At 47.0% G+C, this 285426-nt stretch overlaps 7 protein-coding genes and 1 pseudogene across 14 annotated transcripts; 7 read left to right on the top strand and 1 right to left on the bottom strand.

Moving 5' to 3' along the window:
* Positions 1 to 82267: 82267 nt before the first annotated feature.
* ATP2B4 (ATPase plasma membrane Ca2+ transporting 4) lies at positions 82268 to 183479 on the top strand. 5 transcript variants are annotated; one of them, XM_055334250.1, is made up of 23 exons: positions 83304 to 83433; positions 106863 to 107234; positions 128501 to 129167; positions 142261 to 142458; positions 143121 to 143378; positions 143843 to 143968; positions 144464 to 144589; positions 145699 to 145734; positions 147300 to 147461; positions 150451 to 150665; positions 151017 to 151259; positions 151820 to 152061; positions 155645 to 155876; positions 156749 to 156928; positions 157804 to 157891; positions 159404 to 159510; positions 165143 to 165334; positions 165795 to 166008; positions 166835 to 167046; positions 168049 to 168156; positions 170119 to 170295; positions 173722 to 173829; positions 178862 to 183479. In XM_055334250.1, the coding sequence occupies exons 3-23, from the start codon at positions 128975 to 128977 to the stop codon at positions 179171 to 179173; spliced, it is 3729 nt and encodes a 1242-aa protein (XP_055190225.1). In that variant the 5' UTR covers positions 83304 to 83433; positions 106863 to 107234; positions 128501 to 128974; the 3' UTR covers positions 179174 to 183479. The 5 variants fall into 5 exon arrangements, with proteins under 5 accessions (XP_055190222.1, XP_055190220.1, XP_055190225.1 ...); XM_055334246.1 differs by lacking the exon at positions 173722 to 173829; XM_055334248.1 differs by lacking the exon at positions 83304 to 83433 and having other exon boundaries at positions 173722 to 173902; positions 178862 to 179024.
* A 9556-nt stretch (positions 183480 to 193035) lies between these two features.
* LAX1 (lymphocyte transmembrane adaptor 1) lies at positions 193036 to 201240 on the top strand. The gene is made up of 5 exons (XM_055334240.1): positions 193036 to 193124; positions 195937 to 196049; positions 196478 to 196588; positions 197419 to 197504; positions 199282 to 201240. Exons 1-5 carry the CDS (start codon positions 193036 to 193038, stop codon positions 200065 to 200067), a joined length of 1185 nt encoding a protein of 394 aa, XP_055190215.1. The 3' UTR covers positions 200068 to 201240.
* Positions 201241 to 210200: 8960 nt separating this feature from the next.
* LOC129515385 (transcription factor BTF3-like) lies at positions 210201 to 213506 on the top strand (annotated as a pseudogene).
* A 6868-nt stretch (positions 213507 to 220374) lies between these two features.
* Positions 220375 to 266713, top strand: ZC3H11A (zinc finger CCCH-type containing 11A). Of its 4 annotated transcripts, none has more exons than XM_055333911.1 (20): positions 220375 to 220525; positions 221279 to 221428; positions 226541 to 226594; positions 227967 to 228026; positions 237817 to 238016; positions 239312 to 239431; positions 247753 to 247876; positions 248949 to 249152; positions 249270 to 249386; positions 249644 to 249724; positions 250914 to 251024; positions 251860 to 251919; positions 252991 to 253089; positions 255674 to 255742; positions 258898 to 259401; positions 260181 to 260260; positions 261981 to 262311; positions 263662 to 263828; positions 264202 to 264266; positions 264718 to 266713. In XM_055333911.1, the coding sequence occupies exons 5-20, from the start codon at positions 237963 to 237965 to the stop codon at positions 264974 to 264976; spliced, it is 2445 nt and encodes an 814-aa protein (XP_055189886.1). In that variant the 5' UTR covers positions 220375 to 220525; positions 221279 to 221428; positions 226541 to 226594; positions 227967 to 228026; positions 237817 to 237962; the 3' UTR covers positions 264977 to 266713. The 4 variants fall into 4 exon arrangements, with proteins under 4 accessions (XP_055189886.1, XP_055189885.1, XP_055189888.1 ...); XM_055333910.1 differs by having other exon boundaries at positions 221279 to 221434; XM_055333913.1 differs by lacking the exon at positions 221279 to 221428.
* On the top strand, positions 222345 to 228026 carry ZBED6 (zinc finger BED-type containing 6). The gene has a single exon (XM_055333909.1). The coding sequence runs from the start codon at positions 222440 to 222442 to the stop codon at positions 225386 to 225388; it is 2949 nt and encodes a 982-aa protein (XP_055189884.1). The 5' UTR covers positions 222345 to 222439; the 3' UTR covers positions 225389 to 228026.
* On the top strand, positions 227091 to 228026 carry LOC129515184 (uncharacterized). The gene has a single exon (XM_055333915.1). It carries the CDS (start codon positions 227091 to 227093, stop codon positions 227187 to 227189), a length of 99 nt encoding a protein of 32 aa, XP_055189890.1. The 3' UTR covers positions 227190 to 228026.
* Positions 266714 to 271312: 4599 nt separating the features above from the next.
* On the bottom strand, positions 271313 to 271705 carry LOC129515198 (60S ribosomal protein L21-like). The gene has a single exon (XM_055333935.1). It carries the CDS (start codon positions 271703 to 271705, stop codon positions 271313 to 271315), a length of 393 nt encoding a protein of 130 aa, XP_055189910.1.
* A 4783-nt stretch (positions 271706 to 276488) lies between these two features.
* SNRPE (small nuclear ribonucleoprotein polypeptide E) lies at positions 276489 to 282526 on the top strand. Its single transcript, XM_055334343.1, has 5 exons — positions 276489 to 276619; positions 277066 to 277092; positions 279066 to 279128; positions 280333 to 280411; positions 282299 to 282526. Exons 1-5 carry the CDS (start codon positions 276566 to 276568, stop codon positions 282352 to 282354), a joined length of 279 nt encoding a protein of 92 aa, XP_055190318.1. The 5' UTR covers positions 276489 to 276565; the 3' UTR covers positions 282355 to 282526.
* The last annotated feature ends 2900 nt before the right edge of the window (positions 282527 to 285426 follow it).

Below are 285426 nucleotides of genomic sequence, written 5' to 3'. Positions count from 1 at the left end.
TCAATGTTCACACTTTGCTAAGGGCAGAAGGCAATCCTAGCCTGACCCCCAGGAGCCTGCAAGTCAACTTTACATATAAAAATTCCTTTAGAAATTTCTTTTATCTGTACCCTCCAAGATATGTGTTGGTGATCCTCCCCCAACACGTGGCCCACCGATAGACATCTGAAGGGTCTCATGACTAAGGTTTTATTAGACGGTAATAAGTGACCTACCCCAACAATAGCCAGCCCCCTCAAGGTCCTGGAAACCTTGCTCCCAAATTCCTTAGAGAGTACGCTCTCCTCAAACCCCTCCCAACCCCCAGGTATATAATCAGCCACCACTTATGGGCCCGGGGCAGCAGCTCTTCCTGCCCACGGGTCCTGTCCCTGGGCCTTAATAAAACCACCATTTTGCACCAAAGGCATCTCAAGAATTCTTTCTTAGTCGTCGGCTCTGGACCTCACCCCACCAAACCTCACTTATATTCCAAAACTTCATCATTGACCACAGCTCCTTACTGGCTCTGCAGTCACCCAAGCTCTACTGGGCTGGCTTAGCCCTCTGCACCACCTGGGAGGGATGTGGGTAAGCCAGCTGGGGGGCCAAGGAGAGATGCAGGAAGGTTAGGCACTTTGGTCAGGGGAGGGGGCAGTGGTCCAGCCAGCAGAGCGAGTGCCAGCCGTGCCCCTGCTGGAAAAAACTGCTGCTGGGCCTCTGTAGAGAGAAGCCCAGGGTGGGGCCACTGCCCTTTCCATCCCCCACTCTGCTGCCAGCACACTGAGGCCGGATGTTTCTGAGTTAAATGCCCTGGATAACTCCGAATCCTGGGGACCTCGCCTGCCGCCTGAAAAGGTCCCAGGGCCCAGCTCTGCACCTGTCCTGGGTTCCTCGGAGGCTTGTGTTACCAACAATAGCTACAAGTCTCAGCTTAATATGCTGCAGTGGGGAGAATGGATAGCCATTGGCAGCTGAGCCTCTAATAATCTAATCATCACAATTAAGGGAAAGGGTGGGGAGTGCGTAGGGCTGCTAATATAGGGATTATATTAATCTGCCTCCATCCCGATCTGCATCTGCCTGCTCTTGGCAGATGCTATTGGCGTGGCCTCCCCTGGAACCCACCATGAAGGGCAGGGCCGGCCAGCCAAAACAGGCAGCCTGGCTTCACCTGCTGCCCACCTCTGCGGGCTCCGCAGCCCCCAACACCCACTTCTTTCACTGCCGACAGGTCCGAGTCCAGGGGTTAAGGTTTGGGCTTCAAATATTAGAGCTCCTTCTCTGTGAGCTCTGTGAAGCCAATAACTTATTGAATTGCATGTCACAAAGACTTGCATAGTGCTTGGCACGTGCCAAGCACTGCTTTAAACATTTTGCAAATGCAAACTCATTTCATCCTTATAACAGCCCACAAGCTAGATGTGATTCTCAGCCCCACTTTGCAGATGTGGAAACTGAGTCACGGAACTAGTTAAATATAATTTGCCTGAGGTGACCAAATGTTAAATGGCAGATCAAGGACTTGCACTAGACCCAAGTTTACTGTCTGTGCACTTAACCCTCTTCTCTGTGCAGCTTCTGCAGCCCCTGTACCTGGCACATGTCCTTGGCGATCTGGAGCCATAAGCTTCCGCGGACTCCTGTTTCCACAAGCTCTCCCGGTCCCTCCCAGCTATGACGTTCAGCACTACTTTTATTGCATTTAACCCCCCATCCCAGAGTCTAGGATGTTCTAAAACGTTTTCCTAGTAAGCACTGGTGAGTGTGAGGCTCTGGCCAGTGGGAGAGCACCCCCCCACCCCTTCTCCCTCACTCTAGCTAGGTCATAAACACTGACCATGTCCTCCCATGGCTATAGGGCTGGCTGGGACACCAACATGGAAGGCCCCCAGAGTGTTTCTCTGATGATTACATGCCTGCCTATTCCATGTGTCTCACCTGCTCTCAAGAACCTAAACCTGAGCAAGCCAGAAGATGCCATCTCCCACAGGAGGAGTTTTCTTTGGGGGTGGGCCAATGTAGAAGGGTTCACTGGAAATGGCCTGGCCTACTTTATCTACCCGGGACCTAACTGCCTGGCCAGCAGAGCAACCCAGCCTCAAACTGCAAAATCAGGGCACTCGAGACCTACTTGGTACTTTATCTCAGCTTAACTGGTTCCTTAGAACTTCAGTTCTCCCAGTTCAGATTTATTTGGAGGAGCATATGGGTCTAGATCTGTCTGGTCTCACTGTGCACTCTATGCCCAGCACACTGCCTGGTGCATACATATTTGTTCCATGATACAAATGAACTAATGAATGAAGAATGTTTTCCTTTGTCTCATTCATTAGCTCATATTCCAGACTCCAGTCAAGTTCTATTTGGGTTTCAGAATTTTTAATGTCTTTCTAGTTTCCTTCAATGCATATTTTTTATTGTGAAAAATATACATAACATAAAATGTACGGTTATAATCATTTTTAAGGGTACAGTTCAGTGGCATTAAGTACATCCACATTGTTGGACCATCCTCACCTCCACCCATCTCCAGAACTTTTCATCCTCCCAAACTGAAACCCTGTCCCCATTACATATAACTCCCCATCCCCACCTTCCCCACAGCCCCTGGCAACCACCAGGCTACTCTGTGTCTCTATGAATCTGACTACTCTAAGCAGCTCCTCATGGCATAGGTTTGGGTAGTTGGCTCTATCATAATTTAGCTCACTGTTCTCTTAGGATTCAGCATATAGATTTTCTCCAATGTTTTTCTATCAGTTATGCAGCCGCAAATATATTTGTGCAACAAGCTTTTTAAAAACGTGTCTTTAGGATTATTACCTTGGGTTTGATTATCAAAGTCAAGAATTACTGGGGGGAAAAAAAGACATTTTTAGGGTTTTGTTACATATTGTCAGTTACCTGTCCTAAAGGATTTTAGCAGCTTATATATTACTTCTAAAACGACACCAGGGATCCCTGGGTGGCTCAGCGGTTGGGCGTCTGCCTTTGGCTCAGGGCATGATCCCAGAGTGCTGGGATTGAGTCCCCCATCGGGTTCCCTGCATGGAGCCTGCTTCTCCATCTGCCTATGTCTCTGCCTCTCTCTGTCTGTCATGAATAAATAAATAAAATTTTAAAAATAAAAAATAAGACATGACACCATCAGTGTATGAATGTGCCCATTTCTCTGTATTCTTATCCACCACTGGATTTTTCTTTAAACGCATTGCTGATTTGTTAGGCAAAAATCTATACGTCATTGTTAGACTAAAAATACGTTGTGGCAACTGGGCTTTAGTGGGAAGCAGGCTGAACTTGGAGTGAGATCTATTTTTGGAAGGTGAGTATAGAGCAAAATGTACCCTGACCAGAAAGGAAAATAAACAGCTGCTACCGATTTTCAAGTATTTCAGCCTGAGGTAGGGCTGCTAGAATGAAAAGCAAGGGAAAGGAAGGAGACCAACACTTACATCCTGCTATAGGAGCCCAGAGGTCAAAGTCCCTAAGGCAGTCCCCGATCTGCTCACAACTGGCTAGACTTTTTTTTTTTTTAAATCCATTTTACAGATGAGAAAACTGAGGATAAGAGCTGTTAAAGTAACAAGATCATTCCACGCATGGGTAATAGCATCAGCAAACATGCGTAGACTGCCTGCTGCATGCTAGACACTGTGTGAAGCACTTCATCCTGATGATCTCATTTACTCCTTACCTCCCCACATCTCCTAAGGCTGCTCCCAGTTGGCCCCATTTTGTGGACTTTTCAAGACCACAAAGGATGGATGCATGTTCGGGCAGTCTGCCTCCGTGGTCTCCTAGCTGCATGCCCCTATCATCTCTCACGGCCCTGGCTTCCCCATTCCAGACAACATACAGCAAGCAATTCCCCATCCTTTGCTCCATGCGGTTTCCACTTTCTGGAACACCCAGCCTTGTCCCCCAACCTTTTTTGGCTTGGCTAGCCCATTTGTTTTTTTTAAAGATTTTATTTATTTATTTATTTATTCATTCATTCATTCATTCATTCATTTTTTTTAATTGACAGCGAACGAGCAAGCACAAGCAGGTGGAGTGGCAGGCAGAGGGAGGAGGAGAAGCAGACTCCCCCCAATCCCAGGACCCCAAGATCATGACCTGAGCCGAAGGCAGAGGCGTGACTGAGCTACCCAGGCACCTTTGGCTAACGCGTTCTTAACAATCAGCTCAAAACCAGCCCTGACGTGATTCTGGAGACCCTGGATCGAGTCCCACATCGGGTTCCCTGCATGGAGCCTGCTTCTCCCTCGGCTTGTGTGTCTGCCTCTCTCTCTGTGTCTCTCATGAATAAATAAATAAAATCTTAAAAAAAAAAAAAACCCACCCTACCCCAGGCCACACTGGGTTTGGGTGGCCCTCCTTTGTGCTTTAGTGGACGTCCCTGCCAAAGCACTTAGCACCCAGTATTGTAATTGCTTATGTGTCTGTCTCCCCAGCCAGGTATCTTTAAGATCACAGGCTGTATTTTTGTGTCTCCATATTCCTTTGGTTAAGCCTCCTGCACACAGTAGGTCTCAACAAGTGTTTAGTGGGTGAATGCATCCTCTGCCATTCAAACCCAGATTGGGCCCATTCCTGGGTCTGAGGAATCTCTAGTGAAGAAGCAGGGCAGGGCCAGAGGAAGCACACAGGGCTGGATTCTCCCCCTGAGAGAACTGCAATCTCCGGGGCCAGTCACCACCCTTCCAGTCTCCACTCCTTTACCTTGAGACCCACAGACCATGTCATAAAGAACTTTGGGGTGCTCGGAAGAGAGTGCTACAGAAACAGAACCTCCAGCCTGGTGGCAGGGAGGTAATTAAATTTGTCCACTAACAAGCTCATCCTGGAACGGCAGCCTCTCCAGACAGGACCTCTGGGAATAGGGACCTGGCTGTTTTCTCTTTTGGCTGCCAGAGCCAGTAGCTGACTGGAAGGCCAGAGGCCCTGGATGCTGCTGGGATGGGGGTAGGGGGTGGAATGGCAGGGTCTGGGCTTGGGGAAGCTCTCCGTGCTGCCTGCAGCCTGGGACTGATAGGTTCTCCCAGGAGGTCAGGGGCCCCCCAGGACCAAAGACCACCAGGCCAAGGGTACCAGGATTGCAGCCTCCCCTCAGACGTGGGCCTGGCCTGCCCTGCCACTGCACCCAGCCCTCTGGTGCCTCCAGGAATCCCAGCAAAGCAGAGTCACCAGGATAATATCCAGGTGACTTCCTGCTTGGTATCCTCATCATCATTTGGAAAATCAGAACTCTTTTGGGTTTTTTTGCTCTTCATTTATTTTGTATTTCATGTTCTATGGGGGTGCAGGGATAGTTGAGAAATGACCATAATCTTTTTAGGGCTTCGTGCTTCCTGAATATCTTCCTCTGGTGCCAGTAGGCCCATATCTGGGAAGGAGAGCCCTTATTGTAGGAGAGGCAGATCAAAGACTTCCCGAAGCGGGGTGTGAAGCAAGTAGCCTAGTGGATGCCGGAGAAAGCGAACCCCTGTAGGGTCTTATCTGTACCTCTCACCTGGCCTGCGACAAAGCCTTGCCCTCCCTCCTGGAATGAGCCATCCACATCCGGGGATGCTGGGCATGGGGGCGGCTGCCCTTTGCCCAAGCCATAGCCTTGGGGGCCGATGGTACAGCATGCTCTAGGAGCCACATCTCCCACCTCTCGACATTCCATTTTTGCAGAGGAAAGTTACCAGAGGGGAGGGGAGGAGGATCGGGAGGAGGGTGAGGAGGGAGAGGGGAGGACAGAGCTCTGCCTGGCAGGATTATTAGTCTTCCAGCACTACAGTGTTTAAAGATCAGGATGAAAAATTAAAAAGTAAGAAACAAAACCAGCAAGCCAATTACTCTAAAGAAGCTTCCCTGAAAGAAAAGGGGGAAAATCAATATTTAATTCAGTTTTCATTGATTTGCAGTTTGGGTCCCACACTCGGCACTTGATTTTGTTCAGGATTCTTGGTGAGAAATCATGTGGAGTTGGTGGCAGTGGGTACCGAGGGCCTCAGGAGAGGCTGTGACAGAAGGCAGAGTGCCAGGGGCCCTACCCTGGAGCCACCTTCTCCATCTGCTCCCTTAGCCACCTCGTTGAGGGCTTGGGGACACCCTGACTGAGCTTGAGACGGTGACCTCCAAAATCCAGGGGGGATGTGAGGAGAATGTCTGTGGTGCATCCTCCTGCCTCTGAGTAGAGCGGTATCCAATCCCTCCCTCAAAGAGCTGCCCGCGCTTCCACACACAGATACACACACACACCCCACTGCCACCATCATCACTGCCATCATCCAAAATGCCCTAGTTTTTTACACATGCTAACTGAAATATCTAGGAATGAAAAATCACAAGTATCTGTCATCTACTCTAAAATACTTCAGGACAAAAAACCAAAAGACAAAAAAATCTTCAGAGAGAATCCTCAAAACTTCACACGGCCTCTCCGTTTGCATCCCTCAAGCCTTCCAGCTGCCTTAACTCTTTGTAAAGTGTAGCCTGAATCCATACCCTTGTGAGTGAAGCAGACACTATGCTTTTTTCTCATTGGCTGGCATGGACATGGGCTGCTCACCTGCCGCCCTACCCCCCGGGGCCCCCAAACAGACAAGGAGGCAGTGACCCGATATCTCTGTGTCCATGCTGACAAACTATGGGACAGCCCCTGTGGCTCGCCTGCCCTGCTGAGCTTCTGGGGTTGTCAGGGGGAGAGGAAGGGAGAAGTGGGAGGAAAATGCAGAAGTATGATATTTGGTCTTCTCTGCCCACACACAGTCTTGATGGAGACATGTATCTGGAGTCCCAGGATCAGAGAGCCCCAAGTCAGCAGTAAACGGCATATACCCCACTAGTGGGTCAGACAGTGAGAAAAATATAATGAATTAATTGAAATCTACAAATATATCTCAAATCCTTCCCTAGCCCTTCAGAACTTGTGACTCTTTTTGGTGTCTTCTTAGATCTATCACTTCCACAGCTTCTTGTTCAGAATGCTACGAAATGGTTAGGTTTGGGATAATTCATCTCCGTTCTACAAAGGAAAACAATGAGGCCGGGGAAGTTGTGTAATGAACAGCCTAGATCTAGGCGGTGGCCATGGGGTACCGGGACCCGGGCCACTCCCCACACCACTGCTCTTCCCAAGATCTCGAGTATGAGAACTCATGGCTCTGGGCACCCATGTCTCTGCACTCCCAACCTCTGGGCTATCATTTGTGACTTGCCTCCTCGCTCAGCCAGCAGGAGATCCAGCCAATGTCCCTCTCTTCTACCAAAGGGGAACATCACCCTGAAATGTGCCACTTTGGCCTGTGTGTTACTTTGATCTGAAGTCAATCAAGGCTCAAAAGACTCAGGAAGAGCTTTTACCTCCCCCTTAACTGCCTGAAAGAATTTAGATGTGGGCTCCCTGGGGGACCCAATCGGTTTAGATTCAGACTCTTGGTTTCAGCTCTGATCGTGATTTCAGGGTCCTGAGATAGAGCTTGGAGTTGGTTCTGCGCTCAGCATGGAGTCTGCTTGGAGTTTCTCTCTCTCCCCCTCTGCCTCTCCGCACTGTGATCATTGGTTCTCTCTCTCTCTCTCTCTCTCATAAATAAATAAAATCTTAAAAAAAAAATTTGGATGGGGGCCTGGCCCAGAAAAAAAGCTATTAGCTCAGATAACTTTTTTTTTTTAATCTGAAAGACTATCTGTAAGGCGAACATCTAATTACCCAACGTCTGCTTTTCATATCGTCCCTCCTCCCCCTGGAAGCCCCAGGCCTCTGTCCCACTCCTTAGCTCAGGCTGGCAGAGAAGCCTCAACTGTCCTTTACTCTCTTATCTTTGGAGCACCCATATGTATGTAAATTCAATTTGTTTTTCTCCTGTTTATCTGTCTCACATCAGTTTAATTATTAGACCAGCCAAAGAACTTAGAAGGGAAGAAGGGAACATTTTCAGCCCCTACACTGCCCTTCTCAGAACTTCTCTGGAAACTTCTGCCTCCGAGCCCCTCCCTCCCGTGGGGATTGTGGAGATGCAGTATCTGCATGGGAGCCCACAGTGTGATGACAAGTCTGCAATACGAAGGCCTTGCTTTCCTGTCTGGCTCCACATGGGGACGTCGAGGCAGCTGTTCCACCCTGAAGCCCCAGGACTCCTTTTGGCCTCACCTCTGGTGTTCTTTCCAGTTCTTCCCAGCCTCTTGAATATGCCTGAGACTCTGCTGCCTTTTCTCCCTGAAAAGCTGCCACCACCCACATATCCCTCGGGGTTTCCCCATTTCCCCTGGGGTAGGATGCTGCATCCTTAGATCTTGTTTCCTTGCTGCCCCCAAATCATGCAGAGAGTGATTTGCCTTATTGGCATTTTACTGCTCATCACTCAGGGGAATAGGATGGGGATGAAGTTATCAAGCAAGGGGAAGTGACAAGGTTCCAGAAATTGCGGGCATTTAGATAGCCTTGGCCTACCCTCCAAGGGTCTCTTCTAAGACAGTAAGAGAAGATGGGGGCCCCAACTCATGTCTGTCCTCTGACTGTATTACTCCAAGTGGGCTTCATGACCATTACCACCATCTCACCATGCCTACATTGGCCATGAGCACCTTGATTGGGGTTCCCCATAGTCTATCCTCTGCGCTTGGGCCTGAAAAGACAGCTAAAGCAGACCATTCCTGCCCCTCTGGGTGAGACCAGGCTCACTAGCTTTTTGTTGGAACTAAAAAAGTGTTCTTTGTTTGTTTGTTTAAGATTTATTTATTTACTGGAGAGAGAGAGCCAGGGTGGGGGTGGGGTGGAGTAGGGAGGGCACAGTGGGGCAGAAGGAGAGGGGGAGAGAGGATCTCACACAGACTCCCTGGTGAGCATGGGGCCCAACATGGGGCTCAGTCTCACTACCCTGAGATCATGACCTGAGCTGAAACCAAGAGTTGGACACTCAACTGACTGAGCCACCCAAGTGCCCCTAAAAATGATTGTTCCTTAGCACTTCCACATTAGCTCTGGGGCCTTAACCAAGATAACTCACCTCTCTGAGCCTTGGTTCCTTGTTGGTGAAATGGGCCCCCAAATGCCTCCTCTCCAGTGTTGAGATACATGGCTTACTCATTACCAAGGGCAATTCTGTGATGAGCTACTTGTAGCTAAGGAAAAAAAACCAAGATCAATGCTTCTCACTAATAGCTACCATTCATTGAGTATCAACAAGGTGCTGCATACTGTATTTAGTGCTTTAAATACATGACTTCCAATACTCACAAAGACAGTGAGGAAGGCATGGACCCCATTTTGTAAATGTCTAAAACATTTCACCAAGTGATGGAGTTGAAATTTGAAGCTCGATGTGTCTGCTGGCACAGTCTGGATGTTTTTGTTACCCCCAGCTCCTTTATAAGCAAACCCCTAGACCATACACAGGCTTCTGCTGCTGTATTTATCACATCCCACCTGTAATTTGCTTGTCTCTGGGTTTCTGTCCTAGGAGACCATGAACTTGCAAAGAACTGAGACTATATACGTCTTGGTCATTTTCAGCTAGGCATCTTAGTCCTATCTCTGTGACTGTCACACAGTAGGTATTCACTGTGTGTTTAATCAGTTGGCCATTTGCCTCTTCTTTCCTCCTCAGCATTTACAGAGGCCTTGTATGTGGATGGAAGAGCAAGGAGTTGAGGAACAAGAACCCAAACCCTCTGCAACTCTCTGTCTAGGGGTTTCTGAATCCAGGAGCTGTTCCCAGAACCCAACTTCTTCCCTAAGTTCTAAGAGCTCATACATATTCATAAGGGAAAAAAGTGCTGGGAAGAGAAATTTATCTTGTTTATTAAACTGGCATCTTGGCAAATTTAGAGCAAAAAACGAATATAAAAAAATAAAATAAAATGAATGTCTGTTTCCTTCTGTGCTTTCCTAGTCTGAGAATTGAATGGGTGGTGCCTGGCATTGTGGGAGACCATGGTCTATACAATCAACCAGGTGGCCCCTGGGGTTTGGGAAACTCAATTATTAACATCCCTCTTTTCTCTACCCAAGTGGAAAAAAAAAACAGAGTAGAGACAGACCCAGGCCTTACAAAGATGGAAACAGCAAAAAACTCTTTTAACAAAATATTCACACCTGCTTGTTAATATCCTCTCTGCCAGTACTGAACTTATCCCTTGTTAAAAATTACCCTGAATTAGAGAACACAGGCAACCCCCTTTTTGAACTTGGCCACAGTAACTTCTTGCAAGATACATCCATGAAGGCAAGAGAAACAAAAGCAAAAATGAACTATTGGGACTTCATCAAGATAAGAAGCTTTTGCACAGCAAAAGAAACAGTCAATGAAACTAAAAGACAACCTACAGGAAGGGAGAAGATATTTGCAAATGACGTATCAGATAAAGGGCTAGTTTCCAAGATCTATAAAGAACTTATTAAACTCAACAGCAAAGAAACAAACAATCCAATCATGAAATGGGCAAAAGACATGAACAGAAATCTCCCAGAGGAAGACATAGACATGGCCAACAAGCACATGAGAAAATGCTCTGCATCACTGGTCATCAGGGAAATACAAATCAAAACCACAATGAGATCCCACCTCACACCAGTGAGAATGGGGAAAATCAACAAGGCAGGAAACAACAAATGTTGGAGAGGATGCGGAGAAAGGGGAACCCTCTTGCACTGTTGGTGGGAATGTGAACTGGTAGAGCCACTCTTGAAAACTGTGTGGAGGTTCCTCAAAGAATTAAAAATAGACCTGCCCTACGACCCAGCAATTGCACTGTTAGGGATTTACCCCAAAGATTCAGATGCAATGAAACGCCGGGACACCTGCTCCCCGATGTTTCTAGCAGCCATGTCCACAATAGCCAAACTGTGGAAGGAGCCTCGGTGTCCATCGAAAGATGATGGATAAAGAAGATGTTGTCTATGTATACGATGGAATATTCCTCAGCCATTAGAAACGACAAATACCCACCATTTGCCTCGACGTGGATGGAACTGGAGGGTATTATGCTGAGTGAAGTAAGTCAATCGGAGAAGGACAAACATTATATGTTCTCATTCATTTGGGGAATATAAAAAATAGTGAAAGGGAATAAAGGGGAAAGTAGAAAAAATGAGTGGGAATATCAGAAAGGGAGACAGAACATGAGAGACTCCTAACTCTGGGAAACGAACAAGGGGTGGTAGAAAGGGAGGTGGGTGGGGGATGGGGGTGACTGGGTGACAGGCACTGAGGGGGGCACTTGATGAGATGAGCATTGGGTGCTATGCTATATGTTGGCAAATTTAACACCAATAAAAAATGAAAGAATTAAAAAACAACCACAAGCTAAAAAAAAAAAAAATTACCCTGAATTATAAAGAACTTGGAAATAATGCAAAAAGATGACGGCTTTTCCTTTCAATGTTATAGTGGATGGTTGTCTAACAGCCCCACCAAGATTTATTTAATTCTCTAGGAGAAATGAGTCTTTGCTTGACTTCTATTGACTATGTTTTAGGGCCTAGATTCATTAACATTCATTAACAGTACTTGTTGGGGCACCTGGGTGGCTCTGTGGATTAAGCATCCCACTCTTGACCTCAGCTCAGGTCTTGATCTCAAGGTCCTGAGTTTAAGTCCTGTGTTGGGCTCCATGCTGGATCTACTTAAAATAACAAAACAAAAACCAAAAAAACAGTAAATTTTAATTTGCAGATTCTTTTCTGATAGAGGTGCAAATGGTTTCCATTGGAAGGAAAGTTATTGCACTGTAGGATACTAACCAGTTTTGCATCTAATTTAATAAACTTATTTCAGCATTCCTTCCCAAGCCATGGAAATCTCTTCATCTTAAGAATGAGCTTTAGGGATGCCTGGGTGGCTTAGCGGTTAAGCACCTGCCTTCAGCCCAGGGCGTGATTCTGGAGTCTCTGGATTGAGGCCCACATCGGGCTCCCTGCATGGAGCCTGCTTCTTCCTCTGCCTATGTCTCTTTTTCTCTTCTTTCTGTGTGTCTCATGAATAAATAAATAAAATCTTTAAAAGAAAAAAAAAGAATGAGCTTTAATGTTTCACTCATCAGTAAGTAGAACAGATCTTTGACACGTATTCATTCTATATTTGTATGGAAGTAATGATTTTAACTTTTTTGAAAAGTGTGCTTTGACCCACTTCCACCTCCAAGCAGTGAGTCCATTCTGAATAGCCAGAAGGAGCTTTGCTAAATACACCAGAGTAGACAGTAATTTAGAATGCAGATCACAAGACAGAATCTAGGAGGTCCTCGTCACTTATATTCAGCCCCTTCTTCAAAATGGCTAAGCAGGTAGGTCAAGTTGGGTAAGAGAGGGCTGGGATGCCATATCAGAAATGTCACTCTACAGAATTCCTTTCTGGTGGAAATAGGAAGAGTAGATAAGGTGTCCTTACCTACTGGTCCCAACATGAGAAGCAGCCATAGCCCAATGAGAAGCCATTTGGCTAGTGACCAATAGAGGAGGGCAGGCAATAGGCCTTTCCTGGTGAAGTCACTAGGACCACAACTTCAATGTCACAACCAATAGCTACCTGGACTCCATTTGCCCAGAATGTGAACCTTCTATGACCTAGAGCTTGGTGGATCCATGGCACCAGGAGTAGTTGGAGGTTCTGGAAAAGAAACAGAGTTTCCTTGAGCATGATCACTGCCTGGATGACTCCCAATTGTATCCTTTCCTGTGGTATTACCTGGGTCTTCAGGTCCCAGAAACTCTAAACATGGCTTGGCATCCTGGGGAGTCAGCCATGTCTCAGTGGTCTTTTATTTAGACCAGGGAGAAGGTTGCATGTTAGCATTAATCAGAGCAGGAGAAAAAAATAATGTTAGTTCTGGGTCATGTACCAGGTACTGGGTGGATGCTTTTGTGTATTTTCTATGTTGCAATCCTCATGACAGTTCTGTGAGTAAGAACTTATTATCTACTAGATAAACTAAAACTGAGAGGCCAAATAACTTGTTCAAGACCACAGAGCTAATTGATATAGAGATGAGATGAGGTAAGAATTTAGGTACCTGGCCCCAAAACCCATGCTCTTAACACCATTTGAGCAACTACTACAACATCTCTGGGGGCAGAAGTCTGTAGATCCAGTTTCTATCCACTGTGGGACCTTAGACAAGGTCTGAACCTGTTTCTTTTCCATGAGGACCACCACCTCTGACCTCCCTACCACTTCCATGGAGAACAGAAAACCAAATATGGCCCCAGAAACCCAATCAATTTCCATTGTGGTTTCTGTTAGAGTTGACTGTTTCTCGTCCTGAGAGGTTCTCAAAGAGCTAGCTACAGTCGTAAGATAATTAGTGATTGGAGCAGACTGAAGTTCAGATGACCATTTAAGAAACCACAGACCTGGGCACGTCACCTCTTTAGGAGCCAAGAGGACTTGGGAGATGACTCCCTACTCTTCCTGCTCTTGGCGGAGTGGTCTACACCTTTTGAAACCCTCATGTAGGACACATCCTCCACAGCCCAGTCGGTGTTACCACTCTCCACATGAGAGTCTGAGAATCCTCTTCTAGCCACAGAAATGATGTGTACACAAGAGTGGTCTATCTTTTTTCTCCTCCCTGAACCCCAATCTAGGAAGGCCAGAAACAGAGGCAAAGAGGGAGGATCAGTAGAGGGAAAGGGTTAACAGTACCCAGGCCCCTGCCCCCAACGGCCCACCTGTAGCTGGCCCACCAGGGAGAAAGGGGCTGCAACTTGGGTGGGAATCCTCATTACATTAATTTCTAAATTGGGGCAGAGTTCAACAACTTAACACGACCCAAAGGACTTACTAAAAAGGATCAGAAAGTCATAAGACTGAGCGTATTGTTGTACGGGAACAGAGGAGGAAATTTCCCAGCTGAATACATTTGAAAGGGAAATGGGAGACAAACTCACTCTGTGATTATAGCCCTTGCGTCCTTTTTTTTTTAATTTTTATTTATTTATGATAGTCACAGAGAGAGAGAGAGAGAGGCAGAGACACAGGCAGAGGGAGAAGCGGGCTCCATGCACCGGGAGCCCAACGTGGGATTCAATCCCGGGTCTCCAGGATCGCGCCCTGGGCCAAAGGCAGGCGCCAAACCGCTGCGCCACCCAGGGATCCCTAGCCCTTGTGTCCTATGTATACCATGTCCAAGTCCCACGTCACAGAGGCCAAATGTGATCTGTGCTCTGCTTCTGGGCCGTTGCCTTCGTCGTTCCCTGCAAAGACTGTCCACCCCACACCCTTGCCCTGATGGAGTTCTAGCCTCCCATTAAAGCCAGTCTTCTCCTTGTCCACGGATATTTGGCAACCAGTGGCTGGGTCTTTTCCCTATCAGCCTCCCCAAAACCACAGCTCAGTCCCAGACACAGAATAAGCCTGTTATGGGCTGAAACACATACCTCCAAAATTCATATGTTGAAGTCCTCTTACTCTACCACACCTCAGAAAGTGACTGTATTTGGAGATAGGATCTTTAAACGGGTAATTAAGTTAAAATGAAGTCATTGGTGTGGGCCTTAATCCAACAAGACAAGCTCTCTTCTAAGAAGAGGCAATCAGGGCACAGACAGATACAGGGAGGAGGTCATGGGAAGACACAGGGAGAAGATGGCCATCTGCAAGCCAAGGAGAGAGGTCTCTGAAGAAATCAGCCCTGCCAGTACCTCCACCTCAGACTTCTAGCTTCCAGAACTATCAGGAAATACATTTACTTTAAGCCACCCAATCTGCGGTCCTTTGCTAGGGCAGCCTAGCAAACTAACGCAGCCCCCTCCATCAATATTCGCTGAATTGTTTTTGAATCATACAAATTTGAAATATCATTTTTAATGTCTTCCTCTCACTTCATTATGTAGACATTTCATGTTTTATTTAACCAGCTCTTATTGTTGAATTTTCATTGCTTTCAAACGGTCTCTACTATAAAGAATGCCTCTATGAACACTATTGTTCAAAGAGCTTTTGGTATTCTATTGAATTATTTCCTTAAGTATATATCTTCTAGAAGCAAGATTATTTGTCAAAGACATGAACATGTTTATGGCTCTTAAGGACTGCACCAATTTGGAAAAACGTCAGCCTTGAATGAATGCACCCATTTCCTGAAAGCCTTACCAAACTGGAACTTATCAGCTTCAGGTCACTGAATTCTGAGCCAAGGATGCTGCTTTTTTCTACCTCTTAGTTATTGCTCTTATTATTTTTTTCAAATGGGCTCCATGTTGAGTGGGGCTTGAGTTCACAACCCTGAGATTGAGACCTGAGCTGAGATCAAGAGTCAGATGCTTAACTGACTGAGGCATCCAGTCACCCCAGCTATTGTTCCCATATACATCAAGGGTCCCCCCATCGCCACTGCCGACACAATCTACCTGCCCAAGTTCTCATACATTGCTAATTCTTGATGAAAATTCTCTTTCTCTTTCTCCAGGAAATCTGTCTTGGTTTATCTTGCATGGCTCTGATCTTTCCTATTCTTTGCCTTTTCTCACACACTAATCTGTTTGGACTCTCTGTCAGGTTGTTAGGTAATTGTGTGCAGAGTAGTGGGGGATGAGAAGCCCTAAGAGGAAGGTTCTGGAATTCCTGCTGATAAGGGCACCTTAGGCTGAAATGTTGAGATAAGTAAAAAAAAAAAAAAAAAAATGTGATTGGATTGTACCTAAGCTGGTCAAACAAGTCAGGGTGGATGCAGAGACTTTCCAGTGTGCTGGGGGAGGGGCTAGGGATGGTGATAGGAGCAGATGGTTCCAAATGATCAGCCTGACCTGACGGGTGCCAATGAGGAATGAGACAACTGGAGCACGGCTAGGAAGGCAGGGATCAGACCGCAAAGCATTTGGTACATGCTAATGAACTCAGATTTCTCTAGAGAGACAAAACATTGAAGGATTCAAACAGGTGAGTGACTTGATCAGATTTGGCTTTTGTATACCTGGCAGCCATGTAGGGGTTGAGTTAGCAGGGGAAGATACTAGAAGCAAGGAGATCTGCTGGAAGGTTGTTTGTATTCCTCCAAGGGAGAGATACCCAGGGCCTGAACGAAGGGTCCTGAGTGGTATGTGTGTTTGTTTGGTCTCTTCAATGAGTCTGGTGCATGAGACTCCTGAAGGAAATAGAACTTCTGGAGGGTAGGACTGTTTTGTCTTCCTCATGTCTGTCTCAAGATGATAGCACCATACTCAGCTCACCCAAACATTTATGAATGGGCTGGGCATAAGGAGTATCCAGGAGGAGAAGGAGCCACAGCTCCTCCAGGGAGCTCCCATTCTGTGTGAGAGAGCTAGAAACCACAGAATATCTTCAGTCAAAAGGACCTAAGAGATCATCTAGTTAAACTCCCTTATTTTACAAACGGTAAAATTGAAACTTAGAGGAAGTGACACAGACTGGAATCCAGATCTCCTGGCTCCTGGTCAAGGACATGAGCCACTTCATAATTATTTTTCATGGAGGGCACATGATCCCTGCTCTTGGGAAACTTCCAGCCAGGTTTAGAAGGGCCCACAGGTAGCCAGTAGTGAGAGTGGCATGCAGGACACAGGTGCAGAGTGCAGACATCAACACTTCATTATGGATAAACACAGGACAACTGTAGAGAGCAGTGGGTGAGGGGTGAGCAGTGATGGAACACCTAATGTGAGCAAGCACTGTAACTGTGGCCTTTGCCAAATGTGCACGCCATCCTCACCACGCATGGATGAGCTGATAAGGTTATTCATTCCCGTGCAGGAGATGAAAACACTGCCGCCCAGGTTGATAAGAGTCAGAGCTCTGACTGGATCTGGGCTGGACTGCCTCCTGAGGCATGCTCTCACCAGGGCACCGAGTTACCTCCACTGAAGAGGCACAGGGTTTGGGGCAACCAGACTTGGTGTGGTGGCAGAAGGAATGTGGGACTGGGTATCACAGGCCTGGCTTTATATATATCTGCCTCTATCCCTGCCATGCAGTAGGAGCCAGGGGACTTCAGGAAATTATTTAACCCCTTCAGGCTCAATCTTTTGTAAAACAAAGCTAAATATGCCCTTACCTACCTTACAGGGCAGTTGAGAGTCTCAACCAAAACAGCACATCAGAAATCTGTTTGTAAACTGTAAAGTCACTTTTGTGTCAGGAGCCCAAGACTCAGAGTACCTCTGAGGACTGGTAGCTACAGCCCTGCAAGGATAGGGTACCAGTTATGTTGGGGGAACTGATGCTGAGGGCTTTGAGGAGAACTGATATGAAACCAGGGCCTGTGCTTCTTGGCTCCATTTTTCATGCTATTAAATACCCTAAAAACTAAACCATTTGCCAAATAACCAACATTCATGGGAGCTGAATTTGCTACTTGTGGTTTGTAATACACCTCTGAAAGCCAGAGCTGGCTTCTCCATCAGTTACAGAGTTCACCACCTGTGTCTGGCTCAGCAGTCTCAGAGCCCAAGAGGAAGGAAAGCCACCACATGGGCTAACAGTGGACAGTTTGGGATCTGGAAGTGGATTCCGGCTCTGCTACTTGCTAGCCACGTGATTTGAGAAGTCACCTTAGCTGCCTCAACTCCTGTTTCCTCATTTGTAAAATGAGAGAACACTAGAAGTCCTATAATTCAATGGGATTGGGTTTGGTGGTAAGTACATTATCTTAAGTAGTAAGTAAAAGCAAGAAATCATAAAAAACAATATAGATTTACTTTAAATATTTTTTTAAGAACATGTATAGGTCAGTCTTTTTTTTTTTTAATATTTATTTTTTTATTTTTTTATTTTAAATTTATTTATTTATGATAGTCACAGAGAGAGAGAGAGAGAGAGAGGCAAAGACACAGGCAGAGGGAGAAGCAGGCTCCATGCACCTGGAGCCCGATGTGGGATTCGATCCCGGGTCTTCAGGATCGCGCCCTGAGCCACAGGCAGGCGCCAAACCGCTGCGCCACCCAGGGATCCCATAGGTCAGTCTTTTGATATGAGGCCAGGCCTTTGGGGTTTGCTGATTGGATTCCAAGATAATTTTCTTGCGTGAACCATGCTTACCAACAATGCATAATCTGAAGTAAAGCGACTATTTCAAAATGGAGCAACAAGTTAAAGACTCCAAAAAAGAAATATGGCTATAAAATTCTTTAAGATATTTATGACTTTATTCTTAATATTTTACCATTGTCTCCCCTACACCTAATTCAATGACAAGTTTTGAGGGACTCACTTTCACAAGTATTTCCAAAGTCTTCAACCCAGTTGTATTAGTTAAGAAAACACTGCTTGGCTCTAACAATCAAATCCCAAAATGTACAATCCTTCAAGAACAATGGAAGTTTATTTCTTATTCACACAAAGGCCAAACAGTTGTTTCTAATTGGTGAATGGCTCTCCTCCAAGCATGGTTCAGGAATGTAAGCTCCTTCATTTTTGGCTCTGCAATCTTCAGCACATGATTTGGGGATGCATCAAATGAGAAGCAGGAGAAAGAGTGATGAAGGCACACCTCTTAGCTACCTCAGCCTGGAAGCGATGTGTATCACCTTGCTCACATTCCATTGATGAGAAGTAGAAATATGGCTCCATTCAATGCAAAGAGGTCTGGGAAGTGTAGTCCAGCCATTGCCCAGGAATTAGAGAGGACAGGCTTGTAAGGGCTAGGCAGTCTCCACTGTGTCCACCATCACACAATTCTCTCATCTTTGTACTCATATTGCACAGATTTTTATTTGTTAGTACCAAGACCAAGAAACTCTGATTTATGTGATATGTGACTAAATTACATAATCACAATAAGAAAGTTTCAAGGATCAGTAAAAAAAAAATACGATTTGGTTAGCACAGTTCTATTGATAAAGCAGAAATGTAAAGCATTGTAGACAGTGGCCAGCCTTGAACATTTTGTGATCAATGCACATCACTCATTGTGTTTTATGGAGGAAACAGAGAACAACAGTTAATTGGGTTAGTGAATTAATTTAGTGCAAGTCTACTAAGAGACTTTCTACTGTTCTTACTTCATAGAATTCTTGGGAATATTAATGAGATAATCCCCCAGAGATGCTTTATATCACCTAATGTCAATAGTCAACGTTGGGGCAACTGACCTTCTGGGCTGGATAATCCTTTGTTTTGGGGGCTTGTCCCGTGCATTGTAGGGTGTTTAGCAGCATCCTTGGCCTCTCCCTACTAGATGCCAGTAACAGCTTCCTAGTTGTGACAACTAAAAATGTCCCCAGACATGGCCAAATGTCTCTTACAGAGTAAAATCACCCATGAGTGTGACTGTGCTTTTTATGGTGCCAGGCACTTAGCAGTAACTGATATTTTGGTTCCTTTCTCTTCTGGATTCCCCACTTCCATATCTTCCACCCAGGATTCCTCTGCCTCAACAATGTGACAATGAGTACATTAGAGCAACAGCCCTTTTGACTCAGAAGTGGAAAAGGAAAGTTAATAATATGTTGAATTCAGGGGCACCTGGGTGGCTCAGTGGTTGAGCATCTACCTTTGGCTCAGGTCGTGATCCCAGGGTCTTGGGATCAAGTCCCACATCTGGTTCCCCCTCAGGGAGCCTGTTTCTCCCACTGCCTATGTCTCTGCTTCTCTTTCTGTGTCTCTCATGAATAAATAAGTAAAATCTTTTAAAAAATATGTTGAGGGCGGCCCCGGTGGCTTAGCAGTTTAGCGCCACCTTCAGCCCAGGGCATGATCCTGGAGACCCGGGATCGAATCCCACATCGGGCTCCCTGCATGGAGCCTGCTTCTCCCTCTGCCTGTCTGTCTGTCTGTCTCTCTCTCTGTCTCTAATAAACAAATGAAATCTTTTAAAAAAAATATGTTGAATTCATGGGGGCATTTTACCAGTTTTCTAACTGCTCTTACCTGAGTGCTAGAAAATAAGATTGCCCTCTGAGAATTAAAATAGTAAAACTCATACACAGTGAATGTGGGAATAAACTGAGATGTTTCTGGAAAGTGTGACTCAAGAATTTGGAAACATCCTAGACTCTAATCAAAATAAATTGGGCATAATTTCAGAAAGATAAAATTGTAATTTGTTGAGAGTAAACTTAATCAATTGTACCCTGTTCAAAGAAAGACCGTGTGATAGAAATAGGAAATGACCTAGTTCTGTTTTGATGTTTTTATTCTTATAAATTGCTAAAGGAAACATCCTGTACACAGCTACACTTAAGATTGTACATGGATAAGTATTTCTAGGGTAAATTCCTAGAAACTGAATTATAATGTAATAGATATTACATATTGCCTTCCCAAAACTTGGTATTTATTTACATTTACATTCCCACCAATGACATACATAATCACTCATTTTTCAAAAGCATTAATTATAAATCACTTTGCCTTTTAACTTTAGTTAATGTGAGAAGTAGAAAATAATAAATTAATCTTATTTGTTTCCTGGTGAGATGAGTTTTTAAGTTCATATTCTTTTATAAAGTACCTTTTTAAATAATTAGACTGTTTTTCTTATTAATTTACAGAAACTTTTATATGTAATGGATGATAAATTATTCTCTGCTATACATGCTACAAATTTTTGTCCCAAATCTTCTTCTTATATTTTGATTTTGTTTATGATGTTGCAATAGAAGAATGCATTTTACAGTGGAATGCATCATAACACTTGCTTTGAGGGTATGTAGTGGAAAGTTCTCTGGAGGATCCCAGGTTCCCCACATTTCAGTTATATGCATTTCCAGTTATCAGGGTCCCTTTCTTTTTCTCATCAAGGCACTAAACTGAGCCATAGAAAGGCCATGGCAGAGAATTCAACTGTAGCCATTTGGCAAAGTAAATTAATAATTTCTTGATATGGCCCCTAGCAGCTCAGAATTATTCATACTGGCTCAACAGAGAGGGCAATCCAAAAAGGAGTTAAGTCCATAATTGCCCCATGTGCATTCAGTGGGATAACCTAGACTGGCATTTGCCCCTCTCTTGCTATACTCTATGCATGACTCTAGGAAAAAACCAGCACAATCCATTAGTCCACGGTTTGTAGCTATAAAGTCCTCCAAAGCTTTGACCTCAGAGAGCCAGATCATGTCTAGGTCCCAAGAGGATGATAATGGACAGCACTAAAGGCCACTGGTCACCTCTCCTGGGAGGAAGGGATGTTCATATTGCCATTGCACTTCAGCATGAGCTTCCCCCTCAACTCCACAGCCATTCCACATTTTCTTGTCAGTCTTCTAATTACAGACTTTTTTTTCTTACATTATCTGATGTCTTAGCAAAGCAAAGTTCCAATATGGTGCCACGAATGGTACAAGTATGCTCATACCATGGTCTAAGAGTGTGCCATACAGGTATTAATGTTTTCTATCTGCAGCAAAGTTTTGGAAGCAGTGTAGTAAAAACGTCATTTGATTGGAAGAAGTAAAATTCACTCCAATTTAGCAAGAAAAGAGGAATTTATTGAAAGACTACAGAGGTGTTTCATAAAACCAAGTAACCGCAACAGGAAGCACAAGTGGGCCTCTGAGAGGATAGGAACTGGCAACTTCTCCCTTTCTTCCAATTCTACTCCTTAATAGACAATTTTCTGTTCCATTTGCTTATTAAACCAAACACAGCTGCTTCAGACCTGAATTCACACAACTTCCTACTTCCAGAAAGTTTAGTTTATGACCACCCCCCTCCCCATTTCAAAATCCTGAAGGAAAAATTTAATTAACAACACAAGTCAGGTGGCCACTCTAGCCACCCCTAGTCCAAAATGCAACGATGATTGTCATGGAGTTTCATTTTTTTTTATTTTTATTTATTTATGATCGTCACAGAGAGAGAGAGAGAGAGAGGCAGAGACATAGGCAGATGGAGAAGCAGGCTCCATGCACCGGAAGCCCAACGTGGGATTCGATCCCGGGTCTCCAGGATCGCGCTCTGGGCCAAAGGCAGGCGCCAAACCGCTGCGCCACCCAGGGATCCCTGTCATGGAGTTTCATACGCCACCAGCCCCTCTTGGGGCATTGAAAAAAGACACAAATGGTTAGAACAGGTGCGAGCAGAGCAGACAAACTGACCCATCTATCCGCCATGAAAGTTTAGGAACCCACAAAGTAGAGGTCCCCACCTGGGCCTCTGTGAACTTACCACCAAGGCTCCTTTATGAAGCATCTGGGTAAAGAAGCACTGGCTTCTCCCTAGAGACTCCCCCAAGAACGGCCAAGAGTTGCATTCAGTCATTTAAACTTTAGCCATCTTAGTTTTTAAACTCCAACCATGTCCACAAACAGTGGAAGTGGGACAATGACAGTCTCAGAAACCCTCTGCTGGAGGTGGAATAAAGATTAATATTGAGTAGGTAGTATCTTGATGGCATCAGTCCTGGGGTGTCCAACAATTTGAGCATTTCCATTATGGAGGATTTGTTGAAATTCCTTTTGATTTGTCCTGATTCTCTGGACCTCCTTTTTCTATGGAGCACGACCTTGACATTCATAGACAGGGTCAAGCATTTTTCATGGGAGGAATGGAAAATGCCTAGATCCCTTTCAAAGGGGTTACTACAATAAAGTTGTGGGATGGGAGTAACTACAGGATCTAAGGTCACCAGGAGACTGAGTGGATACTACAGAGTAACCCACTCCAGAGGAAAGTACTTGTCAAAACATAGATTACTGGCCTGTAGATCCCAGATGTACATTTGCATTTTAACAAGCTCCCTGCATGAGGCTGGTGTTCACTGAAGTTTGAGAAGCTCTGTCCTAGAACCTGAAGCTAGAGCTTCTTGGGATGAACTAACTCCCTCTTGCACCTCAGGGTCTCATACTCATTTGGGAATGAAAGCAATGGCACCTCTTCCCAGAAACATGCGCACGCACGAGTGCCTGCATGTGAAAGATGCATACAGTCTCAGGGGCTTCACTGACTCCCTGAAACTCTTCAAACCCAGATTAAGACCGCTTCCTTCGGAAGCATAGAGATCCTGGAAATGTCTTGAGGGGAGAGGAGGAGGATAACAGAAGCAATTGAGAAAAGTGGATCAAGGAAGGGAGCCAGCTACACAAGCTCATTAAGATTCTGGAGTCAGGTTGGTGGGAATGTGACCTGGTGCAGCCACTCTGGAAAACTGTGTGGAGGTTCCTCAAAGGGTTAAAAATAGACCTGCCCTACGACCCAGCAATTGCACTGCTGGGGGTTTACCCCAAAGATTCAGATGCAATGAAACGCGGGGACACCTGCTCCCCGATGTTCATAGCAGCAATGTCCACAATAGCCAAACTGTGGGAGGAGCCTCGGTGTCCATCGAAAGATGATGGATCAAGAAGCTGTGGTCTATGTACACGATGGAATATTCCTCAGCCATTAGAAATGACAAATACCCACCATTTGCTTCAATGTGGATGGAACTGGAGGGTATTATGCTGAGTGAAGTAAGTCAATCGGAGAAGGACAAACATTATATGTTCTCATTCATTTGGGGAATATAAATAATAGTTAAAGGGAATATAAGGGAAGGGAGAAGAAATGGGTAGGAAATATCAGAAAGGGAGACAGAACATAAAGACTCCTAACTCTGGGAAATGAACTAGGGGTGATGGAAGGGGAGGAGGGCGGGGGGTGGGGGTGACTGGGTGGCAGGCACTGAGGGGGGCACTTGGCGGGATGAGCACTGGGTGTTATTCTGTATGTTGGTAAATTGAACACCAATAAAAATAAAATTTATTAAAAAAAAAAGATTATGGAGTCAGGAAGACTTTAGTCCCAACCCTGGCTTGGCCACTCATGAGCTATGTGACATTGGTGGAGTTACTCCATCTCACTAGGACTCAGTTTCTTCATCTATCACATGGGAGTCATAATATGTCCTAATAGAATCATAAAGAGTTTTAAGTGAGATAATGTATCTGAGGTACTTTGCATGATAACTTACTCGTAGTTGATGATAAAGAAGTGATAACTATGGAGTCTGTAGGTCAATAGGTCAATAAATGACCAGGTTATGCTTCTGAGAAATAAAGACAAGAAGAAAAACAGCCTAGAAGCCCCCAGCAGGAATACACTCACTAGACAAGACAAATAAAAGGAAACATTTCTGCACTAGGGAATTCCACTGGGGAGAGGCTTTTCTCACTATTGTTACAAAAATCAGCATGCAAATGTGATGAGCAAGGAAGACAGGAAGACAGTGGATAAGGAAATGTGATAAGAGCACAAAACCAGAGAAAATAGAACAAATGCAGGAAAGAATCTAAGTCTTGAGAAGTTAGTTCCAAAAGGGGCCTCAGGAATCAGCTGACAAGCCCATTATTAACAGAATCTTCTGAGCAGCCTTTTTTCCTACATCTCTTTACATTTTGCCAAAGATAATATTCACTCTGATGTTGCAAAGCCTTAGTTTGCTTTTTGTGTTTCTTCTCTCCATAATTGAATGTTAGGCCATCCTTTTGTTATAGGCAAATTGGGCTGACAAAAAGAGCATTATAAACTGTGAAAATACAAACAGATTCTCCCAGCTCTGAAATCCTTCTTCTACTCAAATGGTTGACACAAATAATCTAGGGGGGATGGAATTCCTCGAGTGCAGGAGGGAACAGAGCCCATGCTTCCATTGGCAGAAAGAACCAGCTCCCGGGTCCCCACACAGTTGAGAGACAGGGCCACTGGCATCTAGGGAGTGTGAGGCACTCCCTGGCCCCTCTTTCCAGAGAGCTGGGCACTGGGGCTGAAAGCGGACTCCTCCTTCCTTGCAAGTCTTGGGAAGGTTGAGATGGAGGTCATGCTCCAGATGCTCTGCCTCTGGGGTAACCTGAGAGCTAAATTTCAGGCCTTAGAGAACTCCCACTTTAGGAGGGCCCAGCAGGACTTACCCCTATTCCATTCTCATCTGTCTAGAAGGGAATCGAAACAAACACAGAGTCCAAAAAGTTAGCTTTTGAAGTCAGGCTGTTTCAGCAGCCAGTCTTTATCATGAAGGCTTCATTATTCTCCTCCCTAGGCAAAAGCACGGAACCAACCATAGCCTTCCCCAGCTCAGGCCCATTTGGGAGGTGGGAGGCAATGCTCTAAATTTCCAGGCTTCCTGTGAGCTGCTGAGAAAGGAAATCTGCTGCCAGTGACTTTCCTTTAAGAAATGAAATCCATCAAATGTGCATTATCATTTATTCATTTATTTAAACACGACTGAGCTCCTCCTCTGTGCCAGGTGCTGAGTTAGAGGCTGGGAAGGCTAAGATGAGTAAGACGTGGTTCCTACTCACATCTTGGGAAGATAGACACTCCCAGCTTACTCTAACACAACCAAGTATTTTTTTTTTATTTTTTTTAAATTTTTATTTATTTAGGATAGTCACACACAGAGAGAGAGAGAGGCAGAGACACAGGCAGAGGGAGAAGCAGGCTCCATGCACCAGGAGCCTGATGTGGGATTCGATCCCGGCTCTCCAGGATCGGCCCCTGGGCCAAAGGCAGGCGCCAAACCGCTGCGCCACCCAGGGATCCCCATACAACCAAGTATTAATTTGGTTTCAACTGTTGAACGAAAAAGAATCTAATAGCTCATAGAAGCTAAGAAGACATCAAAAATTAAAACATGGCAAAGGTAAAGAGGCCTCAAGAACAACTGGCATCTGGGGCGCCTGGGTGGCTTGGTCAGTTAAGCAACTGCCTTTGGCCCAGATCATGATCTTGGGGTCCTGGGATGGAGCCAGAGGCCCGCTCTGGGCTCCCTGCTCAGCGGGGAATCTGCTTCTCCCTCTCCCTCTACCTTTCCCTCACCCTTTGTGTGTGCACTGTCTCAAATAAATAAAATCTAAAAAAAAAAAAAAAAAAAAAAGAGGAAACTAGAACCTGAGATTTGAACACTGTCAGAACTGCCTACCTCTCTGCTTTCTGCCTCTGCCTGATGGTTCAGCTCATTCTCTCAATAAACACCAATCCCAGCCACGTGCAGGCAATCCTCCTGGCCTGGGCTTCGGGTTTTCCAAAGTCTAACACACGAAAATACTTAATTCTTCCTTACTTTCTGTTTCAAAAATCCTGGGGGGCCACCTTGACTGATCCATTTTGTATCAGATGGCTACCCTTACGTGAATTCTCCAGTAAATAATATGCCCCCCCCCCCAGGAGCCATTTACATGTCAGGGTAAGGGGCAGCAGAATAAAAGGGGAGGTGAGTGTCTTTAGACCAACTTCAAAAGGTGTGGCTTCATTTTCTTCCCAGGGTAGGGTTGCCAGATACAATGTAGGGCGCTCAAATATTGCATAGGACATATTTATACTAAAAATAATATATTTTTCTGTATGTATGTACTTAGTTATATTTGTATTTATGACAATTTGTACTGACAACCCCATTCCTGAGGCACTTCAAGGAAAAGGGAAGGAGTTCTGACTGCTGAATGGTTTCAGAGGAGTATTATTAAGCGGTGAGAGGACGGCTATAATTTCCAGGTTAGGTTTTTCAGCTGTAGCCCTCAGAAATGGACTTGGGCTAACATAAGCAACAACAGGGAATGTACTAGAAGGCTGCCTGGCAAGGCCACCTCTTTGCACGACTCCAGAGATGGCATGTGATCGGTGCCCCCTGAAGTCATGCAGTATGGCTCCTGATTGGAGGAGAGCTTCCAAAATGAAAGGAGGATTTGGACAACTTGACCTGAGAAGAACAGGACCATCATGCAGCTCAGCTTACATACAGTTTCCTACCTGTTCACTCCAGTGCAATTCTCTCACCTCTTTGAGAATGTGTATTAAAAAAAGGGGGGGATCCCTGGGTGGCGCAGCGGTTCGGCGCCTGCCTTTGGCCCAGGGCGCGATCCTGGAGACCCGGGATCGAATCCCACGTCGGGCTCCCGGTGCATGGAGCCTGCTTCTCTCTCTGCCTCTCTCTCTGTGTGTGTGACTATCATAAATAAACAAAAATTTTAAAAAAAGAGAGAATGTATATTGAATGTGAGAGAGAGTGACAGCGGTTAAGGATAACCTTGAATTCATTCTGATTAGTTAGTTACATAAACTCGATATTCAATATTCAGGTTTGTAAGAACTCAGGATTCAAGACAACCGAGTTCTAACTGCCATCCATCCTGTTGCCTGGGACACAACCTTTGGGTGCCCAGAAGACACTTTAGTCAGGTTTGGGTCTGATGCCAATCAGTGGAGAGAGCAGATCTTGAGCACATGGAATAGGCAGTAGTCACTTCCCTGAAGGGAAAGCAAGATGCTGTGAGCAGAAGAGGGTAGAAAGAGAGTCAAAACAAGCAGATGCCCATTCTGATGGCGTCTGTGTGTTCTGTCTACCCCAAAGAGCTGGCACCCCATTGGCCTTGCCCTCTGGTGCTGCAGACCATGGGCAGGAAAGCTGGCCAGCTACAGACCGGACCAGTCATGAAGCAATCCCTCAGGCTGGTTCTCCACAGCAGCATTCTGACAACCAGGTCCACCACAGTCAGGTGTAAGGGTGAAGAAAGGGATTTGTTACTAATAGCGCTTAAAACACTTAGAGGAATTTAAAAAATTCCTTCTAAAAAATAAATTAGAGCAAAATCAAGATTAAGTCCTCCATATTGTCACTCTGACTCCCTGTGTTGCAATGGGCATTTGCCTCAGCTGGGGGGGGGGGGATGGTGGTGAAGAACCATCTGTACACTAGTGTACAGACCACTGCAAACCACCTGCTACCATCAAGAAGCAACTGCCTCTCCTCCACCGTGAGAACGAGTGTGCTGTTTCACTTCCCCACTTCCCTGTGAAATAGGACTGGGCTGGGGTGTCTCAATGTGAGTCTGTTCGAAGGTGTGGGTCCTTCATGTAGGCATCATCCAACACCTCGTGTGTGGCAGAGACAAATGAGGGTCTTGAGGACAGGTACCTGGACTCATCCCCAACAACCTGACCTTACCTGGGTTGAGGACAGCAAAGAGAGCGGAGACGGCTGGGGTGTTTAGAGATTCAGGACAACATGTTGCTCACCAAATCACTGGTTTGTGATGATCAAATTAATTCTTAAAAAATTTTTTATTGAAGCTTGATTTGCCAACATATAGTGTAACACCCGTGATGATCAAATTCAATGCCACACAGAGAGTGCTCAGAACAGTGATACAGTACACTTTGTAAGATCTCATAACTTTTGGTTGTAGTGTTTGTACAGCTAAGATGCAAGTTCAGCTGCTGTAACAAAAGTTACAGTAATAGTGGCTTAACAAGAGAAACGTGTGTTTCTCCTCAGGAATGGTCCTTGTATTAGCAGTCCAGGACTAAATGTGGCAGTTTCCCAGTGCAGAAGACCCAGACTCATGTCACTCTGCCATGGCTTCCATATCAAGGTCTAAGATGACTGCTCTGGCTCCTGCCATCACACCCACATTCTGGGCAGAGAAAAGGGGAGTGGAGCATATGCCTATCCCTTCAGGGCACTACCCGGAAGTGGCATGAATCCCTTCCAAGCACACCCCACTGGCTGGAACTTCATCACAAGGCCGAAGCTCACTGCCAGGGAAGCTGGGAGATAGAGTCTTGGTACCTACCGAAATTCTGAGTCTTACCACTAAAAGAAGAAGAGACACGTATATGTTTAAGGGCCCTAAGCATGCCTTGCTGTGCTATTCCTATTGCTTCTCTGTACACAGAGCCAGAACTTCCCAGAGTCCAACCTGAAAACCTTCAGATCTCTTGAAATAACACAGAAATGTGGGGGAGCAGTTGAACGGGGGGTGGGGGGTATGGGGGGAGACAGAGCATGGTGCTGGGGATGGGGGAGGTTGTAAACCCCCTCCCACTATGCTCTTCTTTGCTCAGCCTTTGCCCACTGAGCCTTCATATACACTTGCTTTCCCTCCCACCGCACCTTCTGTGGTCCCTCAATTCAGGTGACTCCCATCCAGCCTCCTTCTTCCCATTCTCACCCTGTACTCCCTTCCAGCCCATTCCCCCCAATCCCATCATACTACGGGAGAATTCAGGAACTCAAAATGGCAACTCAGATTTTCCCATGGCAGGATCACAGCTGCCTCTTGGAAAGAGACAGTCTTCACAGTTATGGGACATGAAAGCTGGACTCCCCAGCACCTGGCCCCAGAGGCCCCCTTGCAGCTAAAGGGCTCTGCTCCTCACTTCCTTCCTTTACCTCCCCCAAGCCCAGAAGGGGGAGCAGTGGGCTAGGCCTCAAGCATCTTCCAAGAGGCAACTGGCCTCTTATAGGTCAAATCATTTCCCTTCTGGCCGGCCCAAAGGGGCAGGGACCATTTTACCAGCATGTGGCTCCCTTCCACAGCTAAGCCCACAGCCCCCAGCCCTCCCCTCCCCCCCGCCTCTCAGCATCCTCTAATAAAGCTCCCCCCACCCCTGGCAGGACATCCCCCCACTTTCCTGGCAGGGCCACCCTGCTCTAGCCCCCCTGCCCGAGTCCTCCCTTCCTATTGACCCTCTGCTCGAGGAAAGCTAACAATCCCTGTTCTGCTTTGATGAGCTGACCCTGCTTTTTCCAGTCACAAGGGCAGTCTGAGGCCGAATTTTCCATTGGGGAGAGAGTCGGGAGTAAGGGCAAGGCCGGGGCGGAGGGAGGAGCCGGGTGGCTGCTCAGGCAGGCCTCCCGCCTTCTTTGGTTTGAATCAGTGGGTGCCTTGAGCTAGAGCAGCTGAGCCCATTCTGAGAGCTCAGTGAGAGAGGGAGGGAGGAGAACACATTTCTTTTTAATGGGAAACAGATTTCAGAGGGGAAAAAATGAGAATTATAGAGGAACAAAAGCCCAGAAAGCCCAGCAGAGCAGCTGGAGGGCTGCCCACAATGGGGGCCTGCCCAAGCACCCCTGCCAGGTCCCTTCCTGCCAGCCACAGGGTTGTACCTCCAGGTGCACAGCCCTGTCATTGGCTGGCTTTCGTTTCATCCTCCCACTGGCCCTGCAAAGCCATCTCACGGGAATTACTAGGCCACTAGGGCAGGTCAGGGAGTCTCCTAAGACTCTGAGAGGTTACGGGATGCTCAAGGTCAGTATCAGAAGGGAGGAGCCCTGGGGACCAAGGTCAGCAGCGGAGGCAGGAGAGCCCTGGTGAGGAGAGCCCTGGGGGCCGAGATGTAGCTGCCAGGAGGAGATAGCCAACACCCCCTTCCCCAGTCTGCAAGGATTTGCATGGATTTGCTTAAATTCTGCATCAGTACAGACTCTACCTATATTTAGATGTCATGAAATAACTTTCTCCTTTTTAAAACTGAGATGGGGGCTATTTTAAGGTAGCCAAAGGTTACCTATTCGTGTACCATACATACAAGGCTGTAGAGAGAATTACACAATTTCAGAAACGATCCTACAACCACATGGGAGCCCAGAGATGATTCTTCTTTGTTTGCCACAGAGCTAGTGGAGAGAGCACCCCTTCCCACTTTATTTTATTTATTTATTTATTTATTTATTTATTTATTTATTTATTTATTTTTAATTTATGATAGTCACACACACACAGAGAGAGAGAGAGAGAGAGAGAGAGAGGCAGAGACACAGGCAGAGGGAGAAGGAGGCTCCATGCACCGGAACCCGACGTGGGATTCGATCCCGGGTCTCCAGGATCGCGCCCTGGGCCAAAGGCAGGCGCCAAACCGCTGTGCCACCCAGGGATCCCCCTTCCCACTTTAGAAGGTGAGAAACTGCCCCTCCCCCGTAAGCAATTCCACCCTGGAGCTATTGTATTTGCTGTTAAGAGAAGCCCTAGTTCCCCTCAAGTAGTGGAGGGAGTCGACCAGGGGAGCACATGCCAATCAGAGTTCAGATTCACCTGCAAGAAAGAAATACAATGGCTCTTCTTTCTCCTTCCTTCTCCCTTGGCATCAGCTTTCACGAAGTCTGCAGGTAAGGGCCTACTGGGTGCCAGGGTTACAAACATGAGTAAGACCTCACCCTCGGTCTCAAAGTTCTCAAAACAGAGGCAGAAAGTGATCATATCTCTATAAACCAAAATGTGAGAAGATAGAACTATGGACAGGGATTGTGGGAATGCCGAGGAGGGAGTGAAGATTCGAGGGTGGTGGGGCGGGGGGAGCAAAATAAAACAAAAACTACGTAGGGGGCCTTCTTGTTGGCTCAGTGGTTGAGTATCTGCTTTTGGCTCAGGTCATGATGCCGGAGTCCTGGGATCAAGTCCCACGTCGGGCTCCCTGCATGGAGCCTGCTTTTCCCTCTGCCTGTGTCTCTGCCTCTTTCTGTGAGTTTCTCATGAATAAATAAATAAAATCTTTTAAAAGTCAAAAAAACTGATCAGAGTCAGAATTGAGGGCTATGAGGAGGGAGGTGTGGACCTGGGTGTTCCGGTGAAGGGAACAGCATGAGGGTGGCATGGAGGCATGACATAGCAAGTCGGGGGACCTGGGGGCTCAGACGGGCTCCAGCTGAAGAGGGCCTCGGGTCTGCTGAGCCTTTGCCCCCTATCCTCTCGGCAACAGCGTTTTTTTTTTTTTTATAAGTTTCTTTTTTTTTAAGATTTTATTTATTCATGAGACACAGAGAGAGAGAGGAGAGACAGGCACAGGGAGAGGGAGAAGCAGGCTCCATGCAGGGAGCCCAACGTGGGACTCGATCCCGGGTCTCCAGGATGACGCCCGGGAAGGGAGGTTTTAAGGAGAAGAGTGGTTTGATTACCTTGAACATGAGTGTTCCGGCAGTGCCGCTGGGCTAGTGGCTGCAGGGAGGGAGGCCGGTGAGGAGGTCGAGGCGGACATCCAGCCAGGTGAGGAAGGTCTGAGCAAGGGTCCAGTCAGGAAGGGTAAGGAGGAGAACGTGGGTCTGGCAAAGATCTAGAAGGATAATCAGACGACCTAGTGAGTGGGTAGATGCGGAAGGACACTAAGGAAGCAGACAAAGGGACATGAAGCAGATCAGACAGACTTCGTTCTCCCAGTTGGTTGGAGAGATCTGGAAGCCAGAGAGGACAACGATGTTGTCAGGGAGATGGAAGAAGTGCAGTTTTTTGTTTTTTTGTTTTTTTTTGTTTTTTTGTTTTTTTCCTTAATGGCCAAATGGAGCTGTTAGATGACCCCTCCGGCTGAGGAGCCTCCCCTGATGGAGACTCTGTAAATCCAGCTGCTTTCAAGCCCAGGCAACATCCTGCTGCCTCTTGAGGATTTAATTCAATTCAACAAATACTTATTGAACAGCTACTCCTCATAAGGGAAAGGGGAAGAGACGGAAAACTAACAATTATTGGGTACTTACACTGTGTTAGCAGAGCGTTAAGTGCATTACCTGTAATCTCATCTCCCGTCACAGTCTCCTTAGCCCTGTGAGGCAGGGTCATTTACCTGCAGGGCCTGAGAGGCCAGGTAATTTATCTGAGCTTAGGTGGCAAGTCAGGGGTGGTGCCAGGATGCAAATCCAGAAGGGACTCCATCTCCAAGACCTGCTATTCCTCAGTGAACCCAGGAGCATGCAAGTGACTGACACACAAACTATTTTAAGCGTAAAAGAGAAAGCACTGGCTTCTTTAACTAAAAAGCACATGAGTCAGCTGGCTCCAGGCACAGCTAGATCCAGGAGCTCAAATGATGCCGTCAGCTCTCTCTCGTTCATGCTTATAAATGAATAAATCCATCTCTCTCCCACTGATGCTCATCCTGGCTCACATATAAGGTAGCATTATGGTTTGGGGGTCCCACAGGCTGAGTTCAGAGCCTGGCTCCCCACCCAACTAGTTGGGTGCCTTTAAACAAATTGCTTAACTTCCCAGTGCCCTTGTGTCCTTGTCTGTAAACCAGATAAAATAATAGTGTTTGCTTCATAGGTTCTTATGAGGAGTAAAGGCAATTATCCACACAAGGTGCTTGGAATAGGACCTGGCACAATGTCAGCTCCCAGTGTGCCAGCTATTATTGTTTCTGTCTCTGCTTCTTTTGAGGCAGGCCTCTCGTTGCAGACAGCCTCCTCCACGTGACCCAGAAAGATGGCCACAGAAACCCCAATTTACAACATCCTCACAGCTCTTAGTCTCAGAGGAAGAAGATGTTTCTCTGTGTATACCTATAGCAAATCTCAAGGCAGACCCTGATTGGTTTTGCTCAGGTCATCTGCCATCTCTGAGGCTGGGGATGGAATATTTGCATTGGCCAGACTGCATCTGCCCCGCTTTGTATCATGTGAGGCACTGTGATTAGCAGCCCCAGTTTTGATCATCTAGAAGAAGAAAGAGTCCTTAAAAGATGGATGCTTTCAAGACAAAATAACCTATGTCCAACATTCTGCTGTGGGTGCTATTAAAAGGGTGTGATGAGAAGACGGGTGAGAAATAGCCTGTCCTCTGTGAGAACTTACAGCAAAGTAGGGAAGATGAGGCAAAGACACACATGACAACACCAGAAGGCCTCACATATAACAATACCAGATGTTATGGCCAGAGTGCTGGTGCCCATATCCATATGTTGAAATCTTAACCCACAATGCGATGATCCTAGGAGGTGGGTGTTTGAAGGTGGCATCCTCATGAATGGGACGATTCCCTTTTAAAGAGGTGCAAAGGGATCCCTGCGTGGCGCAGCGGTTTGGCGTCTGCCTTTGGCCCAGGGCGCGATCCTGGAGACCCGGGATCGAATCCCACATCGGGCTCCCAGTGCATGGAGCCTGCTTCTCTCTCTGCCTATGTCTCTGCCTCTCTCTCTCTCTCTCTCTCTGTGACTATCATAAAATAAAAAATAAATAAAAATTTAAAAAAAGTCTTTTAAAAAAAATAATAAAATAAAGAGGTGCAAGAATGCTCCCTTACTCTTTCTGCCATGTGAGGTTATGGCTGGAATGCAGGGAGCAGGCTCTCGCCAGTCACCAAGTCTGCTGGTGCCTTGATTTTGGACTCCCCATTCTGCAGGCCTGTAAGAAATAAATGTATGTTGCTTAAGCCACCTAGGCTATGGAACTTTTTGTTATACCAGCCCAATGGACGGAGACAGCAGATGTCTTAACAGATTGTCATAACAAATACCACTTGAGAGAAGAATAACTGAGATTCTTTACAATTTTTAGGAAAGAAGAAATCATATCTTGTTGGGCAAATCAGCACAAGTCTTAGGAAGAGGGTAGCAATCGAGATGTACTGTGAAGTATGGGTGGGATGTTGGTTCATGAGGAGAGCGTCCATTCAATGTGAATAATTGTTTTGGGGAAGGGGACCACCTAGTTACCTAGTTTGACAGTAGAGGGTGTGGTAAAAAGTAGTCTTGAGGGCAGCCCGGGTGGCTCAGCAATTTAGTGCCACCTTCAGCCCAGGGCCTGATCCTGGAGACCCTGGATAGAGTCCCACTTGGGGTTTCCAGCATGGAGCCTACTTCTCCCTCTGCCTGTGTCTCTGCCTCTTTCTCTCTCTCTCTGTCTCTCATGAATAAACAAAATCATTTAAAAAACTATTAAAAAAAAGAAATGATAAAGATAATTTTTAGAAATCATTTTAAAAGTGATAAAAATCATTTTTAAAAAAATTATTTAAAAAGAAGTGATAAAGATAATTTTTTAAATTATTTTAAAAAAGAAGTGATAATGATAATTTTTTTTTTAAAAAAAGAGTAGTCTTGAGAGGTAAGGCTGGAAAGCTGAGCTATAGCAACAACACACAAAAAAAAGTGGGCCAAGCTCAAGAATCATTAGATCAGGGGGCTAGAAAAGAAACAGCTATACATAGATATTGAATTAGTGAGACTGAGGGCGGGGTATGCATGGTGTGAGTCAGATGCTGAGGTCATTTAGAAAGTCCTGGAGTTATGAGCACCATCAGCTAGGATGGGGAAAAGCCAGAATAAGCAGATGGCCAGATGGCAAAGATTTTTAAAGAAGAATCTTAATTTCTTAATTCTTTATCCCCAATACCCTCCAGAGACTTCTATGTGACTCACGAAACTCTAGTTAATCCAAGAGAAGTTGGCTTTCTTGAAGTAATTTTATATCCATGGTAAGTATGCAACCATTCATTCATTCACTCATTGGTTCATGCACTTATCATTTGTTGGGCATTGCTTTGGGCTCCAAGGACACAAATGAATAAGGCTCGGTCTCTGACCTCAAGGAACTCACTGGCTGGTGCCAGTTACTACTCTTTTCTTTTCTTTTTTTAAAATATTTTATTTATTTATTCATGAGAAACACAGAGACAGAGAGAGAGGCAGAGACACTGGCAGAGGGAGAAGCAGGCTCCATGCAGGGAGCCCGACGTGGGACTTGATCCCGGATCAGGCCCCGGACTAAAGGCGGAGCTAAATTGCTGAGCCACCGGGCTGCCCTTACTACTCTTTTCTTACTTGCTGGTTGCACATTGTTTACTGATTATCTGTTACGTAGTTGGCTCTCCACTGGACTGGGCATTCCAGTCAATAAATGCTTATTGACTGATTATCTCTATCCTCAGCCTCCACTTGCATTGAGACACTTTAATGAAATAATTTAATTTCAATTATGTGCTGTTTTATGCAGAGTCTGGAAGTTACAATAGGATGCAAGGAGGAAGTTGAGCCCTCTTCATGAAAGAAGCAGTCACTCCCCTCAGAAAGTGTCAAGAAAGATCTGGTTCTGTCGGAAGAAAAGTTAACTTTCATTTGGGGAGACAGAGAGACAAGATTATCCAAGATGAAGTTAACAATAGAAGAGAATCCAAATGACCTTGTGAAAGGGGCTAGTAGGGGGGCTGAAGTGGGAAGCAGGGAATGTGGGTCCATGGGAGGGTAGTAATGACCTTGCTAGGAACTTGGACACAGAGATTGGGGGTAGGGGGCTGAGCTTCAGGCAGATGACAAGTTAGGAACAGGTAATAGGGGAGTGGAAAGGAAAGAGCTGCGTGGAGAATTTTATTGTAACTCCTGTGGGAGAATAAAGATGACCAGGAGTTCTTTGACACTCTACCCACGAAGAGTATCTATCCCCTTGCATGTGGGCTGGTCTATGACTACACTGGCCAGTGGCATACAACAGAAGTGAGGTTATGTCAGTTCCAGTCCTGACCTTTAAGGAGAATGGGGACTCCCTCCTTGGTCTCCCGGAGCCCGGAGCAGGTCTATCTTCAACCCTGATCACCTGTAGCTTGTCACCACTGAGATCCCAACATGTCTCAGTTGAGCCCAAACAAGTTACCATAGACCTCAGCATTGGTTTCCTCCAGCCACCCTCCACCTGGCTTCCTGGAGCTGCTGACCTTTTCTACTAGGGTAGGTTTTATTCCAAAACACCTCCCGGGAGCGATTCTCCTGCATCCTGATGGGGAACCCACCCAGTCCTGCACTTATCACAGGTGCCCCATTTGAATTTTCTTAGGGTAGCCTGAATTCACATTGTTTTCATCCCCTACCACCACCTTAACCCCTCCTTGACCAGGTATCTCCAGATGGACTGTGGCAGGACCCTATCGATCAGTCCTGGTACCCATTTCAGAGGTGACAATGATCGGCAGATCAGCTCGGTGTCTCCTGTCTTCTAACCTGGCTGCACAGGTATGGCCCATCCCTTGAATTCCACTTGTTCCCAATTACTAATGCAGCCTCTCATCTTCCTTTGGCCCCTCACTTCTCTTTCTCCAGTGATTCATATTCTGGCTCTTCTCAACAGAGCCCTGATTCCTCTGTGGGACCTTCTGTCTTCAGTGATGAATATTGTAGAAATGAGTAAAGCCAACTTGCATGAGTTGAGGCTGAGAGGGCAAGAACAATGTCCCCCCAGCCATGTGTCCAGCTCCATCTTCCTCTCTCGCCCACCTTCTCTTCTAGCAGTTCTCTCGAACAGGAGATGGACAGGTAACACTCCTTATCAATACAGCTCATTAGTTCCCTGAGTGCAGACTGGGGTAGGAGGCCACTAAACACCACCCCCCATCAGAGATATAAGGGAACAAGTGGTTCTCCTCTGAGGTTCAGAGGAGAAACTCACTCCTGTGCAAAGTCAGAAAACTGGTCACCCGGCACTCAGATCTCCTAACTCCCAACCTGGTTGACCTGTAACCGTACTATCTTCCCATATCTGACAAAGTCAGGCATCACAGCGAAGGAAGGCCTACGGGATATTTAGGATAAAGAGTTGACAGAGGACCAGATTCTGAACTTGGTTCAGATGAATGAAACACAGCTAAGAGTAAGCTCAGCTGTGTGTGTCTCTTAACATGCCGGTAGGAGAGGGTGTTAATTTAATGTATGAAAAATATTTTATTAAGCACCAACTATGTATTAGATGTGTATTGAGACCAGTAAAGAATATGAAGATTAGTGAAATATGGTCTCTGACCTCAAGAGTTTATGGTCTAGCAGGAGAGGTAAGACAGGTTAAGTGTGAAGATACAAATAGCAATGAAAAACCAGAACGCAATAATGAGTGTGGTTTACAGGGAGTCAATGCCCAGGAGAGGTTGAGAAGACTAGATGCATCCACACATCCTGTGGCCTAACCACCTCCACCCCCGTTCCAGGGGGACAGCCCACAGATGGATAAGGAGGCTTTTCTGAGTTGTTTTTTGTGGCTCTGCCTCTAGTGCCCAGGAGCTGGGAGCCACCCAGAAGTGGACAGTAAATGTGGCATATATGGACATATGATACAACCCTCTGCTGTAAAAAGCATACACAACAACCGCAATAACTACCGTTGCGTGAGCGGTGAGACATAAGAGCACAAAAGCAATTATGTCAGTTAACACGCACACACTCCTTTTATCAAGAATACACATAGACCTCAATCAGACTGGAAAGATAAATATTTAATGTACTGTGATGAGTGTCTACAGTGAGGGGCTAACAGAATAAGGAAAAATAATAAAATAGAAGGAAATACAAGCCTTGCACAGACCAATGACTTAACGAATATGATTAGTTTTGTATCATCTAAGAGAAGCAGCAATCCTTCTGTCTGGGGAGAAGGTTGGGCTCCATAAAGGACCTGGGCCCTGAAGCAGTCCATCACCACCCCACCTTTGCTTGCCAACCCTGCATTTTCAATATCCGCCAGTTTCGGATCCGGGGACTCAGCCAGACCCCCTCCCCTGCTGCATGGGTGTCCAGGACAAGTCACTGGAAGCCTCCTTTTTTTTTTTTTTTAATTTTATTCATTTATTCATGAGGGACACACAGAGAAAAAAGGCAGAGACACAGGCAGAGGGAGAAGTAGACTCCCTACAGGGAGCCCAATGTGGGACCTGATCCCAGTACCCCGTATCATGACCTGAGCCAAAAGCAGACGCTCAACGACTGAGCCACCCAGGTGCCCCAGAAGCCTCCTATTCATCAGCAATCCCACCCCCTGCCCTGACCTAGTAGCTCCCGCTCCTCACCAGTAGAGTCACCATCCCAGACTTCCAAGACTTAGCCCTCAAACAAAGACAAAAGGAGGCTAGAGGGCACCGTGCCTGTGAGCACTTGCTGACTTTGATTTGAGACAGACTTCAGTTCAAATCCAGACTCCAGACACTAACTGTGTGACCTTGGGCAAATTACTTAACTCCTCTGACTTCACTTCTCCAATCAATAAAGTGTGCATAACTAACAGTGGTGTTGTAAGGATTCAATTAGCTAATGCATAAAGCAAAAAAACAGTAGTTTTGTTGGTGAAATTCATGGCTCTGGCAGGGACACGCAGTGGCTGGGGTCTGAACCATGATTCTAGTGCAGACACTGATCTGTGATGGAGATCTGGCCCCCCCACTCTTCACTTCCTTCCCCACCCCACCCCACCCCACCCCAGGCCCTGCTCCTGTCTCCTCTGTTTTCACCCACTCTTGGGCGCTGCCTGAGCAGGATCTACTCTTACCACCAGACCCCACACACTATAACCTCAGGGATTCTATAAAGTAAGACCTCCCAGACTGCTGCCCAACCCTGAGATTACAGTATCCCCGTCCCCTCGACTGCATTCTGCCCTCACTTGATGAAGAAGAAAGTGCAACACTGCAATGCTGTCCCCTTTGCTCCTTAAAATGCCAAAGGGAGACTAATGCCCTTGGGACTGGTGTCGAAATCTGACATCCTCCGGAGGCACAATTTGTGATGGGAACTCCAGAGCCATTTGTCACGGTAATGATTGCTGATTTTAGAGCATCATGGTGATGGATGGCCTGGCCGGGCCACCTAGAGGTTGTCTTCACGGCTTTCTCTTTCACTAGAGAGCAGTCGCACAGAGTGGTGGTGGGTGGTTGTGCCTAAGGGCTTTGAGATGAGAGTCACGGCTCAGCTTGTTACCAGCCCTGGGGCACAAGGGCAGAGAAGGGTGCAAAATAATAGCTGAGATGGCTGATAGAGAAAATTCAAAATCTGTTCATTTTGGTGGGTTGTTTCATCTGAATGCCCCTGGTGCAGCCTCTCCAGGCAAAAAAAGTCCCCCCACCGAAATAGAGAAAGATAATAAACATGATCTGAACATTAGCAGACCAGGAGACCGGGATGGACTTGTTCTGCATTACCCACAAGGACAGAACAAGAGAAATGATGACTGAGAAGCTGCCAGGTGGATGAAGAGAGGCTTTAAAAAAGACACTTGTCTGGCTACCAGGAAGCAGGGCAGGGTGCACATCATTTTCCAAGGAAATATCTGGACATCTGCCCCTCTTTTCAATGAAGGAGAAGCATACATCCCTGAACAAGATGGGGATGGGGTCTGATATGTGTTGCTTTGCGAGTTTCTAGGAAGCTCAGGATAACACGGAGGTGGGGGAGGCGGGGGAGGTGGGAGTTGGGATCTGATGTGTCCCCTGATCACCCTGACTTGTGACTGGCAGCTCAAAGAGTGCAGTGGTGAACAAACTTGCGGAGGTCTGCTCACCTATTCCCAGGGTGGAAGTAAGGGACGTCGTGGGTTGACCCAGAACCCGGGATTGTGACCGTATTTGGAAATAAGGTCTTTGCAGATGTAGTTCGTTAAAGATCTCAAGGTGAAATCATCCTGGTTTAGAGTGGGCCCTATATCCAATGACTGACGTCCATATGAGGAGATGGAGGACATACAGAGAAGGCCGTAGGAAGACAGAAGCGGAGATCGGAAGGATGTGTCTCTAACCTAAGAGTGCCAGAGAATGCCCGCAACCACCAGAAGCTGGGAGAGGGGCCTAGAACAGATCCTCCCTCAGACCCTCCAGAAGGAACCTGCTCTACCGACACCTCCACTTCCGACTTCTGTCCTCCAGAACTATGGGAGAATAAATTTCTGAGTTTTTTTTTTTTTTAATTTATTTATTTACGATAGTCATACAGAGAGAGAGAGAGGCAGAGACACAGGCAGAGGGAGAAGCAGGCTCCATGCACCGGGAGCCTGACGTGGGATTCGATCCCGGGTCTCCAGGATCGCGCCCTGGGCCAAAGGCAGGCGCCAAACCGCTGCGCCACCCAGGGATCCCAATTTCTGAGTTTTTAAGAAATATTTTATTTATTTAATTGAAAGAGAGAGAGAGAGCATGCATGAGAGAACACAAGAAGAGGGAGCGACAGAGGGAGAGGGAGAAGCAGAACTCTTGCTGAGCAGGGAGCCAGATGCGGAGCTCGATCCCACAACCCTGAGATCATGACATGAGCCGAAGGCAGACACTTAACCGACTGAGCCACCCAGGCACCCTGAGAGAATAAATTTCTGTTTTTAAGCTGCAAATTTGTGGTAAATTGTGTCTTCAGGCCCGGGAAACTAATACAAGGGAGTTGGGCACAAGAGTTCCCAAGGTGCCCCAATGTGCCTCGGAGGGCCATCTAGTTTAATGGCCTAAACTTTGGTGTCTGGAGGGCCTCTCAGTAGAGTATCTTCAGAAGTAAGAGCTTCTATTCTGTAGCCCCCCCCCCATTCCTGCTCCCTCATAGCCCCCCGGGAACATACAAACCCCAACTTGAACTACCCTCAGCACCCAGTCCGTGTGGGCCTCAGGCCAAGCCTGGAGATTGCCTGCCTCCTTTCTGCACCACCAGGTCTGCTCACATCTTCTGGCCTTGGTCTTCCCAGGCTCATTGTGAGAGGTGACTGTCCACCATAGGCTCCTTGCCTGTCTGACCTCCGGAGCCCACTTCTCATTCTCTGCCAGGGCTGCCAGTCACAGAAAACTCCCAGTGATGTCTCTGGCCTGGGGGAAGCAGGAAACCCACAGGTAGGAGGTTAAGGGAGGTCAAAACCAGTAAAAACTAAGATCCCAGCACTCAGAACAGGGACCTCAGAGAAGTCCCCCAAACATGGCCCATGAGGAGAAGGCACTGTGTTATCCATTATTCCCAGTTCCTCCCACAAAGATCCCTGGGAAAGATTCTTTCCTTTAAATGGGGTGTCTGTGCATGCACAATGTTTGGGAAGAACATTCCAGAGTAGACAAAGGGCCCGATGCCGGGCCCTCTCTAACAGCAACCCACGTGATTACACTATCACCTAAGAAGAGGCAGCCCCAGCCCCCAAAGTCATTCTCTCTCCCTCTCTCATACTCTGTTTCTTCTTGTTGGACACTTTGCCCTCTTCATAAGCGGTTCTCAGCCACGTGCTGCAGCGTCTTACAGTCTTATCAGTCTCAGAGCCGCTTTGCCCCTCCTCGGAACTGTGGGGGACTGGCAGCTCCCAAGACTCCATCTTCCCTGCTCTCCTGGGTGGCCTTCCGGCCCTGTTCCTGCCTGGGGAGCCCAAAGAGGAGGCAAGCAGCCATCTCTCCTCCCTCGGGCCTGGGCCGAGTTGGGGAGGTGGGGGCCCTGGGCCCTGGTGCCTTGCTGTTGAGGTCCTGAGACTGAAGAGGCCACCCGTGGGGAAGGGCAGCAGGACTGTGCCCTGGACCCTGGAACCTTTGATGCTCTGGAGGCAGAAGGCCAAGCAAGTCCTGACAAACACGTCCTGGGAGGGACAGCAGGCGTGGAGGGAGACGGGAAAGACCAGACCCATAAGGGACCATGGTCACGGCAGCCATCTGTTTCGTTGCAAGTCTGCTTCATCGCGCTGCCCGCCTCCAAGTGTTTGTCAGACTGTGCACCCTAATGCTTGGTCGGGGACCGAGGCCACCAGGCACATGGTGGCCTTCCTCCCACCCACAGTTGCTCAGAGTCTGTGCCAGCCTAGAACCCGGCCCTCGTCGCTCCCAGCTCAGGGCCTTCCTCCACACCAGCCCCAGGCCCACCCATCCAGGGAGGCCAGGGAGGCCGTGAACGCATGGGACCCTCCCACCCCTCGCCCTTTAGCTCTCCTCCTGCCTTCCACCTGCTGCGCATGTGCATCGGCCTCTGGCCGGGAAGGGCAGCTCCCAGGGTGCAGGGCAGGCCCCTGGCTTATGTCTGGGCTGCGCCAAGGGCAGGCTGAAGTTCAGCTGCAGAGCTAGGGCCACAGCACGGTGGTTTGGGTTGGAAATGTGTACCAGAGTCTTCAGAGCTTCTACAGTTCTCAAGGAAGGGAATTCCAGGGCCCAAGCCAAGAGGCCAGGGATCAGGGCCCGGCTTCCCGAGGCCCAGAGGCCTACCCCTCAGGGAAGGCCAGACGGCTGTCAGGGAATCAGGGAACCGCCGGGCATGCGACCTACAGAGCCCAGGTTGCTGGTTCCCGGGCAGGCGCTGGGAGCACATTCACTTGGGAGGAGACCCAGCAGCAGGGGAGACAGTTTTACTAATTACTAATGAACATCTTTAGTTCTTAATGAACCGACTCAACTTGCCGCCTCCGACTTAGTTCAGTCTCCTGCTTTCTAGGAATGGAACAGTCCTGAGGCTCAGAAGGTGGGGGGGCCAGACAGACTCCCCTTCCTCGCTTCCCTCGAACCTGGGAGCCTGGGGTTCTGGTCGGTTTGGGAGGGAGTGCAGGTGGGGGTCCTTAAAGCTGCCAGGAAAGAAGATGAGGGAAAACAAGTGGTAGCGGAGGTAAGTCAACTTCCCAGGCAAGGAAGAGCAGGGGGTGCCTGACTCCTCCAGAAGGCAGGGTTGGGAGCTGGGCTCTTGCTTTGCCTTATCTGAGGGGCACTTGGGTTCCTCGCTGCTGCCTCTGCTCCCTCCCCCATTCCCAGGAGGACACTGGGACCAGCTCAACATTTTATCCTGAGCTATTTTGAGGGAAGAAGGGGGGGGGGAGCTAAAGCTGGTGGTGGAGCCAAATCACTCCCTTCTCTCTGGTTCCCACCATCCCCTCTTCCACCCATGTTTCCAGGTCGTCAAGGAAACCACACAGCCTATCAGCAGCCTTGGGTTTGTTCCCCTCTAACCCAGGAAACTTTGGGAGGCTGATCTAGTGTGAGCCTGCCAGGCCCTGAGTCAGTGGGCAGGGAGAGGCCGCAGTGCCTTGAAGCTTCTGGTGGTGATGCACTCCCACACAGCTGTGCACACACACAAACATACACTCGCAGGCTCCCATTGCCCACACACACCCAGCGCCAACCTCCAGGCGCAGCGTGAATCTGGTGGGAGGAGAGACGATCAAACACAAACAGGGGGGAAAGTTCACCCTGCCTGCCCCCCAGGAGAAACACATGCGCCTCCATGCTCCTCTCTTGGGTTGCTATGGCACTGGCAGGGTTTGGGTGCCCCGGGGCAGCCCACCCACTCCGAAGCACTCTGTCCCCTCCGCTTGGTCAGTGTAGAGAAAGCTAACCAGCCAGGCTACCTGAGGCCGCGAGTCCTGGGGGGGCAGGAAGACGCAGCAAGCAGGCGAAGGGATATGCAAGAATGACCCAGAAGCTCCACAGCAGCGTAGCGTCAGAGGACTGTGTATGACCTTAAGAAGGTCATTCAAATACCTGCTGAACGTCCCCTTCTGTGAAGGGGACACAGGCGTCAGCCTCTTCAGTGGTTCCAGATGTGACCGGGATACCGAGGGGACAGAGACCAGCTAATAAAACATAGTAGGGGTGACTGGTCGTTAAGGTTGACAAATGCTATAGCGTTGTGTACCACTCGCATCCCAGAACCAAGGTGAAGCTCACCATAAAAGGAGGAACTTGCCAGGGATTTGAGCAGCTCAGCCAAGGCACAAGTTGCTACTGTGAGTAGTGAGTTCTCCGTTGCTGGAGGTATTCAGGTAGAGCCTGAGTGCTCACTGACAGGGCTGCTGTAAAGGAGACTCCTGCTTGGGGGGAGAGCTGAGGCCACACAACCTCTGAGGTTCCGTTGGCAGGCAGGTTTCCAAGGCCAGGGCTCAGTCTTCTTGGTACATGGTGTCCTAGGGGGTGAGGGCACAGGCGTCAGCCCTTCGTCCCACAGTCTGGCGTTCACTGAGGCAGCCAGCCTCACACCGATGAGCCTCGTGGCCTGGCCACTGTGTTTCCTGGAGGGCTTGAGTGCACACCTAAGGAAAACCCCCAATGGTTATAGGAACAGGAAGAGGAATTCCAGAGGCTACCACAACCAGCGTATGACCGGGGCCCTTCTAGAAAGCCAGTTTCTGCTTGAAAAGAAGGATCGTGTCTCTTGAGAACAAGCTAAGCAAGTGGCTTTGTTTTCTCAGTTTAGGTAAGAGAGAGGCGATATTTTTGGCCAGGAGAGAAGAGGGCCAAGGTCAAGAGAAGAAAGCAAGAGGCAATATTGTAGACCCCTTGGGATCAGGGACACTGCTGTGTCCCACCATCCAGGCTCCTGAGAACGGTTGTAGCATCTGCGCTTTGTACAAGGGTACCCCACGGAGCAAGCAAAATGGGCTGAAATCCCGTTATACTCTGCAAGCCAAGCAGTACGTCCTGCAGTTTTGCTGACTTTCTCCCTACTGCCCTCCCAGGGTAGTTGTGCCCCTGTTCTAACCCGGCCCCGCGTTGACCTTCTGTGATCTTCCTAGAGTACAAGTCTCACCACGATCTTCCCTACTTAAACTTTCCAGTGGCTGTTCTAGGGGGAAAAGGACAAATTTCCTAGCATGGTGGACAAGATCGAGAACCTCTGCCCCTCCCTCCAGGTTTGGTTAACCTGTTTTCTTCATACCCTGCAGTACTCCAGCTACATCACTCCGCCTGCCTTTCCCCAGACTCAACACTCTACCATTCCCAGCTTCCTCAACACCGTTCCCAGCATAGATTAGGCAGGGAACCTGGTTGTAAAGAACAGAAACCAGCTCACAGTAGCTTAAGCAGATAAAGTGTTCTGAAAAGCAGAATTCCGGTGGCTTAAGAATTGATGGGCAAGCTGCAGCTGCAGCTCCCATCACAGGAACCAAGGGAGGCTGGATGGCCGAGAAGCTCAGACAGGCGGCACTGAGCGGCACACTGCTGCTGGTTCTGCCCCTTCTCTGCCTGTATCCCTCTGCCCCCAGACTAGATATTTGCTGCTAAGATTGCCAGACCAAGCTACCATGGCTGTGAATGAATGCCGACTGTCCCCGTCCTTCCTGTCACTCCTCAAGCTTCAAAAGCCTCCTGACCCCAAGGAGGCATCAGGTCAGTTGAACTTAGGTTCCTGATGCCAACCCTCCCTCCACCCTCCCTCCACCCACCCTCTGTCCATGCCTGTGCTGCAGGGAGTGCCAGGAGACCAAAAGTCTGTCTCCTCATGTGGAGTCAAAGATGGAGCCCCGGGGTGCCTGAGGGGCTCAGTTGGCTGAACATCCAACTCTTGGCTTCAGCTCAGGGAGTGTTCATAGGGTGATGGGATCGAGCCCTGTGTCAGTGCAACGTCTGCGTGAGCATCTCCCTCTGTCTCCTTCTGCCCCTCCCCCTGTTCACTTTCTCTCTAAAATAAATAAGTAAATAAAATCTTTAAGGAAAAGAAGAAGAAGATGGAGATCCACGTCCCCCGAGACTCCTGCGGTGGGGGATCCCTCTGAAATAGGAAGGATGTTCAGATGCGGGGCAATCACACAGCTGACGAAGGCCACTTCACTGCCCCCCTTGTCTCCTCCTCAATTCCCATTCAATCCTCAAATGTCACTTCTGTAAAACCTCCCTCCCACCTAGGCAAGCGCAGGTAGCACAGCATTTTGTTCCCGTAGAGCCCAGTACCTTCTTGTTTTATTTTATTAAAATGTGTTTGCAGGTGTGTCTTCCTCTCCAGGCTGTGAGTTCCTTTGGATCCTAGAACAGGATGCCCTCATCTGTGACCTCTCATCTGTGTCCTCTGTCCCCACCGCAGTGGGTGGCATTTGTAGGAACTCGGTGCGTTTCTGAACTAATGACCGAATGGCTGTGTGTATCCCTGAGACTCCTCTGAGGGAGAAGCTCGGCTTACAGCCACAGGGGCCCGGCTGAGTGTGATGAGAAAATGGTGCCCTCACAGGAGGTGCGGTGCCGAGGAGTGCTCGGGAGCAAAGCCAGATACTTACGCTTACAGGTATTAGCGGAAAAGAAGCCTGTCAGCAAGTGACCTACTTCCCTAGGAGGCTGTGAAGGTACATTTTGCAAAAGACCTCTCCAAAAAGGGGCCTGGTGGGACATGCATTCAAGTAACCAAGGCTTCGTTGTGCTGTAAATCTGGAATCCTGTGGGTTGAGATGAAAATGCTTTACAGTCATTAGGCCCCATTGTGAAGGTAATTACGTGAAGTCCTGTTGCAGACACCTGGGCCAGGAGTGGGCTGGAACGGCTCTGAATGGCCCCCACAGGGGAGAAGAGTGGGAGAGAAGCATCTGGAAGGGTAGTGAGAACTGCTTAAAACAGAAGAGAAGGTGAAGGAGTAGAGCAAAAGAAGAAGGAGCAAAGCTGGGGACAGGGAGAGAGTGGGGAGCAGGGGCTACAGCCAAGGGTTGGAACACACATGCTGACCAGGAAGGAGGAGGTAATGTGGCACAGCTTGCAGCGACAGAATAGACAAAACAGAAGGAGGCGGAATGTCAGTAGTGAATGCCTCCCTCAGGCCAGCAAGCACCGAACAGTGCATCCTCTGAGCCAGGCACTGTGCTAAGGCACTAAGGATATAAAGGTGTGGAACTGAGTATAAAAATGTGCAAAGCGCTTACCCTCCAAGGTTCATGGAATAGTGAAGGAGGCAAGCACAAAAACTGAGATTTTATAAAACTTGTTTGGTAGAAGTGCAGGCACATGTAAGAAAAAGAATATGAGGGCACATTAATGTGGCACATCTCCTAGCCTAGGGGATGTGGGCCGGGGGGGGGGCGCCCACTCAGGTCGCTGTGGAAGGGTGAGTTTGCCAAAGAAAGAAGGAAGAAAGTGGCTTCCTGCCAGGGAAACAGCTTGAGCAAACACATGGGGACATGGTTCACTGCGGCGGGCTGGGGCATGGGCTGAGCTGAAGAGGTGGGGAAGGACCATGTGTTGTTCTCCACCCCCCAGAGCAGGGACCTGCAGGTGCACAAAGCCACTGGCAGGTTTTCTTGGGGCATGACATGGTATGATTTGCATTTTATTTTATTTTTTTTTAATTTTTTTTAATTTTTATTTATTTATGATAGTCACACACAGAGAGAGAGAGAGAGAGAGGCAGAGACACAGGCAGAGGGAGAAGCAGGCTCCATGCACCGGGAGCCCGACGTGGGATTCGATCCCGGGTCTCCAGGATTGCGCCCTGGGCCAAAGGCAGGCGCCAAACCGCTGCGCCACCCAGGGATCCCCGTGATTTGCATTTTAAAGTTGTCAATTTGACTGTAGGGTGAGAGAGGGATTTATCTGGAGGCAGATGGTCGTCCAGGAGACCCACTGATTGCGGTCATCCACATGAAAGATGGTGGAGCCATTACCTGAGGTGGAGGACAGGGAAGGAGGAAAACTGTTAGTGGGAGGGCAGGGGCGTGGCTCCGTGTTTGAGCCCAGTGGCTTTAGAGTGTTTGTAGATCACCTAAGGGCACGTGTGTCCAACAAGCATTTGAATGTGGGCATCTGAAACTAAAGGAAGAGCTGGTGGTGGCTGGAGACATGACTGGGGCCTCATGGGCACGGAGATGATACGTCTAGTCCATGAGAGTGGACGAGTTCTTGCAAGAGGAAAGCATACACAGCCGAGCAGTGGCCCCAGGCTGCAACTCGGAGAGACGGCAGCGTTTAAGGAGCACTGGAAAGAGGAGCCTGAGCAATAGAACACAGAGGAAAGAAAGTCAGAGAAGTAGGAGAGGAAGCAGAGGAGAATCAGGGTCCCAGGCTGAGGGACAGAACTTTCTGGGAAAGAAGGAGACGACAGCAGGATCAAAAGCAGGAGAGAGTCCAGAAGGCAAAGACCGAAAAGCAGCCACTGGGTTTTGCAAAATGGAGCCCATGGATGATGGTTGTTTTTATTTTTTTTTTTTAATTTTTTTTTAATTTACCACATTTATTTATTTTTATTTTATGATAGTCACACACACACACACACAGAGAGAGAGAGAGAGAGAGAGGCAGAGACACAGGCAGAGGGAGAAGCAGGCTCCATGCACCGGGAGCCCGACGTGGGATTCGATCCCGGGTCTCCAGAATCGCGCCCTGGGCCAAAGGCAGGCGCCAAACCGCTGCGCCACCCAGGGATCCCATGATGGTTGTTTTTAAATGGGGGTGGAGAGGTGTGCATGGCAAGAAATCAGGCAGTGCTGGGCCCGGGGAAAGGTTCTAGGAGAGTTCCTTGACTACACCTGCAACCTGTCTATGGGTTTGAAATTGCATCAAAATAAGAGGGTAGCAAAAAAACAACAACAACAACAAAAAAAAAGTGTTTTGTTTTCAAAGAAAAAAGGTACGTTGTAAAGAACCAAACAATTCTGAAAGGCATAAAATAGAAAATGAAAATTGTGCCTTCTCTCTGTCTGCGTCCAGACCCCACCCACAATGGTAACCATACCGTGGTTACTGGTTGGGAGTTTCCTTCCCCACCTGGTTTATTTATTTATTTGTTGTCGTTGTCACGAAAATAGAGTCATCCTATAGACATCCTGTTTTGCAACTTAAAAATAGACTCCAGGCATTTAGTCATGACAGAGAACAGAGCTTACCTGCGGTCTTCACCACTGCACAGTATTCTGTCATATAAATAGACAAAAATTCATTATTAATTCTGAAATTGAAAAACTCAAAGGAAAGCACAGAGCATAAAAAACAGGCACCCATGTACCCAGTGCCCTTTTAAAATAAATGTGAACCATCTGACATATATGTTTCCGATTCTTTTTGTAGAATAGAGCAGGTTTGTTCGAATGGGATGTGATTGGAACACCCACGGTGCCCCAAAATGCAAGCCTGACCTCATCGTGTCGCTGCCTTCGTGCTTCCAGTGGCTGCCCACTGCCTCTAGGATCAGCCCAAGCTCTATCACATGGCATTCCAGGGTCCCTGAACTCCAGCCCCCAACTCCCCTTGGTCTCGGCTTGCATTCCCCTCCCCAACTCAGACGTGGTAGGCTGTTCCAATTCTAGCACTTTCCAAACAGGCATTTCAAATGCTCTTTCCTCAAACTCCTCTCCTTGGCTACATTAACTCCCCCTCCACCCTGCTATCTACCATCCGTCCATCTGGAGAAGCTTTAGTTACCTTCTGATGCAGCTTAAGAGTCACCTGGATGCCTTTCTGGAACATCCTCACCCCCTCCAGGTAGGTCTGAATTCTCCCCGCTTTGGGCTCCTATGATGCCCTCCATGCATCTCTCTCATGGTACTTCAGCCTTTGGTTTTCTCTGTTGACCTGCCAAAGGCCTGCCCTGGACTCTAAGTCCCCTTGAGGACAAGATCCATGCTTTATCCATCCTGGACTCCCCCATGCCTGGCGCACTCAGCAAATGCTCTTTAAATAGCCTTGTGGACTCCTGAATCTCACCCAACACAGCAACAGGTTAGGGGGCCCTAGCCTGGAGGCCTCCAAAAATAAGGGTTCTTAGGATCACTCTGGGTTTCCAGGGCCACTGCCTGCAGCCCCACTTTCTCCTGTGTCCTAACTGAGCTGAACAGCCTCAGGCCTCTTCTGCCCATTCCCTGGCTCACCCGCCCACATTGCCAGCCAGATTCCCTCTCCACAGAGTCAGCAGGGAGCACTCAGCAAGCTCATTACTTAACGGTCAATGGCCCAGACTCCCTTCTCCCCCATGAGCCCACAGAGGCTGTTTGGAGCCCGTCCCTGATTCCTGTAAATGGAAAGCGATTTGCCCTCATTCCCAAGATGAATCATTTTGTTTTAATCGCCTGTCCTTTTGTTGGCACTGCCACTGCCACGGCTGCTGGCTCTGCCTTTTGGCCATCTATTGGCCGGATACCCTTCCAGGTTCTGCCAATCACCAAGAAGAGAGGTGCAAGGAGGAGGAAGGAGAGGGAACCCCCGGGAGGAACAGGGTAATAGGTAACAATGAGCCAAAGCTAATGAAAATGACTCGATTGTCCTTTTGGAACCCAAGCAAAGATCCCAAATGGGCAGAGACCAGCTCCCAACTTGTGGCCCCCTTAGGGAAAGCTTCCCAGCCTGGAGTTCTTCTGAGCTGGATTAGTTTCATGATCTGGGAGCCTGTGGGGAAAGGGGTCTAATGACAAACAAGGAAATTCCAGGACCCAGAATCAGTTCCCTGAATTCTGGTATGAAATGGGTGCCATGCAAGGAGAAGTAAGTTGACAGCGACTTTCCTTCTCAGGCAGCCGTTCTGGAAGACCATGCGGGATAGCAGCCACGTTTTCTTGCCATCTATAAGAAGGCTCATTCTGGATCTGTCATGCAAAGTCCAGCCTGCCACCAGCGAGCGGGGAAAGCCCGTGCCCAGACTCAGGCCTCTGCCCACGGTGCTGGTACCCAGCCCCACAGGCTGCTCCATGCCGAAGCCTAGAGCCCTGACTCCAGGCATTCCCTCCAAAAAAGAAGAACCCGCAGCCACCGGAAGTCCGGGAGGGTGCTAGCTCCTCCCAGTAGAATGGACTTTTAACCTCACTCAGATCCTGACCTGGCTGGAAAGGGGAGATATGGGAGCCCGAGGGGAATCCCTTGCAAGGGAAGCATGAAGATTGAACAACCCTGGTGGACGCCGACTTCCCTCCCAGCTCCCCAATCAGGAGGCACCTAGGGGGCCTGCAACAGAGGTGTGACCTAGATGACCTCTGGCGGACTATACCTGCCCAAGGATCCTTGGACTTCTAGAGTCTTAAAGTACTTCACAGCATGACCCTGGGCAGGGGGTGGGGCAACACGGTCACTCCTCAACTATAACTTAGTCTCTAAAGAGAGGAGGTTTCCTACACCGCAGCCCAGCCGTGTCCGATGCCTTTGTGGGGTTGACAGAAAACACTTGTTTGTGATAATATAAAACTCCCACTGGGAGTGCCTGGCTGACTCGGTCTGTAGAGCATGAGACTTTTGATCTTGGGGGTTGTAAGTCTGAGCCCCATGTTGGGTGTAGAGGTTACTTTTTATTTTTTTGTATTTTTTTTATTGGAGTTCGATTTGCCAACATACAGCATAACACCCAGCGCTCATCCCGTCAAGTGCCCCCCTCAGTGCCCCTCACCCAGTCACCCCACTCCCCGCCCACCTCCCTTCCACTGCCCCTTGTTCGTTTCCCAGAGTTAGGAGTCTCTCATGTTCTGTCTCCCTCTCTGACATTTTCCACTCATTTTCTGTCCTCTCCCCTTTAATCCCTTTTACTATTTTTTATATTCCCCGAATGAATGAGACCATATGATGATTGTCCTTCTCCGAGTGACTTACTTCACTCAGCATCATACCCTCCAGTTCCATCCACGTCGAAGCAAATGGTGGGTATTCGTCGTTTCTAATGGCTGAGGAATATTCCATCGTATACATGGACCACAGCTTCTCTATCCATCATCGTTCGATGGACACCGAGGCTCCTTCCACAGTTTGGCTTTTGTGGACGTGGGTGTAGAGGTTACTCAAAATCTGTTTAAAAGTAAATAAATGAATTAAACTCCGACTACAGGGGGCAGACTTTCCTTGGTCCCTTCCTGCCTTCTCTCTCAAACACCCTACCCCTTCACCTCATGCCGCATGATGCCTGCCCCCACCCCCGCTCCCTTCCTCCTATGACCATGTACTCTGCGATGGCAAGCCTCAAGAGAAGTGGCCGCGTTCGGAGTCTGCCAAGAGGAGCTCTCTCCTCATCCTTGCTCTGCTATGCCAGAGGAAGGGACAGGCTGGTGTTTCCACAGCAGGTTACTGAGCCTTCTGGGAAGCCAGGACCCCAGGGAAGCTATATGAGAACGGCTGGGACTGGCCCATCTCCATCTGCTCCCCATACTGCTGCGAGGAGCAAGTCCGGGTGGAGAGACGTGGCCTTCCTTGGAAAGGATGCCCTCCCAGGGAAGAAAGGATAGGAGACTCACTCAACAAATATTTTCTGAGTGCCTACGATGTGCCAGGCCCTATTGCAGGCACAGCTTGGTAGAAAACAAGCCAGGCCCCTGCTCTCGTGGAGCTGCCGTTCTACAGCTGATGGTAGAAGGTCAGAACTGAGCCAGGCCCCAGAGACAGCTCCTGGGCTCCCACCAAGGAGGAAATGGAGCCTCCAGAGGAAAAGCAATTGAGGAGTAAGCTAGAACTGGGCTCCAGGCTCCCCCCAGCCTCCCAGTCAGCCCCCAGGAGAGGAAAGACACAGGCCACTACTCCAGCCCAGCATCCTTCCCAGAGGGCCTGTCAGGAGCAAGGGTTCCTGTGCCCATGTGGGAAGATGAGAAGTACAGAGTACCCTAGGCTCCTCTCCTCCCTCCTTGCCCTCCTCCTCCCCTCCCCCCCTTCCCTCCCTCCCTCCCTCCACCCCCAGCCCTCTCCCCCTCCCATCCTCCTCCTCCTCCTAGCCTGCTCCACAAGCCTCCAGCTTGCTCTTCTGCTCCCTTCCTGAGTCTTAGAGTCTTAGTCAGTGCCGGCCAACAAGTCCTGACAACCTGTTCCCTCCAAGACAGCCCCTGGGGACAGAAAGTCATGGAGGATACCAACCTGAATTCCAAAGTCCCAGACAGAGGAAAGGTAAACAAACAAGAAGCTTCGGGAGACAAGGGGTTAAGCTCTGTCTGCAGCTGTCTGGGTTATTGCACAAGGTAATGTGTGCAGAGAGCCCAATGGCTATCACGGCTCAATAAATATTAACCTTCCTTCCTTCCTTCCTTCCTTCCTTCCTTCCTTCCTTCCTTCCTTCCTCCCTCGTCTCCACTGGACAATACCTCCAATTCAAATACCTTTTCATCATTTAAAACATCACTGATAGCAATAAGATTCGTAAAAATTCAAATTGTAGGAGCATCGCTCCACCCTTCCAGCTCCAGATTCAGAGAACCACACATTTCAGCCTCTGCTGGGGAAGCAGGGGCAATCTCTCACCACCATTTAGACTTTGAATTCAGATTGTCCCACTCCTTGGGATGTCCTTGAGAAACACACATATCAGTGCGGGTGTCTCATCTGTCCACATGGGGCGGAGGCAGGGGACAGACGAGGCGGCCATGCCCAGACCCCCTTACTCTTGCTATTTTCTGGAGACAGACAGTTGGCAGTTCCAAGGGCCCACTTTGGCAGTGTCCGACAAGATGCCAAGGACCTCTTCCTGTGCCGGTTCTGGGTCCTGGCATCTGATCTGAGGTCCCGGCCTCCCTCTGCCCTTCATTTACAGCTAAGGCATCTCTCCCACGTGAGCTCTTAGCACCCCCAGATGTATGCATCGGTTTGGATGAAGCCTCTACGTCTTGCCATCAGTTCTAAAGATACCAAGCACAGCAAGCTTAAACTCTAATTTGATATAACAGTAGCTCCAACTCACAAAACACACCAGCCTCCCAGAGGGATTCTGAGCACTTATCGACTTCTTTTTGGTGCAGGCGACTGTTGTCCCCAGTCCTGTTGGAAAGTAAGACAAAGTGATGCCTTTGATTATTTTGGGAAGAAGGGCGTCAAGGAGAAGGGGTGGGGGTGTGCTTACCTAAGGGGTGGGAGCGAGGAGTTAACATTTTGAAGTAATCAGTAAATGCATCTTCTTGCATCTTTAGAAACCACTCTCCTGGCTCCCAGTTTGGGCCACGAGTGAAGATGGACACATACTAAGAAGTGGAAAGCAGTGACAGTTTTGGGTACACTCAGGGCTTGGTCAGGCTTGCTGGCTCCCTCTACATCTTACAGGCTTCCGGGGATCTCCTGCCTGAGTTCATCACTTCCCCACCGCCCTGCTTTTCAGCACCAACTTACTTCTCCCCTTCTGGGACCTACCCTCAAAATCTTGAGGGGTGTCACTCTCAGAAGCTGGAGACTGGGTGACCTCAGTCCCCTTCCCTACCAGCCTTCCCTGACTATTCAGCCAAGTCTTCTTCTTTTCTTTTCTTTTCTTTTTTTTTTTTAAGATTAATTTATTTATTTGAGAGAGAGGGAGAAAGGGAGAGGGAGCAGAAGGGTAAAAGGAAAGAATTCCAAGCAGACGCCGAGATGAGCACAGAGCATGACGCAGGGCTCAAGCCCCACCGCCCATGAGATCACAACCAGGGTCAAAATCATGAGTCAGACGCCCAACGGACTGAGCCCCCCAAGTATCCCAAGAACTTCTAGTTCCCGCCTCAGAGAGGCCCCATCCCTCCCTCCACGTCAGCCCTCCTGTCTGTAGCCCACCTGCCCCTCTCCAAGGGGCCAACTTGCCTGATAGCTAACTCCTGGTCTAGAAGTGTCCTGTCCACCCCTAGGCTCAGGGGCCTCCCTACGGGATAGCCCACCAACACCCCTGTGGCTCCTTCCACAACATCCTCTGCCTGCCACTCAGCCTTGCTCCCCTCCTCCTTTTATTCTATGGCTTCATCTCCTTTATAGTGTTTGCAAACCCCCTTTTAGTCAGCACAGGGCTTCTGTTCCATATGCGTGGAGATCCTTGTCTGACCTGTCTCCCTACACAGCCAGGCTGAATTATTCATCAGCGGGAGCGAGCCAGTGAACTGACTGCAGAAAACCACCGACAAGGGCTTGATGAGCTGTTTCGGTATCTCTTATGATGCCCTGAGCTCTTTTTCTAACTTGCTCACATCCCACCCAACTTGAGGCATGGAGACCAGAGGACCATGCGTGGACATCTGACTTTCTTACTCTCTCATTTGTGTGTCTGGCTAAAGTACTTGATTTCTCGGGGGCTCCCGACTCTGGCAGAGAAAAATGGTGATTTTGCCCTCTGGTTTCCCAAACATCATAGGAAGACATATAAATCTTCTTGAAGTGCTTTAGAGGTTTCTTTGGAAGTTTTTGAAGGAAGCGCTATGCTTTTATGTTGGCTCCTCACCCTCCTGCTGGCCAGGGTCTCCCAGCGGGAGGCACAGGATGTAGGGAAAAGGTAAGTAGCCCTCCCTCAGGGAACTCCATTCCGAAGACACATGGCCTCTGCTCTCAGGAAATTTCCAGTCTGGGAGCACCGAGAGGCACAAGAAGGACACATTCACAAAACAAAATAATAATGACACAAAGCCCCCTAAATCATAAGTTAAAGGTAGCTACACTTCTCTGGTGGAGGAAGGTGAGGACAGTGAGGGCAGCAAATGCAAGGGGTGGGGGCAGGTGTGAGCACTGCTCCTGGACACCGACCCCCCGCCTGTGGGGCTTTACCCATAGGAACCCCCAATAGCACCCCCTGGGCCACAGAGAACAGATGGAGAAACTCAGGACGACAGCCTCAGACCTCATGTCCCTGCCTTCTGAGGCTGCTGCCTGCAGAGAACCATGGGCTACCTGAGGGCAAAGGGCCAGAAGCTTGCCCAGGCTACTCTTCTCATCCAGGGCAACCAAAGCCTCCTCTGACTTCAGAGGGGAAGATCCGGGATGTCTGTGTTTGCTGGTCCAGCTCGCTGTGGAGCTGACTCACTCACTTCCAGACCAAAGTGCTTAAATGGGCCAAGGGGCCATTCTGATCTATCCTGACCACTACCCTGTCCCATCCAGCCCAGGCTGCAGTGGTAGGAGGAGAGGCAAGGCAGAAGGGCGGAGGGAAGCCTAAAGAAGAATGGGGAGCAAGGGGGAGGGTGCAAACCTGAGGGTCCCAGTCTTAGCTGTTGAGCTTCTCTAGGAAAAGGAAAAAGTCAAAATTTTGGATGGAAGAACTTCTCTGCACTGGGCACAAAAGAAGCTTTTTATTTTACTTTATTATAATTTACAGGGTGGGAGGGGCAGAGGAAGAGAGAGAGAATCTCAACCAGGCTCCACACCCAGCGCTGAACCCCATGTGGGGCTCCGTCTCACAACCCTGAAATCATGGACTGAGCTGAAATCAAGAGTTGGATGCTTAACCGACTGCCCCACCCAGGTGCCCCCAAAGAAGCGTTTCTTTTTTAAGATTTATTTATTTACGAGAGAGTGAGAGAGCATCAGTGGGAGGGGCAAAGGGAGAGGACGAGAGCTGTGGGTCTCTCCTTGTGGAGCATGACGCCCAGTGCAGGCCTCGATCTCATGACCCTGAGATCCTGACCTGAGCTGAAACCAAGAGTGAGTCTCTCAACCGACTGTGCTACCCAAACACCCTCCAAAAGAAGCTTTTTAAAACCTATGTTGGATGAGCTTTGGTGAACTGACCTCTACCACACACCCTCTGTCCCTTCTTTCCTGCAGATGGGGCTGTCACCAGCCTAGTCGGTGAAGACCGTAGGTCTTCTCCCCACCCAACCCGATCTGGGCCCAGTGCTCTCTGCAGCCAATTTGGCCAATTTGAGGCATTACAGAGCAGAACAATGCAATTGGGCTCAGCCAACTCCAAGGTCCCAAATCCCAGCCCCTGCTCAGAGGAAGGGCTGGATGCAGCCTCAGGCCTTGAAAGAGAAAGCCTGAGACTAACCCAAAGGGGCTGTTAATAAAAACAGCAGATGTGTGGCCCTGGGACTTACAGAGACTTGTGTATACATGCACACATGTCCTCCCGTTTACACAGATTTGCCAAAACACCCCTTTTTCAGGTACAGAGCACACACACACACACACACACTCATAAAGCCAGAGATGCTGACTTTCAGGTCCCCTCCCTTCTCCCCCCACCCCACACTAGATAGTCACATAAAGTCACACTCCTACCCTATTCCAGTTGCCACTGACTCCTTCCAGAGAGAGCCCTTTCTGGGCTTCCTCCAGAAAGTTCAGGGCCCAGGGAGGGGGAGTAACTGGCACCATCATGCATTTTTCCCAGGGAGGGAGTGGCACCTGCAGCCCATGACCTATCCTTGCCATAGACCGACAGCCTGACACCCCTGGATTTCACCCAGCTGCTCTGGGGGGACGTGTCTTTCTCTGCTCCCCTCCCAACTGCTCTACTTTCCTCAGGATGGCTCTGGGCTCCAGCCTACCAAACTAGATCCTGCGTCCCTGCACACAACGCAACCCCAGGACGCTGACCTGCCCTCTGAGGGAGTCCAGCCCACTGTTGTCTCTCTGGGTGTCCTCCTAGCACCTCTTTTCCATCCCTGCCCCATACTTGCCTCCTCCAGGAAGTCTTCTCTGATTCCATCTGTTTTGTTCTAGATGTTACGACTCCCAAGACTTCTGGAAGGAAATGGCTTTTTATCCATTGCTTGTCATCTGTGTTTGTATCAGGTCGGACTCACCAAGTGCATCTCCCCCATCAGATGGGGGCTTCCTGATCCTCAAAACCATGTCTCTACCACCACCACCACCCCCATGGTCCTGCAGAATCCTGTCCTGGGAGCAGACTCAGGAGCAGGAGTCCTCTGTCTGGGCAGCGCAATTTTCAAGACCTCTGTTGCTGGTTGGCAGAGGAACCTGATGGTGCCCAGGACCCCTAGGAAATAGGAACAATGATACCAGGCTAGAGCCATTTGGGTTCCAAGAGTTAAAAGCTTTTCCCAGGGACCCTGGGTGGCGCAGTGGTTTGGCGCCTGCCTTTGGCCCAGGGCGCGATCCTGGAGACCCGGGATCGAATCCCACGTCGGGCTCCCGGTGCATGGAGCCTGCTTCTCCCTCTGCCTGTGTCTCTGCCTCTCTCTCTCTCTCTCTGTGACTATCATAAATAAATAAAAATTAAAAAATTTAAAAAAAAAAAAAGAATAATGGAAGCTACTGCCCAGAGCCCACAGCAGAGGTGGTCCTTCCTCAGCCAGAGAAGGCACACCTTGCCCCGACCGAGCGGGAGGAAGGGCACAGAGCAAGACGAGGCCCGGGTTGTGCTGGGGACTTAGGAATTCCTTTAGAGCTTTAAACTTAGAGCATCACCAACTTCCAATGGACTATTGGCAGGCCTTGCACAGAGGCCGGGGGAAGGATTGCCCGAGCTCTCAGGGTCACTACACACACTGTGCCATGGGCTATTCACACGTACAGAAAACAAAGAACAAGGCCACATTCGCACGCTGTAGCTGTTCTTAGCTTGCACCAATGAGTGGCCGTGACTACCCCCGGAGGCCCTGCTCGCTCTCCCTGATGATAAGCTCCTCTTCCTCCCCCAGATGACCACTCTCAGAGATTCGGTGTTTACCACCTTCCAGGGTCTTCCCCACCCTAGCATCCCTGCCTCTTCTATGAGGAGCAGGCCAAAGAGGTCCTTGGGTCCATCTTTGGCATTAGGATCCCACTCACCCAGGGCTGCTGATCGGACTGCACCTCCCACCCCGCTTCTCTCTCCCTTTCCAGATGGCTGAGCAGACAATCAATATTTACGTGAATCCACCAGGCCTGTTGGACAGGGAGGCCCAGCAGACAGAGGCAGAGTTCCCTTCCCCAGCATGGGCAGGTTGTAACTCAGACACAAAACAGGTGACTGACGAGCCGGCCAGTCCCCGCGATTCCAGTGGCCAGGTGTGGTGTTTGCTCCTTGTCCCATGGGGGCATCTCCTCCCAGCCCTGCCAGAGGTCCTCAGTGCCTGTTTACTCTGGTGGTAGGCGTGAGGCCGCAGAGACAATAATCAGCAGTTTATTCCCCTACTATGCAGACAGCAGCACAGCTGCCTGGCTGTGGGGAGTCCTGGGGCGAGAACCACGGCACCCCGGGGGGGTCCCAGTCCACCCACGAGCAGCACTCTTTCCTCCAGCTCATTACATGCACATCACTCTCCTGAAGGTACACCTGCTGCCCAGCATTCTGCATGGGTCCCCCCACCTCCTCTCAGCGTGCCTCCTGGTTCTTGTCCTACTGGCTGGGCCCCGTCCTCAGGTCCTCAGGAAGTCGTTCTTAGCTAAGCCTCTCTGCCTCTGGGTGCACATCCTCCACATTCCTTAGTTCTCACACAACTGACTGGCACAATTTCCTCTTGTGAAAATACAGCCTTGTGTGCTATGAATGGTCTTCTGTAATGTCCCACTGTAAGCTTCTAGAGAGCAGGGACCATAGCCGATGCATCCTGGGCATCTTTCACACCATTTTCACAAGAGGCTCCGTAAGTATTTGTTGAATGACTGGATGACTCCTACCCCCCACATCTGCCTGAGGGTTTCTCAAGGATGGGGCCACCCATCTCTTATCTTTTCCCAGAATCTTCCAGTAGAAACAGTCAAAGGGACACCCATTCCTGATCGTTGAGTGAGTGGAGAAAAGCCCTAGAAAAGTCTCTGCAGCCAGCCCACTCAGCCTCTTTCCCACCCACTGCTTGCCAACCCACCTACAGGTCCCTCCCGGGCAGCAGTAGCACCAATCAGTCTCATCAAGCTTCTTTGAAACCCGTGGCTGATCCTGTTTTGCTTTGACGGGCCCGACCTGAGGGTTTATCTACCCATTTCCCAGTTTCTACCAGTGTTTGTATCCAAAGCACCCCAAGGCAATAGAAGGAAGCTTCACATGGCTTTCCTGCTTCCACTTACACTGCAGTTATGATCTTTACAGCCATAACTCCATTCTACAGAGGAGGAAACTGAGGCTTAGGACACAGGCCTTCTGACTTCCGTCCACCAGGTGGCCCTGACACGCCTCAGGCTCTCTCTCCCACCCATGCAGCCTCCCACAGAGCACAACCTCCAAGAAAGGCATAGAAAGCTCCCTGAGGCTAATCAAAAGCTTTTTGCAAGAAAGAATATGGAGGCAGCCTTTAAGTCTATGCACGGTGGGGGTTGCTTTCCGGCTTCCTGGCCAGCCAGAGACCTCTGGGCAGGCCCAGCAGTTGCTGATGGAAGCCAACTCTGCCTGGGCAAGAGGGCACAGCAGCAGAGCCAGCACCAACAATCTGCTGTGAAGCAGCACAGATACACTCAGGGATAACCCGGAGGCCTCAGGATCCACGAGGCATCCTCGCTCTTGACCGGACAGGAACGGCACTCAGGGCCCTACTTCTGGTCTCTTCCAGGGCCCGTGGTGGCCACAGCTGCCGCATTCTGGGCACTTAGCACAGACGGCCACTCTGATCACAGGCCTGCATTGCCGTGTGTCTCCCCCTTTAGAAGAACCTGTGAGGAAGGGGAACCCCTATTTGCACCTGAGTCAGCTGGGACTCAGTGACTAACTTGTGGGAAGACTTGTAGCTAGTAAGTGTCTGCATATGCAGATCCAAACGTAGGCCTTCCTAAGGTCAAACCCCACAGCTTCCTCCCTCTCCGCTTCCAGCTTCCAGTACACCATCACCCCCCCCCCTCCACCTTTCTGCTTATTAAGACTGCACCTCGCCTAGATCAGGATTTTTTTTTTTTTTTTTTTTTTTTGTATAGCTCACCCAATGTTACATGAGTTTCAGGTGTACCACATAGTGATTCGACAGGTTTATACTAGAATATTTACTTTTAATTTTATTTATTTTTAATAGGTCATATGTTCAAAAAGTCCCAAACTCATACATGACAAAAGAGTATTCCATGAAGTCTTCCTCCTACTCTTGATCCCCAAACATGTAGTTATTCTTCCCCAAAATAACCACTGTTGTCTGATTCCTGTATCTCCTTCCATATATACATTATGCAAAAGAAGTAATTATGTATAAGCATTCTTTCCCCTAGCCTCTTTTTTTTTTTTTTTTTTGGAGGGGGGGGTGGAGGGAGGTACAGGGAGAGAGAGAATCTTTTTTTTTTTTTTTTTTTTTTTTTTTTGAGAGAGAAAATCTTAAGCAGGCTCCATGCCCAGCACAGAGCCCAACATGGGGCTCAACCTCATGACCCTGAGATCATGACCTGAGCCAAAATCAAGAGTTGGACACTTAACCTGCCGAGCCACCCAAGTGCGCCTCCCCTCCCCTTTTTAAACAAATCACAGGATATTATACACATTGCTCCCATGCTTGCATTTTCTACTAAACAACATGTTCTGGGAATTTTTCCATATCCATACATAAAGTGTTTTTCATTTCTCTTGATGACTGCAAAGGATTCCATCGTCTACCAATCATATTTAACCAGTCCCCTGTGATGGGCATTTGGGTTGTATCTGATCTTTTGCTGTGAAAAAGAATGTTCCGGTGAGAAAATGTGTATGTAATGTCATTGCGCCTGTGTGCACCGACATCTATAGGATCAATTCCTAGGTGTGAAGCTGCTGAGTATGTAGGCTCTGGAATTAACCATCCCCAGTGGGCAGCAGAGTAGATTGGTGAGGATGTCCTTATACCCTTCACCCTGGCTCTGTCACTTCCCGGCCCTGTGACCTCCAGCAAGACACGGAACCTGACCGACCCTTGGTATCCTAGTCTGTTAAAGTGTTGGCTTCCTTGCAGGGTAGCTGTGAAGATTCCAGTAAAAGAGACAATTAAAAAAAAAAAAAAAAAAAAAGCCCAGCAGGAAACCTGGTTCATGGAGGAACAGAGCAATGATCATTTCCCCTGTCCCCAGTCCTGGGAAGCAACATCTCCCCGACTGTCCCTCCCCACCCCTCTCCTTTTCCGGGTATCCGGCTCCCAGTGACTCCTTACCCTGTCTACCTGACATCACGGTTCTCAAAGAACTTGTGGAATTCAACCCATCTCTTGCCCACTGAGTAATACGTTCCCAGAAAGCAGAGACCCTCGCAACCGTTTCTGAAGCACCCTCGCTGCCTGCCGGAGGTCCTGGCACACACTGGATGCCTGGCAAAGGTCTGGGGCATTGAGATCGGCTCTGTGAGGTACCTCTCCCAGCTCCACCCCCCAGATCCTCAGTACTTTGGAAGCACAGAGGGCCAAGGGTCACCCCCAGCCTGGAGGCTGAAGAGGCTCACAGAGGCTAGGTAATCTGAGAGGTTTTCGTGCCATATATAAAATCCCCAGCTCCCGCAGCCCCCCATCTCCCGCAGCCACCCACACACCCAGAGCCGGGTAGAAAGGCTCCAGATCAGCTACCTCTGGGGAGGGGGTGGAGAGTACTCCCTGGCCCCTGCCCAGCCCCTCCTGCACGTGTGCCCGGTTTGGACTGCGCACCGCCGGGAGACCATGGCTAGGAACTGTTGCCCAGAGAGCGTTAGGGAGGTGGGAGGAAATTATTTCAATTTCTCTCTGGGAGCGTAAATGCTTTTTTAATTGCTGTCAAAGGCAGCTCCTCAGGAATGTATTATGGATGGCGATTGAAATAAAAGAGGCGGGATGCAGCAATCTCTCCTTTGCTGGCGGGTGATCTTCCCTCCCGGCCTTCCTGCCCCCCACCCCTTTCTCCCCTGCTAGACTTGGGGACCAAGGCGCCCCCTCCTCTCCCCACCTCCCACCCCCACATCTCTCTGCTCACCTGCCTTCCCTTCATGTTTCCCTGTTGTCCTCTTTCTGCTCCTCAGGCTGGCACCTTTCTGGCCCCGAGGTAGCCCTGTCCCCCTCATTTCCTGCCACTTCCAGTTACAGGTCTCTCGGGCTGTCCGGCCCGGCCTCTTACTTTTCCCCTCTCCCTCCCTTCCCCATCCCAACCCCTCCAGCCACCACATCCCAGCCCCTTCTCAGCCCCTCGGCCCCTCCCTTTTCTGCCTGGGCTCCTTTTCTCCATGACTCTCTGCTATTCTCTCTTCAACCAAAAGAGGCTGGGTTGCCCAGGTGGCATTCCTGACCCCCCCCCCCCCGACCAGGAGAGGGAGGTCTTTGTTTCCAGCACCCCTTCCCAGCACTTCCACCCATTCCCCAAATTCCCAGCCTTTAATTCTTGGTTTGTGCCAGGTGGTCAGTGAGCTTCCAGCATTAGCAGAGCCCAGAGAAGCTCCCCTGAGGACTCAGGGGGGAGAAAACCCAAGCTCCTTCCTTTACTGGAGCAGGTGGCTCCCGTCCTATGCCATTTGCCCTCAGGGGGTTTTCCCTGCCGTAGGACCAAGGGTCCCCTCTCCTGAGACTGGAAGCTGCCAAGAGCTCCGGTGGGGGCTAGCCCCCGGCCCGCCTTTAAGGAAAGCTTAAGAAAGCACAAGCCTTCTGTGCCTGTAAGACAGCACAAGGCTTCTAGCACCACTGGCTCTGCCTGTACCCCTTCCCCAGCCAGGGGGAGGGGAGCCAGGATGGATATACCCGCAGTTGCCCCCTCCAGAGAGCTCATAAATAATAGCTGATCTTCCCATGGGGAAAGGAACAGTTCCGCTCTCCTGGAGCCTGGGAGAAGGGTGACAAGGCTCGTTTATCTACCTCCGCCTGTGCTCTCACTCTACCGGGAGAACACGACTCCCCCCACCCCCACCCCATCTTGCCTTGCCAAACTCTCCTGCTCAGAATCTTCGAGGAGGGAACCCGATGAGGCAGAGGGGAGACTTTCAGTCCCACCCCCCCTCCCCCGCCCTCACCCTACACCCCACCCACAAGTATTCTCTGAGTGGCTACTAAGTGCCACTGGCTCAAAGCAGCAAATCCCACCCTCCCTTCCTCCACATCCCCCAACCCCACCTGTCACCCCGGGATGCCAGGGGCCTTCCTCAGAGCCTCACCCCACATCCCCAGGGCCAGAGTGGTAGACCCAAAAGTTGTCGTGAAAGCGAGTCAGGTGGCAGCTGCTGTTAGTATGCTTTGAGATTTTAGAACAAAACACAGTGAATTTCCCAAACCTCTTTGACAGCTCACCAGTTCCTGCTTCCCTTCTCCTCCGCTGGGGCTCCAGCACCCCCTTCTCTCCTCCCAAGACCTCCCACTCCTGGATAGCCCACTTTCCACCAGTCCAAGCGCGCTCACACTGCCAGCCTGGTCTGGTTCTACTCAGCTGGGTCTGACCCTCCCGACTGGGTTCCGAGTCAGTGGTCCCACCAGCCCGAGAGCCCCGTGGCCTTGGTGAAGCAGGTGTTTGGAGCTGTGGGAGCAGGTTTCTCCCAAGGTTCTCTGAGGCTGCACCCTCTCACTCTCGCATCCCATAAGCCGGTTCCCACTCCAGTCAGGCCATCCTGGCGTCCCTAGCCACCCACCCAGAGGGCACACACCATCACCATGATGAGGAAGTGGGGCTCTGCCCCCACCCTGGCCACAGGCAGAGCAGCAGGGACCTTAGCTGCCTGAGATGCTGCCTTGGGGTAAGCTAGTGGCAGGCTTGGCTCCCAATGAGGATGAGGACGGTGAGGACTCCGGGAGGGGGAAGGCAGGGGTCTAGCGAAGCAGCTGCCTGTGTTCTAATCACCTGTGGCAGATAAACAACTGCCAGGAGCTTTGGGTGGGTGGCCAGACCAGGGGCCTAGCCTGGGGCTACCTGTGTGTCACCCTGTGCCCCACCCCACCAGGCTAGCACCCTTCAGCCAAGCAGGAGTGTAGAGATTTCCTGTGGTTCCAGGTGCACCTGCTAGTTCTGCCTGCAGTCCAGCTTGTTTCCATCCCCTTCCCTGCAACTCCCCCCTGCGCCTCTTGCAATTTCCTCCCCAACTTCTTTTCTGCCTCCCCTTCCTTTCTTTATTTCTCCCTCAGTCATCGCTGCCTCCTTTCTCTCTCCCTCTGCCCTTCCCCCGTCCTCCACCATGTTCTCTCCCCCTCCTGAGTCCCTCTGCACCTCCCAAATCCACTCCACCTTCTCCCCCGTAACTATACTCAGCTCAGAGCTGGGGGTTTGGAAAGGCACACAGGGCTGGCGGCTAGTCTTGAAGGGTCTGTCCGTGTTTCCATAAGAGTGTTGGCTGGGATGAGTTTGTAACTGAACTGTTTCTTTTCCTGACACCAGGCCCTGGGGAAGTGTGGAGGCAGGAAGGGGACCTCCAAGTACTGGGGTCCTCTCCCCAAAGGTGGGCTGGCTCTTCAAGAGAGAGAAAGGAAGTGCAGATTAATTCAGAGTGGATCCAGCCTCATACTACCACACATGTTAGGACTCTGTCCTGGGTTAGGACCTTTGGGAGACTAAGGACAGAGCCCTTCCTAACCCTAGATGACGCCAGCAGCTGTTCTCATGTGACCCTTTCCCCAAAGAACGCCACCAGCCTGCTATGGACTCTGGAATCCCTACCGCTACAGCCATTTCTTTCTGTTAAGCCAACACCTCTAGAAGTCCTGGAAAATCATATCCATTTCCCACTTACCCACCAACTACGTGGTTTGAATACGGCATTGCTCTTGATACTCACAAGTATGAAATTGGGCGGGAGAACTAGTACCTGAAGAGCTTGCTTGAGGACACCCAGTATAGTATGCACTAAAGCTTGAACTTGAACACAGGTCTTCTTCTTCTTTTTTTTTTTTTTTTAAGATTGACGACCATTTATTCGTTGAGAGAGAACATACGAGTGAGAGGGGCAGAGGGAGAGAGAATCTCAAGTAGACACCACACTTAGCACAGGGCCTGACGCAGGGCTGGATCTCACGATCCCGAGCCAAAACCAAGAGTCAGACACTTACCCGACTATGCCCCCCAGGTACCCCTCAAATGCAGGTCTTTCGTCTCTAGCTGTTGTGTTCTCTTCACTGCTGTGAGTACTCCCCTTCCCGGCCTTGGCCATCAGCCACCAGAATCGACAGCTGGAAGGTTGGAAGCCGCCTCTGTGGGATCAGAGAACTGGCTACGATCCCGGTTCTACCATTCAGTGCTGTGTTTCCTAGGCAGGTCCCTTCACCTGTGTGGGTCCCACGGAGGACTCGTGTGAGAATCCAAGGAGATAATGTTCTGAATGCTTAACACATACAAGGAATTGAAAAAGGGCACATGGTACCTCTGGTAGGTTAATGTAGGGCACAGTCACATTTCAAAGGGAAAGATAACAAAGGTCTGACCAGGTGTGGAGTATGGCAGGGTGGGCGAGCAACAGCCTGGTTAGCATAGAGCGGGTGCACAGGGGCCACGGTGGGGAGGTGGCTCCAATGTGGACTAGTATGTCATCTCTGGTGTGGCCCAGAATCTTATGATACATAAACAGCATTCACATCCATCTGTTCATTCACTCCTAGGGGCTGGAGGATGACTTGGAGGGAGGGACGGGGTCAGAATCATAACCCCCATTTTACAGATGTGGAAACTAAGATCTAGAAAGGGAAAATAATCTGCTCAAAGTCACAGCTGATTATTTCATTCATTCGCTCACTCCATCAGATACCTAGTGAGCACCTACTGTGTACAGATGCTTTGTTAGACTTTGGGCAGACCCAGAACCCAGGGTGGGGATACCCAGTCCTGTGAGGTATCTATGCTAAAACCACCGCGCAGCTTTTGGACCAGAGTTAGTTACTGGTTCAACTGGTGGTGAGTGGTGGTTGAGCTTGAGCAGGGGGCCCTACATGGACCATCTCCAATGCTCTTTGGCCTTCAGCCATTCCACTGAAAGGTGGGCAAAGAGGCAGAATAAAGGGAATTTGAGTCAGTGGACTTCTTAGTGTCTTGGGCCCTTCTAGGTTCTTTGCCTTTCTAAGCCCAACCACGAAAGCTCTGTGGGAGGATGGCTGTTCCCTTGGGCTTAGGACCCAGGAGTCCTGACTCTTCACCCAGACTAGGGCTTGAGAGACTTCAAGCCAACCCGAGGACAGGTGAGAAGAGGCATTCCATTCTATCCGTTCCTCACCTTTCTGGAACAAAGGAAGTTCCTTCCCAGCTTCTTAAGCTACACCTGTGGCTTCTTCTTGGGCTGGGAGTACCACTGAAACCTGAGATAATGGTGGGCTAAATGGCGAGGGGAGGCAGTTGTCAATGGGGCTCTGGGATTGGGAGGGTATTCCCTGTTATGCCCCAGCATCCCCTCCACGCACCCATCAGAACACCCCCACCCATCGAGCACCTAAAATACAACTGCTGACACGACTGTGATTCTTTCTCTGGCTTCTTTCCTGCACAAGATCCACAGGCAGGAGCAGGGAGACTTTCCAGAAGTCACCTCTCCTATCCCTCCGCCTGTAGGAAAAACCAGGCTCATTCCCCAGGAGGACAGCTCAGGTAGTTCATGCCTGTCTTGAACAGTCTTTGCTGCCCTGAAGATTTTATTACATTTAACCCAAAGGGCTGGTGGCACCAGCCTAAGCTGCATCCACCACCCTCCCCTGAACACTTTGTCCTCTTCACTGTTCTGTTTTTCATTTGCTTCTTTATTTTCCTGGCTCCTGGGAAGAGCTGAGGACTGGGAGTCAGAAAACCTCATTCTGAATCCCAGCTCGATCACTCACAAAATTCTTTGAGCCTTAGTTTCTTCATCTGCACCAGGAATATAATAACAGTCGCTTGCCGTCAGGATCCAATGAGCTAATGGGTGGGAAGCAGTTTTGTGAACTGTAAAATGCTGTAGTTGGGTGAAGGCTTATCATTAATTCTCCTTTCCCGGACAACAAAGAAAGAAGGGCTGGGGAAAGCAATAGGACTCCAGATCAGAGATGGGGACTGTGCACGTGAGTGCTAGCTCTGCCCTCTGGCTCTCCTGGCGACTATGGGAAAGCCCCCGGTGACCTGTGAGCCTAGGTTTCTCCATCAGGGAGGGAGGAGACGTTCTGCGCATTTGCCTCCTCCCCCGAGGAGAGGAGCTTGCTCATAAACAGTGATTGCTCACTCTCTCTTTTAGAGACTCTCTGAGCTCACCACCGCCAATTACAGTTTATTGAGCACACATGACACGGTCTCCTGCACTGGATACACAGACCTTTCAAAGGCGTAGGCCCTGCCCAGGAAGAGCAGCCAACCTAGCCTGGCCCTGCCAAGGGGCAGAGCAAAGCTTCATCTGGGCACATGTGTTCCTCTGCTCCTGCTTGGTCTAACCTTAGCTGAAAGGACAGCTGGGTCTCGCCCCTGCCCTGGCACAAGGCCACCAACACCCGCTTGCGACCCCATGTGATCAGAAAGAAGGATTTCCTCATCATGTCTGGGACTACTCTGTGTCCCTTACAACTGTCCCTCATGTTTGCTCCTGCCACTGTCAAGGTGATATTGTTGCAGTCACCGCCCCCTCCAGTCCCCACAGCTTTGGCTTGCTTCTCTCCCATCCATCCTACCCGCTGTGGTCCAAAGAATCTTCCTAAAATACTCCTGTAACATCTCGGTCCCCTGCTTGTTACCTTCACCCGTTCTCCAATACCCAGAGGATAAAGTTCAAGCTGGACCCGGTATGGCATACGGGTAAAAGAGCTTCAAGTTCAGGAGGAGCCTGGCTCTGCCCCTGGTGGGCAGGTGGCTCCAACCTCTCTGAGTGTCCATATCCTCAAGTGCAAAATGAGGCCAGTGGTACTGATACCGTACTGGGATGAAGCCTGAAGGGGCATGGAAGGCACAGCGCCTGACTCACAGAAGCTGTTCAGTATACGTCAGCTCTTCAGCTTTCCTCACTGTGACCTCACGACACAGCTTCCTCAGCAGGGGACGTTGTGTGCACCTAATTGCACCCCTACCCTGGGGATTCTGGGAGACTGACGCTGACAACCAAGACATCATGTTTAATAGGGCCAGGAGAGCGTGGAGAAGAAGGTAAAGGGTTTTGAGGTGATAATCAAGTTCCCCACACATCAGGCTTAAGGCTTCAAACAGAAAGGAAAGATGAGGCCTTCCCCAAGCCCTGAGAGTGGGAAAGTCAGAGGCTCCAGAAAGGCAGGAAATGTGCCCCCAAGATAAGAACACTTGTTCTTGATACACAAGAAAGATGCTTCAGATAACTGAGCATATCATTTCAATGGCCCCGGCGGGGCTCCTGGGGAACCTGGTCCAAATTCTTTCAAAGAACACTATAAAACCAAAGAAACCCAGGCACCATGGACTGCAGAGCGCTTGCCCCGGCAGCCAGTGAGCATGGCACGAGCGATGTCAGGATGACTTCATGTACTGAGTCATCAAAAACCACAATGTCTGCCAAGCAAGAGTGCAAGTCACCGGGACCCACAGGAAAGAGGGCCCAGGGACAGTGTGGGGTGAGGTGGGTAGTATGACATGGTGAGGAAAGCAAGTGTTTTGAGGACATACCGGTTCAGTTCAAATCCTGATATAGCTCTGAGACCTTAAACTCTCTGAGTTGCGCGTCTTTATCTCCAAAAACAGGAATAATCCAAACGCCAACTGCATAGCCGTGTTCGGGGATTAAACGAGTTCATCTGTGTAAACGGCTTTAGCCATAAATGTGTCTTATTTTGATAGCCAAGTTCTTGATTTATCCAAAGTTGGGAAAAAAGGGGGCACATTCTCTCCTCATCTTCTACTGCCCCTGGCAAGAGCCCTGGGCTCCAATTAGACTGACCTCAACTCCGATACTCTTCAGAGGAATGATCCTCGCCAAGGCTCTGGCCTTCCTGTCTTGGTTCTAGCCATTCCCCCGGAAGCCAGATGACCTGATCCAGGCCCGTGGAAGAGTCAAAACCTGCATCAACCCCTGACATGATGGCCTTTTATAACTCTTCCTGCAGCGATGACAAACCTAAGCACACACCCGATACTAAGCTGTTTGAGTGAATGAGCCAAATTTGGTGAGAGCATTAGGTTGCTGAGACCAGGACTCAAGGACCAAGCTATGGATGGCTCTCAGAGTCCAGGTTACCCCTACTGCTCAGTACAGCTGGTCTCTAAAGGATGGATGAGTGTGAATGAGCCTCCCACCACTCAGCCAGAACTAAGGCCCTTGCCCTGCAGAGAAGTCCAGAGCCTTTCCCTCCTTCACCTTACTGCTTTCCATGATACTGATCTAGTTCAAAGTGACTGAAGGCTTGTAGGGAAAGAAACAACCAGATAGAGCCAGACTGAGATGACAACACAGGCATTGATGTTTGGGCTAGGCTGGGGACAACTTCAGACAGGCTAGAAACATAGTCCAAGCGAAAAAGTGTCCCCATGCTGACATGAAAGGAGTTGGTGCTGGGGATCTAATCAGCTTAATGGACATAGCAGGCAGACAGCCAATTGTCTGAAGCCTATGAGAGCTGGTGGCCACTGGGAGAACGGTTCAAATCCAGAAGGACCCCAGCCAAGGTAGCATCAAGCCTTGGGGAGGCACTATGGACTGGGCCATAACCAAGCTAAAGACCAAAAGACATTGGTCCCCTATCTGATTGGAAAGGACTCTAAGAGGGGACCCAGGAGCTGGCAGGTGTGGCTGCCTCATTAGTCCTAGGTTGGAACATTCTTCAGCTTGCCTCCCTCGGGCATTTGCTAGTTAGGATGTTCTTCGTCTCATCTAAGCACAGAATCTCCAGATGAAGAAGAGGAGGCCAGAGGCGAAGAATACTGTGGAGGTAATTAATACAAGTCCTGCTTTTCCCAATGGTAATTCAAAAACTGGGGTTGGCCAGAAGCCAAGATGGGTGCAGGTGCCAGGGAAGGCAGAGGAAGGGAACAACCAGGAGTGACTGACGTATCTAGCTACACTACATAAGAGAGCAAGGTCCTTTTAGTCTAATGCATTTAGCAATATCTTACCTCATAGGTAGAGAAATCCCCTCGTGGTGTAACCTGTCTAAAATGTGGCCTTGAGATTTGATACCGATACCGAAGTCCCTTTGCTCTTGTGTGTAAAATCCCCGCCTGCACCCCAGCTGACTCTCTTAATGGTAGGGGCCTTGGATTGAAAAGGATGGGAGCAAGGCTTCCAGTATTCCAGGGTTTTGAGGCAAAGAAGGTAGTTACTTCAGTCTCAGGAATGAGAAGGTAAAGGGTGGACAGCTTCTCAGGAAGATATAGAATTGTCTACTGACCAACTGCTACTCCCTCCCTGACCCAACCTTAGAAACCTAACATCGTTAGGACTGTTCCTGGGATTCAATGCAAGTGGGGGTCACCCCAAAAGGAGGGCTCCCATGGAACACCATTTTGCCTCTGGATCTCCCCATAGCTTCGCCTGTCCTATCAGGACAATACCGCCTGGACGCTTTCCCTTCCTTCTCATCTACACACTCTAACATCTTATCCTGACGAAATCGGCTGAAACCAAACTCCAGGGACAACCTGGAAGGGGAAGGGAAGTGATAAATGGTCAATGTAGAACAGGAGATGTAAGGAGGAAGAGGAGTTCACTCCTGTTCCCTGGGACTAGTGGGAAGAGACACTATATATATTTTAATGAGTATGGGTCTCAAGTCCAAAATTAGGATTTCTTTTTTCATTGCGATGTAAAGCAACCTAACTCTCCCTGGCTTGAGCTAAATCTGTGAGTACACAGTCCTGGCTGCATACAGAGCTCTCGCCATGTGGTCAAGAATGATTTCTTTCCAACTTACAGCTAGACTTCCATCTACATTGGCCCCATTCTCTGGCAGACATTGACAAGATGGCCCAAGCAACGGCAGGTGTTGACTCTACTAGCTTCCATTCTACTGGAAGGAGTTCCGACCAAAGTCCCAGAATTGAATCTTGTTACTTGGTTTGGGTTACATGCCCGCCCCATGAGTGGAGTCATCTGCTCCCAAACTACAAGATCTGAGTATGACGGAGCAGTGATTTTTTCCAAGCAAAGTCAAATGCTGTTACCAGGGGCGGAGAAAGCAATAAATGTCCACTATAGTCCCTACTTTGAGTCAGGGAACCAAGGACATCCAGTTATGTGTCACGAAATATGTGTCAGGGGTGGATAACATGAGGAACATGTGACATACTCCTGGTCCCCCAAGGGCTAGAGTCAGTTTTATCCACCTTTGTCTTCAGTCTTAAATCACAAGGTCAGGGCATTTGACTTGAACTACCTCCCAGGCATTTAGGAAAACTGAATTCAAGAAAAATGAAGGATGTTTAGCAAAAGTGTCATTTTTCCTCGGTGTCTAAAAGAGGCAGAAACTACTTGGAAAAATATAGTTTTCCTAATTCAGGGGATTTGTTTACTTTAGTTAGCTCCCTGGGGTTGAGTCTATCCACCAAGATGCCAGACCCAGTAAGAAACTATTTCGTGAACTCTAAACTAGTGACTAAACGTTAAAAGAGAGCAAGTAGAGGTAGAGGATGTGGGTGGAGAGAAGGCAGAGGTCCAGGAGCCATGGACTCTAGGCTCTGGAAGTGAAAATACAGGCTCTGGAGTGAGGAAACTAGGTTTGAAACCAAGTGCTGGGGCGCCTGGGTGTCTCAGTTGGTTAAGCATCTGACTCTTGATTTCAGCTCAGGTCATGATCTCAGGGTTATGAGTTTGAGCCCCAAGTCTGGCTCTGTGCTAGGCATAGAGCCTGCTTAAGATTCTCTCTCTCCCTCTGCCTCTTCCCTCTATTCCCCCTCCCTCTGTCCCTCCCCTCCTCTCTCTCTCTCTCTCTCTCTCTCCCTCTGTAAAAAAAGAAAGAAAGAAAAAAAACAAACAAAACAAAACAGAAACCTAGTAGTGCAATATACTAACTGTGTGACCTTGGGTAAGTTTCCAAACCTCTCTGATCTTCAGTTTCTTCTTCCATACTATGAGGATAAGGATACCAGCCCCTCAAACTGTCGTAGGCTCGAATTCAATAGCATAACCAAAACCTTTATCACAGTATCTGGAACTTCAAAAAGTATATGATCAATGGTGAGTATAGACTCCACCCAAGACTTCCTACTTCAAAGGTTTTTTAAGATTTCAACATTTGCTATGCCATAAGGAGCCTCAGAAACAAATGGGGGGGGGGAGGGTGAGTTCTTAGAGGGAGAGACATTGACCCTGCTCTTCACACCCCTGCTTAGTATCTGTCGCTTCCAAAGGAGGCAGAGACCCATGGCCCTATTCCCAGGCCCGGCAAAACTCAGGATTAGCCCAGACCAGGCAGGTGGTGTGTCCCTCCTTCTTAAAGATCTCTTGGCTTCCTTGCCTCTGGAATTCTATTAGGTAGGATGCTCTTCCTTATGACCAACTCTGAAACCTCCAGCATCAACCACAGTTTCTATCCATCCAGGCAGTCATTCAACTGGCTGATTCATTCTTGGTATAATAATTATTGGGCCCCTGTTATGCCAGCTACCATGCCAGCTGCTGGAAATACAAAAACGAATAAGATGCCCTAGGCTTCAAAGGGCCTGGAGTCTCAAGAGAAGGAATACATTGACAGTCATTGCAGGACGTGGTAATCACCTTAACAGAGGCCAGCTCTGGACAGTTTGGGGCAATCCCAGGGGCACCTCACCTGAGTTTGAGAGAGAGAGAGAGCTCAGGGAAGGCTTCTTGGAGGAGGTGACCCCTGAGCTGAGTCTTAAGGGACAGCTGAGCAAGCAGTTCTGAATTATTTGGTGACTATTGCTTTTCAGCCTGTATCATACAAGAAGACAAACGCTGGTTATTGTCGAGCTGATCATCACATGGAAATGATACCACATTGACTGCACCAGGGTCATGACCAAGCAGAAGTTGTAGCCCAGTGCCTGTGAATCCAGGGTAATGACAGCTCAGGCACTAGGACCTCTTGTGGTGAATGAATGATACCCTACAGTCCTGAACAGGATGCACCGTAGGGCTTGTGGCAGCCTCCGCTTCCAGCGGGAAGTTGAGGGAAGCTAGTGCAAGTGCCTGGTCCTCACAGAGATTGGGAGCAGTGGCCCCCTGGGGAAGAGTGTGGAATCATCCTTTTCTCTTGATCCAGAATCAGCTACTGTGTGGATGGTGACAAGGACCATCCTGCCCAGAACGTGGAAGGAACGAACCAGAGGACCTGTAGAGACCCCCTTTTATCAGGGGAGTGGACAGATGAAGAATCTGGCTATTTCTAGCTTTACCCCAAGAATCTTGGCTCAAGGGACTCCTGTTGGTCTTCCCCTCAATCTAGTTAGCCAGCCTTCACACCCCAATGGGGAGGCGTCCTGTGCTCCCTTGCCACCGATGTGGAGAACCCACCAGAAGGCTTCAGAAGGTGAGCACTTTGCAAAAGGCTGCACAGCAGACCCAAAATACAATGCTGGCCATGAGCACAAAGAAGCTGCACTGCTCCGCACAACACAATGAGGAATAGCTTTCCCTGCCCGCACCCTTCCTCCTCACCCTGAACACCAAATCCCAGAAGAAACCGAGAGGGAAAACAAAACAAAACTGAGAGGATACGTGAAGTCAGAGTGAAGGATTGCAGCAGCAGGTTGAAGAGATCTCTCTCCGCCTCCCCTTGGCCCTGGCTGGTACCCCCACCCACCTCACCTCCTGTTCCAGGAGACTAAGGTGCCTGGAAAGTAGAACCCCTGGCTACAACTGTCAGTGTGAAGTGGGGTGCCAGAGGGGCCTCGGTCAAAATCTTCCAGGGTTTCACATCCCTGTTTTTGGCCTCTTTCTGTTTCTGGCAGGTGCCTGTCAGGATTTCTGATAAGAAGGGCTCAGGTTAGACCTTCTGAAGAGTATGCTTGCTTCTCACCAATAAAAGCAGGAACGTGTAACCCAAGAAGTCCGCAGCAGTCTCTCGAGGGGGGTTTTTAAGAAGAGCATTCGCTACCTGTGGAGTCATATGCAAGCCTGCTTTGAGGAAAGGAGGCAGAGAGAGGGAGGAACGGATGGAGTGACTTCCCCACAGCAGAGGGTGCCAACCTCTCCTGAGCTTGGGATGGGACACCGACAGGTAGGGAGTGGAGCAGGACGGACAACAATTGGGTAGTGAGCAGTTTTTGTTTAAAGACTCACGGTCCCAGCTCCCCAGACCCTTTCCTTCACACTTGGGTCTGCCTTCCATTTGCCTGCTCCCCTCTCCTCACCCCTTCCTACTTCCCAGGTTAAACACACTAAATGGTTATCACCTTCCTTCCTCCTTCTTCCTCTGCTAAGAGCCTTTGCGGGGGCGGGGGGGGGGGGGGCACAGATGTTTCTGCCATCCTCAGTTCCTGCCTTCTGGAATCTCTTAAACTGAGATGGACGCACAGACTAGCCAGACATTTAAAAAAATGTCTCCCCCCTGCCCCTGCCTCTGGGTTGGGCCTGGATACCGCCTCCTCTCAATGTCTGTTCTTTCTTTTCCAGTAGCACCAAGGGGTGGGACTGAGTCTGAATAATGACAGCTGGCTCCAGCTTTGTGAGCTATTGGTCAGCAACCCTCGCTGAGCATCACACCTGTTTCTCAGGGACTGCCAGAGTGAAAGGAGATCATGCAGGAGAAGTGGCCTGCCCATTGTTTGGCATACAGTAGGGCTCAAGAAATAGTTGAATGAATGACTGAAAGGTAAGCGCCCAATCCAAGCATTTGCCCGGGCCCCAGTGGGAAGCCTTGGTTCAAGGAGTCACAGAGATGGGGCATAAGGAGCTACTTAAATCATGGTAAAGACTGAAGGTGCCAGATGCCTGAGCCTCAGCTGCAAAGCCAGTCCGACTCTCAGTTTCTGTAAGGGCTTGCCTCCTATGGTCCTCCCCAGGTGAGGTGAGGGAAGGGGAATTTCTGCAATTGAGGATCAAATCTTAGTTTGAGAATGAACCAGAAGGGCAAAAGTCCAATGACTGGAATGGAGGCCCATTCCACTGCTGCCTCCCTTTTCCTGCAGCCCCTCCCAGCAGGGCTGCTCTCCCCTGGTCTCCCCAGCTCATCTCTCATCTATGGATCCTGAAGCCTGCAGAACCAGCCTGAGCTGCGTAGGGTGAGGGAGCCTATCAGCTCAAAGTAGGGGACAAGAGCCCTGAGCCAGCCATCAGAGGACCTTTGTTTTACTCCTGCCTGCCAGATGAATTGTGTGACCTCAAGCAGTCCAGTCAACCTGTCTGAGCTTCAGTTTCCCCATCTGCAGCATGGGAATAATATCTCACATCCCATCCTCCCTACCATATAGGACTTCTGCAAGAATCGAATTAAATACTCCATGCAGAAAAAGCACTTCGTAAGCTGTGAAGTTCTCTACAAACACAGAAGAGCCAGCAGAGAGCAGAGGACCTCAGAGACCGTAAACTCTTCCTGTCTGGCATGGGGGCCAGGATGGATCCTTGCAGTTGACTTTTCTTTGATCTGCATTTGAAACTTAATGAGCACTTAAGACATTGCTCACACTCTAATTAGGATTAAAAATTAAATTCAAAAGCCATCACTTGCTCCCTTCTTTCCACACTCACTCCCCCCGGCTCCGCGGAGCACAGCCATTAACCAAAAACTATTTTTAAAGTTCCTGTACACTAATTTGCTCTACACTGAAACAAACGAGAGACAAATATTTTGTTAGAAAAACAAATCACTAACCAAACTTGAGTTAAAAAAAAAAAAAAAGCAAACCTAGTTAATGAGTTCAAAGTGAAATTAAAATTAAACCACTACAGCCTCCAAAACAATTGAACCAGAATACAATTGGAACTGCAAAATAGGCTCCCAAGTAAATCAAACTGATTTTGCATATCATCAAAGGCCCTTGGACCCAAAACCTGCTCCTGACCCTTACCTCTGCTGGTTCCGGCTTTCCCACAGCAGATTCTGTACTTCTTCATTTTCCAGGACTCCCCCAACGTCCCAGAGGTGCTAAATCACTGGGGATGCTGAAATGAGGGAGACAGTCCCTCCTGTGCATGAGCACATGGTCCAACACACAGGCTTCACCTCCTTGAACACACTCCAATGCCCCACTCCAGTCCCTTCCCCTCAATACTGCTCTGCCCAACATACCAAAGTACAATGGAGGTCTCGGCATCCCCCACTAAACCTCGTTATTGCCAGAATCAGAGCCTGAAACCCTCAATACAACAAAACACCAAAACCCCACAAACAAAAGTTGAGCCACAAAGACCTCTGTGGTGACAGAGATTGATGATCCTGGGACCAGCTCCTCCAAGCCAGCCAAGAAGGTGTGCTCTGATTTAATTCTGCATCGTACCAGTGCAGATTCAGACACTACGCTTTCCATAACGGTTTCCATAAAGGCTGTCCCATCCAGGCCTCTCTGCAGGAATTGCAGGAAGTGGGAAAAATGAAATTGCTGCTTGTCAGGTGTAGATGACCACCGACACTCACCGACACTCAGCAAGGGAGTGAGCCAGAAGCCAGGCCTCCTGCGGAGGAACCAGCAAGGCTCCTCCGGGGAGAAAGGGCCTGGCTTGCTGCTGAGACAGCTGCTGAGATTCACTCCTTGCTCACGCAAATATGGCCAGAGCTGCTAATCCTTGCTGCCCTCAGACCCTCCCCACTAAAGCCACTATTGTCTTCCAGGAGCAGAGTGCTCCCTATCTGGTTCCTGAAGCAACCCTCACCACAGACTCAAGAGTGAGCTGTTTGATTATATCATCTAGAATCTTGGGGCTGAACCTTGGCCATGTTATCTAGTTGTAGCCTCCTTTTATCTCCTGCATCTTGGCCCAGGCCAATTTTATGGACTTTTGTCTTGATGTCTCTGCTTGTCCTTCTTACCTCAAATCCCCAAGGGGGCACGTTTGTCCCCAAGCCTTTGGGGCCAGCCTGTGGTTACATTAGTTTTCCAAGCTCTGTCTTCCTGGATCCAGTTTCCTCCTCTTGCCCTGGGTCAGGAAGGACGAGGACTAGGAGCAGGGGGCAGATGTGGCTTAGATAAGTAGCTTGCCTTCAGCCATTGCCAGACTCCTCTACGGGGGAGTGGGAAGAGAGATGTTGGGAAGAATTTTCAAGTCCACCTAGAGCTATTCCCCAAAGGCTCCAGCCATCTTCAGCTTCCCCTTCACCAGGCTTTCTTTAGATTTTTCATCTAGATCCAAGTTTAGACATGATCTCATACCGTTTTGTTGTTATCCTTTTTTTTTTTTAGATTTATTTATTTTTTATTTGCGAGAGCGTGTGTGCTAGTGTGCACTCACACATGCATGCAGGGGAGAGGGACAGAGGGACAAGGAGAGAGAAACCTGAGTAGGCTCCACTCTTAGCCCACTTAGCCTGGTTGCAGACTCCATCCCATGAACCTGAGATCATGACCCAAGCCAAAACCAAGAGTCCAACACTCGACTTATTGCACTACCCAGGCACCCCTGTTTTTATGTCCTTTATGTGTCTCCATAACTAGATGGGAGGCTTCTAGAAGACAAGGACTGTGTTATATATAACTATGTTATATGCAACTGCCCAGCATTGCACTGGGCACAGATCATCCCTGCCTGCCACCTAGGTTTCCAATCTACCTCCCACACCACTGCCACAGTGAGCTTACTCAACACAGACCTAGATGAGTCACTCAGTGCCCTAGGTAGTCCAGTCCCAGTCCAGCCCCCCAGCCTTCACTCCATTCTTCCTACCTCGGTACCTGTGCTCACGCCATTACCCTCATGGCTTTACCCCACCCAACCCTCCAAAACAGATTAAAGCTTACTCTTCAAGCTTTTTCAGATACCTCCAAATACCATCTCCTTTCTAGAGCCTTCTAACATTCTTGTTGGAAATAGTCACTTCCTGGAGTGTCCAGGGAAGTATGGTAGTAATTGCTGTTAATCTTTTACTGTACCTCATTTGCAAATCATTTTTTAAAGGATTTATTTATTTATTTATTCATTCATTCATTCATTCATTCATTCATTCATGAAACACAGAGAGAAGCAGAGACACAGGCAGAGGGAGAAGCAGGCTCCCTGCAGGAAGCCTGATGTGGGACTTGATCCTGGGATCACACCCTAAGCCAAAGGCAGAGGCTCTTAATAGAGCCACCCAGGCGTCCCCTTAATTTACAAATTAAATTTGATCATAGGTATGTAGGGGGGTACATATAGAAGAAACATAGCATATCTGGTGTTCAGTACTATCTACAGTTTTGGTGTCCATTGGGGGTCTTGGAACGTATCCCCCACAGATAAAGGGAGAGACTACAATGGGGTCCCTGGGTGGATCAGTTGGTTAAATATCTGCCATCAGAGCTCATTCAGGTAATGATCCCAGGGTTCTGGGACTGAGCCCTCTGGCTAACTGCTCTGTAGGGAGTCTGTTTTTTCCTCTCCATCTGCCTCTGCCTCTCCTCCCAGCTCATGCTGCTCTCTCTCTCTCTCTCTCTCTCTCTCTCTCTCTCTCCTCTCTCAAATAAATGAAAACTTTAAAAGTGGGGGAGGGGTAGAGAAGGAGAGGGAGACAAACCATGAGAGATTCCTAACTCTGGGAAACAAGCAAAGGGCTGAAGAAGGGGAGGAGGGTGGGGGGATGGGGTGACTGGGTGATGGGCACTGAGGGGGGCACTTGATGGGATGAGCACTGGGTTTTATACTATATGTTGGCAAATTGAATTTAAATTAAAAAAAGGTGGGGGGAACTACTCTATTTTCATTTTTCACCTTTTAACATGTACTCAATAAATATATTTCAAAAAATAATTATAACACCCTCTATTGTGGTTACTTATGCTATGAATTTATCTTTTTCCTCCCCTAAACTAAAAGCTTTATTATCTCTGTATGTTTTGTCTGGGCCCAATGGATGTTGAAGCAGCAGACATTCAAGAAATGCATCCTGAATTGAATAGCAGGTGTTCAATAATGAATAAAACGAATGAATAAAATTCACTGAAATGAGTGTACCTAAATGGTAGGTACCAGCTCAAAGGGTTTCTATATTACTTTCTATATTGCTTTGCACAAGGGACCAAAAAACCCCAATTTGGTGTAGCTTATGCATGCATAATGAGTCACGTAACCAACTCATCTGCAGGAACAGCAAGGGCACAGTAGGATATGAGGTACAGTTGACTCAGATGTCGCCAGGACTCACTCTTCATCTCTCCTCCCAGCTTCTCTCCCCATGTAAGCTTTTCTCTTTCCCACGGGCAGCTCTCTTCCACTCGCAGGAAACATGGCCACTGGCAATTCCAGAGCCTCACTCTTCACAGTGTCCACTGCTGGAGGGAAGCAAATCTTGTTCTCTCCGTGGTCCTAAGTTCCAGAATCCCAGGGAAGGATGTATTTGGCTCGGTTTGGGTCAAGGAGGGGTGGGATCTCTAATAAAATGACGGTTCCCATGTTAACAGTGAGTAAAAAGACCATCTTAAAGAAGTGGGTGTGGATGTGGGGAGGATGGTTGCAGTTCCAGAGAGGCAACACAGTAGATACCCCCAGGAGGGAGAGATGCAGAGATTCAAGGAAGGTGAGGAGAGTCGGCAAGTGTGATTTGAGCAGGAAGGAGCTCCCAAGACGCCAGAGGAGCATATTCTGTTAAACACGTAAGAGAAAGACAAGGCTGACCGCATTTTCTTCAGATGAGAGGGGGGTGCGGACAGGGTCCCCAGTGATGGCTGCCCTGCCAAGACCGGTTTGCTCCAGGGAGGCCATGGCCTAGCTGAGGAAAGCCAGGTGAGAGCTAATGAAGCAAAGAACCTATAAAGTCAAGGGGGACTGTGAGGATAAGAAGAAGAAGGGGCTCCTCGGAGGCTATGGCAGCCAGCCACACACAACAGCCAAGTCAGGAACATCTCATGGTAGAGGCAGTGACCTCCCTCTTGTGATGGTGAGGGGAAGGGGCAAAACTCCACTGTCTTACATTTAGCGGTTATTTTTACGGGTGGATTTATTTTTATCCATTCTAGACCTCAAGCCTGCTGTCACAAGAAACTAGGCACCGAGAGTTCTGGGTTTCCAGAAAATACAGGTCCCGGTGGCTGGCTCAGCTGTAGAGATCAGGCTGCAGCCACCCCTGGAGTCACCTTGACCCGCCTCTCACATCCTTCTCTCCAGCCTACCAAGGGCTGAGGGCTGGAATGGGGTGGAGGGCTCCTCTTCTCTCATCCCACAACGCCCACTGGGCAAGGGTGGGGGCACTGGGCTCTGAGAGGAGGGAGGACCTCCCTGATGGCTACCACAGAAGCCATATTCCTGGCCTGGCCATGAATCCCGGCTACCCAGAAGTGGGACACACATCAGAGCCTCTTTGGCAGCACCTCCCCCCACAGAACCTGTCTTTCCTGAGCCCAGAGAGTTTGAAGAGAGGATCCTGACTTTCCAACATTAACCAGCTATGAACAGGCATCACGTCCCAAGCCCCACATGCCAGGCAGCCAAAGGAGACTTCTCCTTTAATGGGACCACACATCTGGCCTAAATTGTTACTCCCCCAAGACAGGTTTACTGAACAGTTAGGCAATGCTTCCACGCACAGCCACTGCAGACGAGCTTAAAATACACTTTAATACATGTAAAGCACCATTCTGGAGACTGGCTTTCTCGTGATAAAGATGCAAGTGACACTCATTGGACTCTAAAATGTCAAGTTATTGCAATCCAGCAGGGAGCCTGACAAGCCATTAAATCTGAAGCTCTGTTCAGCTTATGCCTTTCCTTCCATTCCCATGTCTTCTCCAACAGTTGGTCTGGGCTCCTGAAGCTGACATTTCGGTAGGACCTTCCAAACTCTAACAAGATGTGGTCTCTATCCCTGCTAGCAGTTCGTCCATGGAAAAGCCTTGGGGAGTGGGGTCAGAGGGACCAAAGCAGTTGGGAGGGGGGCAGGGAGTGAGTGAGAACAAATCTCCCCCTTGGTGTCCTCTAAGTGCCAAGGAGGATAAACAAGAAGTTTATGGATGGTTACCATACAAGGTGGCTCCTGAAGTTCCCTCCATACCCCTGCAACCTTCCACCAACCAGGCAGGAGAGAAGAGGCACAGGACAGGCAGAGGCCGATTTTGGACCTGGTTCCCAAAAGAGCTGGCGGCAGGGAATCTCCAGGACCACACTGGGGAGGTCTAAATTCTGAGCCCTGAGCAACAGATCTAAAAAATCTCCCTGCATCTTATCTGTTTAATTTTCCTGAGGTCAGAAATAGGATGTGGCCGGGGAGCCTGGGTGGCTCAGTCAGTTAAGCAGCTGTCTTTGGCTTAGGTCAGGATCCTGAGGTCCTGGGATTGAGCCCCTTGTCTGACTCCCTACTCAGCGGGGAGTCAGCTTCTCCCTCTCCCTCTGCTCCTACTTCCCCCACCCCCACCATCTGCTCTCTCTCTCTCTCTCTCTCTCTCAAATAAATAAAAAGAATCTTAAAAAAAAGAAAGAAAGAAAGAAAGAAAGAAAGAAAGAAAGAAAGAAAGCAGATGTGGATGAGTTCCTGAGAAACAATAGGATAGGAAAATAGGAGAAAAGAATTCAAACGTTAGGAAACTAGAGAGGATGCTAACAGGCAGAAAGAAAGTAGACCCTGGGAGTCTAATTCACAAGTCTGTTTCTCCATGTGCATGTTGTTCTCCATCCTGGCCAGTGAGGACAGGACGCAAAGCAGGGCAGTAATGGTGTGACGGGCTGGGTTGGGATGGAAGGATCTAAGGGGCCTCTCTCCAAACCCCTGGAGTTGTAGGAGGTCACCTTCTTCACCGCACAGTTGACAACTCTGACGGGTGAAGTGTATGTTAACCTGCCTTCCAGAAGCACATGAATGTGAATGAGGGGTGTGCTGAGGTGGGTGTGGGAATGTATCAGTCGCCGTAGATTTGTTGTGTGAATCAGTGGATGGTGCATGTTTGTACTTGAAAGCCACAAGCAAAATCCAGGCAAAAGCTATGGGTGGCACTCTTGCACAATTGCTGGTGGGAGTGTAGCTGTGGAGGTGTGATTGACAATTTATAGGCTGTGTCTAAGTGCCCACTGATGTCTGGGTGTGGGCAAATTAAAATGGAAATGTGTGTCCGAGTAGGATACAAGCAGGGGAAAGCTCACAGGCTTCGGAGTCCCTCTGACTTGGCTTTGCATCCCGGCACTGTCATTAAGCAAGCGTGTAACCTTGGGCCAGCCACGGACTCTCCATCTCCTCAACTCTGAAATGAGGATAATAATAGTAAGTACCTTCCAAGATTGCCCTGAGCATTGGAACTAATGCCAGATATGCAAAGCTTTTCTGCTTTAGGCCACACAGTAGGGCTCATAGGAAGGCAGCCCGTATCGCGCAGGGTGGATGGGCCCCCGGTAAGTACTGAGGCAAGAGGGCACGAAACGTGACCCGGGAAAGTGCGCGTGTGGGTGAGGAGGTGTGTACTAAGAGTCTAAGGTGTGTGTGTGAGCAAAGCTGTGTGCCTGTGTGCATCCAAAGCAATCCCTCCTCTCCGGGGAGTCCCCTATGCAGACAGGGGCAGGAGGGTGGGGGCCCCACGACACAAAGTGCTGCAGACACCTTGGGTTCCTGGGTCCCCGTGTGTCTGAGTGAGTAAGAGCTTGAGAGGCCCTTGGGAGCTGCAGGAAGCCAACCGCCAGCCCTGAAGCTTCCTTTTTTCCCTCCACCCAGCAACGGCTGAACACCGCCACCCACATCCACCTCCACCCTGCTTTCCTTCCTACAAGTGACAGCAAGGGCAGGGAGGAAACCAGAGAAAGGATTCCTCCCCTCCACGTCTCCGTTCCCCCTTAAGACAAACCAGGGAGCAGCTGTAGCTCCAAATCGGGCCACCTTCACGGCGAGCCAAGCCCCACCTCCGGGCCGGCTCTCGCTCCTCCTCTCCTCCTCCTCCCTGCTCGGCAGAGCTGCCGAGCCCGAGTCCGGCCCGACTTGGCTGGAGCTGTTGCCATGACAAGCGTTTTCTTGGGAAGGGTCTGCTGCTGAGACGGTGCAAAGCACCGTCTTGGGGGTGGGGGGGCACGAACTTCCTGAGCGACCTCGCTTGGAGGAGACCAAGCCGGAGACCCCGTCCAGCTCCCCTGAACCCGTTTTCTCCCAGGAGCCTGAGAGGTCCTTCCCCTTGGGAGGGCCTGGGGAGGAGACCGGCCCACTCTGGCCGCAGCTGGAAAGGCTGGAGAGCGGAGCCGGCGTCTCCCGCGGGGCTGCCCGGCTGGGGAGGCCGGTGGGTGGTCACCCCCAGCCTGCCCGGTCCATGGAGGCCCGGGCGCAGCGTCCCGCTGGGAGAAGCCTGGATCTTTGCTAGAAACACAGGTAGGCTTGCCGAGGACGAATTGGCTCGCGATTTGCAAACTTTCTTTCTTTCTTTGCTCTCAGTGGCTTCTGAAACTCCCCGAATTTCCCCTTCCTCGCGTGTTTCTCGCCACCGGGTTTGCAGTGTGCGTGCGTGTGTGTGTGCGCGCGCCCCGATTGGTCACTGTTTTTCCTAGATTCCCTTCTGAGCGACCGTAGGATCAAACAAGTGATTTTTTTTTTTTTCCTCCTTTCCCAGGTTCTTGGGTTTTGTTGTTTTGTTTTGTTTTGTCGCCATTCCTGGGCCTGGGGGGGTAGGGAAATGGAGAGTCGGTCTTTTCGACACCCAAACTGAGCTTTCGGAAAAAGCATTTATTCCACCCCCCACCCACCCCACCCCACCCCACCCCCATCCGTTCCTGCCCTCCCCCTCCCCCTTGGCTTGGGAATGAGACGCAGAATGGAAAACTGTTGCAAAAATATTTTCCGCGTCTGTTCCCTTTCTCCAAAGCCCCAAAGAGAGATGGAAAAAAAAAAAAAAGAAAAGAAAGAAAGAAAGAAAGAAGAAGAACCGAGTAAGAGATTTTCAGCTGCAGGGAGGGGCTGGCCTGGGGACTCGCTGGGGGGTGGGCGGAGGTAGGGGAGGTGGAGGGGTGGGGAGGGGAGGGGAGTGCACAAATTAAATTTCTGTAGCTTCGTAGAGAAACCTCAGCAGTTTCTCCGCCGCTTGCAAAACGTCCTCAGGCTTCCACGTCTATAATTAGCTGTGGAAAGAGCTGGGAGTTCCCTGGGCCGCGGCGGCGGAGTGTGGGCCGCGCGTCGAGAACCAACTGTAGGAGTGTCTCTGGGCACCGCCCCACACATCCCCGGTCCCCGAGGGCAGGGGGCAGGGGGGCAGGGGGCAGGAGGGGCAGGGGGGCAGGGGGCAGGTGGGGCAGGTGGGGCAGGTGGGGCAGGGGCGCGCGGAGACTTGGCCGTGCGGGGCCGGGCCCGCGGGCTGGGCAGCGGGGGGCGGCTGGGGTCGGCCCAGGTGCCCCGGGGGGCCCGAGCGGGGCACTGCGGGGTCGCTGCGCCCGCGCCTGAGCGCTGGGGGTGGGGCTGGGAGTGGGGCTGGGGTGGCCGCCCCGCCCCTACCGGCGGGCCCCGGGGTGCAGGAGGCCGACCGGGCCCCAAGGCGAGGCCGCCTCCCGCGCTCCCCTCCGGGCGCGTCCTGGGGCCGCGGGCGCCTCCCCCGCGCGCTCCCGCCGGACTCCCCGCAACTTGCAGACGCGCTGCCGGCGCCGGCTGGCCCGGGGGGGGGGGGGCGGGGGGGAGCGAGCCCCGGGCCGCAGCGCCGGGTCCTCGGGTGCGGTGTCTGGTGCGGAGGCTGCAGGACCCTCCCCCTCCCCGAGCTCCCCCCGGCGCTGCCCCCTCCTGCCCTTCCTACTCCGCGGCCCCTGCAGCCTCCTCGGCGCCCGCCCCCTCCCTCGCCCAGGAAGGAAGGAAGGAAGGAAGGGAAGGCGCTGGGGTCGTCCTAGGCTGGGCCGCGCCGTGGAGAGGGGCCTGGGGGGTCGGGACAGGGCGAAGGCCGGCTGGGGAGGTGGGGGCGGCGGAGGGGGGCTTGAAGAGGCCGCAGCCCCGAGGGCGCAGCGAGCCCGGGTCCCTCCCTGTTGCCTACGGGGGTGGCCCGGGGAGCGGGCTCTGGGCGGTGGGGCCGCGGCGGGGTCGGGGTCAGTCCGGGGGCGGGGGCGGAGGAAGCACCTGCCTCGCGCCGGGCTGGTTTGGTCGCAGGGGTGCAGAGGTGGGAGTCAGCAACTGGACAGAAGGACGCAAAGGACTCTTGGAGGAGAGCGTAAACGGGGGCCTGGGAAGCTACAGGAACCAGTTTTCATTTCGAGGCGTTGGATGATTGAGCTCACTGAACCCCAAGGGCAGACAGCTCCTCCCTCCTTGTCTGCTGATGGAGAAGAGAATGAAGGCTTCCCCCGTGGCCAGGGGATCCAAGATAGGATCCCTGACCTTGTTCCGTAGGAAACGGAGAGGGGAATCCATTCCCTTGCTCCTGCTGGGGAGCCCCATCCTGCTGGGGTACACCCCGAAACCCCCCCTCCCTCTGCGCGCCCTGCCAGCGTGAGAGCCCAGAACCCCACCATCCCAGCAGCTGGCCCTCCTATGCTCAGGGCTCTGGCCAGGGGTAGATTCTGGTCGGTTCCCGAAGGGCTTCTCCCCGAGGACCAGGTCTCCATCTAGCAGCCCGCCAAGGCGCCGGCTCCCCCAGGGCCCCCCACACACAACGAGGCCTGGAGTCGCGGTGGGGGGGGGGCGAGGGCACCTCTTCTGGGCTCTGCCCCTTGCCCCCCACCCACCCTTCCTCCAAGGCTAGGTTTGCTGCCCCCCTGGCTGCTGCGCTGAGCCTCGGTCCCCTCCTGGTCCCTCCCCGTCGCGCTGCCACCTCCGTGTCCCTGGCTAGATTCAAGGGCAAGTCTGGAGTCACTGGATGGAGGGAGTCAGTCTCAGCCCTGGGACTCTAGGCACCTGGCACGGTTCCTGGCACGTTATACGGTGCTCGGTGGATGTTGGTTGAAAGAATGAAGTGACATTTTGGAAGAAGTTGGGAATCACCTTCATCCTGCTAATGCCTCTCTCCGCCCGTGGGCTTCGGTTCCCCTCCGCACCGTGGAAAGCCTGTACCCACTGTAATGGTGGGAGGGAGTTGGCTGAGTCAGATTCATCCGATTTCTCTGGGCTTTGGTGTCAGAACAAAGTCAGAATGGGAACGCCCGGTTAGGGGCAGAAGGAGAGCAGAGTGCTGGAAGAAGTAAGGCTGGGGGGGGGGGGGGGAGGAGGGGATGGAGGGCCCTGGGCAATGATACTGGGTAGACTCACTCTTCCCCAGCTTTGGCTGGAAGGTCTTCAGAGGTACTGTGGCCCTGGGGCTGCTGGGCCCAGCACTGACTCGCCTGCCACCTGTCAGCTACTCAACATTCCACAGGAAAATGCGTCTATTTCAAGAATTCAGCTTCTCTCACTAATCTTCATGAACTCTCTTCTCTTTTTTGTCTCCATTCTTGGACTTGCACCCAACACCCAAAGACATGGCTAAGCCCTGTTGGTGGAGGGCCTTCCAGATCCATGAAGCTTTAGAGGGAAGGAAGGAAGGTGATGGTTCTGGCTCCCCAGGACCTTAAGAATCAGGTTTGGCTTAGGTTGGCCCAAATGTTTGGTTTGACCTCAAAGGGAAATGCCCTGCCCTGGGGCCTCAGGCTTTTTCTGGAGGAATTCTTCAGGCCCTCTGATGTCTTCTCCCCACCCTACTGCTCAGACAACACTCCCTTCCCAGCTGCTTCCCTGCGCCTCACACTTGCGTTGATTCCTGTTGTCCCCAGTTGGTATTTGGTCAAACTCATTTCCCCTTTCCCTTTTCTGTAGAGTGGGTCATAGACAGCTGGCGTCCTGGGGCTGGCGTCCCCCAGTCTTGTGTGGACTGTTTCATGCTTCCTCTCCCAACATCTCTTTGTCTCCTCTTTCCTCTTTCCCTTGGATGAGCCACTCTTGCTCCACTGACTTATTTCCTCTGCACATGGTAAAAAAGAAATGACAGGGCCCTTTGAGTTCTGCCTCTACCTTAAGCCAGTCCTCTGAGTTCAGCCCATGGGAATGGGAGTTGAGGAGGGAGACCAGGCAGGATCCAGGTATGACCAGTGCCAAGGGCTCCCAGTCAGCAGAGCAGCCGTTGGATGCAATTTGTAGTGGGTGGGGGTGGCAGGTGGCAGGTAGAGGGTGGGTTAGTGGAGAGGCCTAAGGAGAGAAAAGGGAGGTGAGAATTTAGGCATAAAGGGACAAGGATCCCTCCTCTCTACTGCCTTCCCTTCTCTAATTCCTCTCTAGCTGACGTCTTCGGCCCCGTCATCTCTGCTCTCGTTTCCAAAGTACAGAAAGCTCTGCGACAATTCAGGATGATGAACTAGGATGGAATTCAGTGAGACCGTTTGGTCTTGCCTTCCTGACAGATCACTAAGGCAGGGGAAGTTTGAGGTAGTGTGTTTCCCAGTGAGGAGGTCAAGGACTCTCAGGTATAGGCTCAGGGAAACTCTCAGCTCAGAACACCTCTAGCAAGATCCACCTTGGTTGCCAAATCAGTGCTGAAAGTGCAAACCAGTACAACTCCTACAGAGGGCAAGCTAGCGATATCTAACAAAACAACATATGCATTTACCCAGTAGTCCTACTTCTAGGAATTTATCCAGAAAATGCACATTCACGGATACAAGAAGACATATGCACAAGGTGATTCTTTGAGGCATATTTGTAGCAGAAAGGAAATCACTGGAAACTACCCAGGGCTCATCTTTTTTTTTTTTTTTTAAGATTTTATTTATTTATTCATGAGAGACACACACACACAGAGAGAGAGAGAGAGAGACAGAGAGCGAGAGAGAGAGGCAGAGACACAGGCAGAGGGAGAAGCAGGTTCTATGCAGGGACATGGGACTCAATCCCGGGACTCCAGCATCATGCCCTGGGCCAAAGGCAGGTGCCAAACCACTGAGCCACCCAGAGATCACCCAGGGCTCATCTTTAAGAGACTGCCTGAATGAACAACAGCACATCCACACATTGGAGTACTATGCAGCCAAAAAAAGTAGGAGCCCTGTGAACTGATATCATGTGATTTCTAGGATATGTTAAGTGGAAAATGCAAGATGCAAAAGAGTCTATATAGTAAGTCACCTTTGGGTTGAGAAAGCAGGAGAAATAAGAATATTTTTTTTGCAAACACACACACACACACACACACAGGATAAACCAGAAATTAATTTAAATGGTTACTTATACCATGGGTGGGAACAAGGTAGAGGAGATAGAGATGGGAATGAAACTTTACTGATTATACCTTTTTAGACAGTTTTGGTTATTGCACCAGGTAAGTATTTTACATATTCACAAGTTAAATTAGATCCAAAAGAGAGAAAATAGCAAACCCCAAAGCATGGCAGAAACGATGAAACTTACTGAGTGTCAGTTTGATTACTCTACAAAGCAAATAATTAATTCAAATAATTCTTTAGTTTAATGCCTGGACTCCTGGTAGAGTGCTTATTCTCAGGATAAAAAGAACTACAAAAAAAAAAAAATCTTGAACTTTATAATTGTGTCACAGTGTTGTGGTGTCATAAATTGGGCACAGTTTTTTGTTTATTGTAGGATAGATCAATTTCCAGAACTATTGTAGGTAGCTCTGGAAATCAGGGTTTCACCGTGGAAGAAGAGAGAAATATGGGATGGGGGCAGGTGAGACAGAAGAACCCTGTGATCCTTTATCTCCTAGGTCTGTTTCCTGGAAGGGTCTAGAAGCAGTGCTACCCGGTAGCAGTGAACACACTTTGCACCCAGAGGTTTATTTCTAAGTACTGCTTCCCTGTCTCCCTGGGGAAATGGCTGATTCTAAGTGTGGGGCTGGGCGAGGACACATGAATCATGTTATGCCAGAAAGCTAGAACATGCTCATGTCAAAAGGACACAGGAGTTGGCTTCAGGAGGCTCCCACAGGGCAATTTTGGGACACATTGAGCGTTGAAAAGAAGAACAGTAATAGATTGTGAGACACTGAGTAAAAGATGCCAGAGTCCATTCCAACAGTTCAAGTGGAGCAGGCAGGGAAAACTCTTAGCACAGAGTTGCCAGCTGATGAAAGGTGGAGGCAGTGACAGAAGTAAGCATGTGCCTGTTAGCAGCCCCTCGTACAATAGCCGCTTCTGGCCAGACTTACTAGTGAATGCTAAAACCATCAGGTGAAAGGCTGATCCCAACACATATCACCTCATGGAAGACTTGCTCCTTGCAAAATGGAAAACCTGCCTTTACACCAGGGAGATTCAGCACTGACTACCCTTATCAAATACACAAACCTCAGCTGTAGTGGGACCACCCAGTTCCTCCAGATGGGCTGTACCTGCTACCACGTCACCTCTGTTCTTGTCAAAAGTGTTTCTCTGGAATCCTATCATGAGGAGACTAGAGACGAATCTAGAATGTGAGCCGTTCCGCATGACAGCTGAGTGAGACTTCAAAGAAGTGGATGTCATTAATAGAAACACTGAAATTGTGTGCAAAAGGAGAAGGGCCAGGAGGCAGAAGCCAGGCTAGATGTAAAAAAGCTAGAGAAACGTGATAGCCAAATGAAGGAATAAACTTTAAGTGGATCTCAGGCTCAAAAAAAAAAAAAAAGGGGGGGGGGACCATAAAAGACATGCTGGGACAATTGGACAAATTTTAATACAGATATGAGAAGACATGTAATTAACAATTGTTGAAGATATCATAATGGTAATGACAATGGTTTTGTAGGAGAATATCCTCGATCTTAGAGATTATGCAGAAGTATTTAGGGACAAAGGGTTTGTAAGTGATTGTCAAATAGTTCAACAAAAATAATATGTGTGTGTGGGTATGTACATGCATACAAAATGCTAACAACTGGTGATATTGAGTGAAGGGTCTGGGGTTGTTTTTTGTTTGTTTGTGTTTGAAGATTTTATTTATTTATTCATGAGAGACACAGAGAGAGAGGCAGAGACAGGAAGAGGGAGAAGCAGGCTCCCTGTGGGGAGCCCAATGCAGGACTCGATCCCAGGACCCTGGAATCACAGCCTGAGCCAAAGGCAGATGCTCAACAGCTGGGCCACCCAGGTGCCCCTGGAGGTGTTTATTGTACGAATTTTTTTCAGGATTTCAGTTTTGGAGTTTTCCTAAGCTGGGGAGAGAAGTCAATACCAGGAAGGACCCCTAGATTCCTGGACTCCTCTCCCTCCGAGACTCCTGACCAACAGGACCATCCTCTCTCAATTTCCCCAGCCCCACACAATACACGGAGGGGCCTTCTTGACAGCGTGGTTTCCCCTGGGGGCCTTCCTTCTCCCCCTCACTACTGTCAGCACCAAGCTTTCCAGACTTCAGGTGGGAGCAGCTAGGGCACAGTGGGTAGGCCAGCTGGACCAGTGACAACAGGTGGGAGCAGGCATTTCCCCACCATGCCGATGGGTCAGCTGAGGAAGCCTAGGGACTGCAGGCTTCCAGAATCATCCACCTACCTTTTGGGGAAGGGTCTCAAGCTATGAGAGGAGGAATCCACCAACGGTCCCGAGGCTGTTTTTTTTTTTTTTTTTAATTTTTTTTTTATTTATTTATGATAGTCACAGAGAGAGAGAGAGAGAGGCAGAGACACAGGCAGAGGGAGAAGCAGGCTCCATGCACTGGGAGCCCGACGTGGGATTCGATCCCGGGTCTCCAGGATCGCGCCCTGGGCCAAAGGCAGGCACCAAACCGCTGCGCCACCCAGGGATCCCCCCGAGGCTGTTTTTAACCAACCTTTCCCATCCCACCTGCATTCTATGATATGGTGATTCTGAGAGAACCTGGCTGTGCTGCCCTAAGCCTTCATGCTTGGGCTAAGCAAGGCCTTCTGGCCCCACGCCCCGCCACCCCCCCCCCAACACACACACACACACACACACACACACCTTGGCAGGGACTGTGTACCGGCTGGTCACTGTCAGTGACCCAGATCATCACCGTGCTATCCGCCTCCGCCTCTCCAGCCTGGTCCCAGCTCTGGAGAAAGATCAGGTTTCCAGGACTGCCATTCTCTCTCTCTCTCTCTCTCTCTCTCTCTCTCTCTGTCTCTCTCTCTCTCCCGTCCTTAGAAACCCTGGCATGACTCAGGGCTCTTTTCATGCAGGAGAGGGCTATTGATCCTTCAGTTAATTCCCCTTCTGTCTTGCTAGGGAGCCTGTGAGAGCACAAGCCAGGAAGTTGAAAGGGGGCAGACCTGCCAGAAGAGCGTGGGACTGGGAGTCTGCAAACTGGTGATCTGGCCCCTTCCCTGCTGTGTGACCTTGACTAAGGCAATGATGTCTCTGGACTTTTGTCTCCCCCACTGCAAAATGAAACCGGGCATGGACAAAGGCATTTCTGATTCAACACTCCTCTTCTACAAAGGGGTTAAACTCTCAATGCCCAAACCAGTCTCTTTTTATTTTAGAGTTGGGTACAATATAGCAGCCTGTAGCTAAGTTCCATCCTTCTAGCCAGGATGACCAGAGGTAAGGAGGTCTAAAGGAATCTGTCCTGTAGACAGCCACTCTAGAAGTTTGGGAATAGGACAGGTCCTCAGATTCCCCACCTCACCTGCCTAGATGTTCAGTTAAGAAGTACCTACTTGATACCTTTCATTGTGTTATGTCCTAAGCCAGAAACTAAGAAAGGCTGGCTAGAGATACAGAGGTCCAAGCCTTCAAGGGGTTTACTATCTCCTAAGGAGCATGACATCCCCAGAGTTATTAGATTGAACCGTAAATCATATGAAATTGCCAATAGGCAATGACTTCTGACCTACAAAAGGCAATTTCATATGCTTCAGCCTCATATTAATATTAATAGAAATTGGAAACCAGTGAGTGCCCTCCGTGCTATGGGATAGAGAGATGTTTTCATCGGAACTGTGTGTTGGATTTGGAGAAATTTGGCCAACTGCCGGGCCAGCCTTCCTCCCTCTCAATCTAGACTTTTGGCTTTAGAGGGAAACACATTGGCCAAATCCTTGTCCAGACTCTGGCTGAGCTTCCAACATTATCCTTTCTGTTAACTGGCCAGGTCAGCTGCCCACGGGGAGAGAGAGAGTACGGTTCATCCATAGTGCACTACTCCTGTGCCCTGAATGCCTTGCTTCATATCTTGGGATGGGCAAAAGTCAGAAAGGAGGAAATGAGGAATATCCACTCTATTCTTGCCCCACCTCCCCCAGTCTGGTGGCAGACAAGAGCAGGATCATTCACTTGAAGCCTCATCTGGCACAGGAACACATGACCTGGTGATGCTTGGATCTGAAGGTATTTGTGGGAACGTGGAGACCCAAATTTAGCAGGGCTCACCTGGAATTATTCTTGGAGGAGGTGGTTGCCAAACAGAATCTGAAGGAGGAGAGAGGATATAGATTTGATGGAGGAGAGATTGGGGGGGGGGGGAGTGGGTTGGGAGGAAGAACCGTGCTGCTGCTGCTGCTGCTGCTGCTGCTGCTGCTGCTGCTGCTGCTACAGAGGACACAGAGTGCCCTGGAGAGTCAGATGCTCTGGCAGGTGAGGGAGGCTGTCTGCTGCCCCTGCTGGAAGAGCTCCAGCCTTTGTCTGAGCCAGCACCCGTGTCTCCGGCAGGCAGGATGGCATCTGGCCCTTGCAGCAGCCTGCTGCCTGCGTGCTCTTCTGGTGCTTGTGGACTATTAGGATGATTTTTTTTTTTTGATGTTTCCTCCCTGCCTTCTGTCTGTACCACAGCTTTCTTTGTGGGTTGCACTCAGATGGCATCTGTTAACATGCTAGGACAGACACAGCTGGCATCCACACTTCCAGGGGCTTTCTGACCTCGGTACAGAGGAGGTCAGTTACCACCAGGCTTTGGCTGGGGACTGGGGAGTCGTTCATGTTATTGAACCAGAGCATTCGAGATGGATCGAGTTGGGAAAATGGTGCAATTGCCTTCTTTGGCAAGTGAGAAAACTGAAACCTGGAGACTTACCTGCCCAAGGACACCAGGCAAGTTGGACAGTTTGAGGCTGAGCCAGAACTGCAGCCACTTCTCCCCAGTCTGAGTGCAGCGTGTGTGACCCAGATCAGTGCCCAACCTTCTCACTACCCAATCTCTACCCGGGTAACAGGGAGGACCCACCCAGCCCCTCCAAGGAGGACGTGTAGCGTGGAGAGGTCATGTGTTAGAAGCATTCGGAAAATGCCAGAAACCACAAAAGTGCTGTGCCATGATTGTTGTTGTTGCTTTTCTTCATGATCAAGGTCATTAGCACTGAAGAAAATGCAAAGGAGAAGCACTCCTGGCACCGCCCTCATCACTGTGTGGCTCCTAATGGAGCTGGGTTTCCTCTCTTAGTGCTTTCCCTGGCTCCTCCCAGACAGTGGGCTTGGCACTGGGAGAAGCAAAGTGATTGAGAGAGGAAGCAGAAGTCCTGGAAAGGGGTGGGCAGAGCATTCCTCCTGCCTGGGTATCCCTGGCCTTGCCCTTTTCACAGGGTGTGGCACCCCTGAGAGGTCAGAAGAAGCACCATCTCCACTTCTTCCTCAACCATGCTGAGTCTGCCACAGAGCTCTGATGTGGGAGCTAAGGGTTAGCAGGTCAAGGCTGCTATAATGTTATCAGCACAGGCTGCTTTTATTGCCAGAATCAATCTGTCATTCATTTGCTCGTTCATTTATTCACTTATTCACTCAACAAACATGAAGTGAGCACAAACCATATGCCAGGCACTATGTGAGGATTTGGGGAGAAGTCACATGCAGGATGCAGGGTGCCTATGAATCACCTAGTTTCAGCTCAGGGGCAGGTGTCCTAAGCCTGGACCACAGCAAGCCTGAATGGCACAGTGTTCCAGAGAACTGGAATTTGTTCCTAGAGAGCAGGGAAAGATAACCCCTGACCTCAGAAACATAAGGCCTAGACTCCATATGTAGTTGAGCTGAGAAGGGCTCTAGAGACAATTGCAGGGCAGCCCTGTGTCCCCAGTGAACCTGTGGCCAGATGGTGAAGGATGTGCCCTTGTCCTTTGCCAGAGGAAGGCTTCTCCTGGTCCAAGACATGTTGCTTAAGCTGGGTGTCCATCTAGCCTGGTATATCCAGTCCTTAGGCTGCCCCCATCCTCCCGTGTTGTCTGACTTTGCACCACCCTGCTTACATCCTGGAGCCTCTGAGCCTAGTGGGGCTGAGCCATTGCTGGGCTGCCCAGAAAGGTTCTGAATGAAACCTTGGAATGAAAAACTGAATTTCCCAGAGAAACGCTCCAGTTTCTCCTCCAACCCTCACTTCTCATTTCAGCCCCTCTACTCTGATTTCCAGAGACAGTGTGGTATCACAGGATCACAGAGTGGATGTAGATTTGGTTGGAACATATGATGCAGATCTTTATTGAACTTCAGTGCTCCCATCTATAATGTGTAGATGCTACCACCTTTCCTGATCCATCCTAGGGAGTGGTGTGATGGACAAATGAACTATGGTAAGCAAAATCATTGCATAAACACTAAAGGGCTAGGGACATATAAATGCTAAGTAAGCATGAGGCTTCTTACTCTAGGGCTGCTTCTCATTCCCCACTGCTCATTTCTTTCTTTCTTTCTTTTTTTTTTTTTTAAGATTTTATGTATTCTTTTAAAGAGAGAGAGAGAGAGAGTACATGCAGGGGGAGGGGCAGAGGGAGAGAGAGAGAATCCTAAGCAGATTCTGCGCTGAGCACAGAACCTGATACAGGGCTTGATTTCAGAACCCTGAGATCAAGAGTCAGATGCTCAACCAGCTGAGCCACCCAGGTGCCCCCCGCTGCTCATTTCTGTTCCTTCTCTCTGCTGCCTAGCCCCTCAACCCCACTATGTAGCATACCCTTCTCTGTTGTCTCACTGCTCACTCTAGATGCTGCTTTTCTTGGGCCCTCCCTCCTCATCTAGATGAAGATGCGACATGTGTTGCATCTTAAATAATAGTGACAGTAGTAGAAATGACAATCTGACCTACCATTCGTTAATTATGTGCTAGGTACTAGGATTGTCGCATTTAATATTCGCAATAGGCAATCAAGTCTTTATTTTACAGATTAATGAAGGTACTCATATAGCATAAGACTGAGGTCCAACCCTAGTCTAAAACACATATAGATTTCCTCTCTCCTTTGCCAGAGTGACTGACTGGTTGACAAGAACATGGAGAGACTTTACAGCATTTATGGAATGTCAACTAAATGTCAACTGCTTTCACATTATGTCACAACAACCACCTTTTGAGACAGGTACAGGATTCATCTTCGAGATCATCTGATTACAAAACAGAAAAAAAAAGAAACGGTGAGGGGCTTTATTAGAAGTTTACAGAGAAGTACTACAGACCTGAGTAGGGGAGAGTGCAACCCCTGGGTGGACCGTGCTTTCACTCTACAGCTGTGTACACTCCCTTCTCCTCTGCTCTCTTGTCCACATGCATAGCATCCATCGTGGTTAATGCAAGCAGTGGGTTCAGCCTCCAAATCCATATGACCTTCCTGCTTAGCTCTCCAAGTAGATTAACTGAGTCTCAGTCCAAAGAGATGCCAAGAGATGCTGATTCCAGCTTAGGTCCTGTGTCCAGCCCTGCTCCAATTATCTGTGGCCTGCTGGAGGGAAGTGGGAACCAAGCAAACATGGCCACCCAGGGCTCTTTTTTCAACAGGTGCTACAGGAAGGAGCAGAGGTTTCTAGAGAGGGGCATTCCTAAGGGGGCATTCCTTAACCTTACATAGTGGATTCAAACCCAAATACGCTCTTCGTCACACCAAACTGTCTTCACAATAGGGTAGAGATGATGCCCTGGTTTCAGCCTCTAAATAGAGAGCATGTGAGTTGTCCCAGAATCTGTGGTTTCAGCTAGGAGGCTTGGAAAAATAAGATTAGCATTTGCGAACCCTGCTATATGCTAGACATTGCATATACATTATTTTTTTAAGGTTTTATTTTTGGGGCACCTGGGTGGCTCAGTTGGCTAAGTGTCTGACTCTTTATTTCAGCTCAGGTCTTGATATCAGGGTTGTGAGTTCAAGCCCTGTGTTGGGCTGTCTGCTGGGAATGGAGCCTACTTAAGAAAAAAAAAAAAAAAGAAAAAGAAAAGAAAAGAAAAAGAAAACCCGATGTGGGGCTTGAACTAATAACCTCAAGATCAAGGGTTGCATGCTCTACTGACTGAGCCAGTGAGGTCCTCCCTCCCCTTTTTGCATGTACATTGTTTTTAATCCTTACAGCACTACTGTACCATGTTATTGTCCTAATTTTACAGATAAGAAAGCTAACACCCAGTGAGTTAAGTAGCTTGCCCAGAGATCTTCTGGCTGGTTAAGGTTGGGCTGGTCTTTGACCCAGGCCTCTCTGACATCAGAACTCATGTCTTTCTATCATGCAACACTGCCTCACACAAAAAAGGACTGTTTTCCTTTGATTCTTCTGGAATGTACACTCCATGAGGGCAAGGTTCCTTAGGTTCTTTGTTCATTGATGTATCCTAGGCAGCTAGAATAATACCTGGCACACAGTAAGTACTCAGTAGAAAGTTGTTGAGTGGATTTTCCTTTGGTATCTTCTATACTCCTGGGCTTCCCATGGTCAGAGGAAAGAAGGGTAATATTCTAACCCGTGGAGAATGACCTGTTAGGTGTGCCTCTGATCCCTACTCAACTCCCACAGTCCACTTTGATGGGGAACATTAGGAGCAGTCCCTCAGTGTGGAGGAGCCCAAAGGAAAGTATGGTCCTAGGACTATCTATGATGCCTGGCTGGTACACCTGACCTAAGACGCTTAGTCCTGTGAGGCGAAGAGGGGAAAGGTTGATTTCCTGAAACTGGAAAACCTATTTCCTGGAACAATGAATGCCAAGTTCCTCCATCACTAGAGAAAAGAATACTAATTTCCATTAGGTTTCTAGCCACAGGGGTCAGAGTTTACCAAATCCTGGATCTCTTCCCATGCCTTTCTCTATAGCAATGCTCTGTGTTCTTGGTCACCCCATCAGCATTCCTAGTCCCGGCAGCACGAGTATAAGGATTTGGGAATGTCCGGTGGAACTGGGTTCAAGTGTGCCTGGGCAATCATGTGACCATGGACAAATTATTTGACCTTCTGGACTCAATTTTCTTATGTTCCAAGCTGCTGGCACATAAAGTTTTTTTTTTTTTTTTTTAATTCATGAGAGACACACAGAGAGAGAGGCAGAGACATGGCAGGGGGAGAAGTAGGCTTCCCTCAGGGAGCCCGATGTGGGACTTGATCCTGGGACCCCAGGACCATGCCCTGAGCTGAAGGCAAAGGCTCAAGCACTGAGCCACCCAGGCATCCTGCTGCTGGCACATCGTAGGTGTTCACCAAATTAAAATTTTTCCTCTTCCAACCCTTCGTTTCTCTTTTTTCTCCATGGATCCTGCCATGAGCCTGCCTACCTGCTCCCTGCTAATCTTTGGGCTCAGTACATTTATAGAAGGGTAATAGCCCATTATCCCCCATTAGCCAAAAGGCCCAGAGGCCCCAACTTCCTGCAACCCTCTACCAAGAGGCCCATAGAAGCCAAATGGGTTCCATCATTTCCCATGACAGGTTACCCTCTGGGTGCCAGTTCCAGGGTTGTGCTTGATATTTGTGCAACCACAGTCCTGGAAAGTAAGACAATCTTACCTTGTTTGCTCCTGCCCTGCATTCTTCCCCTGGAAGTAGATGCTGTAAGAGCCGGTGCTGGGAAGTCTCTTGTCGATGGAGGGAGCCAGGCTGGGTCACAATGCTCTCTTTGCTTGTAGAAGCCATGACCCAAGGATACCATTACTCCTTGCTCACCCAGGTCAGCACTCAGCTGCCACTTGGACTTGAACAGGCCACTTGAGAAACAGGCAGGAAAGTCCCAGTCTGGGAGCCCCTCATTTCTTCCCAGCACATACCCACACAGAAACTTCAGCTGGTAAGGGGTGGCAGCTGGGCCAAGGTAACACATAAAGCAGAATTTGCCTTCCCTGAGCTAGAAGGGGCTTGGCACCAAGTGGCTGGGTTGGGTTCCAGTTCCTGTTTCTGCTTCCTATGGATCACTTAAGTGTTCCAGGCCCTCTGGGAGTGGGGGACATTCTCTGATTCCCTCCCAGTTTCTCAAGGATGGCATCCACTAATGGGAGATGCTTTCAGAGGAAATGAGGGTGTGAATTTTAGCTCAGAGTTCATGTGACCCATGGCAATGTGGTTGCCAGGCTGCGTCAGCTTCTGGCCGCTTCTGGCTACAGCGTCAACCGAGCCCACTCACAGCCTGTGAGCTGCTTGGAAGGAGGGGTGGTGCCTTAGTCATCTCTGAACACCCTGTGTTTAGCACAGCCCTGGGTTCATAGGATGATCATTGCTAAATGTTGGATGGGTGGATGAATAACTGAATAAACAAATAGAATTTTTTCATCAAACTAGAGTTGAGATCATAGCAAAGTTTACCTTCTCCCTTCCCAGGGTACCATCCCTGTTCAACACTTCATCATCTGGTGCCTGCATGTGGCAGAGGCCTCCTACTGACAGGCAGGGGCCTCTAGAGGAATGAGGTCTAGATTAGAAGTTGGGACACCTGGGATTTGAACCATTCACGTTTGCTTTATTACTTTTGGGAAATCACTGAAAACTTTCTTTCCAGGCTTCAGTTTCTTCCTGTGTAACATGAGCAGTTTGACCTAAATGTACTTCAAGGATGTTTCAACTCTCAAATTCTCTGCCTTCTCGTAACCAAACAACCCTACTGATGAATGAGAACTAGTTACCAAATTTTTAAAATCTCAAAATTTCAAATTGAAATCCAAATTTCTTGCTTCGTCTCCAAAGTCAGAAGTGCTGACCCCACTGGCCCCACCTTTTTCTCATGGTGACGATTGGCAGGAGCTGAGGACCTGCTGCCGCATTCAAATGTTTGCCCAGTTCCTTCTCCCCCCCCCGTTACCTAATACTCAGCCTGCTTTCCTTAGTTTTGTGCCTGCCTTGTCCCCGAGGCATTCAAATTTGCAAACCTAGAATGGGAAAAATAAAACTTCTAGGTGTGGAGGCAAGGGCACCGAGGATGGGGTGACAGCCCTTCGAAGCAGCTCATCCTTAGCTGGGCTTAGAGGGCAGAGACTGGAAACAACTTCCCAGAAAGTGGGGTGATTGGTGCATGAACAGACACAATAGTCAGTGCCCCAGGAGGCTTAGCATAGGGATTCGGCACCCCAGAATTGTTGAGCCAAGCTGCATCTCCCCCTCTTTTATCTCCCTCCCTCCTCTTTACCTCCCTGCCCCTCCCAGGCCCTGGACCCATGCGGGGAGTATAACTCTGTATAACTGTGTTGGTATGACCCCATAGCCACCACTTCAAGGTGGGAGGAGGTCTGGGGCCCCATTACAGAATTTTCGCAATGGTGGTAATTCCCTCTTTGCTCCTTTCTGCTGTCCAACCTCCACGGGTGTCTTTGGCACAAGGCAGGACAGGGCATTAGAAGGCCAACTGCTCAAAAGCCACGTGAGACGATCCCGGATCACAGCTCTATTTGGATGAGTGGAGCGCACATTCTCCTGCTCACCAGCTCAGCTGGTCTCCTGCACCGTCGCTGTGAACAGCTACACCCCAGAGCTCCGGGGCTGGCCCAGTCCATGGTCCCAATCCCAAAGTACCTTGTCTAACTGGGAGCCAACTTGTGCCCCAGTTTAAGGCAAAGCTGTTTCCCAGTTGGCTCCTTAGTCACCCTGCCCAAGCCCCAGGCAATGGTGCCCGTTACCTTAACTAGAGAGAGCATCCCCTACTTACCCACTCACCAAATATTTTCTTCACGCTTTCTGGTTTGTATGCTTTTCTTTAGCTTGTTACTTTTAGTTTGGTCAATTATTCTGAGGTCTGGTCTAGTCTCGTGAGCGTGTGTGTGTGTGTGTGCGCGCGCGCGTGTGTTTTGTCCTTAAAAAATAGCCGTCTGTATTTCCTTTCCCTAACCAGGCATTAGTCACAGTCATCATGCCTCATTCGACACCTTTCCTATGGACATGACATGTCTAAACTCCAGTTTACATGACAATTAACGCTTGTCCCAGTCATTTTCAGAGATACTATGTGTTCGGACAGGCTTTCTTTTTCCAGTGTCCTTTAGTCCAAATGGTGGATATTGAGCAAAGTGGTTCTTTATGTTTTTACAGATCCTACCCCACCCCCAAATAAAAGGATTGCATAAAAATTGCTAACATTTACTGAGTGCTTACAATGTTTCAGGCACAACACCAGATGCTTAGACTGCATGACCTCCATTCCTCCTCAGGACAATCCTGGGAGGAAGGTGTTGTTTCTATTCTCCTTTTTCCCAGAGAAAAAAAACCAAAGCCCAGAGAGATAAAATATTTTATCCAAGGTCCCACAGCTACTAAGTGGGGAATGTGGAATTCAAACCATGCCTCTCAAATTCCAGAATCTGAGCTCTGTACTGCTTCCACACAAGATCATTCTAGAAAGTTTGGAAAATTCAGAAGAGCATAAAGGAAAAAATAAGATGTCCCTAAGTCCAGAGATAACTGTTAGCATTTTGGTGTACTCTCTAGTATTCTTTTCTTTTTTTTTTTAATTTTTATTTATTTATAATAGTCAGAGAGAGAGAGAGAGAGAGGGAGAGACACAGGCAGAGGGAGAAGCAGGCTCCATGGGCCCCGACGTGGGATTCGATCCCGGGTCCCAGGATCGTGCCCTGGGCCAAAGGCAGGCGCCAAACCGCTGAGCCACCCAGGGATCCCAGTATTCTTTTCTTTTTTAAAGATTTTATGTATTTATTCATGAGAGCCACAGAGAGAGGGGCAGGGACACAGGCAGAGGGAGAAGCAGGCTCCCCTCAGGAAGCCCCATGTGGGTCTCGATCCCAAGACCCCAGGATCATGACCTGAGCCAAAGGCAGATGCTCAACCGCTAAGCCACCCAGGTGCCCCCCTAGTATTCTTTTCTATCCATACATTTCTGAATATATACATTTTGAAAAATTGGAAACGTATTAGATATTGAAGTTTTTTTTTTAAGATTCTATTTTTTTAAGACTTTATCTTTAAGCAACCTCTACACCCACCTCGAGAGCTTGAACCCACAACCCCAAGGTCAAGAGTCACATGCTCCATCAACTGAGCCAGCCAGCCACCCCAAGTACTGTGGTTGGTTTGGGTTCTTTTTTTTTTTTTTTTTTTTTTTTATTTATTTACGATAGTCACACAGAGAGAGAGAGAGGGGCAGAGACACAGGCAGAGGGAGAAGCAGGCTCCATGCACCGGGAGCCCGACGTGGGACCCGATCCCGGGTCTCCAGGATCGCGCCCTGGGCCAAAGGCAGGCGCCAAACCGCTGCGCCACCCAGGGATCCCGTTGGTTTGGGTTCTAATCTTTTCCTACACAATCCTATCTGTATCGCGAGTATTTCCCTACATTGTGAGGAATTGGCCACAACTCAGTCTCAAACAGGGTCCAGGGAATCTAAAAAGGGCAGGCAACCAGAAGCAAAGGGTTGGTGTGATTTTAGAAGAGAAATAAAGATACGGATCCCCGCAGCCTTTTCCCCGAGAGTGGACAGTCTAGAGCCAGCCTGGGTGGGGCGCAGAAGTCTGAACCTGGGCTGAAGAGATCAGAGAAGGATCAGAGAAAGCTGGCAACTCTTGAATTGCCTTTGAGAAGTCCCCTCCCTCATACGTGTCTGGATCCCTCACGAAGGTACTGGCCAACTTATGTTTGAAGTGAGAGTTACAAATGCAAAGTGGCTTCTACACAGGCCAGGAGTTCTGGAAGAAGACACAGAACACTCTAAATCAAGCCCCTATAAACCTGTGAGTGGAATTACTCACTAAGGGCAGAGAGACGGGCTCTGCCTGGTGACGCTGTGCTCTCACGCTGGCCTCTGGTTGGAAAGAACCATGAGGCTTTCCTGCCGTCTTCTCTTAAATGTGTGTGTGTGAAAGAGGCTGGGTAGATTTTATCTGCAGCTATGTTTTTAAAGAAAAGAAACTTTGAAAAAATAAATCATCCAAGAACAGAGCAGGGAGGGGCAGAGGAAGAACAGGAGGCTGTCACCAGCCATAAGATAATGAGCAAATACAGGGCTGGGGGGCAAAGACCATATCTAGCTTATGTAACGGGACAGAGCTGATGCTTGCAGTAGGTAGCTCGACACACATTTGGAACGACAACCTGAATTGCTAGCCTCTGGAAGCTTGTACCAACTGCCCGTTATAAATTCAAGAGTGACGGACCCCTGGTGACAGATACAGTCTTATCCAAAGAATGTTGGCGCGTGCTCGGCGCAGGCTCCAGGGCTGAGATGGGAGGTTTTGGGTTCATCCATGAGCTCGTACCACCTCACTGTGTGACTCTAGGGAAGACTGTTACCATCTCTGCCCATGGTCTGTCTCCTGGCACACAGAGAGTTTCCATCCCTGCACCTTTCTCCTTCCGAGGCCATCTTAGGGAGATAGACGAGAAAAATGGAGAGAGATGCTTTGGGTTTCCGTTTTGAATGTAAGAAGAATCTTCATGATCTGTTGTTCTAGAACCTTCTGCAGCAACACAGGAAGAAAGCAGGGTGCTATCATTGTACATGTCACTTAACTGCTAAAGTGTAGCCTTTTCATTCTATTCAAAGTATCAGTTAGTAGAGTCCTAAATACCTTATAGGGTTATTACAAGAACCACAAGGGATAACGAATATGGGAGTACCTTGTATACTGTAGAGTGCCTATAAATGTGCAGATTATTATTTATGAAGGTTCTTGGATGAGGGAAACCCCTCCTCATTTGCCTGACTCCTCTGAGGTCTGGAAGGCCATTTCTCATTTCTCCCTCTTTTTTTTTTTTTTTTTTTTTGAAAATTACATGTCTTTTTTTTTTTTTAATTTTTATTTATTTATGATAGTCACAGAGAGAGAGAGAGAGAGGGGGGCAGAGACACAGGCAGAGGGAGAAGCAGGCTCCATGCACCGGGAGCCCGACATGGGATTCGATCCTGGGTCTCCAGGATCGTGCCCTGGGCCAAAGGCAGGCGCCAAACCGCTGCGCCACCCAGGGATCCCTCATTTCTCCCTCTTATATAAAATTTGAGCCCTCATCGCTTCTCAGCCTTTTGGCTAAGATCAAGTGTAAAATTTGAGCCCTCTTCCATGCATTCAGTTGATTTTCTCTGTGGCTGTAGATGAGAGTCACACCAGCCAGTGTGACCGCGTTGCTCAAGGCAGGTGGAAAATCTGGGACTCTCAAGGCATTAAAAAGAGCCCCTTGATTGAATTCTTCTCTTGACCATGCCACTAGCTAACAGCATGACCTTGAGCAAACTCCTTAACCTCTGAGGTCAGTTTCCTCATTTGTTATTTGTTCCTAATCACAAAGGACCCTTACAATAACCAGGGGGAGAGTATGGAATCTGCATAGAAGTGTTTGAGAAGTCAGAAGCACTCTCCCTATGTGAACGTGCATCCTCAGAGCTCAGAGGTGTTTGTGAGGAGGCTGAGCTGAGCCAGTAATTGATTAGGACTTAGAAGTCCTAGAATCCTATCATGTCAGCGCCGAAGGAGCCACAACTCCAGCCCCTCAATTTTACAAGAGAACTAAGGCCACGCAAAGCAAGAGGTTCCTGCTTGTGCTCTGACCAGGCCAGGCTCTATTCTAGGGCTCAGGTTCCCCATAGGCACCGTGGGGTACCCTGCAGTTTACCTCCCTGTCATATTGTCGCCGCAGGGTGAGGACTGAGACATCACTCTGTATATGCTGCAATAGCCCGCGTCCGAGCAGCTGGGCTTTTACCTGGCCCTGCCCTTCCAGCGGGATAGAACAGTGCCTTTCAAGCTGACATCCCTGAATCACCTCGGTTTTCGTCCCTGCCCTCGGACATCGTGCAAGCATTGGTCAACATTTAGGGAGCCTGCCCTGCAGGGCAAAGTGCGGAGCCGGGCCTGTTCCCAGAGGCCAGGGCTGCCAGGGCTGCTCAGCACGGGGCTCTCCAGAAGAAACCCTGCTGAGCAGTCGGCTGAGCCACTGAAACCACAGGGCGTTGCTCTTGGGGTGTGAGGCAGGCCAGGTGAAGAGAAGGGTGGGGTGAGAACTGGCTGGCTTCCCCACGGTGTCCCCAAGGCTGAAGGGTGGGGATTCCTCCCCAGGGTGTGGCACGAGGAAGACAGGGTCCTGGGGGAGGGGGCGGGGCACAGTGAGTCACTGCCCCTCTGTGAGCCATCGCTAGCTGGCCAGGGTGGAGCCGCCCACCTTCTTGGGGGGCTTTGGTGTCCAGCCAGACTTGGAAAGGGCTGAAGCGTTAGTACCCCAGCTGCTCCCAGGCCGGCGGAGCTGGGCTGCAGCGGAGCTGGCCAACGCGGAGCTGGCCAACACGTCACAAGTGCCCAGCCCCGGGCAAGGGCGGGGGGGGACCGCAGGGCGCACAGGGCCTAGAAGTCCTAGAATCCTATCATGTCAGCGCTGGAAGGAGCCACAGGGCTTACAGGTGTGGGGCTCTGCCTGTCTGCTCACCAGGACGAGGCCACTGCGTGGGAGGCCGAGTGGGTTGTGGTGGGAGGAGGCTGGGCAGCTGGTCCCCCTCCAGAGACCTGGGCCCAGAGCACCCTGGCTGGGTGTGGTTGGCACCAGCTGTAGGACCCAAGAAGTCTCAGTGGGAAGGGGTTGGCACTCTCCCCAGACTGTTTCACTTTGCATCCAAGAGGAGAAGCCCTCATGGGCCTGGGCCTCCATTCGCTAATTCCCTGAGTCTTCCTCCTTTATGAAATGATACCTCTCTTTCACCTCTCCCAACCCAAAGCTGGCGACCAGGTCACTGTGGCCTTCTCTGTCCCACCTTCCTTCTGTGTGCTCCCTTCTGGCTCTCAGCCCCTGTGCCCTGTTTCCCTTTACTCCCATCTCCACCCCACCACCCTTATCCCCACCTGCACCCCCCCCCCCGCCAGAATTAGAATTTCTAAGTTGATTTTTACTTTCATATTAGGCTCATATGGTCCAATACTGACTACGTTGTTCAAGGACATTTTTAGACCATGAAACTGACAATAGAAGTTCTCATCTAAAACAGTCTTACTAAGTTTTGGTAGATCCATGGCTATCTTTGATTGTGAAGATTAAAAAATGTTGCAGACAGATATAGTGGAAACGTATTTTTCTTCTCATCTCTAGCTTGCTTTATTTCTCAGGCACACGAAATTGAATATTTATGATAGATTTTCTTCACTGGTTTACGCATATCTCTCTTCACTACTTATTTATATAGGTTATTTATGTATTTTAATAACCTAACGAAGATACCTGAACCCATCACCTAGGCCAAAAATAAGATCTATATCATAACTTGCATCCACCTATGTGCCCCTAATATCCCATGGCCCCACCTTGTCACCCATTCCGACCAATATCCTGAATTCTGTGTTTACCATTCTCTTGATAAATGTATGTATGCCTAAGCAAATATAGTACTTAGTTTTGCTTTATATTCTTTATTAAAAGGATATGTTGTATACAGTCTTCTGGGGCTTGTTTATTTTCATTCAGTATTGTTATACTAAGACTTATCCCTGTTGAATGTGACTGAAGTTCATTCATTTTCACTGCTATATAATATTCTATGGGTGAAGGCATCACCCTGTTTCACTGTTATAAACAGTACTGCAGCAACATTCCTATTTATATCTTCTGGTACATGTGTGCAAGTCTCTCCTGAGTATAGATCTCAGAAGGGAATTGCTAGGTCTTGGTATATGAATATTCAGCCTTACAAGATAATAGCAGGTTGTTTCCTGATATGTTTGTAGTAGTTCTGCCCCTACCAGTGAAGTATAAGAGCTACTATTATTCCATGTCCTCTCAAGTACTTGGTATCATCAGATTTTTAAATTTTTGCCAAATGAGTGGTGTAAATAATGTCTCTTAGTGGTCTTGATTTGCAGTTCTTTGATGACCAATGAAGCTGAGCAACATAAATAACACTGCATAGATCAGACCCACAGAAATTGCAGATATTGGAGTTATTAGGTATAGAAAATAGGAGCACCTTGCTGCCTCAGTTGGTGAGGTGTGTGACTCTTGATCTTGGGGCTGAGTTGGAGCCCCACATTGGGAGTAGAGACTACTTAAAAATAAAATCTTTAAAAACATAAAGTGAAAAAAAATATTTTTAAAATATGTTATCAGAGGGGCTCCTGAGTGGCTCAGCCAGTTGAGTGTCTGACTCTTGGTTTTGGCTCAGGTCATGATGGAGGGTCCTGAGATCAAGCCGCATGTTGGGCTTTGCACTGATCTCTGCTTGGATTCTCTGTCTCCCTCTTCCCCTCCCCCCATGCTCATGCACGCACTGTCTCTCTCTCTAATATAAATAAATAAATCTTTAAAAATATGTTATAAGAAATAAGAGGGTACTGAAAGAATGATGGACAAGAAACTCAACTGACCAGGCAGGTATCCAAGAGAACTAATAGAAATGAAAAAATAGTAGAAGTAGAAGAAACTTAAATTCAATGAATAGTTTAAAAAATAATATATTACAGCTGATGGTAAAGCTAGTGAATTGGAAGATATTTCTGAAGGAATTATATAGATGATGGAAAAGAAGATGGAATATGTGGAAGAGGTATAAAGGCAGGAAAATAGAGTACATGTTGACAAACTTTTTCTGTAAAGATCCAAGGAGTAAATATTTTAGGCTTTGAAGCCCATACGGCCTCTGTAATAACTACTCAGCTCTGCTGTTGTAGTGTGGAAGCAGCCCATAGTCAATATGTAAATGAATGGGTATGGCTAGATGCTAATTAAACTTCCTTTACAAAAACAGGCAGCAGGCCAGATTTGGACCCTGTGTTATAGATTGCCTATGCTTGGAACAGAATAAGAAGATCTCAGTACACCTTTAATTAATGTTCCAGGAGGAAATAATGGAGAAAATAGGAATATGACAAGATTTGAAGAAGCAGTGGTCAAGAATCATTGAAGTACAATCATTATACCTAATGAATCCCAAGAAGAATAAGTAAAATTCACCCCTAGACACATCAGAATGAAACTACAGAACACCAAGGATAAATTATTTTAAGAGTAAACCCAGAAGGTAAATTGCTTTCCAGGAATGACATTTAGACTGACAACTAATTTCTCAACCTCAAGCATTAAGAGCCAGAAGACACTTGGAATAATATCCGCAAAGCACTGAGAAGATAACTGCTAATGCAGGATTCTACCATCAATGACAGTCTTCCAAGAATGAGGGCAAATAAAGGCCTTGGTGTATAAATTGAAAGGTGAGTAATTGGAGTTCAGGTGATCTAAGGTCCATGTGTTGTTTGGGAAGAGGTTAAAGATATTGGTCATTGAGAATTTTTAAGTTAAATATACATGTTAAAATATATATATATATTACATATATATTTTTTATATTATTATTATATATATTAATATATATTTTATATTATATATATTTATATATATATATATACATGTTAGTATTTCTAGGCTAACACTAAAAAACTAGGAATAATGTAACTTCAAACTAAGAAAATGGGAAAAAAGAAAAGGAAACATGAATGAAGACCATAGAAAATGTAGCCATTAAAAAATATTTAAGATTGTGATCTAGAAAAAATAATAACTATTGCCACTTATTGAGTAGCTACCACGGAGTCATTTTGATTCGTTAACATTCATAATTTCATGTGATATGCGTACGAGTACCATGCAAAAAGAAGGCATAAAAATTATAGTTTCCATTATCACTGCATCTTTGTGCTCAAAGTCTGGAACTCAGTAGAAACTCATTTGTTAAAAAAAAAGAAAAGAAAAAAGAAACTCATTTGTTAAAGAATGAATGAAAAAGAAGTGAGCGTTGATGCTATATAAAGATGAGCAAACTGTGGGATCCCTGGGTGGCTCAGCCGTTTAGCGCCTGTCTTGGGCCCAGGGCATGATCCTGGAGTCCCAGGATCGAGTCCCACATTGGGCTCTCTGCATGGAGCCTGCTTCTCCCTCTGCCTGTGTCTCTGCCTCTCTCTCTGTGTGTCTCTCATGAAGAAATAAATAAAATCTTTAAAAAAAAAAAAAAAAAGATGAGCAAACTGTTTCCTGAGAAACAGCATGCTGAAAGGAAAGACATCAACATGAATATGAAACTCACCTTCCCTACTTAGGAACTTTGTGGTATTGAACATAAAAATGCCCCTCAGTCTTTTTTTTTTTTTAAAGATGTATTTGTTTATTTTGGAGAAAGAGAGAGCAAATGTGCATGTACACACACAGTGGGAGAGCTCCACTGAGTGTGGAGCCGGACATGGGGCTGTTTGTGGGGCTCCATCCGGGGCTTCGTGCTGGGCTCAGTCACAACTCTGAGATTGTGACCTGAGCCGAAATCAAGAGACCGACACTTAACCCACTGAGCCACCCAGGCGCCCTGCCCCTCAGTCTTCTTATCTGGAAAAATGGTCATAGAATACTTGACACCAAATAATGCTCATTAAATGCTAGATGCTTGCTAAATGGTAGATTTGGAATTCAACCATAGCTACTTTCCCCTCTACTATGTAGTAGATTTTTCCTCTCTTCTCTAATGCTGCGGTATCATGTGATAGCTGAGAATAGGAGCTTCGGAATCCGGCAGACCCAAGTTCATGGCCCAGCTTGACTGCCAGTTAACTGTAGGATTTTAGGCCTCAGTTTCTTCGACTGTTGAGAGGAGATAATAGAAGCTATCACAAAAGAGGTTATAAGACTCGAAGAATGCATACCAATCCCTGGGGTGCTGGAGATCACAAATTAGGCCCCAATTTAATATAAGGGAAAGTAGGAGCTAATGAGTAGGCTCATAGGGAGCAGTAAGAGGAGAATGGTTTCTTTTTTTTTTTTAAATTTAAGATTTTATTTATTTATTCATGAACAACAGAGAGAGAGGCAGAGACCCAGGCAGAGGGAGAAGCAGGCTCCATGCAGCAAACCTGACATGGGACTCGATCCCGGGTCTCCAGGATCACAACCTGAACCAAAGGCAGACACTCAACCACTGAGCCACCCAGACGCCCCAAGGAGAATGGTTTCTAACACTGGACAAGAGATTAGTCTAAATGAGTTTAAGTCCCTTCCAACCATAATGTTCCTAATGCCAGGGAAATACTGTGTTATTTCCACACTCACTTTTTAGACTGGTGAGCAGGCCCCTCGTGGCTCTACACCCACGAGGTGAAATGGGCTGATTGATAAATTCCATAATAACCGCAGAATTATGTTTGAGTGCTTACTACGGGGCAGCACTGTGTGCCTTTTATGTGGATTATTTAATTATCTCAAAATCTCGCAAAACATTTTAAATGGGGTTAGCATGATGATCCCTAGTTTATCACTACCCAAACTGATAACCAGAGACAATAACTAACTTTCTCAAGGTCAGACAGGTAATGACAGTGGAACTGGGTTTTGGGTCTGTCTGCAGAGCCTGTGCTCTTGATCCCTGTGCCCTGAGAGACAAAGAGAAAATGAGCCCTCGTATCTGGAAAGCAAGGCGATGTTGTGGCAGAATACTATGTGGCCCTAGACAAGGTGCTTAGCCAGTTTTCCTCTCTGTAAAATGGGGGCAGTATTATCCATTTCCCAAGTTTGTGGGGAGGATCAAACAAAATAATATACAAGGCCCTCAAAAAGAGGAAGACCCTGTGTTTCTCTTGTGAGTCAGGAAGGCCTTAGATACACCTGCTCTCCGCAGATGCCTATGTGCTCTGAGCCAGTGATAGTGTGGTTTCGGGAGAGTAGGTGAAAGCCAGCGTATTCCCTTCTGTTTGAAAAGAGAACGGTCCATCACCCTCAGTGCCCTCCCACCACGGCCTGTACTGCCCTCCTATACACACACACACGGAGCACGGTGTCCAGAGAGCCCAGTCTATTACCCCCTTTGGCCTTACCACTTGGCCTTGCCAGGTCACCTGTTGTGTTGGGCCAGGCCGTCCGTGGGCTCCTGGCTCCGGATGTGTCAGAGGCCACTGTCTGGGATAACTGGCCTCTGTGCCACTGGGGCTCCACCTCCATTACCAAGATGGGCCTGAGCTCCTGGTGGCAGCCGCAACCAGACTCCACAGTACTGAACTTCATTCTGCTCCTCCCTTCCGCCTTTCTCACCTGCCTACATACACCAGCACTGTTCCATTTGCTTTCCTGTCTTTTTTTTTGTGTGTGTGTGTGTGTAATTTTACTGTGGTAAAATAGAACATGAAATTTAACCTTTTAACCATTTTTTAAAAATTTTTATTTATTTATGATAGTCACAGAGAGAGAGAGAGAGAGGCAGAGACACAGGCAGAGGGAGAAGCAGGCTCCATGCGCCGGGAGCCCGACGTGGGATTCGATCCCGGGTCTCCAGGATCGCGCCCTGGACCAAAGGCAGGCGCCAAACCGCTGCGCCACCCAGGGATCCCCCCTTTTAACCATGTTTAGGTGAACAATTAACTGGTATTTTTTTTTTTTACAATTAAGTGGTATTAATTACATTCACACTGCTGTGCAGCCATCACCACCATCCATTCCCAGAACTGTGTCATCATCCCAAACAGAAATTCTGCACCTGTTGAATGTAGCATCCCAGGGTGCCTGGGTGGCTCAGTCAGTTAAGTGTCTGACTTGATTTAGGCTCAGGTCATGGTCTCAGGGTCATGAGATTGGGCTGAGACTAAGTGTGGAGCCTGCTTAAGATTCTCTCTCTCTCTCTCTCCATCTCCCTTTGGCCCTCCCTACTCTCCTTCTTAAAAAAAAAAAAAATAGCACCCCACCTTCTTTCCCCAGCCTCTGGCAACCCTCTACTCTACTTCCTACTTCTGAATTTGGGCCTAGAGTAGGCACTTCATCTAAATGGAATCCTACAATATTTGTCCTTTAGGGTCTGGCTTCTTTTCTCTGAACATAATATCCTCAAGATCCATCCATGCTGTGGCAGGTGTCAGAATTTCCTTGCCTTTTAAGGCTGAATAATATTTCACTGTCTGGATAGACCACGTTCGGTGTATCCATCCATCCGTTGATGGACGCTGTCTTGAATCAAACCTCCTCGTGTATATCATAGTTTGCAGTAATATGGAGAGAACAGTCTCCTGGAAGCAGGAAACTGAGGAGGTGGCGGTGAGTGCGGGGAGGGTGCAGAGCAGTGTGCTGTTTGTAAGCTCTGGTCTGGAGCCTCTTCTGGGGCTTCACCCTTCCCAAGGTCTGTCTTCTCAACAGATAATGTGAGTGACATCCCCTGAACCTGGATGTGCTAGCTGGAGAGGAGAGCAGGGATTAATTGGGGCTAAGACTTTGCCTTGGGCTGCTTTCCTGGGGACAGAAACTGCTGTTACCCCGGGCGTGCTCTGCTCTCGGGATTGTAGGCCAAAGGTCTGTTTGTGGAGCAGTTTTTGTGTGTTCTACGCTTATATTTTTTGAGTATTTGTGTATTTCTCCCCCTCACCAATCTGTCATTTCTGGTGTCCTGCTTGGCTTGATGCACTTCAGGATTTCTGTAGGCCCTGTACTAGAACTCTGGGGCTTCCTCTGCTTATTTGTTTGTTTTAAGACTGTATTTGAGAGAGAGAGAGAGAGAGAGAGAGAGAGAGAGAGAGAGAAAGCGTAAGTGGAGGGAGAGGGAGAAGCAGACCCCCCGCCCCGCCTGCTGAGCAGGGAGCCTGATGCACGGCTCCATCCCAGGACCCTGAGATCATGACCTGAGCTGAAGGCAGGTACTTAACTGACTGAGCCACCTGGGTGCCCCTGGGGGCTTCTTAGCACAGGCATGTCCTGTCTTATTTAGTGAGACTTCGAGGTCTGCTAGTTCCCTTTAGGAAGGCCCCCTTCCTTCTTCCTTCCTTCCTTCCTTCCTCTTCCTTCCTTCCTTCCTTCCCTGAAGCTTCCTTACCCTCTTCTGTTCTCCTTTCTGTTGTCCCCCTTTTCTAGTCCTTTGGTGCACCACCAGCTGTGCTGCCTCTGTCTGGACCGCAGTCTATACCCCCAAGGTGTCCACAGGCTAAGAGGATGACACACACTGGCATCATGCATACCTTCAGTGTGTCTCACAGGTACCTCCGGGAGGAAGTAGAAGAACCTATATTAAGCCTCTGAGTTCATCAGGACAGGAATCCCCCAGCTCCAGTGTCCTGGGTGGGGCCTCACATTACCTGATGGTTGACTAGAGGCTGCTTTCCGGTTCTGATTCCTCTACCTTTGCCTGCTGTGTAGGACTGTGCAGCATGTAGTATGTCTTAGCTTCTTTCTGGCTCTTCCTGTGGTTGCATGGCCCTCACTGAGTCACATCCCCTTTAAGACCATGTGTTATAAAATTGGTAGAAAGTATAATATCATCAGTCCTGTCTACCTTAAAAGGCTGTCCCAAAGATCACACAGAGTGCTTTGAAACAGTGAGGCGTTACCCGGATGTGAGTTCTTACCACGAGCTTCTTTGACTGTCATGAACTTTTCTGCCTTTCTGCTCAGTCTTGCTGACACCACGTAACAAGGAACCTCAGGCAGACCATTCCCCAGAAGGAGCTGCAAAAGTTGGAGATTCTGCAGAAGTCCATGGGTGGGGAGGACCAATGTATTCCTGGTGCATAGAGCCCAAGAGCCAGACCCAGGACTGGGAAGCATAGGAATGAGGGAGCCGGAGGCACTGGGAGACTCTGAGCGAGAAGCAAGCCTCCTGGGTTGGCTTCCGTGGCTCAATAGCTTCTTAATGCAAAGTCCGTGAGCCTTTGTACGTAAAAGTAGTGGCAATCCTCTTAGCTTTCATCAGAGTTGGGCTATTCTCATTATCCTTGGCTTTCAGCTGAGAATTCCAAGGCCCAGGAGAAATGGATTTGGAGGAGGGGCCTCGGAGGAAAAGGCTGCTTGGGAAGAGCTGTTATGGGAGAGCCCATGAGCTGAGAGGGCAGCTCTGGCCTGCAGGCAGAGCTCCGGGAGGGACTGGGGCCATGGGGCTGCCAGCTGTGGTACCTCAGCTCCTCTGGTGCATCCCCTGGTCAAACTGGATTCACTTCTGGTTTTCTTCCTTAGATATTTCTTAGGGCCTGGGGATCCCAGGCCATGTTCCAGGTTGACAGCTAAGTGCAGCTAGCAGCCTAAGGCACATTTATAAAGATGTTCAAAAGATGCCCCCATCAGATGGGTACAGCCTCTTAGGTGTATGACCTACCCGGCAAAACTTACACTGTTTCACTCCCAGCCATCTCCTTACCTGGTATCCATGTCCAGAGTGCACTCTGCACAGCTGGAAAGCCCTAAGAAAGCTCCCCTTTGCTCCTGGTGTGGGCCTGAGCCCACCAGGGAAAGTCCATACTGTGAGTGAACTCTTCCTGGAAGCAGCCTGATGGCTGCAAGACAGCCTGCGGGGCAGAGCCTGGGGGTGTTGGACACACGCAGGGGAACAGGTAAGGGAGAGATCTCCACCCTTCATTTGGCATCTGATAACAGATTTCTTGGCCTCCTTGGCCTCTGCCTGTATTCTACTTTTCTATTGTCGATCGCATAGCCTTTTTGTCCCAATGCCTAGCACCGTGCTTGACTCATCTGTGCTTTGCTATCAAGTGAGGGGGTTTGTATTCTATTTTCCTTAAATTAAAGTTCCCTTCATGACTGTGATTCTGGGATTCTATGAGATGCCTGATACAGTTGGTAGGGTCTGCTCCCCGAAAAGGCCAGGAACTTACTGGCAAGTGCAACTGCCAGTGATGCAATTGGGATTAGGTCTAGCCTGCCTCCTAGTTTGTGGTCCGTCAACCCCCGGCCCCACTCTGCTTTGAGAAGGTGGCAGAGCACACGTGGCACTTAACCTACAGAGGTGCCATGATCACTGCTTCTGGGTGTGGCAGAGTCACCAAGCAGCTCCTTACCATGTCCCCAGGAGGAGCCAAGCAGGCACCAGCTCTGGAGGAGACATCCAAGGGGTTCTCGTGCAACGCAGATCGCTTCCGGAAGTTTGCAAGGAAATTCCTTGGCCAGGTGGCCCTGCTTCACGGGCAGCCCCTGCTAGGAGGACATGGTAGCATTTTGGCGCTTGAGCATGTGCTGCCCCATCTGGCTCCTTTGGAAAAAAGAGTGAAAGAGTCCTGCCTGGGGGGCCTGGGAAGGTAGGGTGCTGTTGTTGGCATTAAGGATGGCTGATAGGATGGGCTTCAGTTCTGGGGATCAGCACCTCCATACATCACTTCTGGGGATGGTTGGCTCCCGGCCTTCCTTGCGAGCAAAACTCAGAATCTTTGGAGGTCCTTGCCTTTCCCAAAGCAGCTCAACTTCTGCTCCATTCTTCGAGGCTGGCTGGGCACTTTAGAGAGAGAAGTTGCTTGTCTTCCTATACTTCCTAGGTTTATCTCAGCCCCTGAGAATTGCCTTAATATCCTGTTAAGGGGGGCCTTCCACCCCAGCCTCCCCAGAAAGAACGGGAATTGTCAAGACTGTCCATTTTCTTTCTCCTAGAATTTTCTGTGACCTCCTCAGCATTTTACCATATCCCCCTCTTGTCTTGGCTCGTGAAACTATTCCCATGGGAAGAAAAGGCAGTTCACCCTCCTACCCCTCTTCAGAGCCAAACCTCTGTTTGTTCTCTCGGAAACCATGGAAACCTGGCCTAAGAGGCCACTTCTACCATCTTGGAAGTTAATGTCCCAAAGCCTCACACTGACAGCTGTGAGCTCTCTGGGCTCTTTCTTCCAAAAGGGGACAAGAGCCTCTGATCTTTCAGATGTGCCAAGAGGAGAACGTTTCAGACAACCCAACCCCTTCTCACAAGCAGGTTAGCAATGGGAGTGAGGTGTTCTGTAGAGTCTGGAGTATAAAGACAGGCAACACTATCCGGGAACCCTGAAGAGCATTCTGAATCCTGGTCTATGCTTATTTTGCTCCTGCACGTTTCTTCTCCCCCCTCCTCACGCTTCCTCAGCTACTCGGAAGACTGGTGTTGGAGGTGGTTATCTGTTAGCTTCTACCGACTGGTTTTGTTTTTTTTTTTTCTTTTTCTTTTTCATCTCCTCAACATGTTTGTCCTTCTTGCTCTGGTGCTACCTTTTAAAGCCCAAATCGGGAATCCAGGGAGCCACAGTGATTAACTGCAGGAGCCCAGGAGAAGAATTCCACAGCCTTAGACGGCAAAGTTTCCAGGCCTCGCTGCCCCGGGACTTCCCCCTCGGAGGAGTCCTCTTCCTCGGGCTGCCTGCAGGAGGAGGGGGCAGGGAGAGCCGCTGATGTGTCCTCAGCTTCTCCTGGGACTTGGCTGCTCGCACAGGGAGGGTTCAGGGCTGAGACCCTGAAGGGAGAGCCCTCCCCCGCTTCCCCCAGCTGGCCTGCCGAGAAGGATTGTTCTCTGGTGATGGAGAGCTTACTGATTTGGAGCAGCTGGCCGGAGTGTGCGAGCCTGGGGGGGGGGGGGTTGCTCCTGTAAGCTTTTACAGAAGCAAACGTTGGGCAGATACTGTAAGACGCCAGCAGAGGTCTGGCTCTGGTGGGTCACGGTCCCTCTGTGAGTCCTCGAATCCTCACAAAGTGGTTGGGCAGAAGGCAGCCGTGTCGCCAGGGAGCTGGATCCAGCCTCCGTAAGCCTGTCCCCTACGCATGTGTTCTACACTCCAAATGAAGGTGAAGTGGGAGAATGGAGCTATCTTGTAGCTTGTGGTTGGAGAGCACTAGCTGATTGTGTTGGGTTCTTGACTTTTCCACTTCTGTGGGTGCTTTGAGAGGAGCCAGAGTCAGATTGTGGACTTAGGTGCCTTTCCGTCTGTCCAGCTCCCAGCCCCTTCCTCCGTCAGGCTGTCTTCTTACTTATGCCAGACTGGGAATGTGGCTGAGCTTGCTAAACCTAACGTTAGCTTTTAATCCACTGAAGAGTCGTACCCTTTCTTTTCTCCCATCTCGTTAGGGCTCCTCACTTCTGGGGCCTCCACGTTGGCCATTTGCCTATATTTCAAGCACAGTTGGATGCTGCATATTTCGTTTAGCCAGGCAAGCTGCAGAGGCTGTGGGAGGATGCAGATAGACTCAGAGAGTTCATTCTGTGTGCCCTTGGTCCATTGCCCATCACCCCAGAGGCATGGATTGGCTCTGTGTTGGTGCTCACTGTGACAGCCCCACAAGTGCCCAACTGCTTCTCAGCATGCCACTGCTTGAGCCAATGTGCACTGCACCGGGTTGATCGGTTCCAGAAACTACCACATAAGGAGAATGGAATTCCATCCAATCATGCTGTTGCAGAAGATGTGGAAAAGAGAATGAGAGATTCTGAGACCGAGATAGATGGGGTGGGGGGAGCTGGGGAGGGAGGGAGAGAAGAAAGGAAGGAGTCTGGTAGACCAGGAGAGAGGGAGAGATGGGAAAAGTGATATACACACATACAAAAAAATAAAGTGAGAAGCTTGGAAATGAGGTATAGGGAGGAAAAAGTGAGATCCAAAGAGTTTGGTGCTGGGTATTTTTTTCTATGATTTCTGGCAGCACAGTGCTTCAGAAATAATCCCGAAAGAATCCTTTTTTGCCACTTCCTACAGGCGTCCCCACTACCATCACCATCACCACAGTTCTCCCAGGCTTTTCTTTGGAGGTACTGCAGTGGTGTTTAAAATACTGTGTGTGGGAGTTTAGAATTGAATGGGTGTTGGGAGAGCTTCAGTTCTTTACCTTTGCCTCTCCCTAGTGAGCGAGCAATTTCTGCAATGATAGCTGGTCTCCCTCTGCCTGCACCGGAAGAGCCCTGGGACTGTGACCAGGGGAACAAGAGAGATGCACCAATCCAGTCAGTCTTCCAGGACCCCAAGAGAGAGGAGGGGGATATGGAGCAAGTGGTGAAGGAGTGTTTCTTAGGACTTCCAGGTCACTGATTCTCTCTGGAGATGGAGTCTCCTTCTGGGACATCCATGCCTCTTCTTTCCTTGGAAGGGAATGGAAGCATACTGGAGCAGAGTAGCCTGGTTCATTTATTAAGTCCATGTTAGGTCAGGCACTGGCCCAGGGGCTGGGATAGAGAGGTAAGGCAAGCGTCCCGCTCACCTGGAAGAAGAGGACGCGGCACTCTCCACTTTCTCTCCTCTTCCATCAACAATGGCCAGCTGAGGCTGGGTCACTTCTTTGCCTGCCATTTGTGTCTTCAACAATGGGCTCTGTGTCTATCACCATGGATCTGGGCTTTTGTGTGAATAGATGTTCTTTCTAGCCCCCCCCCCCCCCACGATTTTTGGAGGCTTCATCTACCTTGGAGGTCCTGAGACATGTCTGCTTCTCTTTGTCCTTTTATGTCTCTCTCAATAATGGCCACTTAGTTTGAGTTAATATCCTGAGACTTAGGAATAGAAACACCGGTGCCTGGGACACCAGCCTTGCCATCGGCCTTCTCACTCTCAGCTGTCCAGGACAGTGCCCCATACCGGACTTTTTCCTCTTCTCCCCCGTCCTCCCTTCTTATCCTACAGGCACAGTGGGATGCTGATGACAGTTGGTTTGACAGGCTTAGAAACCACAACCACTCTGCTCTTTTGACCCCAAGGTACTGCCAAGACAGATTTCTGTCCCAAGTTTTGACTTTCCCAGCAAGCCTTTGTCAGCTAACCAGGGCTGTCCTGGGGCAGCCAGGGGTGCTTTCCTGATGGGAAAGCAGCAGCTTCCCCCTTCTCCTGCCCTCTTCCCGTCTCATTGGGTGGTTTCCCTTAGTATCTTTCCACAGTTACGGCGGCATCGGAAAACATTCAGTTGGAATCGGAGATGGAAGGAACTGGAACAGTTCGTTGGATTTGCTCTTTTTAATACTCCCCTAACTTGATTTTATCTGATTAACATACCCATCAGCAGTGGGGTCTTTCTGATCCCTCCTCCTAAGGATATACCAAATCCAAAAGAATCCGGAATAAGGTGGGAAAAGAGGGAGATAAAATCCTGGAGCATCTTTTGTATTCCCTCCCGCTGTTTCCGGAAGGTGACTCCCTCTTACTTGGATGTCATTTAGTGATGGGCAGCCTGTAGCATGTTTGTCAAAGTTGGTACACATATTTGGCTTAGGGGTGTGTGTGTGTGTTTACTACATGGGCTAATTCCTTCCTCTCTCTGGCCCTTCTTGAGCTGCCCTATCACCCACTGCCCATTTCTTTTTTCTTATTTTTCACTTCATTTTGGGTTGGACGAGTGGAGGAAGCAGAAGGCCACAGTGACCCCAGCCAGTGGCTACTCTCTGATCACTCCCCACCTCCTCTCCCAGAAACCTTTCCCATGTGCTGGTGCCTTGAAGACGTCGTGTGTCCGAGGAGGAATCAACCTCACTTCTGATTATCTTTCAGCATCTGAGCTTTGAGTGCCAACTCCTTGGTACCAGCTAGGGGTCCTTGGTATCCTGACTACGACTTCCCATCTTGGGCAGGGTACCCATTCACCCCAGAGCTCCCTGAGGGCTGAGAATTGGATGAAAGTTCTCTGCATAAGTGGGGAAACACGGGTCCCCACAAAGGCACCTCTTGAGTCATTCCCTGCAGACCTCCAGCCAGGGGGATGTTTTGGGGCTCCTTTTCCATGACTTCTGGTGGGATCCTTGGTGTCTTCACCCTGATGACACTGGCAGCCAGTGGGGGCTGATGGCAAGAGGGCAGGAATGCTGCTGGCTGGCGCCCACCTTTAACAAAAAGACAGGAGACAAAGTGGCTTTGTCTCCTTTTAATATTATATGTGGTGCAGAGGTGAGAGGACACGAGTTTGGCCTTGCTCCTTGAGGAGCCAAGGCACAGGCCTGTATAAGCGAGAAGCCACACCGCCCCTGCTCGAGATGAACGTATCATCCTCTTCACTTCAGCTTTCCCATTCCTGGCTCAAGTCCTAAGCTCGGTTTCCCAGCTATACTCTTTTTTGTTCCTGAGGAAGTTGCGGTGGCTTTTTTTTTTTTTTTTAAGTCGTATTAGGGGGTTGGGGAAGGAAAGCTTTATAAGTAAAATAATAAAAAACAGACCACTCTGCCATTGCAGGCACATAAATAGCTCCACTGTAGCCCGGCTACACACTTGCTTTGCCATAGCAACCTGGAGCGGGTGTTTATAGCAGCCTGTCACCCCGACAGGAAAACAGCTGCTTCTCCCCCAGCTGCACTGGCCATGGCCTGGGCCTGGAGCAGCAGGCAGGACCCCCCCAAGGGGGTGCGAGGGTGGGGGGGGTTGGCGGGGGAGGCTGCCAGAGGTCCAGATGGGCCAGGGCAGGAACACTGGGAGAGCCCAAAGCGGGTGGTGAGTGTCTTGGGTTTGCACATTTCCCATCACCTGCGTTAGGAGCCCTCTGTCTCCTATCTCCTGCTGTGGGCTGCAGGAAACGGGTGCAGAGGGTGCTCAGCTTCCCCTGAACCTAGGAGAGGCCAGGGTGTTCTGAAGCTCAGGGGTAGCTTGTCTCAACTTTCCAAATAAAACTTGGCTCCCGTTTGCAAGTTCCGGGAGGTCCTCTTAAGTCCATTTTCTCGAGGACTCACAGGAGAGAGGCTTTCCTAGGGAGGATTGTGGGTGCCTCCAGGAAGAGGGGGTGCCCTGAGATGAATGGTGAATGGGAGCAGAGGTCAGCACCCTGGGAGAAGGAAAAGCAGGAGGAGGTTTGTGACAAGATCCTCCCGTGCCCCTCTGCTATCAGCCTAGATCCAAGAACACTGCCCGAACTGGGCCCCTGTTCAACGCCCACAAAGTACATTAAGCTGGTGTTGCGGGAGGTGCTCGGGATGTGGTTGTGGAGACGCTTTCTAACCTCTGTGGGGTGGGTCCTCAAGGTGTGGGTCCCAGACCAGCCATGGCAGCCTCCCCCGCCAACCCCCCCCCACCCTCGCACCCTTGTTAGAAACACATATTCCCAGGCCTGCCCTCACACCCCCAAATCAGAAACTCTGGGGGCAGCAGCAGGGCCCAGCCATAGGTGGTGCCCACCCCCGCAGGGATGCTGATGCTTACCTGAGCTTGTAGACCACGGCACCGAGGCAGGCTGCAAATGCAGGGGACAATGGCTTGTCCACTTTCTAGAGCCCAGGGCTGGCATAGTGGCTGCTGTCTGTACAGTTAGTGAACAGGAAGGGCAAAACTGGGCTGATGGGGTGACATGTTATCAGGGAGTGCCCCCGGTCCCCTTTCCTAATGCACGCCATCCTCTCAGGGGTAGAGCCCTTGCTTATCTGCCTGGAACTTGCAGGAGATGGGTGGGTTGAGGGAAGGGCTGGGGAGGCATGGGGGGTTCTCTGTGCTCTGTATAGGGGAGACTGCCATGAAGGAGAGGGGGGTGATGGGACTGTCATTCAGGCCTGACGTCCATGTGTGGTACCCTGGCTGCTGTCTGGGTCATACAGGAATATTACTCCCTCCTGCTCAGCTCTGGTGGCAGAACAGCTGCCGGCAACACTCCCTTCTGGTGGGTGAGCTGTGGCCTCCTTAGTCCGAGGTCAGGGGTCTCCCCACTCCCCTCCGAGGGCTCCACCAGAACCTGACACCTAGGAGCTACCAGATCCTGCTCCAGTACCCAAGGGAGATTGACCCTCCTCTCCCTCTCCACCGGCCTGGCATGACTCCGCTGAAATTTGTTTCTAAAAATAACACAAGATCCAATCCAGCTGCTAAAAAGCCCCTTTGTTCTCTTGGAACCAAAATGTGGCAAAACCACAGAAAGCAGCCCCAAGAAAGGCAATGTATGTTGCCCAAGAAAGTATATGTACTGGACGTTTGCGTGTCACTACCCAAGGTCTGTGTCCTGTCCCGGTTCTGGGGAGCTGCTCCCTACTTGGGTGTGAGAAGCAGAGACCCTTGCAAGCCCATATCCTGAGCATTCACCATGAGCAGGTGGGAGGCTGCCAGCACCCCTCTCGTTAAACAACAGACCTTCTGCATGGCACTGTCACTCCCACCTGAAGTTGGCTCCTGGCCTCTTTAATCAACTGAAGGAAGTGGTCGGGGTTATGGTTCCATCCTCCACATTTTTTAAATCTACAGCTTGCTGTGAATGCTCCCCCACACCCATTGGGTCACAGGAGGCCACAGAGGTGACCAGGCCAGTATGATTCAGATTCTGTGGAAGAGGGTACTTTCCCCAGGTCTCTGAGTCTGAGGGACTGCCCTTTCTCATCTTGATGTATTGATGCTATTTTAGGATAGAGCCAGAGGGGTGACACTGTACTCTCAGGCACATTCGGCTTTAGCATCCCAACCCATGCCCTGAAGCTTCCTGTCTTCATCTCGATGGTTCCTGGGGCCTTTGACATGAGCTGAATCTCAGCAAGCCAGATGATTAGGAACAGGCTACCAACCTTGGATCGATTCTTGGTATCACTGTGTAGAGAAAGTTTGTGCTCTCGATGGGCCCTACATTCCCCTGCCCCCGAAGGCATCAGGCCCAAACAGATAAGTTTGGTCATCAGTACCATAGCATATTTTAGACAATACAACCCCTACAGGACTGCAGGTTTTCAGGATCCTGGTATGTTTTGCTTTTCTTTGTGTGGATCTCAGGTACAGAGCAGGGAGCCTACCATACCATCCGTTCATGGCCCATTCATTTTATCACTGGCCCATGCAAACCAATTTGTGTGCTCACTGTTACCCCCCATCCCACATCTATCCCCTTCTCTGCCCAGGAGCAACATTCTAATGGGCTCGCATATATCTCTTTGTTTAAATACATCCCTTAAAATGTCTAGCATCACTTTAGATCATGTGTTTTTGTGTAAGAGCTATTAAAGCACTCCGCTCCACCCCAGTAATATTTCTAAGATCACTAGTGTTGTTGTGTGTACATCTGATCTGGGTTTCCAACTCTTGCATAATATCCCCTATTATCTAGCGCACATATTCTGCCTCTCACTGGACGAAAATCCCAGGTTGCCTTCACCACCAGTAACGTCCCAGTGAACGTCCTTACGTGTGCCCCCTTCTGAACTTGCATGATCATTTTTTTTTGGGGGGGGGGTGCACCCAAGAGTAGGTGATGAGTCCAGGGTGTGCATAGACTTAGTTTTAACTTAGAAGTACAAAGTGACTCTGGAGAAGAAGGGAGAATTCTGGATCCCTGAGGCTCAGGGTTGGAGGGTGACACATTTTCTCCAGAAGGATGCTTTGATTCTGGCACTACATTTCTGCTGTGGAATTGAAGAATCACTCAGCATGGCAGATGGGGAGGAGAAGAGAAAGCGAGAGATTCTCATGTATACTACCTCCTAACTGGGAAGTGATGTTCTCTCTTCAGGAAGGGAGTATCCTCTAGAACCCAGGTCCTGGGAGCTGGCTGCAAATTAGCACCAGGTTCCAGGACCTAGAGCAGGACCACAGGTCACATCATGCCATCCTGTGGTCAACGTGGAGGCCTGGTTTTGGTGCCCTAGCCCCCACTTGGCTTCCTGTCATGGGCATGGCTTTGGGGGATGATGATGGGTGATGCCCACCACATAAACTTTAGCCAACGTACTCTGTCTCTAAATTTCTTCCCACATGCCTCCAAAGGGCCTCAATAGACTGAGAACTCAGTAGGCTCAGTAGATACTCAGTAGACTGTGTGTGCTCAGGCCTGCTTCTGCAAGCCGGTGGGCGTTGGAGGAGCAACCAGGCAGGGCAGGCACGGGGAGGAAAGGAAGAGCCCAGCGCCGTGGTGAGGATGGCTGCCAGACCTGAGTGGCAAGAACTGGCAAGAGTGGGCTAGGATCTGGGTCAAGGAAATAAGAGGCCTGTAATGAGGAGGGAGCAGATAAACCTCTGTGTGGGGTTTAGACCTCCAGAGAGTAGGGCCAGCCAGGGATGTTTCACTCCAGGCAGCCATATTTTTCATGCCATGTTCAAGCGCTTACTGCATTTTTTGACAGGGCATGGCCCTCTCAGAAGCGTGGGAGTGGCTGAAAGGAGAAGTAAAGCTTCGGAAACTGTAGGTGATGGAACAGGAAATGCCTCTTCTGGAGACGGGAGAGAGAGAGAATCTGGAGCAGGCTCTGTCTCAAGTCACCACTGAGGAGGTGTTTCCCTGACCTGTTTCAGAGCCTTTAGGGCTGGCTCTTGGACAAGGGACAGAAAAGTTTGCGTGGACCTTCTCATCAGGCTTTAGGAAATAGAGCCTTTTTCCTTTTTGTCACAGGATTGTCCTTGTCGGGATCCCTGGGTGGCGCAGCGGTTTGGCGCCTGCCTTTGGCCCAGGGCGCGATCCTGGAGACCCGGGATCGAATCCCACGTCGGGCTCCTGGTGCGTGGAGCCTGCCTCACCCTCTGCCTGTGTCTCTGCCTCTCTCTCTCTCTCTCTGTGACTATCATAAATAAATTTAAAAAAAATTTTTTTTAAAAATTAAAAAAAAAAAAAAAGGATTGTCCTTGTCCTTGAAACAGGGTGGCTTGGATTCGGACTAGGGCGCGAATCCTGGCTCTCTGAAGCTCTGTTTCCCTGCTATAAAACGGCGGTGCCCTCCCTACTGGGCTGTTGGTGAGGATTCAGTGAAACGATGTATGTAATGATGGTAAGAGCCACTGCGTGTGGAGCAACCACTACGTATCAGCCACGTGCTAGGCACTGTGCAGCACACACGCATGTGCCTTTGTGTGTGATTTCCCTCTCATTTCCACACAAAGTGCCTACGATGGTATCTGGCTCGTTGTGTGCGCTCAACTAATATTCTTTTCCTTCCCTTCCAACCCCCCAGCTCATCCCTTCCCTGTTGCTGCAAATAGGGACGAAAACAGAGCCTCACTTGGGGGAGGGAGCCTCGGGATCAGAGAAAAGAAAGCAGCCCCCTCCCCTCCACTGTAGGTTTCATTTTTCAGTTTGGTGCCTTCTGTGGTGCAACTGGCCCGCTCCCCCAGCCCCTTCACAGTCGTCCTTCCTCCACCTCTCAGCCCTGCATGACAGTGACCCATGGTGTTGGCATTCCAACCAGAGCATCTCTGAGTGCTCCCACTCACCTCTGAGCGGAGGCTCTTGCCTGATAAAGAGGACAAGCCAGGGGCACCAGACTCTGCTCTACCGAGCGGCAGCCCTGCTTGCAGCCTGGAGGCCAGAGCTGAGTATGGCCCTTATTATTCCAGGCAGGTCCGGCTGCAGTGCTGAGCCAGCCTGGTTCCCTAACCCCTGGCCCCTCCTGCTTCCTTTCTCCTGTTTCCATTCATACTTCATTTCCCATGCATCGTGCCAGATTCAATAGCAGCCTTTGGCAGGGGCGATTCAGAGGGTGGGTTCCTCTCGGATTATCAAAAGACCCTCCTCTGTGCCCTTACACAGGAGCTACCCTTTCTCCTCGTAGTCCGGGGATGGATCTCTTCCTTAGCACTCGGGAAAGTTTCCAAGAGTAAGGGATTCCTTGGACAAAATTGGAGGAAGCAGAGTGTCTCACTATTGTTTATGGTTTGGTGGCTTAGGGCATGAGGTTCTTGTCTCTGGCAGCTGTGTCAGAACTTGCTAGCAAGCCTCACTGCGGACTGAGTTACCGTGAAGTGTGGGGTGGTTTGCTTCTCAGGTGTGTATTGGATCGGGAGAGGGTGTGTTTCAGCCCCTGTGATGTTCTGTAGTTGATTCTGAAAGAGAAAGAGCAAGAGGAAGAGTCAGCATTTTCTCTTAAGTGGAAAGGGGTATTTTCTGTACTCCAGGGATGCTGCATTTTAACGGATCTCTTAGAAGTTTGTCAAAAAATGAGGAGGTCCAGGCTCAAGGGGAAGAGTAAGGGGGAACAAAAAGAACGCCAGACGGCCAAGGGCGCTGACTTGCCAAAGGCCAGATCATTTCTTACCTCGTCAGACTGCAGTGTCTTCATCTGTGAGGCGGGGGGTTCCCAGCAGTCCTACCTGGAACTGATACGTGACAGTGTCCTCACAGGTCATTCCAAGTTGCAGAACAGATGCTGCAGGACTTTGGGAAGGAAAACGTTGCAATGATTCAGTGATCATGTAGAGTAACACAATTCCTTGCCCCTGAAGGAAGCAGTGGTGGGAGGGTTTGCTCTTCTGTCCTATCATCCTTTACGCTGACGAAATGCTAGAAACTGGGAGTGAGAACATACCTTACCCAGAATGCCCCGAGCTGGATGACTAATCCTGACCTGACAAGAGGTGGTACCTCCCAGGCGCCTTGAGCAGTTGTGTCTGAGGCTGAGGCTGAGGCTGAGGCTGTGTGAGCTCCTCCAGATTACTCGTTGCCCGTTGCCTAATAAGGATAGGGGCTAGGCGGCCTCCGCAGCTGCAGAGAGCTCACATTCTAAGAGAGACGCATGGGTGCCTGCAATGCCTGCGAATTCCAGAAGAACTTCCATAGAGATCCCACCTTAAGCCAGGGCCCCAGCTAACACTGCCCACTTTGTGCCAGCAGCTCGGTGCTTGACCTTCTCTGTCTCTAAAGCAACCTGAAGCAGACAAATCTCATTCTTGTCCACATGCCCCATCAGTTTTGATCTTAAGTGTCCCTTTCTCATTGGCTGCCTACGTGAGTGAAAAAAAAAAAAAATCACTCTTCTTTGGTATCTTGAGGGGAGGGGTTCAAAGTAAGGAATTCTGACTCAGACTGTCCTTCTTTTCTAGAAATGTAAGGCCGCCTCGCCTGGTGGCATTGCCAATGGTTATAACCTAGCGGGTGGTTGTTGCTACTGAAGCTGCCTTGGGATTTTCCTTGTGTGTGTGTGTGTGTGTGTGTGTGTGTGTGGTGGGGGGGGGTTGGGAGTTCCCTCTGGCAAGGAAGGATGGAGGGGCACATGGAGCTTGCCCTGCTTAAAGGGCTAGATCCCAAAAGTTCATTAAGATCAAAGTAAGGGGATCCCTGGGTGGCGCAGCGGTTTAGCGCCTGCCTTTGGCCGGGCGCGATCCTGGAGACCCGGGATCGAATCCCACGTCGGGCTCCCGGTGCATGGAGCCTGCTTCTCCCTCTGCCTGTGTCTCTGCTCTCTCTCTCTCCTCTCTCTCTCTCTGTGTGTGTGACTATCATAAATAAATAAAAAAATTAAAAAAATTTTTAAGATCAAAGTAAGCCTTCTCCCATCACTCAAGACGCTGGGCATCCTTCATCCCAGATTTCCAAGCACTATTTCTATCTCTCATTCTGGTCCTTCAGCACTTTCTTAGGATGGTGTGAAGAGGTAGGGCTGATTTCTCCCCCAGGTAAAGGTGGGAGGAACTGAGCCCTAAGGAAGGCATGTGACTTGCCCGAAGGATGCCTGGAAAGATGGTAAACCTGGTTCTGCATCTGCTACCAGGTATTCAACAACAACAACAACAACAACAAAGTAGCCTGGTGCCCGCCGTGTGCAGGCTACCTTCAGACACTCGGGGATACAACAATGAGCAAGATGAGGGCAGACCTTTGCCTTCAAGGGGCGTATATTACAGTGGATGGGAAGAGAAAAAAGTCAAATCTGATTTCTACCTTAGCACTCTATCAGCATAGTTTTCGACATCCTCTTAAAAGGTTAAGGAGTTTCTACTTAAGGGTCAAGATGGGGCTTCTGACTGCTATGGCCCTTCCCAATGCTTCCAGGCTCAGGCAGGAAGCTGAACCGGCGGGGACAGTCTGCGGTACCACCTCTGCCCCTGTGCCAGTCAGGATGAAAGGACTTTAATGCACTCCTCATATTCCTGCTGGACCTCTGCTCCCCAGGCTACTCGGCGACATCTAAAACAGAAAAGCAGATAAAAAGGGAAAAGAAAGAAAGGCAGTATGATATTTAAAAAACAATAGCCACAACCCTGCTTGCTTAACCCCCTGTAAGTCGGAGTCGCTCTAAAAATCTCTGGTAAGGGACACCTGGGTGGCTTAATGGTTGAGCATCTGCCTTTGGCTCAGGGTGTGATCCTGCGGTCCTGGGATCGAGTCTGGCATCAGGCTCCCTGCAGGGAGCCTGCTTCTCCCTCTGCCTGTGTCTCTGCCTCTCTCTGTGTCTCTCATGGATAAATAAAGCCTTTAAAAACCAATCACTCAATCAGTAAATCTCTGGTAAAAGGAGGAGGCAGAGGGTGCCACTATGGGAGAGAGGAGTGTAACCAACTCTGTCCCCTGGAACCTGCCAGGAATAGGATTGATGGGAGTCGGCAGGAATTTTGACCACATGGGATTCTTGGAAAAGTGACTAGTAAAAGAGGCAAGCCCTCATCTGAGGGTTCTCGTGCTTCTTTGTTCACCTTCTAGAAGGGCGGGTGTCATCGATGTATTGGAGAAGGACTGGCCAGAGCTTCTTGCCACCTCCTGGTTAACTGAACTCAAGTCACTGGGGACTGTTTAACCAAGGCCGGGCCCCCATGTTTGTTCTGGTGCTACAGTCAGGAAGAGCCCCTTCACAGTTTATTTTTAGTCCCTTCACATTGACATGATGTGGGGACATCTGGGTGGCTTGGTCCGTTAGGCGTCGGACTCTTGATTTTGGCTCCGGTCACGGTCTCAGGGTCATGGGGTCAAGGCCCCATCAGGCTGCGCATGGAGAGTGGAGTCCGCTTGGGATTCTCTCTCCTGCCCATCCCCTGCTCTCTCTGTCTCAAATAAATGAACAAGCAAATAAAATAAGTGGCTGATGCGTGGCAGTGGGTCCCTCATGACTCACAGGAGCTGCTCTCTAAAGCTCAGGACAGGGCAGGAATGAGCCTGGCCACCTCCAGCCCTTTATATCCTCACCTGTGCATGGCTCTGTCACTCGCCCTAGTCAGAGGGGGAGCACAGGCCTCTCTGAGGGGAGAACTGCTGATCTGAGACCATCTGGTGCTCACTCACACACCAGCTAACACTACCGTCCGCTGACCTTGCCATGACCCTGGGCTCGACCCGAACCAGTAACCATCTTACCCCTGCCACCCCAAAGAACTCGAAGAGTCACATGCTTCCAACTCTCGTCCTTCTCCTCGGAGGCCCTTCTGTCCCCTTTGTGTAAAAAGGCTCCACCCCGTATCTCCAATTGCCGGAGCACTTTATTCTCCCTTCTTGGACAGAATGAAACTTTTCAGAGGGGTTGGGGCTTAGCTCCAAGATCTGAATGCAGTACCTGACCTGCTGACCACCACCGCAGCGGGCTGCAGGATTCCCCTACAGCTGGCGACTGAGTATTCTCAGGGGTCCCGGAAGATTTGGGCATCATCTACCAGGCTTTCCTCCTGGTCTGTGATGTGAGTGTCAGGTACGGGGTGCTGGGTATGGGTGCAGGGTTCCGGGACGTGGGTGGCAGACTGACGGGCCGGCCTCCACATCACTCTGGTCCAGCCTCCTCTTCTGACCTCTTCACCCCCCCCCCCCCCGTTAGAGGCAAAGGTCATAGTAAAGGGTCTCATAGTGAGGCCCTCAAGTGATTAGACAGGGAGAGCAAGAGACTCTTGGAAACTTATTTCCAAGTTCCTGAACCTGCCGGATCCATGTCACCTGGCTCAAGAGCAGCGTGATGGGGGGACTGGGGCGTATGTGACGTTACTTCTCTACATGGCAGTTTACAGCTGCTGGGGCCTCCTAGGGAGGAAAGGGCCCCTCTGGAGTCCTTTCACTTAGCTCAGCTCGGGCATCAACTGTCACCTAAACCCTCGTGCTAGAATGAGTACCTCTTGCCCTCACGGATGCTGGATCCTCATGGCCTCGCTAATCGTTTTTGTCTGTCTTTGAATCTTTGTTCCAGAGACCTAGTTGCCAGTGGTATCCAGGGAGCCCTCCTCTTCCTCCTCCTCCTCCTGCCGCCTCTCTACCACTGCAGTTGCTGGTTGTTGCTAAGGTGACCTCCATGGTAACATGCACATCCTGTTTACACCTCCATCTGGGCAAGCTGGTCTAAGCTAGGAACCTACCTACCCTGGACAACCACTTCCATCACTGCCCGGGGACCCCAATCGCCGTGTCACGTGGTCCGGCTTCCACTCAGTCCCCCCATCCTCTTCCTCCTCCCGCTGCCAAGCTTCCCACACAAAAACGGATCTGGGCCAGAGGCCGCCACCCGGAAGCCTCCTACACGGGATATAGTCCCGTCTCTTTCCTCACTGGGTTCCCGGAGAAGCAAGAAGTAAGAAGAAGTGAGGCAGGAGGGCGGGGGCTCCCGATCCGTTGAAGGGAAACCCCACGTTTTCTCTGGTCGAGGAGCCGGGTGACGGCAGGCGAGATGACGGACCCAACGGAACGTGCTTTGCCGGCCAACTCGGTGGTTGAGAGCCGCGAAGGGGACTTTGGCTGCACAGTCATGGACCTGAGGAAGCTCATGGAGCTGCGTTCCACTGATGGGGTCGAGCAGATCCGTGTCCACTACGGAGGCGTCGTGAGTCTCTGCGGTAGACTGAAAACCAACCCTGTGGAAGGTAAAGGCCATGTCAGGGGCGGGGAACCGGGGCACGGCGACCAGTGTCCGAGACTGCTGCTTCCCCAGCTCCTGGAGGAGGCAGTGAGAGGCCCCACTGGTGTGTGTCTGTGTCTTTTGAGAAAAGTGCAGTATTGGAAGCACGGAAGGGGTGAGGCCGTGCAGGGCCATATCTTTCCTAGAGGTGGTGCTCGCTGAAGATCATCCATTCTTCCTTTTTGTCTACCAAGGTACAGAAAAGGAGACTGTGTGTTTCGGTTTTATTTATTTGTTCATGAGAGAGACACACACACACACACGAGAGAGAGAGAGAGAGGCAGAGACACAGGCAGAGGGAGAAGCAGGCCCCATGCAGGGACCCCGACGTGGGACTCGATCCCGGGTCCCCAGGATCAGGCCCTGGGCTGAAGGCAGATGCTCAACCGCTGCGCCACCCAGGGATCCCCTGTATTTCGATTTTACCAAAGTTCATGTTAGAGATGCTTTCATTAGTAGACAATCAGGCCTCTAATTCAGTATCTGTCTCTGATTACAAAAGAATTTAAGATACGAGTCTACTCCTCACCGATCTTACCATGTAACTGGGGAGAAGGGGCACAAAAGAAGTGAATGCGTCCATCTACCCGATGTGACACTTCTCTGTCGTGGACACTTAGAAATAGGACGGGCAGTTTTAGGGTACAGAGTTGTACCTGCCCTGTCTTTTGATTATTCACTTTGTCTCATGTCTGGAAATTATCGATGACTTTTACAAGCCCGCCTGGTGCCCTTTTAATATAGTTCTTCTCAATCTCTTCTTTTTTTTATTATTATTTTTTTTTATGATAGTCACACACACACAGAGAGAGAGAGGCAGAGACACAGGCAGAGGGAGAAGCAGGCTCCATGCACCGGGAGCCCGACGTGGGACTCGATCCCGGGTCTCCAGGATCGCGCCCTGGGCCAAAGGCAGGCGCCAAACCGCTGCGCCACCCAGGGATCCCTTCTCAATCTCTTCTTAAAAGACAATGGGAAACCTGGCTTCACGCTCGCCCGGCTCAGTTCAGGGGCCTGATAAGCCGTGTAATATAAAATTTTGCCTCATTAAAATAGAGACGGAACCAAAGGACCTATACATGGTTACAGCATCTCTGCTCCAGGTTCTTACCTGGTCCTGTCAGTGAGGCAGGACATAGCTGAGTAGCGTAAGATAAAGCAAAGACATTGCCCTTTAGATGCCTTCAGCCGCTTGAGGTGTGCTATCTCTGAGATCTTCTTCGAGGCCACATCGTATTTTTTGCCAAGTCTAAGAAGTTTTGACCCGTGGCCAATGCTGTAAGTTTGCGACTTGGAATCTAGACTCTTCAGGATTAAAAAGAGAGATAGAGAGAGTTTTTATTTAGCTATCTGTATATTGCCCATGTCTTGTTTTCTTGGCAGTCTGCGGGAGCTGCCCACCATGTTCCCTTTCCTTCTAGAATTCAGTTTCCTCTCATGAGTTCAAACACTAGCTCTGCCATTTACCAGTTGAATGTCACTGAACAGTTTACTTAGCCTCCCTGAGTCTCTTTCTTCTTTGAAAATGATGTTAAGGGATCCCCGGGTGGCGCAGCGGTTTGGCGCCTGCCTTTGGCCCGGGGCGCGATCCTGGAGACCCGGGATCGAATCCCACGTCGGGCTCCCGGTGCATGGAGCCTGCTTCTCCCTCTGCCTGTGTCTCTGCCTCTCTCTCTCTCTGTGTGATTATCATAAATTAAAAAAAAAAAAAAGAAAAGAAAATGATGTTAATACCTAGCCATACAGTTATAGGAACTAATCCATTGGGATTATATATACATATGATGTGCGTACCGTGCTCAGGCTTATCATGGGTGTTCAAAAAATGGGTTGTCTCAGATTAAAACAGAGCCTGTGTGTGTGATACCAGATCTGCCAAAGCGTGAGTGCCCATGGAGTGTAATGCATTATTTCCTCTAGAAAAGCTACCATAGGGATCCCTGGGTGGTGCAGTGGTTTGGCCACTGCCTTTGGCCCCAGGGCGTGATCCTGGAGACCCGGGATCGAATCCCACGTCGGGCTCCCGGTGCATGGAGCCTGCTTCTCCCTCTGCCTGTGTCTCTGCCTCTCTTTCTCTCTCTCTCTCTGTGTGACTATCATAAATAAATAAAAATTTAAAAAAAACAAAAAAACGAAAAGCTACCATAGCTCCTGGGCATTTCTTCCTTTCACTTCTTGATGTCAAAGACATCTGGTTAGGATGGCAGCGCTTAGCCGCTTTTGCAAGGCTTGCTCTTTGCCTTCTGGCTAGAATCTAATGACTACCTTTTGGGCACTGCTTACTTTGTAGCTAGATTTCTTTATTCTGACGCTCTTCTAGTAGTATCAGCCTTAAATAAAGGCTATCCATATTATATGTTCGATGAGAAATACAGGAGCTCAGGAACACCTGTCAGAATTTAGGCAGGACCTTTCTTTTCCCTTCTTACCCCATTCTTGATCACTGTGGTCAGTTGTTTCTCTCACAAAATGAAATTCAGGAGTCCAAATCAGCTGGAACCTGGGAAAGCTCCTAACAGCAGGATCCAGACTTTCCTCCCAATTTTCCAGCTCCTTTCTTGTAGCTGCTACAGTTCTTCCTGATTCCCAAAGAGCTTCCATTCCCAAAGGCCATCCTATATTCCACTCTAATCTCAGCTTCAGATAGCAGATATTATATATGTAGCTAATGCCCTTCGATTCTTTCCCAGTCCTAGTTTCTGACTGAAAGTTGAAAGCCACGCCTTCTGATGGCAGGTGCCTCTGCTGCTGCAGACCCTGGCTGTGCCTGAACCCCAGCACCCCTACCCCTACCATTGGTGCCATTGTCTGCTGCCATCCCCCTGCTTCCTTAGATCACAAATCTGTATCCCGACTTGTTTCAGTATAAGACTTACCACAGGGCTGCTCCTGGAGCTAGGGAGGCAGGGTGTCTGAAAACAGCTTTTCCATGGATAATATTTATTCCCCAGTGCCAACAGTTACCTCCTCGTGTGTAAGAGGAATAAAGGCATAGAAAAGGACACACAGAGGAGCTATGACACGGAAGTCTCTCGCCAGGCAGAGGTGATGCTGAGCTGTTTAGTGGGGCAGGCTGAGAAAAGAGCATCACTATCCCGGTCCCTCGTTGAGCAGCAGATGCTATAAAAAGCCAGCCCGTTCACTGAAGACCACACTGAGGTGCCTGACACCCTAGCATAGTTTTGTCACCCGTGGGAGGCCCCTGCGGACTTGAACACCACGGTATTTAGAAGAAGAAAGAAAGAAATCCACCTGGTGCTTGAATGCTGTCGATTGGAAACCTGGTGACGTAAGACTGGGGAGATGGGTTCCCAGACTATGACCCTTCCCTTTCATCCTCTGCTGGGTTGACAGCATCTTTTGTGTAGATTTGGTAGACTGTGTTAAACCACAGCTACTAGGGGGCCTTATGGAACTTGGAGTTTATAATATTTATGACCCTAATGTGGTTTTATTATTCTACATTTACACAATTGTAGAGGCAGGTGAGATTTGATTCTACTCATCCCCCAAGCCCCCTTCGAGACCCAAAGGCTTGAATGACTCACTTAACTTCTTAGGTGAAGTAAACATGATGGAATAGATCTTTCTTTCTTTCTCCCTTTCTTTCTCTCGATTTTATTATTTATTTATTTATTTATTTATTTATTTATTTATTTATTCATGAGAGACACAGAGAAGGAGGCAAAGACATAGGCAGAGGGAGAAGCAGACTCCCTGCAGGAAACCCGATGCAGGACTAGATCCCAGGACCCCAGGATCATGGCCTGAGCCAAAGGCAGATGCTCAACCACTGAGCCACCGAGACACCCCTAGATCATGTTTTCTGACTGAGTCCATGAATGCTCTCCTGCCTCTTACCCTAGAGCAGCAACACAGAGAATCTCAGAAGGAGAGATGATTTTAAAAGTTTGTTTTATATTTCAGTGCCTGATAAAATGTCTAATTGAGACCCAGTGCTAATATTAATGCAATGATGGCTTATGTTCCCTGAGTACACGTGGCTGGTTGGAGCAGGAGCAGGAGCAGTTGCCCCACTGGCCGAGAGCTGACTAGATGCAAGGCTGCGGGGAGGTGTTCAGCTTCCACAGCATTCATTCACAACCAGACACAAGGCTGAGTGTGTGTGTAAGAAAGCGGAAGGAAAGTTAGGGAAACGAGATGGGATGGGAGAGCCGGGAAAGAGGATACAAGCTTACGTCTCAGCAACTAAAGGCCTCAGGCTTCATGGCTCTGTCAAACAAAAGCAGAGAGGCAGGGCTGAGGCTATAGCTCCCGAGTGAGTGAGCTACATGGCCTAGGTTTTATGTAGGGAAAATCTGAGCATTTCACATCAGTGCAAGTTTCTTAGTTGGCTCGCTTCTTTCTTCATCCACTTCCTTCTATTATCTATTCTTTCTCCTCTCCATCACGCCCCATCCCCCAGCAAGCTCTCCCTCCAAGCCCCAGAGAGAAGAGTGTTTGGATGATACCCCCTGGAGGATACGCTTTTACCTTTCCAGTGGCTTTCTGTGGTGGTTCGGTGAACAGGAGAAAGCTTTGTGACTCTGGAGTGGGAATCACTGTGGCTTAGGGGGAAGAAAAGATATTTTCCCGAGTCTCAGTCTTTGTGTGTGGTAAGAAGAGACAATCCCAGTGAGATTCTTTGGTCTAGGGAGAAGGTTGTATGAATTCTTTCTCCGTAGAACTTTCTCCACATTGGTCCTCAGCTCTGCTTCCCTTTTTAGGAGGAAGAATGATGTCTTCTGAGGAGGAGCTAGGCCAGCAATTTGGAGGAAGGTCTGGGCCCAGGCCAGAAAGGGCAGACAAGGAGAGCCCTGACTTGACAATAAATCATTGCCTGTGGGCTTCTCTCAGAAAGCTGTAGACAATTTCTATGGATTTGGATCAAGAAGAATGGTGGTGGGAATTTCTATTTCACTTCTCTCTGTACCCCTGTGACTTCTTTTCTCCTCTGCAGAGCTGAGGGCCTCTCAAGTATACAGAGGGCTTCCAGTTCCTTTGCAGCCACGTTTCTTTTTTTTTTAATTTATTTTTTATTTATTTTTATTTTATTTTACTTATTTATGATAGTCACAGAGAGAGAGAGAGAGAGGCAGAGACACAGGCAGAGGGAGAAGCAGGCTCCACGCACCGGGAGCCCGACGTGGGATTCGATCCCGGGTCTCCAGGATCGCGCCCTGGGCCAAAGGCAGGCGCCAAACCGCTGCGCCACCCAGGGATCCCTGCAGCCACATTTCAACACACATTTAACATCCATCAGGTACTGGGGACACCTCGGTATTTACAACAGGCACGGTTCCTCCTTCCTTAGAGTTGACAAGAGGATACAGTAACTAAGGCAGTTTCAGAAATACTGTCACAGTGCTGTGGTGGGGAAGAGCTGAGTGTGATGGAAGCATACAAAATGGGCTCTTAAGCCAAAGGGACTGCAGGGAGCAGGAAGGGACTTAGAAGGTGAATATGGACTCCTGTACATCCGATTGCCTGGGGAAGCTCTGGCCTGGGCGTGCTCACCACTCACTGAATGTCCCAGACATAAGGTGCAAGCATCTTTGCCTTGCACAATTACTGAGCAGCCACTAAGTTTGGGGAGCTGAGATTCTTTTTACAAGCAGGAGGTGAAAGAATCTGTTTTAAGACAATCCAGCTCCCCCCCCCCCCAAAAAAAAAGACAATCCAGCCCAAATTACAATCCTGGTTCATTAATTGTAGGATTTAGGGTAATAGTTCCTGCCACCTGAAGATCTCTTGCATTCCTGTTCCCAAGCCTTTTGAGGTCAGCGGCATGTTCTACCAAGCATTGTCCATTTTTCTACAAGCTGGGATATACAGGGATGGGCCCTTCCTCCATGTGGCAGACTGAAATTTCCAGTAACATTTTCAATCTGCAAAAAAAAAAAAAAAATTGAACACATAGCCCCAGTAATGAATAATAAATGTTTACCCACAACACTACAGCATTGCTATTAGTGCTTCCAACACTAGTATCGTTTACACAGTAATATAGGCAAGAAATTAAAGTGGATGACATAAGGCACCTGGGTGGCTCAGTCAGTTAAGTATCTGCCTGCAGTTCAGGTCAGGATCCCAGAGTCCTGGGATGGAGCCCTGCATTGGGTTCCCGTCTCAGTGGGGAGCCTACTTCTCCCTCTCCCTCTGCCCCTCCTCCTGCTTGTGCTCTCTCTCTCTCTCTCACTGTCTCTCTCAAATAAATAAATCTTTTAAAAAAGTATTTTAGGGGCACCTGGGTGGCTCAGTTGGTTAAGCATCTGCTTTTGGCTTCAGGTCATGATCCCAGGGTCCTGGGATCAAGCCACACGTCGGGCTCTCTGCTCAGTGAGGAACCTGCTTCTCCGTCTCCCTCTGCTGCTCCCCCTGCTTGTGCTTGCTTTCTCTGTCAAATAAATAAGTAAAATCTTTTTTAAAAAGTATTTTAAAAAAATAAAATAAAGTGGATGAAGTAATATAAAAAGTTCTGGTATTTCTCCCACACTCCAGCAGATGGATGCATGCGCTCTACTTAGAGACCATAGCTTTAGAGAATGTTAGTGTTGGGGGGGGTAGTAAAAAACCAGGCAAGTGAATATGGGATGGGAGGGATGTGAGAGGAAGAAGGCAACTGGAAGCTTTGACATTTTCTTCTATCTTTAGGGCATGTAGCGTGTTTTAGAATATCTGTGTTGAAGAGCTCGTCGATTTCAGAATCCAGTGAAATCCTTCTCTTTCCTCCAGCCTCTGCCCTGTAGCCATCACCTTGAACTCTTGCCCCAACTCCCTAAAGGCAGTGTATGTGGGCATGGCTGCAGAGATCCACAGCCTGGGGCACTCTGCCCACCATGCTTTGGGCAGATCTATTAGCACTGCTCTGAGACGTGAGAGAGAATCAAGCCAGAAGAATATCTTGGAGGGAAGTGAAAGGGTGCAGGTGGGCAGACCAGCTCAAACAGCCAGGAGGCAGCTACGCTGCGATGTGAGTATTTGAGGCAGGTCCAGTAGCTTCATAAAAGAAATACTTGGTACTTTATAGAGGGGTGGGAAAGGCCTCCACCAAACCCACGGGAAGCAGCATCAACAGCTGGAAGGAGGAGGGTCAGTGATGGAGAAAGAGGCGGGTGAAAGCGCCCCCCTCCATTCCTCCTCCCCCTGCAGGGAATTCCATGTTGCATCCTGGGAGTTCCCTGTCTGACTTGAGTTCGGTGCCCAGGGCTGAATGAGGCCAACAGTTGTGTGACAGCTCTGGGTCTTCTCTTCCCAGCCCAACCCCAGGCTCTGCGAATTCTATTCCAGCCTCCTTGCCCAGAGCTGGGCTCCTGGGCAAGCTGGCATAATGCTGCCAGGCAGTACACAGAGAAGGCTTGATGGGGAGAGGGGATAAGTCTTCCTGGGCCTGAGGCCCCTCCCTGGTCTGCTCTCTCCCCTTGCACCAGGCCAGGAATCCTTTGTGCCGCATCCCTTTGGGAGCTCAGCAGAAACTCTCGCAAGCTCCCTTGTGTTTTTGAACTTTCTTGTTGCCTTGCATGGAACATCAGCTAGGGGTGGGGAGGAAGATAGCGCTCCCTCCTTGGCTGAGGCAGATGTTTCGTCTACCCTTGGAAGTAGGGCTTTTGCTCTTTTTATTTAGCTCCAAGGTGTGAGCACCAGGGAGCATGACACTGGAGGGAAGCACACGCACAGTGTAGGAGCCAGTGGCCAAGCAGAGGGCTGCGGAGGGCAGATGAGGGAGCTTGCTTTCTCTGTGCCAGCCTTGGAGTGGTCAGAAAAGGCATAGAGCAGAGGGCCAGACAGAGAGAGACGTCCCCTGCCGGAGCTGCTGGATTTTCTGAACCGAGAATGACGAAAAGACCATTCTTCCCTCAGTCAGGCATCCTCTTGCTGTGACTCTGGGGAGATGGCTTTATCTCCAGGGGCTGGAAGTCCAGCAGAGGGAGAGCACATCTCCCAGCTGTTAGTGGTGTTAGGCTGGAGAGGGGGACATAGCCAAAGTGCTCTGCCTCCTCAAGAGGTGGCATTTGGTTAAAGCCTGTGGTCCCTGCATTGTTTTTAAGCTCCTCTCCCCCTTAGCCCCCAACCCAAGGCTTTTACGGTAGGACCTGACAAGTATTCCTTTTTTGGACCTGAAACGTGTTCTGCTATCTGTTCTCGTATACCAAGGAGGACTGCCTTCGAAATAACCCAGAGAAACCTCTCCCTTGTGCTCTCTGTATGGGAGAAGATTCTGCTCTCTCTTTGGCAAAGCACCATAACGCAGACAGCTGGGAAGTCCCTCGTGATGTCTAACCTAGCCCCACCCTTTCTGGGGCTGAGCTGGTTCTCATAAGGGGTCCTCTGCCGACAGTCCTTGGCGTCCTAGGGAGGCTGGCCCTGGCCCTTCCCTGCTGGAGCCAGGCCACTGAGGGCTGTGCTGCAGCCTCTCCTCCCAGGCCCTGGTTCCCTGTACAGGCTCCCAGCAGACATAGATTTTCCACTGCTGCTTTTCCATCTCCTGCCAGCCTGGGCAGGGGCCGTGTAACTCCCCAGCATGGGGTGGGGGCGATGACTTCACAGCCTGACATTCTCGCCGCCTCTCCCAGCTCATGTGTTCGGTCTGGTTCTTAGGGCCAAAAGTACTCCTGATTTGGGTGGGGCTTTTTCTCTCATGTTCTTGGGGACAAAGATTCCTCTCATTTTTTAAAAAAAAAAAAAAATGTATTTCTAAGGGAAATCCTTTTCCTGTGTTTCCAGCATTCTCTCCCTGCCAAGTATTCCTTTCCCTCTCCAGGAAGTTGTGTATTTGAGAAGCAAGTGCAGAGATCAGGGGCTAATACTCTCTCTTTGGCTAGACAAGTATTTATGTGAAATTACTGCTACAGAGAGCAGGGTCCGGGAGCCTCTGAGGGCAGGAAGAATGGAATGAAAAGCCCAAAATTGGGGATTGGCTGAGCTCCCAGTCTGGCATCGCTTTCCTGTGTCCGGCCACATGTCAGAGGAGGATTCCCAAGGCTACTATGCTGACAGCCAGTGCAGGCCCTCCCTGCCCCCAGGTACCCTGCTGGGAACTGGGACAGCCACCTGCCAGTCCTAAGGTAGCCACCGTGAGAGCTTAGGGTCACTTAAGGTGGAACAGACAGATAAGAGAAAGTGGCAAAAACACAGTCAGTGCGTGACTCTGAGAGCAGGTTCGCGTCTAGGCAAGAGCAAGGCCTGAGCTTCTTTGTTTTCCTTAATGGGTCTTGCTTGGTTTGCTCGGGCCCAAAAAAAAGGCCATCATGGACCTTCTCTCGAGTATAAGATCCATAGGCCGGACTCGGATGGACCTGGCGTCACCATCTCTAAGCACTGGAAAAAAGACAGGACTAATTCAATTCAGCCCAGTTGTGAACAGTGGGAACGGGGCTAACTTGCTCAGAGGCGCAGAAGAAAGCAGCACATGGGTCGCTCTGTCTCGAAGGAAGCAGGGTGACCAGCCATCCTGTTTGCCTGGCACACGGGGGGTTACGGTTTCCAGGAGGCAGGAGCTTCAGTGCCCAAACCCAGGAAGCCCCAGGCAAACCCCAGGCAAACAGGGACCAGTTAGTCCCCTGGAATGAAGCCTCAGCGGAGCGGAGCGTGGCTGCTTCCACACCCCAGCCCTCTCCACGTGTAGGTTGGCATCCAGCTGCTTCCTGGGGAGTGGTGTAGACTGTGCTGCATACTAACCAAGTGGTTACATAACCTCTCAGGGCCTTAGTCTGCTTGTATGTAAAATGGGGTTAACAGTAGCTGCCACGCAGGGTTTTACAGTGTCTGAATGAGAAGACACGAATGGGCCTGCTAAAGCATCTGGCACATAGTTATCACTTAAATGTTAGCAACCTGATTTATTACTCATTCATTCAGTTCATTCCACAGATTTGTACGCGTACTATGTGCCAGGCACTGCTGTACACCTAAGGAACAGAGACAAAAATCCTGCCCTTGTGGAGAAGGATAGACAGACACAATAAATGGATGCGTCATATAATGTATTAGGGAGAAGACGTCTGGAGAGGACTAGTTACACAGGATAAGGGGATTGAGAATCCTGGAGCAGAGAAGCCATGATATTCAATAGGATGGCCAGGGTCGGCCTCAGTGAGAAGGTGACATATGTTCAGAGACCCCAAGAAGATGAGAGAATAAGCCCTAGCTAGTGAGACAAGCTGAGCAAGCAAAGAGCCCGTGCGGGGCCCTGGAATAGAAGCTTGTCTCATGCATTCAAGGAAATGGAAATGGCAGGAAGGCTCACTGGGCACAGGGAACAAGAGCACACAGTAGGAGTTACAGGACAGGAGGCGGGGGGCTCTCAGGGGGCTTTACGGGTCATCACGAAGGCTTTGGTGCCCAGTTTTTTTTTTTTTTTAAGATTTTATTTATTTATTCATGAGAGACACGGAGAGAGAGGCAGAGACACAGGCAGAGGGAGAAGCAGGCTCCATGCAGGGAGCTCAATGCAGGACTCGATCCCAGGACCCCAGGATCACACCCTGAGCCGAAGGCAGGCACTAAACCGCTGAGCCACCCCGGTGTCCCTTGGTGCCTGGTTTCACTGCAAGTAAAAGCCACCAGAGGATCCTGAGCTGATGACTGGCAGGGGTTAACTGGGTTTGAAAAAGATCATTCCAGTCACTGTGTTGGGAGGAGACTGGGCACAGGATAGCAAGGGTAGGAGCAAGGTCGCCAGTTAGAGGACAGTTGTCATTACCCAGGCAAGAGATAGTGCCAGCTCAGCCCAGGATGGTGGCGGTGGAAAGTGAGAAGCAAGTGGACCTTGGGTATACTTTGAAGATACAGCTGCCAGGATGTGAGGGCTGAATGGATAGAGCGGGAGAGAGAGAGAGATCACAGGGTATTAATCTGAGACCAGAGAGGGCAGGATGACCTCAGATGGGGGCCCTTAGCCTGACCTTCATTGTTGCTGCTCTTGTTTTGGCCTCCGTTGGGCTCTCAGGAGGTCCCTTAAAGATGATCTCTAATAGCTGCTTTGCCCTCGTAGTCACTTACTCACCTTATTGGGGGGGGCGGGGGGGGGGGGATGGCATCTCCTCACTGCTCCCTTGAGAAATGTCCCAGGGAGATGAACAAATGATCGGAGCTCCTATTTCCCTGCAGCCAACCTGGCTGTCCGGTCCGGTACAGCAGTCCCAAAGTGGCACAGCCTCGCTCCCTCAGGTCCTCGGGGAGAAAGAACCAGCCAGGATCCCCTGGCTGCTCTGCCTCTGCCTGCCTGGGGGTCAAGATGCCCTGCCCAGAAACACTCCTTTCCCAGGCCCTAGCTTGCCCTTCCCACTGGGAACCTGACTACCCAGAGTGGTGGAAGCAGAGAGCCTCTGAGAAGCAGCCCAGTTTGCTTCTAGTGCTTTGGCCAAACCCACTCCCCCACAGAGCTTGGCTGTGCCACTCAGCCAGAGGCCAGGGTGGTGCACCTGGGCACCAGGAGGCACGGGCCCTGGACAAGAACATGGGCACCACTCCCCTGACTATCTTCCCTGTTTTCCCTCTTCTAAGCACTGGCAGGTGAAAGTGGTCTCCACTCCCCAACTCCACAGGTGCAAGTGCCAGTTCACCCCACACATACTTTCCCTCCCAGACAGGTGGGCGTCTGGAGTACCTCCCCTAATGGTTTTTTTTTTTTTTTGGGGTGGAGAAATGGAGGCCATCTCAGACCCCGCAAGCAGTACCCCTTTCGGGTACGTATTTTCCCATTTTCAAAGTCGTTTTCTGTCCAGATGCCTTCCTTAGGTCTGACCCAAATCTTTCCTCTTGCCGTGTAAGATACCACTCTCAGATCCTGCGGAGTGGAGATGGGGAGGAGAGGCTTGTACCCCGATCCCCGCCAGTGGAATGGCTCCCCATGTGGCCCCAAGTGCGCAGACAGCCTCTGGCCTCAGTACCTCCCTGTCCTCCTGGCTGCTGCCTGGGCATCCCCTTTCCCTCGTGCTCTGTGTGAAGCTTTGGGGCGTGTCCCCATCCCCTGATTCTCACTCTGCTCTGCTATGACCTTTTTCCGAGGCGGAGGTTGTACCGCCCCACCTATGGGTGGGAACCTATTGGACAGCGCAGCCAGCAGCCTCGAGTGCCAAAACCAGGGCTCACTTGCCGCTGTGTATAAATGCCAACTGGCGTTAGGTGAAGGTTTAGGCTCTCCCTCCCCGTACAGCGCGGCAGAGGGGCGCAGATAGAGGGCCCCGGGACTAAGTCTGCCTGGTTCTCTCCTCTCCAAGGATGTACCTGGAATGTGTGCGCCCACCCACGCAGTACATATGCTCACGGGGAGCAGGCTGGTCACCAAGGCCTGCGTACTGACTGAGTGGCTTCACCTCTTTGTCCTCTGTTTCCTCCACACAAGTAACAGTGCTTCTCTTAGTCCCTGACTTAGTCTAAGCAGTACTTCTCTAAGTACACAGTACATCTCCGGGGTGAGCTTCTGTGTCTGGGTGCGGGCAGGTGAGCAAAACGGAGGGAATGCGTGCTTTGAGTGGCCACACAGGGTTAGAGTCTGAGAGCCCCCGCTGCTGATCTCCTGAAGCCCCCGGGACTTAGAATCAGGACACCTGCTCGGGCTCCGTCTCTGAGCCTCCGAACCTGATCTTGAGCAGAGAGCTTTCCTCTCGCAGGCCTTTGTGGGTAAGCCGGTGGATGGCAGCTAACTGTGCTTTGAGATCATCACCAGCAGGTACATGTCGATAAGAGAGAAAAGCTCAGGCGGCCCTAGGAACCACTGGGATGTTTATGTCCTTGGAGCTGGAGCCTGCAGGGTCCTCGCGAGGAGGAGGGGATGTGTTTTTAGATCCAGGGTAACTGACCCTGGAGACTAAGAGCAGTGAGTGGCCACTTTGTGATCACGTCGTCCCCGTTTGCCCATTTTGAGGCCAAACATTTTGCAGCCTCTGAGCCCTGGGCAAACTGGGGGGATTGGCCACCCTACATGGATCCGGGGCTTGAACAGAACAGGAAGCAGGCGGTCTTTGTTTAAAGGAGTCTTTGACCACCTTCTCCCGTCATTCATTTCTTCCCCTGGTTTTTCTTACCTGCTCATCCCGCTCGTATCTCCCTTTCAGGTCTATCTGGGAACCCCGCGGACCTGGAGAAACGTAAGCAAGTGTTTGGACAAAACTTGATCCCCCCCAAAAAGCCCAAGACCTTCTTAGAACTAGTGTGGGAAGCCCTCCAAGATGTCACACTCATCATCCTGGAGATCGCAGCCATCATCTCCCTCGTCCTGTCCTTCTACCGGCCCCCAGGGGAAGAAAATAAACGTGAGTGTCTGGAACAGCCCGGCATGACTCTGATCTGTGTCCTTTCCACCACCACCAGAAAAAGCACCAGTATTCACGGTTGACAGGTTGTAGCTGAAAAGTTTACCCCACTCTCCAGGGTGGGTTCTCCCAAGAAAACCGACAAGTAGCTAAGAAGCCATACTTCCAGCCCATCCTGATTCCAGGGTCTTCTTCCCCTTCTCCCACCAAATCCTTATGTAGAATATCAGAAGTCCTCTACCCTCCCCCAACCAACGAAACCTGCTTCTCAAAGGGCGCCCCCCCCCCCGCCCCGCAATCAGCTGGCATTATGGGGAAATGGCAGTGACCTAGAGCCCAGGGGAGCAGGGGGCCTGGCCGTGTTGGGAATCCTACGTTCTGTATGTGTGACTGGCCAGTCATTTGCACTGACATGCTCTGTGCTACTTAGTCATGAACTTCTTTCGGGCTAACATAAATACTTATACTGGTGATGACATGATGCCCGACTCTGCTGGCCTCTAGTATCCTCAGAGGAGAGTTCCTCTGCCCAAGAGTTGTATTTTCTAGTATTCTCTTTCCCTGACTTTTCACTCTGGGGGATTGTAGAAGCACTACTCTCGTTTTTAGTATTCGTCAAAGCCCCCCGGTGACCCTTACACTCTGTCCTTTCCCTGGGCTAGAGTGTGGTCTCCCCGTAAGTAGCCCAGAAGATGAAGGAGAGGCGGAAGCTGGCTGGATTGAGGGGGCAGCCATCCTGTTCTCCGTGATCATTGTGGTGCTGGTGACTGCCTTCAATGACTGGAGCAAGGAGAAGCAGTTCCGCGGGCTGCAGAACCGCATTGAAAAGGAACAGAAGTTCTCCGTGATCCGAAACGGTCATATCATCCAGCTGCCTGTGGCTGAGATCGTGGTGGGTGACATTGCCCAAATCAAATACGGTGAGAGCTCATGCTTCTTGTACCTATGTCACCTTCTGTATTTGAGGGCTAGGTCCTTTGGCGTGGGGGTGCCGGGAGTCGCTGAGGACCCAGAAAGATAAGACTTCAAATTGTGTTAGCTTCTAGGTTAGTTGAAGAAGTTGTTGAGAAGGATTCAAAGAAAGAAGCAACTCTCCCCAAAGAAGGTCACACTTGTCCCCTGTGTGTCAGAGGGTGGAAGATACATAATGTTGAGGCCCCGGGGAGGTGCTTAGGGATCAGTCATTGTTTGAATTTATCAGGAGTCTTGTCCCAGGTTGTCAGAGATGAAGGTATCTTTCAGGCTCCCCAGGTACCCCCTGGTCCATTGCCCTGGAGGTAGGGCCTGTGGGAGCAGCCCTGAGACGAAGCTGGATGGTTGCTACCTTCTGCCAGGCACTCACCTACCCTCCTTCCCTGTTGCCCCTTCCCCTCTTGCACACTAGGTGACCTGCTGCCTGCAGATGGGATCCTGATCCAGGGGAATGATCTCAAGATTGATGAGAGCTCTCTGACGGGGGAATCAGATCATGTCAAGAAGTCCTTGGAAAGGGACCCGATGCTGCTCTCAGGTATGGGCTCTGGCTGCTGCGGCTCCCATTCTGCCTCCCCCAGACAGCAGGCTACGGAGACCCGCTGCAGGCCTTGCACTCCACTGTGGCCCTGCCCCATCTCCTTCCCCTAAGTTCATCTGGGGCAGTAGCATGTGAGTGGGTTGAATACAAGGTTATCAGGCAACCTAAAAGAGGTGCTCTACAAAGCACGTGCTGTATGGGCCTTGATAGGGCTCTGCTGGTTAGCGGTGCATGTGGGGGAAAGAGCCTTACCCTAAAGCAGTTAGACGCATTTTTCTCCTTACCCCCCCCCCCCCCCCGTTTGCTTTGTCTATTTTAAATGGGCCCAGCTCTCTTCCTTCCCCTGCTATTTGCTGGGTATATCATTATCCATGGGGAAGGAAGGAAGAGGGCCCGGTTTTTTTTTTTTTTTTTCCTAAGTTTGTATTCCACACCAAAGCATGGCTATGTATAAAACACAACACTCCTTCCATCTTCTCCTTTCTCATATAGGGACCCATGTCATGGAAGGTTCTGGCCGGATGGTAGTGACCGCTGTGGGTATCAACTCCCAGACTGGAATCATCTTTACCCTTTTGGGAGCCAATGAGGGAGAAGAGGAGGAGAAGAAGAAGAAAGGTAAAGGGTATTTGGGATGGGATTCTGTCCCCTGCCGTCCCCATGAGGAGTCTAGGAAGCAAGGGAACGGACCTGGATGGAAGACCTGGTAGGAAGAATCTACCAGATGAAGACTGCAGATACCCAAACTTCTGGCAGAGCTAAAGATGTCACACCTGGCTCCCCAAAACTGAATCCGGTCGCCCCTTTAGCCTCGACTCCTGTGTCTGTCAGCGGGTTGTGAAGGCATGAGATGGAAAACTTGTCCCAAATGAGCTGGCCCTGGCAGCCTCCTGGGCCGTCTCCCCACCCTTGCCCCTTCCTTCCTCAAACGTGAGGGACAAAGCAAACCATTGAGGCTGAGGAAAACTGCTGAAAGCGTGGGTGGTCAGTAGAAGAGAGACACAGCTAGGAAGGAGGGAGCACAGAGGCACGACCTACCCCCAAAGTTAGTCCTGTCTTGGCCACTCACTTGCCCCTGAAGGAAGGAAAGACAAGGAAGGAAGGTGAACAAGAAAAAGATCCCAAAGGGAGATCTGCATATACCTTTCCCTCAACATTCCTTCTTTCCCTGGAGAAGAGAAGGATTTCTTTCACTTGGCTGGAGAACCATCCCAGGCTGTATTGTGGAGGGCAGTTTATCAAAAGGAAACAAGACACATTCCCTTGGGAACTAGACTATAGGTTTTTCTGGCTCCCTGCAGATGAGTAAAGAGGACGCTGGCCTGGTGCTGGAGAATCGACACTGAGATACCTTTCAGGGCCTTTGCCCTCAGGTAGAACCAGTTCCAACCTCTCACTCTCTAACCCCTACCCCGTTTCTCCAAGTGATGTGACTCAAGCCAGGAGCAGCCTCCCAGCAGCGGCTGGGCTCTGGGAGAGAGTAGTTCAGGTGCGGGTGTGCACTCGCCTGCATAAATTGGTCTGGTCCACGTCGCAAAGAGTCCAAGAGCCCCTAGAAAGCATGGACGTTGGCGGAGACGTGAACTTCCTTTACATTGCCTTCCCTGCCCCTCCACCCCTTTGCTGTGGCCCTTCTGGGCTCTGAGCAGGACCCACAGATTGGAAACCTGATCTCTCAATAGTCACCTTGGGTCTCCACCCCACTTTTTTCTTTCTTGTTCAAACAGGTAAAAAACAAGGAGTCCCTGAAAATCGCAACAAAGGTAACCTTTCCACCCACTCATTTACCATCTCTACCTGCCTACACTCAAACCAGACCTTTCCAGGCCATCTGCCTTCTCCCTTTTCCTCTCCATAAATCTGTTATCTGCTGCTGGGGCCCAGATGCCTCATCCTGAGGAAGGTGCAGAGATTTGAGGGGTGGTCTCCAGAGCCTGATCCCCATCGAAGACAGCACAACGGCACCCCCTGCTGTTGTCTCACCAGACCCTCCCATCAAGGTTTCTCTTGGGGAGTGCGTGGGATTGATCTGCTCTTCCCCAGGGGGCACTGAACTCCCTGCTTCACTGCCCTAGGCCGGATTTAAACACCCACGGTACCCGGTACCCCGTTGCAGGCCTAGAAGATGTCAGGGTCCTGAGGGTAGAGGGAGTTGGGGTGGGCAGTCCCTGCACCCTCCTCTTGCTACCTTCCTCATCGGTGTCCTCTTCTGGTCTGGATTCCTTCTCTGCTAGTCTTCTTGGGGTGCTCGGACAGAGCCCGTCCTCTGTACCTCTCCTCACCCCTCTTTGTTTTCACCGTCTGTCTTCTTCCTCCCGATCTGGTGTGTGTTTCTTTTTTTGGTGGCTGTGTCTACATCCCGTCTCTGTCTTGTTTGTGAGTCTGACAGCAGAGACAGTATCTCAGGAAGTGCCCTTCCAAGGGGCCGAGCTCTGAGCTCCGCCGGGGTGAGGCTGGAAGGGGGCTGGGAACCAGGGAGAACTGCTCTCTGGAGGCAGCTACTGGAGATTTTTTTCTTTGTACCCGTGTCATAGGAGTCTTTGGGAATAAAGTCATCACATTGGAGAACCAGGGCTCCACAGAAAGAAGTCTTTAATTTTAGGTCTCTTTAACTCTTCTTTTGAAAACCAAGTGGATTTATATGTCTGTCTTTATCCCTCTTATTCCAGACGACCCCTCCTCCCAGCTTCTTCCCTCTCCCCCAAAAGACAACCCTCTACCTCCCCACTCTGTACCTCCCCCAACCTTCATCAGACAGGGGAGAGAGGGCATTTCCTTCCCCAGTCGTTCAACTGATATAAAAGGAGGAACTGAAAAATACTGTTTGGGGGACTGTTTCTTCCCTGACAGTCTGTAGGGAGAGAGAGAGATGAACTTTTTAACAGCAGACTAGGACGCTTATGCTCTGGAAACATCTACCAGCCTTCCCCATCAGCCCCTTTCTGCAGCAAAGATTCACTATTTTAAGCACTGAATTCCAGGAAGGATGGCTGTTGGTAATAGCACTTAGTGGCATGACTAATCCTCTTGCTGGAATAAACCTGGCTTGGGGCTCTGAGGTGGTGCCAGGAAGCTGCCACCGAAGAGGAAATCCATAACCTAAAAGTACTCCCGTTTCATCCCTAGTTGTCAGAATCTCATTGTAAAGGCCCTAGTAGAGGGTGGAAGGCATGCTCCTTGCCTGGCAGGGGTGAGAGTGGTTGGAGCTGATGCTGGGGGTCCCAGGTGGATTCCAGGAAGGAGACAGAAGAGTTTGGGTCCTCACATGCCTGCTACTCGGTGATGCCCCCTTGCCCACTCACCTGTCCTATTTGTGTGCACACCCTAGCAAAGACTCAGGATGGAGTGGCCCTGGAAATCCAGCCACTCAACAGCCAGGAGGGGATCGACAATGAGGAAAAGGAGAAAAAGGCAGCCAAGCTGCCCAAAAAGGAGAAGTCGGTGCTGCAGGGCAAGCTGACACGCTTGGCCGTTCAGATTGGGAAAGCCGGTGAGTAGGGCAGTGCCTCTTGCCGTCCATGCTACTCTGCTGGGTCCTCGCCGCTTTGACTGCCTGCCTTCTGTCCCAGCTGGGCTGGCGAAAAGAGCTGAACCTTCCCAGGGGGCTGGTGCAGCCTAGGTGACCGTGCCCCTCTCTCTGCCACCCTCTGGCCACTCCCTGGGTCTTTTCAGAGAGAAGTGTGCCCCTGTGTGCCAGGGTTAAAGACCCCCACGGCCCCTTCCCTCCAAACAGAAGGGTAATAAAGAACGTCACCCAGGGGAGATTTACCTTAGCAAGAAGGAAGACTTGAACAACCACTCACCTGTTTTCCTGTACTGGCTCGTAAGCTCCATAAGGGTAGATAGAGAAGGCTCCCGTTTGCCAGCAGTAATTCCCTAGCATGGCGCTAGCACCTAGCTGGCACAGCACAGTACATTCAAAATAAGGACTAGAAGAAACAGGAAGATCATGATTTAGAGAGGCTTTTTCCAGAGGAGGGGTTGCTAACGGCACTCTCGTGTATGGTGAGAGGAAGTGGCTTCTCCGGCCCCTGCCTCTACATTCTCCTCTCTTGGGGGTGCTAGGAACAGGGGTTGGAGGAAGAAACAAAAGGAAGGTTGCTCCTTCCCTGGACATTTCTTCCAAGGGGCCACCTGGTACCACTGTTCAATTTTCTCCTGAGCCCACCCCTCCGCTGACTGCCATCAGTCTAGCCTGGTACATTCTGTGCAGACAGTTCACCTGGGATCTTGTTAAAGTACAGATTCTGATTGAGGAGGTCCAGGGTGGGGCCCAAGGTGCTGCATTTCTAACTAGCCTCCAAGCGACGCCAATGCCGCTGATCCGTGAACCACACACCGGGTGACAAGGATCTGTAAAAGGGCATTACGGTAGCCACTAACCATGTGTGGCTGTTTCCCCTTAAATGAATCACGATTAAATACAAGGAGACATTCAGCTCCCCAGTGACATCAGCCTTGTTTGAGCTGGTCCATAACCACGCGTAGCTAGCAGCTCCCTTATCCGACAGAGCAAACTGAGGATGTTGGAAGCATCACAGAGAGTTCCGATGGACAGCATTAGTCTAGCATGTTCATTCAGTTCTAGGACCTAGCTTACGGTGACCACCATGAAATCTCTGGCATATCAAGGGTACACGGGGCACGTGAATTGCAGGTGTGGAATCAAGTGGCTAAGCCTGGCACACAGGTGTGAAACATTGAAGAGACCCCACCCACCCCCTCCTGTTGTCCTCCAATCCCCGCTTTGTTCTTTAGGGTGTACAAGCTACCTGATGGCTGGCCCCTGGTCTCCCCTCTTGTTTTGGTTTATGTTTCAAGCTAGGCCAGTTGGGGGTGAGGCAAGTAGGGTGCTTTGTACCACCCACCCTCGGGGGGGGGGGGAGTGCTTCCTTAAATTTCGGACACTAGGCACTTTGTTTGCCTGACCTTAGCCCTGACCCTGATGAAGCAAAATTCAGGAGAATATGCTTTTACTGATATAATCACCTCTGGCCTTGCTCTGATTCTTTTGAATCATCAGGCCCTCAGGAAAAGCAAAGACCCATACCAGACTATGGTTTGAAGCAAAGCTCTTCCCAGATATTATGCCCCAGATAATCTGGTACAGTTGCCCAGATATTGATCCCCTCAGCCTTCAGGGTGGCCAGGCAGCACCCAGGGCAGTTGGAACCCCTAAGCCAGTTGCTTTCTGACCTTGAAAAACTTCTTCCATCTGCATCAGTGTGTAGGACGACCAACTTGTCCCAGCTCGCTTGGGGCGCTCTTGATTTTACCGCTGAGAGTCCCAAGAAGCTGCTCAGTCTCAGGCAAACCAGAATAGTTGGTGCCCCAGTTTTCCAAAAATCCCTCTGTGGGGAGGTGGGTATAGGGATGGGTGAAATAGGTGATGGAGATTAAAGAATACACTTATTAGGGTGCCTGGGTGGCTCAGTGAGTTAGGTGTCCGCCTTCAGCCCAGGTCATGATCCCAGGGTCCTGGGATCAAGCCCGCATCAGGCTCCCTGCTCGGGGGGAGCCTGCTTCTCCCACTCCCTCTGCCTGCTGCATCCCCCCACTCCCTGGCTGTCTCTGGCTCTCTGTCAAATAAATAAATAAATAAATTTTTTAAAAAAAGAATACACTTACCATGATGAAAAGAAATAAGATTAAAAATTTTTTAAATCATAATTGTGTTTTGATCTTCTTTAAAAAACTCTCTGTGCCTCAATCTACTCATGAAAGGGGATGATAATACTAACTTATCTCACAGGGTTTTCGTGAGAAATAAATGAGTTATTTTATGTGAAGCGCTTGCCTGGCCTATGTAGTAACTATAGACATCTTTGCTTATTGTAAACATGCAAATTATTGTCATTCTCTGCCTATGCCATGTAAAGAGAAAGGTCAGGAAGCACCGTTCTTAGCCATGTAGGTGATGGGCTGACACCATAGCAGTATCACTGTAAACAAGTCGTAAATTACCCGACAGTTCCCATCTGCTGGGGGAGAAGCCCAAATTGATAAACTACTAGGAAACAGGCAAATTCAGTCACTGCATTCTGAATTGTGACAAGAGGGTAGGTCTGAGAATCACAAAATTTCTATTTTAGAAAACTAGACCAACTCCTTATTTATGAATGAGGAAACAGGTCCAGAGAGAAACCAAGACTAGTCCAAAGCCACGAGTCAAGTTAGTGCAGTACAGAAACTGGAACCTGTGTCCATAGAAGATGAAGCCAGGATTTTTTCCCCCTTACATGATAATGTACAAGCAACAGAGAATGGGTGGGGGACTGGGGGGTGACTAGAGATGGTGGTTTTAGACATTGGTAGCAAAAATAATAATAAAATAATAAAATAAAAAAAAATTAAATTAAATTAAAGAAAGAAAGAAATAAACATTGGTAGCAAAGGCTACACTTTATGCCAGCCCCCTTCTGGCCAGGGCCCCAGGGAGGCCTTTGAGCCTGGGCTCATGTGATGTGTTTCCTGGACAGGTCTCATCATGTCTGCCATCACAGTTCTCATCCTGATCCTGTACTTTGTGATTGACAACTTTGTGATACACCGCAGACCGTGGCTATCGGAGTGCACCCCCATCTACATCCAGTACTTTGTCAAGTTCTTCATCATTGGCATCACTGTACTAGTGGTGGCTGTGCCAGAGGGGCTGCCACTGGCTGTCACCATCTCACTGGCCTACTCTGTGAAGGTGAGACTGGAATAGCGCTGTCTCTTCTTTTAGGACTGAGGTGGGAGGGGAGGGTGCCACATAGCCTTCAGTGAAAGGATAGGCCATACTATCTGCACAGATTTGAGTGGCGCCTCACAAGAGCAGAAGCCATTGGCATCCTCAGAGATGAAAAGGGACCATCTTGATCCGTTGCATCAAGGTTTAGGTAACCCAGTAGAATCTGAGGGCGATTCACAAAAATAGTACCCTGCATTTTTGTGCAGACAAGAGGATGAGATGCGGAGACATGTTGGCAAAAAATGGCCTTTGACGTGTATTTGGCAGAGCTCAGTCGGTCCCCCTTCAAGTCTGTCCTCATCTCCTTTGTAGAAAATGATGAAAGACAATAACTTGGTGCGGCACCTGGATGCTTGTGAGACGATGGGCAACGCCACGGCCATCTGCTCTGATAAGACCGGCACGTTGACCATGAACCGCATGACTGTGGTACAGGCATATATTGGAGACACTCATTACCATCAACTCCCAAGCCCTGATGTCCTTGTGCCCAAGGTCTTGGACCTTATTGTCAATAGTATTTCTATCAACAGTGCCTATACCTCCAAGATTCTGGTAAGCTCCTCCTTTGCCTAGACACTTAGAATGGGTGGTTGGAGGGGACGATTCCCTTTCTCTGGACAGAGAAATGTTCTCTTGTTTATCCTGCCTGAATTGCCACTGCACATCCCATGTCCTACTCCTTGGTGAACATGTTTGGGATGACTGGGGATTGATTCATGGGAGTAGAGTGGGGGATAGGGAGGCAGGTAGAAATCCAGATCTATGAAATGCCCACCAATCACCATAGGATGGCAGTGTCCCTAGGAGAGATGGGTTTATCAGGAATAAATTCCATACTTTCTAGAAACTAAGGGACGGTATTCAGATGAGACCCACATGGGGTGAGACACCAGCACCATCCCCAGGGCAAACTAGAACATCCCTAAGCCCTGGATGGCTTAGGAACCACAGTTACCACTGAGCACTATCTGCTTACCCTTGGGAAAGAGATAAATGCTATCCCCACATGGGCGCCGGGGACATGTGTGAACATTTTGTAGGGGTGTTCTTTCCTCCCAAGTTCTCCCTAGTAGAAGCATGTTACTCAACAGCACATACAATTTTTCTCTCAGCCTCCAGAGAAGGAGGGAGGTCTCCCGCGGCAGGTGGGCAACAAGACCGAGTGTGCTCTCCTGGGCTTCGTCACTGACCTGAAGCAGGATTACCATGCCGTGCGCAACGAGGTGCCCGAGGAGAAGCTCTACAAGGTGTACACTTTCAACTCTGTGCGCAAGTCAATGAGCACAGTCATCGAGAAGCCCAGCGGGGGCTACCGCATGTACAGCAAGGGCGCCTCTGAGATCATCTTGCGCAAGTGAGCATCCCTTCCCCCACTTCTCTTCCCTTCCCGATCCTCCCCGTGGGAAGGTCTGGGTGACATGCACCGTGCTAAACCCATCCAAAGGGTCAGTGAGCCCCCTTTCCAGTGGGTGACACCATCACTAATATCTGAGCATTGAATCGGGCTGAGGCTTGCTCTTGAGTGCCTCGGGGGGGCCATTCTACTTAATCTGCACAACCCAGTGCAGTAGATGCTATTAGCATACCTGTTCTACAGATGAGAAAAAACAGACGTGCAAGAAGTGAAGTACTTGCTCAAGGTGATACAGCTCATAGTGGTGCAGCCAGGATTCAGAGCTTGACAATCCAAGCTTCCATCTTCTAGTCTGAAACCCAAGGAATACCCTCGGGGTTACTATCATTAGGTGATTCGTCGCACGTTGGTGCACCTCAGAGCTGTTGTGAGTTCAGTCCTCGACTGCCCCAATGAGGTGGAGCAGATGAGTCTTTTTTTGTTCCGCAGTGCGTATAAAACTCATAGCCACACTAGGCTGTAGTCTGTTAAGTGTGCAACAGCATTTTGTATAAAAATACGATGTACATACCTTACTTTAGAAATACTTTATTGCCAAAAAAATAGTCACCATCACCTGAGCTTTAGCGATCATCACCTTTTTGCTGGTAGAGGGTCTGCCTTGATGTAAGTGGCTGCTGGTTGATTGGGGCAGTGGGTGCTGAAGGATGAGGCAGTTATGGCGGTTTCTTAAAACAGGACAATGAAGTATGCCGCATGGTTTGACTCTTTCCGTGAATGATTTCTCCGTAGCAAGAGATGCCGTCTGATAGCATTTTAGCCACAGTGAAACTTCTTTCAAAATTGGAGTCATTTCCCCTCAAACCCTGCTGCCGCTTTGTCAACTTAAGTTTATCTACTATTCTAAATCCTCTCTTGTCATTTCAACAGTCTTCACAGCATCTTCATCGAGTAGTTTCCATCTCAAGAAATCATTTTCTTTGCTCATCTGCAAGAAGCAACACCTCATCTGTTCAAGTTTTTTTTTTTTTTAATATTTTTTTTTATTTTTATTTATTTATGATAGGCACACAGTGAGAGAGAGAGAGGCAGAGACACAGGCAGAGGGAGAAGCAGGCTCCATGCGCCGGGAGCCCGACGTGGGATTCGATCCCGGGTCTCCAGGATCGCGCCCTGGGCCAAAGGCAGGCGCCAAACCGCTGCGCCACCCAGGGATCCCTGTTCAAGTTTTATCATGAGATCGCAGCCATTCAGTCCCATCTTCAGGCTACACTGCTCATTGTAGTTCTCTCACTGCTTCCACCCTACCTGCACTTACTGCCTCACCTGAAGTCCCTGAACGGTGAGGGTCAGAGTCATCCATGAGGGTTGGAATCAACTTCTTCCAAACTGCTATTAGTGTTGCTATTTTGGCCCCTTCCCATAAATCATGAACGTTCTTTATGGCATTTAGGCTGGTGAGTCCTTTCCAGAAGGTTTTCAATGGACTTTGCCCAGATCCAGATCCATCAGAGGAATCTCTGTCTCTGGCAGCTATAGCCTTACCAAAATGTATTTCTTAAATAATAAGTCTTAACGCCTTGATTCATACGCTGCAGAATGAGTGCTGTGTTAGCAGGCATGAAAACAGTGTGAGTCTCATTGGACAGCTCCGTCAAAGCTCTTGGGTGATCAGGTGCATTGTCAGCGAGCAGTCATATTTTGAAAGGAATCTTTTTTTCTGAGCAGTAGCTCTCAATGGTGGGCTTAAAATATTCAGTAAATCATATTATAAACAGATGTGCTGTCATCCAGACTGTCTTGTTCCATTTATAGAGCACAGGCAGAGTAGATTCAACATGATTCTAAAGGGCCCTGGGATTTTCAGAATGATAAATGAGCATTGGCTTCAATTTAAAGTCACCAGCTCCATGAGCCCCTAACAAGCAAGTCAGCCTTTCCTGTGGAACGCTGAAGCCGGGCGCTGACTTCTCTCTAGCTGTCAAAGTCCTGGATGCCATCTTCTTCCAGTATGAGGCCGTTTGATCTACACTGAAAATCTGTTATTTAGTGTAGCCACGTTCATTAATGATCCCAGCCAGACCTTCTGAATCACTTGCTATGGCTTCTACATCAGCACCTGCTGCTCCACCTTACACTTTGAAGTCACAGAGACAGCTTCTTTCCTTAAACCTCACGACCCAGTCTCTGCTGCTTCAAACTTTTTCTGCAGCGTCTTCATCTCCCCCAGCCTTCATCGGATTGTGGACAGTTAGGGACTTGCTCTGGATTAGGCTTTGGCTGAAGGGAACGTTGTGGCTGGTTTCATCTTCTATCCAGACCACTCAAACTTGCTCCATTCAGCAATAAGGCTGTTTGGTTTTATGGGAGAAATGCTTTTCATTTCCTTCAAGAACTTTTCCTCCGCATTCAGAGCTTGGCTATTGGGAGCAAAGAGGCCCAGCTTTCAGCCTCTCTTGGCTTTTGACTCACCTTCATCACCAAGCTTAATCATTACTGGCTTTTGATTCAAAGTGAGACATGTGAGACTCTTCCTTTCACTTGAGCACTTAGAGGCTATTGCAGGGGTATTCATGGCATAACTCCAGTAGTGTTGTCTCTCGGGGGGTGGGGAGGGAGGCCTGGGGAGAGGAGGAGAGAACGGGAAAGAGCCAGGCAGTAGAGCAGTCAGAACACATACGACATTATCAATTAAGTCTGCCATCTTATATGCATGTGACTCGTAATGTCCCCAAACAATTACAATAGTAGCATCACAGATCACCGTAACAAATACAATAATAATGAAAAAGTTTAAAATATTGCAAAACTTACCAAAAGGTGGCACAGAGACATGAAGTGAGCAAATGCTGTTAGAAAATTGGTGTCATTAGCGTTCGATTCAGGGTCGCCACAGACCTTCAATTTGTTAATAAATAAATAAATAAATAAATAAACAAGCAATGCCTGCAAAGTGCAATAAAGCAAAGTGTGATTAAACAAGGTTTGCCCGTATGTAAAATGCCAGGCACATAGCAAGTACTAACAAACGTTAGTTCTATGTTCCTTTTTCCTTCTCATGCTCAACTCCACTTATAGGAAGTTGCATAACTTCATCAAGTAGCCAGACTGTTCATGGGTCATTATAGGCTGACCGACATAGGTACAGGGCCAGTAGCTGTAGAATTAACCAGGCCTTTATTTGGCTTTAGCCACCTTCTTTCAACCAACCCATTCCTGTGGAGCACACCCTATGCACTGAGCTCCATTCTAGTACTATTCACGTACCGGGAATTTAAAATGTCTCTCCACCTTTGAGAAGTCCAGAAGAGGAGGTGATCCACAAATGACTCTTGGCATCACATTCACATATGAGTAGGAACAGACAACATGGGAGAATCATACCTTCGGCTTCCCTAGACCGGATCCATCTACAAATCACCCCACCTTGGGAAAAGGGACTCGGCTGGATGATGGATAGAGATTTCTTACCCAAGAATGGTGTCTTTACGAGTAATGCAGGATTGCCAGAATGTCTGCAAATGAGTGTAGAGACATCTGGGGTGGGAAGGGGTTGCTGCTTCCTGACTGTGTGCCTCCCCAGGTGTAATCGAATCCTGGACAAGAGAGGGGAAGTGGTTCCATTCAAGAATAAGGACCGCGATGAGATGGTCCGCACTGTCATCGAGCCCATGGCCTCTGAGGGACTCCGAACTATCTGCATCGCTTACCGGGATTTCAGTGATGGCGAGCCCCCATGGGACAATGAGAGTGAAATCCTCACTGAACTGACGTGTATCGCAGTGGTGGGCATTGAGGACCCTGTGCGCCCAGAGGTGAGGCTTTGGCTTGGCAAAAGGGTAGGAGAACATGAATGGAAGTCTTCCAACAGCCTCTGGCCCACGTGCCAGCCGAGCACGATGTAGGGGGTAGTCCCCCAATAGACGGGAACTGAGGTACTAGTTCCATGTTTAGCTGTGACCCCAGGCACGTTACCCAACAGCCTCTCACGTACAGGGATAGATGTTTCTGTGCCTTCTGCTTCCCAAACCACTGTGGAGTGCTGAGCTGATAGAAGCTGGCATTCTGACAGTGAATGCTGTGTGAGGGGTGAGGAACACAGGTTGTGTTGAGCTTATTATTGGGTACCTAAGAACAGTCAGGAGGCAGAGTTAACTGGGACACCAACTTTGCCTCTAGCCACCTTCTTTCAATCAACACATTCTTACTGACTGCCCCTAGAGTAGCTGAACAGTAATCTAGAAACTAAGGCGTTGAAAAGGCCTCTGCTTATAATAAGTTCAGACAAGTGGACTTTTAGTTGTCAAGGCCCAAGGGCATAGGAGACTATAAAGAATGGATTGGTTGGAGTAGGGGCCAGGGAAGTGGAGAATGCTAAAAAGGGAGACGGTGGCCAGATCCCAGTGAGGTATGGATGTGCCCTGCTAAGAAGTCTAGATTGTAGGGAGAGTACACTTCCACACCTGGCTCCTCAAGCAGATTTTCTCTTCAACTCATGCTACAGTAAGGCAAATGCAAATGTAGTATTATGAATAGGGCAGAAGTCGGGTGGCACCAAACGATATAAAAATGACCAGACCGAGCCTCCGCCCCGTGACACTGCTCCTAAGTGCCTCTCTCCTGTCCACAATGAAGGGACCCTTCACCACCCCCACCTCCTCCTTTCCTCTCACCTTACTCTCCACAGGTACCTGAAGCTATTGCCAAATGCAAACGAGCTGGCATTACTGTCAGAATGGTGACAGGTGACAACATCAATACAGCCCGGGCCATTGCCACCAAATGTGGCATTGTGACACCTGGGGATGACTTCCTGTGCTTAGAAGGCAAAGAATTCAACCGACTTATCCGCAACGAGAAAGGAGAGGTGGGTCCTGGCTAGGAAGACCTCATCTTGCAACGGGGTGGGGGGCAGCTCTCCTGTAACGGATCCAGGACACAGGAAAGAAAGCGACTGGGTTTTGTTTTTCTTGTTTGTTTGCTTTTGGGTTTTGTTTTGTGTGTGTGTGTGTGTGTGTGTGTTTTGAAGATCTAATTGGCTTTATTAAAGGATTTCATGAATCAGGCAGCAACCCATATAACCAGTAGGGAGGGCTGTGAGGAGTGGGACCCCAAGTGGGTGGTTTTTAAACTGAAAACTATTCGCGGCGAACTGTTCCTTCTACCGCAGCTGCTCAGGTGGTAAAACTGAGAGGTTTCTTTATTCTCATTATCTTCGTTCACAAGCTGTCTTTTGAGACTGCATCGCTGACTTTTTATGTCTTCCTTATTTTTCAGTCATGGGATGATTTCATCCTGATTTCCCTCCACCTCACCCCCCCGTGTCACTGCCCCATGACTAACAGTGGCACAGGTTTGCAAGAGGATGTGGTCTGGGTGTGGAGCAGACCGGAGCCTCCTGGTCTGCATAGAAACCAAACCTAAGACCTTAGGAGCACTTTAGCCCCACCTGACGCAACAGCCAACCCTGGCCCACCTCCTGCCAAGGGTCTAAGAAACAGGAGACAGACTCCCCAGTAGGAAATTGGGAGGGAAACGAAGACACACAGGGTCTGAATGGTCACCATCAATGAATCTGCCCTTGGAGACTGAGCTGTTTCATCTCCCTTGGAGGCCATGGTGACACCCCCCAGGGGCTGTGGAATGTGAGCTCTTCCAGAATCTCGGAGTATGGGGAGAAGTAAACTCCCCCTGGATGGCTGTTCTGAGCTCGACTGACCTGGTGTGCTCTGGTGTTGGCAGGTGGAGCAAGAGAAGCTGGACAAGATCTGGCCTAAGCTTCGGGTCCTGGCACGATCATCCCCCACTGACAAGCACACACTGGTAAAAGGTGAGCTCAGCTCCTGACCAGATGCCTGGAGCAGATGAGAGCAGACTGGGGCAGACAGCCAAGAACCATGGGCCAAAGCAACTCTCTCATCTTGAATAGGGAGGTCCCAGGAGAGCTCTCCAGCTCATGGTGGGGAGCAGACAGTTTAGCAAGCATCTGTACATAAGACATATAATGAAGTTGTTCTTAAACATCATATCTTATTTGCCAGTACTACTATGTACTAGTCGGAGCAGGTTAAATTATTCTCATTTTGCCAATAAGAAGGTTTGAGGCTGAGAAGACAAAGGACTTACCCGGACTGCCCAGCTTCAACCCCCAGGACCCTGTCTTGGGATCAGCCGGTGCTTTCTCCACCACACCCTAGCTGCCTTAGGGCACCAGCCAGGCTACCTGCTGAGGACAGACTCACGGCTCAGAGCACCCTGCGGGGAAACAATTTATAACCTTCGGGTGATACTACAGAGCCTCCAGCAGAAAGAAGACAAAAGGGAAGAATGAAGTAGAAAGAGAGGGTGGTACACATGCACATGCACATACACTCACACTCACACTGCGATGGCCCAGCTCGGACTCCAGAGAAAGGGCATCCAGACATCAAGTATGTGTGTAGATGTGTGCACACATGCATTTGTGTATGTGCTGGTGTCCAGCTCTGACCTCCCGATCTTCTGTCCTCTCCTCGCTAGAAGAAGCCAGCCTCCTGGGGAGTCTAGTTTCTGGCTTTAACACACACACACACACACACACACACACACACACACACACACACCAGCTGTTTTGCTTCCTTTCCTGCTTAGGGAGCACGTGGCCCTCTTTGGCTGAGATGGGATGGAATGATGGTTGGGCTTCACAGCGGGCTTTGGGACCTTGCAAGGACTTTCCCCTCTCTTGGTTTCAGTTTTCTCATCTGTAAGGTGGTGGGAGTAGCTTAAATCATGGATCTCTCTGGGTGCTCTGCCGCCCTCTGGCTGTTCCTGTTCCCTGGGCTTCTCTCCCCATTCAAGCTGCTTCGCCTCCTGGCCCAGCCACCAGGGGGAAGGAGCTCTAGTTGCCAGAATGGCCGCCAAGTGACCAGTCAGCCAACTCACACCCCTGGGGCCTGGTCTTCACTCCTTCCTGTGGTTGTTTTCAGCTGGTAGCTGGACTTCTGTTTATAAATTACCTGTGTTCCTGTGCCTGCTGCCAGGGTGAAGGCCGGATAAGGTGCTCCTCTAGCCCTTCTTTACCTCAGAACAGAATGAGGCAGACCAGTACCAGCTTCTCAGAAGCTGACAGATCTGTCGCGGCTCAGAAGGGTGGTTAGACTTTCAACATGTTATAAAGTGAGCTTGTTACCCACAAAAAAAAAAAAAAAAAAAAAAAAAAAAAGGGAAGAAAGGAAAGAAAAAAGGAAGGTGGTAGCAGGGACCGCAGAGGAAGACACAAAAAGCACCATGGTGGGGAACGGAGGGCTTGCCACATGCCTGGGATGGCGCATGTGGATTCACTGGGGCACATCTCTCTTCCCAGGCATCATCGACAGCACTGTTGGGGAACAGCGGCAGGTGGTGGCTGTTACTGGTGATGGCACAAACGATGGGCCGGCCCTGAAGAAAGCCGATGTTGGCTTTGCCATGGTAAGCAGCTCGGCACACTGTCTCTGCCTGCAAGCCACCTTCTCCAAGAAGCCAGGATGAGCTTCTTGTAGCCTGGTGCCCCCTGTACCATCACACCCCACCCTGTGCTCTTTTCTCTGACACTCTCTCTTCTGCTGACCTGGTTGATTAATGTCTGTGTAATGGGAGACCCATCAAGTGTGATGAGCCAGGCAGGGAAATCATGACACCTCATTACCCAGGAGAGCGAGACCAACTTAAATTTGCCCATGAAGGTGGGCATGTTGTCGGTGTAGGCACACCATGGAAAACTCATACTCTATATGAAGCATGGCCAGAACTGTTCACCACTCTGCCTTTCACTTGTGAGGTCAGGAGCATCAGAATCACTTGGAAGGTTTATTCAAAATCCCATATTCCAAGGTCCCCCAGGTGGCTATCTTGATTCAGCAGCATCTGGGTAGGTCCCAGAAGTGCTTGGCTTTTCCTAACAGGCACACTTGTTGCTTCTGATGTTGCAGCAAATGCAGAAGCCCCCAGATTGCCAAGGACATCCTTACACTCAAGTGGCTTGTGACTGTAAGCCTCCCATATGTATTGAACTATCGGTGATTTTTAAGAGTGGAAGGAGATGCAAGGAGTAATCTGTCTGTAGGGTGTGCCATTTAACACCAACAACAAAAGCTTTGATTCTAGGAAATTTCAAGAACACACAAAAGTAGAGAGAATAGTCTAATGAATCCCCGCGATACCTATCACCCAGCATGAATTATCAATACCTGGTCCATCTTGTTCCACAGAACGTTTCCGCCAGTCCTTACTTCCCCCGTCTCAGGCTGAACTGTCTGAAGCAAATAAAGGACATCACGTCATTTCATTTGAAAGAATGTTAGTATATGCACCTCTGATAAGTGTGCGTCGAAGACTTCTGTCTAGAAGAATCATAACACCATTGTCTCACAACAATTTGGGCCCTTCCTATTGTTAGTCATCTAGTCCATGTGCCAGGGGCTTCATAAATCCTGTCTTTATTGTTGCTTTGTCCAAATCAGATCTAAAGAAGATCCATATGCTGCAGTCGTTTCTGTGTCTCTTAGACCTCTTAATCTATAGCAATAGTTTTTGAAGCAAGCTCCTCCTGGAAATCTAAAGGAATACAGATTCTCAGGCCCCACCCCAGCTCTACTGGATCAGAAAGCTCAAAGTTGGGGCCCAGTTGGTTGAGCATCCGACTCTTGGTTTCCACTCGGGTCATGATTTCAGGATGATAAGATCGAGCCCCACATCAGACTCCAAGCTTAATGGGGAGTCTACTTGAGATTTTTCCCTCTCCCTCTGCCCCTCCCCATGCTCATGCACATGCTTGCGCTCGCTTTCTCTCTCTCTCTCTCTCTCTCTAAAATAGATAATTAAATCTTGAGCACCTGGGTGGCTCATTTGGTTAAGCATCTGTCTTGGGCTCAGGTCATGATCTCAGGGTCCTGGAATCGAGCCCTGAGTCCAGCTCCTTGCTTAGCAGGGAGTCTCCTTCCCCCCACCCCACCCCCGCCATCACCTTGTGGGCACGCACAGTCTCTCTCTCTCCCAAATAAATAAATAGAATCTTTAAAAGTAAATAAAATAAATAATTAAATCTTAAAAAAATATATTCCAGACTCTGAGAAGGAAAGCTGGTGGTTCAAGAGAACACATATTATTCAGGCACGGTCTAGGCACAATGAACCACTAGTTAATTTTCTGTTAATTGTTGACTGGGAGCATTCTGAGAGTCAAGGTTCCAGATGCCACCCAGGACCAACCTCCCAGATAGCCATTTCTGAGTATAATAGACACTATGTTAGCTTTCCAGCCCACCCCATCTTTTTTTCTAGCTATTTAGTTTTGAAGGAACCAGGTTGGTCGTCTACATAGAATAATGCATAGTGTGGATTTTGTTGATTGTATTCTTGTCACACACAATCAGATTCTAGATCCCATCTTTCATAAGGGGCTACAAAATAATGTCCAGGGATCCCTGGGTGGCGCAGCGGTTTAGCGCCTGCCTTTGGCCCAGGGCGCGATCCTGGAGACCCAGGATCGAATCCCACGTCAGACTCCCGGTGCATGGAGCCTGCTTCTCCCTCTGCCTGTGTCTCTGCCTCTCTCTCTCACTGTGTGCCTATCATAAATAAATAAAAATTTAAAAAATAAAAAAAAAATAATGTCCAGATTTTCTCTATTTATTAACTTCAAGACTTCTATAGAAGCTTGCCCTCGTGGACTATTTAGTTACTCTAAGGTTCAGGTTCCTATATGAAAGGTAGCTTTTTCTTTATTTACTAGTTTCAAAATGAGTTGACTTTTTAGGATCCTCCAAAGATGGCAAATGAATTACATATATATTTTTAAATTTTACTTACTTAGTAAATAGGCTCCATGCTCAACAGGGGGCTTGAACTCATGACCCCAAGATCAAGAATCACACACACGGGGCTCCTGAGTGGCTCAGTTGGTGAAGCATCTGCCTTCAGCTCAGGTCATGATCTCAGGGTCCTGAGATCAAGCCCCACGCATTCCCTGCTCAATGGGGAATCTGCTACTCCCTCTGTCTCTGTATGCTCTCTCTCTCTCTCAAAAAAAAAAAAAAAATAAAATAAAATCTTTAAAAGAAAAAAAAAAAAAGTCACTCTACTGACTGAGCCAGCCGCATACCCCATGAGTTGTATTTTTTTAAATTAACTCTACTAAGTTACTCTACTAAAGACAGTTAATTGTTTATTTTTTGATATCGTTATGAACTCATGGATTCAAGTATACTTGATGCGTTTAATCCATTGCTCTTGTTATTATTATGACGTTCACATTGATACATCATTAGACTCATGAATACTGCCGGGTCCTCTAGATACAGCCCCAGTTATCTTTAATACCGTACTTCATTTCTGAAGTGATAAGTTGTTCCAGAATCATGCATATTTCTCATCCTAGATCTGGAATCATCCATTTCTCAAAGGAATCCTGCTTTTTAGTGAGAAATGGTACTTAGAGAACACAATCTGAATGTCAGGGTGTTCCTTACTACCAAGTAAATCATTGTTTCTAGATCTTTTCAATGGGCTAAGCTAGGAAATATATCTTATAAAAGATATATATATTTCTTTTTTGTTTTTGTGTTTCTTTGTTTTAAAGATAAAATATTTCAAGAACCCATATTGGTGTTTTCAATTCACTTTTAGAATTTTAGTACTTGGGGCATCCCCAGTGGCTCAGCGGTTTAGCGCCATCTTCAGTCCAGGGCATGATCCTGGAGACGCAGGATCGAGTCCCACATCAAGCTCCCTGCATGGAGCCTGCTCCTCCCTCTGCCTGTGTCTCTGCCTCTCTCTCAATCTGTGTCTCTCATGAATAAATAAATAAAATCTTGAAAAAAAAAAAAAGAATTATAGAACTCTAACTTACTAATTTTATTTAACTTCCTTTATTTTATATTTATATCTCTTAAGATGAAAATTTTGATTCTTGATGGTATTCACATAATCCTTACTTTGTTTTACCCTAATTATAGGTAATAGTCTCAAAAAAGCAAAAACAATACAATTATTTTTCAAAAAGCAGTTCAAGATTTTTCTCATAGTTCCTGTTATCCAAAAGGTATATCCTGCTAGGTTCTACCATCAAGTTACTATGGTTTTTTAAGTCATTTGGGACATTTTTCCTTTGTGTGGTTGTGTGCTACCAACTGGTTTTACCAGTTCATTTATAACCATGTTGCTTTCCATCTTAGAGATTGCTTCTTTTTTTTTTTTTTTTTTTTAAGTAAGTTCCACAACTGTGAAATCCAACACAGGACTCAAACTCATGACCATGAGATCAATCAATACCTGTGCCAAGATCAAGAGTTATACACTTAACCAACCAAGCTACCCAGGCGCCCCTAGACATTGCTTTTTAAACTTAATTTTCTTTTATACTCAATAAAATAGTTATATAGTTCTAAAGTCAAATATACAAAAGAAAGTCTATTCCTAGAAATCCAGCTTCTATCCCTATCACCTCCACCCTGTTGCCTCCCCTCTTAACTCCAAGTAACATTTCTTTGTTTTTGGTATATCCTTCTGTTCGCTCCTTTAAAATATAATCAAATGTATAATATATTTGTATCCTATCCTCTTAGATAAGTGATACTTATTTATACTACTATGTGTACTTATCTACACACATACCATATACTCTTTTTTTTACATTGCTATTTTTCACTTAACCTGAAAATTATTCCATAGTAGTAAGTATATATAGTTCTTTTTTCTTTTCTTTTCTTTTTTTTTTTACTTGTATCTTTCTTTTTACAGCGCATGTAACAGCATTTGTGTGGATGTGTTAGAGAACTCTTTGATGGGGAAACTGAGTTGTATAGTCTACAATAGATATTTGTTTATTGCAGTCTGGATAGGAAAATATTACTACCAGGTAAAGAGAACAAATATCTACTATTGCAAGCCAAATTAATGAATAAGCTCCTCTGTGGATTATAGGATTTACAAGACATGGAATAGAAGTATGGGCTGGAGGTGTTAGGGATGGTTTTGCATCACATGGACTATTAAAGATAGAGAGGGTTTAAATAGACAAGGAGGAAGGATGTTCCAGATTTAGGGAAATGGTGTAAGTAGAAGTCTAGACCCTAGAAGTGAATGAGAGGTTCAGAGAATCGTGAGTAAACCAACAGGTTTTAAGCAGAAAGATTACATAGGAGCAGGCTGGAAAATGAATCCAAGTTCACCTATTGGCTACCAGTCTAGAAAATTTACTGTTTCTAAAAGCTCAACTTTCAACCATTGATATGTCTATTGAGAAACTTCCCCAGCAACAGGAATTTGTACAAGGATAGGACATCTGAACTGTGCTGCCAGACTACTCCTCCCAGAAAAAAATGTAAGGTGACTTAGAGGTGTGGGGGAGACAAGGACTTAAGTGGGACATTGACAGTGGCAAAAGAAATACAAGAGTTTAGGGGTGCCTAGCTGGCTCTGTTACTGGAGCACGCAGCTCTTGATCTTGGGGTTGTAAGTCCAAACTCTGTATCGGATGTAGAGATTACTTAAAAACAAAATCTTTTTATTATTATTATTTTTTTTTATGATAGTCACACAGAAAGAGAGAGAGAGAGGCAGAGACACAGGCAGAGGGAGAAGCAGGCTCCATGCACCGGGAGCCCGACGTGGGATTCGATCCTGGGCCAAAGGCAGGCGCTAAACCGCTGCGCCACCGAGGGATCCCAAAAATAAAATCTTTAAAAAGAAAAAAGATAGAAGTGTAAGGATTTGGACGTAGAATAAAACATGTTCCCTATCCTTCCCTTCATTTCTCAGGTGAAGGAGTAGCAGAGGAGGGAGAAAGGAATTTCAGAGATAACTGTCATTTCCAGTGTAGCATCAGGTCCCAGCCCTGCTTTCTGTGGACTGACAATGACACGTTTTCCCTTCCTTTTCTTTGGAGGAGATGAGAACACAAAATACCCTGGCTTGGTCATTCGCATTTGCATGGCAAGTGTGCCCTCTTGTGTTTATGGCTGGTTCAGAAGCTTGGTGGAGGTCTGGAAATACAGTCTAGGTTCAGAACGTAGATAACCTGCTTTATCTAGGTCCTCGCTGTTCTTCTTCCCTTTCTCACTTAGGGTATTGCAGGCACAGATGTGGCCAAGGAGGCATCAGACATTATCCTAACAGATGACAACTTCACCAGCATTGTGAAGGCAGTGATGTGGGGGCGAAACGTGTATGACAGCATCTCCAAGTTTCTGCAGTTCCAGCTCACTGTCAACGTGGTGGCCGTGATTGTGGCCTTCACTGGAGCCTGTATCACTCAGGTGAAAGGAGCGTGGGGTGGGCCGAGAGGAGAGGGATGAGGGGGGAGGCTAGGGAACATGGCAGGTGGGGTCTTGGCTACTGAGGATTAAGGACATGTTCCCCCAGTGGTGTTGGGGCAGGAGTTAGCTCTACTAGATCCCCATCTGCCCATGTAGGAGGATGCTAAGTTATTTACCACTAATGTAGCACATTGCGTGGCAGCCGCTATGATGAGTACCTATATGGTCTCCGCAAACAACCTTGCAAAGTGCACATCCTCCCCCATTTTACAGGTGAGGAACCCAAGGCTCAAAGAATTTAAGTAACTTTCTCAAGGTCACTCAGCTCCTAAATGGCCAGATCCAAAGGCTAGGTGGCTAGTGGGAGCTAGGCCATTGCGAGGGCAAAGCTGAGGCTGATGAGTGAGGTGAGGGCTGTTTTCTAAGGAAAGCTAAAAGGACCGGTTCTTCTTCCCACCAGGATTCCCCACTGAAAGCCGTGCAGATGCTATGGGTTAACCTAATCATGGACACTTTTGCCTCGTTGGCCTTGGCCACAGAGCCTCCTACAGAGTCTCTGTTGAAGCGTCGCCCATATGGCCGAAATAAGCCTCTGATCTCACGTACCATGATGAAGAACATCCTGGGCCACGCAGTCTATCAGCTCACCGTCATCTTCTTCCTCGTCTTTGCTGGTGAGCCAAGGGTGGGGTTGGGGCTAGAAACAGGGGTCGCAGTGCTAAGTGGAGATGGGGGTCAGAGAATGGCACGGAAAAGGAGGAAAAAAAGGCACGAAAGAAGGATGGAAAGAAGGAGGAAAGAAGATAGCACGGGAGCTCGCTGAGCAGGCTGAGCACAGCAGTAGAGATGATGGCAACTCCCCTCACTGGGTGTGTCCTCTTGTCCTGTGTGGCGCATCGTGCTAGTTGACGTACTCCTCCTAAGAATTTCGCAGGGTAGCTTTCTGTACTTTTTTTTTTTTTATGATTTTATTTATCCGCTTGAGAAAGAGAGAGAAAGCACAAGTGGGCATGGGAAAGATAGAGGGAGAAAGAGAAGCAGACTCCCCACTGAGCAGGAGCCCGATGGGGGCTCAGTCCCAGAACCCTAGGATCATGACCTAAGCTAAAGGTAGATGCTTAACCAACTGAGCCACCCAGTACCCCTATAATAGTTGGGGTTTTTTTTTGCAGATTATAAAACTGAAGCTCAGGTCACATGGTGAGTAAACAGTGACACTAAGCTCAAATCTGTGTCTTCCTGACCCTAGTAGTTTTCTCACCACACTGCACTCTAAGAAGTCAAAGTCAGTGGAGCAAACGTGGGGAGAGAGGGTCAGATATGTTGAGACCACAGCTAACACTTAAAGTATTTGATACGGTAGCTCAGATACTGAACCACTAGAATGGACACCAGCTGTAAGCCACCAGCTTGGCCACACCAACGTGTGTTGTTCTGACTCAACCTGAGCCCTTGCTGAGACCACACTTAACCCACTGATGCTTCCTTTGCCCCCACTAGGTGAGAAATTCTTTGACATTGACAGTGGGAGGAAGGCGCCTCTGCATTCACCACCCAGCCAGCACTACACCATTATTTTCAACACCTTTGTGCTGATGCAGCTCTTCAACGAGATCAATTCCCGCAAGATCCATGGAGAGAGGAACGTCTTCGCAGGCATCTTCCGCAACCTCATCTTCTGCTCCGTGGTCCTGGGCACCTTCATCAGCCAGGTGAGCCTCTAGCTGGAGTTGGGGTAGGAGGGCTGGGATGGCAGAGGTTGGATGCTGGGGACAGGGTTCCCTAGGCACCCAGGAGAAGGAGGGAGAGAATGATGGGGTCTCTGGCTGTGGACTGAACGCCTTTGGATTCCCAGTTGGCTTCCATTTGCACATTACTCAAAACTGAAGCCTGCTGGGCCAGGTGCTACAGTGCAAGCCAACTCGTTGATAGCAAATAAAATAAGATAGATGGGATCCTTCCCTTGTCTTTCAAAAGCTCAGAAATTTCACGGAGTGGCCAAGAAGAGGGTCACTCTTCTAGGTCATTCCACGCCTCCTGCCAACACACATGAGATGTGCAGATACATACCGAATGGGCTCTCCTTGTCCCTGCCCCTTCATTCATGGGGGGTTCCTGGTTGAAAACACTGCACAGTTCACAGAGGGAGAGAAGTGGTGGGATGGTGCACAGGCAGCTGACAGATAAGCATGGCCTGGGTTCCTCCTGTAGACCTGGGGTCAAGGACATGGCTGCCCTGGTGGTACAAAGATTGGGTTCCTTCCTCCTTGCCCTCATCAGAGGTACGCTAAAACCTGCAGATACAAGAAAGAGACTATGAGCTCACCTGGTAACAAAGGGCTCCTGCCCCTCCCTGGCCAGTGTCTCCCTCATCTGCTCCTCTCTTCAGTTCCTCCTCTCCATCTCTGTGCCTTCTGCTGGTCATCCACTGGCTTTAGTCACCAGAAGCCACCAGCCCCCCTGGATCCAGCAGCTCTTACCTTAACAATATTCATGGTAACCAGATCTGTCTCCCCATCAGGGTCTCTATAAAGACTGCCTTCCCTTCTCCCCTTCTGGATTTCTTCTTTTTCCTTCTCCAATGAGCAGATCAGGGCTTGCCCCACAGGGATCATGGGGCAGGGGGCTGACATAGCTTTGGTGGCCTTGGCTGGAGGGCTTAGCTGCCTCTTGCTCGCCTCCCCAATGGTGGGCTGCCTCTTTCTCTGTTCTAGATTATCATCGTGGAATTTGGGGGTAAACCCTTCAGTTGTACGAAGCTCACCCTGTCTCAGTGGTTTTGGTGTCTCTTCATTGGCATTGGAGAACTGCTGTGGGGCCAGGTGAGTACCAACAGGCTCGCCCTGCATGTGCGCACAGCTGGCACACTCTCTCCTCTGGAGGAGATGGGACATGCACCTGCGGGACCTCCCAGCTCCTTACCTTCATCTTCCTCTCCCCTCCCCTACCTACCCCGAGTTCTCAAGGTCTTTCCATCTTGCAGGATCCCAGAGTAGAATGGTCAGTGTCCAGCAGCACTTCAGAGGCTTCAGATCTCTTCTCTAACCGTGCCTAGAAGCATGGCAGGTCCCTTAGCGTCTCTGAGACAGGAGTGGAAATTTTCAATGAAGTTTTGCTGAAAGGGAAAAAACAAAACTAAGGGTCTTAGAAGTAGAAGAGTTTATAAAGCAGAAGTCTTTGTTCGGGTGAAGCAGCAGTCTGGCTGTGAGCTACTGGGCTAAAGTAGTTTACGGCTCCCCTGCCCCCCTCGTGTTCACCATGACCTTATCTGGATTGAATGGCTGACTCTCACTTGAGATAAACCCAGACCCACAAGGTTCCTAGAGAAGCAGCAGGGCACACAGATGGGGAGAAGGGAAGACAGTTGCTCTGGGACCAACTCCCCAGGTTTGAATCCCACATCTCCTTTCTAGGAGTTGAATCTCCTTGAGCAAATGTCTTAACCACTCTGTACCTCAGTCTCCTCAAATTAGGACAGGATCGTCATTGATCATTGTTAATCAGCCAATCAGTTATGACACGGAAATGACTTAGAACAATGTCTAGTACACTGTAAGTACTCGGTAAAAGTTAGTCGTTAATATCATAATAATACGATCAGGTCTGCTAAGTTTTATACCTTCCCTGATACCACTTTGCACATCGCCCTCATCCTCAACTCTGACCCAGCCTAAGCTCTGCTTTGCAGACCTCCAAGCTCTCCTGATGGGCACCTCGCCACCTGGATAATGGCTCTGAGATCCCTCCCTGGGACTGCAGGCCTTACCCTAGACCTGCAGTTGTCTCCTTCCTACTCCTAGATGCCTTCCTGACTCATCACTATCCCAGTTCCTACCGAGAGGAGTCCCTCCACCCTATTCTGTCTGGTGCCGTTTCTTTACCGGTGGGCCCTTTTACACCTGGGTGAAGCTTGGTTGTTTCACCAACTACCTGAAACCCCCATCTGGGTCTAGTCTTACCTGTAGCCATGCAGCCTTGATGCCAGATAACAGCCCCTCCTTCCAAGCATCTGACAGCAGACCTCCTTCCCATTTCAATATGCCTGACTCCATGTTGAACTCCCTCTCTCATCCCAGCCCTGTCTACTCACCGGTTTGTTGAGGAGAACTGATTGACTGAGCCTCCCGAGTGATTTGTTTTGAATTGCAAGCCCAACTGCCTGCCCCGTGTCTTCCGATGACACTCATATGTCCCTTCTTCCCTGGCCCGTCCCACCCACTTCCTCACTCCAAGCCCTCATTTTCTAACACAGAAATTACTTTGTACGTGGTGACAAAAAGAGGGTCATTCTCTTCCAACGCTTCTCTTCCCTTTTGCCCATACACATGCGACATGACCATCCTCTCCCCATCCTCTCTGATCCCCAGATTTGTTTGCCCCTAGCCCTGGTCTCTGTCCCTCACTACTAGGTACCATGCATTATAGTTCTACTTCCCTTAAAAGACACATGACAAAAATGGAAAAGAAGAAGTGAGGCAGAAGGAGAATCCAGTATATAACCGAGTAGGCGATCGCCGGCCAAATACTTGAATATAAATTCTCCTTTGTATGTCCACAAGTACAGAAAACCTTCCTGAGGGCCTGCCATTCGGTAGGAACTGAGGAGTGCTTGCCTGGGGGGGGGGGGGTTGGCATCTCTCCCACTGCTTCCCCCACTGCTTCCCCCACAGCACCGATGGTGACGGGGCAGAAAGTGACCTGTGCAAGGGCCTGACCGCACAAGCCAGGCGACAGCTCTCTCATCCTGATTCTGATGTCTCCCCTTTCACTGCACCTGTTCTCAGATAATCTCCACAATACCCACCCAATCCCTGAAGTTCCTGAAGGAGGCTGGGCATGGCACCACCAAAGAGGAGATCACCAAGGACGCAGAGGGGCTGGATGAGATTGACCATGCGGAGATGGAACTGCGCCGAGGCCAGATCCTCTGGTTCCGGGGCCTGAACCGTATCCAGACTCAGGTACTCTGACAGTGGCCTGTCCTCCCCCAGGAGAAGAAATCTTTCTGTGGTGGGAGGTGTGGGGAGGGTGACAGTTCTCAGCGGCCAACATCTCTTCCCTCCCTGGGGCTTACTCCTGGTGGGCAGCCCAAGCTCCCTCACCTCAGGACAGATGGGCGGCAGCCACTGCCTGGGCTTATCTGCAAGGAAGGTAATCACAGGGTCCAGAGCACTGGACCCAAACTGGTAGCATCGTCCTTTAGCTTCAGGTTGGTTCTAAAGCCCATTTTGCCACCACCCTCCATCGGGCCGGCAAGCTTCCTGTGGAAGGTCTCTTGCAAGCAGCAGCCCTGACCTCGGGGCGGGAGGTGTTCAGAGTCTCTCCCTCCCCTCCCCACCAGGAAGAAGGAGTTAGACAGCATCTCTAAGCCAGTGTCTCCAACATACACCTACCTCGTGTGCACCCTCAAGCTGCTGTGAGGGTAACGTAGCCGTTATCTGGAGGGATCTTTTTTTAAGATTTTATTTATTTATTCATGAGAGACACAGAGAGAGAGAGAGGACAGAGACACAGGCAGAGGGAGAAGCAGGCCCCATGCAGGGAGCCTGACGTGGGACTCGATCCCGGGACCCCAGGATGAGGCCCTGGGCTGAAGACGGCGCTAAACCGCTGAGCCACCCGGGCTGCCCTGGAGGATCTTTGTAAGAGAAACTCACCCTCTCGAATCTTCCCCACTCCAGCTTTAAGGCCATGGTGGGGAATCTGATGGCTATGTGTGTACAAATGACAGAAGTCATTCTCAGTGCCTGAGTATCTTTTGCAGGATTCAGACTTGCTTCCCCAAAAGGAAGAAGCTATAATTTCCTCAAACCTTTTCCCTTCCCCTAATTTCTGAAATGGCAGAGATGCTGTTCTTAGCCCCCTGCCTGTGTAGCCCGACAGTAACTTTTTCTTCCCACTTTGCACGCAGCACCTATAACCACCTGCTCCTGGGTGGGAGGGCTGGTCCAGGCACACCGGCCAACCTACCACTCTCCCTGTTCTTGCCCTGTCTACCTCTATTGGATAAGTCCTGAAGTTTCCCATCTCCAGAGAACAAGCCCATCCCTCTCTGCTGGTTGGCTGGAGATTCCAGAAACAAGCTCCACTCAATAAAATGAGCCTTGCAGATGGTTTAGGAAGTTCCCTAGTCAAGCCCACACCTCCTTCGGGTGTGGGGAAGAGAAATCAAATGGATCCTCTCCACTGGATACCTGCTGGGGGCTTATCTCCCACAGGCCAGACGGTGATGGAGGTGGGAAGGGAGGGCTAGCTCAGGAGCACTGGGGCTCCCTGGCTCTCCTTCGGGTTCCTCCCCTAGAAAGGGAAACTCCCTCAGGACCTGCAAACACTACCCTACCCTCCAGGCTACCAGCTCCTGTCTCTAAAGCCCCAGTGCTTTCCTTCAGGTATGCTCCTTTCAAAATAACCTGTCTGCTTTTCTCCCCTTTAGGGTCACTGCCTCCTCTTCTCCTATGTGATTTTTTTTTTTTCCTAGACAGGATTCCCTCGTTCCAGCATCTCTTGGCCCCTCGCCGGTCTTCTGTCCGCGGGCGGGAGGTGGGGGGACACTGAGATTCATGGATCTTCCTTCCCCTCCACTGCTGATTCCCATCCCCTTGGCTCTATACCTCTGGGTCCGGTTGCACTGCCCGCATGGCTTTAGGTATACTGACTTTCCCTGTGGGAGCCGGACGCAGCTAGGCGAGAGTGACATTCCAACCTGAGCTCAGGCAGCAGGTGCGACCCTAGGAGATGCCACGGTCACCAAATCCCTGCCTGCGGTGTGCACCTAACCCCATAAGCAAACAAGTCTGACTGTGCTCATCTGAAACCCAGACCTGAACCCTCTCCTGACATCAGGTTGTCAGCCTCAGCAGGGCTCTGACGAAACCCCCTGCCAGCGGGTTGTTGATCCTCCTTGTCACTCTCACTGAAACACTTGGGGGTGGCAGGTGTTGCCCAGCAATTGTCCCATCCTGGTCCCTGCAGGTAATCCTGGGATCCGTTCTCACGGTGGAAGTGGGGGCCTCATGACACTAACAAGCACTAAGGAATGTATCTCCGCCCCAGCTGTCCCCTCCCCACATGCAGCCCCTTTGCCCCCGCAGGACCAGGCTCCTCGGTCCCCCAGGACTAAAGACTTTGATGAGGGGATGGTAGTTTAGCTCACACTTTGGTCTGAATCCAGAAACCACCCCTAAACATTTCATCGCTTCTCAGGCAGCTTTATAAATAAGAACACCTGACTCATCAGGTGCCTACTTTCCCACCTTCTTACCTGGGGAAATGAAGTCGAATGAATGGAATCAGCACTTGGTATTAAACCTGTGGGCCAAGAAAAAAACAAAACAAAACAAAACAAAACGTGGGCGTTTTTAAGATGATTCAAAACCTCCGGAAGGATAGGCCTTATTTTGATTTGTTCTGTGTCACTTAGGGGGTCAAGGATAAGGATAGTAGGTTGGCCCCGGGCCCCAGACCAAGGCTCATTGGTAACCAAATGGTATGAATCATCTGTCTCTGAGAAGTAGGACACAGAAAACCAGAGACCACTTGCTAGACTTATAGGCACCATGCCCACCACCAACAGCCAGCAAGTCTTGCTGCCCTGCCCTCAGCCTAGCAACTGAGTTATTGTCGGACGTCACCAGACATTTCAGGATCTCCAGTGCTGGTGGCATTCTTGCTAAAGAGCTTGGCTCATGGTTCCTGAGCTCCTTTTCCAGGGGCCTCCCCATTTCAGCCCAAGGAGAGGGTATTTCAGAGAAGAGACCCAGAAGCAAGTGAGCCCAGCAGTCGTGGTCTAGGAGCCTTTCCACCCTGGCCACCTGTGTGTGGCCTACTCCATGGCTCTGTTTTTTCGTTTTTGTTTTTCTTAAACCATGAGTTATTTTCCTGCAAAATCTGCAAAAATTGGCAGGCAGTTTATTGGTTCAGAGGTTCTTGAGCTTCAAAATTCAATCAATATATACTTTGCCTTCTATCTTAAGTGCCACACCTTATTTTTTGAAAGTCCACATAATGAATAAGCCATCACTGTCTATTAGGAGTCACGGGGTGGAGAAGTCCCTTTGATCCGTAGGTGCTTTGGGACACCTGCGCACCTAAAATGTCCTTCATAGGCTGAAAGGGAAGAGAAGACCAGATTCTGGCTGGGTATTTGGACTCCATGGCAAATCGTTCTTTCAAAGAAGTGTGCTGTGCAATTAACGGTTTCCCCCCTTTCACTCGCCATTCCTTAGCGTATGAGGGGACCTTCTCTCTCGCTCTGGCTCCTGCCAACTTCCTTTTCCCAGCACCTTCCACCACCACCCCCCTCCCTAAAGCCCTCCAGGACACCCCCCCTCTTCCCACCCCCCGGGACGGACCGGAGCAAAGCTGTCTCACTCTCTGATTCTTTGCAGATCGACGTAATTAACACATTCCAGACGGGAGCCTCTTTTAAGGGAGTCCTAAAGCGACAGACCATGGGGCAGCATCTTGATGTAAAACATGTTCCTAGCTCATCCTATGTAACAGTTGCGCCGGTTACATCTCCCCCCACCACTTCTGTTCCTGCTGCTGTCTCATCTCCTACTCTGGGCAGTGAGTGATAGTCTATTATGCTGCATGATTTGCTAAAATGACCACAAGAGAGCACGTGGCATCCACTTTAACCGACCATGGTTATCTTTTCCTTTTGGTTTATTCCCTTTGACCTTTGGCTTAAGGGAGGAAAAATGGGACGACAATCCCACTCCCCACCCGGGCTGTGGGCCCTTTTATTTTATTTTTTTAATGTGGGAAAACAATTAAACCCTAACCATTCTAAAGACAACGGTCCTGTTTTCTGATTGTTCCTCTGCATTGCTTGTTTCTTCCTGGAGTTTTTTGTTTGTTTGTTTGTTTGTTTGTTTTGCTCTATTTTGGTTTTTTTGTGTGTTTGTCTGTTTGCTTGTTTTGCTTTGTTTGGATATTTTGTTCCTCTCCTCCAGCTCCTTTGAGTCTGAACTTGATCCCCTGAGGTTAGATGTGAGGTTAGGCCCATGAAGACCCAGCACTCTCTTCACAGGTGGGAGGGGGCAAGTTTCAGATCTCCGCAAAGAGTAGGAAGAGAGCTACCCTTGCGCTGGGTTTTTCTCCCAGGAGATCCATCATAATGGAGCCAACGTTGAACTTGGCCAATAATGATGGTCCTCCTGGGCTACCACTCTGTCATGAGCTGGCAATATTGTTGCAGACACCATAGCTGAGCATGAAGGAAAGGTGTGTTCAGTTCCCGTGCACAGGGCTTAGTGTCACTGAGCTTTCGCTTTTCAGGGATGTCAAACCAAGCTCTGGTTTAAGAATCAAGGTGTTCACATCTGGCCAGGAGAAACGTCCATGCAAAGATTCAAATAACGTATTTCTCTTCATTCCAATTTTTTTCTTTTTAGGAATTTCTGAAGAGCTGCTTCTGTTTTGTTTTGTTGCTTCTCCTTTCCTCTGGTTTGATTGTCTCCCCCATAGCCAGCCCTTCACACCTTATTTTGCATGTGAAGTTTTAGGAGCCTCTTTCTCAGCCAGCCTGTCAGCTGGGATGCTGTCAGTGATTAACCTAGGATCTGGTGTTCCCATCAGTAAATCGTGCAATTCTTGCTAATGCTTATGCCTTCCTATTCCTGGTCATTTCACCTTCCCCAGATGAGACACAGGAGAGAGCAGGCACTCCGCTGAGAGTACTATTCAGGTATTTGGTGGGGAAGCAGTCTCTGTGTATTAAGTCTATTGTGAGCTTCAGATATTTGACTATTTTATTTATCTCTTCCTCCCCGACTTCCAACCTCCCCCGCCCCAGAACCCCGGAAGGGGATGGGGGTGGGGTAAAGAAAGAACGGTTGCATTGTCTGTGGATCACACGATTGTGAGCTCTGCAGCTTGACCAGACTTAGATTATTTGTTGTCTTTGTGGCCAAATGAAAGTGTTCTGGTGTGAGATATGGCGGGTGGGGTTTTCTATAGACACAAATTTCTTTAGGCTCAAACACAGTCAAAGAACTAAATAAGTCTTACCCTGCAAATATCTGAGCCCTTCTCCCTCTAGTCCTTCCATATTCTTTATTCATCTAGTTTTTCCTTATTTCATCTAGTTTTTCCCTGTCCTTCCAACTAGTGTCTCTTCTTTTTTAATCATGCCTTTCTGTTAGAAAGGGTTAACATCAAATGTCCCAGTGATTTGAAGGCAGAAAGAGACTAAGCAGAAGACCAGAGCCCATTGATTGGGCTCTTACGGAGTTGCCAGTAGAGGGTGTGCCGCAAACCTTCAAAGGCAGAAAATCAGTCAAGAGACACAGGCACACCTGCTCTCTCTCCAGCTGTGCCTTCTTAGTCGGACATCCTACCAGAAACAGCCACGCATTTCAAGACTCTCTTCCCCCATCCCAGATCTCCTAGCAAATTCAGTTCTTTATCTAACCTCCGGGAGATAAATCTTTAACATTTCCCTCTACAGGAGAACCCTTTAGTCCCTTCTCTTCCCCTAGTTTCTGAAAAGAGAACAGAAAACTGTAGACTTTAGCTGAGGAGATGGAGGCTTCATCTGTCCATTCACTGAGCTCCAGAGAGTGGCCCTTAGCCCTCATACCTGACCGAAGGTCCAGCCTGGTTGAGACTTCTGAGACATGAGACAGAGTCACCCTTCAATCAACTACCTCTACCTGTAGGACAGGGGCCACGGAAGAGCCATTTCCCAGAGGTTTTTGAGGGATAACTGAGGAAGGGCTGATTGCCTGAGTGGAGACTGCCTGCAGCTTTCACATCACCCACTGCCCTAGCTGTATCTTGTTCCCCGTACACTGCTCACGCACCGGATATCAGGGAAGGAGGATTGCCACCTTTGCTTGCGGTGGACTGGTGGTGATGTATCTGTGTGATTGTACATCAGCATGTGTTACGTATTCTCTATTCTCGGAGGCCAGTGGTGGGGTTGAGGAGCATTCTGGCTGGCGCAGCCCTAAGCCCTCCGCACCTCACCCTTCTCTCCGCCACCAGGCCACTAGATGGTGCTGCCTAGCTCCCTGACTCCTCTTCCTTTGAGCTTCCCTTGCAGGATGCTGGTTTCCCTTTAGATTCTAGAAGCCCTGCAGTCTAGCCGGATGACTGTTCCTTGCTCTCCCAAGGAAGAAATTTTCCCCCACACTTCCCATCTACCCATTCCAATTCGCTTTTATCTCCCGTTACTGTTTACCTGTAACAGTGTTATTGATCACCCCAACAGGTGAAAGGAAAAGCCAGAAAATGGGGCTCCAGACCCTGACTCTAAACCTGATTTTTAAAAACAGGTTTTCTCTATTGGACTTCACATATAATTATTTTAAGTATCCAGTTGCTTCAAAAAAAAAAAAAATAGGAGCAAGAAGTCTGAAAAACACTGATATTGAAATAACCAACCTGTGCTATAAAGGTACCTGTTCCTCTGCAGTACTTGTTAAAAACTCGGAAATCTCACAAGCAGGTGAAAAGTGGGAGCTGTCATCACTCCTACGGGGTGGTATGACTTGGAACCCATCTCTTGGCCTGGGAAAAGGCACTGGGTTTGGGCTCACTTCACCCAAGGTGCCTTGCTCTAAGATTTGATGGAGATCAGTTAAAGCTTGGGGCCTCTGGAAGACCAAAGGGAGCCTCTGTTCCCTCTGATCTCACCGAGATCTGGAGCAAAGACAACATGACAGGTAAAATTCACCCAACAGATGGTCAATAGAAATCACAGAAGGATGGAAAAGTAGGTCCTTCCTTTCTGTTCAGCATAGTGAATATGTGCCCAGGTTCCTTGATTCTTCTTGGCTGAAGCATCAAAGCCAGTTCTACTGAGTGGCAGAGAGTCCAGTGCTTTCTAAGTTCCGGGCACCCTCAGTCCTGGGTGGGTCTGCCAGGCTATTGTGGAGTGAGGCAACATAAGGGGAGCCTTAGCCAGCAAAGACACAACTTCAGTGAATCCTCTGTGTATTAGTCTTGAAGGGTCTATACAGTGATAGGAAGCATTGCCTGACTCTGTGTCTCTTCTGTCTGCACATTCTTGCCTCTTCTCCAGGGGCACATTCTTTTCTGAAACACCGGAGGAATGGAAGAGGTGCCTTATGCCAACATTTATCATTCCTCCCTGTGCCTCTCCCACTACAGCAGTTTCTCCTGCATCAGCCCCATTTCTCTCCTGGGGGAAGAATTTTTTGACAAGACTAGGATCAGCCACCTCCCCACAACTAAAACTGTCCTCCAGCCACTTTCTTTTCCCATGGCCTATCTCTCTCCAACCTCTCGGAATCCATCCTACTGCCCCTACCCCAATTCTACCAACCCGGGATTTAAAGCATGCTTCAGAGAGGCCTACAGTTCAGAAAAGCAGGCTGCCCGGAAGAGTTGGAGCCCATGGATGCGGCAAAGGGTGGCCATAGGGAGCAATTGTTTTTTCCTTTCCTCCCAGTTGACTGAATCCCTTCCTTTTTTGTGCAGTAGAAAGAGACTTTGACACCTAGAGGGCAGTGCATTTCCCTCTGCCCATTAAAACCACTTATTATTTCCATTCCTCCATTCTCTTCATCCACCTCATCAGAAAAGGCACTTGTCTGGAGCACAGCCTCCGAGTGGGTGGTTTCTCTCCTGGTCCCAGCCCTTCCCTTCCCCACATAAGATCGTGCTCTCTTCACAATTAGAAATAGCTGGAGAAAGCTGCAAGACCAGGCACAGGTGCCATGCACCAAAGACATGGACACGCATTTGAACTCTGAGAGCCAGCTCTCCTCTCCAAAGTTAGGATGAAGGCATCTTCCGATACCCGTGTTTCAGCCCCATCTGCCAGGGGAGGGGCAGAAGGGTGTGGAGTTTTGCTTTCTTTGAAGGAAGGGAACACGGCAGAGGTCGTGGGATAGAAATATCTACATGTTTCCTGACTGACAGGGCAATTATTAAACTGGAGAGTATAAGAGTTGTAATTTCTTGCATGCTGCTGACACAAATGACAAGTGTTTTGTCTGCCTTGCTGCACGGTATCCATGGCCACTTATCACCCAAAAGTATACAATGGACAAATGGGTATGCGTTTGGCTCTTTACGGGTTTGAAGCAGATAACTAAACTTCAGTGTGTAATTTTTCCATTCCACGTTCACAAAATGTTTGGCCTCGACACAGAAAGCCACATGTCTGAATCATCTTTTAAGTTCGGCTATTAATTTGCACCTGGTTCCAATGTCCTTGCCCTCCATCCAAAAGAACTAATGAATCCTTGTTTTCTGTTTCATTTTAAGAATGGTTTGGGAATGCTAACTTTGCTTTGGGTTTTCTACTTGTTTTTTTAATGCAGCTTTGAAATATTCAGTTGTTTGCCATTACTCACCCCACGCCACCCATGCTTGAAATCTGGTGTTTCTGGCGTTCCATAATCTCTTCTTATGTGTTTGGTTTTGGTTGTTGGGCAGTAGTATTTCATAGTTGGGGTTTTGTTTTCTCTCCTCAAACTGCCAGTTCTTTGTTCTACTGGCCAATTCCCACCTTCATGTTTTCTCATCCTCCTTTTCCTTCCCCTGGTATAGATCAAAGTGGTGAAAGCGTTCCATAGTTCCCTCCATGAAAGCATTCAGAAACCCAAGAACCAAAACTCCATCCACAACTTCATGACCCACCCTGAATTCGCCATAGACGAGGAGGTGCCACGAACACCACTCCTGGATGAGCATGAGGAGGAAAATCTTGAAGTTCCTAAGGCTGGGACTAGGGTGCTCCTGTTGGATGGTGAGGTCACTCCGTATGCCAACAAAAACAACAATGCGGTGGACTGCAGCCAAGTGCAAATCATTGCCTCCCACTCAGACAGCCCTCTACACAGCCTGGAGACATCCGTTTGAACTTCATTCTCTGACTCCCATCCCCACTTTCCCCGTGTCCTTTTCCATCTGCCCCATCTATAAGGTAATGATGGGACTTTTCACTGTCATGTCAGCTGCTCCCAAGTATGTGCGAACCCCCACCTGACCATGAAGAGGCAAGAGCACAGACCTCCGAGGATTTCGACTTAAACTTGAGTTGGGGTTTGTAGCAGGACCCAGTCAAACCCCAGGCAGGTAATGAATGGTAGGATCTACTCCTTGGGTGTATCAGTTGTCATTTTTAAAGGAATGATGACAGTCCTCTTGGCATCTACCCCAACCCAGACTCTCCCCAGTATACATATGTATGTCGGCATCTCCTGACTTCTGGATTTTATTTACCCTATGAGTCTGTGCCATGTTTAAGCTAAATAGAGGATTCCCAGAGACGAATGTTCCCAAATGAAATATGTTGAGGTAGGAATGGAATGTATAGAATCAGCCTCTAGAGTGATGGTTTTTTAAATGACTTTCCCATTTTCAAAACTTACACCTAGAGCCCTCTGGCTCTTTCTGCCCTTCTAGTCAAATCTCCCTAAGGTTCTTTGGTCTTTTACGACCACTGTCTTCCCTACCTTCACTCTTTCTTTTTCTTTTTCTTTTTCTTTTTTCTTTCTTAAGTGGTGATGATTAAGAAAGTGGAAAGGACATGGCTGAATTGAATCAACTTTGGCCATTCTCCCGTCTGGCCCTAATGGAACCCTTGGTTTAGTCCTAGAGGCAGATAGATTTCTTTGCTACTGGGATCCTCTTGAAGCAATTGAGAGCTGGTAAGAATGTGTTTCTGTTGTTGCCAGGTTACCCTCCGCTTCTGAACTGCCATCTTGTCAGGTGTGTGTCCTTTCTAAGTGCCAGGGAGATCAGCCTTGACTGTGAAGCTTGCATATGTTCGTTACATAGTTTTTACCGTAAGCCTGAACTTTCTCCTATTCCTAAAGTGGTGGCAAAAGAATGGATTGAGAATGGCCCTGCCTCCCAACTGGACTTGGATACTGAGGACCAGCAGCTGGCAGGTCTAGGACAAGACATACCATCAGAGCCAACTCTTATGCGATTCTCCCTAGGTTGACCACTACTGCTTTCAAAGCCTTCCTCCACCAAGGCTTTTCTAGGACCGGACCTGATTGTCGGGGGAGTGAGTACTGAGAAGCCTTGGGGGAGGCCAAAGGGCCATAACAGCAGGTTCTGAGAAACCAGACACCTTGAGCCTAGGTGCCCAAGTGCCAGCTTTCATGTACTCCTCAGCTTTCTCACTCTGCTCTCTCATGGCCCCTAACTCGTCCTGTCTCTAAACACGCCCCAGCCCTTCTTGGATATTCTGCTTTTGAAAATACGCATCCCATGTGGACTCCAGTGACATTTTGCTGACTTAAAGGAGCAAAATACCCACCCTGAAAAGTTCTCCTTCCTCTCTTCCCTTCTTCCACATGTCCCACTCAAGGTCCTCCCCCGAATGTGGTTGACTGCTGCCCAGTCAAGCCCTGTGCCTTCTTTCCCTGAACACTGCCCAAAGCAGCCCCTTCCCACCTGCCTCTCGGGAGTTGGGGACTTCACTAGGAGATTTTTTTTTTAAGTGTTCCTTGATGGGACAAGGTGGAGCCACATTTGCAGGAGCTCCGTGTTTATGCCCTGCTGATGTTGACGTAAGCTCTTCTGTGCAGGGTGAGTTAGCTCATGTCCACCAATTCCCGTGAAAAAAGTGAAGCCCGTCTCCCTCTTTCAAGAGAGATGGGGGTGGGGCTCCAGGCTCTTATGAACTGCCAAATTTCCACTTGTGAGAGTACGGTGGCCTAAACCTCTGCTCTCTGGCCTTCTCTTCTGGACCGCTCCTCCCTCACCCCTTCCACCTGAGCTGTCCGAGGTAGGAAGAGCAAAGGAACAATACCCCCCACGTGTCCCCATCACTACACAATCTGCCACATTTGACTTGGGTTTTATAAAGGTCACATGCTTCAGCAATCTTTTCTCTGTCTTAAACAGATAAGGGGATAAACCGCTCACCTGAGTGAGGTATTAGGTGTGCACATAGATATTTATTAAGTACATTGGAAGATTTAGTTCTGTCGAGTCTTTTATTACCTCAGATCAGTTTTAAAAACAAGCCAATAACAAACTCCGGAGGCAAGTGTACCGTTCCTGCTCCCAAAAGACTCTCATGGTGCCTGACAGGCTACTCTCGAGGGCTTGTGTCTACTTGTTTAAAGTCAATGGCTTCTATGTGTCTTCTAGTTTCCATGGTAGGAGAGAAAACAGAAAATATTATGCAAAAATATATAGTTTTCTTTAGCTCAGAAACGGATATTTTTGAGTCAGCCATATGTATTTTGTTTAAAGGATTTGAAATAAAGTGCTGTTGTGTTACCCTGTGGAAGGAGCACAGAACCAGCTGTTTGACATGACAGGCGACTTAGTATATTTGTGATTGGTTTTAAAACCAATACACCGTACTTCCTTTCACCAAACAGCCATCTTTATACTTAGGGGGGAAAAATGTGTTGGGTTCTAGACTTTTTTAATATAAATTTTGTTGATATGAAATTGATAAGTTTGTTTATGTGCATATGTTTTTTATATGTTTTTTTTTTCTATTCAGTTTTAGTGATCCAACTGGCAGTGAGTACATATGGCGTAAGTTAATAGAGCTTTCCCCCAATATGGTGCTTTAGATCTGGAAAGGGTCTGATGGGGAGAAGGGGAAACAATTCTCCTAGATAAACCTAGGAAAACAGGCAGTGGACTGTGGATAGGAAGGAAAGCATCCCACAGAAAGGACACCCAGCAGGAAACGAGTGTGCATCCCACATGGAGTTGGGTGCCAGGCTTTTTCAGTAACTAGTGATCAGGAACAGGGGCCTTGGCCGAATGTTGTTTCTTGAGTAGCCGGCAGAGTGGTACCCGAGATGTGAATCTCTCTTGGGCTGCAAGGATGTGCTGATTGGGGGTTTGCATTTTTCATTGTTCTTTCACCCATTTTTATGGGTTCTTGGCCCCAGGAGTCCTCCATTAGTGAGTTTTTATTCGAGGATCTGGTTTGGGATTTCCTCTCCCTTAGAAAGGTCGTGTGCAATATAGGAGATGAGGGAGACAGTTCTAAGTGGAAGTAACCAAGGCCAGTTCTGGCCTAGGGCAACCGTCTTGGGTAGGCCCTTACCAGAGGTGCCCTCTGCCCTCTGAAATGACTCCCCGCATCCCTCAAGGTATGAGAGAAACCATCAAGCAATCCTTCTGACACTTGTGGGTTCCTTAGTGTCTGAATTTCTTCTTCCACTTGGGCTTCAGAGGGGAAAGTCTGCACAGTTCTATCTGAGCGATTACCTCACTGCCAGACACCAGGGCGGGGGCAGGGGGCTGTGTGTGGCAAGTTCGCACGTCCCGCAACCTCGAAATGCCTCACCTCCTTTCTCTCCTGCTTTCTTTGCCTAACAATCAATTGAAGCAGCCCGTGATACCATCACAAAGTGCACACTTCCTCACCTTCCATATTTAGGGAGCACCCACTGCAGTGGTGGGGATGAGGCCTTGTAAATGCCTGCTATTCTGAAGCCATTCCAACCTTTTCCTCAGAATAGACCAGACACCCTTCTTTTTAGCTCACTGCCTAGTGCTTTGCCTTCCCGGCTCTGCTGTCAGGCCTGCTGTCCCCTTTCCTCTTGATGAGGAGAGATGGAGGGAAGTGAACTCCCCGTGACCAAATTGGCCTTTGGTTCACGTTTGCTCCCCAGATGTATATATGCCATATGTGAATATGCCATATATATGTGCCAGCAAATCTATCTTACGTTGTTCTTTTCAAATTGGCACGCAGATAGGAATTTCGAGTTTCTTCCTTTTTTTTTTTTTTTTCTTTTTCAGTAACTAGCATAACAAGCACTGGTATTTTTGTATAAAAAGGAAAAACAAACAAAACAAAAGATTGACTATTGTGGTCTGCATGACATAAACAAACGTGGCGATATCCAAGCATTGTGGATGCCAGTGTGTGTTGCCATAATTTATAGTTCGGCTTAGTGGTGCACCCAATCTGTATTTGCATTCTGATATTATTTAAGCTCTCTGTACAATGTTTTTGCATGTATTTATATGGTATGGTTCTTAGGGAAAAAAATATGCTGTAAACTGGCAAATCTGAAATTCAAATATGTTGTCCACTGAGACGGGAAGAAGAGGAGTTTGAAAAGATGGGAAAAAGGGGGATAATTTTTTTTTGAACCAATAAAGCTTATTGCTGATGAGCAGAAACCAGTACTGCCGTGCACTGAGAATAAAAACCCATGCCCACTTGTAACTGTGCTGTCCTCAATGTGTCTCCACCTGTCACTGGGGGATGTCACTCGGTGATCTGTTGGAGTTTGAGAAGGGACGCGCCGCAGCCACATGGAGACCCCCATCCATGCCAGCCCAGAGCTCAGCTTGTCACTGGCCCTGCCACATGCCTCTCCGCCAACATGTCCCTCTGGCAACTTGTGGCCCTGCCGGCCAGGCCCATGTGCTGGCGGGACAGACTTCGCTCAGCTCGCTTCAGGCAGAATCCACGGTCAGGGCCCTGCGACACTGGAGCCTTTGAGAAAAGATGGACTTGGAAGGATGGGAGTCCGAATGGCGGTCCTTTCTTAATCTCTTTGCGTTTTGTTTTGTTTTGTTTTGTAATGAAACACATTCTGGGAAAATTCATTCCCCTGATATTAGCACTTTTTTCCTGCCGTGCCTCTGGGTCTCTCCAGTCCCTCCTTTCCCCAAGGTTTTTTGTTCAGTTCAGTTCTGTTAATTGTCCCAGGCACCGAGTCTCTGGCATGACCCGTTAGGCCCCAGGTTCAGGCCAAAATGGCTTCCTGGCAGGTCATTTGGGTTCTGAGCTTCCATGTCTCAGGACTCAGAACTCCCTGCATCTTTCATCCAGGCCCTCGATCAAGTTCCTTCTCTCTCTGAACACATCAGAGGGAGGGCTCCCCACGGTCTGTTAGGAAAAGTATGATGGGGAAGGACAACCCAAACTCTCCCGGCTGTTTGAACAGGCTGCTTCCGAAGGAGGAGCCAGCCCTAGAGGAAACAGCTTCTATAGTATGAAGTCTTGTCCCCGCTTCTCCTGCCTGCCCCAGCCTGCTCTCCACAGACACAGGCACACTGCCTACTTCGTTTCTTTCAACGGGGCTTGGGGAGAAAGAAACCTAACAGGGGGCAAGATCTTGTTTGAAGAACAGAAATCATTCGCAAAACGAAACTTCTCTCTCTTTTTTCCCTTTATAGGTTAGGGAACCAATCACCCCTGCTAGAAAAGGTTGCGAAGGACACAGGCAGGCGCGCGCACACACACACACATCTGGAGTCCTTTCTAAAGCTGGGCCCTGTTTTTCCCCTTACTCTTACCTTCTCCTGGTTGGACCTGATGAGACCTGTGCCTCTCTACGATGCCAGACTGAATCTTAAGCATCTACACCCCCTAACCCCAGTGTGCAGTAAGGCATGGAGAAGAATGACCTTCAAAGTAGCTCTCTGGCATAGACCAGGGGATCCCCAAGTATTATTTTGATGGTGTCTAAAGCCAGCTCAGCTCCTTGGCCTGAGTTCCAATACAGAACAGTGCATGCTCTTTTCTTCCATCTTTTCCCCTACCCCCAGTTCTAAAAAAGCATAATTTTATGCTCCATCTTTAATAATAGTTCACAAGCCTTTCTCAGCCACCATACCCTCTCCCTGTGGTCACTGGTTTGTTTGAAGTTCTCCATCAAGACTATTGGTTCCCTCCCAAGTACACACACAACCAGGCAACTGCCTGATGACTTACTCTGCGGCAAATCCAAAGATTAGTCATTGGCTACCAGTGAACTGATCGCCAGGCCCTGACCTGGGTCTTTTAGGGCATGGCCTTCATGTCACTGCAGGCATGAAGGTAGAAATGGCATGTCCTTTACCAGCAAATAATTTAGAAACCCTAAATGTTGTAAATAAAACATGTAAACATGTCACCATGTTTGTGATGCCGTCAACATTCAGTTGTCCCCAACATGAACCTCACCATGAGAGATAACAACCTGCTGGATCCATAGAATGTAATACTTCCAGCCTTGAAAGGGAGTGGATTCTGGTTTCTGGGCTTGCCCATATCCCGACATGGAACTAATCATACATCTTTACTTCTCTAAAACTTGTTTCAAAAAATACTTCCCTGTCCTCAGAAGACACACACGGAAGACAGCCGTCTCTTTGGAATGGCCTCCCTCTGCTATCTCCTCAGAGGCTAATGTCAAAACAAGAAGGCCACTTAACCCTTACAATGAGAATTTAAGAGATCCACATATTAGAGAAGCCAAATTACAGTCAGAAGCTTGGCTTCTGCTCATGAAGTCTGAGCAAGGGGAGTTACCTGAACCATCTTCACACTCAGAGCCAGGTGCATCTGTCTCTGCTTTAGGTAGATCTGGTCCCCGAGTTCAGGCTCAGCCAACACTTGATTTCTCCAATGTCTCCTGTAATGGAGGCCACGAAGACCATCCTCCAGACACAGCACAATTGGTTAGGTTACAGGGTTTTTTTTTGCATGCCAGGCCCAGGAACACTATGCTGAAAGACCGTGATTTGTGTTTTAGGATTCCAGATCCCCATGGCTTGGCCTTACTGAAAGTAAATACACCTGAAAACTTACTTGAAAGAGGAAGTGGTGCCAAGGAAGTTGGGGCTAGCGACTAGCAATTGCCTTCAACAATGTAAGAGGGAGAGCAAGTACCCCCCTTGGTAATGCAAAACCCTTCCTTTGAGTCAAGAATCTCTGCATCTTCCCTACCAAATCTTTGGAACTGAAACTACTGCTTATCCGCTAAGAGAGAGAAGGGGTTTGCGTTTTTTCTGCTCACCGCTTGGTGGAGGATCTAAAACAGGGAAGTCAGAGAGGTGGAGTAAGATTCTAAAGTGTGGCAGCCCAGGAGGTAGGAGACCTGCATCCCGAACCCTGCTTCTCCAGTGGCTTGATTTTCCATCTCAACAAGGAGACAGTTGAAATGCATGGATGATTTTCAGATTACCCCTTTGAAGATCCAAAAGGGATTCATTTCTTAGAGATGATTCAGAGCCCACAGGTGTTCAACAAAAGTAGCTTTAAAAAAAAAAAAAAAGTGTTTGGCTTGTAGGTGAGCAGTCACCTTAAAAAAAAAAAAAATGCCTTAAAGGTATTGTGAACTAGTCCTCTCTGAGGTCCCTGCCAGCTCTGAAATGATCCAAACGTGGGTGACACCATAACAAGTCTCATGTGATTGAATACACAAGCAAGCCCAATTTGGATCCTGTCTTGATTGTTTCCCATTATAGTTACCAACATAAGCACAAATACAACAAGAGTAAAACTTAGTGATTGTAGTCCATCCTGCTGAGATCGTTGTCCAGTGGACAGACTCACCTTCACAATTTGCTGTGGAAAGAGCAGCAGTGGGCTGGAGATCAGAGATCTAAGCAACCCAGTGGAATGGCATACAGTTCCAGAGGAGAAGCATGATGGCTCATTTAAGCTGTGGTGAAGAGTGCTGGCCTGGAAATGAGAAGGCCTTGGTCATAACCCCAACCCTGTTACTAATTTGTTGTGTGACCAAAGGGTCTCCCCAACTCTGACACTCTTTCCTTTTTCAGTCTAGGGTCTAAAATTGCTGTTAAAGACCATCAGAGGATGCCTAAGTGGCATTTCTCTTTCATTGATTGTGGCAGTATCGTTAGTGCATTGGACACTAGCACATACCAGGACGTGTGTGGGCAGGCCCGGCCCCTTACACCTGCAACAAAGACAAATTGCTCCACAGCCCTTAAAGCATGAGAACTCTTTTTCTTGTCTAAATTAAACAAAATCTAGCCCCAAACTAAGGAGCACTCACCAAGATCTGCAAGAGGCCTCTCTTGATCATTTTTATGGTCTCACCTCCTCCTCTTGGATGGATATTGGTCCACTCACTCATTCGACAAGCACGCCCTGTGCCAGGCACTTTTGTACACCCCAAGAATGCAGCAGGAACAAAACAAAGTCTCTGCCCCCTTCAAATTTGGTCTCATAGAGGAGAGACAAAATGAAGAAATAAGTACTTAGCATGTCAAATGGTGACAAGGACCAGGGAGGAAAGGTAAAATGTAAGGCAAACAGGGGGCACAGGGCATGAGGGTTACTCTTTTGTTGATTTTATTTGAGAGAGAGGCAGAGAGAGAAGGGGAGAATCCGAAGCAAACTCCTTGAGCACGTAGCTCAACGCGGGGCTCAGTCTCACAACCCACAAGATCAGGACCTAAGCCCAAACCAAGGTCGGATGCTCAAATGACTGAGCACTGCCCCCACCCCCGCCGGGTGTCCCAAGAGCTGTTTGGGAGAGAAGGCGTCTCTGATGAACAGACGTTTGTGAAGCTATGTGAAGGGAGTCAGAGAGTGAGCTTAGATAAATATGTGGAGGAAAGAGATTCCAGGCAAAGGGCCCAGTAAGTGCAAAGGTCCTGACACAGAAGACCATGATGTGTTTGAGGACGTACAAAGAAGGCAGGGCTGAAACTGAGTGACTAAGTGGGGAAGTGAAAGAGGGACGTGCAGACACAGGGCTGGGAGCTGGGCAGAGCCTATAAGCCATCACAAGGTGGGAAACCACTGGAAGGTTTTCACTGAGGCCTACAATGATCTGTCTTATGGTTGAGGATCTATCATGTGGCTACCATGTAGGGGAAACTGGAAGGTCGATGTTGACTTGACTAGCACATGCCATATGTGGCCTAGCCTAATACTGCAGGACATAGGTAAGTCTAAGCCCTCTGTCATGCTGTTGACCTGTGACACACGGAATAGGGAAAAGAAAATGCTTGTTCCAAAAAATGTAAGATCTATCACTTGCCAGCCAAGTTTTTTAACGCCCTGGTCAATGAAGCGATTGAAATGACATTCTACTCACTTGTGCAAGAAGGGAACAAAGAAAATCCTCTTGACCCGCCCTCCATGTTCCAGCCCTTGCACTCCTATGGCCACATTGGCTGTCTGGTCCCCAGGCAGGCCCTCTGCCTTCCAGGCCTCCTCTGAGATGTGCTGTGCCTACATCTGATCCCTAATGCCACTGCATCCCTTCACCCAACCCTGCTGCCCTGCCCTCTCTTGCCCTCCCTGCTGCTGCTGAGGAGTTGCCTCCTTCCTGCCCAGAGACCCAGGGTCAGAACCTTGTGTGCTTGTGTGGGCTGGCTGAGGGGGGCCTGTGCTCACAGCCCTGGGGCTGAGGCGGCATTGGGGCTGTCAGCAAACAGTTGCTCATCTGAACACACCTCACAGCTAGCTCTGCTCCACAGCTCTGCAGCTGCTGGGACTCCAGAGGGGGCTGCCAAACACAGAAAACTCTAGAAAGACCAAAGAGGCAGAGGTCTGCCCTGCTCTCAGGATACCAGACCTAAGGAAAGGGCTCTCTTGCCTGTCAGCCATGCCAATCCACCTCATCCACAAAGGCCTGGCCTAAGTGGGTAAAAACTGTCCTCTAGTCACACTGCTTGCTTCCAAATTCTCCTCTCACTCCTCAAGGGCCTTGGGCCGAGTGGGAGCAGGGAGCAGAGCAGTATTTCCATATTTTCTAAATCTTTTTGTCCTAATCCTGCTCTCTTTCAACTTGAACTTAAAAGGAAAATATTTGCAGCCTTTGTTCTCAGTTTCAGACTTGCCTGGACTGGAGACGGCCTCCAGCATAGGAGCAAGTGAATAAGGAATGTGGAGGATTGCCACCGCTCAGGCTCCGGCTGCCCCTGCTGTGGTTTGCCTCAGCCCCTAAGCCTTCGAGAACAAAGCCTGGCTGGAGTTGTCTTTCACACAGGACAACTTTGGCGTTTTTCTGGCCCAGAAATATGAAAGCCATCATTAACCCCTCCTTGGGGCAAAGGAGACCCAACACAGGAGCCAGGTTGCCCTTCCTTCGAGGGATAACAAGGGCTTGCTTTTCCCTTTCCTTCGCTGCCGAGCACGCAACAGGAGAAAACACTAGACACCCATTTCTTTCTCAACAGCTCACCCTGTTAGACACGTAGGCCATGAATTCACAGCCACAATAAGCACCTAAGAGAACTTCTCAGAGGCCCCGTTTGATTCTGATGGTCAGGCACTGAGTCAGAGATGCAATAAATAAAACAAAGTCCCTGCCCTGAAGGGGTTCAAAGTCTACTTGAGGAGACAGTCATTTAAACAACTAATCCCAACAATCAGAGCTATCAGGCCTGCTGCCCTGGCGACCCAGAAGAGCCAAACCCAGTTCCAGGAGAGGAAGTCTTCACAGAGGGGGTGACACTTATGACATATATTTTAATAACCAATTTATTTTTTTATAAAAATGACACTTGAGGGATCCCTGGGTGGCGCAGCGGTTTGGCGCCTGCCTTTGGCCCGGGGCGCGATCCTGGAGACCCGGGATCGAATCCCACGTCGGGCTCCCGGCGCATGGGGCCTGCTTCTCCCTCTGCCTGTGTCTCTGCCTCTCTCTCTCTCTCTCTCTCTCTCTCTCTCTCTCTCTGTGACTATCATAACTAAATAAAAAAAAATCTTAAAAAAAAATGACACTTGATCCTTATAATAATTCAAGCGGTAAGAGTCCAATGAAGAAAGTAACAAGATACCTCAAGCCCCACAACCCGGAAATAACCAGTATAAACTCTTCAAATGGATCTTATCGGAATTTTATGAGGGAGAGAGAGAGAGAGAAAGAAACTGCTGTCACAATGAATGAATCAGTGCAAAGGCCCAGAGCATGGAAATGACAAGAGTGGGGCGTGCATGGAGTACAGAGTGCCTGCTAGGGGGTGCCAGCTGAGGCTCACCACTGTGTGTGGGTCAGACCGCATGTACAAAGCCAGTGTGCCCAGTGCCATGTGGTGGGAGACTTTCCATAAATCTGCACTCAAGGAATAGAGGAACACATGGTAGAAAGGTAGGCTGGGCATCAAGAGAGGAAGAGAGGAAGACCAAAGGAGGCGATCCATTAAGTATAAAGAAATGAGCCTAATGTATAATAAGATAATCACAGAATAGCACCCCCCGTTTAATGAGATTGCACATGCCAAGTCCTCAGCAAAGCATTTTTCATGGTCAGCGCAATTTTCATAATTGCATTACCTATGTGGTAGTATTGCTATTTTACATCCAAGGAAACACCCAAAAAGATTAGACGACCTGTCCAAGCAGTCGTTTAGGATCTGATCTTGTATCGATGCTCTTAACACAGTGCTTCTGTCTTTCCAGAAGATTCTGGAAGGTTTTTAGTAATACTAAAAACCACATCACTGAGTTAGTACAGACTCAATCCCTTCCATTCAAAGGGTTTTGCTCGGATGCATAAGGGTCCGTTTGAAACCAATCTTAGGGGTGCCTGGGTGGCTCAGTGGTTGAGCATCTGCCTTTGGCTCAGGACATGATCCCAAGGTCCTGAGACTGAGTCCAACATCGGGTTCCCTGTGAGGAGCCTGCTTCTCCCTCTGCCTGTGTCTCTGTGTCTTTCATGAATAAATAAATAAAATATTTTTTAAAAATAGCTTTAATATTTAAAATAATAATAATAATAAAATAATAATAATAATAATAATCTTAATACTTTTTTTTTAAGTGGAACCCAGGGTCTTGAACTCGTGACCCTGAGGTCAAGAGCTGAGCTGATATCGAGGGTCAGATGTGCAACCGACTGAGCCACCCAGGCACCCCTAATCTTAATACGTTGGGATCACATGTCACATTCAACCCTGAAATCATTAAAAGTGGTTGAAGGGAAATACCAGAGCCATCAGGTTTCAAACATGTGTCCTATTTCCCCGGAAGGAGCAGTTTTCTTCCATTACTATGATGAATAATTTCACACGCGGATTTAGTGTTTGTGGGTCTGATTGGCAGTCGCACAAGCAGGAGGGAAAGGAGAGCAGGTGGCAGGGTGCAGCCAGGTCTGGAAACCTGGAGCTCGTTCTGTGGAAACCCCTTTCAGAAGGCTGTTGCCCTCAAGTGTGGGGAGGCCGCCGGTGGGGGAGACAGTCAGGAAACCAGAGGAAAGATTAGTCTGACTCAGACACTCTGGATAAGATAAGAAAAAACAAGGTCTTCAGATGATCACACAGGAGAATGTCTTTAAAAAGAAAAAAAATATTTATTTTTTTTTTAAGTAGCAGCCAGGGTCGTGAGGTTTGGTTCTATCGGCCCTTCTCTTGTACCCTCTCCTACCACCTTCCAAGCTCCCAGCTCCCCCGCCATCCTCTACGGCCGCCCCCGCGCTCAGCTCAGGACAGGCCTGGGGAATCCAGCTCACTCTTCCAGTCCTGGCCGCAGGGCCTGGAGCGACAGGTCGTTTTCTCCTGAGGAGCCCTAGTTCTACTCAGACCCTTTCCCAAGGACAGGGGGGCAAAGCCCCAGGGTCCAGCTCTTGAACCAGCTGTCCCTGAACCACCTGTGCTCCTGCCAGGTAAGGCCAGGTGGGGGGATGGCAGCCAGAGCCCAGAGGGCAGAGCTCCTGGGAGAGCCACTCAGGCCACCTGCACCCTCTCCCCTGGGGCTCTGGGGGCACCTGGACGTGCAGGCCAGGGTAGACAGCCACCCCCCGTCCCCAGGAGCTGGGACCTTAGTGCCCACAGGGGAGGGATGGGAGGTGCTGAGGCACTGGCTGTCTTCCCTGCCATGGGGAGGGAGTCCATTTCCCTGTGGAAAGCCAGGTCAGAGGCCCCTCACATCCCCGGAAAAGTCCTAGTGGCCTGGCCCCTTCTCTTTGGACTCTCCCAAGGGGCTGAGACTTCCGGGAAGTTGATAAGGGAAAGAGAAGGGAGCCAGAAACAAATCTGAACAATTGCCTAAGTCTGAGAAAAGACCAGGAATGAGATTTCTGGCCTCTGAGACAGGTGCACAACAAGGGGATGGACCTCCAGAAGAGTCCTGCCGAGAGCCGGCCGCCAGGGGCCACGGAGGGCAGGGCTCCGGGAAGGAATGGCCAACACTGACCTGGCCTTGGCTCCATTCAGAGGGTAATCCCCAGAGATTCTCAAAATGGAAAACACAGACCAGCTTTGTCAAAATCACCCAGGAAGTGTCTATGAAAATAGCCCGTCCCCAAAACCCATAGGAACAATCATGGATCCCCCACCACCTTGCCCCATCTTTAGTCACACTCCCCACAGACCACAGGCCCCCCCACCCACCCCCCACACACACACCCGGCCAACCCAGGGAACAGGGGGTGCAGACATGTCTTCTTCTACCTTGCTGTAGCTGAGCAGCATTTCCTGTGCCCCATGCCTCATTAGCACATCAGTGCTGTCGTTTCCTGTGACGACTCTCTTGTTTCCATTCTGGCAAATGTTTGCTCTTTTCTCTCTGCTCTGGGGGTTGGGAGGGGATGAGCTTCTCACGGAGTCTCTCTCTCTCTCTCTCTCTCTCTCTCCTCTTGGCAGTTTCCCCCCTACACTCCTCACACTTCCACCAGGAGGCTGAGCGCATAGCATCTCCCTGAGCCACCTCTCTCGGGGCGCATGGCACCAGAATGAGTTCGTGCTTCCCACAGTGGACACGGTAGCCACATCCAGGTAGAACCAAACGTGTTGTTTTTGTGTTTGGGCTCAATGCAGCCTAACATTTCAGGGGTAGACGCCAGGTAGACGCAATGTTGGGGGAAAGAAAGCTCTAGAAAGATTGGAAAACATGGAGATGAGGAGGATTTCTAGTCTTCTTATCTACTTAAGAAAGTGGTTATGGTGGTATGCAAAACACAAGTCAATTTTGCCTTTTCTCCTGATGGATGGTCACTTAGGAAGAGCCAGGAGAAGTGGCATGTGTTAGCTGTTGATAACTGAGAGAAAGCTTAGAAGAAGAAGCTGAAGCCAGAGAGGTTTCTATGACCATGGATGTGATCACCCCGACCATTTCAGAAATCAGAGGGAGGACCTTGGAAGCCAGGACTCTGCAGGTAACTGCCGGCAGCCTGGACAGGTGAGTAACTCAGGGTGGTGAGCTCCACCCTCCCCTGATTTAGACAGACAGCCCTGGCCGACCCCGGCACTTCTACCCCAGCAGTGCTCCTAGCCCTCACGACTGCCCTCAGGTCCCCTTAGACCACCAAATTCTAGGCTTAGAGAAGCTTGCCCAGGACTGCTGGGAGGGAAGGAATGGGTAGCGGTGAGAAAAGGAAGTTGCAGGGAGAGAGGGTCCTTAGACCTTGCTGTCTGGCCTGGGTGGATTTCTTACCTCCCAGAGGTCCCAGTCATTGTCCTCAATCTTCCCCGTATCAGGTCCCAACGACCACTCTCCTCCTTCCCCCTCAAAAATTAGGAGCCACCATGATGGAAACAACAGGCCTGTTTTCTTTCAGTCTGTATTTTTAGGTCCTAAAAACTTTCCATGCATGGAAAATGCAATCATCGATGTATAAAGATATGTCTTTAGGATATAAAATCTCACAGAACTCAGCATGGCTACACATTTTATTGCTAAAACTTGCGGGATCATACTAAGACACATAAAAAGTCCAAGAGAGGTTGAAACTTTAACACTTGTGGGTAGGAATCTCAGTGCTGTGATAACAGTGCAACTCAGCAATAATAAATTTCAAATCCCTGTCGTTTAGGGAAATAAATGTATTATCATGACAAACACATATATGTCACCTGCAGGTGGAAGGAGCATGGATGGGGACTGAATTTATGAAGCTGTCAGAACCCTGAAGCCCCCCCCCCCCCAGATAACTACTTCTATGTTCATTCGTGTTTACTAAGTCACTCATCTATTCCACAAATATTCACCCTGCCCTTGCTAAGTGCCAGGCACTGTCCCAGGTACCAGGTAAATAGGATGGACAAGTCCATGGCTTCTTGGAGCTTACAGTCAAGTAGGAAAGTCAGATATGGACAAACAAATGGATATATAATAAAATGTCACCAGAACAGAGTTAAGGGGACTGGGAGTAATAGGCCTGTCTGAGCAGGTGATATTTCAGATGAGACTTGAGGGAAATGAGAGATGGAGCTACCTGCCCCCCCACCCCCACCCTGGGAGAGGACCTGGAGGTCTGAGGTGGCAGTGTGCTATGCATGGACAGGGACCAGCCAGGAGTCCTGGCTGTCCACGTCAGAAGGAAAGTGGTAGGAAATGAGGTCAGAAGGTAGGCAGAGGGGCGCCTGGGCGGCTCAGGAGGTTAAGTGTCCAACTCCTGATCTCGGCTCAGGTCATGATCTCAGGGCCATGGGATCTAGCCTTGCATCGGTTCTATGCTCAACTTGGAGCCTGCTTGGGATTCTCTCTCCTACTCCTTCTACCCCTCCTCTCTCTCTCAAATAATAATTTTTTTAAGATTTTATTTTTATTTATTCATGAGAGACACAGAGAGAGGCAGAGACACAGGCAGAGGGAGAAGCAGGCTCCCTGCAGGGAGCCCGTTGTGGGACTCCATCCCAGGACCCCGGGATCACGACCTGAGCCCAAGGCAGATGCTCAACCGCTGAATCACCCAGGCATCCCTCAATTAATAAATGCTTTAAAAAGAGAGAGAGAGAAGAAGAAGAAAAAAGAAGAGGAGGAGGAGGGCAAAGGCTAGACCATAAGGGGCCATGAAGTCCTCGCTGAGTAGGGATTGTGGATGTTATCCCAAGTGTGATCAAAGTCATGTGGGTCACAGGAAGAGAGGGGACGTGATCTGGTTTACTGTGAGGAGGATCATGCAGGCTCATGTGTGAAGGTAGTATGTGGGGGTCAAGAGTGAAGGCAAGGCAACGCGCTAGGGAGGTTACTGCAAAGACCCATGTGGAAGCAAGGAGTGGCAATGGAGGAGTGGAGGTGTCTGGGTTTGGGAAAGATGCCCAGAGTTGAGCAGATGGAATTTTCTGGTTGACTGAATAATTGAGGTGTGAAAGAAAAGGAGCAGTCAAGGATAGCTCCAACCACTAGATGATGGGAGACACCAGAGGAGAAGCAGGCTTATGGGGGAAGAACAGGCATTCTGTTTCAGACATATTTGGTTTGAGATGTCCATTGGGCAGTTTAGCAGAAATGTCCAGGAGAATTGGGTAAACAAGCCTAGGACTAGCTGACCTGTTGGCCATTCCTGCTGTATCCTCCATTGGCTTCTTCTTGTTCCAGTAGGCAAAGCAGAGCAGCAACCCCAGTGCTGTCAGGGAACCACAAGCAGCAGAAACTCACTCCTGCATTTGTGTGGGTCACATTCCACAAAACAGCAAGTATTGTTGGAGACCAGTTCTGCAAGTCTATACACGGGGGTTGTTCAAATGCCCGCCAGCCGGACTCTGTCCCAGAGCAGCTCCCTCTTCCACACAAGACAGGACACCAAGGAGTAGGGAGTGAGGAGGAAGCAAGGGCAGGTGAACCTGATTTTGCCAGTTTGGAGGAGAGTGTGGTACACTGGAAAGAGCACACACTCTTTGGGCCCCAACAGACCTAGACTCACGTTCCATCTTTGCTCCTTCCCACCTGTGTGATCTTTGATATATCACTCGGCCTCTCTGAGTCTCAATCTCAGGTTTCTGGCCACAAGGAGAGATGAGACGTTGTAAAGATTAAATGAGCTTCACACACACGCAAACCCCTGGCATCCAGTAGGGCTTCCAAAGGGGTAATGCCCAGCTTCCTTCTGTCCACAATGAAGACACCCTCTTCAACCACACAGCCTACCCACCTCAGCTTTCCGGCCGGCTCCCATTCCAAGTCCTCAGGCTCCAATTCCTGCAGAAAACCTTTCTCCAGCCTTCTCAGCCTCCTACAGCTGGAGAATGGCCCTTGTTTTTCCCCACAGAGAGAAAGACCAGAGCAGAGCCATATTTTCTGGGTTTGCAGGATTCCTTGCCGTCCTACTGACCACTCTGATCTTCTACAGCCTATGGAACTGGAATAAATGGAAGAAGCAGCGTGAGTCCTTTGATTGTCCCAAGTGGAGACACACGAGGATCCACCATCTAGCCTGGCATTCAAGGCCAAGTTTATTCTCCAGACATAAACTCTGTTCTCTTCTGCTCTTCCCTGACACACTGGCCATTGTCTCACTTTTGAGAGTCTAAGCCATGGCCCTGAAAGGCTCAGTGCCAATCAGAGTTCCACTTTGCAGGTCATTGCCCTGAGACATTTATGCCCACCCTTTCCCACCACCCCCTACTTGCCCACTTGCTTCTTCTCCCAGTCTTCTGGCTCAAATGGAATTGGGCAAGTGTGAAAATGTATTTTTTATGATACATAGTGAGGATGGGGAATATTTTCAGGGACTATCTCATCCCTAAGGGTCCCTGCATTCGGTACCACTTGCCCCCACTGAGATCTCCATCTCTCTCATTGTCTTGCAGGACACATTCCTTACTTCCGAGTTACCGTCATGCCCTTACTTTCTCTGTCTCGACCCAGACAAGGAGCCAAAAATATTTATGACTCCTTACCCCAGAGGCAAGGAGAGCTGGGTAGGTTTTTTTTCTTTCTAATCTGCAGAGCACAAATGTTACTGAACTTCATCCAGAATGCACCTCTCATACCCAGAAGCACCTTTTTTCTTTTTTTAAGATTTTATTTGTTTATTCATGAGAGACCCAGAGCAAGAGAGAGAGGGGCAGAGGCACAGGCAGAGGGAGAAGCAGACTCCATTCAGGGAGCCTGACGTGGGACTCGATCCTGGATCTCCAGGATCACGCCCTGGGCTGAAGGCAGCACTAAACTGCTCAGCTGCCCCAGAAGCAACTTTTTTTTTTTTTTTTTTTTTCAGAAGCAACTTTCTTTACATTTTCAGACCTTTCTGCCCTTCAGGGAGCGTGGAGGAGGACGGGATAGTCAGAAGCAGGCTGTAACTCCATTAGGGGCCTACAGAGCTATAAAAAGGGAGCTGGGAGGTGTCTGGGTCGGGTTTTTTTGTTTTTTTTTTATTTGTCCTGATATGAAGTAAGCAAAGGACGGATGGGTATGCCCAAGAATGGGGGACACATACAGAAGAAGAGCATGGCCTCTGGCATTACAGGAGCCTCCTCCCCAGCTGCTCTAAACTCTGTGCTAATTAGTGTCCTCTGGTCCTTATTATTATTATTATTATTTTTTTTTTTTGGTCCTTGTTAAAAACAGAGGACAGTCCCAGGCCTCAGAGCACATCATTCTCCCTAGCTCTGCCCCTCTCACCACAGAACACCGGCCTCAAATACCGACACCACACAAACCCGCATCAACCACAATGCGGGGACCATCGAGGTGGAAGCGCTCAGGGGACTGGCTGGCTATCTTCAGGGTTTGTTCTCTGTCCTTTCAGGGAGACGGCAGTCAAGGAGTAACCATATTTTCAGTACCGAGAGCCTCCTTTCCAGAAATTATGATAGCCCTCCTTCTGATGCTGTGGTAAGAGTCAAGGGAGAGGACAAGCCCCTTGGGAGAGAGGACATGTCTCTGGCAGAACTGGGGTAAATAAGTTCAGGTCACAGATCTCCTTTCCTGGCAAACGACATGTCCCCTGGCAGTGGCCCTGTGGCCCTATTGATAAATCGGGAAGACTAGCCTCAGGGACCTCCCTACTGCCCAGGGACAAAAATCAGGAAAGGTAGGAACAGTGGCTCAGGATTCTAAGTAAGATACCAGGGCACATGTGTTCAAAGATTCGGTGTTAGAATGGAAATGTATTGTTTTAACAAGGGTAACAGCTCACTCAAATGAGTATTGTCCCCTTCCAACGCTGTATCCTACCTCGAGAGAGGATACAAATATTCCAGCAATGCTGTGGGTGCTCAAAACATCCTTAAAACCCTGCTTTTGGGAATTACTTCTGGGGCCCATGGCAAATGGTTTCAATTATCCTCAATAGCAGGTATGTCTGTAAGTCATTGAGGACGGTAGCTGGTGTAGAAAGTGTTTGATCAAACGTGGGGTATTTTTGACGTTACCATGGGAACACTACAATGAATAACAATGACCTAGTGTGGCCTGTGATCTGGCTCTAAAGGCAGCCCTCAAGGAGGAGCCCCACAACACTGTGGGGCAGAGACACCCAAGACAGGAAAGGGGGGACCTGGAAGCTCAGGGGCCTCATCTCCAACAGATAAGCTCTCACTTGCTTGTTGAAGAATCGGTCCCTTGGCTCTGTGGTCATCTCAGATGAACACAGTCCTACTGCTGCTGCTGATCCTGCTGCTGCCCAGCTTCTCACTACCCAGAGCTTTACTGTTCAGTTAGCACTTGGACACCCCTAGTGCTCCTCCCACATATCCCATCCTCGGGCTGGGCTCTGCTCTCACCTCTACAAACTCCTGGGGGACCAAGCTTGCATGGCTGATAATGTGCAGGGAGGAAGAAACGTCCCTGCCAAAGCGAGTTCTAGCACTCCATCCCAAACTGATATGAGGCCACAACACATGTTTGGCTACGGACTGTGTAGTAGATGAAGAACATTTGGAACCAGTCGCCAACATTTAAAAATCTAAAAGATTTCACATTAAAATCTGGATGTCCAGCTTTTCTTGAAAAGTCAGAAGCTCTGGAAACATCAGACCGGCATCCCTAAATGGCCACAATGGGCTGGGTCCATATGCCAGCTGCCCCTTTAATAATAACAACCATTTGTTAGTGTCTTCCATGTGCCAGAAACTATTCCCAACACTTTATGCATAGTCACACACTTACTCCTCACAAAAAACATATCATGTGGATATTATGACTATCCCCTTTTTATTTGCGAGGGAGGTAAGGCACAAAGAGATTAGGTGACTTTGCCCAAACTCGGCACAGAGTAGCGAGGCTGGGATTTCCATCCTGAGTCTAAGGCTGAGTCACTACTTTTAGCCACTGTACTCTATTGCCTCTCAACGCTCACAGGTAGCGGCTCTCCCCAGTTCATACTATTCCCCTCTACAGACTCCCCACTGAACACCCACACTGTGACCAAAAACCAGCAGCAATTTATCATCACATTTACACTGTCGTGTTCCCTAAACTTAGCCCACACTACTCATACCTGCCCATGATCTAAAGCTTTGCAACTGGAGACCTCCAACTTAGAGATGTTCTACAAGGTAAGGAACAAAGTGAAGGAACTATGAGATAGTGGTCCTGGGTGGGGAAGTAGAAAGGCTTCACCTGTGTTTCTGCTTCAGTCCTGTCACTGGCTTTCTCTTCTTGCTTATAGCCCTCCCAAGCAGGCAATGCCCTCTGGCTGTACAGAGACCATACTCATGCCAACAGCTATGCAGTGGGCATCTATGACAATGCCACGGGGCTCCAGATGTGTGGGGACCTCACTCCCTCAGCACACTATGTCAATGTCAGAGCAGCCAGAGACTGCCTGAGCATTTCTTCAGAGGATTCAAGAGATTACATCAATGTGCCCACAGCAGAAGAGATTGCTAAGGCTCAAGCTTCTACCGACAGCACCCCCACGGGCCTCTTTGCCCTCCCAAGTACCCAGGAGCTGGAGTCTACTGAGGAAAGAGACAAGGGCTGTGGGAATGCCAGTGACCACATCAGTTTTGGGTCTCTAAAGTCTGAAAGCAATGATCCACTCAGCGATGGGGAAGACTCTTCGGAGACCTCGAATGACTATGTCAATATGGCAGGGCTGAATCTTGAGACCATCCAGGGGAAGCAGTCCTGTCTGGTTTTCCAGTGCTATAGAGATTATGAAAATGTTCCACCAGCACACACCAATGGAAACCAGCAGCAGGGGGAGGAAGACGTGACATCCTCAAACACAGAAGGCAGGATGGACGGTCCAGGTACCCACCTCCAATTTGTTGTGAAATCAGGGAGTTTCCTGGCTCTAGGGGAACATGTGACCTGTCAGCCATCTGCACAGAGTGAGAGTAGTCAGATGAAACACGAAGAAGACATGTCAAATGACACTTCTAGTGACTATGAGAATGTGCTAGCTGTCAAGTCAGAAGACAGGGACTCCAAGCAGGGACCAGACACATAACTCCTTCCTGATGAATTAGGACCCAGAAACCCAGCTGAAGAGCTCTGTGGAGTAGGCTATGCTTGCCAGACCCATGGCCACTACCAGGTCTGGTAAAGATCGCTGGCCATCCTTATATATCTCAGTGGTTCATTCAGGTAGACTACAAAAATGCTGAGACGCACAGAAGTTAGGGAACTCACAAAAGCCAATGTCTGAGAAAGCCAGAAGGGAATTCTTCTCAAGCAGGGTGCTATTATCTCTCATACCAACCTAAGAATGTTTGCTGAAACTCCCCTATAGGACAATTAGTAGATTAAAAATGTAGTAGTACTTTAGTGTACAGTGGAAACATGAAGTGGTCTAAAATCATTACCTTCGCGGATACCAGCAGGATGCAAAGTGAGAATATGGATCAGCTTGTGATCCAGGCAGAGGCCAAAAAGAATGGAGAAGTCGGAGTTGGGGTGGGACAGCAGTTTCCAGTTGAAAAAGGGTGTGGACAATCAAACGCTAGGGAATATGTGGGACATTAGAACTGTCTTTCATTGTACTCTCCACTTTAGCAAGGTGACAGTTTCTCAGAAGCATACACTTATACAACCCAGCCATTCCACTACTAGATGTTTATCCAAGAGAATTGAATATTTGTGTTCATACAAAAACCCATACATGCCTATTTATAGTAGCTTTTTTCATAACTGCCAGAACTAGAAATAACCCAGAAGTCCTCTAACACGTAAATGGGAGAATGAACTGTGGTATATCCATGTAATAAGGTTATCTATACTGAACATAAAAAAGGAATGAACTATTGGTTTGAGCAACAACACGGGCAAATCTTAAATGCATTTTGGTAAGTGAAAGAAGCTAGGCCTAAAAAAAAATCTACGAATTGTGTGATTCCAATTATATGACATTCTGGAAAAGGCAAAACTTTAAGGATGGAAAACAGATTAATTAGCGTTTGCCAGGTTTAGGCAAAGGGAAGTTTACTACAAAGGAATTTCTAGGTTAATGGGGCTCTTCTGTACGGGTACTGTGGTGGCAAATGCATGACTGTGAATTTGTCAAAACACAAAAAACTATATAGCACAACGAGTGACTTTTATTATATGTAAAAATTTTTAATTAACCACTCTATCAGGGGAAGCCATAATGGAATGAAGATTAAGACAAACAAACCTAACTATATTACAGATGGATGATATAGCCTCACTGAAGGCGGGGGTGGGGGGGGGAGCTGGCCTAATTAACTTTGGAAAACTATGCTTTCACTTGAAACTGTAAGATAAAAAAAATAAAAAAATAAAAAATAAAACTAAAAAAAAAAATAAAAAGAAACTGTAAGATAAAGACATACAAACTGTACGTAAACACTGCACTCTAGCTGGTAAATTCATATCTCAGAGGAATATAGTCTAGCAATTCTGAAACTACGTTAAATGTATGCTAAGATTGAACAAGTAAATAAATGTAGATAAGGAGAGACGGGTTTCTCACTATCAGAACAAGAGGTGACAAATAAGCGAGTAGAAAAGGCTACAATGAACTCTGTGGTGCCAGACTAGATTTGGAGGTAGAGTCTGAACTCTTGTTTATTTTAATATATATATGAATAGGGGCACCTGGGTGGCTCAGTCGGTTAAGCATCTCCCTTCGGCTCGGGTCATGATCTCAGGATCCTGGGATCAAGCCCTGCATCCGGCTCCCTGCTCAGTTGGGAATCTGCTTCTCCCTCTCCCTCTGCTGCTCCTCCTGCTTGTACTCTCTCCATGTCAAATAAATAAAATCTTTTATATATATATATATATGAATAGATACAGAAATAAATATAGAGATGTGTATACATGGGCTAGCATACGTATACTTCTTAGTTCTATCCCACCAGAGGGTCTAGAAGAATTGATACCCAAGAAGCAATGAACACACTTAGCAGCCAGCTCTTAGTTTCTAAATATCATTCTCAACAAAAGGAACCAGAGCTCCTTGGAAAAATGGCCACTTATAGACCTGGGGGAACTAGACCATCTTGTAGATAAAGAAAGGAAAGAAAGAAAAAGAGAGGAGGGTGGCAGGGGAAGAAAACACAAGAAAATATGAAGGTATGTTGGAAGGAGCCATCTAAAAGAGCTCCCAAAGGCAAAGGTAGAACAATCTCAGCAATAAAAAGAAATTATGATATAAATGTATAACTTAGAACAAAATAAATATTCTTGAGTCCATATCAACAAGTGAATAAAATGGAAGAAAGGGAGAAATCTTCTTTCCAGATGAATTCTGAATAATAAATATAGAAGAAATGAGGAAAAAACAAAATCACTACTAAGACACCACAGAACAGTATGTTAATTAAACTGGAATTAAAAACTTAAGGGTGGCTGAGTGGCTCAGTTGGTTGTCTGCCTTTGTCTCGAGTCACAATCCCAGAGTTCTGGGATGGAGCCCAGTGTTGGGTTCCCTGCTCAGAGGGGAGTCTATTTCTCCCTCTTCCTCTATCCCACCCACCTGCTCATATGCTCTTTCCTCTCTCCCAAATAGATAAATAAAATCTTTTTAAAAAAATAACAAAATAAAAATAATTTTTAAAAAGGACACCACAGAATAATTGCTGTGGGCAAGTCTTAGTGAATGCTAAAATTAGTGGATGACACATTAGAGAGAAGTAAGATAGTTGCTTAGCCTCAAAGATCTCCCTTCCAATATTTGTACTTTACTGTGATGACTTTAACACACATCCACAAATGAATCAATACTTCCCCGGGAACTTAATTCCCCTCCCCTTCGGTGTGGAGTGTGAGCTGGATTTGGTGACTCTTTTCTGACAAATAGAACATGGAAGGGGGGAGTGTAGGAGAGGGAAGCAAATTTAGAGTGGAGGAACTTGGCAGACACCACTTCAACCAAGGGTAGTTAAAGGGTGGTCAAGGGTAACTCACCACTTACAAATCACATTGTTATATGATCAAGGAAAAGGGTATTTCACCTCTATAGTATCCTTCCCCAAAGTCCACAAAACCCTATTCTTATCATGAGGAAAAAATCCAGATTGCTTAACATTCTACAAATACCTGACCTGAACTCTTAAAAGTGTTAAAAGTCATGAAAGACAAGGAAACACTGAGAAACGGTCACAGACTGGAGGCTGCCCAGGAGGCATGATGACTAGGTATATAGAGTAATGATAAGTTGGACTGGATCCTGGTACAGAAAAAGGACATTAGTGGGATAAAAAAAAAATGGTAACATTCAAAAAGTCCATATTTTAGTCAATACTATTACATCCATGTTAATTTCTTAGTTTTGATAATTGTATCATGGTTATGTAAGATGTTAACATTAGGGAAAGCTGGGTGAAGGATATATGAAAATTCTATCCTATTTTTGCAACTCTTCTGTAAATTTTTTCCAAATAAAAAGTAATTGTAAAGCATGGATAAAGTGAAGACATCTAGTTTCATCCCATTTAAATACATATGCCTTGTTCCTTCCTCTGCAAAATGGGTATGACATTAAAGCATACGCTACCGTAATTGTTCTGGGTATTTGTTTTTCTTCATTGTTTTGTTAACATATTTGATCAGTCTCCCTATTAATCTGTACCATTTTGCCTGCAAAAAATATATATTTAAAGCCTTCGTATTCACTGTGGATCTTAGCACAAGGCTCAAGATAAAGGCAGGTTACCGATAATTGTTGGTCGATAATATGGTTTCAGTGCAGGTACTTATACCATAAAATGTTGAGGAAGGTTTTTTTCATGTCATTCAGGAATCCAGATGGATGCCCAAACCTGGGTATCAAACATACCACATTCTGAATTTAGCATCCCAGGAGCTGTTATGGATCAGCCTAGGGCTTACTGAGAACAGGAAAATTAATCCTACCAAGCACTGCTTTCCCCCACCCCATGTGCCTGCTCCATGGGTGAGGCCTAGAAGGTGTTGGAGGCTGGCCTTTGAAGAGTTTCCTGATCAGGAAGAGATGTTCTTCCCTCCTTCACTGTCCCCACCCCTGGGCAGGTGGTAACCATCTCTTTCTGCAGGAGTGCCTCATACCCTTGGAAAAGGAGGAAGAAGACAGTATTGTCAGAACTGAGAAGGGGGTGCTGTGAAGCAGCTAGCCACCTACTGTGCCCAATAAAAATATCAGCAGGGGAAGGTGACTGGGTTTGGGCCACCTAACAGGGTGCCAGGTAAGAGGCCTCTGGGAGCATCTGTTGGCTGTAGACCATCTGAGGATGGCCTCACAGACACCTGGGTGGGTCCTGTAGACTGAATTTTTGTGTGCCCCCAAAATTTGTATGTTGAAACCTCAATATGATGATATTAGAAGCTGAGGGCCTTTGGGAGATGATTAGGTCACGAGGGTGGAACTCTCATGAATGGCACTAGTGCTCTTATAAAAGAGACCCCAGATAGATCCCCTGTCCCTTCTGCCATATGAGGACACATGGAGAAGACAGCCATCTGTGAGCCAGGAAGCAGGCCTCACCAGACGCCAAACCTGCTGGCACGTTGATCTTGGACTTCCCAGCCTCCAGAACTGTGAGAAATACATGTTTGCTGTTTATGCTACCCAGTCTATGGTATTTTTTGTTATAGCAGCCTGAGCAGACTCAGACAGTGAGATAAAGGCAGACTGTTCCAGGGTCTAATTCTCCCACACCTAGTGATCATATTGTGGGCAGTTTCCTTCAGGGCTCTCAGATTCACCCCAAAAGTAACCAGCAATCAAATTTCTGCCATATCTGGTGCTGATGGCCAGTCAGGGCTATCCAGGGAAGCAAGGACAGGCACAAGGAGTCTGACAACCGCACTGGGTCAAGTAAGGAGACACGAGCATCAGATGCGAGAATGGAGATTTGAGCAGAATTGAATCTTAAATACTGAGAGAACTCTCACAACCTGGAGGAGAATAAAAAATTAGAGATCAAAATGAGAATTTCGGGCAGCCCGGGTGGCTCAGCGGTTTAGCACCGCCTTCAGCCCAGGGTGTGATCCTGGAGACCCGGGATCGAGTCCCACGTCGGGCTCCCTGCAGGGAGCCTGCTTCTCCCTCTGCCTGTGTCTCTGCCTCTCTCTCTATCTCATGAATAACTAAACAAAATCTTAAAAAAAAAAAAAAAAAAAAGAGAGAGAATTTGTTAAGAGAGCTACCCGTAAGAAAGAAAGAGAAGTTCAACCAACCACCATCAGGGAGCAGGCCCTGGGAAAAATAAAGCCAGCTCATGTTTCTACTCCAATAAACCAGTTATACTTACATAGATTCTCCCAAATCGAGGACAAGTAATAATTTGTAGATGATATGAAACTAGACAGTAACCTTTCTGTTTATTTCTTATTCTGAGCTTTTTTTTTTTTTTACAGATGAGTGAATGAAAGACTGTTTACAACATTATCATTCTTTCTTTTCCTTTATAGTTTTATTTTCTCACATTAGTTGCCAGGAAATTTTGAGTTAAATTGAATGCCCAATCGCCATAACTGTTTAAGCCTGACATGTGAAATAGGAGGCGATTTTTTTCAAGATAAGGATGAGGAGGTAGATATAAAGATAACTAACCTGTTACGATTCCGTAATTAGTTAAAATAGTAAATTATTCAAATTTGTATTGTACTGATTGGACCTCATTCAGAACACTGTTTAGTATGAAACAGAGTTTGTAAGTCTCCTTCCCTCTTTATAATTCACCTTTTATTGGTGAGGAGAAGACAAGATTTTGCTGTCCCTCTGCCATGTCTCCTTCCTGAGCACTCCATCGAGTCATGGTGCTTAATTATCACTTCTGGTTTCCCTGTGGGCTGAGGGCCTGTACTGACTTGCAAATACGTCCAGGAACTCTGACTCTTAAACCAGTTGATAAGCAGGTATTAAGAAAGAAGACAGTAGTGTTCTAACACAAATGACCTACCATATCCTTTCTTACTTCCATTACTTCTTTATATTAGTTCTAACCACTTATGCTGAAAATGGCATAGCAAGAAAGGGAAAAATAAGGTAACCCATAGTTTTGGGTTTTTTTCCTTTCAGTCTTCTCTTCCTCATCCATAAGTTAAAGGTAGTGAGTGTTGGTAGAATGTGGACATATTAAGAGGTGGAGTTAGGGGAGCCTGGATTGCTAAGTCAGGTAAGTGTCCACCTTGGGCTCAGGTAATGATCCCAGGGTCCTGGGATCAAGTCCTGCATTGGCATTCTTGCTTAGCAGGGAACCTGCTTCTCCTTCTCCCTCTGCCATTCCCACACCTTGTGCTCTCTCTCTCTCTCTCTCTCAAATAAATAATTTTTTTTAAGGTGGAGTTAATGATCCTGACTATTCATCTCCTGTTTCCTTCTTACACGGATCCTTGTGATTACACTGGCTCCATCCAAATAATCCAAGATAATCTCATCTCAGAATCCTTAACTTAATCACATTGTAAACTCCTTTTCACTATGAAAGGTCACATGCTCACAGGTTCCAGGGATTAAGACATGAACACATTTTGTCCTCCATAACTACATAGCAGATCAGTATCTCTGATGGTACACGAACCTGAAAATATCCGAAATGTGTTATAAGACTCAAAGATATGTGCACACACAGGTGCATGGACGTGTGTATGTACACACACACACACACACACACACACACACACACCACCTCATTTTCAAAAGATGAGAGAGAAAAAAAAGATGAGAGAGTAAGAAGAAATGGCGTTGGGCCTGATACATTTGCTGATTTCCTGATAAACTGATTTAGATTATGTACCAAATATAGCATTAGTTTAGGGGAGGTGCTTCCTTTCCTGGAAGTCACAGCAAACATCAAAGCACATAGCAGCCATATAGAGCCACCAATGCCCGGGGAGATACCAGGCAGACACATCAGAGGAGGTCTCCAGTTGGCTAAAGTTATACAAGATTTCTAAGTAACTTGCACTCATATGCTGAAAATCTCTGACAGAAGCTCAAGTTTGTCTCAGGTGTCCTGGAGAATTCTGACTTTCTAAGAGGGGAAATCTATTCTTGATGATCCCAGATCAATACGTAATTCTTCGAGGGTATTCTAATTCTGCAAAACCCAAATGAAAAGAATATGTGTTCAATGGCTGTTGAGTGGAATGCTCTGAAAGTGCCAGTTAGGTCAAGCTGGTTGATAGTGCTGCTCAGGCCATCGACATCCTTACTGATTTCCCTTCCCCTGGTTCTAGCCACTACTCAGAAGTGTTGAAGTCTTCAAATATAATTGTTGATTTGTCTATGTATCCTTTCAGTTCTCCTCATTTTGTCTCCATGTATTTTGAAGTTCTGTTGTTAGTTGCGTGCACATGTAGGATTGTTAGGTCTCCTTGGTGACTTAACTTCCGTCATTAGATAATGTCCCTCTTTATCACTGGTCATATTCTTTGTTCTGAAGTGTACTTTATCTGACATTAATGTAGCCACTACCCCTTCCTTCCTTCTTTCCTTTTACTTAAAAATGTTAAAGCCTTTTTATTTTGAGATAATTTTAGACTTGCAAAAAAGTTCTAAAAATAATGCAGGTATCCCAAATGAGACTTCACCAAACATTCCCTAATAATAACACTTTGCATGACTTTGATATGATGATAAAACTGAGGCAACTAACATTGGTACAGTATTATTAATCAACTTACACACTTCACTGGGATTTTATTAGCTTTTCACCAATGTCTTTTCTCTATTCCAGGATCCCACAGAACATGTAGTTACACAACTTATTGGTCTCCTCCAATCCATGGCATTTCCTCCCTCTTGCCTTATCTTTTGTGACCTATTATTATATTCCATTATATATATATATATATATACATATATATATATATCACAGCTTCTTTATCCATCATCTTTCGATGGACACCGAGGCTCCTTCCACAGTTTGGCTATTGTGGACATGGCTGCTATGAAACATCGGGGTGCAGGTGTCCCGGCGTTCACTGCATCTGTATCTTTGGGGTAAATCCCCAGCAGTGCAATTGCTGGGTCGAGTGTGAGCCCATGGTGTGGACAGGTTCCTACACAAAATTAGGTGTCCCCTGCTCATTCTCTCTGTCTCATGAGTTCTCCCAGCACCCGGGTCCCCATGGCCACTTTTCTGGTGCCTCTGGTCAGAGGGGATAGCAACTGGAATTTTAATTGCCTGAACTGCCACCGAAGCACAGCTCCTCAGGGAGGGCCCACCTTCAAGGGAAAAACTGAGAGAGGGAAAAAAAAATGAGGATTGTATACATATATTCTCTTCAATCCTCTCTTCCTGGTTGTTCTTTCCAGAAAGATGGGGTTTTCACTATAGGTGTAGCCTCTTCTCTCCCCCTCCCCCTCCACGCACTCTTTTTTGCAACTGGTAGCTTGCCCTCAGGTGAAAGCTATGAGAGAAAAGGAAAAATTTGAAAACACAAGAAACTTGCTTCTATGTAGCTTACTTCTCTCCACAATTCATCTTCTTTTGTTGACTTTCAAGATCCTCATATATTTCCTTTTTTTTTTTTTAAGATTTACTTATTTATTTGAGAGCAGGGGGAGGCACAGAGGGAGAGGGAGAAGGAAAGAATCTCAAGCAAGTGAGGAGCCCAACAGAGGATCCCACAACCCAGAGATCATGACCTGAGCCAAAATCAAGAGTCAGGAGCTTAACCGACTGAGCCACCCCGGTGCCCCTTTGTATGCTTGCTTTCCATGTTGTGTCCAGTTTTTGAGTTGTAATCCATACAATTCAGAGGCTGTAGTGGCCTTATTTCATCTTGGTCAGAATCAGAAGTCCCACTTCTATTACTTTTATGTGGATTTATTTGATTAAAAAGAAAATGTTCTGGCTCATTCAGCCTGACCCAGAGCCCATTTTGGAAACTCTTGTATCTTCCATCAGATACCATTTCTCTGGGGATGAAAGCAGTTTGGATACTATTCTTTGAAATGTGGTGGTTGCAGGACTCCTGGATGGCTCAGTGGTTGAACCTCTGCCTTAGGCTCAGGGTGTGATCTCCGAGTTCCAGGATTGAGTCCTACATCAGGCTCCCTGCAGAGAGCTTGCTTCTCCCTCCGTCTATCTATGTCTCTGCCTCTCGCTCTGTGTGTCTCTCATGAATAAATAAATAAAATCTTTAAAAAAAAAGAAAAGATAAGAAATGTGATGGTTTGGGATGTTATATAGAAAGGTTGAGAACCTCCAATCAAACTGTTTTTTATTTTTGATTATGGACGTTCTGTAACCAGGGATCAGCAGAAACACATTCAGTTGGCCACCTTATTGGGCCAAGGTTGGTTTTTCTTTAGAGCTATTCTCAACAGGCTTGGCCTCTTAATTAATTAGAAAATTATAAAATTCTGCCATCCCCTGTTTCCTATGTCTTAAGACCTATTAGGTTTTATTGTCTGTGTGCCTGGGGCCACCAAGCAATTCATCAAGCACTTGGTTTCTTTTCCTGGCTCTTCTTCTCTCCAACTTTCAAATGTTGGCACCCTGGGGCTGGGACCTGCATCTCTTTCCTCTGGCCTGACTCTCTCCCTATGTGACCACTGCTCCTTCCATGGAAGGAATGGTCTGTCTATGGGTTCGTGACTCCCTTAAATTCCACACTTCCTATCTAATTTCCTACTTGACATCTCTACTTGGCTCTCTAATAGTATCTCATGACCTGTATTATCTAAGGCAGAGTTCTTAATTCCCCACTTCCAGATCTGTTTCTCCTCAGTCTTCCCCATTCCAACAAATGGTGCATCATCTCTTCAGCATCTACTGGCTTAGGCCCCACACTCAGGAGTCAACCCTAACATCCTCTGAGTCTTGTCAGTTCTGCCTCTGAGCTGCCCATTCTCCACTTCCGCCCACATCCATTGCCTCCACCTCAGTCTAAGCCACCATCATGTCTCTCCCAGATGGCAGAGAGAGCCTTTCTGACTGCTTTCCCTGCTTCCTCCTGTATTTGCCTGTTCTTGGTACCTTCCCTGTACAGCAGCTTCTACAGCAGAAATCACCTCACTCTCTTGCTTAAAACCCTTAAGTGGCTTCCTTTGGCAACTAGATGTCTTTTTGTAGTCTAAGAGGTGCTGCAGGACCTGTCCCTGTTTCCATCCTCCTTTCTCACTGTTCTCCTATATGTCCTAGGAGGAAGACCAGGAGAGTGTGTCACAGAAGCCCTGATGAGAGAGTGCTTGCTTCCAAGAAGAATTGGTTCCTGTGGCCCATGCAGCTGAGAGGCTGAGTGAGTAGGGGCATAGACTGGATTTGCCCACAGGGAGGAGTGAGTGACTTCATGTCCTCCATTAGAAAAGTGGGTTGTTCTGAGGAGTATAGATTATGGAGAGTCTACACAGGTTATGAATGTGTATAACTAAGACATCATTAGTCTGAGTTCAAATGATTTTAGTTCTGCAGCTCATAGTCAATCATTCTTAGACCTTAAAGTTTATCAGAATCACTTGGAGGGGGCAGCCCGGGTGGCTCAGTGGTTTAGCGCCGCCTTCAGCCCAGGGCATGATCCTGGAGACCCGGGATCGAGTCCCACGTCGGGCTCCCTGCACGGAGCCTGCTTCTCCCTCTGCCTGTGTCTCTGCCTCTCTCTCTCTGTCTCTCATGAATAAATAAATAAAATCTTTTTAAAAAATCACTTGGAGGGCTTGTTAAACTATAGCTTTTATGATTCAATTAGGATTGACACTTTGCAGTCCTAACAACATTCCAGGTGTTGGTAAACCTCATCCTGTTCTAAAAATAGGAAGTTACAGTCTTTTTCAGGGGTTATCTTTTGCTCTTTTTTTGAGTATTTCCCATAGTGCCTGGGTGTCCATAAATGGCACTGCTTACTGCTTACTACTTCTGCAGCCTGGTGGAAAGGAGACGAGGATACCCCTTGAGCTAAGTTCTGCCATCCACGGTCCCTAACAGTCCCGTGGAGATGCCATTCTGACCAAGTCATCCATGCCAGCTGGCCTCTGCCCAGCTCGGGACAGCCAAGCACCTGCTGCCACTGCTAATAATGGAACCACAGATCCACCACTTGGTAGAACCAGTAACCTGTTAATGTCACTGGTGTCAGTTTCTTGGCTTAAATCCTAGAAGTCCTGAAGGAATAAAACTCTAGCTTACTGACTTCTATAGGCCTTAATGTAGGCATCCATAGGTTTCCCTAGACATTAGTGCAATAGGAAGGAACATGCTCCAACTCTACTAAACCCAGTCAGAACTATCCCACTGCAAAGCTGCCCCACTTTCTGAGTGGTGAGCTCACTCAATTCACACACACACACACACACACACACACACACACACACACACACACTACTCTAGAGTCACCTCTATCCACCTCCACCTGAACTCACCCTCACTGCACACAATATATACCATTTAAGGAGCGGCCCTGTAGGGCACTGAGTCTGAGTCACTGGCTCCAAATCCATGTTCCCTCATAGAGATTTTCCTCTTGAGAAACTGACCATCCTTTCCTGAAGTCCAACTTCACCTGGGCCTTCCCCACCCCATCAGTCATGTCTTTGTAGCCTTAAATCTCAGGGGTGTCAGAGTTCCTGGTCCCTCTGTTTTGGGAGATGGGGGTTCATTTCCAAATAATTTGGGGTTGCAGAAAGATACAAGAGATTCCACCGCAATTCCCTAATGACAGCAAACAAGCTCCCAAAGCAAATAGGTGCACAGGAGGAAAGGCATTGTCAAACTCCTTTCTGCAAGGACATGAAGTCCACCCAGGCCGGTAAAGCATCAGCATGTACATGGTACAGATGTTAAAGAAATGATAGCTATTACTATTACTGCCTGTTTCTGCCCTAGAAACTCATCTTTTTCCCCAACTCAGTTTCCCCTCCAGCTTTTCCTGCCCAACCCTAATCTCCACTCTCCTTTCTTCACACCCAGATGGTGCCCCTCCAGCATCTCTCTCCCCGAATTCACTTTGTCCTGCCCTTCCCTTAAACAAGAAACAACCAGTCCCTATTTGTAACCATCCAAACTCCTCTTCCTAGCCTTCAGATCCTGCTCCCTTATCTCTCCAACCTTAGCATGTATTCCCCCAAATCCATCCAAACATATATCAAATGCCTTCAGGCACTTGGAACTATAAAGATGAACCAGATGTTGCTGTTCTCAATGAGCTCACAGTATATAGAAAGAAGCAAATGAGCATAAGCTCATTCCTAAACCACATGAGAAGGTCTAGGCTGCTGGAACCCAGTCAGTAGGTTGATCGAGGGTGGAGAAAGGGCATTTGAGGCAGAAGAAAGTAGATGTGCAAAAGCATGCAGGCTTGAGTAGAGCACATTCACGTCACTCCAGGTCATTCCACATGATGGAGCAAAGAAGTGGAGAAAAATGGACTGCTAATTTGGGGGGATAAAGAAGTGGGCAGGAGTAAGACTTTGCATATTAAGAGATATCCACAAAAGCTTAGAATTGATCCTAAGGTTAATGGGCAATAGTTGAAGGATTTTCAGTAGGGAAGTAAATTTTAATCTTAATATAGAGGTTTGAAATTGTTCTGATTCATAGATAAGTCCAAATTCAGGGACTTGTTTAAAATGTATTTTTAAAGATCTTACATTACAGAGAGATTGGTATTTGTGAACCTAGAAAGCATATATCAGGGTCTGTCCTATATAAAACAATAATTAGGCAGTTCATCAGGGAATGCAAAACTAAAGCTGCCGTCTTTTGTCCCCACGTGTGTGCACCTAATCTCAGCTGGTCTGCCGGAGACCCCCTGAGCGCCAACTCTATTCCCCCCACATGGTTCCATTCCCGCTCCAAGATGAAAGAAATTATCATGAACCAGGAGGAACTTGCCAAACTGCAAGTGCGCATTGGTGGAAAAGGACCTGCCCACTGAAAGAAGAAGGTGTTTCACGGAACAGCTACGGCAGATGATAAAAAAGTTCAGTTCTCACAGAACATAAAGACTTCTAACTCTGGGAAATGAACTAGGGGTGGTGGAAGGGGAGGAGGGCGGGGGGTGGGGGTGAATGGGTGACGGGCACGGAGGGGGACACTTGACGGGATGAGCACTGGGTGTTATTCTGTATGTTGGTAAATTGAACACCAATAAAAATTAATTTATAAAAAAAAAATAAAAAATAAAAAATAATAAAAAAAAAAAGTTCAGTTCTCCTTAAAGAAGTTAGGGGTAAGCAATATCTCTGGTATTGAAGAAGTGAGTATGTTCACAAACCAAGGAACAACGATCCACTTTAACAACCCTAAAGACCGGGCATCGCTGGCAGTGAACATTTTCACCATTACAGGCCATGCTGAGACAAAGCAGCTGACAGAAATGCTACCCAGTATCTTAAAGCAGCTTGGTGCAGACAATCTAACTGGTTTAAGAAGACTGCCTGAAGCTCTGCCCAAACAATCTGTGGATGGAAAAACACCACTTGCTACTGGAGAGGATGATGATGAAGTTCCAGATCTTGTGGAGAATTTTGATGAAACTTCCAAGAATGAAGCAAACTGAATTGAGTCAACTTCTGAAGAAGATAAAACTTGAAGAAGTTACTGGGAGCTGCTATTTTATAGTCTGACTACTTTTTAAAACTTTGTTCATGGGATCCCTGGGTGGCCCAGTGGTTTAGCGCCTGCCTCTGGCCCAGGGCGCCATCCTGGAGATCCGGGATCGAATCCCACGTCGGGCTCCCGGTGCATGGAGCCTGCTTCTCCCTCTGCCTGTGTCTCTGCCTCTCTCTCTCTCTCTCTCTCTCTCACTGTGTGCCTATCATAAATAAATCAAAAATAAAATAAAATAAAATTTCGTTCATGGATCTGATAAAATCTAGATCTCTAATATTTTTAAGCCCAAGCCCCTTGGACACTGCAGCTCTTTTCAGTTTTTGCTAATACACAATTCATTCTTTGCAGCTAATTAAGCTGAAGAAGTCTGGGAATAAACTTTGAAACAAGGTTAACAAAGTTCTTTGCCTAGGAAAAATAAAATAAGATAATTACTGATATAATCTCTCCTCATTTTGCATAATACTGTGTATCTGTAAAGAATCAGTACTCATTCATTCATTCATCACAGTGACAGGCAAGCTTGAAGAAGCAAGACAGCTTCTAGTTACTGTAGGACAATACAAGTGACCTCTGCCTCCTCTCATGAGATGGATTATATTACCTATTTGAATTATATGCATTGAAAAAAAATTGAGTAGATTAATAAATAAACACAGTATAAAATTCAACCACCAAAATCAGTGAAAAGTATGCTTCTTCCCATGTCCTCTAGCAGGTTCCCTGCCCCTTGGACCTTCCCCAGAGGCAACTACTCTTATAAACTTTTCCAAACACCTTTCTATAATATACAAATGGTAACATTTTGTAATGCTCTTTTACATGTTTATATACATTAATACAAAGCACATCGTTGTTCTATGAGAAGCATAGAAGCATGAGAGCATAGAACTTCATTGTATGGCTGTAATACTTTAAATTTAACCATCATCATATTTATAGGTAGGTTAAATCCTAGCCATGTACATACATCAGTTTTGCTCCTGTATGAGTAGAAGTACAGGATAAACTTCTAGATGTAGATTTGCTGGATCATAGTATAGAGAACATCTTTTTTTTATATATACTAATTTGCATAACAAAAGTAACATAGATATAATAAAACAAAATTCGAAACAGTACCGAAAAATACAGTGAGAAGTCTCCTTTTGAGTTCAGACATACAGCTCTACTTTCCTCAGTTAATCACTTTTCTTTTTTTTTTTTTTAAGATTTTATTTACTGATTCATGAGAGACACACAGAGAGAGGCAGAGACACAGGCAGAGGGAGAGGCAGTCTCTATGCAGGGAGCCCGATGTGGGACTCAATTCCAATACTCCAGGATCATGCCCTGGGCCAAAGGCAGGTGTTTAACCGCTGAGCCACCCAGGCATCCCAGTTAATCACTTTTAATAGATTCTCCAGAAGTTATTCCATGTATAGGCGTGTGTGTGTGCTGTTTAGATTATACTTAGATTTTATTTTTTGTTTTTTTAATTTTATTTATTTGAAGTAATCTCTACACCCAGTGTGGAGCTTGAACTCACAACCCCAAGATCAAAAGTCACATGCTTTTCTGACTGAGTCAGTCTGGTGCTCCTCTACTTGCATTTTAAAAGAGAAATTCTGGGATCCCTGGGTGGCGCAGCGGTTTGGCGCCTGCCTTTGGCCCGGGGCGCGATCCTGGAGACCCGGGATCGAATCCCACATCGGGCTCCCGGTGCATGGAGCCTGCTTCTCCCTCTGCCTGTGTCTCTGCCTCTCTCTCTCTCACTGTGTGCCTGTCATAAATAAAAAATAAAAAAAAAATTTAAAAAAAAATAAATAAAAAAATAAAAGAGAAATTCTCTGGTTGTTTGAAAGGAAGATAAGAGAGGGCAAAGTGGAGAGGGAGCAAAACCAATGAAGAAGCATTGCAGCAATCCGGGAAATGAGCAACAAGTGATAAAGGCCTAAACTAAGCAGAAGCAATGGGAATGGAAAGGAAAAAATGTAGATTCAAGAAATATTTAGGAGGTAAAGTCAATTAGGTTCCTAAGTATCTGGATGTGGGAGGCGAGTAAAAGACAGGAGTCCTCGTTCACTCCCAGATTTCTGACCTTGGTGACTGGGTGGATAGTGGGTGGTACCATCCACTAAGACAAAGATGTCGGGAAGAGGAAATGTGGGAGATGAGGTGATAATTTCATTTTGGTATGTTGAATTTAAAGTGACTCTGAAACATCCAACTGAAAATTACTGTAGGCAGCTGGACAGAGATCTGGGTCAGAGATACAGATCTGAGTCACCGCATAAAATTAATTCATAGTTGAAACCAGGGAAACAGGGATCCCTGGGTGGCGCAGCGGTTTGGCGCCTGCCTTTGGCCCAGGGCGCGATCCTGGAGACCCTGGATCGAATCCCACGTCGGGCTCCCGGTGCATGGAGCCTGCTTCTCCCTCTGCCTGTGTCTCTGCCTCTCTCTCTCTCTGTGACTATCATAAATAAAAAAAATAAAAAAAAAAAAAAGAAACCAGGGAAACAGATGGATAATCGAGAGAGAGAATGCAGAGCAAGAAAAGATGAGAGCTGAGGACTGAATCCTGGAGAACATCAATGGTTAAGTGAGGGGTAGAGAGGGAGACTAGAGAAAAGGTAGCCAGAGAATTTGGAAGGAAACTAAGAAAGAATTTTGTCCATGGGAGGGAGAGTTTAAAGAAAGAAAAAATAGGGGCACCTGGGTGGCTCAGTCCATTAAGTATCCAACTCTTGGTTTCAGCTCAGGTCATGGTCTCAGGGTTGTGAGATTCAGCTCCACCCTGAGTGTGGCACCTGCTTGGGATTCTCTCTCCCTCTTCCTCTTCCCCTCCCCTGCTTTCTCTCTCTCTGTCTGAAAGAAAGAAAGGAAGAATGAAAGAAGAAAGAAAGAAAGAAAGAAAGAAAGAAAGAAAGAAAGAAAGAAAGAAAGAAAGAAAGAAGAAAGAAAGAAAGAAAGAAAGAAAGAAAGAAAGAAAGAAAGAAAGAAAGAAAGGGAAAAAATGGTGAATGAGTGTCAAATGATTAGCATAATGATTTGGAGTTGGACAGATGTGGGTGTGAAGCCTTTCTTTGCCACTCACTAGCAATGATCCCTTGCACTCACCACTAGAACTTTATAAGTGTTTGTTAAAAAAAAAAGTTAATAATATTACTTATCTAACAGTAATGGATAATAATAGTAATCTAACAGTTATTTTGAGGATCCAATTGGATAATGTATATAAAAAATGGTTAGCATAGTGCCTGGCATATAATAAACTATCAATATAAGCTTCTTACAAAAAAGAAGAAAAATAAGCACTGAAAAGGAGCCATTTAATTTAAAACCTGACCCATGGGTGGCTTATTAGTTGAGCATCTGCCTTTGGCTCAGGGCATGATCCCTGGATTCCAGGATCAAGTCCCACATCGGGCTCCCTGCATGGAGCCTGCTTCTCCTTCTGCCTGTGTCTCTGCCTCTCTCTGTGTGTCTCTCAAGAATAAACAAATAAAATATTTTTTGAAAATTAAAATTAAAATTAAAAAAATAATAAATAAAACCTGACCCAACCGCAGTAATTTCAGAGAATTATATGAGGATATAAATCTAAATAAAATACATCGAAGAGTGTATGTGAGGTGAGGGGAAAGTAGCTTCAGAACTTGGCAGTAAAGATAAGATGAGAAATTAGGTGTGCCAGAAAACAGAAGGAACCGCACATGAGACTTTCTCACCATCCAATTATTTATTTATTTATTTTTAGATAGAAGGAGGAGGGATCCCTGGGTGGCGCAGCGGTTTAGCGCCTGCCTTTGGCCCAGGGCGCCATCCTGGAGACCCGGGATCGAATCCCACGTCGGGCTCCCGGTGCATGGAGCCTGCTTCTCCCTCTGCCTGTGTCTCTGCCTCTCTCTCTCTCTCTCTGTGACTATCATAAATAAATAAAAATCAAAAAAAAATTAAAAAAAAAATCAGAAGATGTAGTGACAGTAAGTCTGCATCCTCTCCTGGCAAAAATGGGCTGGAGTTCAGTGGTAACAGCTGGCCCTTTTGCTAGGGCACACATTCTAAGTTTTATCCTTGCAGCTACTCACTGTATTCATATATACATGTGCCTGCCTCATGTAAGTATTTGAACTTGTAACCCCAAGTCTAAGCCATTGGCTGGACACTTGGTGGGCACTACCTGGCAGTTATTTATCTTTGCATTTCTCATGTCTTCCAGTAAACTTCCACATGGGAAGTTTCACACCTTTAGGCCCATTTGGGATCCCCCCCAAAGCCTGGCACAGCCTAAACATAGGAATATAGTCAGTGTAAGGTAAATGAGGATGATGAAGATGAAAACTAGTCAGTCTTAAGTAACCATCTCCCAATAAAACCAATTACCTCATACCAAAATTAAGTATCCAGAAAAAAAATTCTATATGAAAAAATAAAGCCACCTAAGAAAGCATTGGGAGTCAAGAGGTGAAGGTGGTCCTAGAAAGGCTGACTTCAGTGATACCACTTCTGCTCTTGCAGCTACAGCAAGATATTGAACCGTAGCCACTGTAGTTAGCAGGTGTTTGTGATTTCTGCTTAAGGCTTCTTGCTAGAAGCCTCTGTGGGTCCCGCTTATCTCACTCATGTCAGACAGCTGAGACCCAAAGGTGGGAAGGAAAAGAGGAGGGATAATGGATATTGATGATGGACACTGGGTTGAAAACATGTAGGTATAGAAATGGCTTTCAAGAATTCCCCTATTACCCACTGTGTGGACTCATCTGGCATTATGACTCAAAGTCGTAGTGCCAGAGGTCATATCTTGATGTAAGTGGCATGTAGATTATGGAGGAGAGGCAAGGTTTAAAATGTACGGAGCCAGAAGCTAGTCTGTGGAAAATTCTTTCAATCATCGCACATCCAAAATTGTAAGTGGAAGATTCAGATATCACTGATCCTTGGTTTAGGAGCAAGCGTTCAGGATAGGCTTCAGTGACCTCTGCCTCACATTATTCACACCCTGCTGAAGCTTACAGCAAAACAGCCTTACAGCGGAATGGGAACTGTTAAAAAAGAATGACGTAGGCCTCTAAGCACTGATGACCATTGGAAGATGTTCAGGATATATTATTGTACAGTGGGGGGGTGGGGAGGCGGGGCGGGGGGGGGGAAGCAGACCGCAAAGCAACATGGACGGTATGAATAATTCTAGCTTGTTCCTATCTTTAAAACACTGTATTTCATCCATCCTAAAACATGTATTCTTTCAACTTTTAACATCTCCGATCAATGGTGTGTCAGAGTTTAATTGGTGGAGGGTTTTCGTTTCCAGTTCTAATGAAATAAGATGCTTCTTGGGATCCCTGGGTGGCGCAGCGGTTTGGCGCCTGCCTTTGCCTGGAGACCCGGGATCGAATCCCACGTCGGGCTCCCGGTGCATGGAGCCTGTGTCTCTGCCTCTCTCTCTCTCTCTCTCTCTCTCTGTGACTATCATAAATAAATAAATAAATAAAAAAAAATCAAAAAAAAAAAAAAGAAAAAGAAAGAAGATGCTTCTTATTGCCTTCGATCTGATGAAATAGGATAGAACTACGTGCGGTATACCAATCAGAAGAGAGCTGCAGCTGGTAAAGCCCTGGGCTGAAAGACCCTTCAACCGATTTTCTGCTAAACTGAAAAACCCTAGACATTGTGGCGCAGACGGAAGCAGGTCACCAGGAACCTGCCTGTTAGGCCTGGTTGACGTGGCAGTCGCGGAGCATTGTCATGTAAGGCCGGGGTTGTGGCTAGGATTCTAACGTTGTGCCTTCCCACTTTTCCAGAGTGAGACAGAAAAGCCCAAGTCTCGGGACCTGCTCTGACCCGCACTGGCTGAGGCTCCCACACCAAGCTGGCAGTTGGCAGCACGAGCCTGGGAGGAGATAAAGGGCGCCTGGAGGCCCGGCCGCTTTCCTGCCAATTCAAAAAATTTAAACCGCTTATACGTGACGTATTGCTTCTAGAGTCGGAGGCAAAAAAAAAAAAAAAAAAGTGAATACATTCAAATTGTAGGGATCCCTGGGTGGTGCAGCGGTTTGGCGCCTGCCTTTGGCCCAGGGCGCGATCCTGGAGACCCGGGATCGAATCCCACGTCGGGCTCCCGGTGCATGGAGCCTGCTTCTCCCTCTGCCTGTGTCTCTGCCTCTCTCTCTCTCTGTATGACTATCGTAAATTAAAAAAAAAAAAATTTAAAAAAAAAAAAAAAAAACAAATTGTAAAGCACAGGATAACGTCAATAAGGAAGTGGCCGGGCGACCCCCGGTCGGTTTTCCCTTTTCCCGCTCCAACCCTCATGAGCGTTTTAAGGGGCACGAATCATTTTCTCCAAGACAAAAATTTGTCTCAAGAAATCCGGGAGACTCCCCAAGCCCGACCTCACCTCCTCGAATCAAAAGAGGGGCAAGTAGCTCATTTCTACGTGGAAACTATACACGGACCGAATTCTTTGGCAAGAAACACGCGAGGGCCTACCGTCCGGTAGGCCGCCGTCCTCGCGGCTCTATGGCTTACTACTTCATTTGACTGAAAAACCTTATTTATTTATTTTTGTTTTGACCGAGAAGCTTTAAAAGCAACTTTTAACCAAAGACGGTCCCAAGAAACCCACGTTTCTAAAAGCGCGTTCCTCAAAAAAAAAAAAAAAAAAAAAAAAAAAAACGGTCCCAGCGCCTCCCCTCACGCGTGACCCTGTGACCCCGGGAAGCCATCTTAAGCGTCGCCTCAGAGGGAAAACTACAACTCCCAGAATCCTCTCGCCTTGCGTCGTGCTGGCACTGGTACTGGCCGGGTCTTCTTCGAGCTGAGCCTGTAGCCAGGCGCCATCTTTGACGCTGGCAGTTTTGGGTTTCCGCTGGTGTTGCTGCTGGGAGGACGGCGGGCGGCAGCGGCTAGGGGAGAAGAAAGACGTGGCGGCAAGCGGGAGTCGCGGCAGTGTCGGCGGTTCGGTAAAGTTTCTGTTCTCTGGTAACTAGACCCGTTTTTTGATTCCCGGTGGCTCGGGGCAGGGGAGGTGGGGGGAGAGGGCGAGGGGAGTGGCCGCGGCCTCCCCCTCGCCCCTGGGTTGCGGCCTAGTCCGGGAAGTCAGAGCGGGTCCTTGGGCCCCGCCGTAACGGTCCCCTCCCCCTCCCCCTCCCCCGCCGCCGCCGCCGCCGCCGCCGCCGCCGCCCTCGCCCGGGCGAGCTGGGAGCCCCGGGCTCCCGCTCCCAGCCCCATCCCCCACCACCCCACGGCGCCTGCTCCTTTCCCCACAGCCTCCCTCCCCTCCCCCACATCCGGCGTCCGCGAGACCGTCGGAGCCGGAGCAGCCCCTACCTCCCCGCTCCCCGCTCCCCGCTCCCGGCGGGGGAGCCGGCCCCAGGTCGCTCTTCTTGGCGACCGACCGCAGCTTCCCCAGTCGAGCAGGGCCCCCCCCCCCCCCCCCGCTGCCTAAATCGAGCTGAGGTGCCGGGGGCTGAATTCACCGACTCTCGTTCCTCTCCAGGGCCCCAGTTCTTGGGAGACACTCAAACTCCACCGGCCTGAACCCGGTGTCCTCCGCCCCGCCCCCACCTTAACCGACTCCCGCCCGCCCCAGCCCAGCCCCAGCCCAGCCCCAGCCCCAGCCCCAGCCCTCCGCGGCGGAGTCGGGAGCCGGGAGCCGGGAGCCGGGAGCCGGGAGGAGTCGGGAGGAGTCGGGAGGAGCCGGGAGCGGCGGGGACACTTCGGTTCTCCTTGTAGGATCGGTGAAACCGCATTGAAGGACTCCCCTAGGCTCCCGCAGTCGGTGCGATCCCCATGGGGAAGGCCCGTGTTGTTGACATCTCGCAGGCCTTGGTTCTGGACCTTGAGCACGAGGCCGAGGAGCTAGTGATAGCGATGCTCTTTAGGGTAAATGTATGTAGGTATGGGGAGAAGGGGAGGGATCACCCGGAAGGGGATGAAAGGGATGAAAGGGATGAAAGGGATTCAGAGCTCAAGTTCCAGTCTTTGCGGCTCATACAGGAATTCAGCTTATGAGCTGCTCGCTCACAGCCCAGTAAAGCTTTTCCAGTCTGAAAATACCTGAAAGCTAAATTTGGATTAACTCTTGATACAAACAGTAAATTGAAAATGCAGCTTGTGACTGACCTTTTGAGTTTTTATTCTTAAAAATTAAAAATAAACAAACAAAAACACCTTTTTTTTTTTTTTTTTTTTTTTTTTAGCCATCCACATTTTTTGTTTTTTTTTGTTTTTTTGGATCGTGTTATTTTTATTTAGAGCTGAAAGGGCTCAACTCGCATTTGCTGTTAATGACCAGTATGTGGAGTCCCGATTTATATTCCCAGAATTGACTTTTTGGGGGTGTATTGTCGAATCACAGTCCTAAATAACGAATGTTGAATGATGCACTATGTTTTTGTTTAAGTGAGATTTCCCGAAAATGATTTCAGAATTAAGGGGAATTGATGTTGCTACCATGACGCATCACAAAAGTACAGGTCATAAAAGATGAAGGCATTTCAAGGAGATGCGGTTCTTGCTGAAGCGGAAAGAACGTGGGCCTGGGATTTGGAAGACCTGGCTTCTAGCTGCTTCTAACTCTGTGACTTTGGGAAAGTGGGCCTCAAGCTCTTTTATTCCATTGACATGAAGAGATTGGACTATTTGAAATCTGATTCGGAACTCAGACATTGGAAGGGATCATAAAGCCCTCCAGGAAAAGAGTTTGGGAATGTTCTCCATTGCTGTCCCTTTTCCTCCAAAAATAACCTGGCTTGGAAGTCATTGTTCCAAAGGGAATTTGATTCCCCACAGAAATTGGAGACAAGGTAATGCAGTTAGAGAGGAACAGCTATATTTCTGCTTGAGTAACAAACCCACTAACAGATTCTGGCACGGATTTTGGAGACAAAGAGAATGAGTGTATGTACCTTAAGTGTGCCAGTTTCCTCACTCTCTCCCGGTAGACGATGCAACACTTTTAGTGATGCTGCTATTCTGGGATGTGTTCCTACTGATGCTAATACAGATGAAGAAGATGTGGTAGAGGGAAAGATGGTGGCAGAAGGAGTGGATAAAGAGGCAAAGTTGCCTGCTAAAAAGAAAAGAAAGAAGGGTTTACGGATTAAAGGGAAAAGGCGAAGAAAAAAACTGATCCTTGCAAAAAAGTTTAGTAAGGATTTGGGATCTGGGAGGCCTGTTGCAGATGCCCCTGCTTTGTTAGCTTCCAGCGCCCATGAGCAGGATGAAGAAGGTCTCTTTGAGAGCAATATAGAAAAACAGATCTATCTCCCTAGTACCAGAGCCAAGACCTCCATTGTCTGGCACTTCTTTCATGTTGACCCCCAGTATACCTGGCGGGCTATTTGTAACCTCTGTGAAAAAAGCGTTAGCAGGGGTAAACCAGGCAGCCATCTGGGAACATCTACTCTACAACGACACTTGCAGGCGAGGCATTCACCTCACTGGACCAGGGCCAACAAATTTGGAGTCACTAGTGGGGAGGAGGATTTTACCTTGGATGTGCCTTTATCTCCCTCTTCTGCTGGAAGCAATGGAAGCTTTGAATATATGTCTACTGATCCCTTAGATGAAAACAGAATGGGTAAGAAGCGCGATAAATCGGTATCTGATGCCCTGAGGGCAGAAAGAGGGAGATTTCTCATCAAAAGTAACATTGTCAAGCATGCCTTAATCCCCGGAACAAGAGCCAAGACATCTGCAGTTTGGAATTTTTTTTATACTGATCCTCAGCACATCTCAAGAGCTGTGTGTAACATATGTAAAAGAAGTGTGAGCCGGGGTAGGCCAGGTTCTCACTTAGGAACTTCAACACTTCAACGACACCTGCAGGCCACACATCCCATCCACTGGGCCGTTGCCAACAAAGACAGTGGTGCAGTTGGAAATGGATTAGATGAGGCTGAGACTGAGAGAAATGAGGATCTCTTAAGTGATCCTCTGCATGGAGAGAAGTCTACAGGCAGCCACGATTTAACAGCCGAGGACCTTAGTGACTCTGATTCAGATGAGCCTCCTGTGTTAGAGGTCGAAAATAGTCGAAGATCTGAGAGTCCTATTCCTGTTGCAGAACAAGACACTCTGACACATGCACAGGAGGGAGAAACAACATGCTCTGAAAATTCAGTCTCAAGTCAAATAAGTCAGGCAATTATTCAAATGATTGTGGAGGATATGCATCCTTACAACTACTTCTCAACTCCAGCCTTTCAGAGGTTCATGCAGATTGTGGCCCCTGACTATAGATTACCATCTGAGACTTACTTTTTCACGAAGGCCGTTCCTCAGTTATACGATTGGGTCAGAGAAAAAATTTTCTTGACTTTGGAGAATGTTCAAAGCCAAAAGATCCACCTGACCGTGGACATTTGGACCCATGACCCATCCACTGACTATTTCATTGTGACTGTGCACTGGGTTTCTTTGGAAACTGCACCTTCTTCCAGTAATGGCAGGATCCCCAATTTTAGAAAGTGGGCAGTGCTGTGTGTAACAGGGCTGGCCAAAGACTGTTTGATAACCAACATTTTACAAGAATTAAATGACCAGATTGGTCTGTGGCTTTCTCCTAATTTCCTCATTCCTAGCTTCATTGTTTCCGATAATTCCTCTAACGTGGTACATGCGATCAAAGATGGAGGTTTTACCCATGTGCCATGCTTCCTGCATTGTTTGAATATAGTCATTCAGGACTTTTTTTGTGAGCACAAAAGCATTGAGAATATGTTAGTAGCTGCTAGGAAAACCTGTCATCATTTCAGTCATTCGGTTAAGGCCCGTCAGATTCTGCAAGAGTTCCAGAATGATCATCAACTTCCATGGAAGAATTTGAAGCAGGATGAAACTGGCCATTGGATTTCTACCTTTTATATGTTAAAATGGCTCTTAGAGCATTGCTACTCAGTTCACCATAGTCTTGGTAGAGCGAGTGGAGTTGTGCTCACCTCCCTTCAGTGGACTCTTATGACTTACGTTTGTGATATTCTTAAGCCATTCGAGGAGGCCACCCAGAAAGTGAGTGTCAGGACCACAGGATTGAATCAGGTGCTACCCCTAATCCATCATCTGCTCCTTTCTCTGCAGAAACTCAGAGAAGATTTCCAAATAAGAGGTATTACTCAAGCACTCAATCTGGTGGACAGTTTATCTCTGAAACTTGAAACTGATACCCTGTTGAGTGCCATGCTCAAATCCAAGCCCTGTGTCTTAGCTGCTTTGTTAGACCCTTGTTTTAAAAACAGTTTGGAAGACTTTTTCCCTCAAGGTGCCGATTTAGAAACTTACAAGCAGATCCTTGCAGAAGAAGTTTGCAATTATATGGAATCTTCAGAGGTCTGCCATATTGCAACGTCAGATGCTGCTGGTCCCTCAGCCATCGGAGGAGCTGATTCATTTACCTCATCTCTAAGAGAAGGCGCCTCCAGTTCAGGGTCTTTTGATAGTTCAGCTGCAGATAATGTTGCCGTTGGAAGCAAAAGCTTCATGTTTCCTTCTGCCATAGCAGTAGTGGATGAATACTTCAAAGAGAAGTATTCAGAGATCTCAGGAGGTGGTGACCCTTTGATTTACTGGCAGAGGAAGGTGAGCATATGGCCAGCTTTGACCCAAGTTGCCATTCAATATCTAAGCTGCCCCATGTGTAGTTGGCAGTCTGAATGTATCTTTACTGCAAATAGCCAGTTTCATCCAAAACAGATTATGAGCCTGGACTTTGACAATATAGAACAGCTGATGTTTTTGAAAATGAACTTGAAAAATGTTAACTATGATTATTCTACGTTGGTTCTGAGCTGGGATCCTGGGAATGAAGTTATTCAAAGCAACGAAAAAGAAGTATTACAGTAATTTCTTTTTCATTTGAAATGGGCAACTTGTTGCTATGTTACTGTATTCTAATTGCTATGGTTATAGATGGTTATACTAATTATTCATACACAAATCTGGGGAAACCTGAAAACACAAAACGTGAAAACGTGCTGAAAATTCCTCGGAGGTAATAATGCTGACAAAGTGAAGATTAAAAATTTTATAGTAGCTCAGTGTAGCTGTCTCTTGAAATTTTGTTTATATCAATTAAGAGAGAAAAAATATTTTTTAACTTAAAAAATATAGTGCAGCATTGAAAGGCTTTAGGCTATTTCTGGCTGGTAGATTGAACATATAATTGGTTTTAAATAAAAATCTCTCCCATCGTGGGAGGTTTGATTGCTCTGAAACCAATGAAATTGAGGTAAAAAAGCATCCTAAGCGGTATTTTTTTTCCCCCTCTCTCCCATTTTTCTATTTCTTTAAAAACCCTGATCCATACTTAAAGCTTGGCAAAAACAAAACTCACAAAATTTGGTGATTTCTGATTGCCTCCTCATACTGGTCAGCTTTATCATTTCAACTTACTGAGTGTGATAGAGTTACCCTTTATATTTAGGATTGGATCTATGTAAAAAAAAAAAAAATCAGGAAAAAATTACTTTTAGTGTTTGAATTGCCTTTTTTAACCTTCAGAAAATAGTGTAAAACCAAAATAAAGATTGTATGGGTACTTTTTACAAATTCATGAACAAATGATATAATAAAAGGTTTACAAGAATTGAAAAAGCTTGACTAGGAAGTGGAATAAAAGCCCCAGGAGCATACTTTTGACACAGTGTCTATTTCCCAAAGAATGTTTCTCTTAATTCTCTAATCTTAATTAAATGTCTTTACATATACATGCTGAATGATCCATAATACTGTATTTTTAACTATGAGTTGGTTTTTTTGGCTTCTGATCTTAGCTAAACATAAGCAGTCAATATTTTCAGGTCTTAGGAACCATTGCCTCGCTGGTAAAATTAGAGAATTGATCTCCGTGATCTTTAAAGTCCCTTTCCACTCCTAAAGTATGTCTCTGTGGTTGAGTGGGAGGCCAGGAAATGATGACTTTTAGTAAAAGTCTATTACAGGTTTCAGACTGAATAACTAATGTAAGATCCCAATTTTTCCTTTTTTTCATTTTAGATTTGGGGATATTCCCTGCCCAAAAATTTCCTGGAAAATTGACTAGTATTAAGTGTGAGTAAAAGGTGTCCACTTTTTTTTAAGTTTTGATTTTAGTTTTGTCTTGGATAGTATTTGGCAAGATTTAGCCTAGAGATTATGTAGTATTTATTACATGAGAATCAAAATTGCTTTGTTACGGGGCTGGTTTCAAAATTTAGAACTCATTTCTATGTATCAAAATCGTTTTTTTTTTTTTTTGTTTTTTGGGTTTTTTGTTTTTTGGGTTTTTTGTTTTTAATTCTTAAATGGTAAATGTACCATTGTGAAATGAAATTTCAACTCCAAAAGTTTACCCTTTTACTAACTGGAGTAAGTGAATAGTTATAAAGTTTTTAGTTGTAGCCATCACTTGTTTAAAAAAAAAAAAAAAAATGAAACCAGGCTGCATAAGCAAGCCTTTGCAAGGCCAATATTGAATGTCACACCAGTGACTCTGGTGTTGCTATAAAAGAAGAAAAAGTCTTCCCTTAGATAGAAGCTTTCTGTATTTTGACAGTGCCAGTTCAGGATGGCTATAATGCTGCTCTGCCTTCTACAGCTTGCTGCACCACTCTGTAGTTACTCAATAACTATACGTTTCTATCTTTTTTGGTTAAACACTCCCTGAAGATGATAATGATGTACATACATCCGTATTATACACATTGATTCATGTGTAAGGATTTCTCTTCATGTTTATTCTGCGGGCTGGGCAGAATTTAGTGTAACGTTGATACACATCATGATACTTTGATATAAGAGTAAGTTCACTATTTTCATAATGAGCCCAAATCTGAAGGCTTTTGTAGTATATTTTAAAAGGGAAAACTTACCCAAATGTTTTATTTCTACACGTTTGTGTATATGTGTGTGTGTGTGTATAAGCCAGTTAGTATATATGTATATGTATATTATATACATAAAACACTTTATATTTTTTCATACAAGTATGCTTTTATTATACAGATAATAAAGATGGGGGAAGGTTTCTGTTTTTTTCTTAATAGGTGAAGAAATCTTGAAGACCAGAAATTGGATCTTATTGAATTTTGGTGTTCTTTTTCTTTTTTCTTTTTCTTCTTTCTTTTTAAATTATATTGTTCGGCTATGGAAGATGGATTTTTTTTTCAATATCCTTTGATTCTGAAGTTCATCTTTAAATGAACTCTCTTTTTGTTGGTTTTTATTTTTGTTTTTGTTTTTGTGGAGATAACTAAGCCTAGCTTGTCTCCAGTCTGACAAAGGTTATTCGAACGGACTTAATCTCCCAGTAGTTGGGAGATGTTTTAAAAACACGTCCTGTGTTTGAATTGTGGCTGAGAGGTTTCCTTGGCAATGTGAGGAGGAAAATTCTTTCTGCCCCATTATTATTAATTCATGGATTGAGTGTTGATTCGACCTACAGGCGTAATAGATTGGAACTCAGTGAAGACACAGAGGTTCCTGTTGAGAGCAACCAGCTAATGTAAGTGTGGAAATGGTTTTTTTTCTCATATAAAGAGTGAATATTTTTATAATTTAAGGCATAATTTTCCTGGATCAGTAAGAAATTAAAAAGCCATTGTCAAGATATTTTTTTCTTGTAATCACTTACAAGCTTTTGGTTTGGGGATGGAAACATTTCTTTCCCTTCCCCCTTTTTTTTGATAGTACATGCACTTTATTAAAAAAGGTAAAAACAGTATGCCAAGGTAGGATCTCCCTGTAATGATTCCATTTCCTCTTAAAGAAGTGTTATCCATAGTTTATCATGACATAGTTCCACATCCATGCACATATCTGTGCCGTATGTTTTTTTTTAATGACAAGGCAATACTACTTTATATGGAAGTACTGTAGTTTAATATCTCTCTCATTAATAGAGTTTTTGCCCTTAGAAATAAAAATGGCCCACATCCAATAACAGCCCTTTGTGAGCAATTTCCCTAGAACCAATTCTCAGATGTAAACTTGTAGGATTATTACAGTTCTCTAAAGAAGTTGTATTAGTTTATTGAGTAATTAATGATGTCTTTTGATTTGTAAAAGTTCTTAACATTATTTTTAGTAAAAATACTAATCTTTGGTCATGTTGCTGATTGATCTTCTGCTGTGCTCCTCATTTTATGTAGTCAGATGTATCAATTTTACCATGATTTTCAACATAGTATCATGCTAGGAAATGTTTTTTTTCCAACCAGAGCTGATTTTTTTAAAAAAAAGAGAGAGAACACTTTTTTCCAGTACTTGGATGGTTATGTATTTGAAATCAAAAATGTGATCTAGAACTACCCTCTGATCCAGGAGTCAGCTACTGGTATTTACCCAAAGAGCACAAAAATACTGATTGAAACAGATACATGTACCCTGATGTTCATTGCAGCATTATCTACAATAGCCAAATTATGGAAACAGCTCAGGTGTCCATCAGTTGATGAATAGATAAAGAAGACGTGGTATATATGCAATTAGCTGTAAGAAAGAATGAAATCTTGCCATTGCAATGACACGGGTGGAGCTAGAGAATAAAATGCTAAGTGAAATGAGTCAGAGAAAGATACATGATTTCATTCATGTGGAATTTAAGGAACAAAGGGGAAAAATGAGAGGGAGAAGCAAACCAAGAAACAGGCTCTTAACCATAGAGAAGCTTATTACGGTTACAAGAGGGGAGGCAAGTGGAGTGATGGGGATTAAGGAGTGTGCTCGTGATGAGCACCGGGTGTTGTATGAAAGTGTTGAATCACTACCGTATATACCTGAAACTTAATATTACACTGTTAGTTAACTAACTGGAATTTAAATAAAAAATTAAAAAGCAAACGTAATCTAGGGATTGAAGTTATATGACATTGTCTTTCCTTCCCATAAGCATGGTCGGTAAAGCTGTCAAACACTGCTTTTTGCTGAGCTCAGTTATGAATTCAGAATCTTCTTAGTATAGTACTTTAGTTAGTGAGCTGAAGCTTCTTTGCCATCTTTGCTTTTATTCTCCTAGAACCGTTTTGTATGAGGTACAGGTTTGTTTTTGTTTTTTTTTTTTTTTTTTTTCCAAATGGGAGGCCAGTTTTTTTGTTGTTAATTTCAAATGCTTTTTTCACAAATTGCATTTATTCATGGACTTGCTTAAATTCTGTTATCTTACACTCATTTGTTTGAGAATATTATACTTAAATGGTATATTTCACAGATCCTATTAGAATTTTTCTTTCTTAGCTATTCTTCTTAAGATTTATTTATTTGTTCATGAGAGAAAGAGACCGAGAGAGAGTGAGAGAGAGAGGCAGAGGCACAGGCACAGGCAGAGGGAGAAGCAGGCTCCTTGCAGGGAGCCCGATGTGGGACTCGATCCTGGCTCCCGGGGGATCACACCCTGAGCCGAAGGCAGGCACCCAACCACTGAGCCACCCAGGCATCCCTTTCTTAGCTAGATGATTTTACAGTCCATCAGGTTCCAATAATAAACTGTTTTCATTTTATGTATATATTATTTGGAGAAATAAACTGCTTTAAGTCTCTACTCCATTCTGTCTCCATTATCCAGGTCTTTTGTACCTTAGTAACTTCAGAGTTTTTCAGTTTTTAACTTAATGTAGGTTTTGTATACTTCTTCATTTTCTTCCTATATATTTTATGCCTTTATTATGAATGAGACTTTGTTACCAAGCTAACACATAGGGAATTTACCAATTTTTTAAAAATCCCTTATTAAATATTTTTTAGTTGATTTCTAGATTTGTAAGCATATCATCTCTGCAGGTATTAAATTTTTTGCCTCCTTTCTCATCTTAATACCTTTCCTAATAGCATGTGCTAAACTCTGCAACAGTGTTCTCAGATGGTGGAGACTAAGTGCTCTGTTTTTGTTTCCCTGGAATGAGGTCACCTCCAGTGTTTTACTATATTGCTTGTGCTGATAGTTTCTGATAATTGAGGGCATGTATGCTAAAGAGGTTCCTTTACCTATTTTAAAGCCATTTTAACTTCAAAAATACCATTTTAAATCCTTTTTTTAAAAAAAAAAAGTTTTCTCTTTTGAAATTTTAAGATAGCAGAGTTTTTGGTTTTTTTGCACCTCTTTACTCATTACGTTTATTAATGTAATGAGTTTTGTTGGTTTTTTTTTTTAATGTTAAACCACTTGGTCCTGGAATAAATGTTTTTTGATCATGTGATCTTGTTTTTTTTTAGTATACTGTGGTTCAGTTAACTTTATTTTGGATTTATCAGCTGTATCATAAATAAGATATCCAAAGCAGTTGTTTTAAAACTTTTTCAAAAAGCAGTGAAATAGTGAATTTCTTTTTCTCAACTTAGAATACTTCAATGTATTTCAAGAATACATGGAGCACATAGATAGTATACTTGTTGAGACTTTATGTCTAAAACTTCTTCCAAGTCCTGAAATCTTGAAATGTAGTTTGATTTTTTTTTTTTTTTTAAGATTTATTCATGGGGGATCCCTGGGTGGCGCAGCGGTTTGGCGCCTGCTTTGGCACGGTTTGGCGCCTGCTTTGAATCCCACGTCAGGCTCCCGGTGCATGGAGCCTGCTTCTCCCTCTGCCTGTGTCTCTGCCTCTCTCTCTCTCTCTCTCTCTCTGTGACTATCATAAGTAAATAAATAAAAAAAAGATTTATTCATGAGAGACACAGATAGGTAGAGACATAGGCAGAGGGAGAAACAGGCTCCAATGCTGGACTTGATCCCAGACCACGCCCTGTGCTGGAGGCTGACACTCAACCACTGAGCTACCCAGGCGTCCCTGAAATGTAGTTTGAAAGGCAAAATCTAAGGTCATAATCTTCCCTTTAAATTCTGGTGCATAGCATTTTGTCTTTTGGCATTTAGAGATTCAAATGATAAGTCCGATATCAAGTCCGATTTTCTTTCCTTTATCAGTCTACTTTTTCCTAGAAATCTCTGTGATTCTATCTTTACCCATTGGAATTTGAAATTTTCAGCATATCTCTGATATAGTAGAGATGTCCACGTTTTGTTTTGTTTTGTTTTGTTTTAAGCAATCTGTACACCCAACATGGGACTTGAACTCACATCTCAAGAGTTGCAACTGAGTCCACCAAAGGAGCCAGCCAGTGCCCCAGTAAAGATATCCTTAAAGAAATTTTCTGCCTGGCATTTGATGAACCTCCTTTAATTTAAAGACTCAAGTTTAGTCGGTTTAGGTAAAATTTGTTGTATTTTATTATTATCTCTACCAATTTCATTCCTTCCTTTTAGATTTTCCATTGTATAGAAATGGAATTTCCTGGAATTATTTTCATATTCTATACCTTTTCTCTTGTATTGACATCTTTCTGCATTCTGGGAAATATCCTGACAATATCTTGCAAGTCAGTTTTTGTGTTTTTCATCAGTTTATTCTGGTATCTATAAGTTGTATTGAAATCTCTTTTGGGTGGCTCAGTTAAGCAACTGACTTTTTTTTTTTTAATTGGAGTTCGATTTGCCAACACATAGTATAACACCCAGTGCTCATCCCATCAAGTGCCCCCCCTCAGTGCCCATCACCCAGTCACCCCATCCCCCTGCCCACCTCCCCTTCCACTACCCCTTGTTCATTTCCCAGAGTTAGGAATCTCACATTCTGTCACCCTCTCTGATATTTCTCACTCGTTTTCTCTTCTTTTCCCTTTAATAAATCCCTTTCACTATTTTTTATATTCCCCAAATGAATGAAATACAATGTTTGTCCTTCTCCGATTGACTTACTTTACTCAGCATAATACCCTCCAGTTCTATCCACGTCAAAGCAAATAGTGGGTATTCGTCATTTCTAACGGCTGAGTAATATTCCATTGTATATGTAGACCACATCTTTATCCATTCATCTTTCGATGGACACTGAGGCTCCTTCCACAGTTTGGCTATTGTGGACATTGCTGCTATAAACATTGGGGGTGCAGGTGTCTCGGCTTTTCACTGCATCTGTATTTTAGGGGTAAAAATCCCCAGTAGTAAACAACTGACTCATGATTTCAGCTCAGGTCATGATCTCCAGGTCCTAGGATCCAGCCCCACATTGGACTCTCTGCTCAGCAGGACATCTGCTTCTCTCCCTCTTCTCCCTCTGCCCCTCCTGTGCACACATGTGGGTGAGGGTGTTCTTTCCCTTTCTCTCTCTCAAATAAATCTTAAAATCTTAAAAAAAATTTGGGGAGAAGAGGTGAGAAATACAAGTTTTCCTATTTTTTGAACTTTGTTTTGTTTCCGCTCTTTTTCATAGCAGTATATTCACTTATATCAAGCTATGTCCTTTTGAGGTGGAAAGGGACAGAGGAAAAGGAAGAGAGAGGATATCTTTAAGCAGGCTTACACCCAACCTGGTACCCAACACCAGGCTTGATCTCACATCCCTGAGATCCTGACCTCAGCGGAAATCAAGAGTATAGACATTTAGGGCAGCCTGGGTGGCTCAGCGGTTTAGCGCCGCCTTTGGCCCAGGGCCTGATCCTAGAGACCCGGGATCGAGTCCCACGTCAGGCTCCCTGCATGGAGCCTGTTTATCCCTCTGCCTGTGTCTCTGCCTCTCTCCTCTCTGTGTTTCTCATGCATGAATAAATAAATAAATAATCTTAAAAAAAAAAAACAAACTATAGACATTTAACCGGCTGAGCCACCCAGATGCCTCTTCATACCTCTCATCCTGTATCCTTTAAAACCCAACTGAGAGGGATGCCTGGGTGGCTCAGCAGTTAATGCCTGCCTTCGAACCCAGGGCATGATCCTGGGGTCCTGAGATCGAGTCCCACGTTGGGCTCCCTGCATGGAGCCTGTTCTCCCTCTGTCTCTGCTTCTCTCTCTGTGTGTCTCTTCATAAATAAATAAATCTTTTTTAAAAAAATGAAGCTCAACTGAGAACATGACCATTTTATTTATTTTTAAAGATTTTATTTATTTATTCATGAGAGACACAGAGAGAGGCAGAGACATAGGCAGAGAGAGAAGCAGGCTCCATGAAGGGAGCCTGATGTGGGACCCGATCCCGGGACCCCAGGACTACGCCCTGAGCCAAAGGCAGATGCTTAACCACTGAGCCATCCAGGGATCCCAGAACATGACAATTTTAAAAGAATTTCTCCTTTTTTGTATATTAATTCAAGGATGGGATGGGAGAGGGCCACTCATATTGGTTTCCTGCTTTCACTGTTGAAAAGTATTCAGGTTTCCTCAGCATCATTGACTACTTTTGTTTCCCCTTTTAAAATTTAAGAAATAATGGGGGCACCTGGGTGACTCAGTTAAGTGGCTGCCTTTGGCTCAGGTCTTGGGACCCTGGGATTGAGCCTGTGTTGGGCTCCCTGCTCTGCTGCCAGAATGTTTCTCCCTCTGCCCCTCCCCGGCCACTTGTAGACTGGTGCGAGCATGCTTTCTCAAATAAAATCCTTTTTTAAAAAAAATTTAGGGGGGCACCTGCTTGGCTCAGTGGTTGAGTGTCTACTTTTGGCTCAGGTCATGATTCTGGGGTCTGGACGAGTCCCGTATCGGGCTCCCTGCAAGGAGTCTGCTTCTCCTTCTGCCTGTGTCTGTCTCTTTGTGTGTCTCTCATGAATAAATAAAATATTTTAAAAATTAAAATAAAAAAAAATTAGGGACGCCTAGCTGGCTCAGCGGTTGAGGGTCTGCATTCGGCTCAGGGTGTGATCCTGGGGTCTGGGAACGAGTCCCACATCGGGTTCCCTGCTAGGAGTCTGCTTCTCCCGCTGCCTATGCCTCTGCCTCTTTGTGTCTCTCATGAATAAATCTTTTTTTAAGATTTTTTTTATTTTTTAAAATTTTATTTATTCATGAGAGACAGAGAGAGAGAGAAAGGCAGAGACACAGGCAGAGGGAGAAGCAGGCTCCATGCAGGGAGTCTGACATGGGTCTCCATCCCGGGTCTCCAGGATCATGCCCTGGGCTGAAGGCGGTGCTAAACCGCTGAGCCACCCGGGCTGCCCTCATGAATAAATCTTAAAAAAAAGAAAGAAAGAAAGTAAAAGAAAGAGAAAAATGTACCAGTATTCATCTTGGTTTTGAGTCTTTGCAAACTTGTAGTAGTAGTGATTACTGCCTTTTTTTTTTTTTTTATGTCTAGGGAGAAGTATTTTGGTCATTTTCTTGAACAGCAGTTACATTCTTTTTTTCCCCCTAGATAAAGATACAAAAGTTCAGTGTGGGGACGCCTGGGTGGCTCAGCAGTTGAGTGTCTACCTTCAGCTCAGGGCGTGATCCCAGAGGTCCAGGATTGAGTCTCACATCGGACTTCCTGCATAGAGCCTGCTTCTCCCTCTGCCTGTGTCTCTGCCTCTCTCTCTCTCTCTCTCTCATGAATAAATAAATAAAATCTTTAAAAAAAAAAAAAAGTTCAGTGTGTAAAACAGATCCATGAAGTAACTGTTCTGTTGAGATGTAAGCAAAACTGTGTCCCCCTGCTCAGTCATGTGTCTTTGGGAATTTTCTTACCTCTCAGGGAATTTTGCAAAGCCTACTTTTTTTAATGCAAAACAACAACAATAAAGAAAGCCCTAACATGTAACTCATGCTGTTTTTTACTATTTCATAGGGTAGTACCATTGTTGGATTAGTAGGTTGGGAGTTCCTAAAACCAGCAACAGTTTCATATTAGCTCTTTGGGAGGTTGTTTTCGGGAATGAAATTGACCCCTAACCCCCCCCCCTTTTTTTAAGATTTTATTTATTTATTCATGAGAGACAGAGGAGAGGCAGAGACACAGGCAGAGGAAGAAGCAGGCTCCATGCAGAGAGCCCGATGTGGGACTCGATCCCAGTCTCCAGGATCACACCCTGGGCCTAAGGCGGCGCTAAACCACTGAGCCACCAGGCTGCTCTTTTTTTCCGTTTCTAAAAGATTTTTCTGTGTGAAACTTTTTCATTCTCCTCTTTTTTTAAAGCTTGCTTTTATTTATTTATTCATTCATTCATTCATTCATTCATTCATTCATTCATTCGTGAGATAGAGAAGCAGAGACATAGGTAGAGGGAGAAGCAGGCTCCTCACAGGGAGCCTGATTTGGGACTCTTATCCCCAGACCTGGGATCATGCCCTGAACCGAAGGCAGATGCTCAACCACTGAGCCACCCAGGTGTCCCTTTCATTCTCTTCTGATTAATACTTTTCCTTTTTGCATGTGTCATTATTTGAGTATCCCTTAGAGACTTGATCGTGTTTGAGGCAGTTTCTTAACTTGGTTTTGATGTATCCTCCATTACAGAATGCATTCCTTGTGTTTAGAGTCAGGGAAATCCTACTAGTGGACCAGTGAGGTGCTATTAAACGTCCAACCCTTATCCTATTCTGTAGTGTATCAGTGATGGGGCAAGGCAGTAAAGGCAAACTTGAATTATTTGTTTATTACTATTTTTTAAGATTTTGAGAGAGAGCATGAGCAAGGAAGATGGGCAAAGGGAGAAGCAGACTCCTCCCTGAGCAGGGAGCCTGACATAGGACTTGATTCTAGGACCCTGGGATCATGACCAGAGCTGAAGGCAGAGCTTAACCCACTGAGCCACCCAGGCGCCCCAGGCAGACAAATTTTTTATTATGTCTGTGTTGCATTGTATTAGAAAATTTAATGTTCTCAGCATAAAACAAAATAATAGCTGCCTATAATCCTACCGTCCACTCCGGTAGTAACTACTGCTAACATTTTGGTCTTGTTCTTCCAAACTTCTGTTGCTTCATCTTCACTAGCATTTAGTGGTGCCCGTGTTCTGGATTTTAGCCATTCTAAAAGGAATTTGCAATTCCTTAATGACACAATGTTGAGTATCTTATATGTTTATTTACCGTCTGTGTGACATCTTTGATAAGGTGTCTATTTAGATTTTTTTGCCCATTTCTTAATTGGTTTATTTTCTTATTGAGTTTTAAGTGTTCTTTGTATGTTTTGGATACCAGTCCTTTATGAGTTCTGTGTTTTGCAAAGATTTCCTCCCAGTCTTGTCTTTCTCTTAATAATGTCTCACCAGATGACCTTTAACATTCATATTTTCTAATAGTAGTTTCTTCTAGGCTTTCTCTGCCAAGTGCTTCAAAACTCTTCTAACCATGACCCGATTTCAAAGCTTTTCTATTTTTATATATTTTTTCAGCTGCACCCCATTTCCCAGTACTAAAATCTGTAATATATTGCATATTATCTCATTGCATGGATATACCATAAATTTTTTAAAACCCCAGTTTTTGAACATTTAGGTGTCTGGATGTATTTTCATATAGAAGCAAAGCAGTAGTGAACTTTGTTACATATTATTACCGCGTGTATTGGTTGAATGTCTCCTCAAGATAAATTCTAGAAATGAATTGCGAGTCAAAGTGTATTGCAAATTTTAAAGGTTTTAGTATGTGTTTAGTGGCAGACTCCTAATTCTTAACCCAGGGTGCTGACTTCAAGGCTGGTTTTTATTTTGGCCTGCTTTTCTTAGATTAGGATTATTAATTAGTGGGAGATACTCCGTTTTATTTCATTGATTTCAAGTTGTAGATCAGTGTTTCTGAAACTTGGTCTTTTGATGTTTGAGTTTGCAAGAAACTCTTTGCAAATTCTGGCATGTGCTTGTCATGTGTTTTTACTTTTGTAGAAGCTTTCTTGAACACTTCAGTGTGGGGGGCCAGGGTGTGGCAAGGCTTGGGGGTGGGGGGTATTGGTAGTTTTGTGTAAGCACTGTTTTATGGGAAGAATCTCAAGGGCGACTTCTGTTCCTTGTTATAGATTGGTGTGCAGTCTGTTGGCCATCTTCATTACATAAGCTAGATCTATAGATGTATTCAGGGATGATTGTTTCAGTTATCCTAGTGAGACCGTTTCCCCCACCCATTTATAATGAAATATAAATATTTTGAAATAAAAATGCTTGTAAAAATACTGGAACTTTTATTAGATGAAAAAATTAGTTGTCAGCAATGTAGATTCAGCAAATACCTTGTGTAAAATGACATAGTCCCATTCATGATCTAAGATGGAGATCATTTATGGAGTTAGTGGTTATTTCATCTTATGCTGAAGCCATTAACAAGCACCATGGAGAATACAAAAGAAGGGCATGGCTGTCCTTAATAAAAGTTTTACATTATAAATGAGAATGTATAATGTGCACTTAAGAATAAAATATTAATCAGGGTTCACAAAGCTTTGTATAGGCAAGTACATAATACAATTAAAATTTGGTTTTAACAGTGTGATCTTAGTTGAGATGCTTTGGAGGAAGAAGTTAGAATAATTAATCTGAAGTACTTTAATGTCTTCTCATTTTAGGATTGCATTTTAAAGACGATTTCTGTGATTGAGTTGTCTTTTGGAAGATTAAACCCATTTCAAAAGGACTTGGAGCTGGTCCTCGCCTTGAGGAAGCAGTGGCTTGTTTTCAGGAAGCCACTTTCTGATCTAAGGATCTACCCAGCATGCCTAATCAAGGAGAAGACTGCTATTTTTTTTTCTATTCTACATGTACCAAAGTAAGAATTAGCATTTTTAAAATCAGCTATTTCTACAGTTTCTCTAATAAGATTTGATAAGATTTTCCCACTATACTAAGTTTTTATGTTTTGTTATGCTCAACCATTTATCTGTTACTATTTTCTTAGTACTCCAGGAGAATTCATCATTTATCCTTTTTTTCCTCTTCATTTATGTTCTTCATATCCTACAAAAATGAAAAGGTTCACAACATATAGTCATCATTCACTGTTCTCTTATTGGTAATTAATAATCTGGTTTTTTTTTTAAAGATTTTATTTATTCATGATAGTCACAGAGAGAGAGAGAGAGAGAGGCAGAGAGAGAAGCAGGCTCCACGCAGGGAGCCCGACGCGGGACTCGATCCCGGGTCTCCAGGATCGCGCCCTGGGTCAAAGGCAGGCGCCAAACCGCTGCGCCACCCAGGGATCCCAATAATCTGTTAATAATTAATAAGTATCTATTATTAATTATCCCTGTTCAAGGTGCCTATGAAGCACTTTGGCCTCACTTGTAAACTTTAGTTTTATTATTTACTTTGTATTAAATGAATGGGTGGATTGTATTGTACTTCTAGGAACTGTCATGGGTTGAATTTGATTTTTTTCTTCACATTTCCTGCTGAGTAATAAAACCATTCTTCTAAATATGCTTTTTCAGCCATTTTTCCTTTTTCTCTATCAAAACTTCCTGTTTTTCTGCTTGATTCATTTGCAGCTCCATTCGGATTTATCCACTTTTCTGTTATTTTGTGACTAATTCTGTAAGTGTATATATTAGAAAAACTTCTGAAATCATCTCAGTGCTATGTTTAAAATGATCAGTGTTGAGCAAAGCTCTGAGCACATACAGCATTTTGTTTCAGATATTATCATTGTAGAAGTATATAGTGAAGCATCGAATTGTACTTAAATCCTAATCTATTAACTTTGTGATTTTCCATCGAAAACTAGTTACACAAGTCCAGATGTATGAAGTGGCTTTGAAGAACTGTAAAATATATTTGTAAAGAGTACCTCTTTAAATACTCCTACTTACCTTTTTCAGCCCATCTCTTGGCTTATGTCACTTACGTTGTGAAATCAAATGAAGGATGCTGTCATGAAATAGGCCATAGGAAAGGATAAATTTGTTGACCTCAGATTGTTATTGTCTTCCACCTCAGCTTTCTACCTTGTCTGTCTCTCCTTACTCCTTCATGTTTGTCTGGATGCCAGGAAACTGTTACAGTGCACACTTTACTTAGGATCTATTTTGGTAGTACAGTTCTTTTCTGTATTCTCTTTGTTTACAGGGTGACAGCTGCCCCTTCCGTCACTGTGAAGCTGCACTAGGAAATGAAACTGTTTGCACATTATGGCAAGAGGGGCGCTGTTTTCGACAGGTGTGCAGGTTTCGGCACATGGAGATTGATGTAAGTTTTCGGTTTCTGTTATCATAAGCAGCCTGGCATGATGGGCCAATAAAAAACATAGGGAGAAGGAGTGCCCAGGTGGCACAGTTAAGTGTCTGATTTTTTTATTTTGGCTCAGGTCATGATCCTCAGGGTTGTGAGATCAAGCCCTGAGTTGGGCTCTGCATGTTGAGCTCTGTGCTGGGCATGGAGCCTACTTAAGTCTCTCTATCCCTTTGCCCCTCCCCTTCCCACCACTCCCACATGTGCTTGCGCTCTGTCTCTCAAAAAAATACATATATGGGATCCCTGGGTGGCTCAGCGGTTTAGCGCCTGCCTTTGGCTCAGGGCGTGATCCTGGAGACCTGGAATTGAGTCCTGCATCAGGCTCCCTGCATGGAGCCTGCTTCTTCCTCTGCCTGTGTCTCTACCTCTCTCTCTGTGTCTATGAATAAATAAATAAAATATTTAAAAAATAATAATAGATAATGCTTAATATTTTGGTATCTTGGAGTATGAGTTGATATTTTCTGGGAGCTAGTTTGGTAAAGTGTAAAAATCATATGTGTATCTTTGGGGAGCATTTCTATTTCTATGTGGTTTTAAACAGTCTCAAACTTAGAGAAACGCTGCAAGTACATTATAAAACATTTTCGAAGCCATTTGGGAGTGAACTACTGACATTTCCTGTCACCCCTAAATACATTTATGAGTTCCTACAAACAAGAAGAACATTCTCCTAGATAACCATAGTACAACCATCAAGAGTAGGAAACTAACACTAATCTATTACTTTCATGTAATCCTCAAATCCCATTCAAGTTTTGCTGCTGTACCACTTATGTCCTTTATTATAGAAGGAGCAAGATCAGAATGGAGTGTCACGTATGGTTTTCATTGCTTTCTCATTCTCCTTCAGTCTAAAACCGTTGCTCAGCTTTTTTTACTTTTCATTTGCCTTGACACTTTTAGTAGTTACAGGCCAGTTACTTTGTAGAACGTCCTTCATTGTGTGTTTGTCTTTTGTTTCCTCTTTACCAAGTTCAAGTCTGTACCTCTGGCAGGAATATCACAGTTCTTCTCAGTGCTTACTATTAGGTGGCACAATCAGACAATTTTAATTATCCCATCAATGGTGAGGTTAACTTTGATCGCTTCATTAAGGTGGTTTGTACCAAATTGCTTCACTATAAAGGTTTTGTCTTTATAGCTAATACTCATTTTGTGGAGAGGTACTTTGAGACCCTGTCATCCCATTTCTCACCAGATTTTCAGTTTTTTCCACTTATTTATATTTGTGTGAATTCAGTGTCCTCTTTTATTCAGTGTCTTGTACTCCATTACTATCATTTTTAATCCTCAGGTTGACCCAGATTTGCCCAGTAAGAGTTGTTCAAGTTGATTTTTGTGTCCTTTTAATGTTTTCATCCTTTGAATACCTTTTTGCGTTCTTGCTTGACAAGACTTTTCAGGCTCATCCTGTATTTTTCCTCCTCAAGTGCTGGAATCAGTCATTTCTCTAAGGAGCCCTGGATTCCTTTAGTGAAGAATGATCTATGTAGAAATAAGATTGGGCAGCTCCTGGAGTCTACTTTTTTATGTCTGTGCATTGAAAATCATAAGTTCACATAGATACGTTCAGTTCACCAGCACTACAGGGTTTAGTCTAGGCTGCTCCTTTTCTATACTTGTAACTCTCTTCTCCAAAGTGAGAAACTTGACTTTAATATGACTGGTCTTATCAGTCTTCTTAAGCCAATATGGTATTCACAGCCTCTTCCTTCCCCTCAGGCTCTGACATTGCACAGGAGGCTGCTCTTCCACAGGGACCTCTCTCTCATCTTGTTTTGGTTCCAACAGCCCTGTACCAGGCCTTCTCTCCTTGCTCCACCACCATGAGGACCTTGTCCTCATCATGCTTTGGCCCCACCATCCTACTCTGGATACCCCTCTCTCCCCATGAACACCCCTTTTACACCTTTGGACTCTGCTGCTCTGTGGGGACAGCCCTCCCATGTGAGATACTTACTTTTCTCATCCTGCTTATATTCTAGCTCTGTACCAGGTCCCTACTTGGGAAGACTCTGCCTTCCTTACCCAACTTAGTCATTGTTGCCTTTTCTAGGCTGACCTTCCATAAATATACATTCCTCATCCTACATTGGGAACTCTTCTGCACAGAAGCCTTGCTGACCCTGCTCAGGCTTCAACACTGTGCCAGGCCACCTTCCTACACAGATGTCCTCTTAACCCTTCATGGATTCTGATACCGTAGGCCAGTTCTACCTTGTCACCTGGTACCTTCCTCATTCCATCAGGCTCTAATGCCCTGATCTGGACCACATGTCCTTCCCTCTCCCAGCATGAATGCCCACTCTCATTTCTCAGCCTCACCTAATGCCCTTGGACAAATTGAGGAACATGGGGAAGTAAAGAAGAGGGACTGACTGCAGTTTGTATGCCTGGGCTCATAGAGCTACTTCAGGTGGGCTCCAGACTTATGGCCTCTTAACTGCATTATGTGCTGCCTATCTTCCAAATAGCAGGGAATTCACTGAATAAATTCAGAGAAATACTTTGCAGCCTTTGAAAATTCATGTTGTTATATTGTTGGCAGAGCATAAATTGTCACAACTCCCTAGAAGGTGTGTCTGGGTCTCTAAGAACATCTACATTTAGAGATTCTCTAGAACTCGTGGGACTCAGCACATAGTTATATATCATGTCTAAGATATATTACAGGGAGGGGCACCTGGGTGGCATAGTTTTGAGCGTCTGACTGGGTTTTGACTCTGGTGGTTGTCTCAGGGTTATGGATCAAGCCCCATGTCTGGCTTGAGATTCTCTCTCTCCTCCCTCCTGCTTTTGCTCACTCGTTCTCCCTCTCTCTAAAATAAATAAATGTAAAAAAATATGGGGAAATAACACTGATCATAAAAGAAAAAAAAAAAAAAAACATAGGCAGAGTCTACAGGAATCCATGGGTGGTTTCTTTTATGATATCCTTCCCACAGTGATTCACCCAGAGTGCACACTTCCCCCAGCAATGAAAATGCAGCACTACGTGTGGGATGTTTGTGCCTAGGGAAGCCAATTAGAGACTTAGCATCCAAGGTTTTTAATGGGGCTGATCAAGCAAGCACTCTCTACCTAACACATACCAAAACTCTACATTCCCAGAAGGATGACAGGTGTTAGCATAAGATGGATTATTTGCACAATCTAGGCCCCGTAATTAGCTAACTGACTAGGAACACCAAGGGCCAACTTTGCAAGTGGTGTACCTAAGGTAAGAGTCTTCAGGCCGCTTAGTTAATAAATAACTCTTTTCTTCACAGTCTTATTTGGCTGCATTTTTCGAAAATATTGTATGCTTTTTTTTTTTTAAGATTTTATTTATTCATGAGAGACTCAGAGAGGCAGAGGGAGAAACGGGCTCCACACAGGGAGCCCAATGAGAGACTCATTCCCTGGACCCAGGATCACGCCCCGATCCAAAAATAGATGCTCATAGATGCTCAGCCGCTGAGCCACCCAGGCATCCCTCATCTGTGTTCTTATGTGCAAAAGTAGATACATACGGGGATCCCTGGATGGCTCAGCGGTTTAGTGCCTGCTTTCGGCCCAGGGCGTGGTCCTGGAGTCCCAGGATCGAGTCCCACATCAGGCTTCCTGCGTGGAGCCTGCTTCTCTCTCTCTCTCTCTGCCTATGTCTCTGCCTCTCTCTGTGTGTGTCTCTCATGAATAAATAAATAAAATCTTTTAAAAAAAAAAAGTAGATACATACAGAATTACTCAGGGTAGCATAATTTGTAATAAAATATCTATAATCTTCATTTAAAGTAAGTTTGTTATATTCATACAGTGAAGTGCTGGGCAGCTGTTAACAATTTTTTAAAGGGGTAGGGATGCGTAGGTCAGTGGTTGAATGTCTGCCTTCGGCTCAGGGCGTGGTCCTAGAGTCCCAGGATCGAGTCCCACAAGGAGCCTGTTTCTTCCTCTGCCTGTATTTCTGCCTCTTTTTCTGTCTCATAAATAAATAAAATCTTGTTAAAAATAAATTTTATTTTTTATTATTATTTTTAAAGATTTTATTTATTTATTCATGAGACACACGCACACACACACAGAGGCACAGACACAGGCAGAGGGAGAAGCAGGCTCCATGCAGGGAGCCCAATGTGGGACTCGGTCCCGGGTCTCCAGGATCATACCCTGGGCTGAAGGCAGCGCTAAACCGCTGAGCCACCTGGGCTGCCCAAAAATAAATTTTTTTTAAAGGGAAACTTTACTGGATGGAAAGATCAGGATATATTGTCAGTGAAAAAGCAAGGGACAGAGTTAGGTGCATAATATGCAACCATTTGTGTAAAAGAAAGGGGGAGAAGAATTTGTTTTTCATCTACATGTGTATTTTTAAAATCTCTGGTAGCATAAAGGAGAAACTTGACAACAAGTGGCTGTCAGGGAGCAGTACAGGAAAGGAAAGAAGCTTTTTTACTGTAACCCCTTCTATGTGCAGTTGATTTTCATTATTCTGTGGGTTCCGTGTTTGCAAATTTTCCTACTCACTAAAATTTATTTGTAACCCCCCCCCCCAATCAGTACTTACAATGCTTTCATGGGCCATCTGCAGACATGCAGAGCACTGAAAAGTTTGAGTCACCTGACTTAGACACTCTTGGCTGAGGTGGGACAAGGTGATGCTCTGCCGCCTAGTTTCAGTAGTCATTCTGTAAACAAGTGTCCTTTTTGTAGTCTCTTTAAGGCCATCTTTTTTGCATTTTTGTCTTTTTTTGTTGGTGATTTTATCCTTTTTGTGGCTGATTAAAATGGCTCCCAGATGTGGCACTGAAATGCTGTGTGATGTTCATAAGTGCAAGAAAGCTCTTACGTGCCTTATGTAGAAAATACTCATATTAGATGAGCTTCATTCAGTGAGTTTATAATGCCCTTGGCCTTGAGTTCAGTGTTAATAAATATATTAAATGAAGTGTCTTTTTTTTTTTTAAGATTTTATTTATTTATTCAAGAGAGACACACACACAGAGAGAGAGAGCGAAAGAGAGAGAGGCAGGCTCCATGCAGGGAACCCGATGTGGGACTTGATCCCGGGACTCCAGGTGTGATACCCTGGGCTGAAAGCTTATGCTTAACTGCTGAGCCACCCAGGCTTCCCTAAATGAAGTGTCTTTAAACACAAACACAAATATAACCAGTTTACGTATTGATCGTTGCATGAAAATGTTGTGACAGAAACTTGCAGGAACCTGACTCTAATTCTGTATTTCCCTGAGGAGCAGAGGGATTCAGTATTGGCTAATTTAGTATTCATGGTGACTTCATAAACATAAGTACTTCAGATAATGAGAATCAGCTGTGTATCTTTGGACCATGTGCTGTATTACTTTTTAAACACTTAAAGAAATAATTGTATAGGAGAATGTTACTGTGGAAGGAGGTGTTGCCAAATGAAAATGTACACTTTTTTTTTAATTTGGGGGGAGGGGGAGACAGGCAGAGGGGGAAAGCAGGCTCCATGCAGGGAGCCCGATGCAGGATTCTATCCTGGGTCTCCAGGATCAGGTCCTGGGCTGAAGGCAGCACTAAACTGCTGAGCCACGCAGGCTGCCTGAAAATGTACACAATTATATGGAATACCTTTCTTTTAAGTCTATATACAGACACCTAATAATCTTTTTCTTTCTTTTCTCCTTCCTTCCTTCCTTCCTTCCTTCCTTCCTTCCTTCCTTCCTTCCTTCCTTCCTTCCTTCCCTTTCCTTTTTTCCTCTCCTTTTCTTCTTTTCTTTTCTCTTCTTTTTTTTTCCTTTCCATTCCTTTCTTTTCTTTTTTCTTCTTTTCTTTCCTCCACGCCCAACATGGGACTTGAATTCCTGACCCCAACTGAGATCAAGAGTCGCATGCTCTGCCAACCAAGCCAGCCAGGCACACCTCTAATTCTTGTTTTAAGTCTGAGGATGGCATGGCAGACATTTATTACCATTTTCCAAATGGTTTTCGTTGTGTATTACTTTTTATTTAGAAACAATCTAGTTAAGTGGATTTTTTTTTTTTTTTTATGATAGAGAGAGAGGCAGAGACACAGGCAGAGGGAGAAGCAGGCTCCATGCACTGGGAGCCCGACGTGGGATTCGATCCCGGGTCTCCAGGATCGCGCCCTGGGCCAAAGGCAGGCGCCAAACCGCTGCGCCACCCAGGGATCCCAAGTGGAATTTTTTTTAAAGGGGAAACTTCTGATAAAGAAAGATCAGGATATTTTGTCAGTGAAATATGACACTGACAATAAATGTCATGTGACTCCCACATATAGAGGATACAATTAAGTCATTCAGTAATTTGAAAACTGCTTCCAGGAAAGAAGTAAAAACTTAAGCAAAGACAGACCCAGGAACAAGAAAGATTGATATTAGATTCTGCCTTGAGGAAGGAGTAATTAAATAATTGTTGTAATTTCTATCTAAAAAACAATGGTAACTAGTAGTATACTTACCTTTTGGGTGTGCCAGGAAACTGATAAATTCTATCCAGTTCTTTGGAAGGTAAAGGAATTTGGTGTAGTTTTTAAAAATAGGTAATGATATATGTGGTAATAAATTCAGGACATAAATTTTGTGAATACCTTTGTACCAAACTGCCTTTCAGAGATGTTGAGCTAATTTACATTTCCATTATCAGTACATGGGACTGTATGGGTTCTTCCATGTCCCTAACAACCCAGCGTGCTATCAAATTTTTGACCTCTCAATATATAGTAGATTTTCATCTTTGCCCTTTTGGATACATTGAGGATCTTTTTGTAATAGTCATTGTTTTTGTTTCATATTTTCAGCTTCCTGAAGTAATGCTACTATTCTTTCCTAGAATTTTAAACCTAAAGTTGCTTATGATGAGAGATCTAGCATAATCCAGCAGATCCAAATCTGTCTTGCCCCTTTGTCCCTTGATTGTCACTGAGCACTCCCTCCAAGCTCATCACTGTCCTGACTAGTCTACTGTAGAGAAGTTTTGCCTGCTTTGATTTCCCCATCACACAGTGATGGACTCACACAGTGTGTACTCTCTCGTGTCTGGCTTCTTTCTGTACTGTCCTGTTAAGTGTAAGGATGGTTTTAATCCTTCTCAGTAGTAAGTAGCATGCTCTTGTACGAATAAACTACAGTGTATTTATCCATTCTGGTGTTGAGGTACAGTCGGGTTTCCATTTTGGAGCTGTTACACATAGTATTGTTTTAAACCGTTCTTTATACACATCTAACGTATATACTAGAACTAATGTATGTATTTCTGCTGTACATACGTCCTGTGATCCAGCAGTTTATTCTAGATGTGAGGATTTTTTTTTTTTCTTATTCCCCTTCATAAGAGTGAGGTAGCTTGGGAAGGAAAAATACCTTAGTGTGTTATTTGTGCCTGCCTTGAGAAGTCACGAAAGGGAAAATTTTCCTCAAAGCTGTGAGCTCTCAGTTTAAAATAATAACTGCAGTTAATTGAGTTCCTTCTATGTGTTAAGTGTTTCATATACATTATTTCATTTAATCCTCCTAAGAAACCAAGTAGATAGCTCCTGTTATTGCTATTTTACAGCTGAGGAAAGTAAGGCTTAGAGACATTAAATTGTCCAACATCACATGGCCAGTGAGTAGCATAATGTTATCTTGTGTTCCATAAACTTAACTAATGTATTGTCCTGCTTCTCTGAATTAAATATAGGCATTTAGGGGTTCCAAGATGAGGGCAGGGAGGAGGGAACAGCAGATGATCTACTTCCCTGCTCCCTTCTCCTTCAAGCGTGGAGTGGCACTTTGAGCAACCCATCTTCCTCCTCACAGTCAGCTCATGTGCCTCAGACTTCTGAAGCCTGAATGAACTTTTTTTTTAAGATTTTTAAAATTTGGGTGGCGCAGGGGTTTGGCGCCTGCCTTTGGCCCAGGGCGCGATCCTGGAGACCCGGGATCGAATCCCACATCGGGCTCCCGGTGCATGGAGCCTGCCTCTCCCTCTGCCTATGTCTCTGCCTCTCTCTCTGTGTGTGTGACTATCATAAAAAAAAAAAAAATTAAGATTTTTAAAATTTATTCATGAGAGAGACAGACAGGGGCATAGAGGTAGGCAGAGGGAGAAGCAGGCTCACCGCGGGGAACCCAATGCAGGACTCTATCCCAGGACCCCCAGGATCATGAGCTGAGCTAAAGGCAGATGCTCAACTACTGAGCCACCCAGGTGCTCCCTGACTGACCTTTATTCAGAAAACAAGTGACCAAATTAATACAGGTCACACCTAATTTTTTATTTGAAAATAATGGTTTTTTTTGTTCTTATAGAAAAAACGTAGTGAAATTCCTTGTTACTGGGAAAATCAGCCAATGGGATGTCAGAAACTAAACTGCGCTTTCCATCACAACAGAGGACGTTACGTTGATGGCCTTTTCCTACCTCCAAGCAAAAGTGAGATGTGTTTTTGGTTTTAAAAGGATAGTTACTATTTACTGATACCTATTACGTACACTGTACAGAGTATATTACATACATTGCCTTTAGTCTTGCAAAAGAGCAGTTTTATTTCTACTTTATAGGTGAGGGAACTGAACTTTTCATTAAGGTAAAGTGACTTGTACATAGTCATGGTCATAAACCAGTAATATCACAATCAGGATTAAAACTTTGTTACCGAAAGCCATACTGCCTCCCAAATGTTTCTTGGTGTGACACTTTAGATTGCTATAGCTTCATTTCCTATTTTCTTACCAGACCCAGTGAGTTTTCCAGAAGAAACTGGATTCTCCAGATCGGGGTTTGGTAAATGTGGTCCTCCACCTGTTTTATAAAATAAAGTTTTATTGGAAGGAAGCCATATCCATTCATTCACATATTTTCTATGGCCAAATTTTGTGCTTCTGGTATAGAGTTGAGACACAGAGGTCTACAAACCCTAAAGTACTTACTGTTCCCTTTACAGAAAGTTTGCTAACCATGCTCTAGGCTATATCTAAAATAAAATTTATACTCTCCCCAAAACTAGTTTTTATTTCCAAATATCCTTTCACTTTTCCGACCGGAAGGATTAGCCACTTAAAAGCCACATCTTCTGTGATTAAAATGTGATGGCTACACATATTCTCCTTTCTATTTAAGAGAAAATAGTGGGCTTGCTCCTCTCTGATTTAGTTCAGAAGTGTTATCTGCCCTTTTAACAACTACTTTTTTGCTGAAGGAAAAGCCTCTGAATTTCAATATTAAAATTAAATGTCTAGAACTTGCAAATAATTTTATGCATCTAGCCTCCAGACTATTCTGTGTTTTGAACACCTGTTTTGAGTGTGTTTATGTACAGTGAAGAGTTACTAGCTAAAAGCCATTTTTTTTCCCTCCCTGGGAGTTTAGAACCTAATTGTGAAAATGGGGAAATCAGGTAAAAAGGCATAAGTGGTCATAAGGAAAATGCACCAAACTTAGAGATTTTTGATGAATTGGGACTTTATCTTCTCTTTTTAATTTATGACTGATGTTGTATGTCTAGCTGTGTTGCCCACTGTGCCTGAGTCACCAGAAGAGGAAGTGAAGGCTAACCAGCTCACGGTTCAACAGAACAAATTGTCTGTCCAGTCCAATCCCTCCCCTCAGTTGCGAAGTGTTATGAAAGTAGAAAGTTCAGAAAATGTTCCTAGCCCAACCCATCCACCAGTTGTAATCAATGCTGCAGATGATGATGAAGATGATGATGGTAAGTTTTAGCTCTTTAAGGCAAATAAATGATCACGGTCACTCAGTGAATTGGAATAAGGATTAAAGCTCTAAGCCTGCTGTCAATTGTAAATTTGCCTCTCGTGTCGATACGTAGATCAGTTTTCTGAGGAAGGTGATGAAACCAAGACACCCATCCTGCAACCACCTCCCGAAGTTCATAATGGATTACGGACAGCCTCTGCCCGGAAACCTGGGGTCAATTTGAAGCAAGGTAAGAAGAGGCTATATTGATGCTGTTTCCTGCTCATAAGTCTGAAAGTATTGTTGAATGTGCCCAAACTATTTTAAATACCTTTGAAATTTAGATCACGATCACCACCACCTCTGTCCTCTGACCCCACTGTACACACACCCATACTGACACTGCTTTCTCTTACTCAGAAAACATTTGAGTGCTTGCTGTGTACAATAAAATGCAAAAGGAGTGAAGTGTTAGTTCCTCATGTGATTTCTATTTGGGTTTCTCAGGTGAATGTTTGAATTTTGGAATAAAAACTCTTGAGGAAATTAAGTCAAAAAAAATGAAGGAAAAATCCAAGAAGCAAGGCGGTAAGTTATTAGTTTTGACATGGCTGGTTGAATTTTTCTGGAGGAGAGTAACAGGGACATTGCTGATAATAAGGAAACTTAGCAGCCAAAATGGGCACGTAGATTTTGACTTCTTTGGCTTGTTTGAAGTAAAACACGGACTTATTTATGCTAGCACTGCTTTTTTAGTACTTGAAAGAACTGCTTTATCTTCAGAAATACAGCTCCAAAGAATGACATCTAGAAATCATATCGAGGGGCACCTGGGTAGCTCAGTGGTTGAGCATCTATCTGCCTTTGGCTCAGATGCTCTTGGATCTTGGGATCGAGTCCAGCACAGGCTCCCTTTAGGGAGCCTGCTTCTCCCTCCTGCCTATGTTTCTGCCTCTCTCTGTGTGCCTTATGAATAGTCTTTAAAAAAATCATATTAAGAGAGGAAAAACTTTATAGTAGATGAATTCTTCTTAGGAGCTGCCACAATTTTCTTCTAGAGCTTGCCTCAGCCTGGTCAGTTTGTATTTCCAATCCTAAAAATTACAGATAACCGTGTGAAATAAAATATTTAGAAAGCATCACATGGTTGGTTTTAGAGTACTCTTGTTAATACTTGTTCTGTAGGGACTTGGGAGTTGTGTTTCACAGGTGATTGAATATAGATTTTTTTTTTTAACATTTTATTTGTTTACTTGACAGAGGGAGTATAAGCATGGGTAGTCGCAGGCAGAGGGAGAGGGAGAAGCAGACTCCCTGCTGAGCAGAGAGCCTGGTGTGGGGCTCAATCCCAGGACCCTGGGATCATGTCTCAAGCGGAAGGTAGACACTCAACTGACTAAGCTACCTAGGCTCCCCTGAATATAGATTTTTAAAAGGTTGAATTGACACACTTGGTGGCTGGTGTGCTTCTGAGGTTAATTTTAGAATGTTAGTCTTCTTGGTAAATAAAAAATAGATTGAGTGCCCAGGTTACTGAAAACAATTTATATTTTACCTTGTATACAAAGCAAGGTAACTTAAGCAGTTAAGAAATAGGGATTATCTCCTCTCTCCCACCTCACCCCAATTCACTATGGGCAAGTAGGAACAGAAAGATTGGCTTGTAGTTATCTAGTGGTCTGTATTGAACTTGTCACAAAAACAAAATTTCTTGGCTTATTATGATAGCTTTACTTTCCATAAATTATTTGCTGTTCTTTGACTTGCTTTTATTCAGAAGGTTCTTCTGGAGTTTCCAGTCTTTTACTCCAACCTCAGCCCATTCCAGGTCCTGAAAAAGAGAATGTCCGGACTGTAGTGAGAACAGTAACTCTTTCCAGCAAACAAGGTGAGGTATGGATAGGGCTAGGTTGAGAGTTGTCAGGCTACAACTTCTAAATAACTGGGAGAGCAAAGTTCTTGGGTATAGTTTACCTTTGATGGATTTGCAGGAAGACTTTAGTATATTTGGTCAGATACAAGGATGAAAAGAAAAACTTAAAAAAGAAAACTAGTGCATTTGACTCTTAAAAGGTTGAAATTCTTGCTAAAGCAGCTCTCACATTTATGTATATTTAATTTTTACATTTATTCTTTATCTGTATCCGTTTGACAAATTTATTGACTGCCCATTGTGGATAAAGAACTCTAATCCACTCTTTAAGTTACAGGAAAATGTAAGCCTTTTCCCTTAGTAGTTTTAAACCTGGTAAAAGAAATATGACACTAGTAACTGTATACATATACATTTAAATGTGCTGTTCAAACAGCAAAGAATTAGAGGAAAGAGAGCTCACCTTTTGCTGGTTATCAGAGTTCTACATGAGAGTTGGCAGTGGAGTAGTGTGTGACTTCATTTAGCATATCGAAGTACACAAGCAAAAAAAGTATGGCTTGGGTTTCAAGATCAGTTGATTAGAACACACCTGTCTTCATACACTTGGCTACTGTCAATAATTAGGACTGTGTCATTGATTCCTTTTGGGCTGTGCATTTGGCTATTTAAATTATTACTTAATAGGTTAAATCCCCCCCCCCCCCGCCCCATGTGACTACTGAGATCGGATTTTCAAGAGACTTTCTGGGTGGGCTCATGATATCAGAGCATACTTTATACTCATTATTAGTTAGCAAATACAGAAAAATTGACTAATAGTAGAGAAATTCTTTTTTTGCCATTTCAGGAGAAGAACCCTTGGTAAGATTGAGTCTCACCGAGAGACTGGGAAAACGAAAATTTTCAGGTGAGATGAATTTTGTGCAGATCTTTTGTTTTCTGTTTGTGTATTAATATGATATGTTCTCCAAAACTGCCTTTATACAAATGTCATGTTGATACCAATTTACTTGCTGGTCCCCCTTGAATTCTTGGCTAGAAGAACTTACACAATTTGTTTTTCACATGTGTATTATACCTTTTATTGATATACATAAATTTATAGTGTTAGAATTTAGGTAGATTATAATAATCAACTCTTTAGAAGGTACTACGTTGAAAAAACAGTAAAGAAAATATCTTTGTCTCTTTGAGATTTGAGGTTTTAGAGGGAAAAAAGTTTCCAGTTAATATAAATTTGGTCCCTGAGTTTATTAATTCTATTTTATGTTTAGGGAAGTGTTTCATCATATTATTGAGTTGCCATGTACATACTCTAATTGTGTCTGTCTCAAAAGGATTTTGAAAATCTTCTCTGATTCCAGCTATTCCTCTATGCTCTTTTTAAAATGTGTTTGCAAATATGAAATCCTTTGTGTTTTCTTTGATACCATTTTCACTGCCTGAGAAATTTTAGGCAAAACATCCATCTTTTTAATGTCAGCATACATGTAAACTTTGTAATTTTTGGCCTCACATTTAAATTATGAATAATAGTAGAGAGAAAATCATTACCCTGTGTAGGGTCTTTCATGTTTTTAATGGGACCCTGCAAAGTTATTTGTATGTTCAGTCAAGCAGTCTGACAAACCATTTTTAACTTGTGACATGTACTATTCAATTCATATATAATGGTTATAAGTCAGTAAACTTGGTAAGGTCTTGGCTCTATCACTAATTGGTAACTTGAGTAAGAATATTTATAACCTTAGATTCCTACTTTGATAAATGTTGATTCTACATTCTACTTTTTGTCCCTTACTTCTTTTTTCTGGGACATTTTTATTTTCTAGCATTGAATTCTAAGGATGCTAGTGAATGAACACACCATATAAATGCAGAAAACTGACAGTTATTCTGTGTTACCGGTTTTGCTCATATTTCTTGACCTTGCTAAAGTTTGGTTTGAACTCTTAAGCTAAGTTCTCTCTGTTTGTAGGTGGCGACAGCGATCCTCCATTAAAGCGTAGCCTTGCACAGAGATTAGGGAAGAAAGTAGAAGCTACAGAAACTAACACTGACAAAGCACCAAAGAAAGGTAACTTTTTTCTAATAATGTTGTGTGTGTGTGTGTGTGTGTGTGTAATCATGACACTTGTCTCTTGTAATACTAACAGGTAACGATTTGCCATTCCTTTTTGTTCAGGTAAATTAGATTGTCTCATGTCTGTATTATTCAACAAACATTTGAATATTTACTCTGCTAGATTCTAGGTAGACACCGCTGCATAAAATAAATACATCACAGTCCTCGGGAGCTTTTATAGTATAATGGCAGATAGGAATGCTTATATATCTGTGGTAAAATCTGTGACAGGGTGCTCGCTTCGGCAGCACATATACTAAAATCTGTGACAGGAAAAGTACACAGTGATATGGGAGCACACAAGAAGGGCTCCTCTTTTACCATCTGTCAGGGAAAGGTTCCCCGGGGGGAATCATGTTGAAGCCTAGACCTAAAACATGAGTTAGGAATTAGGCAGGTGAAGTTGAAGGACCAGAAGCTATGCCGAGGCAGAGAGAATAATCTTTGCAAGGGCACAGAGCTAAGAAAACAGGACATATTCAAGGGATTGATTATGGTTGAAACAAACAGAATTGGGGGTAAAGAGCATGTTGACTGGAGAGGAGGAAGGAAATAGATCATGCAGAGCCTTTTAAGCCATGGAAGAGAGTTTGGGTTTAGTAGCAAACCATGGGATGGTTATTAACAAGGATCAAAAGCTCAGATTTGCATCATAGAACCATCATCCTCTTGGTTTCAGCTCAGGCATGATCTCATGGTTGTGGGATTGAGCCCTATGTCACACTCTGTGCTCAGTGCAGAGTCTGCTTCAAGTTCTCACTCTCTCTTCCTATCACTCATTCTTTCATATAAATAAATAAAAGCTTTAAAAATTTTTTTTCTAAATAGAGCCATCTCCCTGCCTAAAATATGGAGAAAGATTAGAAGGGGACAAGGGTGCTGTCCAGGATATGAGTTACCAGCCTTTTGAAATAATGTACATGAGAGAAGTTAGTGGCCTAGTTAGTGTTCTAAAAATTGGTATGAGAGATGAGAGATAAATTGAGAGAGATTTGGGAGTTAGAATGATTATGTAGCTGAAGCTCTATTTATAGAAAGAAGTCCAGGTTGAAATTTTTTCCTTTTATGACTTGGCAGTGAAAACACTGGTGTTAATCACTAAATGAATGGGTGGGACTTTTTTCCTTTTTATTGTGTATAATTTTAACTCTTCTTGAAGATGAAAAACTAACTTCCACTTTTCCTCTAGCCCAGGAGGCTGTGATGAGTAGATGTTTTTGTTTAGGATCTTTCTTGCATTCTCAGAGCACACAAGTTAATCTTTCTTTGCAGTCATAACCTTTTTTTCTTTGCCTGTTGATCATATTTAAAAATTTCAGAAAAATTTATATTAAAATTTTTTGCTTTGCCTATTGATACTAAATTTCTCATTAAAATTGTAATAATTTTACATTAAATTTTTTCATAAAACACGTTTTATTTTTTAACATTAAAAACATTAACAGGGCAGCCCAGGTGGCTCAGCATTTTAGCGCAGCCTTCAGTCCAGGGCCTGATCCTGGAGACCCGGGTTCGAGTCCCACGTCGGGCTCCCTGCATGGAGCCTGCTTCTCCCTCTGCCTGTGTCTCTGCCTCTATCATGAATAAATAAATCAAATATTTAAAAAAAAAATTAACTTTTTTTTTTAAGACTTTATTTATTCATGAGAGACACAGAGAGAGGCAGAGACATAGGCAGAGAGAGTAGCAGGCTTCATGCAGGGAGTCCAACACAGGACTCGATCCCAGGTCTCCCTGGGCCAAAGGCAGGCGCCCAACCACTGAGCCACCCAGGTGTCCCAATAAAACACATTTTAAATAGATTGGGGGGGCTTTTGATGCCAATGAGATTATAGAAGTTTTACACTAACCATTATTTCCCTGAGTTCAATAGTTTTTGCTTTTCAGATCTAAAAAAAGATTATTTTTAAGCCTTCCAAAGTGCTGTAGGTAATCCATGATTCTCATAGAAGATGTTCTGTGGGAAAGAAAAATGTTAAGCATCTAAAGTATTTGCATTAGATGACATAAACCTAATTTTGTGAACTTTGCTTTTTTTTTTTAAGATTTTTATGTATTTTTTAAATTACTATTTTCATAGCAGATTTTTTTTATATTTATTTTTAAGACTTCATTCATTAAAGAGAGGGAGAGGGAGAGGAAGAGACACAGAGGGAGAAGCAGGCACCATGCAGGGAGCCTGATGTGGGACTCGATCCTGGGTCTCCAGGACCACACCCTGGGCTGAAGGCAGGCGCTAAACCGCTGCGCCACCCAGGGATCCCCTTTATGTATTTATTTGAGAGAGAGTGAGCAAGTGGGAAGGAGCACATCCACGAGCAGAGAGGAGGGACAGAGGGAGAGGGAGAAGCAGGCGGCTCCCCACTGAGCAAGGAGCTTGATGTAGGGCTCAATCCCAGGATCCTGGTTGCATGACCTGAGCTGAAGGCAGATGCTTAACCGACTGAACCACCCAGGCACCCCTTAATATGTGAACTTTGAAGAAAAAAAAGTCTCTTGTTTAATTTGGTTTTTAAAGTATATATATTTTTTACAGTTCATGTTTCTAAGTCTCTGAAGGAGCGATTAGGCATGTCAGCTGGTCCAAACAGTGAGGAGGCAGCAGGTAGGTAAAACCCTTCGGCCAGCTTCTTCTATTTTTTCCTTGCCATAACAATCTTTACTTTTTCACTCATTTATTTACTTATTGTGAGCTTGCTTACTTAGAGTTTGTGTTTTGGGGGTTTTATTTTATTTTTTTAAAGTAATTGATGACTCACTGGTATGAATTCTCTTCTTAAAAGATAGCAAAATGATCAGTTCACCATAGCCTTAGTAGAAAGCAACCAGAAACTACACAAATATCCAACAAAAAGAAATTCAGTTGCGGTTTGTATAGTCATATACAAAAATAATTACTGTCATAAGTCATATTTTGAACAGTCATGTGGAAAACTTCTCATATTGTATTGAGTGAAGAAAGGTTACAAAGAACACCTACTACTTTCGACCTTTGGATTTAGAATAAGAATTTTAAAAAAATAGAATAGGAATCTTAATTTTGTGAGGACGATGAAGTTTATTTTCTTACTACAGAAACTTACTCTCAGGAATAATATCCATATGTATGAGATGATTCCAGTTGTGTAAAGATAAAAAAGTATATGCCTGGGAAAAACACTGTAAAAAATACACCAAAATAATTTTCTTCTCTGTGTTCTGTACTCTTCTGTACTAATTTTCAAACCTTTTAAATTGCAAGATCTAACTACTATACAGTTTAAAGAATAGTATAATAAACCTGTACTCCATCCATGCAGCTCCTCTATACATCACTCTTCCTTCATTTTTCTTATTTACATTTTTTATTTAAATTCACTTTTAATGTTACTGCTTTTTCTTAGCACTTGGGTTTCCTGTGGTGGTTCTAAAGGTCTTGTTCCCAAATGGTCCTCTCCTGATTGAGAGAGACAAGTGAGGGCTGCCTGAGTGGGGAGGGCGTACTAAAATAAAAGGCAGCTTGTTTGGGTTGCAGGCTAGAAGGCTGGGGGCCCATACCATTGCCACAATAAGAAAGTTTTTTTCCTTCCTAGGCTTTCCCTTTTCCTCTTCTCCCCTGTTCTTTTCCTGCTTGGAATTTGCTCATCTTCTCCCTCCAGCCCCAACCTCCTAACTTACTCCCCTCCCCAGCAGATTTCTCCTCTCTTCAGAGAGCAGTTCCCAGAAGAAGGTCATGGCTGGTCCAACTACTCTGTAGGCCATCCTCACATTGCTACCCACTGTTGCTTTTCCTACTAGTTTGGCAGTTTTCTTTGGCACCCCTGGGAGGAATAGATCTCACTTCCTACAGATTCATTTGTTCTTTTTCTATTTTTCTGTAAATTCAGATAGCTGCTGTCTTATCTCAGAAGTCCCTCAAGATTTATGCTTTGCTAGTGGCAGCCTTGTTTTCCACTGCTGTTGCGGATTTATTCTATTTTTAATGTCTTTATTTTGATAGATTTTGGTGGAGCGGGGAACAAGGTTTTCATGTCACCATTTACACACTTCCTTGAAGGTAGTAATTTTGAGATCAGTCCACCTAATGGAAGAATTATTTAAAAAGCCCTAAGGAAGCAATTCACTACCTGTTTGAGTACTTCCCAGGTATAGGTACTATACTAAAATATTTCAGATAATTAAGTAAAGTATCTAGTATGGCTGGAAATGCAGGCAGTTGCAGTACTGTGGGAGCAGTGGACTGGAGGATGTCAGGTTCTAAAACCAAATTCAGTTACAATTAGGCAGCAAGAGAATGAGACTAGTAGGGCAAATTCTGTGTAAGAAGGAATAGAATGTTCAAAAGGTAAGAAGGTGAAAACGAACATGATGTGTGTTTACGGTTGTTAAAAGATATTTTATGTTTTGGATCTTTCATTAAAGGCTGTCATTCATGGGCACCTGGGTGGATCAGTCTGTTAAGCATCTGCCTTCGGCTCAGGTCATGATCCCAGGGTCCTGGGATCCAGCCACAGGTCAGGCTCCCTGCTCAGCAGGTCAGCGGGGAGTCTGCTACTCCTTCTCCTTCTGCCCCTTCCCACCACTCGTGCTCCATCCCTCTCTCTCAAATAAATAAAATCTTTAAAAAAAAAAAAAAAAACTGTCATCAAATATGTGTGTACAGTTTCCCTATTCTTCTCGTTTTTTCCCACATTACTTCATTATTTCTTTTAGCCTGTCAATAATGATGATGAGCCTATCTGTAAAGTGTGAAATTTGCTCTTTAAACAAACATAGAGGGCAGCCCAGGTGGCTCAGCAGTTTAGCACCGCCTTCAGCCCAGGGCTTGATCCTCAAGACCCAAGATCGAGTCCCACATCAGGCTACCTGCGTGGATCCTGCTTCCCTTCTCTGCCTGTGTCTCTGCCTCTCTTTGTCTCTGTCTCTTTCTCTGTGTGTGTGTCTTTCATGAATAAATAAATAAAATCTTAAAAAATTAAAGTAAAAAAATGTAAAGGGATACCTGGGTGGCTCAGCGGTTGAGCATCGGCCTTGGGCTCAGATTGTGATCCTATGGTCTCGGGATCAAGTCCTGCATCGGGCTCCCTGCCTGGAGCCTGCTTCTCCCTCTGCCTCTATCTCTGTCTCTCTGTCTCTCATGACATAAATAAATAAAATCTTTTTTAAAAAACAGATGTAGAATGACTAGTGTATCGTTAAAAATAGCTCTTCAGTGGCATGCCAATCTCTGGGCCTTTCCCATTTTCTTTCTGTCTTGTTACCTGCTTTACCTACTATTCATCCTTCAAATGTCACTGAAATATTACTTCCTCTGAAAAACTTCCCTTAACCAATTCCTGGACAAAGGTTGGGGTTCTTGCTGTATGCCCTTATATAGTAATATACTTTTTTGATCAAAGTTATTATTATTGGGGTGCCTAACTGGCTAGTAGGTAGGGCATGCAGTGCAGCTCTTGATCTCAGGGTCATGAGTTCAAGCCCCATTGGGCCTAGAGCTTATTTAAAAAAAAAAAAAAAAAACCTACTAAGTTATTATCATCATACTTCTGGATAGAACTCCTACAAGTTAGTAATCTTTGCCACTTAAGAGTTTTCCTTGAGGGCCATGACCTGCAACGTGCAAGTATTTCAGAACTGAAATTGAAACTTATATACTTTGTTCATTTTAATTACTGGCCTACATGATACCACTCAGGACTCTGCCCTGATCCAGGAATAGAGCGTAAGTTGTTAAGATGTGAACTCCAAATACAGTGACTTGTTTTTCCCCCCAAAAAACAGAGAGAGTCACTAAAGTTGGTGAGATCCATGTGAAGACATTGGAAGAAATTCTTCTTGAAAAAGCTAGTCAGAAACGTGGAGAATTGCAGCCTAAACTCAAGACAGAAGGACCTTCAAAAGTTGATGATTCCACCTTAGGAACAAGAAGCCCCTCCACTATCCGAATCAAAACCTTCTCTGAGGTCCTGGCTGAAAAGAAACATCGGCAGCAGGAAGCAGAGAGACAAAAAAGCAAAAAGGATGTAACTTGCATCAAGCTAAAGACCGATAGTGACATTAAAAAAACAGTGGTTTTGCCATCTATAGCTACCAGCAAAGGACAATCAGAGGAGCCCACAGGTAGAACAAAGTCTATGCAGGACGTGCACATCAAGACACTGGAGGAAATTAAGCAGGAGAAAGCACTGCGGGGACAGCAGGGCACTGAGAGCAGCACCAGCTCCCAGCCTCAGCCTGAGGCCATCCCAGGGCCAAGGAGGCTTCTCCGAATCACAAAAAAAACAGGTAACAGGGATCCCTGGGTGGCGCAGCGGTTTAGCGCCTGCCTTTGGCCCAGGGCGTGATCCTGGGAGTCCCCGGATCAAGTCCCACATCAGGCTCCCTGCATGGAGCCTGCTTTTCCCTCTGCCTGTGTCTCTGCCTCTTTCTCCCCCTATGTCTATCATGAATAAATAAATAAAATCTTAAAAAAAAAAATGTAACACCACAGTTCAGTCTATAGTACCATTTCCCCAAATCGTATTCCAAAGGACAGTGTTCCACAGGATATTTGTAGGAGTTCTTTAGTCTGACATATTTGTGAGCACTTTAGTCAGATAACTTTGAAAACCACTGGATCAAATGAAGCTACGTTGTTTCTTTACAGGAGTGCTGTATAGACCTTTGATATTGTGATGTGCATTTTGAAACTTTATGAGGATGAATGGACTTCATCTATAATTTTATTTGTCCTATCTTTATTTTCATTAAGAGTTTTGCTTTATTTTTTTTTTTTTAAAGATTTTCTTTATTTATTCATGAGAGAAACACAGAGAGAGAGAGAGAGAGAGAGAGAGAGGCACAGACACAGGCAGAGGGAGAAGCAGGCTCCACGCAGGGAGCCCAATGTGGGACTCGATCCCGGGTTTCCAGGATCACACCCTGGGCCAAAGGCAGGCGCCAAACCGCTGAGCCACCAGGGCTGCCCAAGAGATTTGCTTAAAAAAAAGAGTTTTGCTTTAATCTATTCCTAAAGTTGCAGCTTAAATGAAATAGTTAATGGTGTGTTTATTGTGTGAATATAGGTATAAAAGAAGAGAAGAAACTTCAAGAAGGCAGTGAAGTTGCTTCTCAGAGCAGTGTTGCTAGAACGGAAGCTAAAGAGGTGAGTTTATTTAAGACCATTTCATAGTTCATGGCAAGCCAAAGTCCAGATGAATGATTAAATATGCCATTTAGTTTTAGCATAATAAATTTCTATTTAACAGTTCACTGATAAATTAGGTAAACAATCTTTCACTATACTTAAACTTTTCTAGGAGAGTTTTCTGTACTTCTGTGTATAGCAATCTTCTCCTTCTCCCCCCCCCTTTTTTTTAAGATTTTATTTATTTATTCATAAGAGACAGAGAGAAGCAGAGTCATATTTTTTTTTTAATTTTTTTATTTATTTATGATAGTTACACACACAGAGAGAGAGAGAGAGAGGCAGAGACACAGGCAGAGGGAGAAGCAGGCTCCATGCACCGGGAGCCCGACGTGGGATTCGATCCCGGGTCTCCAGGATCGCGCCCTGGGCCAAAGGCAGGCGCCAAACCGCTGCGCCACCCAGGGATCCCGAGAAGCAGAGTCACAACAGAGAGAGAAGCAGGCTTCTCACAGGGAGCCTGATGTGAAATTCAGTCCCAGGACCTCAGGATCATGACCTGAACCAAAGGCAGATGCTCAACCACTGAGCCACCTAGGTGCCCCTGTTCTCTGCTCCCTTAAAAGTTGTTTTTAATTGGCCACTCAATGTTTTTTAAACTAGGCATGGCACTCAGTGTACAAAACTTGGGGACTTTTTTTTTTTCTTTTTAAGAATTAAAAAACCCGGGATCCCTGGGTGGCGCAGCAGTTTGGCGCCTGCCTTTGGCCCAGGGCGCGATCCTGGAGACCCGGGATCGAATCCCACGTCGGGCTCCCGGTGCATGGAGCCTGCTTCTCCCTCTGCCTGTGTCTCTGCCTCTCTCTCTCTCTGTGTGTGACTATCATAAATAAATAAGAAAATTTAATAAAAAAATAAATAAATAAATAAATAAATAAAAAACCCTGTAATTCTGCAAGCCAGATATATAACAACCATTAGCTTTTTTTCATGGGTTTTTCTCAAGCCTTTTATTTATGTATACATGTAGGTGAACTTGTTCATTGTTTAACTCAGGTTTAGAAAGTAATTGAGAACTCTATTATCATTTTGCAGCCTGCTTTAATTTTTACTATATTCATGATTCTTTGGGACATTAGCTTTACTGGCCACATAATGTTCTATTATATGAATATAATCTTAACATTTCAATTTTGTTTTACATAGTTAAGGTAATGAACATCATCGTACACAAATCTTGTGCAAGTGTCTGATTATTTATGAGGCATTTGTATTTGACTTAGGAGTCATGATTGTCTAAGCCTATAAAATCGGGGTTTTTGTTATTCCATACATCTTTAACTTTCATCTTCAGCTTGGTACTTTGTATTTAATATCAAAGAGCAAAAGCTCTTATGTTCTGGATCATGTCAAATTCTGCTTGATATAGATGTCAGCCCAGTAACTTATAAACAAGATTTTCTAAATTGAGGTAAAATTGACATATTAGGTTTTTTTTTTTTTTTAAGATTTTGTATTTAAGCAACCTTTACACCCATTATGGGACTTAAGCTCTCAACCTTAAGCTCAAGAGTCTCATGCCCTAGCAACTGAGCCAGCCAGGCACCCCAAGGTTTTTTTCATTTTTTGTTGTTGTTTTAATTGAGCTATAAGTAAAGCCTGATAACTTAAAATAGTTATCATACAGATTGTTAGAGGTACAAAATTTTAAATCTTGTGCTTTAAAACTTATCCACAGACTTCAGAAGAGACCACAGGAGTTGGCATCACTAAAATTCAAGTCAAGAGATGTGAGACCGTGAGAGAGAAGCATATACAGAAGCAGCTGGAGAGGGGAACCTCACAGAAGGAAAAATCAGTTTTGACACCTCTTCGAGGAGACGTAGACTCTTGCAACACTCAGATAGCAGAGAAGCCAGTGCTCACTACTATGCCAGGCATCACACGGCACCTGACAAAGCGGCCTCCCACAAAGTCATCCCAAAAAGCAGAGGTAGAAACCTCAGGGATTGGGGACTCAATATTGAATGTGAAATGTGCAGCACAGACCTTGGAAAAAAGGGGTAAAGGTGAGTGATTTTTCTAGTGTCTTGCATATTAGGATTTGAAAATTACCGAGTTTCCAATAACTCTCTAGCAGCAATTGAGTTAAATTCCATTTGTGTGCTATACTTGTCACACAGGTGGAGAATAGCATTTCTGATAATTCTATTTAAAAAGACAAAGCTGGGGCAGCTGGGTGGCTTGGCTCAGTGGTTAAGCATCTGCCTTTGGTTCAGGGCATGACCCCAGAGTCCTGGGATCGAGTCCCACATTGGGCTCCCTCTGGGGAGCCTGCTTCTCCCTCTGCCTATGTCTCTGCCCCTCTCTCTGTGTCTCTCATGAATAAATACATAAAATCTTAATAAAAAGGCAAAGTTAGATGAGCTCATTTATCAGAATTTAAAATTGCTGTTTAAAAAGCTTTCTCTAGGGGCAGCCCAGGTGGCTCAGCGGTTTAGCACCACCTTCAGCCCAGGGCCTGATCCTGGAGACCCAGGATCGAGTCCCACGTCAGACTCCCTGCATGGAGCCTGCTTCTCCCTCTGCCTGTGTCTCTGCCTCTCTCTCTGTGTGTGTCTGTCATGAATAAATAAATAAATAAATCTTTTTAAAAATAAAAAAATAAAAAGCTTTCTCTAAAGCTCACTTTAGCAGCACATACAGTAAAATTTTTAAGATTTTATTTTATTTATTTATTCACGAGAGACACAGAGAGAGAGAGAGAGAGAGGCAGAGACATAGGCAGAGGGAGAAGCAGGCCCCATGCAGGGAGCCCGACATGGGACTCAATCCCAGGAGTCCGGGATCACGCCCTGGGCCGAAGGAAGGTGCTAAACCGCTGCGCCATCCAGGGATCCCCGGATTCCATATTTTTAAGTCATGGGACTGTAACATACAGCATGGTGACTACAGATAACAATACTGTATTGCTGAAAGTTGCTAGGAGAGTGGATCTTAAAAGTGCTCACACACAAAAATTGTTAACTGTAGAGTAATGGATTAACTAGACTTACAGTCACGTTATATACAAATATTAAATCAGTATGTGGTATACCTGAAACTAATATAATGTTAGATGCCAGTTAAACCTCAGTGGGGGAATCAGAGCTCTCTGTGATGCATTTTTTTTCTCTGGTTTTGAAGAAGAAAAACACCAGGGAGTGGAAAAACCATTCAGATTCAAGAGCCACTAAAAGGAATTATTTGAGTACACATCTCTACATTATGACCACATTGTAGTACACATTGTTTATGGATTATTTTCAGTTTTGGGGCATCATATTTACAGTGTTGAGAAGGAATTTTGATATTCTAAGTTACTCTCCATGTAAAAGAGGAATTCTAGCTATTAATCAGATATTTTCTATCCCTAATAGCTAAACCCAAAGTCAATGTGAAGCCATCTGTGGTTAAAGTTGTCTCGTCCCCCAAGTTGGCCCCCAAACGCAAGGCAGTGGAGGTCCACCCTGCTGTCATCGCAGCTGTGAAGCCGCTCAGCTCCAGCAGCATGCTACAGGAAAGCCCCACCAAAAAAACCGCTGTGGTAAGAAGTAGATCCAACTAGGTGGTGCTTTGGTCAGTGTGCTAGGAAAGCAGGGAAGAGTGACTCCGCTCTGCTCGCTCTCTGTGTGCAAGTACTTATGCCATTTCCTAAGCATTTCAGTCGTTTAGGTTGTTACTGTATCCCACGTTCACCGCTAGACATTTGTGGAGTGGCACGATGGAATTTCTTTTTTTAAAAAGCGCTAATTCTTGGGCAGCAGGATATCTTGCTTATTTGTAGACTCAATCTTTGGATTTATTCTTCAGTTTCCAGGCTTAAAGAGTGATAAAAACGAAAGTGGCAAAAGTAAATGAATATGCTGAAATAAAAAAGGCCTGACTCCAACTGAGTTCCCTTCCTTTTGCTTTTATAGGCAGTTCCACTCCTTTCTGAGGACAAGTCAGTCACTGTGCCTGAGATGGAAAAACCTAGAGACAGGTAATACCTTGTAATTCTTCTTGACCAAACTTTAGGCCACCATTATTTATGCTCTCTAGAGAGTCACACTGCTAAATAAACCTTCAGATACGTTTATTAGCCACTTAGACCCGCTTGATAGCCAACATAAGTAAATCTGCTAAGCTTCCTATTAATTGTAAGAAAACATGATATGCATGCAGGGTTGCTGTTCTCCTTTGGTGCCATTGTGTGTGTACTGACTCATTTTTAAAATGCTTTAAACATCGGTGTGAATCCTGCTTTTAGAAAGATGAGAACTGAAAAAAAACGCCTTGTCCCACCCAAATCAGTAAAACAATTCTGTTATGCTGATATCAAAAATAACTCTTTGCTAATACTCTCTTGTGTTTCTGAGACCAGGTGGGACCGTTTAGCCAACTGTTATTAACAAAGCGCAGTTTTCTAATCTTTTGGGTTTTTTCCTTTGTAGTCATGTGCTGCCTCCAACCCAGTCTTCTTCAGACTCCTCTCCACAGGAAGTCTCTGGCCCTTCTTCATCCCAAATAGCCACGAAAACTCGCCGACTCAGCTCTACCTCAACAGGAAAGCCCCCACTCTCTGTTGAGGATGATTTTGAGAAACTAATATGGGAGATTTCAGGAGGCAAATTAGAAGCTGAGATCGACTTGGATCCTGGGAAAGATGAAGATGACCTTCTGCTTGAGCTATCAGAGATGATTGATAGCTGAAGGTGGTGGAACATTTAAAAAAAAAACACACACACACACACACAGAACTGGACTTAGTTTCATCTATTATAACATTTACCCAAGATGATCGTTTCTTTAGTCTAGAATTTGCCCCAAATCAGAAGTATACCTCTGAATTACCTGTATGTGTCCTGGATTCCTTGGGGTCAGATTTTTAAAGTCCCTTGATAACCATTTTGTCCATTCGATGCCATGGGTTAACATCTGTGAGAAAAACGTTCTGTCTTACACCTCTTCACAAAAAAACTGAGAGGGAGAGCCAAGTCAAAGAGTGCACAAGAACTTAGTGACTCCTTGAGGTGTTTGTCAGTTTGGGCTGTTTTCCCCTTTGCTGTAGTATTTCTTTTATGTATTGTCTTAATGTACTTATTATGTGACCTGAGTTTGAAAAGGAAGAAGACCAGCTGCTGCCAGTAAGGACCAAATTTCACACTACCACTAAACAAAAGACCCACTCCGTCTGTGTTAAATTGTATGTCTTTTTAAAGGTATTTGGAGATTCGACTAAGCTTTAGAGAAGGCTGAGCAGCTCTGGAAGCTTGTAATCTGGACATAACCTTTTCAACCTGATTTCCATGCTTCTGCTGCTCTGTAAGCCTCTGAAGAGCAATAGCTAATTTATTATTACTGTAATTTTTTAAGGCTTTAAAGTGCCTCCGGGGTCCTCTGAAACTAATTTTCTATTTCTCGGATTCCCTGGGACTCTTCATAAGAGATGGTGACATAATGATTAGAAGAATTCTTCTTTTAGCATGAAAAGTTGTCCCTTCTCTTCTTCAGTACTTGCCTCCTGCTGGCATTGAATTATCACAGGGATAAAAATTGGTTGATTTTTTACTTCTCTCACAGCAAACTCCTCTTGCCCAGTATTTATTTGGTGCCCTTTAACCGCCAGAGGGAGGCGGAAATGAACTCCTCCAAGCTGCCAATATGTATCTCTGGACTCTAGCGGTACACTGAATTGTACTGTAGTGGGATTATTGAGATGCTCTGGGGGTGTATTGTATACCTTCCAGTTTTCTTCATTTATGAATTGAATTTTCTTTTCTTGATGTCCGTCTCCTTCATATCACCTCAAGGTTCAGACTTGTGAAGGAACAAGTATGATGGGGATAAGAGTCTTGAAAGGAGACCTACTGTACGTAATCAGAAGAAGAGGAAAGAAGGACTTGTCCATTTTGATATTTTGCTGTATAGGTGGCCAGTTTTGTTTCTCATAGGGAAATCTGACCCACCTGTCGTGTTGGCTCCTAAGGAACTGCTGTTGTAAGCGGCTCATCGAGAGTTGAACTTCATGTAGCCTTGTTGGGAATATGGTAAAGGAAGAAAGCCACGGGACTGCCCATTCAGTCTTGGGAAGATCTGGATGATTCTGCACACGCAAAAATGACTTGAAATTTATGTATAGACACCTCTCTACCAATCCATCTTCAGCTGACTGAATGTTGTATGATAGCCCTTCTCCAAAGCAGGGGTGGAATGTTCTGGTTTCACCACAGATTTTCTACTCCTTTCATTTTTGGAATCAGCTTAAAGATTCCAGGTCCCTTTTGTATATAACCTTTATTTCGCTTTTTTAAAGATAATTTTGTTTCATATTTAAAGTCCTTGTATTAGTCACTGATTCATGTTCAGCATTATTTGAACCATTTGCCATTACAAGAAAGAAAAATACTTATTTGTGTTTTAAATAAAACTGGTGTAGGAAAGTCTGGACATTGTGAGTTAAGTGGTCATACATCACTTCAGCCTAGAATCTGCCTCGATGGGGTTCCATTCAGAATGTTGTTAGCTGCTTGTGTAAATGCTCCAATTTCACAGATACTGTGTGGCTTTAGAAACTTCTCACAAGGGCATATTGCCAAACTTACCCACAAGAATGCTGTTATAGCTGCATATAGTTTAGGTAAGAAGGACTGTTATCAAATGGGAGGACTTTTTCCCCCAACATTAATATTGAATCGTTATTCATAACTCTGGTAACGCCATTAATTTTTTTTAAGAGATTTATTTATTTTAGAGAGAGGGAGGTCGTCGTGCACACACCAGTGGGGAGTCGGGGCGGAGGAGGATAGAGAATCCCAAGCACACTGTTTTGAACACAGAGCCAGATGCAGAGTTCGGTCTCCCCACCCTGAGATCACAACCTGAGCCAAAATCAAGAGGCGGACATTTAACTGACTAAGCCACCCTGGTGCCCCAATGCCATTTTTTTTTTTTTTTTTTTTTTGCAGGAGAGAGGATTTAAAAGTGATCTTAGGTAGATTCAATTAAGAATTTTCAAGCATAAAAAAAAAAGAATTTTCAAGCATGAAGTCATGAAATTCAGAGAAGTGTTTTAAGTAGTATGCCAATTTTTAAGGGAATGAACAAATTTGTTAGCTACCAAAGAACACAGGTTTTTCCTAATAGGCTACGTGTTTTTTTTGTTTTTTTTGTTTAAGATTTTATTTGAGAGAGTGAGCAAAAGAGCATAAGCAGGGGCAGCAGCAGAGAGAGGGAGAAGCAGGCTCCCCACTGAGCAGAGGAGCCCCATGTGGTGCTCAATCCCAGCACCCTGGGATCATGAGCTGAAGGCAGATGCTTAACCAACTGAGCCACCCAGGTGCCCCCCTAATAGTCTAAAAGTAGTTGCAGCAAGTTCAGTCAACTTTGCACAAAACAGATCAGGGGCTCCTGAGTAGTTGGCTCCCCATCAGAAGGGAGTCTGCTTGAGATTCTCTTCCTCTGCCCCTAACCCTCTTTGTGCACACATGCACACTCTAACCTTAAAAATAAAAAACATTGTGTATTGGGTTTTAAGTGATGATGGTTTTCGATTTTAACAGAAGAGGGCCCAAATGTTGCAGTTTGGCTACAGCCTGAAGTTCTCAGATAATCTGTGACTCATGTATTTATCTCAAGGTAAGTGATCCCTAACGTTCTGACCTTAACTTCAAGTAGGCCCTCTCAGATGGCCAAAACAGTTTGTTTTTACCTCGCCAATCTGTGAAACCACCGCAGAGCTAAGATTGATATTTAATACCGTTTAAGAAATAAAGGGCAGCCCGGGTGACTCAGCGGTTTAGCGCCGCCTTCAGCCCAGGGCATGATCCTTGAGACCCAGGATCGAGTCCCAGGTCAGGCTCTCTGCATGGAGGAGCCTGTTTCTCCCTCTGCTTGTGTCTCTGCATCTCTCTCTACACCTCTCTGTGTCCCTCATGGATAAATAAAATATAATAATAATAATAATAATAATAAAGCTTGATCTATGTTGACCAAAGTACAATGTTATTTTTCTAAAATTGTGGCCCTGAGGGGGTGCCTGGATGGCTCACGTTCCTGCTAAGCAGGGAGCCTGCCTCTCCCTCCCCTCTGCTGTGCGCACGTGCACATTCTCTCTCAAAATAAAATCTTTTAATAAAATTGTGGCCTCATTTTGCCAGAATATTCTGCAATTCTTTAAAATGGATTGCTTTTTTTGTCAGTTTAGCAACAGGAAATGGGTTCATAGGCTGCTTAACATTTGCTGAGTATTGTGTACCTCTTAATTCCCATATCCATTTTGATACAACATGCTATGCGGCACTGGAAAGTCACTGCTTTATATTCCCAACTGTAGTGTCAAAATCGGGTCAGGTTTATAAGAAAATATATTTCTACGTGCAGTTGTGTTTGATTCATCGACTTTCAAGAGCTCTTGATTTCTTAAATCTGATTTTAGGAAGTTGCTTGATGACTCTCTGAAAGTTCCCATAACCCACACATATGCCTGCATTAATAACTTATTTTCCAAACTGTGCTTCAACTTAATTGAATTTGCAAAATGACGTTAAGGGCATCAGCATAAAGAAAATACTTGGCCATTTTCTTAACATTGTACAATAAAATGAGCAAAGGATCGGCAAAAATTAGGAGTCACCAGATTTCTTGAGGGCCTAAGAAGAAAGTGCTTAGGTTCTAGTTGTATTTAACTGCTCAAGTGTTACAGAGTCTGAGTTTATGGCTATGAGCAAGAAGCGGTGGATTAAGATTTAGTGTTGCCTGTCCCTGAGTTTTTTAGTCTTTGACCCCGTGACTGGTTTGTCCTCAGGAGTAAGACAACAACCTGTAGAGTTAAGAGTAAGGGTAAGCGGAGCCAGTCAGATTCTGAAAAAAAGAGAAGGAAAAATGTTCAAATAGCCTCTTGCTTGTTTAATAAATAAGTGAAATAGGGAATTGGCTAGATCAAGAAGACTTGAAACAAAGCAGGAGAAATTTCTAGGGAAGAGGGAAGCAACATGGAAGGAATCCCTACCCAATAGGTGTATATGGTTAAGGAATGTCCTTCATTGGGTTGGGATCTCAAGGAGTGTGGCTGAATTTAGAAAAACTGAGTTAATATGAAGTTAATATCTCAGTATAACTGCCATAAAGTATTTTGGATTTCCATCCTTTTTTTTTTTTTTTTTTTAAAGATTTTACTTATTCACGAGAAAGAGGCAAGGGGCAGAGGGAGAGGCAGGCTCCCTACTTGGGATCATGACCCAAACCAAAGGCAGACTCTCAGGCACTAAGCCACCCAGGTGCCCCTTGAAGAGGCTCAAAACAATCTAAATTCTATCTTTTTTTTTTTTAAGATTTTATTTATTCATCACACACACACACAGAGAGGCAGAGACACAGGCAGAGGGAGAAGCAGGCTCCATGCAGGGAGCCCGACGCGGGACTCCATACCAGGTCATGACCACTAACCTCTCTCCATCGCTTTGCCTTGGTTAACGCTATCTTTCCCCCTAAAAGTCTCTTATTCTGGCTGACTCCTACACATCCTGTTGCCTCCAGGCTACTCTCCCAACACCCCGCTCTCCTCCGCAAACTGGGGTTGGTGCCCATCCGCTAGGCATTCACTATTTGTTTACCCCTACCGTTTTATTTTATTTTTTTTTTTCATTTTTATTTTTTATTTTTTTTACCCCTACCGTTTTAAAATTGTTTCCTGTCCAACCTCAGCAGAGTGTAAATTTGAGACAGAGATTCTTTTTTTTTTTAAGATTTTATTTATTTATTCACGACAGACAGAGAGAGAGAGAGAGAGAGAGAGAGGAGAAGCAGGCTCCATGCAGGGAGCCCGACGTAGGACAGACTCGATCCCGGGTCTCCAGGATCACACCCCGGGCTGAAGGCGGCGCTAAACTGCTGGGCCACCGGGGCTGCCCAAGACAGAGATTCTTACCAACCTATATACTCTCGGCACTATCATAACAAAATACCACAGACCGGATGGTTCAAACAACAAATTCATTTTCTCACAGTGCTGGAGGCTACAAGTCCAAAATCAGGGTGTTTGAAAGTTTGGTTTATTCTGAGGCTTCTCTGGTTTGCGGATGCCACTTTCTCACTATGCCCTCACGTGGTCTTTCTCCTACATGCACATGTCTGTGCTTTAATGTCTCTATAAGGACATCAGTCATCCTGGATTAGAGCCCACCCATGTGACTTCATTTAACCTTGATCACCTCTGTAAGGGGCCTATCTCCAACTCCAGTCATACTAGGAGGTGCTGCGGGTTAGAGCTCCAACATAGGAGTTTCAGGGGGCACACTTCAGGCCATAACAAAAGGGCATTTGATAAACATTCGCTGGATGAATAAAAAAGCTCTTGACCCATGTACCCATGTCAGGGGCCGGTGATCTCTGCTAGACTGCCCGTCTTTACAACCCCTTTCATTGGAATGTACGGTTTAGCAATTTATATTTCCACCACTCTTTGATCTTTCTATGGCTTCTCAGTGTAATTTTTTTTTAAGATTTTATTTATTTATTTGAGAGAGACAGAGATAGGGACAGAGATAGCGAGAGAGCAGGAGCAGGGAGGAGAGGGAAAAGCAGGCTTCCCACTGGGGCTGGGTCCCGGGACCCTGGGATCATGACCTGAGCAGAAGGAAGACGCTTAACCAACTGAGCCACCAATGTAGTTTAATTTGTTGGCATGCCTCATAATGGGTGAGGTTGGGCATTTTTTCATATGTATTTTCTTTCTCTCTTTCTTTCTTTCTTCCTTTCTTTCTTCCTTCTTCCTCTTCCTTCTTCCTTCCTTTCTTCTTCCTTTCTTTCTTCCTTTCCTTTCTTTCTTTCTTTCTTTCTTTCTTTCTTCTTCTTCCTTCCTTCCTTCCTTCCTTCCTTCCTTTCTTCTTTCTTTCTTTCTTTTTCTTTCTTTTTTCTTTTTTTTTTTTTTACAATTCTGAGGTCTTTTCTTTACATTCATCATGCCATGAATTCATAGGGAATGGGTTCCAGCAGTTCAGGCTCCTTTCCATTGGTTCTCACAAAGTGTGCTTCTCCGGGTGGGGCAGGCTAGCGCTTCAGCTGGACCCAAGTACCTTTCTCTTTGACTTCCTTGTTTTTCTGATCATTTTCCTTCACACGTTTCAGGAAGCTATCTCGGCTCTTTGAGTGTTTAATATGCCCAGTGCGGACGTTAATTCTTTTGGCAAGACTCTTGCCCTTTACTTGTTTGTTTACAACAATGCCAACAGCACGCTGAGTAACTTGGTAGACTCTTCCAGTTTTGCCATGGTAACAGCGGTGCGGCATTCCTTTTTGAACAGTGCCTATTCCCTTGATGTCCACAATATCACCTTTCTTACAGATTCGCATGTATGTGGCCAAAGGAACGACTCCTTGTTTTCTAAAAGGCCTAGAGAACATGTAGTGTGTACCTCTCCTCTTTCCCTTTGGGTTGGTCATTTTGGCGAATGACTGAAAGATGCCGGTTCCTCATATGTATTTTCTTTACGATAAACTCTTTGTTCACCTCCACTGCCAATTTTTATTTTGGATCCTTTTGTCTGTTTGTGGCTACAAATTCTTTAACAGAGGTGGGATCTATTTTTCCAGCCCTTGAATCTGGCCTGGGGTGTGAACTGTATACTGGTTCCTGGCCTGGCCTTTAAATGGTACTGCGGCTTCAACCTTGGTTATTTATTTGTTTGTTTGTTTGTTTATTATTTTTTAAAGATTTTATTTATTCATGAGCGACACAGAGAGAGAGAGAGAGAGAGAGAGAGAGGCAGAGACACACAGACAGACGGAGAAGCAGGCTCCATGCAGGAAGCCCGATGTAGGACTCAGTCCCGGGACCCCAAGGATCACACCCTGAGACAAGGGCAGATGCTCAACCGCTGAGCCACGCAGGCATCCCCAGCCTTGGTTTTTAAGAGGCCGAGGCCACCGTTTAAAAGAAAGCATCCTAGGGGCTCCTGGGTGGCTCAGTTGGTTAAACACCCAACTCTTGATTTCAGCGCAGGTCATGATTTCAGGGCCATGAGGTTGAGCCCTGCATTAGCAGGGTGTGAAGCCTGCTTAGCATTCTCTCTCCCTCTCCCTCTGCCCCTCCCCTGCGCCGTCCCCAACAGGCATGCATGCACTTTCTCTCTCTCTCAAAAAAAAAAGAAAGAAACTTCTTACTCTGCCAGAGATACAACATGTGAGGCCCTGAGGCTACACAGACAAGGAGGGGGACCCAAGTGAGGCCAATTTTCTAAACACGTACACCAAACCCTTAAATATGCCTTTTAGAGCAAGAAAAAAAAAAAATTGCCCAGCTGGGCACTGCCCAAATTCTTGACTCACAAAATCATGAATTATAACAAGATAGTTGTTTTAAGTTCTCAAGTTTTGAAATATTTCTTTCGCAGCAACAGAGAACCAGAAAAGCATTTTTTTTTCAGAAAAGCATTTTTTTTAAAGTTCATTATATATGTAAAATTAGCCATTTGTTTGATGTGGTACAAACACACTTCTCCCAGACCTTTTGACTTTGCTTACTGTGGTGATGTTTTAGTCACATAAAACTTTATGTGATTTTTTACATAATTGAATTTATCACTTTTTCTTCTAAAAACCCAGCAAGAACATACAGTTGAAGAAAAGTCAATTTTTGGGACATCTGGGTGGCTCAGTGGTTGAGTATCTGACTTTGGCTCAGGGCGTGATCCTGGGGTCCCGGGGGTCGAGTCCCGCATCCGGCTTTCTGCACGGAGCCTGCTTCTCCCTCTGCGTATGTCTCTGCCTCTGTGTCTCTGTGTCTCTTATGAATAAATATAATATTTACAAGAAACGGAAAGTCAATTTTCATTTATTTATTTATTTATTTTTTAAAAGATTTTATTTATTTATTCATGAGAAACACACAGAGAGAGGCAGAGACACAGGGAGAGGGAGAAGCAGGCTCCATGCAGGGAGCCCAACGTGGGACTCGACTCCGGGTCTCCAGGATCATGCCCTGGGCCGAAGGCAGCGCTAAACCGCTGAGCCACCCGGGGCTGCCCAGAAAAGTCAATTCTTAAGAACAAGAAAAAAGCATTATCTATGATTAAACTAGATAAGCTGCTAGCAAGAAGACACTGGAAACTAAAGAAAACAGAAAAATTCCCAAAGACCCAAAGGAAAATTTGAACAAATAGACATCACATAGTTTTAAAAATAGATTCTAAGTCATTCTCAAGTTTAATGTAATCACAGTAAAAATACAGAAAGGAATCTTTTAATTAGATAAGCTGATTCTAAAGTTTGTAAGAAAAATAAATAAGAACAGCTAAGAAAGTTCTATCGACTTCCAGTCCTACCAAATAAGGAAATATCATACAATACTTGTAACAGTGACACTGGTCCATAAGACACAAAGATCAAAAAAAAAAAAGGGGGGGGGATCCCTGGGTGGCTCAGCGGTTTAGCACCCGCCTTTGGCCCAGGGTGCAATCCTGGAGTCCCGGGATTGAGTCCCACGTCGGGCTCCCTGCATGGAGCCTGCTTCTCCCTCCTCCTGTGTCTCTGCCTCTCTCTCTCTCTAAGTCTATCATAAATACATAAATAAATCCTAAAAAAAAAAAAAAGACACAAAGATCATTTGGGCAAAATATAAACTATACATATATACATACACATACACTTGGTGTATAATAAACGTTGCATATTTTATTTATTTATTTATTTTAGATTTTATTTATTTGATAGAGAGCCAGAGAGCACAAGCAGCAGGAGCTGCAGGCACAGGGAGAGGGAGAAGTAGGCAGGGAGCCCAGCCCGATGCAGGACTTGATCCCAGGACCCTGAGATCATGCCCTGAGCCAAAGGCAGATGCCTACGGATTGAGCCACCCAGGTGACCCTAAATGTGGCATTTTATTTTTTTTTTATAAATTAATTTTTATTGGTGTTCAATTTACCAACATACAGAATAACACCCAGTGCTCATCCCGTCAAGTGTACCCCTCAGTGCCCGTCACCCATTCACCCCCACCCCCCACCCTCCTCCCCCTCCACCACCCCTAGTTCATTTCCCAGAGTTAGAAGTCTTTATGTTCTGTCTCCCTTTCTGATATTTCTCACACTAAATGTGGCATTTTAAATGAAATGAGGAAACTATGGGTTTTTTTGTAATGGTAATGGAAAAACTGGGTCGCTATCTAGATATAAAGTTGTACCAGTTCTAGGATATACTGGGGTACATTCTAGATGGGTCAAGGATTTAAATGTCATAAAAGCAAAGTCACTTAAAAGAAAAAACAGGGGTGCCTGTGGCTCAGTCAGTGAAGCAACCCACTCTTGATACGGGCTCAGGTCGTTATAGCACAGTGGTGAGATGGACCCGTGTGGGGCTCCGGGCTCAGCAGGGAGTCAGCTTGAGATTCTCTCCCTCTCTAAAATAAATAAATCTGGGGGATCCCTGGGTGGCTCACGGGTTTAGTGCCTGCCTTCGGCCCGGGGCGTGATCCTGGAGTCCCGGGGATCAAGTCCCACATGAGGCTCCCTGCATGGAGCCTGCTCCTCCCTCTGTGTCTCTGCCTCTCTCTCTCTCTCTGTCTCTCACGAATAAATAAATAAAATCTTTTAAAAATATATAAATAAATAAAATAAAATAAATAAATCTTTGTGGGACGCCTGGGTAGCTCAGTGGTTGAGTTTCTGCCTGGGGCCCAGGGCGTAATCCTGGAGTCCCGGGATCGAGTCCTGCACCAGGCTCCTTGCTCGGGGCCTGCTTCGTTCTCTGCTTCTCTGTCTCTCACGAATAAATAAGATCTTCTTAAAAATATATTTTTAAAATAAAGGGAAAAAAAATAAATCCTCTGTCATGAGTTGTATAATCAGATGATTGCTTATAAGGATCAATCCTTGAAAGCTTAGGAGGCCTAACTTCGGACAGGAAACTGCAAGAGCAGGGAAGCATCTGTGCATCTGCAATGAGCCGGGTGTGAGCAGTTCCCTCCCTCCGTGCTATCTTTGAATTCAACCCACCCCTGTTTACTCTGCAGACAACATGACCCTCTATTGGGATGGGGATGGGGATGGGGGAGGGAATGGGGAGGGGGATGGGGGAGGGGAGGGGGATGGGGATGGGGGATGGGGATGGGGATGGGGATGGGATGGGGGAGGGGATGGGGAGGGGATGGGGATGGGATGGGATGGGATGGGGGAGGGGATGGGGATGGGGATGGGATGGGGAGGGGAGGGGGAGGGGGATGGGGGAGGGGGATGGGATGGGGATGGGGATGGGGATGGGGAGGGGGATGGGATGGGGGAGGGGATGGGGATGGGGGAGGGGATGGGGATGGGATGGGGAGGGGAGGGGATGGGGAGGGGGGAGGGGGGAAACTTTTTTTTTTTTTAAGATTTTATTTATTCATGAGGGACACAGAGAGGCAGAGATACAGGCAGAGGGAGAAGCAGGCTCCATGCAGGGAGCCTGATGCAGGCAGGACTCGATCCCAGGCCCCCGGGGTCATGACCTGAGCCGAAGGCAGATGCTCAACCACGGAGCCCCCCAGGGGCCTGAAACCTTTTTTTTTTTTTTTTTTTTTTTGCTGAAACTTTTTTTAAAACGAATAATCATCCGATGCGTTTTCTGGCTCTTTGCAGTCCCAAACTCGCTCTCATGTCCTCTGATCTCAACACTTTCACGAGGTCATGACGTCAGCATCACGTCACCCTCCACGGAGGACCCCGGTCAGGTAAGCGGGGCCTGACTCCGTCCTCTCCTGCCCCGGGTCCTCCGTCTGCAGGACGGGCCTGCACGCATGCGCCGTGTCCGCCAGGCCCCAGGGCCGCCTACAGAGACGCCGCACAATGGGGTCCAGGTGCGAACCCCCGCGCCTCGCCTTGGCTTTGGACGGTCGGGGGCCGCGAGGGCCAGGCTGGGGGCGCCCCGCGTCGGGGCTCCTCACCGCCACCCCGTCTGCACAGCGACGCGGGCTCGGCCTCGCGCGCCGCCGCCCCAGGGAACACGGGGCCGACCCCCCGCCGAGGCACAGGTGCGCAGGAGGAAGATGCAGCCGCGGCCACGCCCACACGGGCGCAGCCTCTCTGCGCCGCCTCCCGCCTCCCTCCAGGTGGCGCTGTAGGATCGACTCACGTCCGGAAGCACGTCGCCGCCGGCCGAACCGCCCCCCCGGGGGGCTGGAGACCACAGAGAAAAGCCGCCCCCGCGGATAGAGAGGCACTTCCCAGGAGCCTCCCGGGTCGCCACGCGGGCGCCGGGCGCTTCCGCTTCCGGTTCTCTATCGCGGAAGTTGCCTCCCGGGAGAGCGCGCGGTCTTTGTCCGCTCCCGCCATGGCGTACCGGGGCCAGGGCCAGAAAGTGCAGAAGGTGATGGTTCAGCCCATCGTATCCTACGCAGGATGTCAGGGCGAGGAGGTTGGGGCCGGAAAACGTGAGGCGAAGGGAGCCGACCCTACGAGAGGAGGCCCGAGGGGGCGGAGTGCGGGCCCGCATCCCGGGAGCCGGCGGGAGGGGGCTTGGGCGGGCCCTGCGGTGCGGAGGCCGCGGAGGCCGCGGAGGCCGCGGGGCGCGGGGGCGCGGGGAAGGCAGCCTGAGGAGTAACTGAGGGTGAGAGGGCTCCGTCCCGGGGGCCGGGAGGGCTCAGCCGCCGAGGAATCCCGCGAGAGCGAGAGCGAGAGCGAGAGCGAGAGCGGGAGGCGCCCCCACTGCGAGCCCGGCCGGACTCCGCTCGCGGCGGGGTGACGGCGGGGTCGCCCGGGGTCAGGGGGCACGGCCTGCTCTGCCTTTTTTGTTTTTGTTTTTGTTTTTTTCTTCCTTAACCGCTGCTGCAGAACCTCATCTTCAGATACTTGCAAAATGTACGTAAGTTGCCTCTTCTTCCTTGTTTTGTGACCCCCTTTTAAAGCCAAAGGGCGAATTTAAGTTAGAAGACGAATTGGGTTGGTTGGTAGCGTCCTCCTGTCTGACCAGCGTGGTGGGGCTCGGGCTCGGGCTCGGGCGGTGAAACAGGCGACTCGTTTTTTTTTTTTTTTTTAATTTATTTATTTATGATAGTCACAGAGAGAGAGAGAGAGAGGCAGAGACACAGGCAGAGGGAGAAGCAGGCTCCATGCACCGGGAGCCCGACGTGGGATTCGATCCCGGGTCTCCAGGATCGCGCCCTGGGCCAAAGGCAGGCGCCGAACCGCTGCGCCACCCAGGGATCCCGAAGAGTTGCATGCAACTCTTGATCTTGGGTGAGGCAGTTCCAGCCCCGGGTTGAGTGTAGAGATTACTTAAATTTAAAAAAAAAAAAAAAAAAAGGCAAACTAGAGATTGGAGGGGTGTTTGAGGGCAAGAGGTCAGGAAAGCTGTGACGTAATGAAACATCAACTCCAAACCCACTGAAAGAACTGTGTGGTCGTTTCTTTGCAAGACCGAAATCGCCAATTTGAAAAGGTGAATTAATGGCAGGTGTGGCTGGTATTTGGGTACTTTTGTTGATAGTCCTTATGGCTGTAGACCCTTGGAACTCTTCCCCCCCCCCCCCCGGTTGTTTTTTTTTTTTTTTTTAACCTTGGGATGAAACAAGGGAAGAATCCTATCCACTTTAAACCACAAAATAAGAGCTGGGGGGGGGGGGGAGAGGGACTTAAATATAGAAAAGATGCCCAAAAACGGAGGAAGGGAGGGACAGGCTCAGGATGTCGCGACAGCCTGCTTTCCTTTGGAGGAATTTTTAGCAGCTCAGATTGTGAGTTGGTAGGGCAGGGTGTTTGAATTATTTTGGAAAGAAAATGTAGTTTCTGGCAATGCTCTGATATTCTTCTGAAAATGCTCTGACAAATTTTAGTGTGGTAACATAATTACAAATTACAATTTTTTTTTTTTTTTTTGAGAGCACAAGGTCCCATTTATTGGAATTTTAGACAGCAAGACAAGAGGAAGGCCTCCTCCTCCCGGGAAACAGGCTCATCCTCTCTGCCCTCAGGGCTCAGCACAGGGATGAGGGCAGGGGAGAGGAGGGGAGGGGGGGACTGGGCACGACTCTGTGCCAGGCTGTGGGGGCGGGAACGGGAGGGGACACGTGCACCCTCACCTCTTGGCTCGGCCCCTCTCCCCTGGGACCTGGTGTTGCCCCCAGACCCTAGGGTGGGCTGGCAGACAGGGCTCATGCAACAGTGAGTGGGCATGGGGTGGCACAGAAACCGGGCCCCACTGCCCTTTGGCGGGGCCGGAGGGCGAGAAGGGGCCATGCTGGCCACGGCGGGTCTGAATCAGAAGTATTTCAAGTTGTAATTTTTTTTTTAAGTAAATCTCTATACCCAACGTGGGGCTCAAACCCACGACCCCAAGATCAAGTCACAGGCTTCACTAACTCAGCCAGTCAGGTGCCCCAGGCCATTGTCACTTTTAATCACCAGAATTGAGGGCCCTTTCCCTGGTTGTTAAATGTGAGGGAAATTAGGAACCTAGAGAAAGTGGTTTTGAAGCTGGATTTTGCTATCGCAGATAAGAAAGAAGCCCTTGATCATTGGAAATTACTGCCTTGTGCTACGCTGTCAACTTGCACTCTAAATGTATTGAGAAAAGAAGCAATAAAAAATGAGTCCCAAGATGGCAGGAAAATTATGAACTTAGTCCCAATATAGCATTTATTGAGAATGTTTCCTGGCAAATAACTGGTCTTGGTTATCATTTCTTGGATATGATTCAAATAGTTAAAATTCTTGGCTTTTTTTTTTTTTTTTAAGATATTCTTTAGGAGTCATATTTCTCTGTTGTTTGACCAGAGTGATTGGGCTTTGTTTACTTGCTTTCTTGACCTACTTTTTTCTCCCTCCACCCCCAGAGATCTCGGATTCAGGTGTGGCTTTATGAGCAAGTAAACATGCGGATAGAGGGCTGTATCATTGTGAGTACTCAGGATGTTTTATCTCACAGCAGTTTGTTCATATAAATGATTTTGCAGAAATGCCCAGCCAGAGCAGAAGTCGAAGACCCAACCCAAGAAAGTTCTTCAACACTGCTATCCTTGTCTTACGTTCTGTTTGATGGAAGTTGGGTCATTCATAAAAAAGGGAAAATTAATTCTTAAAATTACTTAAATGACAGTGTCAGTAATTAAAGGAGGGGACAAAAGAAATAAAGTGAGGTGAAAATTAATGGTGTATTAGTTCTGTATCAGGGGATACCTGAATAGAATGGGGTGGGGTTAGTTCAGTAAGACTTTCAGAATAGCAGAACATGCTAAGTAACGTGGGGTAGTTTTTCTGTTTTTTATTTTAGAGAGAGTGAGGTGGGAGGAACAAAGGGAATGGGAGAGAAACTTAGGCAGATTCTGCTGCGTGTGGAGCCGGACACAGGGCCTGATCCCTGAGCCAAAACCAAGAGTCAGACACCCAGCCCGACTGCATCTCCCAGGCACCCTATCCCTAAATAATGTTTTATTTTATTTTTTTTTTTTTTAAGATTTTATTTATTTATTCACGAGATACACAGAGAAGAGGCAGAGGGAGAAGCAAGATCCATGCGGGGAGCCCGACACGGGACTCGGTCCCGGGTCTCCAGGATCATGCTCTGGGCTGAAGGCAGCGTTAAACCGCTGAGCCACCCAGGCTGCCCTAAATAATGTTTTAAAGAAAGATAAAATATGGCTAAAAAGTATTATGTTAGGACATTAGGAGGCTATGATACTTACCTTTAGACATTGCAGATTCATCAGTAATCTTCCCTTCCCTGCTTACTAGTAGAAAAACAAATGTTATGGGTAGTGGCAAGAGTGTTTTGTGAGGAACATGGGAAGACTGGAGGCAGTGGAGGTCAATTCATATATGTACACACGTTCTGAATTGGACAAGTTATAAGCGATAGGGACATTGGCTCTAAGGCATAGCTAATCAAATCAAGTCCAAAAGGCTTGGGAGGTAATTTGGAATATGTTCTGGTTTTCTTGTTATTTAAAAAGAGGCTTAGGAGGGAAATGGTTGTTTAGCTGAAAGATCAGTGGAGAGATGAGTTTCTGAAGTTAGTTGGCATTTCTCTATATAGGTATTCATCTGGAATAGTTTGGGTGTGATTTTACTTGAAAATGACAATCAGTTGGCTTATTTTTCTAGGGTTTTGATGAGTACATGAACCTTGTATTAGATGATGCCGAAGAGATTCATTCTAAAACAAAGTCAAGAAAACAACTGGGTAAGAATGTAGATGGCCTTTTGGAATTGTGGAAATTTTTGTTCACTTACAGAATCGAATGAGTTGCAACTCAGTTCATGTTTAAATTTAGTTTGCGTTTGAGAATTTAGTATGTGGGAAAGTAGTTCACTCTTGGAATCATCCTCTGCCTCTGCTTACCCCATCCCATTTCTGCTTTTGTTTTTCCACTCAGCTCTCACCAAGGTCACCAGTGACAAATGGTGTTAAATCTAATGGTTAATATTAGCCCTCGTTATATTGAACTCTAAACAGCATTTCGCACTGTTGGCCACTCCCACCTTAAAACACTTTGTTCCCTTGGTTCCATGTTACTATACTCAGATTTTCATTTTTCATTTCTAGTTATTCCTTTCCAAATTTTTGATATTCATTCTTTGGGACCCAGCCATTTGTTTTGAGTTGCTCAGGGCGTGGTTGTAGGCCTTCCTGTCATTTGGTGTTATTTACCCAAAACCTCAAGGTTATAACCTTGAGACTATACTTTTAATCACCATCTATATATATTTGTATTGACCTCAGATTTACTTCCGTAGCCCTGGACTTCTCTGAGCCTATTCAACATTTCTGCTTGAATGTCTCAAAGGCTTCTCAGAGTTAACATGTGCAGAAATCAAACTCACTTCCCACCCCTTACATACTCTTTCGGAGCTATTTTAGTGTTCCCTGTCTTACTGAATGGCACCAGCCTCCATTCAGTTTACTGATTGATTTCTGTGCAACTACCTCATTTCTCTCCAGTTTGCTCTGCAGGCTGCATCTGCCTTTGAAAAGCGCCTGTCTGACCTCGTCCTCCTTTTGCTTAAAGTCCTCCAGTGACTTCCTGTGGCTAGGAAGATAAGAAAGTCTTTAATGTATTCTGCAAGGTTCTTCATGATCTGGCCTTTTGTCCCTCTGCTTGTTTTGTATCACTCTCTGCTTCATTTTCTGAGCTTCATCCACGCTTGTATAATTTCAGTTGTTTGAATCTGCTCATTTGCCTCACCATAAATCTTTGTATATGCTGTTTCCTCTGTCCTTAGGACTCAAATCAAATGTCAGATATCAGGGTTTGGTTTTATTTTACTTGGGGTAGGGATGGGGAGGCAGGGTGTGCTGTGTTATTTGAGTTTGTAGTTATACACTCATTTGTGGAGTTACTTTATTAATGTCTCTCTCTTCACTGGGCCAGATACTCCGTAAGTCATAAGTCCTTTTTTTTTTTTTTTTTTTTTTTGTTCCCTAATATGCTTACTGCCTAATTCAATGCCTGCCGTGTAGTCGTTAACCTATAGAATAGATTAATATTTACCTGTTGTAGAAGTTTGGTAAAGTGAAACCATTTAATCCATTGGGGTTGATGAGCATTTCTCAAACTGATTTATATAAATTTCTAAGAATGTTTATAGATATTCTCAGGAAAAAATATTCTCTGCTCAAATAAGATTAGGAGATGTTGGGTAAGGCTCAAACAGGTTTATTAATTGCATCATGGAGTCTTTAATATGCTGAGAACTCTAAGAATGGTGCTGCGGTATTCTGCATTTTTTAAAACTTTGCACATAACTCATTCCCCAACTTCTATAAACTAAGAGCAGTGGGAAATGTTGGAGTAGACCTATTTATTTGAGTTAGTCTATAGAAACTTTTTTTCATAAAATAACATTTCTCTACCTTCATTAGGTTCTTTTGGAAAAGTTCATAGGCTGTAATATGCATAGCCTTTCAGTATATTGATATTGGAGGAAAATGTTCACATACCTGCTCGAGAGAGGGCATTTTCAGAATCACTCAAGTATGATCCAGAATTCTGAGGCTAAACCGTCGTTACATATGTGTCTGAGTGGCTATTAATAGCTTTTTTTTTTTTTTTTAATTTTTGTGTTGCAGGTCGGATCATGCTAAAAGGAGATAATATTACCCTGCTCCAAAGTGTCTCCAACTAGAATGAATGATAAGTGAAGTGAGAAATTCTTGAGAAGGCCACGCAGTTTGTTTTTTTAGATGTCCTTTGTTGGGAATATAGTTCTAAAACCCTTGTTCGTATTGTTTTGATTACCTTTATGTTCTTACCAGAGGACAATAAATGCTGTGGGATTGTTTTTATTTTAAAATTCACATTGTTTCTTTCTATTCAGTAGTAGAGACCTTTCACACACGTGGCAGCTAAGTGGTCTGGAGGGTGGCAGTTGCCCTGGGCATTTGTTTTTTTCAAGAGCCTCGATCTATAGATTCTTAAGGCAAAGAGTAGGAATTCTACCTGACAGGTAAGCTCCTGATAGTGGGTGCTGGAGAAGAGGACTCGCAAAAATAAACATTATTGCACTAATACGCATCTTCAGCAGCACTTGTCATTCTGGCTGCCAGGACACAAGAGCTGACCACAACAGGCTGGACATGCTATAACAGCTTCTTTATCTGCTTAGCACTTTGACAGTCACTCTGTGAGGTCTCTGTGACTCTCCTACTACTAAGATCACAATGTGAAAAGTAGTTTGGGTATAGGCAAAGATAAAATGCCCTAAAAGTACATGTAAAATGAGCTCTATTAACAGTCAACAGGACAGAGACTTGGTGAGATTGGTAACTTGAAAAAGACCACAAGCAGCACTGGTAAGTTGTTAGGCAGAATAATGGTATGTCAGTTGGAGCAACACTTGTCTCTTACTCTTCTCTCTAAAGATGTTGCCACCTCCCCCAGTAATTGCTTATGTCCTAACTGAATTAACTGGACAGATTTTTCCTTCCCCAATACTTTGGGTTGGTTCTAGTTTGGGGTGCCTGGCTGACTGAGTTGGTAGAGTGTATGACTCTTGATCTTGAGGTCATGTGTTTGAGCCCCATGTTGAGTGTAGGGATTACTTAAACTTTAAAGATTTTATTTATTCATGAGAGATAGAGAGACAGAGGCAGAGACATAGGCAGAGGGAGAAGCAGGCTCCATGTAGGGAGCCTGATGTGGGACTGGATCCTGGACTCCAGGATCACACCCTGAGCCAAAGGCAGATGTTTAACTGCTGAGCCACCCAGGTACCCCAAGGGATTACTTAAACTTAAAAAAAAAAAAAATTGTAGAATAGTTCTAGTTAGAATTCTGATAAATGATTATTGAGCATCTGCTATTATATAGGCACCAAGTCAGATGCAGTGAAACACTGGCAAACAAACAGCTTCAGTGCCATGCGCTAAATGCTATTTAAATTAGATCTTGAAAAATGAGTAAGGCCTGCCTTAAATGCGGGTAATGGGCATTACTAAGAGTGGGTGGAAAAGGAACAAGAAGTCTAGTTCCTGCTTTTCCAAGTGCCTATGAGGGAGATAGAGAAGTCTCCTTTAAACTGAGTAAAAGAGGGCAGCCCTGGTGGCTCAGCAGTTTAGCGCCGCCTTCAGCCCAGGGCGTGATCCTGGAGACCTGGGATTGGGTCCTGTGTGGGGCTCCCAGCATGGAGCCTGCATCTCCCTCTGCCTGTGTCTCTGCCTCTCTCTCTCTCTCTCTCTTTCTCTGTGTGTGTCTCTCATGAATAATAAATTTTTAAATCTTTAAAAAAATAAACTGAGTAAAAGACACCCTTCATGAGATAGAGGAAATTTGTAGTTAAGTATAGAAATCTGTCCAGCTTCTAGCTGTTCCTCTCCTATTTGAACCTGTGCCTTTTTTGGTCACATTTTTAAATAAAGGGCTATTTTAGCTCTTCTAACATAGTTGAGTTTGAAATGCACTGAACCTGCTACAATATGCAAAGAAAACCTTGGGCAGCAGAGGGAGTTGCATCCCTGAGACTACTTCAGCCTTTCTAGTAAAAGCTTCTTCAGGGCAAAGACCTCCCTGCAGCTTTCTTGGCACCAAAATAGCTGGGGAGAAGGATAAAAGCGGGAGCAGTATAATCCCTAAGAAAACCTGCTGGCTGCTTTTCCATTTCCCTGTGCAGCCTTTTCTGACCTGGCTGCCCTGTGTAAGCAAAGCTGTGCCTGCTGTGGCTTATTCTGAATGGATCAAGACATGGAAGGTTCTATTTTTGACAGAGCAAACGATGATTGAAATAAGGTACAGTGAACTCTTACAATTCAGCTCTGTATTTAGAAATCTCTGTTTGCTTTCCTGCCTTACTGGAGCCTGTGGTGTTTGCTTTTTAAGTTGTACTTTTCCACAATCTGTAGATCTTTTTTTCCAACCAAAATTTGTATTACAGGAGGCGTTGCTGTCTGCTTCATTAAGGTTATTAAAACATGCTGCTGGGAAGCTGCTCTTGTTGGCAGCCTTTGGTATGTGAGCAATTATTTTTCTGGAATGGCTGTTGGTTTCTGAGGGGGTCTTGCTAACCACCCACTAACTCTCTTGTAACATTCTTGAAATGGGAGTGGGAGGAGACTAAGGTTCTAAAAAAGTAAAGTGCTAGTGTAGGCCTGGTGTTTTATGAGTAGGTAGGGAGGAAGAAGGGTAAGGATAGTTTGAAAAGCCTAGGATTTTGTATTTGCAGGCACTGGCTATTGTCGTTGTACCAAATTTGTCCGTTCCAGCAAACATCGTTCTATTTTCTGTCTTTTTCTATGTTCTATTTTCTGTCTATTTCTTCGTATAAATGTCTTTTTTGATAGACTTTTTTTTTTTTTTTAAGATTTTATTTATTTATTCATGAGAGACAGAGAGAGAGGCAGAGACACAGGCAGAGGGAGAAGCAGGCCCCATGCAGTAAGCCTGATGTGGGACTCGATCCCAGGTCTCCAGAATCATACCCCGGGCTGAAGGCGGCACTAAACCACTGAGCCACCAGGGCTGCCCATGGTAGACTTCTTTCACTTAGCATAATGTTCTCATGGTTCATCCATGTTGTAGAATGTCATGATTTCCTTCCTCTCTTTAAGGCTGAATATTTTGTTTCTACACCACGTTTTCTTTTATACATTTAACTGACTGTCAGTAAATATTTGGGTTACTTTCACCTTCTGGCTATCATGATTAATGTTCCTCTTCAAGACTCTGTTTTCAATTCCTCTGAGTATATACCCAAACGTTTTGT

The sequence above is a fragment of the Nyctereutes procyonoides genome, unplaced genomic scaffold, assembly GCF_905146905.1.
Source record: "Nyctereutes procyonoides isolate TBG_1078 unplaced genomic scaffold, NYPRO_anot_genome, whole genome shotgun sequence".
Classification (NCBI taxonomy): Eukaryota; Metazoa; Chordata; class Mammalia; order Carnivora; family Canidae; genus Nyctereutes; species Nyctereutes procyonoides.
This window is presented reverse-complemented; position numbering and strand designations above follow the sequence as displayed.

Bases quoted from the DNA above. Each gene is read 5' to 3' on its own strand.
- ATP2B4 (XM_055334250.1), top strand. From the start codon at position 128,975: ATGACGGACCCAACGGAACGTGCTTTGCCGGCCAACTCGGTGGTTGAG. The intron at 150,666-151,016 runs GTGAGACTGGAA...TCTCCTTTGTAG, and splicing joins CACTGGCCTACTCTGTGAAG to AAAATGATGAAAGACAATAA. The intron at 155,877-156,748 runs GTGAGGCTTTGG...TACTCTCCACAG, and splicing joins AGGACCCTGTGCGCCCAGAG to GTACCTGAAGCTATTGCCAA.
- LOC129515184 (XM_055333915.1), top strand. From the start codon at position 227,091: ATGGCTATAATGCTGCTCTGCCTTCTACAGCTTGCTGCACCACTCTGT.
- LAX1 (XM_055334240.1), top strand. From the start codon at position 193,036: ATGGATGTGATCACCCCGACCATTTCAGAAATCAGAGGGAGGACCTTG. The intron at 193,125-195,936 runs GTGAGTAACTCA...TTTTCCCCACAG, and splicing joins ACTGCCGGCAGCCTGGACAG to AGAGAAAGACCAGAGCAGAG. The intron at 196,050-196,477 runs GTGAGTCCTTTG...ATTGTCTTGCAG, and splicing joins GAATAAATGGAAGAAGCAGC to GACACATTCCTTACTTCCGA.
- SNRPE (XM_055334343.1), top strand. From the start codon at position 276,566: ATGGCGTACCGGGGCCAGGGCCAGAAAGTGCAGAAGGTGATGGTTCAG. The intron at 276,620-277,065 runs GTATCCTACGCA...CCGCTGCTGCAG, and splicing joins AGGTGATGGTTCAGCCCATC to AACCTCATCTTCAGATACTT. The intron at 279,129-280,332 runs GTGAGTACTCAG...TTATTTTTCTAG, and splicing joins GGATAGAGGGCTGTATCATT to GGTTTTGATGAGTACATGAA.
- ZC3H11A (XM_055333913.1), top strand. From the start codon at position 237,963: ATGCCTAATCAAGGAGAAGACTGCTATTTTTTTTTCTATTCTACATGT. The intron at 251,025-251,859 runs GTGAGGTATGGA...TTGCCATTTCAG, and splicing joins AACTCTTTCCAGCAAACAAG to GAGAAGAACCCTTGGTAAGA. The intron at 255,743-258,897 runs GTAGGTAAAACC...CCCAAAAAACAG, and splicing joins AAACAGTGAGGAGGCAGCAG to AGAGAGTCACTAAAGTTGGT.
- LOC129515198 (XM_055333935.1), bottom strand. From the start codon at position 271,705: ATGACCAACCCAAAGGGAAAGAGGAGAGGTACACACTACATGTTCTCT.
- ZBED6 (XM_055333909.1), top strand. From the start codon at position 222,440: ATGAGTGTATGTACCTTAAGTGTGCCAGTTTCCTCACTCTCTCCCGGT.